The sequence below is a fragment of the Microtus oregoni genome, unplaced genomic scaffold (assembly GCF_018167655.1).
Source record: "Microtus oregoni isolate MIOR12 unplaced genomic scaffold, Mior012 000000F_ref0000247, whole genome shotgun sequence".
NCBI lineage: Eukaryota > Metazoa > Chordata > Mammalia > Rodentia > Cricetidae > Microtus > Microtus oregoni.
The window spans coordinates 44423498-44693979 of NW_024543059.1; the positions used below are offsets into that span (position 1 = coordinate 44423498).

The 270482-nt window shown below is 52.3% G+C and overlaps 20 protein-coding genes and 1 long non-coding RNA gene across 49 annotated transcripts in view; 11 read left to right on the top strand and 10 right to left on the bottom strand.

The window, feature by feature from the left end:
- Positions 1-3294: 3294 nt before the first annotated feature.
- Positions 3295-22124, bottom strand: LOC121450586 (nitric oxide synthase interacting protein). The gene is made up of 9 exons (XM_041655713.1): positions 21998-22124; positions 7087-7157; positions 6617-6722; positions 5692-5773; positions 4361-4520; positions 4160-4278; positions 3886-4073; positions 3700-3808; positions 3295-3398 (listed from the first exon to the last, which is right to left on the bottom strand). Exons 2-9 carry the CDS (start codon positions 7154-7156, stop codon positions 3327-3329), a joined length of 906 nt encoding a protein of 301 aa, XP_041511647.1. The 5' UTR covers position 7157; positions 21998-22124; the 3' UTR covers positions 3295-3326.
- Positions 7706-8392, top strand: LOC121450611 (nucleolar protein 16-like). Its single transcript, XM_041655753.1, has one exon. The coding sequence runs from the start codon at positions 7739-7741 to the stop codon at positions 8273-8275; it is 537 nt and encodes a 178-aa protein (XP_041511687.1). The 5' UTR covers positions 7706-7738; the 3' UTR covers positions 8276-8392.
- On the top strand, positions 22027-30088 carry Prrg2 (proline rich and Gla domain 2). Of its 3 annotated transcripts, XM_041655731.1 has the most exons (8): positions 22110-22154; positions 22850-22914; positions 23479-23623; positions 23994-24175; positions 24294-24333; positions 27423-27567; positions 29052-29180; positions 29490-30088. In XM_041655731.1, exons 3-8 carry the CDS (start codon positions 23539-23541, stop codon positions 29506-29508), a joined length of 600 nt encoding a protein of 199 aa, XP_041511665.1. In that variant the 5' UTR covers positions 22110-22154; positions 22850-22914; positions 23479-23538; the 3' UTR covers positions 29509-30088. The 3 variants fall into 3 exon arrangements, with proteins under 3 accessions (XP_041511675.1, XP_041511665.1, XP_041511658.1); XM_041655741.1 differs by lacking the exon at positions 22850-22914 and having other exon boundaries at positions 22027-22154; XM_041655724.1 differs by lacking the exon at positions 22110-22154 and having other exon boundaries at positions 22711-22914.
- Positions 25738-29261, bottom strand: LOC121450617. The gene is made up of 4 exons (XR_005974624.1): positions 29125-29261; positions 27466-27661; positions 27113-27353; positions 25738-25870 (listed from the first exon to the last, which is right to left on the bottom strand). It is a non-coding gene; the product is annotated as an uncharacterized LOC121450617 (long non-coding RNA).
- A 260-nt stretch (positions 30089-30348) lies between the features above and the next one.
- Positions 30349-54321, top strand: Prr12 (proline rich 12). Its single transcript, XM_041648641.1, has 14 exons — positions 30349-30916; positions 32339-32451; positions 33299-33460; positions 33545-36840; positions 37324-37990; positions 39942-40375; positions 47433-47549; positions 47687-47820; positions 47928-48409; positions 50614-50739; positions 50897-50994; positions 52539-52685; positions 52767-52862; positions 52985-54321. Exons 1-14 carry the CDS (start codon positions 30831-30833, stop codon positions 53129-53131), a joined length of 6105 nt encoding a protein of 2034 aa, XP_041504575.1. The 5' UTR covers positions 30349-30830; the 3' UTR covers positions 53132-54321.
- A 4417-nt stretch (positions 54322-58738) lies between these two features.
- On the bottom strand, positions 58739-62464 carry Rras (RAS related). 2 transcript variants are annotated; one of them, XM_041665572.1, is made up of 6 exons: positions 62281-62464; positions 60130-60217; positions 59948-60050; positions 59755-59863; positions 59161-59279; positions 58739-59089 (listed from the first exon to the last, which is right to left on the bottom strand). In XM_041665572.1, the coding sequence occupies exons 1-6, from the start codon at positions 62431-62433 to the stop codon at positions 59005-59007; spliced, it is 657 nt and encodes a 218-aa protein (XP_041521506.1). In that variant the 5' UTR covers positions 62434-62464; the 3' UTR covers positions 58739-59004. The 2 variants fall into 2 exon arrangements, with proteins under 2 accessions (XP_041521506.1, XP_041521591.1); XM_041665657.1 differs by lacking the exon at positions 62281-62464 and adding an exon at positions 60751-60875.
- Positions 62465-64300: 1836 nt separating this feature from the next.
- Positions 64301-76585, top strand: Scaf1 (SR-related CTD associated factor 1). Of its 5 annotated transcripts, XM_041665206.1 has the most exons (12): positions 64923-64941; positions 66016-66146; positions 66669-66782; positions 66976-67033; positions 67475-67572; positions 67830-67930; positions 68171-68286; positions 70358-73018; positions 73920-74002; positions 74219-74437; positions 75920-76048; positions 76173-76585. In XM_041665206.1, the coding sequence occupies exons 3-12, from the start codon at positions 66675-66677 to the stop codon at positions 76362-76364; spliced, it is 3765 nt and encodes a 1254-aa protein (XP_041521140.1). In that variant the 5' UTR covers positions 64923-64941; positions 66016-66146; positions 66669-66674; the 3' UTR covers positions 76365-76585. The 5 variants fall into 5 exon arrangements, with proteins under 5 accessions (XP_041521307.1, XP_041521224.1, XP_041521390.1 ...); XM_041665373.1 differs by lacking the exons at positions 64923-64941; positions 66016-66146 and adding an exon at positions 64301-64327; XM_041665290.1 differs by lacking the exons at positions 64923-64941; positions 66016-66146 and adding an exon at positions 64336-64898.
- Positions 76586-77205: 620 nt separating this feature from the next.
- Irf3 (interferon regulatory factor 3) lies at positions 77206-82220 on the bottom strand. Of its 4 annotated transcripts, XM_041657372.1 has the most exons (9): positions 82071-82220; positions 81807-81982; positions 81001-81174; positions 79868-80039; positions 79713-79780; positions 79388-79562; positions 78913-79293; positions 77972-78087; positions 77206-77432 (listed from the first exon to the last, which is right to left on the bottom strand). In XM_041657372.1, the coding sequence occupies exons 3-9, from the start codon at positions 81163-81165 to the stop codon at positions 77268-77270; spliced, it is 1242 nt and encodes a 413-aa protein (XP_041513306.1). In that variant the 5' UTR covers positions 81166-81174; positions 81807-81982; positions 82071-82220; the 3' UTR covers positions 77206-77267. The 4 variants fall into 4 exon arrangements, with proteins under 4 accessions (XP_041513306.1, XP_041513300.1, XP_041513312.1 ...); XM_041657366.1 differs by lacking the exon at positions 81807-81982 and having other exon boundaries at positions 81987-82220; XM_041657378.1 differs by lacking the exons at positions 81807-81982; positions 82071-82220 and adding an exon at positions 81369-81790.
- Positions 82221-82275: 55 nt separating this feature from the next.
- Bcl2l12 (BCL2 like 12) lies at positions 82276-88571 on the top strand. The gene is made up of 7 exons (XM_041657398.1): positions 82276-82408; positions 82751-82865; positions 83019-83161; positions 85272-85358; positions 85442-85533; positions 86655-86942; positions 88363-88571. Exons 2-7 carry the CDS (start codon positions 82759-82761, stop codon positions 88411-88413), a joined length of 768 nt encoding a protein of 255 aa, XP_041513332.1. The 5' UTR covers positions 82276-82408; positions 82751-82758; the 3' UTR covers positions 88414-88571.
- A 4885-nt stretch (positions 88572-93456) lies between these two features.
- On the top strand, positions 93457-103166 carry Prmt1 (protein arginine methyltransferase 1). 3 transcript variants are annotated; one of them, XM_041649737.1, is made up of 11 exons: positions 93506-93601; positions 95729-95782; positions 96244-96345; positions 97590-97745; positions 97846-97909; positions 99515-99657; positions 100047-100134; positions 100222-100337; positions 100913-101063; positions 101521-101642; positions 102143-103166. In XM_041649737.1, the coding sequence occupies exons 1-11, from the start codon at positions 93566-93568 to the stop codon at positions 102224-102226; spliced, it is 1116 nt and encodes a 371-aa protein (XP_041505671.1). In that variant the 5' UTR covers positions 93506-93565; the 3' UTR covers positions 102227-103166. The 3 variants fall into 3 exon arrangements, with proteins under 3 accessions (XP_041505681.1, XP_041505671.1, XP_041505692.1); XM_041649747.1 differs by lacking the exon at positions 95729-95782 and having other exon boundaries at positions 93457-93601; XM_041649758.1 differs by lacking the exons at positions 93506-93601; positions 95729-95782 and adding an exon at positions 96071-96089.
- Positions 103167-103411: 245 nt separating this feature from the next.
- Cpt1c (carnitine palmitoyltransferase 1C) lies at positions 103412-118001 on the top strand. Of its 3 annotated transcripts, none has more exons than XM_041659747.1 (19): positions 103412-103603; positions 104236-104390; positions 104962-105101; positions 107119-107290; positions 107597-107698; positions 107779-107916; positions 110301-110378; positions 110541-110648; positions 110729-110813; positions 112564-112759; positions 112861-113043; positions 113807-113912; positions 114651-114767; positions 115174-115407; positions 115851-115985; positions 116399-116551; positions 117045-117158; positions 117263-117355; positions 117698-118001. In XM_041659747.1, exons 2-19 carry the CDS (start codon positions 104250-104252, stop codon positions 117878-117880), a joined length of 2478 nt encoding a protein of 825 aa, XP_041515681.1. In that variant the 5' UTR covers positions 103412-103603; positions 104236-104249; the 3' UTR covers positions 117881-118001. The 3 variants fall into 3 exon arrangements, with proteins under 3 accessions (XP_041515681.1, XP_041515695.1, XP_041515687.1); XM_041659761.1 differs by having other exon boundaries at positions 115243-115407; XM_041659753.1 differs by lacking the exon at positions 103412-103603 and adding an exon at positions 103790-103898.
- A 1763-nt stretch (positions 118002-119764) lies between these two features.
- On the bottom strand, positions 119765-153279 carry Tsks (testis specific serine kinase substrate). Of its 2 annotated transcripts, none has more exons than XM_041657701.1 (11): positions 153110-153279; positions 152596-152806; positions 127717-127812; positions 127456-127539; positions 126427-126510; positions 125586-125872; positions 124652-124846; positions 124045-124218; positions 121058-121193; positions 120020-120144; positions 119765-119921 (listed from the first exon to the last, which is right to left on the bottom strand). In XM_041657701.1, exons 1-11 carry the CDS (start codon positions 153277-153279, stop codon positions 119765-119767), a joined length of 1719 nt encoding a protein of 572 aa, XP_041513635.1. The 2 variants fall into 2 exon arrangements, with proteins under 2 accessions (XP_041513635.1, XP_041513627.1); XM_041657693.1 differs by having other exon boundaries at positions 126427-126537.
- A 6438-nt stretch (positions 153280-159717) lies between these two features.
- Positions 159718-191306, top strand: Ap2a1 (adaptor related protein complex 2 subunit alpha 1). 2 transcript variants are annotated; one of them, XM_041641562.1, is made up of 24 exons: positions 159718-159916; positions 173288-173356; positions 173442-173584; positions 173767-173960; positions 180238-180367; positions 180813-180914; positions 183465-183573; positions 184276-184426; positions 184724-184892; positions 184990-185127; positions 185393-185575; positions 186313-186410; positions 186565-186796; positions 186873-187040; positions 187123-187283; positions 187515-187580; positions 187846-187902; positions 187987-188069; positions 188197-188286; positions 189975-190098; positions 190185-190301; positions 190395-190464; positions 190590-190724; positions 190877-191306. In XM_041641562.1, the coding sequence occupies exons 1-24, from the start codon at positions 159850-159852 to the stop codon at positions 190952-190954; spliced, it is 2934 nt and encodes a 977-aa protein (XP_041497496.1). In that variant the 5' UTR covers positions 159718-159849; the 3' UTR covers positions 190955-191306. The 2 variants fall into 2 exon arrangements, with proteins under 2 accessions (XP_041497496.1, XP_041497586.1); XM_041641652.1 differs by lacking the exon at positions 187515-187580.
- Positions 191284-195231, bottom strand: Fuz (fuzzy planar cell polarity protein). Of its 2 annotated transcripts, XM_041641782.1 has the most exons (11): positions 194900-195228; positions 194577-194698; positions 194400-194484; positions 194157-194225; positions 193896-194000; positions 192993-193190; positions 192807-192902; positions 192556-192662; positions 192424-192488; positions 192276-192350; positions 191284-191558 (listed from the first exon to the last, which is right to left on the bottom strand). In XM_041641782.1, the coding sequence occupies exons 1-11, from the start codon at positions 195008-195010 to the stop codon at positions 191344-191346; spliced, it is 1248 nt and encodes a 415-aa protein (XP_041497716.1). In that variant the 5' UTR covers positions 195011-195228; the 3' UTR covers positions 191284-191343. The 2 variants fall into 2 exon arrangements, with proteins under 2 accessions (XP_041497716.1, XP_041497806.1); XM_041641872.1 differs by lacking the exon at positions 192424-192488 and having other exon boundaries at positions 191344-191558; positions 192276-192348; positions 194900-195231.
- Positions 195232-199826: 4595 nt separating this feature from the next.
- Med25 (mediator complex subunit 25) lies at positions 199827-216573 on the top strand. Of its 6 annotated transcripts, none has more exons than XM_041652383.1 (17): positions 199827-200027; positions 200103-200148; positions 200283-200407; positions 207382-207480; positions 207749-207869; positions 208134-208296; positions 208401-208531; positions 208741-209022; positions 209337-209465; positions 210368-210453; positions 210524-210581; positions 210685-210792; positions 212060-212248; positions 212522-212593; positions 212695-212913; positions 213218-213392; positions 215072-216573. In XM_041652383.1, the coding sequence occupies exons 1-17, from the start codon at positions 199894-199896 to the stop codon at positions 215335-215337; spliced, it is 2403 nt and encodes an 800-aa protein (XP_041508317.1). In that variant the 5' UTR covers positions 199827-199893; the 3' UTR covers positions 215338-216573. The 6 variants fall into 6 exon arrangements, with proteins under 6 accessions (XP_041508317.1, XP_041508310.1, XP_041508327.1 ...); XM_041652376.1 differs by having other exon boundaries at positions 209334-209465; positions 215072-216572; XM_041652402.1 differs by lacking the exon at positions 215072-216573 and adding an exon at positions 213790-213938 and having other exon boundaries at positions 199828-200027; positions 209334-209465.
- Positions 216574-222835: 6262 nt separating this feature from the next.
- Ptov1 (PTOV1 extended AT-hook containing adaptor protein) lies at positions 222836-229180 on the top strand. 2 transcript variants are annotated; one of them, XR_005974141.1, is made up of 12 exons: positions 222836-223173; positions 225102-225239; positions 225333-225415; positions 225491-225548; positions 225646-225753; positions 226942-227097; positions 227549-227638; positions 227715-227788; positions 227885-228047; positions 228543-228740; positions 228825-228889; positions 229052-229180. XR_005974141.1 is itself a non-coding variant. In XM_041649671.1 (11 exons), exons 1-11 carry the CDS (start codon positions 223003-223005, stop codon positions 228834-228836), a joined length of 1251 nt encoding a protein of 416 aa, XP_041505605.1. In that variant the 5' UTR covers positions 222837-223002; the 3' UTR covers positions 228837-229180. The 2 variants fall into 2 exon arrangements, 1 of the variants encoding a protein (XP_041505605.1); XM_041649671.1 differs by having other exon boundaries at positions 222837-223173; positions 228825-229180.
- A 378-nt stretch (positions 229181-229558) lies between these two features.
- On the bottom strand, positions 229559-234223 carry LOC121446827 (polynucleotide kinase 3'-phosphatase). Its single transcript, XM_041649659.1, has 16 exons — positions 234002-234223; positions 233438-233484; positions 232876-233175; positions 232050-232129; positions 231908-231965; positions 231676-231783; positions 231446-231517; positions 230945-230993; positions 230799-230869; positions 230618-230710; positions 230440-230536; positions 230291-230352; positions 230096-230205; positions 229924-230011; positions 229788-229849; positions 229559-229710 (listed from the first exon to the last, which is right to left on the bottom strand). The coding sequence occupies exons 1-16, from the start codon at positions 234150-234152 to the stop codon at positions 229587-229589; spliced, it is 1572 nt and encodes a 523-aa protein (XP_041505593.1). The 5' UTR covers positions 234153-234223; the 3' UTR covers positions 229559-229586.
- Positions 234224-236434: 2211 nt separating this feature from the next.
- Akt1s1 (AKT1 substrate 1) lies at positions 236435-242749 on the bottom strand. Of its 6 annotated transcripts, none has more exons than XM_041657933.1 (5): positions 242432-242582; positions 238743-239128; positions 237979-238056; positions 237728-237897; positions 236435-237303 (listed from the first exon to the last, which is right to left on the bottom strand). In XM_041657933.1, the coding sequence occupies exons 2-5, from the start codon at positions 239119-239121 to the stop codon at positions 237160-237162; spliced, it is 771 nt and encodes a 256-aa protein (XP_041513867.1). In that variant the 5' UTR covers positions 239122-239128; positions 242432-242582; the 3' UTR covers positions 236435-237159. The 6 variants fall into 6 exon arrangements, with proteins under 6 accessions (XP_041513867.1, XP_041513853.1, XP_041513845.1 ...); XM_041657919.1 differs by lacking the exon at positions 242432-242582 and adding an exon at positions 241801-242398; XM_041657911.1 differs by lacking the exon at positions 242432-242582 and adding an exon at positions 241544-241793.
- Positions 242750-242799: 50 nt separating this feature from the next.
- On the top strand, positions 242800-251286 carry Tbc1d17 (TBC1 domain family member 17). The gene is made up of 17 exons (XM_041657900.1): positions 242800-242931; positions 243253-243351; positions 243443-243517; positions 244514-244637; positions 245290-245497; positions 245951-246062; positions 246223-246384; positions 247391-247519; positions 247605-247708; positions 248174-248268; positions 248629-248745; positions 248824-248924; positions 249010-249109; positions 249948-250045; positions 250146-250262; positions 250543-250629; positions 250750-251286. Exons 1-17 carry the CDS (start codon positions 242911-242913, stop codon positions 250942-250944), a joined length of 1944 nt encoding a protein of 647 aa, XP_041513834.1. The 5' UTR covers positions 242800-242910; the 3' UTR covers positions 250945-251286.
- Positions 251287-251327: 41 nt separating this feature from the next.
- Positions 251328-257975, bottom strand: Il4i1 (interleukin 4 induced 1). Its single transcript, XM_041675911.1, has 7 exons — positions 257837-257975; positions 255278-255513; positions 254573-254685; positions 253912-254113; positions 252895-252963; positions 252659-252795; positions 251328-252546 (listed from the first exon to the last, which is right to left on the bottom strand). Exons 1-7 carry the CDS (start codon positions 257871-257873, stop codon positions 251328-251330), a joined length of 2013 nt encoding a protein of 670 aa, XP_041531845.1. The 5' UTR covers positions 257874-257975.
- Positions 257976-260532: 2557 nt separating this feature from the next.
- Nup62 (nucleoporin 62) overlaps positions 260533-270482 on the bottom strand; it is an 18421-nt gene continuing 8471 nt past the window's right edge. Inside the window, exon 2 of the mRNA XM_041651848.1 lies at positions 260533-262857. Within this exon, the coding sequence (XP_041507782.1) occupies positions 261222-262781 (1560 nt within the window). The 5' untranslated portion in view covers positions 262782-262857 and the 3' untranslated portion in view covers positions 260533-261221. The remainder of the gene's footprint in view (positions 262858-270482) is intronic.

A 270482-nucleotide genomic window follows, 5' to 3' on the forward strand; every position in this document is an offset into this window, starting at 1 on the left:
TGTTTGTTTGTTTTTTCAAGTCAGGGTTTCACTGTGTAGTGAATTCTGTAGACCAGCCAGGCTGGCCTTGAACTCAGGACTGCCTGCCTCTGCCTCTCCCTCCCAGGCCTGGAATTAAAAGGCACAACTGACCCCAGAAACTTTTAATGAATTAGGTCCATGCCAGTGCTGTGGCACTCATCTGCAGAAGTGGTGGCATCGAAAGGGCTTTGACAACAGCCCAGATCAGGGGACTCAGAGTCCCCAAGTGAGCGGTGTTCAGGCTGTGCATTCCGGAGCAGGAACAATTACTTAGCAAGGAACTGAATGGCGTGAGCGCCCCCTGCTGACCAGTGCTGGGAATGTGCCAGAGGCACCCACCAGCTGGGCAGTCTCTAGCTGCTTCCCAGTGGGGTTCAGTCTGTGATAATAACCCAGCTGCCCACGAAGGACATTCGTTCACCCATGCAAGGCACATCTCAAGGCAGCTTATCTTGTTCATTGACAATGTGCGCTTGTGCTCGCTCCCTACCACATGAATTTGGGGATCCAGAGGCTTTGTCGTTAACTTTTAAAGTTAGCAAACAAAGTAATGCTTTTTATTATAGGAGTGGGTCGGGGGTACCAGGGTTAGCACCCAGGTTCTGAGTTCTAGCCAGCTCCTCACTGGGGGACTCCAGGCAGGTACCACCGAGTCACACTCCACCCTACCGACAGAGGCTGCTCTCCAGTGGGCTTCATTTTTCAGAAGAAAACAACTTTCCCCTCATTTTTTAAAATTGTGTCTGTGCAGCATGTGTGCCGTATCCTCCGGAACGAGAAGTGGGTGTGGGATCCCCGGGGACTGGTTACAGATGACTGAGCTGCCATGTGGGTGCTCTGGAAGAGCAGCCGGTGCTCTCAACTGCTGGACCATCTCCCCAGCCCCGTTCTTTTTTGCCAAGCAGTCAAGTGACTTGATAAAACTCAGACTGTACCATGAGTTCTTCCTCCTCGATCTGGCTGAGGCTTTAAGGCCCCGCTTGGCTTTTTGGAGTGAACCCCATACAGTCCCTGTGGTCCGGCTGGGTTCGGCTGAGTTTAGTGAGCCCAGCTGGGGTACCAGCTTTCTTCCACCCTCTCCTTCTCCCTTCCCAGCTGGCCTTGAATTTGAAGCAATCCTCAGACTGCAGGCTCTGGAACTCTGGGATGGCAGGCGTGCAGTGCCAGGCCTGGCTTTGAGCTCCACTGGCATTTGGCGGTCACCCGGGGCCAGGCTTGACCCTGTCCCGGGCTAAAAGCAGCACCTCGGAAACTCCCCATTTGCATTCTCCAGCTTCCTGACTGTGCTCTTTCTGGTTACTTTGGTATGTCTCTATCATGAATTGTGTCCCGACTTGGGGTCAGAGGTGGGGTGTCCTCCTCAACTACTGTCCTCACCACTCCTGCCTTTGCAGGCTAACAGCCCCAGCGGCTCTGATTTTACCCAGCTTATCTTTGTTTCTGGAAACGCTGAGTTCAAATCCTGTTCCCAGCCTTTCAGTGGTGGTGGCATTTTGCCCTCTAGTGGTCACAAGTGGACAGAGACTTACCAGTCAAAAGGCCCTCTAAATCTTAGGGAGATTGTATGGTGAACAAAATCTTACCAAAATAATACACAAAGCAGTAAATTATGCACACAGGAAAGATCGGGGTGCCCTGATGCACGCTGGGAATGTGAGACATTGGCAGTGAGGGTAGGAGGATCGAGAACACAGGCACATAACACCCTGCCTGGAATACATTTTATTTTTAAATATTGGCAATAGACTTCAGGATGTCAAGTTATAAATATACAAATATAAATATACAAGACACCACATACTAAAAACATCTTTCTACCACAGTTACCTCATTACTGCGCAGCCAGTGTTTCTCCATCAACAATTTACCCAGATTTCAGGACTCATATATGTATGTTCTTATTTTTTTAAATATATATATATGTATATATATATATATATTTATTATGTACACAATATTCTGTCTGCGGGTATGCCTGCAGGCCAGAAGAGGGCATCAGACCTCATTACAGATGGTTGTGAGCCACCATGTGGTTGCTGGGAATTGAACTCAGGACCTTTGGAAGAGCAGGCAGTGCTCCTAACCACTGAGCCATCTCTCCAGCCCATTCTCTCTTATTTTTGAAACAGTCTTTTGTTTTGTTTCTCCAGAGACAAGGTTTCTTTGTGTAGCCTTGGTTGTCCTTGAGGTAGCTCTGTGAACCAGGCCTACCTCTGCCTCCCAAGCTCTGGGATTAAAGACATGAGCCAGTCTTATGTAGCCAGGCTAGGCTAGTATTTGCAGCAATCCTCCTGCTTCAGCTCCTGAGTGCTAGGATGAAAGCATGGGCCACCAACCCAGGCTACCTGAGATGAGACACTTGGGGCTGCACAGGGGAGCAGAGGTTGCTCCCAGCGGCTCAACGAGGCTGTCCACGCTGGAACTCAGGCTCCAGCGGCTCACACAGGTTATTAGGCCCTCCCCCAAGCCCCATACACAGAACATTTTTAAAATTAAAAGATAGGAACTCTTGAACACTTTCTTAGTATGTGCCCTTCCCCGCACAAAAAGAAAAGGAAAAAGGAAGCTACGTTTTACTTGGAGCTGGGGGTGCAGGTAGGCCTGTGTTACTTTTGAAGTAGTTCATGCAGGGCGGTGGTAGCACGTGCCTTTAATCCCAGCACTCAGGAGGCAGAGACAAACAGATTTCTGTGAGTTTGGGGCCAGCCTGGTCTACAAGAGCTAGTTCCAGGTCAGGCTCCAAGGCTACAGAGAAACCCTGTCTCAAAAAACCAAAACCAAAGAAACAAAACAAGTTCAGAGGGCTGGGGAGGGGGGGGGGTGATACAGAGGAAAGCTGGACACACTCAGGAAGTTGGGATTCCTTTTTTATTTTTTGGTTTTGGTTTTTCCAAACTGGGTTTCTCTGTGTAATCCCAGGTATCCTAGGATTCGCTCTGTAGACCAGAGCTGGCCTTGAACTCAGAGATCCGCCTGCCTCGGCCTCAGGAGTGCTGGGATTAAGAGTGTGCGCCACCTGCTTTGGGTCTGCAGGTTTGCTTGCAGTTAAGGGCACATAGGGGCAGCTCCACGCCTGGAGGGCTCTTCCGCTAGCTGGCCTGGGAATGTGCTATGCCCTGAGCCCACCCTTTGACCCTGACTGAGCCTGGAGGTGACATGACTGATAGGCTCCTGTCCCTGCTTAGAGTCAATTTCCAGGAGCTGAGGGCCCAGGACTGGAGTGGCCCCTACCCCAAGCCCTCTCTTTCTGTACAGTGAGGCACCAGACATCAGTCGGTTTACAGGCAGGTTTATTAGGTCATAGCTCAGGCCTGCATCACTGGCCGGGACATTTCCGCCTGCAGCTTCACTCCTGAGCCTGCAAAGCCTGTCCCGCCCTGGAAAGGAGGAGAAGAACAAGCTGGGGGAGCCTGCTGGGCTCCTATGTAGACCAGGGAAAAATAAGTCTCAGGGCAGGGGATGGAGGGGACCTGGGACACAGGAGGGACTGTGGGGAGAAGTCCCGGGATGGAGGAAAGCACAGGAAAATGTGGAGGAGCTAAAGAAAAACACAAGGTGCTGTGGGACCCAAGCGTGTGTGAAGAGGGTAGTGGCGGGAGGAGGGTAGGGTGGAGGACGCCGCGGGGTGCGACAGGTACAAGGTGGGGGCAGGGGCTGGGGTGTGCACTGGCAACTCACCCGCTGCAGCACGATGATGTCGCGCTCTGTCAGCGTGTCCCCATTCACGGGGTCCACCATGTCCTTCCGAATCAGTTTCTCCACACACTCCAGAGTGACCACAGCCCCACTGCAGGGAGACACGGCGAAGGTCAGCCCTAGGGCATCTTGGGATGCCTCCAGACTCTCCTTCCCAACCCTACTCACGAGGGTCGCAGCACTGCGCATGGCGTGGCGTTGCTCAAGCTGTCTCGGGTCACTGCACACACGTAGCGCTCACTGCGTGTGATGAGCCCCACGCGGTCCACGGAGTCGTCCAGCTGCGTGAAGCGCACCGGCGTCAGGTCTGACATGCGTAGTGGCTTCCCAGACATTGGGCAAGTCACGGTGCGGGACTGCAGGCAGAGGAAGGGTCAACAGAGATGGAAGGACAGGGGTCAACATGTAAGGGGCACGAGGGGCTGGGACACTGAGAGCTCACTGGTTTTTCCAGCTTCGTGGCCTTTGCCTCAGGCGTAAGGGAGGGAATCCAGAAGCTGGGCAGCACTTTGTCTTTCTCCTTCCCTGGGGGACCCGTGCTGGGCCCTGGTTGCTCACCATCTGTGGAGAGAGAAGCTGGGGTACACACCTCAGGAAGTCATCCCCTCAAGACCCCTGGCGAAGGGTAGGTGTTCCCTGTCACCTGTGTTGGGTAAGGTGGCAGCCTTGGGCATGAAGGGGTTGAGGGGCCGGCTCACGATGGCTGCCTCCTTCTCCAGGAAGCCTCGAGCTTGGTCCTCGGCTGCTGCTCGCTGAAGCTGTCTCTGCTCTTCCCTGCGGGCTCCTCGCTGCTTCTCATAGGCCTAGGGGAAGAGGGCCTGGCTCAGCACCCACCAGCGGGAGGATGGAGCCCTGAGCAGCTCTGGCAGGGGCTGGCAACGGTTGCTGCTTTTGTGTGATAAGGTGGCCCTGGCCTTTCTGAGTCCTTGGCTTCCTACTCAGATAGAGTGGGACCCAGAGTCTTCCTGTTGGGAGGGCCTGCTCAAGGTGAGACGGGGGGGCTCATGCAGCCCAGGCTGGCCTGGAACTCAAGGGTGACCCTGAACTGATTTTCCACTAATCAAGTCATGTCCCACCACATCTGGTATTAGGTGCTGGGTGTGGGACCATGGGCTTCGTGCACACTAAGCAAGCACTCTACACACAGCTACATCTCCTGCCACACGGGGTGGCCTCCAAAGTGCTGAAACTGAGAGGCACACACTAAGCGCTCAAGAAAGAATGCGAGCTGGCCAGGGAACCCCTGTCCTGCCACAGGGAGCTTGGCTTGGAAGTCTATGACCAGTACAGTGTGCTTTGTCCTGTGTGGCCAGAACAGGAAAGGTCCGCTCCTTGCTCAGTCCCCCTGGCACCCAGCAGGTGTCGACAGTGGCGCCAGGATTGGAGGCGGGGGGGGGGGGGGGGGGGGGGGGGGGGGGCGGGGGGGGGGGGGGGGCTGGCGACGGGGCTGAGGGGAGGACATGGAGTCTGAGCACGCTGGGGCCAGCGGTGGGAAGCAGGAGCATTGCAAAGCCTCGGCCGGTGAGGGCTGGCTTCCAGCCCTGGCCCGAGCAAAAACAAAACAACCCCTCAGTGTCCTGAGCGCCAGAAAGCCAGACCGTGAAGGAAGGACCAGAGTCACCGTGGGCACCTAGAGAGATCTGTGTCTCCCACTTGCTCGGTGGGGCCCTCTGGCGGTTATCGCACAGATGACAGGGCATTGTACACCACACACCCCCACCATGTGCCTGGAGCCAAGGAGAGCCAAGGAAGCTGCTCCTGCAGAGTGCAGCCCAGCAAAGCACAGCAGAGGGTGTAGGCACACAGGGGTCTCAGGTTCCTAGAGCAGGGTGGGCCCCAGAGATCCTGGCCTAGAGGAGGGCAACACAGATGCTGCCTGGAAACATCTGGACAGAAGTGGAAGTGAATGGTGCTCCAGGCAGAGAAAAGGAACTGCCCCGTTGAGTCCCTTCCCTTCTCCTCGGCACCCATCACCTTCATCTGCCGGGCAATCTCTTTCTTCTGGTGTAGGATGTACTCCAGGATTGCCTCCCGTTCATAGAGGTAGCCATCTGGGCTGCAGAGAGGGGATGAGGAAAGCGTGGGCCTGGGCTTCATCACAAGATGGCATCCACTCACTTCTATATCCATTCATGCCCACCCTGGGTACCACCATCGAGCATCCTCACCCCAGCATCCACCCATTCACACCCACCCTGGGTACCACCATCGAGCATCCTCATCCCAGCATCCACCCATTCACACCCACCCTGGGTACCACCATCGAGCATCCTCACTCCAGCATCCATCTATGCCCTCCCTATCCTGGGTACCACCATCGAGCATCCTCACCCCAGCATCCATCCATTCATGCCCACCCTGGGTACCACCATCGAGCATCCTCACCCCAGCATCCACCCATTCACACCCACCCTGGGTACCACCATCGAGCATCCTCATCCCAGCATCCACCCATTCATACACACCCTGGGTACCACTATCGAGCATCCTCACCCCAGCATCCATCCACGCCCTCCCTACCCTGGGTACCACTACACATCCTTAGGTGACATCTCCCATGGTCTCCCTTCAGTCCATTTCCTTTCATTTTATTGTGGGACATGATGTTCTGCAGCTCAGGTTAGCTTTAAACTGCTATGTAGCTGAGGTTTGCCTTGAACCCCCATCCTCCGTCTGCGCTGCCTGAGTGCATCACACCTGGTTTTCTGTGACACTGAGAACTCAGAGCTTCCTGCAGGCTAGGAAAGCACTCCACTTGCCGAGCCCAGCCCCAGCTGTTAGCAATGTACTCTTTCCACTGGTGGTGGAAGAGCAGCTGCCTGTCTCTGGAGATAGCTCTGCGGCTCTGAGAGGGTGAACCCACACACACCAGCTGCCCTGCTGCCCCTCCCCTGCTCACGTGACCACAGGATCATGACAGGGCTGCAGCGAGAGACAGCAGCAGTCAAAGTCCTTCACAGCATCCCGGCTCAGTCGAATGTTCTGGGTCCCATAGCCTGAGGCCGCTGCGGACAGAGAAAGGTGGTGATGGATGCGGACATACCTTTCACCAGATGCCCAAGGAAATGTGGGGTTGAGTGGAACCTGAGAAAGCCACGGTTACGTCAGCCTTGCTCCCTCACAGTGGGGCAGAGGGGTAAAGAGGGTCATGGCTGGCTCCCCCCACTGTGGCTCTCAGCCTTCCTTTCTGCAAAGGTGGTATCCAGGGATGTGTTAGATGAGCCACATGGCCCTGCTACCTGTGGTCACCATCCTTAGTACACACAGGGCAACGACAGGGCATTCAAGGGCAGAATAGGACAACAGAGGAGCCAAACAGCCAAGCCCCACAGAGGGGAAACCAGAGGTGAGAGAGATCCCCAACGGTACCTGTGTCCTTCTTCTTCTCGTGGTAGGTGTAGACAGCCCCTGCAGTGCAGTTCTTGCCGTGCCGCGTCATCCTGTGGGAGAAAGGGGCAACGGCTGGGCTGGGGTGACCCCAGGATACCCCACAACAACAGCAGCCTGCCCCAGATGCCTCATCAACTCCCCAGGCACAGCCTGAGCCTCAGCAGTACAAGTCTGAAGCAGGGAGGAAGGAAAATCAGGCAGCACCAGCTACTAACTTTTGGTTTTGAGACAGAATCTCATCCTGTAGACCAGGCTGGCCTCAGACCACCTGCCTCTGCCTCCTGAGGGCTGGGATTAAAGGCACCAAGCCGGGCGGTGGTGGCGCATGCCTTTAATCCCAGCACTCGGGAGGCAGAGGCAGGCGGATCTCTGTGAGTTCGAGACCAGCCTGGTCTACAAGAGCTAGTTCCAGGACAGGCTCCAAAACCACAGAGAAACCCTGTCTCAAAAAACCAAAAGAAAAAGAAAAGTAAAGGCGTGCACCACCGGCTGGTGAAACTCTGACTTTTAAACATGTTTTATGGGCACGCTTGCTTGCGCGCAGAGCCTGTTAACACGCGGTTCTGGTAGTGTGGTCAAGAGTTAGAGCTTCTGCTTCTGAGTTTGAGCTCCTGGTGCGGCAGTCTGCAATATGCCCAAGGCCAAGGGAAAGACTCGGAGGCAGAAGTTCGGTTACAATGTCAACCGAAAGCGTCTGAACCGGAATGCTCGTTGGAAGGCAGCTCCACGGATCGAGTGCTCTTACATTCGACATGCCTGGGACCACACCAAATCCGTGCAGCAGAACCTGGCGGAGATGGGGTTGGCCATGGACCCCAACAAAGCGGTTCCCCTCCGAAAGAGAAAGGTAAAGGGCATGGAGGTAGACGTGGAGGAGAGACCCAAGGACCTTGTACGGAAGCCCTACGTGGTAAATGACCTGGAAGCAGAAGCCAGCCTCCCAGAAAAGAAAGGAAATACCTTGTCTCGGGACCTCATTGAATATGTTCATTACATGGTGGAAAATCATGGGGAAGACTATAAGGCTATGGCCCGGGATGAAAAGAATTACTATCAAGATACCCCAAAACAGATTCGGAATAAGATCAATGTCTATAAGCGTTTTTACCCAACAGAGTGGCAATCCTTTGTTGATTCTTTGCAGAATAAGAAGATGGAGGTTGACTGAGTGGTGTGCATCCCCAGACAAGGAGTGTATTGTTTCAGACGATGCTGGCAAGGTGCCATAGAATCAGCTTTTACACACATACTCACTCTCTCCTTCATCAGAAGGAACTGTTTTTCTTTTTTATTTCTTTTCCCTTTTTTATTTTATTTTTGAGGGGGGTATCTCTCTAATAGCCTTAGATGTCCTGGAACTTGGCTTTATAGACCAGGCTGGCTTCAGACGCACAGAGCTCCACCTACCTCTGCCCTGAGTTCTGGGATTAAAGGGGAAGGTGTGCGCACCCACACCTGGCTAGAGAAGGAACTCTTTAGAGGCTATGGTTTATACTTTCTTGGGGGCTCACAGAAAAGCCAGGACTGGCTCTTGTGTCCAGAGGTGATGCTTTATTTGAATGTGATCTGTACATAATAAAAGCATTTTACCTGTGAAAAAATAAACATGTTTTATGTGTCTATGTGTGCGCCTGCTTGTCTGAATATGCATCACCTGCAAGGAGAGCTTCAGAGACCAGAAGAGGGTGACAGGTCCCCTGCAGCTGGAGTTACAGGTGGCTGGGAGTGGCCATGTGGCTGCTGGGATCTAACCCACATCTTCTAGCAGAGCGGCGGTCATTGCTAATCTCTGCCATCTCTCCACCCTGGAGATTTTAGAATAACATCATTCTACTGTTTTTGAAAATGTAGCTGGTGTAATCTAAATACAGTGGTTTGATGATTTCCACTACACATCTGAAAAAAAAAACCCACATACATGCAAACTCTTAAACAAGCTGTTTTGGGGGTTGGAGAGAGGATAGAAGCACTGGCTGCTCTATCAGAAGTCCTGAGTTCAAATCCCAGAAACCACATGGTGGCTCACAACCATCTGTACTGAGATCTGGCGCCCTCTTCTGGCCTGCAAGCATGCATGCAGAGCACTGTATACATAGTAAAGTCTTAAAAAGCTAGTTCGACAAAAATGAATTTTACAGGTCCGCTTTTCTCCATGAACTTATATTTTCACCACATTTCCCATTTTAACCCAATATCATATCTTTATATTCAAAACTGTTTTGATAATTACTCAATTATTCATACTTCTCTGCAATAAAAAAATAGAGCTGGAGATACTCCAGCTTACAAGTTCTGTAACTGCAGCCCCAGGAGATACTCCCTCTCTCTCACACACACATGCAACAAATTAACTGATTATTTTAAAATGAAGAACCAAGCCAGGCCGGGTACTGTGAAGCAGGCACGTCACCTCAGATGTGGCCCGGCAGAGCACAGGCACAGAACTTCCCTAGCATGCAAGAGGCCCTGGGTTAACCACAGCTCTTCAAGGAAACCAAACACACAAAAACCAAAATAAAAAACAACGAAGACTGAGGCTCTGCAGCGTGCAGCGGGGCGACACGGGGTGACACCCTCTCCAGACCCGAGTGTGGGGACACATGACAGGTCAGAAGTCACTCTGCTCTCTGTGTGCTCCAGAGAGAGGTGAACCAGGTTCCCACCCCTGCAATCCCAGTACTCAGAAGGCTGAGGTGAGGGGGAGTGCGTTGACCCAAGTTCCAGACAGCAAGGGCTGAGAAGGGCCCTGTCTCAGAAACAGAAATCGAGGGCCATAAGATGGCTCGGGGTGGAGGGGCTTGCCTTGCAGAGGCAATGAGACAATGACCTGCGTGCAATGCCTGTGTCACACAGAAACACGGAAGGAGAGAGCCAGTGCCACAAAGTCACCTGACCTCTACATGTGTGCTCTAGCTGCAAGCCCACACACGTGCCATCTGAAAACAAGAGAGAACTAAGTAGGGGCTCTTGTCCTCTTATCAGTGCCCCTGTCGGCCCAGCAGGCACATCCTGATCGACTTTATACTGTCCACGGCAGTCCCTCTGAACACCTGTGAGGGGACAGTGGTGTCTGCAGTGACCAATCAGCCAACAGCACTATACTTGATGTTCACTGTACCAGGGCTCAAAAAGCCCAAACTGGTCTCTGAAGCTATGAGGTTGAGAGTAACCTTGAATTTATCCTCCTGCCTCCACCTCCAGAGTGCTGGACGTGACAGGTAGATGCCACCATGCCTAGGCCATTTAAATTTGGGGGCCAGAACTGGAGGATAAGAGCACTGGCTGCTCTACCAGAGGCTCAGTCCCAGCACTCACACGGCGGCTCACAACCACCCATGACTCAGTTCTAGAGGATCAGATGCCTCTCTGGCTTCCCTGGGCACCAGGCACACCTGTGTTGCACAAACGTACATCCAGGCAAGATTCTTGTAACCAAAAAATAAAATTAATTTTTATAATAAAACAATTTATAATGCTACGTGGTGGTGGCGTACACCTTTAACCCCAGCACTAGGCAGAAGCAGGCGGATCTCTGAGTTCGAGGCCAGCCTGGTCTACAGAATGAGTTCCAGGACAGCCAGGGATACACAGAGAAACCCTGTCTCAAGAAAAACAAAAGCAAAAAGAACAAAATGAAATTTACTCATTTTCTCCTTCTCCTTTCATTCTGTAGACCAGGCTGGTCTCGAACTCACTCCGCCTGCCTCTGCCTCCCGAGTGCTGGGATTAAAGGCGTGCGCCACCATGTGTGGCTCCAATCCTGAAATTCTGACATCACAGCAGGATGCAGAAAAACCTCCTGGAGGCAATGGCAGGGGCTGTGGAGAAGTGGTGTGCTCTGACTCCGTAGTCAAATGTCAATCACAAGCAAGAAACCAGCCTGGGAAACAGGTCTGGGTGACTTTCACACTCACACAGCCACGATCAGGAACTTGGCCTCGAGGAAGATCATACTGGAGAAACAGCACCTGAAGGAGGTTTGAGGAAGTAGAAAGTTCTAGACCAGAGCTTCTCAACCTTCCTAATGCTGTGACCCTTCTTAATACAGTTCCTCACGTTGTGGTGACCCCAACCATAAATCATTTTGTAGCTACTTCATAACTAACTTTGCTACTGTTATGAACTGTAACCTAAACATCTGATATGAGACCCCCGGGTTGAGAACCAATGTTCTAGCGCCACCTATGGGTGGGTGTGGTTCTTCATAGGGACAAGCGTGGGGTGGCCTTTCTGGTTAAGTCAGGATGAACGTCCAGTGTAGAGTACAGGCATGAGAATAAGCTAGGCCGGGCGGTGGTGGCGCACGCCTTTAATCCCAGCACTCGGGAGGCAGAGGCAGGCGGATCTCTGTGAGTTCGAGACCAGCCTGGTCTACAAGAGCTAGTTCCAGGACAGGCTCCAAAACCACAGAGAAACCCAGTTTCGAAAAAGAAAAAAAAAAAAAAGAGAATAAGCAAGCAAGTATTATACACAGTACAATGTTACAAAGATTCTAGCAGACTGACAGAAAATAAAAGTCCAGATCTGCTGTCACATGCCTGTCTCCCAGCCACCTGGGAGGGTGAAGAAGTAGGGTCACAAATTCAAGGTCAACCCCAGCTACAGAATGAGTAGGGATGGGAGCATATGATGAGACCCTGACTCAAATGTCAAAGGCGAGCGGGAAGCCAGCTGTGGGGCCCTGCAAGCCCAGCACTGGGGAAGTAAGGGCCGGAAGGCGCCTTGAGTCCAGTGTTCAGGGTGTGCTCTAGGAGAGAAAGGAGACTCCAGGGATCAGGGTAGTCCCCGCCGTCTTTTCTGGATGCAGGCAGCGCCCAGATGTCCCGGCCACTTTATCTCTTCTGGCTGCCTTGAAACACTTGCCTTACACAGAACTTGTGAGATGGGTACCCCAGTTCTGATGGTCCCCCCTCCTGCTGGCATCGGTTTTTGTTTTTTGATACATTTACACAGACTGAAAACAGAGATCTTTTTCCTACTTAATTCTTTTTTATGAACCAATGAGAGTTGCCTGGAAGAGCAGAAATGCTCTTAACTGATGAGCCATCTCTCCAGCCCCAGTGCAGACCTTCAGCTGGATGCCATCCCCACTCTAGAGAGGTGATCCTGTACCCTCTGTAGTCAGTGTGCTCCGGGCCAAGCCAAGTTGAGGATGCGAGCATAGGCCATGAGGGGGTTCAAAGGGTGAAAGCACTTTATGAACAAACCTGACGACCTAAATTCTTTCCAGAGATCCCATAGTGGAAGTTGAAAACAGAACTCCTAAAGCTGTTCTCTGGCTGCATTGCATGCAGACACAAACACACAATGCTCCCCTATAAGCAAGCATGCATGCATGCACACACTCACATGCACAAAACATATATAATAAAATGTAATAAAAAATTTACAAACAGGGCTGGAGAGATGGCTCAGTGGTTAAGAGCACTGGCTGCTCTTCCAGAGGTCCTGAGTTCAGCCGGATGGTGGTGGCGCACGCGGGAAGCAGAGGCAGGAGGATATCTATGAGTTCGAGGCCAACTTGGTCTACAAGAGCTAGTTCCAAGGACAGGCTCCAAAGCTACAGAGAAACCCTGCCTCAAACAAACAAAACCAACTACAACAAAAAACAGAGGTCCTGAGTTCAATTCCCAGCAACCATATGGAGGCTTACAACCATCTATAATGGGGTCTGATGCCCTCTTCTGGCAGATACAACACTCACACATAAAATACATAAATAAATTTTAAAAATTATCAATAACTACAAGGCCAGCCTGGGCTAAAGAGAGAATCCAAGGACAGCTTAGGTAGTTTGGTACGATGTTACGGATGCAGCCCACTGTTAAGAGTATCAGTCCAGCATCTACCTGCCAGCCTCCTCTGATCTAGCACCTCTCACTCGCGCCCCCTTCCCAGTCCCCTGGGCTTCTGCTGTGTTGACCATGTGGGCCAATCCCTGCTTTATTCTTAGGCCCCAGCTGCCTTGACCTTGAAGTATTTGGCACTGGGTGGCATCTCTTGGCCACAGGGAGAGGATTCTGCTGCGTTGGTGAAACACTCACTCTTTAGATGAGAGGAACAGCTAGAAAGGGGGGCATCTTTTCCCAAGATCTTATTTTTCTTTCTGTATATGCCTGTGTGTATGTTTTGCCACACATGTGTAGCTGCCCAGGGGCTAGAAGATGTCAGATCGCCTGTAGCTGAAGCTACAGCTGCCTGACGTGGGGGAGGGAGTACTGGGAACCACATCTAGGCCCTCTTACTGCCGAGATACTCTCCAGGCCCAAGGGGCGTTTTCCTTTCCCTTCTCTTTCCATTCTTTTTTCCTTTCCTTTCCTTTTTCTTTCTTCTTTCTTCCTTCCTTCCTTTCATGAGAAAGGCTTTCTCTGTGTAGCACTGGCTGTCCTGGAACTCACTATGTAGATTAGGCTGGCCTCAAACTCAGAGATCTACCTGCCTCTACCTCCCAAGTGCTGGGATTAAAAACATGAGCTACCACCACCCAGCTAAAAACTTATTTTAATGTTGAAAATTGAACTTTTATTTTTATTTTATGCGTATGAGTTTTTTGCCTGCACATGTGTCTATCCCCGCTTGTGTGTGTCTCGTGTCTTCAGAGGTCAAAAGAGGGTGTCTGATCCCCAGGGACTGGAGTTACAGACGATTGCAAGCTGCCGTGTGGGTGCTGGGAATCAAACCTGGGTTTTCTGCAAGAGCAAGAGAAACCCTTAAAGCTGAAACATCTCTTCAGCCTGCAGAGGTGTAAAAACTAGAAACAAAACGAACAGCTGGGTGATGGCAGTGGGGGCACTCATCTTTAATCCCAGCATTTGGGAGGTAGTGGAGGCAGTGGTGGGTGGATCTCTTGAGGCTGAGGCCAGCCAGGGCTACACAGAGAAACCCTGTCTCAAAAAAACCAATCAAACAAAACACCAAAGGGAAGACAAAACAAATAAAAAAGCCTGGCCAGGTGCTGAGACAGCTCAGGGGGAAAAGGTGCCGGCCTGACAGCCTGAGGTCAGCCCCAGGCTCCAGGTGGTAGAGTAACCTTTGTGTACACTGTGAAGATGTGTCTTTGTCACAGCACCTTCTGATTGGTTTAATAAAGAATCTAATGGCCAAGAGCTAGGCAGGAAGAGGTTAGGCTGGACTTCTGGGCAAAGAGAAAGGAAGAAGAGATGAGTCAAGGTATGAGAGGGGACGCCAGGGATATGGAGAGGACACAGGAGGTGCAAGAAGAGGGCTAGGTGGGGCAGCGCACACCTTTAGTCCCAGCACTTAAGAGACAGAGGCAGGCGGATCTCTGTGAGTTTGAGCCAGTCTGGTCTACAAGAGCTAGTTCCAGGACAGCCAGAGCTACAGAGAAACCGTGTCTCAGGAAAAAAAAAAAAAAGATGGAAGAGAGCTAAAAAGCCACAAGGCAAAGGTAAAATGTAGACAACCACAAACACAAACTGGTTAATCTCAGTGAGAAGAACTAGTGGGACAAGACTTGTGAGCTGGTGGTCCACGGAAAAACCTGTCTACAGAATCTGTGCAAGCTGTCCTCTGACCTCCAAGAGTTTAGTGGCATGAATGTCTGTGTGCACACATAACATACAGCCACACAAACAAACAAATAAAGGTAATAAAACTTTAATGGGACAGCAAGACGGCACAATGAGTAAAAAAAAACTCGCTGTGCAAGTTGACGGCCTGAGTTCCAACCCCAGAACCCACGTGAGCATGAGAAGAGACACAAAGATGGCCTCTGAGCTTGTGTGCCGTGACACAATGGCCCCAGCATCACACAAAATGCGTATATGTACACAAACACCATGAACACACACACACCATGAACACGCACACACACCATGAACGCACACACACCATGAAAGCACACACGCACACACACACCATGAACACTCACATACACCATGAACACGCACACACCATGAACGTGCACACACATACACCATGAACACACGCGCACACACCATGAACGCACACACACCATGAAAGCACACACACACACACACACACCATGAACACTCACATACACCATGAACACGCACACACCATGAACGTGCACACACATACACCATGAACACACGCGCACACACCATGAATGTACACACACACCATGAATGCACGCACACACACCATGAATGCGCATACACCATGAACACACGCACACACCATGAATGCACACACACGCCATGAATGTGCATACACCATGAATGCGCACACACACCACGAACGCGCACATACACCATGAACGCACACACACACACCATGAACACACACACACACACCATGAACATGCACACACACACCATGAACACATGTGCACACATCATGAAAGCACACACACACACCACGAATGCGCACATACCATGAATGCACATCACCACGATGCACACACACCATGAACGCACACACATATACACACACAATGAATGTGCATACAAACCATGAATGCACACACACACACCATGAACACCCCCCCATGAATGCACACACATGTACACAATGAATGTGCACACACACCATTAATGCACACCCACACCCACACACCATGAATACACACACACCATGAACATGTGCGCACGCACACACACACACGCACACACAATGAATACGCACAGATAACAATAAACACTTCTCAAATGAGAACCAAGAGAAGCCTGGCCCCTGTCCACAGGTCAACTTCCATTTTTGAGACTGGGACTTACTATGCAGCCTTGGCTAGTTGGCTAGCCTGGAACTCACTTTGTAGACCTGGCCGCCGTCAAGTGCCAGAGATCTCCCTGTGCCCATGTCAACCCTGCAGTGCTGATGTCACAGCCACACTCTCCTGTCTGTCTTCTAAGTGTCTCTGCTGGGGCTTAGGAGGGAAGAGAGGACCTTGTAAGATGTAGGATTAGAGACAGCTAATACAGCTAACACACTTTCAGAAGGCCGTACCCCATCTCTGATATTACAGGATTTGCCCTTCTTATTTTATTCCCTTGGGTATGTATGGTTTAATTTCTGGGGCCACATGAGGTTTGGAGGCTCAGATGGCCAAGGGAATGGACACACATGCATGTGTCTGACGTGTGTGTGTGTGTGGCGGAATTGGAGCCAATGCAGTCTCTGAGTGGGCCATGTATTCTGCCCCTAGCCATGTTCCCCATCCCTTGCTGCAGGATTCTAGGCATCCGAGCCATGTCTCAATTTGAGGACTTTTATGTGTTTTGTTTTGTTTTTTAATATTAAGGTGGGGTGTCATCTATAACCTCATCTGCCTTCCCCTCCAGGTCCTTCTAGAGTTTCTCATGCTTTCCTGACTTTTTAAGTGAGAAGACAGAGACCCAGCGCCAGAAACTTAACAGTAATGTGTCTCACACTGTAGCTCAGGCTGGCCTGGAACTCAGCTTCCTAAGGGCTGGGGTGACAGGTGTATGTCACTTTCTCATGGGAACTGCAAGTCCAAGCATGGTTATTATGGTGTTGGTGATGACTCCATTCCTGCTTTGCAGATGGCTGGTCTCTGAGGCACCATCTCATTAACCCAGGCTGGCCCCAGACTTGCTATGTGAATGAAAAAATATAAAAATAAAAAGGAAAGGACATGACTGCTCTTAGGTATGGAGGAGAGAGTTTGTTACAGATGTGCAGGAGAGCACAGCCCTGAGAGTTTGTTACAGATGTGCAGGAGAGCACAGCCCAGAGAGAGTTTGTTACAGATGTGCAGGAGAGCACAGCCCAGAGAGAGTTTGTTACAGACGTGCAGGAGAGCACAGTCCAGAGGCAGGGACAATTGGGAGGGTTCAGAGTGGACTTAACCAGACTGGGCTGTGTCATATGGGAGAGGGAAACCAGTTGCAGCTGCCAGAAGGCCAAAGAACCGGGGTACAATTCCCAGCACCTACATGGCCAGCCTACTCTACAGAGTGAGATCTAGGACAGCCAGAGCTACACAGAGAAATCCTGTCTCGAAATACTAAAAACAACCAAAACCAAAAACCAACCAACCACACAACCAAACAAACAAAAGCTGGGGCTGAAGAGATAACTCAGGGATTTAAAGTAGTTGCTGCTCTTGTAAAGGACCAGAGTTCGATTCCCAGCACCCATGACTGAGGGCTCACAACCACCTGTAACTCCGGAATACAATGCTTTCTTCTGGCCTCTGTGAGCATCGACATACACTCAGAGATTTCATCCCCAGCACCACGCAAACACAAAATTAAAATAAAAACCACAACGAAGAACCAGTTCACGCCCTACTATTATAACCATGTGTAACCAACAGTTAAGTGAGCATAGGGGACTGGAGAGAGGGCTGAGAGGTGGTTAAGAACACTGGCTGCTTTTCCAGAGGAGTGGGGTGCAATTCCCAGCACCTACATGACAGCTCACAGCTGTCTGTAACTCCAGGGGACCTGGTGCCCTCACACAGACATACATGCAGGCAAAAATAAATAAATCATTAGTGAGAATGAAGAGGAACTGAGAGGCACACACATCAATGTGAGGAGGAAGTTCTTCCGGAGGACGCCACAGCCGTGACCAACAGACCTTACTCCCAGGGAATGTCAGAACACATCCACACAAACCTCGTACATACATGTGCACAGTTGTACACACATGTGCACAGTCGCACATGCATGTGTACAGTAGCACACACATATGCACAGTAGCACCAGCTGCAACAGCCAAAAAGTCGAAACAATTCTAACGGTCCATCAACTGAAGGAGAAGTGAAATGTGCCGTATCTCACACAACAGAATACTGTACATCCACAGACAGACAGGATATAACAGAATACTGTTTACAGACAGTCAGTCAGGATGTAACAGAATACTGTGTACAGTCAGTCAGTCAGGATGTAACAGAATACTGTGTACAGTCAGTCAGTCAGGATGTAACAGAATACTGTGTACAGTCAGTCAGTCAGGATGTAACAGAATACTGTGTACAGTCAGTCAGTCAGGATGTAACAGAATACTGTGTACAGTCAGTCAGTCAGGATGTAACAGAATACTGTGTACAGTCAGTCAGTCAGGATGTAACAGAATACTGTGTACAGACAGTCAGGATGTAACAGAATACTGTGCATCGACAGACAGTCAGGATGTAAGAGAATACTGTGCATCCACAGACAGTCAGGATGTAAGAGAATACTGTGTACAGACAGTCAGGATGTAAGAGAATACTGTGCATCCACAGACAGACAGTCAGGATGAAAGAGAATACTGTGCATCCACAGACAGTCAGGATGTAAGAGAATACTGTGCATCCACAGACAGACAGTCAGGATGTAAGAGAATACTGTGTACAGACAGTCAGGATGTAAGAGAATACTGTGTACAGACAGTCAGGATGTAAGGGAATACTGTGCATCCACAGACAGACAGTCAGGATGTAAGAGAATACTGTGTACAGACAGTCAGGATGTAACAGAATACTGTGCATCCACAGACAGACAGTCAGGATGTAAGAGAATACTGTGCATCCACAGACAGACAGTCAGGATGTAAGAGAATACTGTGCATCCACAGACAGACAGTCAGGATGTAAGAGAATACTGTGCATCCACAGACAGACAGTCAGGATGTAAGAGAATACTGTGCATCCACAGACAGACAGTCAGGATGTAACAGAATACTGTGCATCCACAGACAGACAGTCAGGATGTAAGAGAATACTGTGCATCCACAGACAGTCAGGATGTAAGAGAATACTGTGCATCCACAGACAGACAGTCAGGATGTAAGAGAATACTGTGTACAGACAGTCAGGATGTAAGAGAATACTGTGCATCCACAGACAGACAGTCAGGATGTAAGAGAATACTGTGCATCCACAGACAGTCAGGATGTAACAGAATACTGTGCATCCACAGACAGACAGTCAGGATGTAAGAGAATACTGTGTACAGACAGTCAGGATGTAAGAGAATACTGTGCATCCACAGACAGACAGTCAGGATGTAAGAGAATACTGTGCATCCACAGACAGTCAGGATGTAACAGAATACTGTGCATCCACAGACAGACAGTCAGGATGTAACAGAATACTGTGCATCCACAGACAGACAGTCAGGATGTAAGAGAATACTGTGCATCCACAGACAGACAGTCAGGATGTAAGAGAATACTGTGCATCCACAGACAGTCAGGATGTAAGAGAATACTGTGCATCCACAGACAGACAGTCAGGATGTAAGAGAATACTGTGCATCCACAGACAGTCAGGATGTAAGAGAATACTGTGCATCCACAGACAGACAGTCAGGATGTAAGAGAATACTGTGCATCCACAGACAGTCAGGATGTAACAGAATACTGTGCACCCACAGACAGGCGTCAGGATGTAAGAGAATACTGTGCACCCACAGACAGACAGTCAGGATGTAAGAGAATACTGTGCATCCACAGACAGACAGTCAGGATGTAAGAGAATACTGTGCATCCACAGACAGTCAGGATGTAACAGAATACTGTGCACCCACAGACAGGCGTCAGGATGTAAGAGAATACTGTGCACCCACAGACAGACAGTCAGGATGTAACAGAATACTGTGCACCCACAGACAGGCGTCAGGATATAGCATGGAGGGCCTAGAAACAACATGCCGAGTGAGGAAAGCCAGCCACAGAGCCCACACCTGTATGACTGCAGTTAGGAGACATGTGCAGATCAGGCAAATTCATATGCGTTCAGAGGCTGCCAAAGTCTGGGGGTAGGAAAGACTGAGGTGACAAAGAATGTAGGACAGGATTTCTCTGGGGATGTTAAACATGTCCTAAAGTTGACTTGAGACAGCTCAGCTTGGCCTCTGATACTATAGGCAGCCTGAGGATGACCTTGAACTTCTGATTTTGCTGCCTAGGCCACGGAGTGATCTGCACAGCAGGCTCCTGTCTGGTGCTCTTGGAGGCCAGAAGGGGGCATTAGATCCCCTGGAACAGGAGGGATTACAGGTTTGTGCTACCACACCCAGAGAACATGCTCTAAAATTGTTAGTGGTGATGCCCATACAACTCTGTGAATACACTTCGAATTGTTTGCTTTAAGTGGGCAAAGTATATATTACGTGAAATTATATCTCAATAAAGCTCACTGAAAAATAAGAACAACATGAGCTAGGAGTGGTGGCTGCATGCTTATAATTTCAGTACAGGCCTACCTGTCTCAAGACAAAGACAAAACAAACAAAAACAAATGAAGAGGCAGATGAGATTGGGCAGAGGCCAAGAGCACTGGCTGTTCTTCCAGAGGACCTGGGTTTGAGTCTAACATACACACGGCAGCTCGTGATTCATTCTAGTTCCGGGTGAGCTCATGGCCCTTTTCTGGCCTCTATAGGCACCGTATTCGAGTGGTGCACAATCATACCTGCAGGGCAAAACGGTCATTCAAGCCGGGTGGTGGTGGCACACACCTTTAATCCCAGCACTTGGAAGGCAGAAGCAGGCGGATCTCTGTGAATTCAAGGCCAGCCTGGTCTACAGAGTGAGTTCCAGGACAGCTAGGGCTACACAGAGAAACCCTGTCTGGCAAAACCAAAACAAAAAATCAAAAACCTCACTCATTCACATAAAATCCTTTTCCATTTTTGGGATAGGGTCTCACTATGTAGCTCTTGCTGGCCTGGAGCAGCATATGTGAGCCAGGCTGGCCTCACTCCCTAAGAGATCCACCTACTTCTGCCTCCCTAGTTCTGGGGTTAAAGATGTGTCCACTAAAAAGTTTCTGCACCGCCTACAAACTTCTCTAACAATGCAATCATCTGAATCAGACCAAATCAAACAGAATTAGAAAAAGCCCAGGTTTACTGGATACCAATGCTCCCAGACAGCTTTCCAGGACCCCAGAGAGGAGTTGGGGGAAGGAAGACCAGAAAACTACGAGTTTGTTCTTTGGGTGGCAGTTTAAATTCCTTGTGGGAGGGGTCTTGTGAATCTCTGGGGAGGGGTCATCCTTTGGCAGGTTTTCTCAGGGGTGGAGTCTGGACTAAGGCAACTCCCAGGGGAGGGGGCTTGGAATGGAACTTCCACGCAAATATTCCAGACTTTTAGACTATATGGATGCCAGGGGCTGGGATGACGCTTTCACTCAAACACCCCAGGCTCTCTGGATATAGGGGTGCCACGCCCATTATAAATAAATCTTAATCTCCATACAGAGATCCTGCCATCCTGCACTGCAAGCAACCCTCTCTCAAAAAACAAATCACCGGGAGGTCCACACCTTAAATTCCAGCACTTGGGAGGCAGAGTCAGGCAGATCTCTGTGAGTTCGAGGCCAGCCTGGTCTACAAAGTGAGGTCCATGGTGGCCAGGGTTGTTACACAAGGTTATCTCGAAAAGCAATAATAAAAATTAAAAATAAACAAATGGGAAAAAGTGGCTGGGTGTGGTGAACACCTTTAATCCGAACACTTGGGGCTGCAGAGGCAGGTGGATCTCTCTGAGTTTGAGGCCAGCCTGAACTACATAGTGAGTTCTGGGACAGCGAAGGCTACGTGAGACTCTGTCTCAAGTAAAATAATTCACTTCCTTCAAGGATCCTTTAGGACCTTATCCACTACTGCTCATCGCCCTCCTCACCACTATCTGGAAAACTGAAGCGGATTAAGGGATCCTGCCTCAACTCTTCACTATTCCAGGTAATCCTACATTCATTTCTGCACTGGTACGGACCCTTTTCCACTACGGAACTACATTTTCTAAGAGTGGTCAGGATGAGGACGACATATTGCAAGGCATCCTGGGAGATGTAGTTCAGCTTCCAACTCAAGGAGTCAGAGCGCTCTGTTAATGATTAACAGGAAGTCGGAGTGCGAAACCTTATCCTGTGTCCCTCGGAACTTCAGATATCCCACCCACAAGAAGGAACTCTTAGCGACGCGACCCCACACCGCCTGCAGCTCACCTCACAAACGGTTAGCCGATCCGTAGTGGCTTCAACTGTGTCCCGAACCGGAAAAGAGTACTGTTTTATTTTTCCACTACACCCCTCCCACTTCCGCTCAGCAGCAGACACCGGAAATAATACTGCCCCTAGAAGTGGAGGCGCTTCTCGTGGTTTGGTAAGTCCTTTCTTCTTCTCTTCCCCCCACCGAAACGTGAGGGACAACTCGAAGGTTCCGGTGAGCGAAAGTGGCTTGACTATCGGAGACCACTTAACCTGTGTTAGGCAGAGTGGTGTAGTTTCTTTGATTCTTTTCAAGTCTGAGTTTAAGGACTAACTCCTTCGCCCAGATATTCTGATACCCACTTTCCCAAATATATACCTATTTTTCCCATTACATCTTAAGAGACGATTTTGCCTAAGTTATAGAATAAGCAATAATCTAAAAATCACGAGGCCAAGCTGTCCACGTCAGTCACCCTCAGCAAACAGATATGATGTGGTACCGCCCAGTTATTCCTGGAATCAAAGCATTCCGTTCCCACCAGTTTGTAGATCTCTAGAGACTCAAGATTTATTTTCCTGGCTCTGCCAAGCAAATTGTCTGTAGGGAGAGAGCCGGGCTGGGAAAGGAGAGAGGAGGAGACTCTAATAAGGTTCCTTAGATCCCTCCGTAATGTGCAAAGTCTTGCTCCTATGTGGGACTGTGTCCCCGGAGCCCTTGGTCCTAAGGTTCCTTTAAGTACTTTGTCTCTTACCTGAGTCCCTCCCAGAGCAGGTAACCAGTAGCCCCGCCCCCTGCCAGAAGCCGGGATTGGGCCTTGTTACCGAAGAGAAGCACCCCTCCTTCCTCTCCCCTCCCCTTTTTCACAGCTGGGTACTGCTGACCCAGGGGGTCTTCATTACAGAAGAGAGGCAGGGCTCCCAGGTCTGGGCAGGTAAGTGGATACTGCTCTCAGAGAAACTTGGGGTGTGGAGGGGAGCTCTGGTGTCCTGACTTCCCACACCATTGGGATCCAGAGACTTGGGACCCTAAATCCTGGGCCCTGGAGTTCAGGGTCGCGTTCCCGCAAGACCTCAGATCTAGAAATTTAGGACCTCATTTGTCCTATAATCTTTGATCTCTGGGGTTGGATGAGGCAACGGCAGAGGGAGGTTGACTTGGAATGGAACCTGCCAGGTTGGAAGGGACCAGGGCTGCGGATGAACCTGTTGAAATTGCTTACAGTGTCACATGGTACTGTGGATACGGCAGAGGGCCAGACGAGAGCACACGGACTTTGTGCTCATCATGAGGCAGGCACTGCCATCTCTGAGGTCCTCCCTCCTCTCACATTCGAATACCTGGTGCGTAGGCAAGTCGCTTTACCACCTGGTGACAGTGGCAGGAAATTGTTCAAATTGGATTGTTTTGAGAATTAAAATGAGTTGATACAGACCAATAGTGTCTGGCATAGGTTACAGATTGAGTGTTTGCTTTTTCTTTCATTCACTGACTGCAGAGTCCAGGCAGGGAGTTCTTGCCTCATAACTCTGCTGAGGCATTTGGGAATCCACACAACATGAGGGGCCATCCTTCCCTGCTCTTAGTCTATATGGGATTGACCACCTGCCTGGACACCTTACCTTATGAAGAGCAAAACCAAGGTGAGTGTTTGAGGAAGAGCCTTACAGAGGTTTAATTTCTGCCTTCTCCTACCCAGGATACTTCCTGGCTTCCCAGACCCTGGCCCTTCTCCTTCAGATCCAGGAATCCAGACCCTAGCTCTCCCTCAGACCCAAAAGTCTAGGTCCCAGCCTCTTCCCTCCGACCCACAAGTCCAGCCTCAGCCTTCCTCCTTCAGAAATAGATTTCTAGACTCCAGTTTTTCACCCTCATACCCAACTACCCAGACCCCGGCCCTCCTTGCTCAGATCCAGGGGTTTCCAAGCCTGGCCCTCACCCCTCAGAACCCCATAACTATCTTCCTTGTCCTCAATCCTAAGGACTCTCTGCTTTTGACCCTGATGTCCTTAGTTCTTGACATCTTCCTGAATCCTCCGGAGGCCCAGAGTTTCCTAGTTGGCCACAGGCGGGTTCCTAGGGCTAACCACTGGGACCTGGAGTTGCTGACACCTGGGAACCTGGAGCGGGAGTGTCACGAGGAGAGGTGCTCCTGGGAGGAGGCCCGGGAATACTTTGAGGATAACACACTGACGGTGAGAGCCTCAGAGGACCCTCTCTGCCTCCCTGGGGTTTCAAATACCAGCATGGACTGGCTGTGGGGACTGCTCCATGTCTAGCTGCTGCTTTCCCCTTCTCGTCCCCTCCTTCTAGGAACGCTATTGGGAACGTTACACCTACAATGGCAAGGGAGGTGAGTGGTCCTCAGTCCTCTCACTCCATGATGGGGAAGCGGCCCTTAGTCCTAGAGTTCAATCCAAAGTCTCCCCACACACAAACAAGGACCTCCTTCCCTCAAATCCCATGCTGTCCAGAGATGACTGACAAGGTGTCCCCTCCCTTTTCATTATGGCCCTTGTCTGAAAACCCAGCACAACTGCATGCAGATTCATAGGAGGGCCCAACCCCTGGAGGGGGCATGTGGGTGTGTTATTGTCATGGGCCTATCAGAAGGACAAGCTCTGATAGGACAACCTGGGTCCTCCTTTAGATTCCAGAGCCCCAGCCCCTTACCAGCATCTTGGTTGCTAGTGGGGCTGTGCCCTAGCAACAGAGCTCGGGTAGGAAGCCTGGCCATTCTCACCTGTCCAGTTTGCCTACCCCAGCCCCTCCTCTGAGTTCTGAAGTCCTCATCCTGGCTTGAGCCTTGTTGCTAAGGGGGGCTGCTCCTTAGCAACAGGCCCTGGCCAGGCCAGACAGAGGAAGTCAGAAGCACTACCTGGCTGGCTTCCCCTCCCCCACAGCCCCATGCCAGCCACAGTCTGCCTGGTTGCTAAGGAGGCCTTCTCCCTAGCAACTGTACCTAGCTGGAAGACCAGAGCCTCCTGCCCAGCTGAAGGACCCCCTCTAGGCTCCAGCTGCCCCACCCCCTCATGGCCTGGTTGCTAGGGGTAGATGCACCTTAGCAACAGGCCCTGGGTCTGTACTGTAGTCCTCACAGTGGAACCGGTTGCTAGGGGAGATAGTTCCTTGTCTACAATCCTAGCAAGGCCTAGAGGCTCCTTGGATCACCTAAAATCTGCCCGTCTTTAAAAGTCCTATCTTCTCACTGCAAGCTAAAAGCAAGGTTTGAGGTGGAGATAGGAGGTAGCCAGATTTGATGGCCCCGGCCTTGGCCTCGCAATCCAAGCTACTCCAAAGGCCAAAGCAGAAAGATTGTTAGTACATGGCCAGCCTGTACTACATATCAAGTTTGAGGCCAGCTTGACACTCCATGTCTCAATAAAACAAAAACAAGGGCTGGAGAGATGGACTAGTTGGTAAAGTGCTGGCCATGCAACCCCAAGGACCCTAGTTTGATCCCCTGACTCTCCAGGGAAAAGCTGGGTTGTAATCCCACTGTGGGAGAGGAGAGACAGGAGGGTCCGTGGGGCTCCCTGGGTAACCAGCTCGCCCAAGTCACTGAGCCCCCTCCTAATGAGAGAACATGTCTCTAAAAACAAGGCACCCCAGTGAGACTGCTCAGCAGGTGACTGTGCTTGTCACCTGTACCACATGGTAGAGTAAGAGAAGTAACCAGGAAGTTGTCCACACAAACACACTTATTTAATCAGCAGTAAGGGCTAGAAAGACGGCACAACACTAAAGAGTGCTTGCTGTCGAATACTTCAGCTTGGTTCCCAGGACCCCATTTGAGTGCTGCTCACAACTGGTGATGATTCCAGCAGCTCCAGAAGGTCCAGTGCCTTTCTTTGATCTCTGAGCATCCACACACATGTGCACCACCTCCCCTACACATACACACAAATACAAATAAAATAATAGAACGGATTATTTAGGAAACCAATAGGCGACTAGAGAGATGGCTCAGGGATTAAGAATACTTGCTAGAGAGTGTTAGAGGGCCTAGGTTCAGTTTCTAGCCCTACATAGTGGTCACAACCACCACTTCCAGTTCTAGGGGATCCAACACCCTCTTTTTTCTTTTCTTCTTCTTTTCTTTCTTTCTTTCTTTCTTTTTTTCTTTTTTCTTTTTCTTTTTTTTTTGGTTTCTCAGTAGCTATGGAGCCAGTCCTGAAACTTGTTCTGTAGATCAGGCTGGCCTTGAACTCACAGAGATTGCCTGCCTCGCTTTCTGAGTGCTAGGATTAAAGGTGTGAGCCACCATCCCCCTGCAAAAATAATTTTTTTTTTTAAAGCTAGACGTTCATTGGAACAGCAGTGATGCACACCTTTAATCTCAGCACTCCGGAGACAGAGGCAGATCAATCTCTGTGAGTTCAAAGCCTGCCTGGTCTACAGAGTGAGTTCTAGGCTAGCCAGAACTATACAGAGAAACCCTGTCTTGAAAAACCAAAAAGAAGGGGCTGGAGAGATGGCTCAGTGGTTAAGAGCGTTGCCTGCTCTTCCAAAGGTCCTGAGTTCAATTCCCAGCAACCACATGGTGGCTCACAGCCATCTGAAATGAGGTATGGTGCCCTCTTCTGGCCTTCAGGCATACACGCAGAAAGAATATTGTATACATAATAAATAAATAAATATTTAAAAAAAAAAAACCAAAAAGAAGAAGAACAAAAATCCTAGTTTCAGTCTCCAGCATGACAAAAAGCATATAAACATATTTAAAAATAAAAAGAGCCAAAAGCAAACCACGTCAGACTGAGGGCAAGGATGTTAAAGTCTCCTTTTGCATCCTTAGTTTGTTGAAGGGGTTCGACACCTCCATATTTCAAGGTGTCCGCCAGCTTATCTATTGTTATCCCTGTACATGCTGAAGCCGTCCTGTGGAACGGCCCCTTCTTCTTGTGCCGTGCTGACACAGCTCAGCTGAAGTAGAAGATCTGCCATTAGCATGTTTGCAATGAACTGTCCTCCCTCCCTCCCTCCCTCCCTCCCTCCCTCCCTCCCTTCTCCAGTAGTAGGGATGAACCTGGGGCCTGAAGTGCACTGCCAGCTGCTCTACCACTGAGAGAGCAGCCCACATCCAAACCCCTTTTCATTTGTGGTTTTGTGACAGGGTCTAGCTAACTTACCCAGGCTGACCTTGAATTCACCGTTAGACTTCAGCTTCAGCCTCCCAAACCGCTGAGATGACAGGCCGAAGCCATGGCTCCCTACTCAGATCTCAGTGAGTTTTCATGATAGACTGGTAGGGCTCATGTTCCCGTTCCGCAAAGCAAGAAACAGATGCTCTGAGAAAGCCTTAGTGTTTGTTGCCTGAGGCCAGAGTAGCAGGAAGGGAACTCAGAGCAGCCTTGCTTCCTAGCCCATGCCCTTAGGGAAAAGAATAGAGAAGCTGGAGGAGGTAGCAGCCCCTGGGACAGTGGTACCCTCTACCCACAGGGCGTGGACGAGTAGATGTTGCAGGCTTGGCGGTGGGACTCACCTCTGGGATCCTGCTCATCGTCTTGGCTGGCTTGGGAGCCTTTTGGTATCTGCACTACCGACGGCAGCGCCGACTCAGAGTGCAGGAGTCCAGTCAGCAAGAGTAAGGGGTCTTCCAGGAGGGGGGGAATGATGGAGAGCAAAGTGGGAGGGAGGAGGCTTGATCTGAGGGGCAAGACCAGTCTGGAGCCACGGGCCTAAGGAGAGTAAGTCGATGTGAAGTTGAGACCTAACAGTCTTCCGAGAACCAGGCTTCAGAGAGGTCAACACTGGGTGGAATGCAAGTGGGGGCTGTTGTCCATCGCTGTCTGTGGCACTGCCTTTCCCATGGGTGCAGGTCACATCAGCAGGGGCTCACAGGGTATCTGATAGCAGTAGCTGGGTATCACGGCGCTTCCTTCCTGTCATTTCAGGAAGATCTAAAAATTTTCAAGACCTTTCCACTCTGATGTGAGTTCAAAGCTAGCCTGGGGAACTTAAGGAGAACCTTTCTCAAAATAAACTGGAAAGAGAAGTGAAGGTGTAGGGTCAGCAGTGGAAGGCCTGTGGAAAGGCTGCCCATGCAGGGACTAGGATGGCCTGGGTTCTGGGGCCCCCCTAGACCTGACAACCTGAAGTTCTAGTCCAAGGACCTGTGTGGTGGGAGGAGAAAACCCTCCCCCAAGTTCTCCTCTGACCATCATTTGTGTGTTAGCATGTGTGCACACCCATAGAATACATAGCTGTACTTTAATTATAGAAATTTAGGGCTGGGGAGATGGCTCAGAGGTTAAGAACACTGGCTGCTCTTCCAGAGGTCCTGCGTTCAATTCCCAGCAACCACACGGTGGCTCATAATCATTTGCAATGAGATCTGGTGCCCTCTTCTGGTCTGCAGGCATACATGCAGACAGAACACTGCGTAATAAATAAGTAAATAAATCTTTAAAAAATCTATTAAGATGTAAAAGAATGGATTTGGAACCTGGGCAGGGTGGCTCACACATGCAGTTCCAATGCTTAGGAGGCCAGGCAGGGTTGTTGGAAGTTTTGAAGCCAGCTTAGGAGACCTTAGCTAAAAGAGTGGATTTGGGAAATTTTGGAACTAAATGTTTCAGAATTGTGTTTCTGTCTGTGTGGCTCTGCTGAACTTTGTCCTGTCTGTCCACCTGATGTTGTTACTTTGGTGCTCCCATGTTTCTGTGGATGAGAGTGTACATTCGAGGCTCATTTTCATGTCTACCTGTCTATGTCCATCGGGCTGTCCTTTGAGGTACTTTTCTGGGCCATCTCTCTTCCCCTCTGTCCCCTCCCACCCTCAGTCTCTTGGTCTGTAACCCCTTGGTCATGTAGGTTTTGTTTCATTTCTTCCAAAGATTTATTTTATGTGTATGGGTGTTTTGCATGCATGTATGTATATGTACCACATGTACGCCTCGTACAAGCAGAGGTCATAAGAGGACGTCGGATTCTCTGGGACTGGAGTTACAGATTGTTATGAGCCGCCATGTGTGTGCTACGAAAGGAACCTGGGTCCTCAGCAAGAGCAGCCAGTGCTCTTAAACTCCATGGCAGCTTTTATACTAACCACTCTCTTTCTGTCCGCAGGACCGGGCTCATCAGTCCCCTGACTCCCCCGACGCCCTTGTTTCCACCCTTACCTCCAGGCCTTCCCACTTACGAGCAGGCGTTAGCAGCCTCGGGTGTGCATGACGCCCCTCCGCCCCCTTATTCCAGGTACGGGGTGGGGCTTCTCCAAGGGGTATAGTGCGGAGAAAGGCCACGCGTGGGAGGGGTGTGTCCCCAAGGGCAGGGTTTGGTGCTTTGGGAATCTACAAGGGGCGGGGCTTGCAGGGCAGGGCGGGCCCTACGCAATTGTCTGTAGGGGCGTGGACCAGCCTGGAAGAGTGCAGCTTTTCAGGAAGGTGGGGCTTGTGCCTACAGGATCCAGGATTGGCTGAGGCACCAAGGGCGGGTCGGTGTGGTCTTGGTGGAGGGGGCTTGTTTGACTCCGCACTGTACACTCCCCACCCCCACCCCGGGTAGCCTCAGAAGGCCTCACTGAAGACCTGCTCCGGAAAGCGGGCTCCCGAACTGTGCCCCTGATTCACAGCGGATTCCGGAAGTCGCTGGGCCTCTTCGATTCCTCATCAGTGTGTGCGTGGGGGAGTCAGGGTCGTCGGACCCGAGGTCTACATGACACACGTGTTTCCGCCACGCACGGATACACGCATGTCCCTGACCATCCTGTTGCGGAGTCCATGCCCCTACCTCTCGCCCCCCCCTTTCCTGATCAGCGGCCCTGCCTCGGAGTGGGCAGGCTCCTTTAGAAACTTGGACATGACTCGACTGTCCCCCACTGGTGTCGTGGGGAGCGTACACGCAGAGAACCAGGCCCATGCACACCCCCGTCTTCGTGTGTTTCTCCACTCGGGCACCTGGGCGGTTCGTAATCCAGCATAAAGGTGGAGGGCGCGTTTGCTATGTGCTGTAAAAGGGGTGTTAGGATTGTGTTGCACTCGGGGAAATGAAGTTGAGCTGAGCGTCTATCTACCTAAAAACCCTTTGAAAAGGAAGAGACTTAAAAGAAAGAAACCCCCCAACTCAAAATTGAAACAATTAGAGAAAAATAAAAATGCAAACGAACTGAACCCTGTTCCTGGGCGCATCTGCGCGCGGTGGAGCTGGATTTCTGTACGGGCGCTGTGCCCTACACCCCCAGGCTCCGCTAGTGCTCGCTCTCTCTCGTTCCTCTCTCCCTCTCTCTCTCTCTCTCTCTCTCTCCCTTTCTCCCTCCCCCCCCCCCCCCCCGGCTCCGCTAGTGCTTCTCTCTCTCTCTCTCTCTCTCTCTCTCTCTTTTTGCATTTGCACGGGATTGTGGGAGGAAGCGGAGCGCAGCCAGACACCCCGCCGCCCGCCCCCCTTCCCCTCCCCCCTCCCCCAGCCGCCTTGTGCAAAGATGGCTGCACCGTGAGCGCAGAGGAGGAGGAGGCGGCGGCGGCGGCGGCGAAAGAGCGAGCACCCAGCGCCTGCACCTACTCCGGGGCCGTCCGGGACGCCCCCTCCCGAGTGCGCGTCCCCCTTCTCTCTTGCAAGCGGCGGGGCAAAGGCGGAGACAGCGGGGTCCCTCCTCCCCCCTTTCCCTCCTCCAGGGGGAACCCCCCCTCCTTGGCTCAGCGGCTGCACCCCTCCTTTGCCCGCCCCTCCATCCCTGCCCCCTCCCTCCCCCGCCCGGGGCCTTCCCGGACCTTCGGTGGCCGCGAAGAAAAAAAAAAAAAGAGGGAGAGGAAAAAAGCAGCGGAGGGAGCGGCGGCGGAGGAGAGCGCGCGCGCGCCCCCTCCTTTCCCCCTCCCTCCCCCTCCCCCCAATTTCCACCGCGGCCAATTCATGGACAGGAACTACCCCAGCGCCGGCTTCGGGGACCCACTCGGCGCCGGGGCGGGATGGAGTTACGAGAGGTCAGCGAAAGCTAGGTAAGAAGCTGAGGGGGACCTGGAGAAACGGGCCAAGAGGTGGGGGGTTCTTGTCGGGCCTGGGCCTGGGGCCCGCCCGGCGACGCGTGCATCGCCAACTCCCCCTCCGGCTTTTGCAAGGGAGCGGCCTTCTTTGGGTTTGTAACAACGCCGCCGCCCCAGTTTGCAAATTGCAAACTCCGCCAAAGCCAGCTCCGGCTTGCAAAAGAGAAACGAAGCAGGCAAGGCACAAAAACAAATTCGAACCGGGAAGGCCTTGGGAAGATGGGAAGGATTGGCAATGCAAGGCCTGGACTTGCCCCTCATTTTTGGATTCCCGGCTTGCTGACCCCTCCTCCTGGGCGCCCCTGGCTCTGCAACTGCAAAGGTGGGAGGAAAGGAGAATTAGCTCGCAGACCTGGGGGGCGCGCACCCCCTTCCAGGTCCTATTGTTCCGGGGCTGAGCGAGGCTGGGCCACTCGGGCCCTCCCCCCTCCAAGAAATTCCGCGCGCAGAGTGGGCACGGAGCCCCGCCCCCTTCTTAAACTAGGTTTCTGTGTGTTGGGGGGGTCCTGGGATTAGGGACACGCCCCCTTCTCCCCACCTCCCGCAAATCCTGAGAATCCTGGATGATGGTACACTGTTTGCCCTCCGGTCCAGGGCCACGGATTTGGGGTAGACTCAGATCTTTTCCTCGTTTGTGTTCGCGTGGTCCCTTTGCACGCGTGGCTAGCCGCATGTTCACCTTCGAACCTGCCTCTTGCCTTTAATCTGTGTTGCGCGTCCTCACTGTTCACCTGCCCTTCTGCCCCTCCCCCTTAGCACTTGGGTTAGCCCAGGGTGTACAAATTTTTTGAGTGGGACTTCACACTCAGGATCTTTTCTTTCCCACTTGTGAATTGAGCTCCGGTCTGTTCATGCACCTGGCTTTGCCTAAGCCTGTGCACTTGAGCCTCAGCCCCTAGGGATGTACCAAATTCACGTCAGTACTTGTACCTGGGACTTTCCCTGGGTCCTGTCCCCTCTCCACCTTCTCCCCTTGCCATTTGGAACACAAGCTGCCTCCTGCTTCTGGCGTGCCTGGATCAGGGTCTGTGCTGTTCCAGCGGGGCTTGGGGTGTCCATGTGTCCCTGCAGGGTTGGACCTTTGGTTCTGTTGTGGCTGAGGAGGGTGCCAGGGGAGGACCACGCCTTTCACTGGCTACTGTAGACCCCCCCCCCCCACTTCCTCTGTCCCTGTATGCCTGTATTTGCAAACGTGGGACTCTTAAGGGTTCCAAAGAATAGGGTCGTTTTTGTGCTTCCTGCATGGGGCAGCTGGATTCCCTTGTGTTATCTCAGGGTTCCTTGGAGTAACACCTCTAGTCAAGTGGGAGGTTCCCCCAGCTCTCTTCTCAGAGGGTAGCTTGAGAAGAGATTCTTACATCTCTCCCTTGCTCTCAGCTTGGTCTACGGCAGCTCCCGGACCTCGCACCCAGAAACCGACATCTTGCACCGCCAGGCCTACGCGGCCCCCCACCCACTACAAAGCTATGCCACCAACCACCACCCGGCAGGTACGGGTCCCCATCCGGGAGGGATGGGGCCGGCCCGCCCTCCAAGACACCTGATTGGTTGCTAAAAGTTCCGCCCCTGCTAATTGGCCTTGCCCTTGGTCCTGGCCCTCTCTCTCTCTTTTTTTTAAACCACTTCTCTGATTGGTTACCTCTGAGGCTGCTGGTCCCTGCTTTATTTCACACCGGATTCGTCAATCCCTTTATGTGCCCGCCCCTTTCACTCCTATTGGCTGCCATCCATCAGGGGCCCCCAAATCCCACCTTCTCTTCCAGGCTTTTCCTCCTCTCTCTAGCCCATCCCAGTCCTTTCTTTCCCGTGAGTTTGCCCGAGGCTTTTGACTCCTTGGTTCCTTTTTTTCTGTGTTGGCTCCAATTCTTTGGCCCGCTCTTTTTTTCTTAGAGTAACCTCACCCACCACCACTGTGGCCGTGCCGCCCACACCTCTGATTGGTTCTCTTCCCTCTCGATTTTTTTTTTTAAACCAGTCCAGATTGGTCCCTGGTTCTCCTAGTTGGCTATTGCCCTGTTTTCTGCCTCTTGTCTTTTTGTGGGTGTTTCTGTGGTGCTGGGAATCGAACCTGGAGCCTTACATATGTAATCTTAGCAACACCTTCCTTCCCTCTGGCCCTCCCTTTCTTTAATTCTGAGCCGGGGTCTCAGTAAGTTACTCAGGTGGTCTTTGAACGCCTGATCCTCCTGCCTCAGGACTGCGTTGCAAGGCATTGTGTCCCATTTGCTTGTCTGCTCTTCTCTCCCACCTACCTCTGAACTGAGCATGCTTAGGGCTTTCTCTCTGACCTCCAGTCTCCACCCAGCCCGGCTGACCTGTCTTCTTGTGTCTTGCCAGGCCTCTCTGGACTTTTTGACACTGGCCTCCACCACGCAGGCTCAACAGGGCCTGACGCCTCCGTCATGAACCTCATCTCGGCCCTGGAGTCCCGGGGCCCTCAGCCTGGCCCCTCCGCCTCCTCTCTCCTCTCCCAGTTCCGAAGTCCTTCCTGGCAAACAGGTAAGCTAGTGCTAGTCCTCAGAGGGCTGGAGAAGGGCTGTCTCGTGGTCCGCTCTGACCTGTGGTCTTCTCCTTCATCCCTAGCCATGCACACACCAGGCCCTACGGAGCTCTTCATCTCTGGTGCCCTCCCGGGTTCCAGCACCTTTCCATCTTCCTCTGCCCTGTCTGCCTATCAGCACCCAGCTTCCTTCGGCAGCCGCCCCTTCCCAGTGCCCTCATCCCTCAGCCTCCAGGATCCACCTTTCAGTCCTCCTGCTAATGGGCTCCTGTCTCCCCATGATGTGCTCCACCTGAAGCCCTCGCAGGCACCCGCAGTGCCCTCTTCATTGGGTTTTGAGCGCCTGGCAGGGGGTGGTGTCTTGGGGCCTGCTGGCCTTGGCCCTGCTCAGACCCCTCCTTACCGCCCTGGTCCCCCAGATCCACCTCCACCTCCCCGCCACCTCCCAACTCAGTTCAATTTGCTGGCTTCTTCTTCTGCTGCCAGTGCTACCGAGCCATCCTCCCCTCAGCTCTACAACTTCTCGGGTGCCGCCCCAGGTCCGCCACCAGAGCGGGCCCTGCCCCGACAGGACACGGTCATCAAACACTACCAGCGGCCAGCCAGTGCCCAGCCCCCACCACCCCCACCACCAGCCCATTCCCTGCAGCACTATCTGAGCTGCGGAGGCAGCTATCCCTCCATGGGCCACCGGGCCAGCTTGGCTTGCAGCCCCCTGGGAGGTGGGGAACCTTCTCCAGGTGCTGGAGAGCCTAGCAAGGGTGGGCCCAGTGGAGCTGCAGCTGGAGCAGCTGGCCGGGCCACAGGCCCGGAGACTGCTGGGGGTGGTGGGGCAGGGGGTGGTGGTGGGTACCGCCCTATCATCCAGTCCCCTGGTTACAAGACAAGTAAGGGGGGTTATGGACCAGCTACAGGGGGTGCCACCAGGCCTCCACCACCTCGCTCTACCGCTACACCCAAGTGTCAGAGCCTGGGCGGACCAGCGGCTGCTTATGCTACTGGAAAAGCCTCTGGAGCTGGAGGGGCTGGGGGCCAGGCGTATTCTCCTGGTCAGCCTCAAGGGCTTCTGGGACCCCAGGCCTATGGGCAAGGGTTTGGGGGGGGCCAAGCACAGGACTTAAGTAAAGGCCCTAGCTATTCTGGTGGGCCCCCGCAGCCCCCCAGCGGTCCCCCACCTCCTGGTCTGGCTACCTGTCAGAGTTACTCTCCAGACCAGCTCCAAGGCCAGCTCTACGGAGTACAGGGTGAGCCTTACCCAGGGCCAGCTGCCCATTCACAGGGGCTCCCCACAGCCAGTCCCTCTCTCAGCTATAGTACTGGCCACTCACCAGCTCTCTCCGGCCATGGAGGTGGCTGGGGCCCCAGTTCTCTGGGAGGTGGTGGAGAGGCCAGCCCTTCTCATATCATCCGACCCCTCCAGTCACCGCCTGCTACTGGTCGCCCTCCTGGCGTTGGCTCTCCAGGAGCCCCTGGCAAATACTTAAGTTCAGTCTTAGCTTCAGCTCCGTTTCTGGCCCCCCCTGGAGCCAGCAGCTATGCCGCTGGAGCAGGTGGCTACAAGGGAAAAGGAGATGGCTCTGAGCTGCTTGCTGGGCCAGGCGGTGCTACCGCCGAGCGCACAGAAGATGAAGAATTTCTGATTCAGCACCTCCTTCAGGCACCCAGTCCACCTCGGACATCAGGGGCAGATGGCTTGGTGGGCGAGGATGGGCCAGCTGATGCCTCTAAGGGACTCGGGGGCAGCGGTGGTGCTGGAGGACCGCCGGGCACGCCGTATGAATTGGCCAAGGAAGATCCCCAGAGGTACCACCTACAAAGTGTTATCCGGACCAGTGCCAGCTTGGACGAGGGTGCCACGGCTGCGCTGGAGCTGGGCCTGGGGAGGATGAAGGAGAAGAAAAAGGGGCCCGAGCGGGGTGGTGAAACCCCTGAGGGACTAGCCACCTCAGTTGTTCACTATGGAGCAGGAGCCAAGGAGCTGGGAGCCTTCTTGCAGAAGAGCCCACCTCCCCCACCACCCACAGCTCAGCCAAACCAGCCCACACCCCATGGCCTCCTCTTGGAGGCTGGAGGTCCTGACCTTCCAATGGTGCTGCCTCCGCCTCCCCCCCAGCTGCTCCCTTCTGTACTCAGCCATGCCCCAAGCCCCTCACCCAGTGCACCGAAAGTTGGCGTCCACCTCCTTGAGCCAGCCTCCCGGGATGGGGCTCCCCAGCCACCTCCACCGCCACCCCCACCACCACCACCTATGCCTCTGCAGCTTGAAGCTCACCTTCGCAGTCATGGCCTGGAGCCCACAGCCCCAAGTCCTCGCTTACGGCCGGAGGAGAGCCTGGAACCTCCGGGGGCCATGCAAGAATTGCTAGGGGCTCTGGAACCATTGCCACCGGGACCTGGGGACACTGGTGTTGGACCACCTAACTCAGAGGGCAAGGATCCTGCAGGCGCCTACCGAAGCCCCAGCCCACAAGGGACCAAGGCGCCTCGGTTTGTCCCCCTCACATCTATCTGCTTTCCTGACTCCTTGCTTCAGGATGAGGAGCGGAGCTTTTTCCCCACCATGGAGGAGATGTTTGGTGGAGGGGCAGCTGACGACTACGGTAAGGCTGGACAGACTGAAGATGATGGACACCCAAAGACTGGTGCTGGCCCACCCCCTGGTCCCACTGCTTATGACCCCTATGGACCCTACTGTGGAGGCCGAGCATCTGGGACTGGACCAGAGACTCCAGGCCTGGGTCTGGATCCCAATAAACCCCCCGAGCTTCCCTCCACTGTCAATGCAGAACCACTGGGCCTGATCCAGAGTGGGCCCCACCAGTCAGCGCCCCCACCGCCGCCCCCACCCCCACCTGTCTCTGAGCCCAAGGGTGGCCTCACCTCACCCATCTTCTGCTCAACTAAGCCAAAGAAGCTGCTGAAGACATCCTCATTCCACCTGCTACGGCGTCGTGACCCCCCCTTCCAGACACCCAAGAAACTGTACGCCCAGGAGTATGAATTTGAGGCAGATGAGGACAAAGCCGATGTGCCCGCAGACATCCGCCTGAACCCAAGACGCCTGCCCGATTTGGTGTCCAGCTGCCGATCCCGGCCAGCCCTCTCACCACTGGGGGATATAGACTTTTGCCCACCCAACCCTGGTCCTGATGGCCCTCGGCGCCGAGGCCGCAAGCCCACCAAGGCAAAGCGTGACGGTCCTCCCCGACCCCGGGGAAGACCCCGGATTCGTCCACTGGAGGGCCCTGCCATTGCAGGCCCAGCCTCAGCCTCCATAACCACTGATGGGGCCAAGAAACCTCGGGGCCGGGGCAGGGGCAGAGGCAGGAAGGCTGAGGAAATGGGAAGTACTCGTTTGGAGCCCCTGAAACCACTTAAGGTGAGGGGGATTGGGTCTCGGAGGGGTGGGCTGGACTGTCTGAGATTGAAGGTGGCAGAGTGCCCTAGACGTTGAAGTTGGGGTTACCTCGTAAAAAAGCACTAGACAGTTACCTAGATGGAATCCTGGTGTCCCCAGGAAATGGAGTGTTGTAATGGGATGCTCATGAGAAGACCGGGTCCTAAAGTCTTGTACATGGACGGCTGGGTCGGGCATTCAGATCCCATGTGCCTGAATATGATGGAAGGTCTAGGTGCTGAAAGAACTGTTAGTCTGGCCTCCTGCCATTTAAGTAAGGTCAGATGGATTGAAATCCAGGGCTCACAGCCTGGTTGAAGGATTTGGACTTGGGCTAGAGTGAGGTGGGATGTGGAACTCCAGGGTCTCAGACTCAGAAGGATAAAAGGTGGATCCCTGGATCTGAGGGAGGAGGCCTGTGGCTTGGGCCCCTGGACCTTGATTCTTTGCTATCCCCATGTCTAGATCAAGCTGTCTGTACCCAAGGCTGGTGAGGGTCTGGGAGCACCTTCCAACGATGCCGTCTCAGGTGTAGACCACAATAGCCTGGATTCCAACCTGACCCGGGAGAAAATTGAGGCTAAGATCAAGGAGGTAGAAGAGAAGCAGCCGGAGATGAAGTCAGGCTTTATGGCCTCCTTCCTTGACTTTCTCAAGTCAGGCAAGCGGCACCCGCCACTCTACCAAGCTGGCCTGACGCCTCCGCTAAGCCCCCCTAAGAGCGTGCCAGCCTCTGTGCCCACCCGAGGTCTGCAGCCCCCACCACCCACTGCACCCACTGTGCCACACCCTGCACCCTCTGGTCCTTTTGGCCTGGGGGGCGCATTAGAGGCTGCAGAGACTGAGGGGCTGGGGCTGGGCTGCCCTTCACCCTGCAAGCGGCTGGACGAAGAGCTCAAGCGCAACCTGGAGACACTGCCTTCTTTCTCCTCTGATGAAGAAGATTCTGTGGCCAAGAACCGAGACCTGCAGGAAAGCATTTCCTCGGCCATCTCTGCCCTGGACGACCCGCCACTAACGGGACCTAAGGACACTTCTCCTCCTGAAGAGCCACCCTTAGGCACTGGACCTACGGTCTCGGGTCCACCCCCTCTCCCAAGCCTGCCTAGCACCAACAGCAATGGCACACCCGGTGAGTTCTCACAAGGTGGTCTGGGGATGGTGTGAACCAGCAGACACATTGAGGTTACACACTGGCTTAATTTAAGGTTGTCTGTTGTGTAGATAAACACGTGTGGCTAAGGTGATTTCCTGAGTGACGGGAAAAAAAATGCTTTCTGAGAAGAAGCATCTCTCTTCTCTCTCTCTCTCTCTCTCTCTCTCTTTTCCTTTGGTTTGTTGAGACACGGTTTCTCTGTGTCTTTGGCTGTCCTGGAACTTGCTCCGCAGACCAGGCTGGCCTCAAACCCAGAGATCTGCCTGCCTCTGCCTCTGCTTCCTGAGTGCTGGGATTAAAGATGTGTGCCACCACCTTTTCTTTCTTCCTTTTTAAAAATAATTCATTTAATTTTATGTGCATTGGTGTGAGGATGGCAGATCCCCTGGAACTGGGGTTACAGACAGTCTTGACCTGCCATGTGGGTGCTGGGTATTGAACTCGGGTCCTCTGGAAGAGCAGCCAGTGCTCCTAACCGCTGAGCCGCCTCCCCAGCCCCTGGAGCATCTTTTTTTTTTTTTTTTTTTGGTTTTTCAAGACAGGGTTTCTCTGGTTTTGGAGCCTGTCCTGGAACTAGCTCTAGTAGACCAGGCTGGTCTCGAACTCACAGAGATCCGCCTGCCTCTGCCTCCCGAGTGCTGGGATTAAAGGCGTGCGCCACCACCGCCTGGCTTTGGAGCATCTTTTCTTATGAGCTCAGAAATGCTGCAAGGAATCCTAGAGGCCTGGTTCCGCACCCTAGAGGATGCTGTAGACAGCGTAGGTGATAGGGACGGGGAAATGGGGTAGCAGAGAAGGCTCGGGAACTGCTCAGGAATGTGAGCCTCAGAAGTGCTCTGAGGAGTCAACAATAAATCCTGGGTGTAGGTGCAGTGGGAGAGCCCCTGCCTAGAATCCTCATTGAGAGGCTGGGGGCGTGGCTCAGAGGTCGAGCGCCTGTGTAGACTCCACCAGGGAAGGGACTCATGGGGTTTTCCTAATGAGTGAAAAACCTGGGTTCTATCTTTAGTACTTTGAAAAAATAATTGGGGGTCTGGAAAGATGGCTTAGTGGTTAAGAATACTTACTGCTCTTCTTGAGGACCCGAGTTTGGTTCCCAGCACCCACATCCAATTGCCTGTAATTCCAGCTCTACCTCTAGTACCTCTGTAGGTAGCTGCACATTTAGCTGCACATGCTTGTGCGTGTGTACGCGCACAGGAATTCTTTTTTAATATTTATTTATTATTTATTATGTATACAATAATCTATCTGTGTGTATGCCGAAGGCCAGAAGAGGGCACCAGACCTTATTACAGATGGTTATAAGCCACCATTTGGTTGCTGGGAATTGAACTCAGGACCTTTGGAAGAGCAGGCAATGCTCTTAACCACTGAGCCATCTCTCCAGCCCAGCGCACAGGAATTCTGCAGATGCGGGTGGCATTGGAAATCTATGACAGCAGGTTGTGGGGCAAGCGAGTGTTTGCAAAGGGTGGTGAATGTCCTGGGAGGGAGTGAGGACTTGGGAGACACAGAATGGATAGCTTTAGAGTTAGGAGACTTTGGGATGTGGAGTTAGGAGTTAGACAAGGGCTCCGAAGGCTTGGAAAGACAGCTCAGACCGGCAAGGGCCTTACAAGTTTCATGTACCTGATATACTGGTGGAGAGTGTCTCATCTGCTGCCTTGCTGGCCACCCGTAGTGACACCTGAAACACTGTGGGTATGCTGGGGTCTAAGTGGCAGTTACGAGCACAAGGATTTGTATGTGAATAGAGCTGGGCATAGTGGCCCATTGCTCATTCTAACTAACTAGCTTTTGACACTGAAGCAGGAAAATCAGGAGGTGAAGGTCAGCCTGGGCTACACAGGGGAAGTCCAGAGCAGACCACATATCTGATCTCTCTCTCTCTCTCTCTCTCTCTCTCTCTCTCTCTCTCTCTCAGAGCCCCCTTTGCTCGAGGAGAAGCCCCCACCCACTCCGCCTCCTGCCCCAACACCTCAGCCTCCCCCACCTCCACCCCCACCCCCACCCCCAGTTCCAGCCTTGCCGTCACCTACTCCACTGGTGACCCCTGTGGCTAGCTCGCCTCCTCCGCCACAGCCGCCACCTCCACCAGCATTGCCCTCACCACCGCCGCCGCCGCCGCTGCCAGCACCCACAGCCGTCCCACCAGTTGCTCCTCCAGAGGAACCTGCTGCCCCGTCCCCAGAGGACCCTGAACCTCCAGATGCCCGGCCTCTGCACCTTGCTAAGAAGCAGGAGACAGCAGCTGTGTGTGGGGAGACAGATGAGGAGGCCGGGGAGAGCGGTGGTGAGGGCATCTTCCGGGAGCGGGATGAGTTTGTCATCCGTGCAGAGGACATCCCTTCCCTCAAGGTGAGTCTCAGCATTGTTTACAAATGGAGCCTGCTTTAACAGCTGCTGCGGGACTGGCCAGCTGGGTGGGATGCTTCTGGGTCCACTGTCTGACTTGGCTGATAAAGGAATCGGTTAGGACACCTGCTTTCATTCATTCTGTCCCTGTCTTCCGTGATAGACTCTGCGCCTGGCTTCTCAGGGCTTTGACCAATGGGTGTCTGCATTAACGTCTGCCCCTGCAGAAGGAGGGTTGTCTGGCCAAGGCTGAGAGCTGCACCAAACTGGGTATTTATACATGTTTAGAAGGCTATGTGACACTGTGTCCATTTCACAGAATGACAGTGGTGTCTGCCTTCCCTAGGGCCATATGACTTTTCAAGCCATGGGCTCTTGACCAGATTTATAGGTCCAGACGTTAATTTTCTCCTATGGACTAGGCATCAGATCCAATCAGAGCAGCTGGTTGCCCCTATAACCTTCATGCCACTACTACAGTAGTAGGCACATCTTGCCTGGCAGGCCAGTGTTGTGGAATATAGGACTCAAAATTATCACTTGGTAATTCCATTTCCTGGGGATTTCCTATCAGGGGAGCCAACCAGAGTATATTCTTTTTCATTTACATATTTGACATCAACCAAATGCAGTTATGTGTATCTTGCAGGTGGTGTAACAGCTCTTTGCTTAGGGATGCTGTCTGTCAGGCTGACTTTAATTTTTTTTTAAGATAAGGTTTTCCTGTGTACCTCTGGCTATCTGGAACTTATTCTGTTGACCAGGCTGGCCTAGAACTCCCAAGTTCCTCCTGCCTCTGCCTCCCAAGTGCTGGAATTAAAGGTGTGTGCCACCACTGCCTGGTTGAGTTTTAAATTCTTGGTGGGGAACTGGACTTGCTGGTGTCAGCCTGCTGTCTCAGGTTCTGTGGGGGCTGTAAGAGGACCCTAAGTCCAAGACCTTCCTGTGCCACACAACAGATTGAAGGCCAGCCTGGAAAATCGAGTGAGGGGATGGATACAAAGCTGGGAGTATAGCTCAGTGGTGCTGTACCTGTCCCAGAGACAGGGTCTCTCCTTGGAACTCCGCCAGGCTGGCCTCAGACAACTCAGAGACCCACCTGCCTCTGCATGTGCCACCATGCCCGGCTTCGAGTTTTGTAAATAAACATTTATCAGCAACATACCATCTGTGGGTGTTTTTCATATCCAGTGGCAGAGTGAAACTGGACATAGCCAATAGTATTAGCCAACTTCTTGCCTAGGTTGCTCCCAGAGAGGTTGGGTGGCTTTTAGGATGTTTGGTTCATAGGCGTACCTGTCTGGATGAGGAGTGAAGGATCCTGAAGGCCTGGCCCAGGAATAGAATGCTTGCCCAGAATCCCCGGGTGAGGAGCTGAGGGTGTGACTCCAGTGGGAATGTGTTGGTCAAGCATTTGTTTGGTTCCGGGCGTGGTAGTGCACGGCAGCTGCTCCAACGAGGCAGAGCTGGTGCTCATCTGGGCCGCCCCTCTGCTGTTGTCAGAGGGAGGCTGCTCTGCGTGTTCTGGTGGGATTGCCTATTGCCGCTGTCCACGTTGTATTGCACTGACCATCAGCTGATTCTTCCTGCTGTTTACGTGGGTGCTGGGTTGAATTCATGATGAGGACAGAAACTGTCATGAAGAATCACAAAAGTGTGAGGTGGAGCTAACAATATTTTTTGAGCATGGGGAGTTAAGGCTGGAGTGATGGATCACTTGATAAGGGCACTTGCTGCAGGCAAGGTCTCATGGATTTCCCTAGGCTGGCCTGAGCCGAGCCTCACTTGTGGGTAATCTGGGCAGACCGCAGCTTTCCACGGTTCTTGTGCTGTGTGTTTTCTGATCCTGGTGAATAGGGCTCCAGGCAGTGTCTTTGCCAGCCCCATCTTACAGACCAGGAAAGCCAGTGTGCCTTGGGAAGGGGCCATCCACTGACCAGGGCTGGGCCAGGGGCCAGGGCTGTTCATCTGATAGTACCCAGCTGGTGTGGGACAGGGCCAGGGGCCAGGCAAGGACTCAGGTGCTTAAAATACTTCCCGAGTGTGAGCAGTGGCGGGCACTGAGCCCTCGTGTTGCTGGTCAGACTTCTGCACCAGGTTTGCTAGACTCCATTGTTCCCCTCCTGCCTGGGCACTAGGCTGTCCTGTTGTCCAGAGCCTCAGCTCAGTCAGCGCTGATGTCATGGGCTCCTCCTCCTGGTGGTGTGTTGATAGTGCTCATGTGACCTGGCTTGACCTGGTCTCAGCAGCCCACGCACAGAAGGTGCTAGAAGCACTGGATCTGTTGCTGTGATCTTGGGCAGGCTTTTACTCCAAGGCTTGGTAAAATACAGAGAATGTATTTCGGGCTTTACTATCATTCGCTTTTCTGGCTTTTTCCCCTTTTGGTGGTCTGGGCAGTGTTTTGAGGCTGAGCCAGGAACGTCCTCAGTTGAGCTTATGACTCTCAGACCAGCCTCGGAAAGCAGCAGACATAGCCAGACACAATGGTGTGACCCTGCAGTCCACATAGCCATGTTGTGAACTTGCAGTCTGCAGGAAACATAGCCATGGTGTGAACCTGCAGTCTGCAGCAGACCTAGCCATGGTGTGAACCTGCAGTCTGCAGCAGACCTAGCCATGGTGTGAACCTGCAGTCTGCAGCAGACCTAGCCATGGTGTGAACCTGCAGTCTGCAGCAGACATAGCCATGGTGTGAACCTGCAGTCCATAGTACACATAGCCATGGTGTGAACCTACAGTCTGCAGCAGACATAGCCATGGTGTGAACCTGCAGTCTGCAGCAGACCTAGCCATGGTGTGAACCTGCAGTCCGCAGCAGACATAGCCATGGTGTGAACCTGCAGTCTGCAGCAGACATAGCCATGGTGTGAACCTGCAGTCTGCAGTAGACATAGACACAATGGTGTGGACCTGCAATCTGCAGTAGACATAGACACAATGGTGTGGACCTGCAGTCTGCAGTAGACATAGACACAATGGTGTGGACCTGTAATCCCAGCGCTTGGGAAATGGAGCCAGTAAGGTCAAAAGTCGAGGTCATCTTCACCAACCTGGTCTACAGGATGTATCAAATGAAGCGAAAGCTAGGGAAATGGCTCAGTTGGTAAGTCCCTTACTGAGCTCCATCCCACAAGCTCTCAGGTGGTATTTACTTGTAGTTCTGCAGGTAGAGACAGATAGACCCTGCGTTTGATCCCTCGGTCTCCCAAGGCAGAAGGAGGAAGCAGATTCCCACGAGTTTTCCTCCAACTTCATAGTTACACCACGGGGTATGAATGTGTATATACACAAATGAACTGATATTTATTAATTTAAAAATCAGGTCCAGTGAGATGATTCTTTAGGTAAAGGCACCTGTCCCAGACTTTGATGGCTTGAGTTTCGTTTCCGGGACCTTCACTGAAGAGCAGGGGCTCTACTGCTGAGGTCCATTGCAAGCCTATGTGTAAGATTTTACACTGTCTCATTCCCACAAATAGAAAAAATTCAGGGGAGCCAGACGGTGGTGGCGCATGCCTTTAACCCCAGCACTGGGAAGGCAGAGGCAGGTGGACCTTGAAGACATAGCTTTTGCTGGTGGGGCTCTTGGTCTGCAGGGAGATAAAGGAGGTGGCTGGGGCTAAGTCCAAAGAGCCCTGAGAGCTGTGTGTTCCTTGCCCCTGTCCATGACTGCCTTCCTGTTGTTCGGGCCTAGTTTGGTTTTGTTTTGTTGTATGGTTTTGCTCTGTTGCTCTGAGGGGCCTTGAACTCTGGCACACAAGAAATTTTCTTGTCTATCCAGGCATGGTGGCCCCTCCTAGAATCCCTGCCTTTGGGAGTCCGGCAGGCAGGATTACCACGAGTTGGAGGCTGACCTGTCTACGTAGAGAGTTCCAGGCCACTGGATCCAGCTGACCTTTCTTGTCACATAGCTTGTGTGGGTGTGGGCAGCTCACCTGCTACATTCCTCCTGCTTACAGCAGCAATGGCGGCTTAGCTTGTCACAGGTCATAGGTCACATTCTTGGGAGATGATCTGATTGGTCCTAGTCAGTACCAAGATGGGAACCAGTGCTAGTCCTGCCCAGTGAGCTGACTTCCTCAGTGTGGGGTCCATGAGCTGGGCAGCTTCCTCCAGCCACTGGGCATGGTTAGTGAAGAGAGCCTGGATGGACAGGCCTTAAAGATAGATCGGGAGGGTGAAAGGGCGTGAAATCCGGGTTCCTTCCTGAAGGATGAAAGTAGGGGACTGGAGAGATGGTTTAGCTGTGAAGAGTGCTTACTGCTCTTGGAGAGGACCTGAGTTCCCCACACCCACACTGTATTCCTTAAGATTATGGCTAATTCTAGCCCCAGGATGCTTTGCCCTCTTCTGGCCTCCACTGGTACTGCACTTAAGTGCACATACCCACAGACACATGCAATAGTGAAGATTAGGAAGGATGTTTTGGAGGAAGACCAAACGCCCAGCTGGGAAAAGCAGAGGGGCAGATGTGGAGAGGGTTGGTGCCTGTTGAGGAGTCCCAACAGGACCTCCTGGAGGTCTCTTCAGAACCAGAACAGTGAGTTTTGTGTTCACACTGGCTGGGCAAGAAAAGTCACAGACTCAGAAAGCCTGTGGCATGAACTGCAGACTTTGAGAAATCTGATTCCTATAGGGCAAGGTTTGGGATGAGAGAGGACACAGGCATTGTCTCCCTGTCAGGCTGAAAGTCTGTTTGGAGCCCAGGGGATCTTTTGGAGCTGAGCAGAAGGTCGTCTGCAATAGACTCATCTTTGGGGGCCTCTACCCTAGCCTGTGATGTCACAGGAGGGATGGGAGCTGTTTGGAAGCCTGGAAGAAAGGACTGGATTCAGGGTTCCTGCATCCCTGTTGTGTCTCTGTGTACCACTTTATCCAGGACCCACTGTGTGCTCTCTATTCAGCAAGTGGTTAGATAACTCCTCCTTTCCACCCCCATGAGGGCGGAAACTAATTTCCACCATGAGGGTGCTGGGAATTGAACCCGGATCCTCTGAGCCATCTCTCCAGCCCCATCTGTGCTTTCTTGTGTCATCCAGGACATACTTGATCCATGGCTGGCTTGCTCCCTCATATGCTTTCTCCAAGCACCCATTTAGACTTCACCTCTGTCAGGAGCACTTTTGTGTGTCTAACCCAGGCTGGCCACGACCTCAAAGCAGTCAAGACTCCCACAGTGCTGGAATCACAGGCATGCAGTACCACGCCTGAGTGTTCTGCGCCTGTCCTTATCTCCTCTGTGGTTCCTGTCATGTGTGAAGGTCATGTGCCAGGTGTGGGACCCTGACAACCCTGGGAATGAATGGAGGACGTCAGAGGTCAAGAGGGAGAACTTCTCTTCTGTCCCTGTTGCCCTTTCATCTGCCAGGTTGATGACTCTCGTCCCTAATCCCTAACTATATGTTCTGGCAAAGCTTGACTCCTTGTAGTGTTCTTGTTGTTTCCCAAGCGTAAGGATGGGACCCTGGGAGAAAATGTGTTAGGAAAATGCCCTGTGGCTGAGCCACACCCCGGCGCCTCACAGGGGATTCTAGGCAGGGGGTCTGCCATTCAACTGTATCCCCTGAACTCTTTACTTCTTGAGATAGTGATCCCTCAGTCCTCCTGCTTCAGCTGCCTGTGGATTTATTTATTTATTTACTTATTTTTTATGTATACAATATTCTGTCTGTGTGTCTGCCTGCAGGCTAAAAGAGGGCATCAGATCTCATTTCAGATGGTTGTGGGCCACCATGTGGTTGCTGGGAATTGAACTCAGGACCTTTGGAAGAGCAGGCAATGCTTTTACCTGCTGAGTCATCTCTCCAGCCCATTGCCTGTGTTTTGAATGGCTCGTAGAAGGCTTTGTCGTTGTTAATGTCACCTCAGACTGCTGTACTAAATTGCAGTAACCTGGATAGCAAGAAAAAAAATGTCTTGCTCACAGGTCTGGAGGCTGGGAGTTCAAGGTCAGCCTGTGGCAGATTTGGTTTCTGGCAAAGGCTTCTTCCTGGTTCTGGATGGTACCTTCAGGCTATACCCCTACAAGAAGGGGCCAGGTTGAATTGTCTCTGCCTCTTTAAAGATTTATTTTGTTTTTATTTCTGTGTAGTCTTTGTAAGTGTGTGTTCTCTGTGGGTGGGCCCTCAGAGGCTAGAGCTGCAGGCATCCGTGACCCATCTAATGTGCTAGGGACTGGACCTAAGTCATCTAGAAGACCATTATGTTCTTTTAACCAGCGAGCCGTCTCTCCAGCCCCAACTCTTGCTTCTTAACCTAGTCCCATAGATTTTCTCTTTATATTATCACAAATTATTGATTAGCCTTGTTTCCCTTTTAGCTTTGCATTCAGAGGTAGTGTGATCTGGGGTCTATTAATGATGTCTGCTCTGGGTACCAGCTCCAATATTGAGGCCTGTGTGCTAGATAGTGGTGTCTGTTTTTGGACTGGTACACTTTGCTTACACACACTCAATTTTCTATGACTCTTAGATCAGTCACATGAGTGCAAAGAAGGTGTTCTAACAGTCTGCTGAAGAGGAGGCACAGAGAGGGTCTTGGCTAAAGTCACATGCCCAGGGGAGGCAGGGATGCTGGTGTTGGAGATGTCTAGGGCTCTGAGTCTCTGCTGCTGCGACCCTGGGTCTAGCGAGTGTTCGTGTATCACTGATGGTGGGTGGGTGTTCAGAGCTTATCTTACTTAAGTAACAGGTAAAACACTGGATTACACAGAAGAAACCTACTCAAGTTGGCTGGCCCAGATTGTGCAGCCTGCCGTCCGAGATACTGGGGAGGACCTAGGAGGATGGCAGTAGTAGGAGAGCACGGATAGAATCAGGCTCATCTGGGGCTGCGGGCCTCATGAGACCATCATGAGGGCAGTGCTGCTCGTAGATGGGTCTTAGGTTTTTTATTTTTATTTTTGTTTGTTTCTGTTGTTTTTGTGATAGCCTTGCAGTATAGCCTAGGCAATGCTCCTGCTTCAGTTTCTTGAGTGCTGGGATGAGAGGTGTGAGCTACCGTACCTCTCCAGCTTTGTGTTTTGCTCTGTGGAGGGTAACCTTGTTCTCCTCCTCAGCTGGCACTACAGACTGGCCGTGAGCCTCCACCTATCTGGCGTGTCCAGAAGGCCCTTCTGCAGAAGTTCACTCCAGAGATCAAGGATGGCCAGAGGCAGTTTTGTGCCACCAGTAACGTAAGCCTTTGGGTTGGGATAGAGTGCTCAGTACTGGGATCCCTCTCTGGCATGGCCCAGGGCAGGGTGGGAACTCCGTTTCTGGGGGTAGGTTGGGTGAAGTGTGCCGGCTCTCACAGGCTTTGGTCCCTCCACAGTATTTGGGTTATTTTGGGGATGCAAAAAACCGATACCAGCGCCTCTATGTGAAGTTCTTGGAGAATGTCAACAAGAAGGATTATGTGAGGGTGTGCGCTCGGAAACCCTGGCACCGGCCCCCATTGCCAGTCAGGTACTGACCGTGACAGAGTCTCTGAGAGGGAAGGGTGTATCTCAGGTTCCCCAGGATGGGAGTCAGAATCTTCAACCTGCTGATGGCAGTCACCTCTCTTTTTCCAGACGGTCTGGTCAGAGCAAGGCCCCTACCCCTGTGGGGGGCAGCTCTGCACCTCCATCGAAAGCTCCAGTCACACCTGCTAAACCTGAGACCCCTGAGAAGGCAACATCGGAGAAGCCTCCAGAACTGACACCCGAGCCTGCCGTACTCGAGACCCCTGCCCCAGAGAAGCCATCCCCACCCCGACCTGTGGAGAAGGAGAAGGAGAAGGAAAAGGAGAGGGTAACCCGTGGTAGTGATCGGCCCTTACGGAGTGAACGGGCCGCCAGTGGGCGGCAGATGAGGACTGACCGGAGCCTGGCCGCAGGACAGTCTACCACCTCCCGGCTGCCCAAAACCAGGCCTACGAAGGTGAAGGCTGAGCCACCTCCGAAGAAGAGAAAGAAGTGGCTAAAAGAGGCAGTGGGTAATGCCTCAGCAAGTGGCGGGCCTGGGGGGAGCTCATCAGACTCGGAGTCCTCCCCTGGTGCTCCCAGCGAGGACGGTAAGTTCCAGCAGCTACAGGCAGAGGGGGTCACCTAGGGAGGGGACAGGGTGAGTGCCAGCCTGAGGAGGGCTGCTGATAGCCTCAACAAAATGGGGATAAAGGGAACTCCCCATTAGTGGAAGAAGCTAACAGTTAACAATCACACTTTCCTACTTAACAGTGTCTGCTGACCTCAGTATGTAATTGCTTAATGTTCAGAGGAGCCCTGAGTGACAGAGGCCAGCCATGCAGGGCTACATAAGAATACTGTATCAAGAAAAATAATAAAAGAACAGCTGGGTGGTGGAGGCCGTAATCCCAGCATTCGGAAGCAAAGGCAGGAGGATCTTTTTGTGAGGTCAAGGCCAGCCTGGTGGATAGAGTGAGTTCTGGGACATTGGCTACACAGAGAAACCCTGTCTCAGGGAAAACAAAACAAAACAAAGCAAGCCAACAAGACATTTCCAAAATAAAAATAAGGCTGAGATGTATCTCAGTGTTTGAATCTTGAATATTGCGGAATAAATGAATGTACAAATGAAGGGACAGGCTCCAAGGGCAGCACCTGTCATGGGTGGCTCATCAAGGCCAGCAGTGCCCTTTATGTTGATGGATGGGTGATTTGGGTTCAACATGGGTCAGTTCCATAGGCCTGGGACAGATGTGGGACCAGTCTCTATCCTGGGGCCCAGAGATGGTGTTTTTTCTGATTACCTGGGTGACTTTGGGAAAGGCATGACCTTTTGTTTCCTTGTCTGTAGAATTGTTCTCATAATGGGTACAACCTGAGGAAGGATCTTGCCTACAATGGGCACGACAAGGGCTCTGTGTCAGCCTGATGCCCAGCGTGGTGACACCCATACGGGGCGGGAGGACTAGCCTGGCTGCCCGTGTCTTCTTACCTCCAAAGTAACAACAGCAAGGCCTTCTCTGCTAGATAGATCTTAGATGGATAAGGCATATGCTTCCTCTTGGCCGATAGCTTAGGTTTATTATTTTTTTTTTTGGTTTTTCGAGACAGGGTTTCTCCGTGTTTTTGGAGCCTGTTCTGGAACTAGCTCTGTAGACCAGGCTGGTCTCGAACTCACAGAGATCCGTCTGCCTCTGCCTCCCGAGTGCTGGGATTAAAGGCGTGCACCACCACCGCCCGGCCTAGCTTAGGCTTATTTTTAACTAGCTCTTATAACTTAACCCATGGCTTTTAATCTATGGGCTTTCTACCACGTGACTTACCTCTATCCCATTTGTTTGTCAGACTTGTTCCACTCTGGCTGCCTACCCTGGTGTCTTGCCCCAATCCTGCCATTTAGCTTTTTATTAAACCCAAAGCACTCACACAGTGCACACAAAGATTCCACAGCACACACCATGCATGTGCCTGGTGCCATGGAGGCAGCAGGTTTTGGGTCCCCTAGAGCTGCCATTTGGGTGCTGGGTCCTCTCAAGAGCAGTTGGTGCTCTTAACCGCTGAGCCGTCTTTCCAGCCCCAGTTTTTCTTCCCCCCTCCCCCTTCATATTTCAAGACAGGGTTTCTTTGTGTAACAGCCCCTAGCTGTTCTGGAACTTGCTTTGTAGGCCAAGCTGGCCTCGAACTTACCGAAATCCACCTGCCTCTGCCTCCTGAGTGCTGAGATTAAGGGCGTGCGCCACTGCTGCCTGGCTCCAGTATAATATTTTAAACTTAAGTCTGTGTTTGACTTTGAAAGCAGTGGGTCAGCGTGGTTCTTTCCTTCATCAGAGTAGTGGGTCAGCGTGGCAGTGGGTCAGTGTGACTCTTTCTCATGGCTTTTTCATCCTTCTCTTTTTTCCTCCTCCTTTTCTTTGCTCCGTCTTCTCTTTATTATTATTACTATTATTATTAATTATTTTGAGATGGTCTTATGTAACCCAGACTGCCTTGGAACAACTTGCTGTGTACTTGAGGGTGACCCTTGAATTTTTGATCATCATGCCCAGTTTCTGATGGAACCCAGGGTTGTGTATCTGCTAGGCAAGCATTCTGCCTGCTCAGCCGCTTTCTGTGGAGTCACAGTGGATTAGGCCCAGTGTTCTGCCCCAAATGGTTGTTGTCATTACTCCGTGTGCTTGTGATGTTGTATATGTCATCCCATCCTTTGCAGGAGCCTCCTGCTGTGCCCTTTCACCGTGGGTCCCTGCCACTGAAGTAGTGTCTGTTGCACAGTAGCCTAGGGATAATAAGTCTTTGTCCCATCGTTCCCCAGAACGGGCAGTTCCAGGACGGTTGCTGAAGACACGGGCCATGCGAGAGATGTACCGAAGCTATGTGGAGATGCTCGTGAGCACAGCCCTGGACCCAGACATGATCCAGGCCCTGGAGGACACGCATGGTGAGCCGGACCAGGGAGGAGGGGTGGAGTTTAGCATTGGGCACGTGGTCGTTGGCGAGGAAAGCTGGGGCCTGTGGAGGACACTGATTGTGACCTCAGGAGTCTCGGGGCATAGGGGATTTGGAGCTGCGGTCTTCTCACACCCCTCCTCTTACAGATGAGCTCTACCTTCCACCCATGCGGAAGATTGACGGCCTCCTCAATGAGCACAAGAAAAAGGTCCTGAAGCGGCTGTCGCTGAGCCCGGCGCTGCAGGTGCTTGGGGGCTTGGGTGGGGCTTGCGTGGGGCCAGATCTGGTGTGGAGATTGGGGTTTGGGGTGTGGTTCCTTGAGTACCTTCCCTGGAGGGAGGGTCATTGCAAGGGCCAGCTGTCCTGGGCTTGGTTGGGAGATGAACGCTAAGCTGGTGAGGTCTCTGGCTCCCCAGCAGGCCCAGAGGTTGTTCATAGAGCAGGGGATGGGCCTGACACTTCATCTGGCTGCACATCCCAGGGCCACCTTGAGAATCTTGAGGCAGAGTGCTGAGGATCTAGTTCTGGTATCAGCTGGCAGTGTGCTTCAGGCCCTCGGTTCTATCCCCAGAACTGTCCTACCCGGACCTGGTGGTGCGGGCCTGACACTGTTGAGGTTGTAACATGGGAGGCTAGTAGGGGTTCTGGAAGAAGGTAGTCCTGTTTGGATTATTTGGGGTGACTTTTAGATTGTCACTGAGAATTCAGGGGTAGAATATCAGGTTGTCTTGAGATAGATGCCCGGCATCTTGTTAGTCTGACTTGGAAAAGGTAAGGTAAAAATTTTAGTCTGATTCTTAGGATTCTGGTTAATACATTCTTTTCTTTTGGTGTTTTTTTGGTTTGGTTTGAGACAGGGTCTTACTAGGGAACCTTGACCAGGCTGGCCTTGAATTCAGGATCTACCTGCTCACATCTGTCTTCCCAGCTACCTGGTAGGCTGAGACAGGACAAAAACTCAAAGCCATCTTGGGTGACTTAATGAGGCCATGTTTCAATGTGATGCCACATTCCCGCAGTTCCACCTGGAAGGGAGAGGCAGGTGAAGCTCTGTGGGTTCAAGGACAACCAGAGCTACACAGTGAGATCCCATCTTTAAAAGCAATAGCCACAAAAAGGGAGAGCGAGAACTCCGGGATTTGGTGGTAGTCAGATGTTCTGGTTTGCACAGTTCCAGGATAGGCTGGGCTGGGCCTGTGAATTTGAGTGCACAGTTTTAGATAGGTTTATTTTCTGTGTATGAGTGGAGACCAGAAGCTGGCTTCAGAGCCTCCGTATTTGCAGTTGTGAGCCATCCCATGTGGGTGCTAGGAACCGAGCCAGGGCTGTCTGCAGGAACAGGGCTGTCTCCCCGTGCCATAGAGCACAGTTTGGGTGTTACAGGTGGGGGATAGAAATGTGGTCCTTGTGAGATTTGAGGCCATGCTAGAGTCATAGGGGCAGGGCAGCCAGGCTCAGGAGACAGGTATGCCTCCAGGTCTCCTAAAACTGTGTTCGGGGGGGTGGGGGTGGGGGCTGGAGAGATGGCTCAGAGGTTAAGCTCTTCCAAAGGTCCTGAGTTCAATTCCCAGCAACCGCATGGTGGCTCACAACCATCTGTAATGGGGTCTGGTGCCCTCTTCTGGCCTGCAGGCATACAGAGAGACTATTGTATACATAATAGATAAATATTTTTTAAAAAAACTGTGTTGGGGTACAGTGAGGCCCCTCAAGATCCAGAATGTGAGCACTGGAGTTGGGTGGTGGTGGTCCAGGGAGGTGATCACTGACCCTCTGGCTTTCCCACAGGATGCTCTGCACACATTCCCGCATTTGCAGGTGGAGCAGACTGGAGAAGGCTCCCCCGAGGAGGGGGCTGTGCGGCTGCGGCCTGCCGGGGAGCCCTATAACCGCAAGACACTCAGCAAGCTCAAGAGAAATGTCGTGCGGGCCCAGGTAGGAGCTGACCCAGGAAGGGTAACCCTGGGCAGGGTGGCGCTGGGCTGAGGATCTGAGCGTCTGCTCATCTGTCTGCAGGAGTTTAAGGTGGAGTTGGAGAAGTCGGGGTACTACACCCTCTATCACTCCCTGCACCACTACAAGTACCACACCTTCCTGCGCTGCCGAGACCAGGTGAGCCCCCAGCCCAACCCCAGCCCTCCTCCCTCGGTGGGTCCTGGGCCCACTCACCGGCATCCTGCCCCACCCTTCCCTAGTCGTTTCGTCCCGCGTAGCTTCTCCTCCGTCTCCCACAGACCCTGGCCATTGAGGGTGGCGCGGAGGACCTGGGCCAAGAGGAGGTAGTCCAGCAGTGTATGCGGAACCAGCCATGGCTGGAGCAGCTCTTCGACTCCTTCAGCGACCTGCTCGCCCAAGCACAGGCCCACAGCCGCTGCGGGTGACTGCACCCTGCCTGGCGAGGAGGGTTCCTCCTCCATGACCGAGAACTGGACAGAACTGTCCTCTGGAGCTGCCAGCCAGGAGGGAAGGGGTCGTCCTCAGCCGGGCTGTATCCACACAGCCCTCCCCTCTGTCCCTCTTACACCCTCCCCCATTCGTGTACAGAGAAATTATTTATATATATGTATAAATGTCTATTTAGTAACACTTGCCCTGGCCCAGCCCTCCCAACACAGCCATCGCTCCTGCCCCTCCACTGTGTACATAATGTATAGGAAAATTCTATGTATGGTTGAGGGAGGTGGGGCAACTTGAGAGAACTGGGGGCCCCCCTCCCCTCTCAAGCTTCCCCCTCCAAGCCAACATCTTGGCTAAAGGCTGCTCCCCAGGGGTGTGTTGTGTTGGGTGGGAGGGGCCGAACATCTTGTTAATTATTTTTAATCTTATTTATTGTACATACCTAGGGTGGGGGAGGGGTGGAGAGGGAGGGTGAGAAGGCTCCCCTCACCCTGCCCCTCCTGTTCCTTTTCTACAGCATCTGTCTCTCTGCCCCAGCCCTGCTCCTCTCTGCCCTGTCCCCTCCTCTCCCGGACCTCTTGCTCTTGGGCGCTGTACAGCTCCTCTTGTATACACTGTGTGCACAGAACCAGCCAAACGAGACCCAACAGCAACACTTTACCAGCTGGCTGGAGTGCTCTGTCTGCGGCGGCGCGGCGGGCCTGGGCATTGCGAGCAAGGGTTGCCAGACAACCTAGGGTTAGTGTGTGCGTGGCCCTGAAATGTGATGATCTCATACAAGCATGAATTTTGTTACGGTTTGTCAAAATCAAGGATGTGGGGTTTCTAGGGCGTTGTGGCTGCAGGATCCCCCATGGAAGGCGGTGGGCTGGAGGCCTCAGTTCTTACTGTGTGTATCTCCATGGACCTCCGTGGCTACCGCAAGTCATCTGCCCTTGCCGTGGTAGACGCCCTGGAGAGCCTTGGGGCTGCAGAGGCAGCTCAGGAGTTAAGAACGTAGCCGCTCTTGCAGAGCCCATACTGGGTAACGTCTATAGAAGACAGTTGAGCGCCACTCTGCTGGTCTCCGGTAGCCCGAGCTCACCAAGTAGCTGTGACTGACATTAAATTTCTAATCCTGCTTCCACCCGACATGTCCCGCCCCACCTGGTCCAGTTCCACTTTTTAGATGCATCAGGATTTTAAATGAACTATGCAGGCTGATCCAGGGAGAGCAGGTGTCAGGAGCTGGGTAGCAATTTTTATTACAGAATTGAGGGCCCCCTCCACAACCATCAGTTTCTGGGGATAAGTGACCTAGTAGAAGCACTTGGGACAGCCTGGGCTGGTGTGGAGCGTGGACTGGGAGAATAGGTGAATGTCAGGGTCCATGCTGTGGACACATTTGCTGTTAAAGTGTCCCCACAGCCCTCCAAGAGCTTGCAGGGGTCAAGTTAAATCGACGCTGGGCATGCTGGCTCACATGTGGCCTCAGGAGGGAACTCAGGACTTGCCTGAAAAGGCAGGTAGAGCAGATGCCTGAAATCTAGTGAGCGGCTGGGCTTGGTTCAGTGGTAGAGCACTAACCTAGTGTGGAGAAGGGACTGAGTTCCCCCGGCTCTGCACTGGGGTGTAGGGGTGCACTGGAATGAGAATGTTAGCCCTAGAGATGGCTTTCTAGCGAGGGCTGGGAGTGGACCTTCAGTGCCCATGGGCTGTGGCTTGCAGGCCAATAGGCAGTGGTTGCTCTAGGTTATGAATTGGCCCTGTAAACGGAAGCTGGAGATTCCCCAGGGTCAGAACTATTATCCCAGCTCTGAGTTCTAGAACAAAAGTTTGACCTGAAGAGACTGCCCCGCCAGAGTAGGACTGTTGCCTTTTGGTTAAAGCCCAGCTAAGTTTGAGCCTCAGCTGTTTCTAGTTGAAGCAGGCCGATCAATATATGCACATACATCCAAAAATAGGAGACAAGCCTGGTGTGTGGGGATCCTGAGGGAGGAAGGTAGAGTGAAGGCAACCCTAGCTTCAGTGGGGCCTTTTCTCAATAACACAAAACAAGATACTGCCAGAGCCTGGAAGGGGGCAGAAACCCCGCCACGGGCACAGACCCGTGCCTAGAGAGGTGCCAGCAAGGCTGTGACAGCCTTTGACTCCTAGAAACTTCAGAAAGGCAGTGGCTTGGAGCCTTCCAAAAATGGCCTGACAGTTGTCATGCACATTCTTGTGCTGCTTCTGGGGGCAAGCAGTAACCTGTCACCCTGGCACCGTCCCGGTGTGCATCCTGGCCTTCCAAGAACCATGGTGTCCAGGCCAAGAGCTCCACTCTGATGCATGGTGGGAAAGAATTTTGAGGAATGTTTGCTGGGACTTGGGAACCTTGACCGAGAGGATGAGGAGGCTGCAGCCAGCTACAGGTTCTCAAAAGGCTTCCCTCCTTGGGCTGGGAGTGAACATGCTAAGGCGTGTTCTTATCCTTGCTCAGTCTGGGGAGTGGGGGTGCAGAAAGTTGAACACAGGCCAAGGCTCTGTGTAAGGGAAGGCCGGAAAGGGACACTGAGTCAGCTGTCTGATCTGGAACAGTCCCGGGACAGGACAGAAAAGCGGTGGGTCATGGATGTTCATACAGAACGGCCAGTAGGGACTGGACTGCTCTGGAAGGGCCAACTGTAGCCTGCATCTTCTCAGAGAAGAAGCATTAAGACAGGCAACTTGCACAGATTGCTGTTCTAGATCTGATTTGCCAGGGGCAAGGCAAGGTCACAGTGTACCTGGGATCAGAAGGCAGAACTGGCACGAGGTATGAGGGGTTCTAGAATTAGGCCCAGAAGTGTTTAAAGCCAACGTGTTTGATGATAGGTCTCCAGCACAGGGGACACACTGCTAGGATGGAGTGTCAGACTGTTGTACTGGGTAAGTGTTGGTACTCAAAGGTACAGAGACAGGCATGCTGGTTCACACCTGTAACCCCAGCAGTTGGGGAACGGGGATAGGAGGATCAAGAGTTCAAGGCCAGCCCAGTAAAGCTAAATAAATGTAAAAAAAAAAAAAGCGGGGTGGTGGTGGCATACGCTTTTAATCCCAGCACTTGGGAGGTAGAGGCAGGCGGATCTCTGGGAGTTCGAGGCCAGCCTGGTCTACAAGAGTTCCAGGATAGGCTCCGAAGTGACAGAGAAACCCTGTCTCGGAGGTAAAAATAAGTGTGGGATCAGATTGGGTTGGAGGTTTTTCTCTGGCACCTTCCAGGATGTCTCACTGTATGGCAGGATTGGCAGGTCCTGACTTGGATCTAAATATATAAAGGTGCTATTTCTTAGACCTGTGCCTTCCCCCAGCTAAAAGAACTTCCTTAGCATGGAGAGTGGAGGTGGGAGCCTGATAGCAGGGTTACCTGTCTAGAACTTTCTAGACTAGCATTTCCAGTAGGACCTTCTGCAGCCACAGAGATCTTGTATATTTGCTTTGCTGGTTATGTTTCACTACTAGTCATGAGTGAGTATTGAGCTCCAGAACTTGAGGAAATTAATTTTTTTTTAAAGTATTTATTTGTTTGTTTATTATGTATACAATATTCTGTCTGTATGCCTGAAGGCCAGAAGAGGGCGCCAGACCTCTTTACAGATGGTTGTGAGCCACCATGTGGTTGCTGGGAATTGAACTCAGGACCTTTGGAAGAGCAGGCAATGCTCTTAACCACTGAGCCATCTCTCCAGCCCCCGAGGAAATTAATTTTATCTATTTAATTTTTACCAAGACAGGGTTTCTCTGTGTAGCCTTGGCTATCCTGGAACTTGCTCTGTTGAATAGGCTGGCCTTGAACTCAGAGTACCACTTGCCTCTCAAGTGCTGGGATCAAAGGCGTGCACTACCACTGCCCAGCTGAGAAAATTAATTTTAATTTCAACAGCCATATGTAGGTTCTGGCTACCATATTGAGCAGATAATACTTTTTTCTCCTGAGACATGGTCTTGTCATAGAGTTTAAACTGGACTTGAATTTGTGGTCTAATTCTCCTGCCCCAGCCTTTGAAGTGTTGGAGTTACAGGTATGCACCACCCACACCAGCTTAATTTTTTTTTAAAAAAAACTTTATTTAACTTTATTTCATGCACATTGGTATAATGATGTTAGATTCTCTTGAATTGGAGCTACAGACAGCTGTGAGCTTCCATGTGGGTGCTGGGAATTGAACCCTGGTCCTCTGGAGGATCAGTCAGTGCTCCTAACCACTGAGCCATCTCACCAGCCCCTAGCTTAAATTTTTACGAGATGTTATTACATTTATTTAGTGTGTGTGTGTATGTTAGGGTTACTATTGCTGTAATAAACATCACGACCAAAAGCAAATTTATGAAGAAACAGTTTTGCACAAAAAAAAAAAAAAAAACCCACTTCCACATCTTTGAAGGAAGTCAGGACAGGATCCTGGAGGCAGCGGATGCAGAGGCCATGGAGGAGTGCTGCTTACTGGCTTGTTCGTCATCGCTTCCTCAGCCTGCTGTCTCGTAAAACTGTGGACCAACATCCTAGGGTGGACTTTCTTTCATCAGTCATTAAGAAATGCGCCACAGCTGGGAGGTGGTGGCGTAATCCTTTAATCCTGGCACTCAGGAGGCAAACACAGGCAGAACTCTATGAGTTCGAGGCCAGCCTTGTCTACAGCATGAGTTCCAGGACAGCCAGGGCTGTTACATAGAGAAAACCTGTCTCAAAACACAAAACAAGGGCTGGAGAGATGGCTCAGTGGTTAAGAGCATTGCCTGCTCTTCCAAAGGTCCTGAGTTCAATTCCCGGCAACCACATGGTGGCTCACAACCATCTGTAATGATGTCTGATGTCCTCTTCTGGCCTGCAGACATACACACAGACAGAATATTGTAAACATAATAATAATAAATATTGCCGGGCGTTGGTGGCACACGCCTTTAATCCCAGCATTCGGGAGGCAGAGGCAGGCGGATTTCTGGGAGTTCGAGGCCAGCCTGGTCTACAAGAGCTAGTTCCGGGACAGGCACCAAAGCTACAGAGAAACCCTGTCTCGAAAAACCAAAAAAAAAAAAAAAAAAAAAAAAAAACCCACAAAACAAAAGATGGGCAACCGGCTTTCCTGCAGCTGGATCTCTTGGAGGCATTTTATCAATTGGGATTCCCTCTTCTGACTTAGGCTTGTATCGAGTCGACAGGAAACTACCCAGCACTCGCTCTTATAAAGATAGGAGGACAGTTGCAGGAGTTGGTTTTCCTTTTCCTGTTTCTCCCCTGCCCCCCCCCCCCCCACACACACCTAATGGGCTCTGGGTTTTGATCGCAGGAAGTCATGTTTGGTAGCAACCTGCTTGGACATACAGCCAAATGGCCACTCCCACTTAGGAAAATGGAAAGAGCAGAGCGTGGAGGTGTGAGCCTTTAATCCCTGCACTTGAGAAGCAGGCAGATCTCTGAGTCTGAGGCTACCCTGATCTACAGAGTGAGTTTCAGGACACCCAAGGCTACACAGAGAAACCCTATCTTGGGGGAAGAAATCTGGGCTGTGGATGCAGCTCAGGTTGAGAAGGAATGAGACTGGGTCCACCGCCAGCAACTCTGCATCCACTCAGTAAAAGGCATCTCCAACTTAGGCAGTGATGTTTATTTCTCTGAAAGATGGGACTTATATACAGCAGTGACAAGGAGCTCCTATCCCACCAGGGGCTTGGGTGGGGAAAGGAGATATTGATAGAAGGCACTCAGTGGCCCTGGGAGGCCAGGAAATGAAGGTCGAGGGTGTAGTGTGTCCTGGGAAACCCAGAGGAGACTGGGGCCCAGCTAGAGCCTCAGGCCACACGAGTGTGAGGCAGCTGGTCCAGGGAGAGCTTGTGCTGGTCGCTGGGGGCTATCTGGCTACAGCAGGACGCAAGGGCAGCCTCCACCCTTCTTCCTGGGAGCAGTGGGTGGGCTAGGAGGGAGTTCTTGCTCCTGGTATTTCCTGTGGGAAGCAGTGTGTAAGTATGGGCTGGAGGATTGAGGACCAGGAAGGCAGGAGAGGGGACTACTCACCGGACACTCCGGACCAGCTGCTCAAATGCCTCGTCGACATTCAGACGCAGTTTGGCTGAGGCCTCAAAGTAAGCCATGTGGCGGGCAGCGCTGAAAGTGGATGCTTCAGATCGGAGGACCTGGGAGGAGATGGCACAGGACAAAGCAAGGAGTTGGGGTGGGGGGCTGACAGAAGCAGGCACAAGAAAGAAAGACCCAACAGGAGGATACTGGAGAGTTGAAGCTATATCTAAGTGAGACTTCAGGAAGGCAGGGAAGAAGTTAAGGGTGCTCTTAGCTACGAGAGGGGAACACACTGCAGCTAGGGTGCAGGAGCAAAGGATTATGTGATGGTCAGGACTGACCAGTGATGGAACCCCTGCCTAGAATCCCTTAGTGAAGGTAAGGGAGTAGCTAAGTAACTATGGCAGAGCACTTTCCAGAATCTCCCAATGAGTCCCTAGGGGTGTGGCTCAGTGATAGATGGTTCCATTTGTGGGTCTGTCGAAGTGAAAGTTCTGACAGTGAAGGGACCAGGGACCAGAGAAGGAGAGGTTTCCCCGAGAGAGCCTCCTAGGTCCAAATGGGGCCATCAAGGAAGGGGGCATCCCAAACCTGGCGCTGTGTCTCCAAATCTGCTTTGTTCCCAACCAGCACAATGGGGAAATCGTCGCGGTCCTTGACTCTGAGGATCTGCGTGAAGAGCTTGCCTACCTCATTGAAACTGCAAGAGAAGCCGGTAGTGTGAGGCCGCCTCAGGGAGGAACCTGCCCTGTGCTCAGCCAGGTCTCCCAGCACCTGCCCTCACCTCTGCCGGTCATTGATTGCAAACACCAACAGGAAGCCGTTGCCAGCACGCATGTACTGCTCCCGCATGGCACCAAATTCCTCTTGACCTGCAGTGTCCAGGACTGTGGAGACAGGGAGAGAAATATGTGGGTCCCAGGCTGCCCAGTTACCTGCCTCCCATCTGAGCCCCGCCGTCCTTACTGTCCAGCCTCGCGGGGATGCCATCCACAGAGCAGATCTTTGTGTAGGAATCCTCAATGGTGGGGTCATAGTCAGACACGAAGTAGGACTGCAGGACAGAGAGGTCACTGTCACCAAAGCACTCTGTGACTCTGTGTGTGTGCATGTACGCGTGAGCCCTGTCCCTAGATCTCTTTTCTCCCTCTCTGGGTCTGTCTCCTTTGGTCTCTGTCCCCACTCTTTCTCTGGGTCTCAGTATTTCTCTCTCTCCCTGTCTTCTCCTGAGTCTCTGTCTATCCATCTTTTCCTCTTTGTCTCTCTCCCTCCTTCCTCTGCCCCCCCCCCATGTACCTGTCTCCCCCACTGCTGCCCGTGTCTGTCTGTCCCATCTCTTTCCCTTTCCATCCCTCTGGGGCTCTGTCCTGCCTCTCTAGTGTTCCGATTCCATCTTTCTGGCTGACTGTCTCCAGTCACCAATGCCCGCCTGCATGCCCTCTCAGCCCGTTTCTTCTGTATAAAGTGTCCTCTTTGCCGTAACCCCCTCGGCTGCGTCACGTCACAAATCACTCTCCCTCTGAGAGTCTCAGTTACCATCTCAGCGTTTGATTTGCAGGAATTCTCTGCTCAACACTTCACACTTACCTGGTGATAGTTAGCCATCAGCTTCTGAGGGCTTCTGTTGACCAAAGTAGCTGCCTATCCTGCCCATCTCTCTTCCCTTCCTCCCTTATGTTTCTTCCCTCCTCCATAAGCAGACTCCAGTGTCTCCTCCTTGGGGAAAGTCTAGGTTCCAATCCTGCTTCGGAGAGGCGCCCCACCCTCAACCCGCCCCTCCCTTCCTGCCTGGGTCCTGCTGCCTTCAGTCAGGACTCCGGCCAACTCCGGGTTTGGCCCTGGGTGCCAAGTGCTCAAATTTGGGCTCTTCCTTCCCTTGTAGGCTTCTCAAAGGCATAGCTGGAGGCGCCTTGCATGTGTGTCTACTACCCAGGAACCTCTAGTGCAGCAGTAAATCAACTTTTACTTTCCTAGTGTTGCCTTGGGAGGGGGAAGGGGGGGCCACCCGTGGGAACTGGGTGGAGGTTTCCGGGGCTGGGCTGGATTTTTAGAACTTGGCTGCTGGGGCTGAAGGTGGCTTCCTCTCTGGAGACTGTTTGCTGAGGGCTGGGGCTGGAGGGGTGTAGGCGCAGAGCCTAGGAAGGATGCGGCTTGGTTTATGTGGGGAGCCGCTCAAGGATGGGCATAGCCTGGGGCATTCTTGGAGGGTAGGCTTACGATGTTGTGGAGACCTAGAGGTGCATTCAAGGGTCCTAAACCTTCCAAGTATTAGGTCTTTGGAGGTTGTGAAAAACCTGAGGGTTTTGTTTGTTTTTGTTTTTGTTTTAACGTGGAGATGACTTGGGAGCTATCCAGAGTTACTGGAGGTGAGGGTGAGGGCAGGGCATTGGAATAGAGTGGAGAATTTAGGGTGGAGAAATGGTTGGTTTTCCTTGGGGGTGGGGCAGGAGGATGAGGGTCTGCATTTAGCAGAATAGGGTACTGCCAGATATTGGTGTTTTCCAAGGCTAGTCATGTGGCAGAATCTTCCTAAGCTCGGAGGGGAAATCCTCTTCAAGCAGGGGTTACAGGGTGCCTCTCTTAGGACTGCGCAGACCCAGTAGAGTCCTAGAATCACGATCTTGGCAAAGATTTCCAAAGTCTGGGGGAGGTCCCTGAATAGAAGGACCAGGGTTCCAGCTGTGGAAAGTCAAAAGTCCTGAGCGCAGCTGCTGGGCCAGTGGGGCTCTTGAGTGGCTAAGGGGTGAAGAAGTTGGGACTTCAGACAGACAGGGTTCTGGGGTCGGGGACTCAGGGAGTGCTTAGGATCTGAATGGAGCAATTGTTAGGGATTTAGGTACTCCCAGGAGATGAGCAGGGCCAGGTCCACTGGAACAAGAGCTCTAAGGTACCGAGCTCTGGGAGGGTGATAAGCCTCAGGACGTATTAGGAGAAGGCTCCCCCGCAGGAAGTGGGTGGAGGTCCTGGCACTTTGAGTAGCAACCTGCAGGGATCTTTTAGGATTAGAGACCCGTTTAGAAGGGTTTCAGTGATGGTTCTGGGAAAAGTAAAAGTTTCAAGGAACCCCCAACGGACACAGATTCCTCGGGGACACCCTCCCCGGAGAGGGCCCACTACCTGGATGAACTGGATGGTCAGCGCGCTCTTGCCCACGCCGCCGCCGCCCACGACCACCAGCTTGTGAGTCTCGCCGGGCGGGGGGTCCCTGGGTCCCGGCCCCCCGCCCCGGGGCCGCCCCCGCCCAGTCCCGGACGCCGCCCCGCCGCTCATGTCGCCACCGCTGCTGCCGCTGCCGCTACCGCCTGGGGGAGTCAGGAGAGACTAAGGGGTGGGTTATGCTAATGAAACTGCATAAACATGAGCTCCCGTTTGTAGGACGCGCGTGTCCGGATGCTTCAGGAGGAGGCGAGGTCAGGGGAAGGGAGGAGCTATACTAATAAGGGCTGGGAAAACAAGTTTGCAAATAAGGGGAATTCGAAGAGGGGCGGGGATATGCTAATATAGATAATATGCCCGCCCGTAGCCCAGCCACGCGCTCCCTCCAGGCATTCCGCCTTTGGGAGGAGCTATGCTAATAAAGCCCCATCTTCGGGCGAAAAGTTCTTTCGGGGCGGGGATATGCAAATAATATGCTCGTCGTTTTTATCTAAGGACCACCCCTGAACGTCTTTCTGATAGGTGGGGCTCGTGGACTCCAGCTCAGGGCCGAATATAGGGTGCTCTTCGGAAGCACAGGTCTCAAAAAAGAAGCTCCGCCTCTTTTCTGAGGTCGTCGCCAATCTCTGTGCCCCGTCGTTGGTCTAGACGCTGGAGTCTTCGTCCGCCAAGGGACTCAGGCTTCCGGTTCCCCATGTCCCAGCCAAACGAAAGATAGTCTGGGAGAGGAGCTGGGGCCCTGGAGGGGGGCCGCAGGGTAACGGGGCAGGACGGGCTGTGAGATCACCACATTCCTAATTCATGAGCCAGCTCATCCTAGTCGGGAAGTCCGAGGCCAGAAGGGCCTACAGCCAGGATTTCTGGGGTTTGGAGGAGGCAGTTGGTGACTCAGACACTTGGTTCCTACCAGTGCATCGAGTTGGAGACGTGCATTCCTGGGTCCTAGGGAGAACAGGCGTTTAGGAGGGGCTCTTTACTACCAGATTAGGTACTGGGGAAGCTGAGAGCCTGAACTCTTGGGGCTCGAGGATGGAGAGTCTGGGGGACTCAGAATTCTGGGTTCGAGGACGTGAGTGCGCGCGGGGAGGGTTGCGGAGGAGTTTAGCACTTACGTTTGTGTAAGGTATAATATTGATGCCCTGAAAGGCCTAGGGAAGAGGATTGAGATTTCCGAGTCCCGGGGAGGAGGGAAATGAGTTTTCCCTCTTCTGTTCTAAGTCAGAGGACTCAGATTTCGGACCTAACTGTCCTGGTCTGACGCCTTGCTTCTAAATTTAGTGGAGATTATTGTAAAGTCAAGGCTATCCTTGACATTCTAGAATCAACCTGTCTCAAAATAAAAAACAAAAAGAGGGCTATAGGTAATGCTCAATAATAGATTGCTTGCCTAGCATGTAAGAGGGTCTAAATTTAACCTCCAGTACCCCCAAAATGAATCGTTTAAGCGGGGCATGGTGACGGATCACAGTCTGCAGCAAGTTCCAGGTCAGTCTGAGCTACATAGATACCTTCTCAAAAGACCTCCTTAGGACTTCGAGGGGGAAAAAGTTAGAAGGGTCTCATATTCGGAAAGGCAGAATATGGGCGGGGTAGCGTCCAGTTCACTTCAATTCCCAAGGATCTCAACATCGGAGCGCCTTTTGTACGTCACTTCCTGATCCGCCGCCCTTTTCCCCGCGCACGCAGGGCACTGTGGGGGGGCCTCACCGCGCGCTCCTACAACCCCGCCCACTTCACCTTTCACCTCTACACTGTCCCCGCGTGACGGAGTTGACTCGCGGACTACGTCTCCCGGCGTACAGCGCGCGCACCCCGCCTCCACGCGTCGCTTTGATTTCTGGGAAACCGAGTCCGCCCTCCATTCGGCCGGCTTTCAGGAAATCTACTTGAGTACTTGAAATCCCAGCAACCTCCGCGGCAATTTGGCCCCGCCCCTCATCAGTTCGCGAGCCCCGCCCCAGTTCGCCCCGCCCCGCGCCTGGGCCGGAGCCGCAGCCCGAGCGGCGGGGTAAGATGGCGGCGGCGGTCCGGGCCGCGGGGCTCGGGCCTAGCGGGGTGGGCGGGGCGGAGTCGGGTCGCTAGTCGTCTCCGAGTGTCGCCAGTCCGCCACCGGGCCTGGAGAGCAAAACGTGGCAGCCTCGGATCCGGCAGCGGCGGCCAGAGCAGTCGCTGAGTGTGGGGCCTTCTTTGGGCCCGGGACGCGCCCGTGGGTACCAGGGGGCGTCCGTAGGGCCTGGGCCGCGCCTAGGTCAGCCCTCCAACACATTGCTGAACACGGACGTGTCTGCAGGCGCTGTAGATGGTTTTTATGTGCGACCGTAGACTAGGGTCTGTTGAGAGGCTTTTGGGGCCATCTTGAGATCTTGATGTGTGTCCCAGGAGTGAAGGGGTCTGCAGAACCACCTAGATCGCCGGGGTATGTCTGTTAGGGCTGGGAGTGTCTACCCGTGCCGGCCTCTGCATTCTGCTTATCTACATGGATCTGGGACTATTTATGCGACCTGGGAACTCTCTTCAAGGACTATGAAGTGTTAAGGGCCACCTGGAAGAAAGACGTGTTCCCACTCAGGGAAAGGGAGGCAAGCATTGTGATGTGCCCAGTGGCATAAATGGGTCTCCAAGGTCTGGGAAGTGTTTGGATGTAGGGTGACTGATGGGGGAAGGGGTGGGGCAGTTAGAAGGAACTGGAATCATCCAGGTGATTTTGATGTGATTGCAAGAATCCAGACTGTGTCTTGGAGCAAGTTCAAGTGCTTTGGGGGACTAGATAAGCGTGTACAACAGAAAGTGCTGGGTATTTTACCCAGCTCAAATATACTTGCCCTTCAGAAAGTAATTAAAATGAAAATGGCTTTAAAAAAAAAAAGAAAATAAAAAGAAAGAGAACCTTTGTTGTCCTCGGGCTGAGGAGTACCTGGAGAGCCGAGGGTCTGGAGAGCAGTCTGAACTCATCTAGTGCAGTACTCTGCAGCATGACCTTGGAGGCAGGAGGAAATACACTGCTGGCTGAGACTCAGTGTGTGCCAGCATATGCATTTCACTAGTATTACCCCAGCCCCGCAAACTCATGTTCCCATTTAAAAACCTGGTCTTAAATGAGCTATCTGTTAATCACTAAATTGCTCCCAGAACCTTGTAATTGAGGGACCACTGATCTCCCGTGGTCTGCGGCCAGGTGCTTTTGATAGAGTTTCTTGTATGTGACAGTCACTGCTCTGGATAGCATCTGTGTCTCAGACACTGCTGGGGAGCAACCCTAGAGCTCGGCACTGTTGGTACACTGTGTAGGAAGGCCTGAGTATTAGCTTGGATATGGGAGAGGTATGGATGTGGGATTTAGGGAAGAAGCTGGAACTGAGAGGCTGATTGAATGTGGAGGCCTGGGCATAGTTTCATAGTAGGACTGGGTCCAGGGCGTAGGTCTTTTCCTTGCAGGTGCACAGCCAGGGAAGCCGGCTGAGACAAAAAGGGGGAACCTGGTCTAAGGGCTAATGATACAATTATTGCTAATGTGTATCCATCCGTTGTATGTGCAAATGAGTGTAATAGGTGCTACTATTTTGCCATTTTCAGATAAGCACACAGTTTGATTAGAGAGCCCAGAGCTTCTAGGAATTCCAAGATTAGGTGTGTTCAGAGTCATAGGTTTGACAGCTGTGGGGAGGCTTACAGCTGTGATGTCCATATTTTCTGAAGCCTCAATCAAGACATCCACCAGTCTGAAGGATGCTCTTTCAACCACCTGACTGGGCTCTCAAAGCTCAGAATTCCAGTGACATCACCGAGGCTTTGGCCATGCTTCCACAGGACAGGCAGCTGGGTGATAGGCAAGTGTCCCGATGGGGCTGGGAGGACAGCATGCCTTTCCGAAACTTGGCGTTTTTGTTTTAAAAGCAATGTGGCGGTTGTGTAAACCATACTATCATAGTTGTATTTCATGCCTATAAATGAGACTCTGGTTCCTCACCATGGAGGACGATGGGTGCTGTGTGAAGCTGTGCTACTACTGTTCCATGTCGGCGCGGTCCTCGTTGTGGGGAAGGTGGGTCTCTGAGACCTAAAGTCAGGGTTGAGTTTGCATCTCACTGGGTCGGGGAATTTGAGTTTTGAATAGGAGCCTTTGTGGGCAGTGGAGGGCTAGATGTTAGGGCTTGTGGCAGAGGATCCTGCCTTTGACAGGGAAGGCAGCTGAAGTCCAGAAGGATGAGAATGGCTCTAGTCCCTGCAGGTCAGCGTGGGACCAAGTCCGAGGTCGTCAGGAGTTGGTGGAAGTGAGGGGCACTAAAGGAGGTGCACAGAAGCCCCAGAGGGCTTGCTTTACTTTCTGCTCCGTCCTCCCTCAACCCCAGGTGACCATGGAGGAGGAAGATGAGTCTCGAGGTAAAACAGAGGAGTCGGGAGAGGATCGAGGAGATGGTCCACCTGACAGAGATTCTGCCCTTTTCCCTTCTGCCTTTATCCTGGTAAGACAGCTGGGGGCAGTGGGGCGTGGTGGCCTATGTTCCCATTTCTTGGCATAGGGGCTGAGGGTTTGGGACCTGGAAGAAGTGGAGCCCTAAGTGGCCTGGCTGTGGGTTTTCTTGAACGTTCTTCCAAATAGCAGAGGTTCCAGTCTCTTATCTGATATCCCTGATTTTTAACTCCCCCACTTTGCAGCGGGCCATTCAGCAGGCTGTGGGGAGCGCCCTGCAGGGGGACCTGCCTAATGAGAAAGGTAGGCACTCTTAGTCCTTTCCAGCTTGGCCTCCTTCTTCCTGAGGCTTCATGAGGACTACACTTGTGCTAGGGTCAGGGGTGTCTGGGGGACTGCATGCGGCTGGAGGGAAGCCTAACTGGCAGGGGCCAGCAGACCTGCCGCACAGGGGATGGCTTCGGGGCTGGTGAGAGGCTGTGAGCAGGGCAGTAGGACACTTTTGGGAGGCAGGAGACGTCTAGACCCAGGGCTGGGCAGGGCTCAGAGGCCAAGCTGAGACATCTCTTTCAGTAACCCAGTGGATGTGAACTCAACCCAGATTGAGTTGGGGGAGCTTAGGGTCCTTATCTAACTGGGAGGGGTAGGTACTTGTGCAGCCAACACGGTCTGGTCCCGCTCACCCGGCTGCTGTGCTCTGCAAAGCCTCATGGTAAGTCCCACGTTACTGCATTATTTATCCAGATGGCTCTCGGTGTCGTGGCCTTCGATGGAGGCGCTGCTGCCGCAGTCCACGGTCAGAGCCTCGTTCACAGGAGTCAGGGGGTGCGGACACAGCCACTGTGAGTAAGGGTCCTGGGGCCTGCAAGACAAAGGAACTGGACATCTATACCCTTGGGTCTGGAGTAACTCTAATGGGTAGTCATCAGAGTCTGGGAACCAGATCCCTGACTGAGCTGCTTCCAGAGACCATCGAGGGTGGCCCTTGGTGGATCCCTGAATGTCCTTGGAGCAAGTTGGTGGGTTCCTGCGAGGCTAGAACTAGGAAGGTTCTCCATGTGAGCGCTAACAGAACAGAGCCCAACTTGGTCCCTTCTAGGTACTGGACACAGCTGCAGACAGCTTTCTTGTGGGGCTGGTGAACATCCTGGATCCCCCCGATACCTGGGTCCCCAGCCGCCTGGACCTGCAACCTGGCGAGTAAGAACCTGGGCAGCTAGCAGGGCGGTGGTGGCGCACGCCTTTAATCCCAGCACTCGGGAGGCAGAGGCAGGCGGATCTCTGTGAGTTCCAGGCCAGCCTGGTCTACAGAGCGAGTTCTAGGACAGGAACCAAAGCTACAGAGAAACCCTGTAAAGCACCTGGGCAGCTGAAGGTGGGGGTGGCTCTAACCTGAGAGCTGTGGCACTGCTGGGGCTCACCATTTCTTCCGCTTTGCAGGAGTGAAGACGTGCTTGAGCTGGTGGCCGAGGTCCGCATTGGTAACAGGGACCCCATGCCGCTGCCTGTGCCCAGCCTTCTGCCCCGCCTCAGGGCCTGGAGGACAGGAAAAACAGGTACATGGGCTGCACTCTGATGGGTGGGTGGTCTTGTAGGAGCTGTGTGGAAATGAACTAATGGTGTTCTGTCCTGTGGGGGTCTCGCACATGTTCAGCAGCATTCTCCCACAAAGCTGAGCCTAGCCTCAGTTAAGCTATTTGTAGTGAAGGCAGCAGGGATGGTTATGATGTTAGGGACAAGTTAATGCATATACTTGTAGAAAGAATGCACGGGGGGTCATGTAGGAGCATTGAGCATACTGGATATCAGATGTCAGAGCTGACTGATAGTGTCTTTGAGTTGGGGACTCATCTTCTAGGAAGGGGATCCTCACCAGCTTGCGTCTGAGGGGAAAGCTCTGGCTTTGACATTGTGATTCTGTGCTGTGGTTGTGTAGGGTAGTGTCTGCTTCCCATTGTGCTCCTGGTCGGTGCCCAGCGACCTCAGCGCCCATCAGCTCCGGGGGCACTGGCGTTTGTTGAACACCTAAGGTTGTTCTGACTCAGGCTCCACCAGGGTCTTTGATTTTGTGCTGCTGGCGGTGTGTGTGTGTTCATTTATAAGTGGAGTGAGCAGAGAGACAGACCCTCGCTCAGGTTGAGTCTTTGGTAGCAATGAGTCCCAGTGCCTTAAAGAGCATGACTTGTGACCCCACTGAGGCAGGTCACAGTCACTCTGTCACTTTTCTTCTTTCCATGAGGCACAGGGGACATGTGTCTCCCTGACTCCAGAGGCTGCAGAAGATGAGCTTGCCAACAGCCTGTTGACACAGACGAGTGTCTGGATTTGACCCTGACTGCGATATATATGGAACTCTAAATTAGGTTGTGATTTTGTCGTTTGTTGGTTTCTTTTTCTGAGGTGGGGTTTTGCACTGTGACCCAGGCTGGTGTGGTCCTGCCTTACCCTCCCATGTGTCTTGGAACACCGCCATTTGTGGTTATGGTTTTTAAAAACTCTTGGAATTGGGGTCTTTTATGTTGCTAAGGCTGTTCACAGGCTCTGGGCTCAGACACTCTTGCTTCAGCCTCTGGGATTTAGCACTGTGGTTTTGCACCATTCAGAGTTCTTTTTAGGTTAGTTTTGGTTTGGTTTTGGGTTTTTTCTAGATAGGGTTTCTCTGTGTCACAGCCCTGGCTGTCTTGGAACTTAGGCCATAGTCTAGGCTGACCTATGACCTAGATCCTCCTGCCTCTGCCTCTAGTTTGCTGGGATTAAAGGTGTGCCCCAGACTCTTGATTTCATAGAAGGGATCCAAAGCAGACAGGTTGAGCTAGAGGCCTGTAGTCACATGACTAGAGAGTGTGACCCAGGTCTCTGTGGTCCATGACTAGAGAGAGCTGTAACCTGGGTCTCTGTCCTCAGATGGGTTGTGCTCGGTGGGGTCTTGGTTTCCATGCTTAGGTACATCATGAGTCTAGGCCCAGCCTTTGCTCCTGTGTGCCCATGGTGCAGTGTGTGTTAGGGCCAAACTAAGGAGGCTTGCAGAGCCTGGCCTGTGAGAAGGGCAAGTATTCCCTTATGTCCCTGTGGGCGTGACTCTTGTTTCCTAGCCATTGGGGCCAAAAACTTGGAAGGACTCTCTTGTCTTGACAGGCCTCCAGCTCTGCCATTTCATGATCTAAGCTGCCTCCTATTTACAAAGCAGATTCAATTCATGTAGGAGGCAGCTGGCTCTTCTGTCCTGTGGGGACATCACTGCCATTGGTCAAGGCAGATTTTTGGCTTTAGGGCCAGTTTGTGGTGTGCGATATTACTAGGTGGGTGCACCTCTGGGCTCAAGTGTGGCCTCTGGGCCCATTTTCTGCTGTATTGGATGTCCTCACACATGCACTGCATACCCCAGTCTCCGACTTCACTGACCAGCTTCCCCTACTCCTTAATTCTATGGATAAATAGGCCTGTTCTGCCTCCCTTGTTTCCTGTTTTGCTCAAGGTCTTGGAGGGCATATAGGAAGCACTAGATTAGGGTCTGAGGAGGGTCAGGATGGGGTCAAGGCGGGGTTAGGGCGGGGGTGGAGGTAGTGGTGGCACTGGCCTGCCTGTAGGGAGTTGCTGACTGTGACTCTGTCTGCCCTGTCTCTGCAGTGTCTCCGCAGTCTCATGCCTCTCGGCCTGCCTGTGCCCGCCACCTCCTCACCTTGGGCACAGGGGATGGAGGGCCTGCCCCTCCACCTGCTCCCTCCTCTGCCTCATCCTCGCCTTCCCCTTCCCCATCCTCGTCTTCCCCTTCTCCCCCTCCTCCTCCTCCGCCCCCTCCAGCTCTTCCTGCCCCCCGATTCGACATCTATGATCCCTTCCACCCCACCGACGAGGCCTACTCCCCACCGCCAGCCCCAGAGCAAAAATACGACCCCTTCGAGCCCACAGGCTCCAACCCTAGCTCATCAGCAGGGAGCCCCTCACCAGAAGAGGAGGAAGAGGAGGAAGAGGAAGAGGAGGGCCTGTCACAGAGCATCAGCCGCATCTCAGAGACCCTGGCAGGCATCTATGATGACAACAGCTTGAGCCAGGACTTCCCAGGTGATGAAAGTCCCCGACCGGAGCCCCCGCCCCCGCAGACGCTGGGAGCCCCAGGGACGCCACCTCAGGTGGACTCCACTCGGGCTGAAGGAGCCCCGCGCCGCAGGGTCTTCGTGGTGGGACCTGAGGCTGAAGCCTGTCTTGAGGGCAAGGTGTCGGTGGAAGTAGTGACAGCTGGAGGGCCAGTGCTGCCACTGCCACCACTACCCCCGACTGATCCCGAGATCGAGGAAGGAGAGATTGTGCAGCCCGAGGAGGAGCCCAGGGTTGCAGTGTCACTGTTCCGAGCTGGGCGTTCTCGGCAGCCTCCTGCCTCGGTAGCCACCCTTGCTTCAGTGGCCACTCCCGCTGCGCCCCCAGCCTCTGCACCACGTGCCCCTGAGGGCGATGATTTCCTGTCCCTGCATGCTGACTCTGATGGTGAGGGCGCACTGCAGGTAGACCTGGGTGAGCCACCCGCACCTCCGGCTGCAGACTCACGCTGGGGCGGCCTGGACCTGCGCCGCAAAATCCTAACACAGCGACGTGAGCGCTACCGCCAGCGCTCTGCCTCGCCGGGCCCACCGCCTGCACGGAAGAAGGCGCGACGAGAGCGGCAGCGCAGTGGGGACCCAGCCCCACCTGACTCACCAGCTTGGGATGCCAAGAAGCATCGCTCACGGGAGCGGAAGGTCAGTTCTCACACTGCTGCCCGCCGTCGCTCACGTTCACGGTCCCGTTCCCGCCGCCGGTCTCGCTCCCGCAGTGCTGACCGCAGACGCGGGAGCCACCGCTCACGCTCCCGGGAGAAGCGCAGGCGCAGAAGGCGCTCAGCATCACCACCCCCAGCAGCATCATCCTCTTCGTCCTCGAGGCGTGAGCGGCACCGCGGCAAGCGCCGGGAGGGTGGCAAGAAGAAGAAAAAGCGATCGCGCTCGCGGGCCGAGAAGCGCGCTGGGGATGTGGAGAAGCTGCCCGCACCTGTGCCTCCCTCAGGCTCTGACCGTGACAGCCGGCGCCGTGGGGCTGTGCCACCCTCTATCCAGGACCTCACGGACCACGACCTGTTTGCCATCAAACGGACCATCACAGTGGGCCGCCCTGAGAAGGCTGAACCCCGTGCACCTTCGCCAGCACCTGCTGTGTCCCCAAAGCGAGAGGTCCTGTATGACTCTGAGGGTCTGAGTGCAGATGAGCGGGGTGGCAAGAGTGACAAGGACCGGAGGCGCTCAGGGGCTGCATCCTCATCCTCATCCTCAAGGGAAAAAGGGTCTCGACGGAAGGCCCTTGATGGGGGGGACCGGGGCCGAGACAGGGACAGGTCATCCAAGAAGACGCGGCCACCTAAGGACTCAGCACCTGGCTCAGGGCCGCCACCCAAGGCCCCGCTAAGCAGCGGCTCCTCCTCCTCATCATCATCCTGCTCCTCCCGAAAGGTGAAACTGCAGTCCAAGGTGGCCGTGCTCATCCGAGAGGGTGTCAGCAGTACCACGCCTGCCAAGGATTCCTCATCCTCTGGCCTGGGCTCCATCGGGGTCAAGTTCAGCCGAGACCGGGAAAGCCGCTCACCCTTCCTCAAGCCAGATGAACGAGCTCCTGCAGAGATGGCTAAGGTGGCCCCAGGCAGCACCAAGCCCAAAAAGACCAAGGCCAAGGCCAAAGCTGGGGCCAAGAAAGCAAAGGGGACCAAGGGAAAGACCAAGCCATCAAAGACCAGGAAGAAGGTCCGCAGTGGGGGCAGTAGCACGGCCAGTGGCGGGCCTGGTTCACTGAAGAAGTCCAAGGCCGACAGCTGCAGCCAAGCAGCCAGTGCTAAGGGGACAGAGGAGACATCATGGTCTGGGGAGGAGCGGACCAGCAAGGCCCCCAGTACCCCACCGCCTAAGGTAGCCCCACCTCCACCTGCACTCACCCCAGACTCACAGACTGTGGACAGCAGCTGCAAGACCCCTGAAGTCTCCTTCCTCCCAGAGGAAGCCAGTGAAGACACTGGGGTCCGAGTAGGGGCAGAGGAGGAGGAAGAAGAGGAGGAGGAAGAGGAAGAGGAGCAGCAGCCTGCAACTACCACAGCCACCAGCACTGCTGCAGCTGCCCCAAGTACTGCTCCCAGTGCGGGGTCTACAGCTGGAGACTCTGGCGCGGAGGATGGGCCAGCTGCTAGGGTTTCCCAGCTGCCCACGCTACCCCCACCCATGCCCTGGAACCTGCCTGCTGGTGTGGACTGCACGACCAGTGGTGTCCTGGCCTGTGAGTCTTCTGAAATGAGGGGAGGGAAGGGTGATGGCATAGAAGGATGGGGGATAGAAGAGATAGGGGTGGAAGGGATGGGGATGGGGGGATAGAAGGGATGGGGGAATAGAAGGGATGGGGATGGGGGGATAGAAGGGATGGAGGATAGAAGGGATGGGGGATAGAAGGGATAGGGGTGGAAGGGATGGGGATGGGGGGATAGAAGGGATGGGGAATAGAAGGGATAGGGATGGAAGGGATGGGGGGATAGAAGGGATGGGGGATGGAAGGGATGGAGGATAGAAGGGATGGGGGATAGAAGGGATAGGGATGGAAGGGATGGGGGGATAGAAAGGATAGGGATGGAAGGGATGGGGGGATAGAAGGGATAGGGATGGAAGGGATGGGGGGATAGAAGGGATAGGGATGGAAGGGATGGGGGGATAGAAGGGATAGGGATGGAAGGGATGGGGGGATAGAAGGGATAGGGGTAGAAGGGATGGGGATGGAAGGGATGGGGGATAGAAGGGATGGGGAGATGGAACAGTCCAGTCTTGGATGTACAGGTGACAGATGGAACAGAAGTATGTAGTGGTTAGCCCAGAATGGAGTGCTTGATCAGCATGCTGTCCTCCTGCTAGGTGGGGGATAGCTGGGGCTTGGGTGGGTCAGGAAGCAGGCGTTACTCTAACCAGCTCCTCTTCATATCCTGGTCCTCCTAGCCTCTGCACACATACCCCTTGTGTCAGAACATTGGGCGTCTGTAGTGGTTCTCAATAGAGGAGATCCTTTTTTTTTTCTGTTCCTAACTGAGGTTTTCTAGTTTTGGGATGAAGATAGGGAGGGACCTGGCAGCATCAGGGTTAGATGAGGGTTACTACCCACCCTGATATCGGTCTTCTCACTTTGTCCACTGCAGTGACTGCACTGCTGTTCAAGATGGAAGAAGCCAACCTGGCCAGCCGAGCAAAGGCCCAGGAGCTGATCCAGGCCACCAACCAGGTGGGCTCCCATGGGGAAGAGTCCCCACAGCCCCTTCTTTTGTCCATTGCCTCGGGGTAGGAGAGGAACTACAACTCCCAGCAGGCCTTAGGGCAAGGTATTGGCCGGAAGAGGAGCCTTTTGCTCTCTAACATTGGGAAATTGGAGGGAACAGAGGGGGTACAAAGCCTCCTCTTCCCTTCTACCTTCCTTGGCTCATCATACTCTCTTTCACAGATCCTCAGCCATCGGAAGCCACCCTCCACTCTGGGGGTGACCCCAGCTCCTGTACCCACTTCTTTGGGCTTGCCCCCAGGCCCTTCCAGCTACCTGCTTCCTGGTAGCCTCCCCATAGGGGGCTGTGGCTCTACCCCTCCTACCCCCACTGGGCTAGCCCCTGCATCTGACAAGAGAGAGGGAAGCAGCAGCTCAGAGGGACGTGGGGACACTGACAAGGTGAGATGAATTTGGAGCATCAGAGGACTAGGTGAATGGGGCAGGGTGCTGAGCAGTTACAACAGAGAACCACAGAGTAGTGCAGCTCATATTGAGTGCTTCCCTGCAAGAAGCACAGGGTTTCATCCTCAATTCCAGATAAAAAGAACTAATGTATGAAAGAATTAAAAACATTTATAGTTTGTATATGTATGTATGTGTTTATAAATACCCGTTTAATGTACCTCTCGGTTGCTTTATGTAACTGGGAGATACCAGTTTCTTAAAGAAAGGTCAAGCACTTCGGGCTGAGCTGGTCACACAGACTCAGGCCTGTAGCCCTAGCATTTATGAAGGCTCAGAGGCAAGGGAGATGGTGATGAGGCCATTCCTGGCTGGAGTGAGGAACTGCAGGCACAAAGAGGAACAGTGGTTTTGGCTGCTACTACTGGGCCTTGGACTGCTTTCTTTAAGTCCTGTCTAGATGGATTTACCTGGTCATGGCCCTGACACCACTGAAGGTACTAACCACTGCTATGCCTCACGCTGGCTGAACAGGCTTGTAGTGGAAACAGGTGGCCTCAGCTCACCCAGCCCCAGGTTTGTGAACATTGCCATGCCCTGCCAGCTAGGCTTCTAGGACTTTTCTGTGCTGTTTGTATTGTCTTGGCAAGTGTGAGGTGTGGTGTAGCATGCAGCCCCTCTTCTGTGTTACTTGAGAATCTCATGGCCCACAGAGCTGAAACTGGTTCTCCCTGTAGCTGGGACGTATGTGTCCCTGGTCCCTAAGCAGGTGTATTTTAGTGCCTGCCCTCTCCAGGGTCCGTTGGCCTACACGCATCTTGCTGTGGGCCCAGGCCCTGTCCCCTGTCTCTGGCTTCCACACGCGTGGTTGTGGGCACGGGGCTTTCCCAGGAAGCTCGGCCTCCCAGCACAGCTTCCCTTGATGGTGGTATCCCATTTTCCATGAGTCACAGGATCTATTTCCCCGGCGGTGGAAGACTGGGCCCCCTGTGATACTGTCTACCTTAGCAGCTTGAGCCACTTGGGCTTGATCGCTCAGCCTCTCCTGTACTTCTGCCAGAGCTCAGGCAACCTGGACCAGAGCAGAGTGTGAGCAGCCAAGCTGGGTGTTTCTGTTACTTAGCCTGTAAGGTCTGCTTAGGGAGAGTTGTGACCAGCTGTGTGTGGGATACACACCGCTCGAGGCTGAGGCAAGAGATTTAAAAGCTGAGGGCAAGAATAGGCAACTTAGACACTACTAGTAAACAAGCTGGGCCGGGTGGTAGAGCACCAGCAACCCCAAGCTCTCAGTTCCAGCACTGATAAAGAAACAGTAGTGTCTGACTGTCTCCCAGCAAATGGTGGGCCTGGCTAGGCCAGGGTGGCCCAGGGTCTGGCCTAGGGTAACTGCAGAAAGGGGAGCACAGGGCAGGCAGGGTGAGGGCACTGCAGGTCCTCCTTACTCGCTGGCTCTTCACTGTGCTTGTATCACCCCACCAGTATCTGAAGAAGCTGCACACACAGGAACGGGCAGTGGAAGAGGTGAAATTGGCCATCAAACCATACTACCAGAAGAAAGACATCACCAAGGAGGAGTACAAGGACATCCTGAGGAAGGCTGTCCACAAGGTGGGGCAGAGGGACTGTGGGGATGGGAACCTGGGTCCTGGAGAGGGGCATAGGGTAGGCCAAGTCATTGAGTCAAGTGAGGTGCCCTGGGGCTGGCAGGAATTCAGTTGTTCTGGCTCTGCAGATCTGCCACAGCAAAAGCGGGGAGATCAATCCTGTCAAGGTGAGCAACCTGGTGAGGGCCTACGTTCAGCGCTACCGTTACTTCCGCAAGCATGGTCGCAAGCCGGGGGACCCCCCAGGACCCCCTCGGCCACCCAAGGAGCCAGGGCCCCCAGACAAGGGTGGCCCTGGCCTGCCCCTGCCCCCTCTCTGAGACTTCATACCCTGTTCCTGCACCTCTGAGATTCTGGACATATTTATGGCTCCACTTCCCCACCACACCCCCACAGTGGGATGATGGGGTCACTGTGAGGAAGAGGAGAGCCCCCCCCCAGCCCTGCCCCTGCCCGTTATCCTGGCCCCTTAGCCTACTCCCATGGTCTCGGCCCTTCTGTCATGCCCCCTCCACTTTCATTAAAGATTTCATGAAATAGAGATGGGTGTAGTGGTACACGCTTGAAGCAGGCTGATCTCAGGCTGTTCAGGGACAGCCCTGGCTTAGAGAGATTCTCTTTTTAACAGAAAAAAAAAAAATGCTCTTTTCAGGAGAAAAGGGTTATGGGGGAGGGGGACATGGGACATCATGAAGGGTCCACACCAAACCCAGGAACGTGGTGACAGGAGGCAGGGCCCAGCCTTGAACAGCAGCTGGGCTGTTTGATGGACACTGGAGCTGACCCCATTGAGTGGCCTCTAGTGTCAGCAGCCCTGTGAGGCTGCAGTGACTCAGTCCATGATCCTAGGAGGAAACTGAGGCAACAAGGGCGACATTACCAGTAAGTCAGGCTGCCCACACTGGCTTGCCAGTTGCCCTCCATTACTACTCAGATTCCCCTGGCTCATGAAGGGAGAGCATGCAGCCCCGGGCCTGGCCTGTCTCCCGCCTCCTTTGTGATACTTTCTCCAGGACCGTGGGGAGACAGACAGCCGGTAACCATGCTGCCCTTGCCCCTTGGGCCTCACTCACCGAGCACCTAAACTCCAGCTGCATGTGGGCAAACTGAGACCTCTGTAGAGAAATCACCAGCTTGGGGACAGTGAACACCAGACAGATGTGATGGTGGCATAAACTGCTTTATTGGTGGCAGCTGGGCAGGGCTCAGGTGTCTCTGGTGGCCTAGAAGTCCATTTCCTCCATCAAGTCCTGGAGGTAGGCCTTGTACTGGTCAGAAGTGAAGGAGATAGGCTGGCTGTTGGAGATGTGCAAGTCCACAGTTCTCAGTGAGGAGGCTCCTCCTTCCCGAGCCATCTCTAACAGCTCTTTAAGACACGTGGGAACAACCTACATGGTGCAGGAATGGATCAGGGCAAATCGCTAATCAAGTGCAAGCTCCTAGCATAGCCCAGGGTGGATCCTCCCTCAAACTGGGGCTGCTAAGAACTGTAGTTCCCCCTCCCATCGTCATAACCAATGGGGCTCCTGGGAGCTGAATACTTCAAAGGCTGCAGACTTGCAGCTGACAGCTCCAGGATCTAGTGTTAGAATAAGCTGTGATGGCTAGGCCCTGCTGAAGATGGGGAACAGTGGCTGTGGAGCCCTGTTGAAGATGCTGTTTCTTTTGTTTGGTTGGTTTTTTGAGTCAGGGTTTCTCCGTAGCTTTGGAGCCTGTCCTTGAACTTGCCCTGGAGACCAGGCTGACCTTAAACTTACAATGATCTGCCTGTCTCTGCCTCCGAGTGCTGGGATTAAAGGCCTGCGCCGCTACCACCCGGCTGAGTTGCTGTTTCTTGGAGGGGCTTCTGGGAGTTTTAATCCCTGGCTGCCACAGGTTCCTCTACACATGGACCCTCCCAGCCCCAGAAGCACAAGACAGCTGTCACCTTGACCATCACAAGCCTCTTGACCCACGGCTGGTCCTGGGGCCACGACTCCCCTACACAGAACCACAGAGTGTAGCGTGGGGAGTGTCCACTTCCTTCCATGAAGGCAATCAGATCTGGGAACCCAGGAGTCAGGTCAGAAAAGAAAGGATGACCCTCTACGCTTTCCACGCACCCAGCTTACTGTCTCTCTGCCAATTCTCTGCCTCCACCATAGGCACTGCCTTTCTGGGCAGTTCCCTGCAGACACAGCTCATCCATCTCCTTTCCTGTTTCAGCAGCACCCCACCCAGGGCTCCACAGAGGGGAGGGTGGGCCCTAGTAGCTTCGTGTGGGAGGCGGCTGTTGGGATGGCTCCTCAACAACTCAGGCCTTGCTGTGGTCTCTGAACTGACACTGTCATGCCAGCCTTTGAGGACTGCCGGAGGGATGTATTTAAGGCCAGCCGAAGCAACGAGACCCTGCTTCAGAAAACTCATAGAAATGCAATGTCAAGCTGAGCATCAGCTCACACCAGGTGCCCTACCCCTAGGGAGGCCTGGGCTACAGAGGCCCTTTCTCAAAACAGCTTCAAGACTCTCCATCTCACTTGGCTCTTTGTGGGTTCTTAGCGGTCCCATGTGTATAGTGGAAAACACTGGAGGCAAGTGCGGGTCTTGTTCCCCAAAACTGCTGGACAGCAGAGCTCTAGGGGACTTATTTACCTGTAGTTTACAGGGGCACTACCATTGAGCCAAACCCCACCCCAGCGTCATTTCTGCATATTCACCATAAAATGGTTGCCAGAGCATCTTATGATGCCTGTACTACACGAAGTTCAACAGTTACAGCAGCCAGCCCCCAAATGCGGTGGTGCAGGCCTGTCCTTTGCCACAGAGCAGAGGAGCAGGCTCTGAATACAGTCCACCACCATGGCCTGTCAATCCCCATAGGGTACTCACCTGTCACAAAGGGCCCAAGGTCGAACACAACTCCGTCCTGGTCTTTGGGAACCTCTCCATCTGGCCCTCGCCCACTGTCTGGAAGCAGCTCGTCACCCAGAGCCCAGAAAGAATGGGAGTGGCCCAGACGCTGGGCCCAGAGACACTGCCCTGACCGCCACAGAAACAGCCCCTTGCCCAGCCCCTTGAGAACTTGGCTCACATACTCTCTCACAAGCCTGTCCGTCAGAAACCCCTCAGGGTCTGGCAGGGTGACTGGCTGTCCGGGCAGTGTCCTGTTATCAGCTGTGGTGCCCACCAGCCGCAGGCCCCCTGGGCAAAAGAGTGTCTGCTGGAAGACCTGCCGGCCCCGGTAGAAAGCGGTCACTTCGAACTCCCATTCTGCGTGGCGGCATGAAAAGGGGGAGATGAAGAGGACCAGGGTGGGGGCTGCTGCCCCTGCTGTAGCCCTTCCTACCCCACAGCTGGCACTCACGTTCCTCAGCTAGCAGCTGCCTCAGTGGATTTTCCTGGGGTGCCAGGTTTGGGAGGTTGTCCAGATTTGGGCTTAGTAGTAGTTGAGAGTGATCAGGAGCAATAGCCAGGCCTGAGGACCCCTCATCTGGGAGAGGTTCCAAGACCATGTCACCCAGTAATTCCCGGAGGTCTTCCTGGAGGAGGAAAGGGCTGGTCTAGTTAACAGCCTCAGCTGAGTCAAGACGGAAGCAGAGTGTTAAAGGACTGGAGGTCCAGGGGTAAAAGCTGGGCTGGGGAGGAAGGGTTGACCTAACAGGGACAGGGCAAGATGATTGCCTCCTCACCTGGGGATCAGACAGACTGCTTCTGCCATTGGGATCAGGAGAGGTGTCCAGATGTGCAAAGTCCCTTGCTGCGGTCCAGAGAGAGGGTGGGGTGAAAGAAGGGCAGAGATCCTCCTGATCCCAAGGTCTGCACCCAAGCCAGCCTGGTTACACACCTGGGGTCACAAACTCATACACTTTATGAGGGTCAAAGGGGTCCTTGCTCTGGTCATCGGCTAATCGCAACACTTCTTTCCGGTTCAGGGCTGACCGGAAATTCCTCTTCCAGGTCGACAGGTCGGGCTTATCCTTCCCTGGGACGTAGGCACCGCTGGCTTCAGCCCAGGCCTGACACACCAGTGATTGCAGGAGAGGAAGGGAGAGGATTTAGATTCTGCCCTGACTTCCTGGCACCTCCCACCATGTTCCATCCTATAGCTTCAGACCCACGGTCTCGCATTCATCGGGCCCCTAGGTCCATCCTTATCCTTTGGCTTTGAAACAGGGTCTCCACACTAACCGAGGCTGGGCTCCCACTTGTCACCGTCCTGCTGCCGCCACCAGTGCTGGGATTACAAACCCAACCACAATGCCCACCTTCAAGCTAACCCAAGACCTACTTGGTACCCACCCCAGGACACCTTTTGGACCAAGTCTCACATTCTCTCTATTGCTACCACTAGTCCATGCTAATTTGGTAACCAATAACCCCATCTATGAGGCAGTCTCAAACCTAAAGGGTTCTAAAATCGAGCCCACATCGCAAAGATCTCTCATTCTCTCAACTTTCCCAATTCTGCGATCCTTTAATACACTTCCTGGTGCTGACTGCAACCATAAAATTATTTTTGTTGGGGCTGGAGAGATGGCTCAGAAGTTAAGAGCACTGACTGCTCTTCCACAGGTCCTGAGTTCAAGTCCCAGCAACCAACCACATGGTGGCTCACAACCATCTATGAGATCTGGTTCCCCCTCTTCTGGCCTGCAGGTGTACATGCAGGCAGAACACTGTATACATAATAAATAACATCTTTTTAAAAAATTATTTTTGTTACTACTTCATAACTAGTTTAACTACTGTTATGAATTGTAATGTAAATATGCAACGAGCGACCCCTGTGGAAGTGTTGTCCTACAGACTGAGAATCTCTACTACAGAACGTTCTGTAAGTGACCCGAACTTGCTTTCCGGGTTCTATTCTTGGAAACGGCCAATCAATTCCTGTCTATCCCTCCAGTCCCAACTACCTTCATTAGCAAGACCCGCCCCTAACTAGCCACGCCCAGGAACGCCTCTCCGACGTCGCACCTGGAAGATGCCAAAGTCAGCCACCTGGGCATCCTGCCGCAGGCCGTGCTTCCACGGGATCCGGAACCGAGTGCGGCTCTCGTCCAGCCAGGCCACGCCTTCCAATTGCCCCAGGTCCAGCTGCGACACCAGCCAGGGCAAGATCCGCGGTTTCGGGGTTCCCATGCTTGGGGCCTGCGCACACAGGGCAGTTCCTGAGTATGCATGTCAAGGAGCAAATGCACTCAAACCTCTGCGCCCCGCCACAGCGGAAGAAGCCTTTCACTCATCCTTTTGTGGGGTACAAATGGGAAACTCCTTCCCACCCTTCCATCCCTAGTGGGGCCGTCTTTCCTACCCCAGCTTCTCTAGTAGAAACTCTTACCTACCCATCGGTTCCTTCTCTTTTATAAATGTAAGCCCCTCTCTATTATCCAAAGCAGGCACCCCACTTCTTGGGTGGAGCCCTCTGTTCCTAGTCTTTTCAGGACCGTGACTGCTCCCTTGCACATTTCCAGTCTTCTCCTAAATGCTTCCAAGTGCAGTCGCCTCTCCCCAAGCTTCTTCTGTTTTGGTTTTCCTATATTGTTTTTATTGACGTTTTTAGAAAGAGCCTAGAACGTTGCATAGGCTGGCCTTGAACTTGCTGTGTAGCCAGTCTGGTCTTCACCTCTCTTTGCAACCCAGATTGGCCTGGGACTCACTATGTGGCCAGGCTGGCCTCGAACGCCCTCTGTAAGCCAAGCTAGCCTCAGGTTGGTCTTCAACTCACATAACCCAGGCTGGCCTGGGGCTCATTCTGTGGTCCAGCCCGGCCTGGCACTCACTCTGGAGCCCAGGCAGGCCTTGAACTTGCGGCAATCTTACAGTCTTCAGCCTGGGTGCTGAGACTGCAGACCTTCAACGCGCTGCCCTTCTGGTTTTCGGTCGTCGAGCTCCTGCGCGTCTGGGCTGCCCCATGCTGTGCCCTGAGACCGCCACCCGTCCGAGTCTTCCGCGTTACCTACCGGGGAGGAATCGTGCACTCGTGGGGCGCTGGGGCCAACACTGGTGTCGGGGCCTCAGTAGTTCTGAGACTCGCAGCCACGCACCTCCTGTCAGCTAAGCCTCCGAGCGCTGGGACTTTCTTTTCTAACGATATTTTGAGATAAAAACAGTTTTCTCATAATTTGGGTAATAAACCCAAAAGCAGAGAGTCTACTTCTGGGCGCAACCCAACTCCCTCAATGCCCTTTTTTGGCCTTCCGCCCACAAGCATGCTGGGAACGCCATATGCAAATATACATCCCAACGCCCCGCCCCTTCAACGTTGGGGCGGTTACCAGGTCGGCCCAGTGCGCAGGCGCGGGAAAGTTGAATTTCCGAAAAGTTTGTTGAAATTGAGTGAAAGCGTGGGCGCCGGCGCAACTAGAACAGAACCCCGAACAAGGTGAGCGGGGTTCCAGGAAAGGATCAGAGCAGAAAGCGAGGGGAACCATTGCTGGGACGGCCACAGCCAGTCTTGTCTCTCTTGAGGTCCAAATTCCCAGGATCTCCGGAGCTAGCCAGAGGTAGTTGGAACTACATCTCCCAGTAGGCTGCTCGGCGAATAAACGGGGAAAACGGGCCAATGAGTGCCGCAAGGCGTACTGGGATTGGTAGTACCCTAGCCTCTAAGGACTTAAGTACCTCGATGTAGTAGTCCTAGCACTCAGCTACCTCCTCTCTCCAGACCCTTTTTCCTCGACAGAATCAACTCTCCCACTGGTTCACCCTCCGTCCTCTCCCTCAGGTGCCTCCATGGCCGGCTCTGAAGAGCTGGGGCTCCGAGAGGACACACTGAGGGTTCTGGCAGCTTTCCTTAGGCGCGGTGAAGCTGTTGGGTGCCCTGTCCCAACTCCACCCAGGTGAGTGAGTGGCCACTCCCCCAGGGCCAGACTGGAAGGTCTTCTTGAGTACTGGTCCCCACCTGTCTCCTCCCTTCAGATCTGACCCCATATGCCTGACTCCAGTTTCAAGACTGATCTTCCATGGGGTTACTCTGAGATTCTTGTCCCCAGGAGCCCTGCCCAAGAGGAGCCAACAGATTTCCTGAGTCGTCTCCGAAGATGCCTCCCTTGTCCCCTGGGTAGAGGAGCCCCTCCCCCAGAGTCCTCTCGGCCCTGCTTCCTTCCCCTACGCCCCTGCTATGACTCGGGACCTGGTAAGAGATTTTTACACTGGTTACCTATGAAACTTTAATGGCTAGGAGCTTTCGTACCTGTTAAAGGCCAGCACTGCTCAGGTTTAGCCACAACTCTTCCCCTTCAAAGTTAGACTTCTTTCTAGAGGGTAAGGGCAGTGTTGAGACATAGTTTCAGCTGCTGGAGCCTCCTGCGTCAGCCTACCTCGTACTGGAACCACAGGCACGCATCGTTAAATAAAGCCTCAGAGACAGGGTTTCCTCTATGTAGCCCTGGCCGTCCTAGAACTCCCGTTGAAGACCAGGCTGGCCTCAAACCTACAGAGATCCTCCTGTCTCTGCCTCCCAAGTACTGGGATTAAAGGCCTAACCACCACTGCCCAGCATTGAGCTTGGATTTTTTTTTTGGGGGGGGGGGGTTGAGACAGGGTTTCTCTGTAGCTTTGGAGCCTGTCCTGGAATTAGCTCTTGTAGACCAGGCTGGCCTCGAACTCACAGAGCTCTGCCTGCCTCTGCCTCCCGAGTGCTGGGATTAAAGGCGTGCGCCACCACCGCTGGGCTGAGTTTGGATTTCTACTGAGCAATTCTGTGGTTGACCAGGGGGAGGTGCTCTGGCGCCCTTCTTAGGTAATTGTCTCTTTCCTTACATAGGTGCTTCCCTGGCTCTTAAAATCTTAGGGAAGACTACTTGTGACACCAGTGCCCCAGGGCATGAGACAGGAGGCATGGTTGTTAGTCACAACTCCTTAGCCAATTGGTAATGTCAAGTAGTAGAGGAAGACTGGAAGGGGTATTGGGACTTGATCAGTGATCAGTAGACCTGGGTGTGGGGGCGCATTGCTGTAATCAGCACTTGGGAGCTGAGGCAGAAGGATTGCTGTGGGCTTGAGGCCAGCCTGGATTACAGAAAGCTGATGATGTAGTCAAGTCAGTAGAGGCCTGCCATCAGCACCTGAGGCATAGTAGTACATATCAGGAAGCAGAGGGAAGCGGCCTACACGGTCTTCAGGCACACGTGCAGGCCAAACACCCATACTCATTAAATAAAAGAAAAAATTGTTTCGTTTTGGTTTTTTTGTTTTGTTTTGTTTTTTGAGACACGGTTTCTCTGTGAAACAGTCTGGCTGTCCCATGTAACAGACTTTCTTCTTAGGCCACCAACTACCTCCCAAATCATGACACGGAGACATTATTACGAATGCCCGGCCTTTGCTTAGCTTGTCCCACTAGCTCCTACAGTTTCGTTTAACCTGTTTCTATTCATCTATGTTTTCCTCAGGACTTTTTACCTTTTTTCCATTATGTACATCCTGCTCTCCTGCTTCCTCTGTGTCTGTCTGTCTGGCCCCTGGCGTCTCTTATTCCTTCTTCCCCTGAACTTGAGATCTTCCTCCCACTTCCTCTCCCTGCCTGGTGAACCTCCTGGCGGTACCTCCTCTCTCACTATTTTCTGTTCTCTTTTGTGTGCTTACTGTTTGTATTTCGACACAGGGTTCCTCTGTGTAGCCCTGGCTGTCATCAAACTCACAGAGATCTGCCTGCCTCTGCCTCCTGAGTGCTGGGAGTAAAGGTGTGCGCCATCGAAAAAGCATTGGATTTCATGGATCTGGAGTTACAGAAAATTGGGAGCCACCATGTGGGTGGTAGGAATTGAACCCAGCTGCTGGGTTGTTCAACCTCTGATGCATTTTTCTGGCCTTCATGGGCACCATGCACCCAAGTGGTATACAGACACGCGCAGGCAGAACCCCCATATACATAAAATTAAAAAATATTTTTAACGGAGCATGCCTGATTGACGGCTTACCTAGAAGAAAGGTGTGGCTGCAGAGGTGAGTCTGCTCGATTGCTCATCTGGGAGCTGGACCAAGGTGAGGTAGCAGCAGGAATGCTATGCTTGCTCTGGTGGATGGAAGAACCTCCAAAGTTTAGCTCGATTACTTTCAGTGTAATTTGAGGGTGCAACAAAGTAGAAAGGCTAAGGATTTTCACATCTTTTATCAAATTCTCTCATGGCCTAGTTTTTACCCCTTTGTGAACTGAAAATTGTTGCTGTCTAGTAAGATGGTTTGGAGGAGAAAATTCATAAATGTATCCTGTTCTGTGGACAAAGAATTATTCTTCCCATCAGGTCCAGCTACTTCAGACTTCTATGCCATGGTTGCCCAGCGTCTGGAACAATTGGTCCAAGAGCAACTGAGATCTCCGCCCAGCCCAGGTAAGTAGCAGAGGAGCCTGGGACAGGTGAGAGTGGGGGTGAGGCCAGGACCTCTCCTCAGTCCATTCTCTTCTTACCCCCAGAGTTCCAGGGACCCCCACCCACAGAAAAGGAAGCCCTGCTAAGGAGGCTGGTAGCCTTGCTGGAGGAGGAAGCAGAAGTCATCAACCAAAAGGTGACTGGCTATGCTCTATGCCTTTGAGAGGGCAGCAATGGGACTGGGCAGAACAGGACTTTTATTGTCTTGGTGAAGAGGTGAGGCTCCAGGGCTCAGTGAGCACCAGATCATCTTTACAGGAGCTTTGGAGCATCGCCACGGTGGGACTTTAAATCCGTGGACCCGTGGACCAGCAGCATGCCAGGGAATCCAGTCAACAGAAACCACTAGAGAGGCACTAGAGATTGGAGCACAGCAGAGCCCTTGCCTAGTGACCTGAGGTCCTTAACGTTCCTCTCTGCCACCCTCTCCCCCAACTCAAATTCTCAAAAGCAAAGAACAACAAAGAGACCAGAACATGGGCCAGGAAAGAGAATGGCTGTGAGCAGGTGTGTAAAATTTGATTGTAGTAGGCTTGGTGACACACACTGCGAATGTGAGGCAGGAGGTTTTCACTAGTTCAGCTTTCTCCTGTGCCACAGAACAAGTTCCAGGGCTGCCCAGGGAGACATCGTTCAACAAAGTAAGGTTGGACATGGGCGCAGCCTTTAATCCCAGCCCTTGAGAGGCAGAGGCAGACAGAGCTCTCTGACTTAAAGGCCAGCCAGGGCTGCATAGTGAAACCCTGGTTCTAAAACTAACAAAAGAACCCTGATTGACTACAGTAAGGATATAGCTCAGAATATGGAGGAAATGCCCGCTGAAGTGAAGCGTCTGCGTTTCCTGGAACCTGATTGGCTTTCAGAGCTGGACAGTACTGTAACAGCGATTATCTGGCAGGAAACAAGGTTTCCATAAATGGCTTCAACCACTCTTTTTTCCCCTCTGGAGACAGGGTTTCTCTATTCCTGGCTGTCCTGGAACTCCACTTGTAAATCAGGCTGGCATTCTTCTGCCTCCCGAGTGCTGGGATCAAAGGTGTGCTCCAGCGCTCCAGGCTTGGCTTCAGGGGCCCTTAACTAAAGGAAAACTTGTTACTAGAACTCAGAACTCTGCTTGGCTCTGAGTCTAGCTTGACCCCCTTCCTGGAAGTCCAATGGCCAAAACCATAGAGGATGATTGGGTGGGACTTGGTGTTTGGGCTGGTTGCGGAGGGGTGCAGTTAGCTGACGCTGCCCCTCTGCCCCTCTGCCCCTCAGCTAGCTTCTGACCCAGCTCTGCACCGGAAACTTGCTCGCCTGTCAGCGGGCTCCTTCGCCCGCCTTGTGGAACTCTTCTCCAGTCGTGAAGTCAGCTCCTCCCCAAGCTGTGCAAGCCCCTCGTTGCCATGCCCGGCGCCCCCACCGCCATCCCCGGAGCCTTTGGCCCGCCTGGCTCTGGCTATGGAGCTGAGCCGGCGCGTGGCCGGGCTGGGGGGCACCCTGGCCAGCCTCAGTGTAGAACACGTACACAGCTTTGCGCCCTGGATCCAGGCCCATGGGGGCTGGGTAAGTCGCACATCCCTCCAAGCCTCAGTTTACCCTACTGCCATTTGATGGGTGAAATCTTAGGTTTCCTTCCAGAATTCCCAGCTCCATTTACTCCATCGCGTGCTTATTGAGCACTTGCTGTATGCCAGGCACTGTGCTGACTTCTGATGCCCATTGGGCTTGGGCAGCAGTTGTGAGAGGAGCTCCTATAGCTCCCTAGTCCTCTCATTTTTTTTTTAAATTTTTTTATGATTTATTTATCTTTATTTTATGTGCATTGGTGTGAAGGTGTCAGATGCCCTGGAATTGGAGTTTCAGACAGTTGTGAGCTGCCATGTGGGTGGTGGGAAATGAACCCGGGTCAGTCAGTGCTCTTAACCACTGAGTCATTTCTCCAGCCTCTCCTCTCATCTTTTTAGGGTAGCTATGTAGGAGAGGATGGGATTCTTCAGGGATGAATAGTGACCCAGGTCTAATGGACCTCTGTTTTCTGTGTTGAGTATAAACCAAATGAGGTCTTCCCTGGACCCTGTTTATTATTTTATACATATAAACAGAAATAAATCTGCTTGGCATGATGCCACACGTTAGCCATGTTTAATCCTAGGACTCAGAGGCTGGCATCTCTATAAGGACAAGGCCAGCCTAGTATACATAGAGGATTTCAAAGCAGCTAGGGCTTGAGTGAGACCCTGGAGGTAAAGGTGGGGAAAATGGTAGCTGGTGGTGCAGGCCTGTCATCCCTGGTACCAGAGAGGCTAAGCATACAGCTTTAGACATAACTGGGCTAGAGAGTAGGTTCAAGGTCAGCCTAGGCAACTTAGTGGGCTCTTGTCTCAAAGTTGGGATAAAACTCAGTGGTAGAGCCCAGCACTTCAGAAGGGGAAAAGTGTGGTCTAGAGACACAGGTAGCCATGGGAGGGCCCTTGATCATTCCGAGATGGGGGCTGTGAGATACAGATGTGCATAGACCGTCCTGGCCTCATGGATAGACCTGAAGAAGCCTGGAGATGGGTGCCAGTCCCTGCAGGAAGGACTGTGGGTTTCATTGGTGAGGTGGCAGGGTCTCTCCAGATTGAATGTGCTGTTGCGAGCATCTGTAGGTTCCTCTGCATTCTCTGGGCTCGGGGGGTGGGGAGTGATGAAGGAATCCAGCCCACACTGGAGCAGAATGGAGAGGAAGGATGCACTTGTGAAACTCATCTAAGAAGCTGGCATACCCGCTTCTTTTAACAGGGATGCCAGAACTTAGGGGAGACCAGAGACTGGGCAGGGAGGTGACAGAGTTAAAAGACAGAGGACTGAAACCAGCACAGAATGGCTAGCCACTGAATTACTTAAGTGCCAGGACTCTGTCCCTTTTTTGCCTTTCCGTCTCCCTCTGTGGGTATCTGATCCCTTCGGTGGAAGTGCAGCTTATGGGCTCTGTCCCCTGCAGGCAGGCATCCTGGCTGTGTCGCCTGTGGACCTGAACTTACCCTTGGACTGAGTGCTTCCCCCGAGGCTGCTGCAGGAGTGCCCACAGGTCCTGCTCACGTGTTTCCTCTCAGGGCTCAGGTGGCGGCTGCCATGCCACCTTTCTTTCTTTCTTTTTTTTTTTTTGCCAAAAAGATTGTTTAGAAATATTTCCATATTAAAAGCTTTGTTCTTTAACTAGAGCACTAAAGTGTTTGACTATGTGAGTTTGTGTGTGTGTGTGTGTGTGTGTGTGTGTATACATGTGTATTTCAGTGAACTGAAATATGTGTGGTGGAGAGAGGTCAAGGTTGGGGTCTTTATCACACCCCATCTTCCTCTTTCTTTTTTTTGTAAAGGTGGCCCTGATTTCACCAGGCATGTGGCACCATGCTGACTTTAGTGTCAGCACTCGGGAGGCAGAACCAGGTGAATCTTTGAGTTTGAGACCAGCCTGGTCTACAGAGTGGCTTCCAGGACAGCCAACATTATACAGAGAAACCCTATCTTGAAAAGAAAACAAATACCAGTTTTTATGAGTATATGCATGTATGTATGCACACTACATGTATGCAGTGCCTACAGAGGCTACGAGAGGGTTATAACAGCAGAGTCATCTCCAAGCCCCTTTATTTCTTTTATTTTTTAAATAGGGATGAAAACACCTTCATGATTTTATTTATTTATTTATTTTTCGAGACAGGATTTCTCTGTAGCTTTGGAGCCTGTCCTGGAACTAGTTCTTGTAGACCAGGCTGGCCGCGAACTCAAAGATCCACCTGCCTCTGCCTCCTGAGTGCTGGGATTAAAGGCGTGAGCTACCACCCGGCAAGCCCCTTTCTTTCTTTCTTTTTTTAAAAATATTTATTTATTTATTTATTATGTATACAATATTCTGTCTGTGTGTATGTCTGCAGGCCAGAAGAGGGCACCAGACCTAATTACAGATGGTTGTGAGCCACCATGTGGTTGCTGGGAATTGAACTCAGGACCTTTGGAAGAGCAGGCAGTGCTCTTAACCACTGAGCCATCTCTCCAGCCCAAGCCCCTTTATTTCTATAGATTGGTTTTTATTTATGTGTGTGTTTATATGTGTGTGATCACACACAAGAAAGGTGCCAGAATAAGGCATTACAGCCCCTGGAGCTAGAGTTACAGGCAGTTAGCTGCCACGTACAGGCCCCAAGAACAGAACTTGGGTCCTCTGCAAGAACAATTGCTGTTGGGGCTGGAGAGATGACTCAGAGGTTAAGAGCACTGGCTGCTCTTCCAGAGGTCCTGAGTTCAATTCCCAGCCACCACATGGTGGCTCACAATCGGTTGTAATGAGATCTGGTGCCCTCTTCTAGCCTGAAGGCATACATGCAGGCAGAACTCTGTATACATAATAAATAAATAAATCTAAAAAAAAATGGCTCTTAACAGCTAGGCAGCCGCTCCAACTCCACTTTACCGATTTCTAGTCATTTATTATTGTGCATACAATATTCTGCTAACATGTACATGCCAGAAGAGGGCGCCAGATCTCATTGTAAATGGTTGTGAGCCACCATGTGTTGGCTGGGAAGAACTCAGGACCTCTGGAAGAGACAATCAATGCTCTTAAGCTCTGAGCCATCTCTCCAGCCCTGGCTTACTGTTTCTAAAAAAGTATTTAAAAGTTACAAGTATAGGTGTGTTGGGGTGGGTGGACATATGGATTGAGTGCAGATGGCATTCACTCCTCCGGAAGCAGCCACCAGGCAGCTGGCAACCACCTCCCATGGAGCTGGGCTCCCAGCCAATGCTGAGCTGCTTCTGTGACCCTGGTGAAGGACTTAGGAGTCCTTCTGGCTGAGTCTTAGCCTTGTACATTCCTGAATCTCAGGAGCTTCCCCTCGTCCGCCACACATCTCAATCTGGAAGAAACAGGCACACAACCGACTCTGGCAGTGCCCAGCTGCTTTTTCTTTCTTTCTTTTTTTTGGGGGGGGGGTGGGGGGTGCTATGGGTGACACGTCCTTCAGCTAAGCCAGTGGTTCTCAACCTTCCTAATGCAGTGACCCTTCTATACAGTTCCTCATGCTGTGGTGACCCCCTCTAGCCATAGCCACTTCCTGACTGTGATTTTGCTACCTGTTAATGAATCATAATGTAAATATGCTTCCTGGTGGTCTTAGATCAACACTGTGAAAGGGCTGTTGGACCCTCGAAGGGGTCACGGTCCAGACTGAGAACCACTGAGCTCCATGTCCTGCCCTGAGGTTGCTGGAGGGAGTAGCTCGGTGGTGGAGCAGAGGTCTCATGGGTGTGTGTCAGATGTACTGTGTGCTGTGCCATGCATGGTGGGGCAGGTCTGTGATCCCAGTACAGAGATCAGGGGTTCAAGGCCATCCTCAGCAGCATAGTGTGGGCTACATGAATCCTTGCTTCAAAAGCACAAAATTGGGGCTAGAGCAATGGATCTATCAGTATAAAGTGTTTGCCACCGAAGCATAAAGACCTGCACATTCCCAGCAGCCACAGAGCACATGTCAACCCAGTACTCAAGTCTGCCATTTGCTGAGTGGGCAGGCTCCAGATTTGCCAAGGCCTTCTTCAGACAACATGCCCTCCATCCCAGGACTCAGGTGGCAGAGGCAGGCAGATCTCTGAGTCTGAGGCCAGCCTGGCTACATAGTGAGTTCCAGTACTGCTAGAGCTACACAAAGAAACCCTATCTCAAAATAAATAAATAAGTAAGTGATGTCTTTTTTGTTTGTTTGTTTTGTTTTTCAAGACAGGGTTTCTCTGTAGCTGTGGAGCCTGCCCTCCACCACCGCCTGGCGTGTTTGCTTTTCTGAAATGAGACACAGCCCGCAGCGTTCCAGCACATAGCCCTGACCACTCCCCTATCCAGTCTGCACCAGGCAGCGATCTGAATGGGCTGCAGATTCCCGGTTAGTTATCTCTTATTAGAGTGGCTGAGTATTAGAATGCCCTTTATTCACTGGCTGTAGAGAAAATTCATCCCCAAAGTGGGGCGCCATGTGAGATGGCATGGAAGCGTGAAGTGGCAGGAGTTCCAGATACGCTGAAGTGAACGGAGGTGGTCTTGGGGGTGCTGGGAGGCCTAAAAAGGCCATGGGCAGAGGGGCTGGTGAGCTGTAGGGGCTAGCAGGTTGGAGCACCAAGGCTGAAGGGGAATCCTTGGGGTTGACAGAACTGTAAACTGTAGGCAGGAAAGGCCCTGGGGCTATTGAGATTTGGGACAGAGTAGCAGGCAGGTAGGAGTCAAACAAGAAATCATATTGAGCCCGGTGAAGGTGGTGCACGCCTTTAATCCCAGCACTCAGGAGGCAGAGGCAGGCAGATCTCTAAGTTCCAGGACAGCCAGGGCTACAAAGAGAAACCCTGTCTCAAAAAAAAAAAAGAAAGAAAAAGAAATCATAGCGCTGAGAGAGGTTTTCCCACACCTTAAATCCCAGCACTTGGGAGACATAGGCAGGCTGATCTGCGCTGCAAGTTCTAGGCTCGCAGCCTACACAGTAGACTGTCTAATCAGACGTGAAAAGATCTTATCGCTAGTGATTGGAGTTCAAGTCCTTCCGTTTACCTGGTGTAAAGAAATGACTCCTGCAAAGTTTGCTTTGTGACCTCCGGAGTGTAGAAGCCAGCCCTGATAAGCTTAATAGGAACAGACTGTCCAAAGGAAGTTCTTAACGGTCCAACCACGATCACCCAGCCATAATAAGCTTAATAGAGGCAGGAGCTGAGTCTCAGTAGTTTACCCTGAGGGGCAATACCTGGTTGCAGGAAGGACCTCAAACTGAGACCACCCAGGCATCACCCGGGAAGAGACCAATCATCCTAAGGACATTCTTAACGTTCCGACCTCTGCAGAGAGGATCGCCTGCCAGCACACATTCACCAGGACATTCACCTAAACAAATGTCAGCCAATCAGGGGTCCTGAACCTTAGAAATACCTTACCCCACCTTTGCTACTATAAAAACTCAATTCTAACTGAGCTCGGGGCTCTCCCATCACTTCAATACCTTGGACACACGCAGAGTTCGAGTTTGCAAACTTGTGTAGAATAAAAGCTCTTTGCTTCTACATACAGAACTCGGTCTCCTGAGGGACTTCGCGGATCTGGGTGTAACACAGACATGCGTCTCGGCCCACACGCAGGGACACTCACACTTAACAGAGTAATTAAATGTTAGGAGTCGAAAAGAATCAGGTCAGATGTGCACGCATACCTCATGATTAGAGGGGATCATTTGGGAATTTAAAGGATCCTGGGCTTGGGCCAAGTACTGGTAGGACAAAAGGTAGGTGCACAAACCCAGCAATTGGCAACCATCCTCGGAGAAGGAGTAACTTTCTGCGGATCCAGGGAAACTCCCTGGAGGAGGTGGCGTCCAAGTTGCCCATGACTGACGGGTAGGAGCTGGCTAGACAATGGGTAACGGGTGTTTCCCGCGGAGGACTAGGAGACCATAGGTCTTCAAAACTTGGCTCATCGCACGGACGCTCACTACGCCTCTTGGCTGGTTTCAGGACCCTTGACCAGAAGGCTCCGCCATCTACAGCCCAGCGACTCGGGATTTCCCCATAGTTCGCCCACGCGCCCCAGTTCCACCCGAAGTCGTCCCAGCAGGAGAATCCACCGAATGGTGATGACTGACATCCCTAGGAGCCAGTCACTGCTGTGCAAGGCGCTGCCCGCTTCCGTGTGGGCCAATGAGCCCCGTTGTTCTTGACCGGCCACGGAAGGGACTGGAATAGGAACCGTGAGCGTCACCTTTGCTCACCCAATAGCAACGAGAGAGGCGGGTCATCTGGTCTCGACATCCGCTTAGCGCGGAGACCGCCGGGAAGCTTCGAGACGAAGCTGGCCGGAAGGAGGCGGGAAGACCTTGTTGGACTTTACCCAATCATCAGACGCGTTGGTGAAGATGGACAGACAGTTGTTCCCTTCCTAGCCCACAGGAGGGGGGTGGTCCTTTGAACGCTAGGAGGGGCGGGCACTTGATATTTGATCGACGGATCTTCCATCCAATTGCAGTGTGAATTTTGCAGATGGATGGCTTTGCTGGCCAATAAAAACTTATGGCGGGGTCTCGGGGGCCGGGCGGTGGACCCTCTGGTAAAAGGCGGTCCCCGGTCGGGGGGAGAGAGAAGAAAGGGGGGGTCTCGGAGGCCCGAGGACTTGGGTGAAGATGGCGGCAGCCGAGGCCGCGAACTGCATCATGGAGGTGAGTAGCGGGGCCCTTTAGGCCCGTGAGGGGGCGGCGCGCGACGGGTTGCCCACGGCCTGAACTGTGGAGACGGGACCTTGGGTCTGCTGGGCCTCGCGTAGGGGCGCATCGAGGGATGTGTTCGACCGTGATGGGGGTGACCCCAGCTTTCGGGGTTCTGGGACCCCGCAGCCCAGTCGAGGGCCCTCGCACGTGGCCGCGGGCCGGGGGCGCGTCCTGCCAGGCCGCACGTGGTCGCGCAGCGTAGCGTGGGGCGGGGGGTGTGCCGCTGGAGGGGCCCCGCGGGCTCCACGTGCGGGACAAAGGCCCCGCCCCCGGCCCGATGACCTGCGCTGCACCCAGGGGGTCCTGGGGGTGCCACCTGCGTCCTGCCAGCCGCTCACCCAGGCTGGGCTGTGGGCGTCCGTGCACCCTCGTGGGGCCCGAGAGCATCACCCCCTCGCCTCCCTTTACCCTTGTGCGGTTGCGGGGGGATGGGCAGAGCCCTGTGACCTCTCTTTGAGAGGTAGTGGGGCATCTCCGCCGATGAGATGCGGATCCGTCGCCGGGCACCCCCTCGTGGTTATTGTGGGCTTGTGAGAGGGGTGTCGTCTTCATGGGGCGTGGCCCAAAGCCCACCTCCTCCTGGCAGCGCCCTCGGGTGGATGGATGGTCAGAGGTCGGTCTTGGGGGAGAAGGAGTTCGGATGGCCAAGTGTCCTTAACCCCTACCTGACTTCTTAAGGGTGGGAGAGGAGTTTGTTTTTGGTTTTTGGTTTTTTTTTTTTTTTTTTTTTTTGGTTTTTTTTTTAGGATTTCCACCTTAGCCTAATTTCCCCCCAAAAAAACGGAATGAGCCAGGCGGTGGTGGCGCACTCCTTTAATCCCAGCACTTGGGAGGCAGAGACAGGAGGATCTCTGTGAGTTCAAGGCCAGCCTGGTCTACAAGAGCTAGTTTCAGGACAGGCTCCTTAGCTACAGAGAAACCCTGTCTCGAAAAAAAGAAAAGGAATGAAATTTTAGCACCTGATTGATATTTGCTTACAGCTGAGTGTTCCACTCCTGAGCTGTCTTCCTCAGTTTGGTGCAAAAGTCGTTCTGGCCTTGAACTCACCCTGTAGTTCAGGCTGGCCTTGAACTTGCCACCTCCATTTCCTTAAGCCTCGTGAGTAGCTCAGGTGACTGATCTTCACCACGAGGCCTGTTAGGCAGGTCTTAGTCTCAGGTTTCAGTCGGTTGTTAACCTGCTGTTATCTGGACGATTGTAAAAGAGAGGCCCGCACTGGAACGCCCCCTATTGGCCGTGGGGAACTTCAGTGTGGTGGGTCATGGCCGCTTGGGAAGCCTTGGATAGCAGTCATTGATGGGATATAATCTGATGGGGCCCATACCTCTTCAAGTTCTCTGGAGAGGAAGGTCAGTTGGCCTACAGGGTCACTGAAATGACCCTAGGCCTGGCACTTGTGGACAGAGAAAAAAAGAGAGGGCTGTTTCAGTGTGGGGACCCAGGTGGGTTGTGAAAGGAGGGGTTGACCCCACCTTTCCAAAACACGTGCTGTACCCCTGGGTGGCACCCTCTTCAGGGGCGCAGGTAAAATAGAGAGGCTGGTCTTTGTGTTCCTCGTCCAGGTGGAGTTGGAGGGGAGTGAACTTACCTGCTGTGGTGTGGTGGTCAGCCACATTTCTCTAAGGCCAGGGGACAGGATTGTGGGGGTGCAGCCAGGTGCCCAGCACCTGTTGCCTGTCAGCCCCCTCCCTCCAGTTTATTCATGGCACTTGAGCCTGATGTGTGTGTCAGGAAATGTCACCTAATCTGGGGGATTAGGTGGTGAAGGGGAGAAACAGCTGGCAGGGCCGTGTGCCTGGCAGTTATTGGGTCCTCTGGCCTAGATAGGGACGTGTCACCTCACCAGAGGGGGACCACATGGGGTGGGCCACCATCTCTTCAGCCAACAGCTGGGATAGGAGACCCTCTTCCCTTTCCTCCCCACGCCTAGCCCTTCCCTCCCCAACTGCAGCCTCATTGCTTGCTTCTGCTTACACCACTCCCATGCCCAGGAAAAGCCGACCTGCACACACTCACTGCCCCAGAGCCCTCCCCAGCCACCCCAGTAGCTAATCCTTTTTCCCTGTTACTCTCTCCTAGAATTTTGTAGCCACCTTGGCTAATGGGATGATCCTCCAGCCGCCTCTTGAAGAAGTAAATATCCTTTTGTGAGACCCCCACCCAGCCCACTTCCATATAAGCATACCCGATACACATCTGGCTCCCAGGAGGTCTAACCGTCCTCTTGCTTCAAACCAGTTTCTTCTGCTGTGCCCCCTAAACATGTAGGACAGACCCCTTCCTGGCCCCGCTGGCTTCTCCAGAACCATGGCTGCTTCCTTAACTCCATCTCCAGCCCCCCTCCCCTGGCTTTCCATGTGTCTGCCCTGGCTCTGCCCTCCCTTCCCTCCCTCCCCAGCTGTGGGCTGAGCTAGAGACGGGCATAGAGCCTGGAGAGATGGTAGGCGAGGCGGCTGCTCCTTGGATGGTGCTCTGGGTGGGTCCTGGAAGCAGGAACATCCCTTGGGGAAGAAAGATGCTGGAGGGGCTTCCTCAGGTTGAGGAGGTTCTGGGGAGCCCACCTGTGACCTTTTTTGCTACTCCCCTGCTCTCAGGTTTCCTGTGGCCAAGCAGAAAGCAGTGAGAAGCCCAACGCTGAGGACATGACGTCCAAAGACTACTACTTTGACTCCTATGCCCACTTTGGCATCCATGAGGTAAGTGAAGACGTCCCTTAAGGGCTGCAAGGCTGGATGCAAGGTGACTGTAGCCTGGACACTGTTGCTCTTCTTCTTCTGGTCCTTGGAGATAGGTTATTTAGGCTTGGGGCTCTGCCTGCCAGTCTTCTGGCTGGGGTGGGAGTACTGCACCTGTCTGCCACAGACCTCAAGATGAGGTCAGGCCTTGCCGGTGTTTGGCGCCCTCTGGTGACTGGTGGTGGGACTTAGCTCATGCTACCCTAGCTTTTTCCACAACCCTTTTGATGGAGTTCAGTGCAACTGAAATGGCATTGTAAAGAATCCTCATCGTGCTGGGCCCAGGTGGTGCACACCTTTAATCCCAGCACTTGGGAGGCAGAGGCAGCCTGGTTCACAGAGCTAGTTCCAGGACAGGCTCCAAAGCTACAGAGAATCCTTGTCTCAAAAAACCAAGAATTCTCGTCTTATCTATGGGCCTTTTAAAACAATGGTTCCACTGGAAATGTGGCTAAGGGTAGAGCAGTTTCTCGCACATGCTGGATCCTGGCCTCCATCCCCAGCATCATAAGGGCGAAACACTGGAAAATACACATAAAACAAAATTAAACTTTTGGGAGTCTGGGGATGAACCTCAGTTCTAAAGGCCTTGCTATGCAAGAGTTCAATCCCCAAACCCACTTAAAAAGCCAGACACGGGGCTGACAAGATGGTTTAGGCACATGGCCTTAACTTGATCCCTGGAACTCAGACTAGGTAGGGAAGTAACCTCCACGTTCTGTATGCATAGTAGTTTTAGAACAAGAATAGTAGTGTGCTTGTACAACCCCAGCTCCAGGGATGGGGCATGCTGCAGCCACCAGGTCCCACGTACCCTGCCAGAAAACAAGGTGGCTGGAGCCTGAGGGGTGACGCCAAGAGTTGGCCTCTTGCTGCACGTGCTGTGCAGCATGCTTGCTGCCACCTGTGTCTGCTCCCGCTGTTCTAACTGAGCCCGCCTTAAACTTTTGCTCCTCCTGCTTGGGTTTCCCTAATAGCTAAGGTGAAGGCAACACCTTGGTGTCTTTCTGTGATCTAGACTGGCCTTGAACCCAGGACCTTCTTGCCTCAGCCTCCTGATTCATCCCTGGGGCTTGGGTGGGACTGATAGAACCGGGAAAGACTCTGAGGAGGAACCAGGCTCTCGCTGGCCTTGCTCACCCTTGGTGTGGTGGTAGCACCCAGCCCTTCGGTGTCCCTCATTCTGGTCCGGTCTTCATGTCCAGGAGATGCTGAAGGATGAGGTGCGCACCCTCACATACCGCAACTCCATGTTTCACAATCGGCACCTCTTCAAAGACAAGGTTGTGCTGGACGTGGGCTCGGGCACCGGCATCCTCTGCATGTTTGCGGCCAAGGCAGGAGCCCGCAAGGTCATTGGGGTGAGTCTCAGAAAGGGCCTGCTGGGGCTTGGGCTGGACGGGGCCTGGAGATGCTGGAAGAGCAAGGACTGAACTCAACCCTTCTTACTTCCTGCCTTAGATCGAATGTTCAAGCATCTCTGATTATGCTGTGAAGATTGTCAAAGCCAACAAGTTAGACCACGGTGAGAAAGGGGAAGATCTATAGGGAGCACCTGCTGCCAGTGTCTTGGCCTCAGTAGGCAGCCAGTGGCTCCTTTTTGTTTGGTGGTACTGCGGGTGCCGGGGTGTTGGCCCTGGTGCTTTAGGTTTTGGGGTTTTTGTTTCTTTGTTTGGTTTTGGGAGGTGGCAATACTCAGGATTAAACTTAGGGCTTCCCGCATGTAAGGCTCCTAGGAACTCTGCTCCCCTACTACTTCCCTCAGCTGTCAGACCAGGGCCCCAGCAGTGTGCTCTGACCATGACTGACACTGCCTTCCTGAGCATCCCCCACCTGCTGCCAGCGTGTCCACAGATTCCTCCACACTGCACTGTTGGGTTTGCAGTGGTGTGCATTTTCCCACCTCAGGGTAGGGCACTTGGCTCCTTCTGTTAAAGGCCTTGTTCATATACTCAATTGTACACATCTGTTTAAACTGTTGGAGGCCTTCAGCTTGCCTTAGACGGTAACCTCTGGCTCATGTTAATTCACACCCAATCGGGTTTTGATAATGAGGCAGGGTCTCACTATGTAGATCAGGCTGTCCTTGAATTTACAGAGATCCCCGCTTGCTTCTGCCTCCCACATGTTGGGATTAAAGGTGTGTGGTGTGCCGCTGCCAACCAGCTACAAAAGTACCTGTCAAAGCAGGCACCGTCACCCAGATCCCAAAATGCTGCACCTACCCATGCCTGTGTCTTTGCCTTGAGACAGCTCTTCACTATACTCTTTCTCTCCCTCTTAGTACTAGGACAGCAGAGGCCCTCCTGCTGAGCCAGACTGACGACCTTCTCTGTATTTTGAGGCAGGGTCTCTTACTGTAATCTAAGCAGGCTTTGAGCTTTCAGGCCTGTGCCATCAGGTCTGGCTAGCTGTATAATTGGGTTTGTCTGTTCTTAGCACTTTATTTATGAAGGTTGTGCCGCAGAACATATGTGGAGGCCAGAAGACAATTAGTGGGAGTCTCTTCTCTCTTATTCTCTGGGTCCTAGGGGTGGAATTCAGATCCCCCAGATTGGTGGCAAGCACCCTAAAACGTTTAGTCATCTCACTGACCCTCATTTTAATATGTGACCATACCATTACTTACTGCTTTAAATCTACTGAATGGGAGAATATATCTGCTCTGAGAATGGCTAGTGATGGAAGCCCAGACCCGCAGAATGTTAAACCCGGGCTCTTGGGCGAGCCGCTTCCAACATGAAGCTGCTGCTGCAGCTCTGGCTTGAGCTGGGTTTGGCTTGTTTTGTTTTGAGGCCAAGTTTCTCTGTGTAACTCTGGCTGTCCTGGAAACTGTCTATTGTAGACCAGGCTGGCCTCAAACTCTCAGAGATCCGCCTGCCTCTCCCTCCTGAGATTAAAGGCCTGTACCACCACCGCCCAGCTGAGCTGGGTCTGGTTTTATAGCCCTTTAATTCTAGCACTGGGGAGGCTGAGGCAGGCAGGTCTCTGGGTTTGAGGCCAGCCAGGGCTGCACTGCGAGACCCTGTTGAAAGAGGTGGAGATGCTGCCTGACCAACATTCTGTGGGGGTGTCTGGAGCCAGGTGGGCCAGTCTCACTCTGACTGCCGCGCCTTTTCTGTGGCTGCAGTGGTGACCATCATCAAGGGCAAGGTGGAGGAGGTGGAGCTGCCTGTGGAGAAAGTGGACATCATCATCAGCGAGTGGATGGGCTACTGTCTCTTCTACGAGTCCATGCTCAACACCGTGCTGCATGCCCGTGACAAGTGGCTGGTGAGGCAGGGGAGTCCCCACAAGGCTGCATGTGTTCTGGGGATATAGTGGGCACCCCGGGTTAAGAAGCCATCAGCTGCTCAGGTGGAGCATAGCTTTCTGAGGGGAGGAGGGGAGGGGAGCTGGCCTCAAGAAGGCCAATGTAGAGCCCTTGTATCAGAAGTGTGTCTTTGGCAGCTGTGGGGAGGTGACAGGGCAGTGAGGGTCAGGAGGACTCTGTACAGTTGGGGGGTAGCTTTCCTTCTGGGGTGTTTGCAGGATCCTAAAGACTGTAGGACAACCTGGGACCAGATCAAAGATGAGGGTGAGCCATAAATGGATGGTGACAGCCAGGGAGCATAGTGGGAGGACAGCTGGGCCTGCTCAGGTGGCGTCGGCTCTTTCCCCAGGCACCTGATGGCCTCATCTTCCCAGACCGGGCCACCCTTTATGTGACGGCCATCGAGGACCGGCAGTACAAAGACTACAAGATCCACTGTGAGCTGAGGCTGGGGGAGTAGGGCAGGGTGGGTGGTGGATGCATGACCCGGGTTCTGCGGCTCATTTGACCCTGTCTGTACCCAGGGTGGGAGAATGTATATGGTTTCGATATGTCCTGCATCAAAGACGTGGCCATCAAGGAGCCCTTGGTGGACGTGGTGGACCCGAAGCAGCTGGTCACTAATGCCTGCCTCATAAAGGTAACTCCCAGCAGTAAGGGTTCCAAGTCCCTTACTATCTGTCAGAGGCTTAGGGAAGACAGTTTGGCCCACACCATGCCTGGTTTTATGTAGTCCAGGCTAGAAGGGCAAAGCAGGTAGAATGCACTCAGCTGGTGGGGCGCTGCCTTGCAGACCGGCTCGGCTGGTGGGGCGCTGCCTTGCTGAGCTTTTGATGGTTGTGGTTGTGTTGTATGCCTGTGATCTGAGGATCAAGAGTTGGGACTGAAAAGATGTGTGTTTTGTTTCGTCTGTGGTAAGTATGTGTGCCTGTTGTCTGCATGCTAGAAGAGGACATCAGACCTGGAACTGGAGTTAGTTAGAGACAGTTGGGAGCTGCCAAGTATTTGCTTCCAAGTCCTGGGTGAGCAGCCAGCAGTGTTCTTTCTTAACCACTGAGCCCTCTCTCTAGCACCCTAAATAATTTTTTTTTAAGAATCAGTGTGGGCTTTATTTCAGAAATAGGGTGGGGTTTGCTATAACGGGGAGGGACCTCACAGGCAGCAGTTCTTAGGTGGGGAATGGGTTCTGGAGCACTGGGTTTGCTCGTTCTGCAGGAGGTGGACATTTATACAGTCAAGGTAGAGGACCTGACCTTCACCTCCCCCTTCTGCCTACAAGTGAAGAGGAATGACTACGTGCATGCCTTGGTGGCCTACTTCAACATCGAGTTCACCCGATGCCACAAGAGGACCGGCTTTTCTACCAGTGAGGGCCATGTGGGGCTGGGCCGGGGTCTCAGAGAGCTGCTTGGGAACAGGGCGGAAAGCTGTCCGGTTTAAACCAGCCTGGGCGAGTAAGTTGGTGATAGCCTATCTCAGAAAAGACAGTTGAAGGTGCAGCCTTAGAGAGCCTGCCTAGGCTCCCCCAGCGAGGGGCTGGGCATGGCTCAATGGTAAAATGCTGTGCTGCTCTGGCCCTGGCTCCACCCTGGTCCTTGGAAGAACAAGGTGAGTGGGGCACTGAGAACCTCTTGCCCCCTGGCTCTGCCGCCAGTGATTGAGTGAGTTTGATCCTAGTGTAGCTCTGTAAACACAGGCAGAATGCAGGGACAGCAGCCTTCACAGCCTTGCTGGTAGTGATCTTGTGGGGCACAGGCTGGTCCCAGGGTTTAGCATGGGCTACACGCAGGCAGAGGCTGGTATTGACCATGCCCACTTTTCAGGTCCCGAGTCCCCATACACACACTGGAAGCAGACTGTGTTCTACATGGAGGATTACCTAACAGTGAAGACTGGCGAGGAGATCTTTGGCACCATTGGCATGAGGCCCAACGCCAAAAACAATGTGAGGCTTGGTGAAGTGGGCATGATATGTGGGCTGTGCAGAAAGGGTCTGAGCAGGGCTGAGCAGTGTCAGCTTGGGTGGCATGGGGTAGGGTACCCTAGGAAGCCCCAGCATGGTGACTGGGGTCAATGATGATCCTTGCTCAGTGCCCTTCCACAGGGATGGAGCCACTGAAGTCACCTGACTCTCCCTGTGCAGGTTAAAGTGGCAGACACCAGAGAGCATGGGATGCTGGGAATACTCCCCAGCAGCCTTGTTGCATGGGTGCAAGGGGTTTGGGGAAGCTGCAGGGGGCTAGAGCAGTAGTGGGACTCTGGTAAAGGGGTGCTTGCTGGTGGTGGGTAGTACCCCCTTGATGCGGAAACTCACCCAAACTGGCTGGGAAATGGCGGGGTGAAGATGGCCTATAGTGTGGTCACTGAGTCAGGGTGCAGGGTGTGGACTACTTCAGCCTTGGCCTGATGGCACACCTGAGCCCTGTCTTTACCTTTCCCCTTCAGCGCGACTTGGACTTTACCATCGACCTGGACTTCAAGGGCCAGCTATGTGAGCTCTCTTGCTCCACTGACTACCGGATGCGCTGAGGTGGCGCCAGGCTGGCCTCCTACCGAAGGGGGCTTAGGGACTGGGCTTGGGGGATGGGAGGGTACATCGTGACTGTGTTTTTCATAACTTATGTTTTTATATGGTTGCGTTTACGCCAATAAATCATCAGCTGACCGGTCTACTTCTTACCCTGGGGCAGGGGTGGCTGGGTAGCTTGTCACTTCCTGGGAACTTGGTTGTACCTTGGGATAGGATTCTGGGCTATACCCAGTCCCTGGATCCCCATGACCTCTTCTGCCTGTCCGGGACCCTGTAAGGACAGGCCCAGCCTTCAGCCTCCCTTCCTATAGCGGCTCCTGACATTCATCCCTTTAGCTGAGGTTGGGGGCCGCCCTCAGCAGGAGAGCTGGGACTATTGGAACCTTCCCCTGGCTTCTAGTCATGCTGGATTGTGGTTTGGAAGTTAAATCTATGCCTCTACACCAGAGCCTGGCCTCCCGCGTCCTGCCCTTCCTGTGCTGTTTCTAAGTGGGCTGGCTCACCCTTATGCTCTCCTGATCCACTGGTGTTTGTGGAAGTTGGGTCACCCTGGACTGGAAACAGGAACTGAATTTGGATCCTATGTGTTATGACCAAATGGGGTTGGGTAACTAAAGCCAAACTCACTTAGCAGGCTCTAAGGATGCCCCTGGGAGGGAGAGAACTTAGTGCCAGCTCTTAATCAGCTGTACCAGGGTCCTGGGTCCTGCTACTGAGCTCTTTCTGGGTTGGCCCTGCCTCTGGGGAATACTAGGAAAAATGAGCCTTAGAACCTCCGCAGCTCTCCACCGTTTGCAGCAAAGAGGCTTGGGCAGCGCCCTTTCATCTGGGTGACAGTGGGCTTGTCTGTCTTGGGGTAGACCCAAGGAGTCGCCGGCTCCATTGTGGACAAAGTATGAACGTGCAGAGTGGAATAAAGCCAGACTTCATTGTGCTCACCTCGTGCCTGCCATCCCTCTGATTGTGTACCTTTAATCTAGTCCCCAGTCCCAGTGGTTCTCTTCCTTGTCTTTTAGTCCCTACACCTACCTGCCTTGGATAGTTCTGGTGGGTCAAACAAAAAGCCAAGACAGGCGCCTTGGGGTGAGGGGTTTGGATGCTGCGACTCTGAGGGGGCGGGGACAGAACGCGGAGGGATTGGAAAGGAGCAGGGACGGAACGCGGAGGGATCAGAGGGGGCGGGGATAAAACCCGGGACCTGAACACCAAGTTAGGTGCACACGAGGTGGATCTGGGCTTTAAGGTGACATCCGAAAACGGGTTATCAGGTCGTGGACTCATTACACGGGGACTGGATATATATACAAGGGAGCCTCGGGGAAGGAGGTATCCATGGGATTGACCCCAGGAACCGCAGCTGCTGGCCCCTGAACAGCGTAAGTACCGGGCCGGATACGGATACAAGAGGGGCTATGGTCCTTGCATTAGGGTAGGCGAGTGGGGCTCTCCATCACTTGTACTGGACTCCCCTTTAACTCATCACCATCATCCCTCCCTGCTGAGCATGCGCAATAGGGTGCTTCCGCTCGCATCCCTCTCCAGCTCTCATAGTGTAAGAACCCCTCATGCGTCTGCCTTGCCATGGGAAAGAGCAGAGCCACCATCGGCAGATGTTCATTTCCTATGGGTCCAAAAACTAGTGTTTTATTTGAAGCCCGCAACTAATCCTGGGTCAGTTTCCCTACCCCATCCCAAATACTGAGCACTGACTTCTCAGCAAGACAGCTTGCGCTCCTGCCGCTCTACATTCAGAGGTCCCAGGGGCTGGGCCTGCCCTCAAGCCCCTCTAACTCTCCAGCTGTGAGCTGCAACACCCCTCGGGTGCTTAGGCTGACTGAGCAGGCCTGAGGTCCTGCTGTGGGGAGGGAGGGGTGGGGTCTTAGAGCGGGGGAGGGGGGGAGCCGGTCTGAAGGAGAGCTGGGGTCTAGACGCCCCCTCCCAAAGTCTGCACCCCTGGTTCTGAGGGAGGAGGCCCTGAGATCCTAGGATGACTCCACCTTCCTCCTAGGGATCCCAGGGAACATGGCTGAAGCACAACAGGCCTCTAGCTTGCTGTCGGCACTGAGCTCTGATGGGGCAGAAGTAGAGCTCACCTCCCCGGTGTGGCAGGAGATTTACCTCTCAGGCCTGCGCTCCTGGAAAAGGCATCTCTGGCGTGTCTGGGTGAGGAGGACTACTGGCTGGTTTTGTTCTGGGGATCCAGGTGCCTGCTTTTGGGGTACCGAAGCCCACTGCTGAAGATTGGGATGTCCAGTCTGGGGCTGCCCTGTCCCACCCACTGGCCTACCCTGCTCAGCGCTTGACTCGCTTCACTCACCCCTGCTACCCTCCCCACACACTTCTCCCCCAACTTCTACAACTCAAATCACCTTAGCTTGGTTTAATTTATTAATTTAGAACACAAACCAGTTTGAATGATGCCCTCAGTCCCTTAATGGTGGATTCCAGGAAGGTGCCCTACCACCGAGCCCCCACCACCGCCCCACCTACCCCACCTCGCTCTTTATAGTGATTGATTCTAGGAAGAGGCCCAAGCCCAGCCTCCTTACAAGGGGAAAGGCAAAGGTGCTACCACGGAGCCACGCCCCCACCTCCTTCCAGATATATTCAGGATATATTCAATAATGGGGATCCTGAGCTCCGACTACATCCAGGTCCCAACAAGCCACTGAGAGAGATACAGCGCATGTCCTCAGAGGGAACGTATGACTGCTGGTGTCTTTTCTCACCACAGAACGACTTTCTTACTGGTGTGCTCCCTGCAAGCCCCCTCAGTTGGCTCTTCCTCTTCAGTGCAATCCAGCTTGCTTGGTTCCTCCAGCTGGATCCTTCCCTAGGACTGACGGAGAAGATTAAAGAGTTGCTTCCAGACTGGTAAGGACCTTCCTCTTCACCCCAGTCACAGCCCTAACCCTCCACCAACAAACTCCATATGCTTTGCCTGTCAAAGAAATATAATTTCTTGGGGGTGGGAGAGCAGGAAGAGAGGAGAGAGGGGAAACTGTGGTTGGTATGTAAAATGAAATATATATATATATATATATATATATATGTATATATATATATATATATTTTCTGGGAGCCAAGATTGGTGGTGTACATCTTTAATCCCAGTGTTCAGGAGGCAGAGGCAGGCAGATCTCTATGAGTTTGAGGGCCATCAGGTCTAAAAAGTGAGTTCCAGGATAACCAGAGCTGTTATACAGAGAAACTTGTCTTGGAAAACAAAAAACCAAACAAACGAAAAAGAAATGTAATTTCTGGAGCTTTCTTTATGTCTGTTAATAGGGGTGTAGCCAAAAAGGGACTCCCTCTCTTTCACTTTATACCTTTATTTATCTATTTTGGTTTTTTGAGACAGGGTCTCTCTATGTTGAGACCTTTCTCTATATAGAGGCTCTCTGTGGATCAGGCTAGCCATAGAACTCAGAGATTCTCTTACCTTTGTCTCTCGAATACTGGGATTAAAGGCGTGCGGCACCACTGCCCAGCTGTGCTGGGACTCTATTTTTTTTTAAGATTTATTATTTATTATGTATACAACATTCTGCCTCCATGTATACCCGCACACCAGAAGAGGGCGCCAGGTCTCATTACAGATGGTTGTGAACCACCATGTGGTTGCTGGGAATTGAACTCAGGACCTCTGGAAGAGCAGGCAGTGCTCTTAACCACTGAGCCATCTCTCCAGCCCTGGGACTCTATTTTTTATTATTTATTTATTTATTTTGGTTTTTAGAGACAGGGTTTCTCTGTAGCTCTGCCTATATATATATGCATGTATGTCTGTGTACATGTTTACAGTGCCAGAGGAAGCCAGAAGAAGGTATTGGGTCCCCCACAACTAGAGTCAAATGGTTTGGAGCTGAGAATCTAACCTATGTCTTCTACAAGTGTTCTTAACCACCAAGCCATCTCTTTAGGCTGGTTTAGTTTTTTTAGTTGTTCTTGTTTTTGATGGAGCCCTAGCTGTCCTGGAACTCGCTCTGTAGACCAGGCTGGCCTCGAACTCACAGATATCCGCCTGCCTCCCCTCCCGAGACCTGAGAGTACCACCACATCAGGCTTGCTGTCTCTTATCACATCAGGGACCAGAGGAGGTGGTGCAGATTTTCTAAAGAAGGCAGAGCCCAGGTTAGACACAGAAACCCCTAGAAAGGACATATTCACAATGCAGTCCAGAGATGATGCATCCTGAGTGTTCCAGATGAGCATCCCCTCCTAACTGAAGGGAATGCCGTGGACAAGACGCACTAACATGCCCGTATCCTTTTCTGTTTGCTTGTTTGTTTTGTATTTTAAGACAGTTTCTTCGTATAGCCCTGTAGACCAGGCGGCCTCAAACTCAGATCCGCCTGCCTCTGCCTCCTGGGTGCTAGGATTAAAGGCGTGCGCCACCACCATCCAGCTTTTATTTTATTTTCTAAGATGGGGTGTCAATCATTCTGTAGCTCAGTCTGTCCTGGAACTCCCAGAAATCCTCCTGCCTCAGCCTCCTAGGTGCTAAAGTATTCCCATACCTGGCTAAAACTCATGACTTTATGTATGGATTCCTTTGTGGCAGGATCTCACATAGACGAGGTTGTCCTGGATGTCACTGTGTAGCTGAGGATATACTTTAGCTCATCTACCTGCTTCTCCAGTGCTGGGATTTTAGCTTGTGCCCCCACCCAGGGCATCTGCATGCTAAGCAAGCACTCTATTATTATGGGATATCCCTGACCCCAGGAAAGTGATTTTGAGAAGCTTGGTGCCTCTGTAAGGCTGGTCATGGGCAGCAGGGGGACACACCCCCTTTATGTGTCTGTCAAGTGTGTTGTCCCCAACCCCCATCCTGAAGCTCCAGTCGACTGCACGGCTTCAAGGGCACCCTTTATTTTGTCTCTCCTAGGGGTGGACAGCACTATCAACTCCGGGGGCTTCTGGCAGCAGCGCTGTTTGCCTCGTGTCTGTGGGGAGCCCTGATCTTCACACTTCATGTGGCTCTGAGGCTGCTTCTGTCCCACCATGGCTGGCTCCTGGAACCTCATGGCACCATGTCCTCACCCACGAAGACCTGGCTGGTATGTGAGAGGATCCACTCGTCCCTCTTGGTCTTTGTCTCCCAATTGGCTTCCCTCTCATTAGCTCCCTCTCTGCACATCAACTGTGTCCTCTTGGTCCCCATAATCTCCCTTCTCCCTCCCCTATCCATAATCTTGTCCTCCCTCATTCTTCTCCATCATCTCCATTTCCCCTCCTCCTTCATCTCCGTCGTCTCTGCTGCACCATCTCTTTCTTCCATCCTTACCCCTCCATCTCCTTCCTCCCGCTCTCCACATCATCTTCGTCTCCCCTCCCCCAGCCCGGTTCTCTCCTCTGTTTGGCAGGCACTGGTCCGAATCTTCTCCGGGAGACACCCAAGGCTGTTTAGCTTCCAACGGGCCCTTCCGCGACAGCCAGTGCCCACAGCGCAGGAGTCCGTGCGCAAGGTGGGCGTGTCCCGGGGTGGGGTGGTTCCGGGAGACCAGCAGGAGCTCTGACGGACTTTCGGCTCCACTTCTGCATGCAGTACCTGGAGTCGGTACGCCCGGTGCTTGGAGACGACGCCTTTGACCGCGCTGCTGCTCTGGCAAGCGACTTCCTGAGGCTGCAGGCGCCAAGGCTGCAGCGCTATCTGCGCCTCAAGTCCTGGTGTGCTTCCAACTACGTGAGTTCAGGGGACCCCAGTCCAGCCCTGTGGTGATTGGCCTGCCCTAGCCATGCCCCTGCCACGATTGGCCTATCCAAGCCCTGGATTTGCTGGATAATGGAACTTCAGTAAGTCCCTTGCTCAGTAGTCCCGCCCCTTGCGCAGCCCTTAAGCCCCACCTAAGCTCAGCTTCCCGCCTCTGCCCCCCAAGACAGGAGACCGGGTTTCTCTGTGTAGCCCTGGCTGTCCGGGAACTAGCTCTGTAGACCAGGCTGGCTTTTTTTTTTTTAATTTATTTATTATGTATACAATATATGCCTGCAGGCCAGAAGAGGGCACCAGACCTCATTACAGATGGTTGTGAGCCACCATGCTGGGAATTGAACTCAGGACCTTTGGAATAGCAAGCAATGCTCTTAACCATCTCTCCAGCCCCCAGGCTGGCTTTGAACTTAGAGATCCGCCTGCCTCTGCTCCCAAATGCTGAGCTTAAAGACGTGTCCCAAATACTAGAATTACTTATAGAGCTTCCGTCCCACCGCTTGTGTTAGCACCAGAATTCCCACATGACCCTGTCTAGCGCTTCCAGGACAGCTTCCTAGATGGGTGAAGAGCTAGTGTAGGAGCTCGGCCCTTGGCTGCACTTTGAGTTAAGCTGTGAAACCGAGGCAGAGAGCCTTGTCTTCTGTAGGAAAATGGAGCCAGGTGACAGGCAGAGAGGTGCGTGTGAGGAGTGGTGCGGAACGATGGGCTCTAAATACCTCAGAGGCAGGCGAAGAGCCTGCCCGGGAACTGAGCCTGTCTGGTTGGCCTTAGGGACTTAGGGGCAAGCATCAGCGAGGGCTGAAAGGGGACCTCACTTTGGTTGAATGCAAGGATGGAAGTCTAGAGTGAGGCTTGCTCAGGAAGGAGCTAGGGAGTCCTGGGAAAACTTGGAACTTGGGGACAGAAGGCTTAGAGATGAAAGGTTGAGGGGATACAGAAAGAGACAGCTAACAGACACTTTAGTTAATCTGAGCATTGGGCACATGTTTCTAATCTCAGCACTAGGGAGAAGAGGCAGAAGGATATCTGTGAGTGTGAAGAAGGGTCTGGGACAGAGACAGGGTTTCTCTGTAGCTTTGGAGCCTGCCCTGGAACTAGTTCTTGTAGACCAGGCTGGCCTTGAACTCACAGAGATCCTAGCCTCCTGAGCACTTGGATTAAAGGCATGCATCACCATGCCTGGCTAATTTTTTGTTTTTATGTGTATGAGTGTGTGCATGTTTGTATGTGTGGGTGTGTTGCATACATGCAGTACCTATGGAGGTCAGAAAATGGTGGCAGATCCCCTGGAGCTGGAGTTTTGTGCAGTTGTGAGCTACCAGGTAGGTGCGAGGAACCAAACCCAGGTCCTCTACAAGAGCAGCAAGTGCTCTTGGGTGCTGAGCCATCTCCCCAGCTTCATCTTAGTTATTGATACAGCGTCCATCTCTGAGATGTAGGGCCTGCTGATTGGGCTGGTTGTGTGGCCAGCGGCAGGCTGGGTTGTGTGGTCAGCGGCAGGCTGGGTTGTGTGGCCAGCGGCAGGCTGGGTTGTGTGGCTAGTGGCCTCAGCAAAATCTACCTCTGCAGCCCTGAGATTAAAGAGTGAAGAACTCTACCTGGCCTTTTTGTGTGCCCCGAGGCTTGAACTCAGGTACTTGCCACCGGAGTTACTGCTGCAGTTTCCTTGTTCTGTTTAATGGTTACTAACACTCCATCATTAACTCATCCTTCATCTGTTTAATGGTTACTAACACTCCATCGTTAACTCATCCTTCATCTGTTTAATGGTTACTAACACTCCATCGTTAACTAGTCCTTCATCTGTTTAATGGTTACTAACACTCCATCGTTAACTAGTCCTTCATCTGTTTAATGGTTACTAACACTCCATCGTTAACTAGTCCTTCATCTGTTTAATGGTTACTAACACTCCATCGTTAACTAGTCCTTCATCTGTTTAATGGTTACTAACACTCCATCGTTAACTAGTCCATCATCTGTTTAATGGTTACTAACACTCCATTGTTAACTAGTTCTTCATCTGTTTAATGGTTACTAACACTCCATCGTTAATGAGTCCTTCATCTGTTTAATGATTACTAACACTCCATCGTTAACTCGTCCTTCATCTAATGGTTACTAACAAACACTCCATCATTAACTAGTCCTTCATCTGTCTAATGGCTACTAACACTCCATCGTTAACTAGTCCTTCATCTGTGGACTTATAAGTTATTACTAGTTGCTCATACCCACTTGTTGCACTGAGATCCTTTCTGCCCCTGTGACACAGGGGAGTCTGTGGCCTCCCTGGTGACACCATCCACCCCCTCAAGGTCTCAGCCACCACAGCTGAGCATCTCTGATTCTCCTAGGTGAGTGACTGGTGGGAGGAGTTTGTGTACCTGCGCTCCCGAGGCTCGCTGTTGGTCAACAGCAACTACTACTTGATGGTGAGAAGGGGACCGGCTGTGGGAGGCAGGGGCCTTGTGGCCATGGTGGCCATGGTAGGAGTCCAGAACACTGGAGCCGCTAGCCCGTCTGGATGTCAGGGTCCCTATTGGACAAGCATGGTCTCAATGCATTTTGTGTCCCTTCCCTTTGCCACCAAGCAGGATTTCCTGTATGTCACGCCCACACCGCTGCAGGCTGCCCGCGCAGGCAATGCCGCCCATGCCCTGCTCCTGTACCGCCACCTTCTGAACCAGCAGGAGATCCCACCGGTAAGACAGACCTCTTGGATTGGGGCTGGAGGTGCCAGGAGCACACAGGGCCCAGCTCAGGAGCTCTTGGCCTCCCGCAGACACTGCTGATGGGAATGCGGCCCTTGTGTTCTGCCCAGTTCGAGAGGATATTCAACACCACACGGGTGCCAGGGCTGGAAAAAGGTGAGGACGCTCCCCCACCCAGTCCTTGTCCCTTCCAGCCACAATGGTTGTGCTGAGAGAAGTTAGCCAGCCTGTTTGGGTCTCTGTCCTGTTGGTGATGCTTTCTTCGTGGCCTCAGGCAAATCATTGTCCTCTCCGAACCTTACTTTCCTCAACTGTGAAATGGAATAATAATGACCTGAGGTGGTCCAAATTTAAAAATAGTTTAATGGGGCTGGAGAGATGGCTCAGAGGTTAAGAGAACTGACTGCTGTTCTAGAGGTCCTGAGTTCAATTCCCAGCAACCACATGATGGCTCACACCCATCTATAATGAGATCTGGTGCCCAGAACACTATATATGTAAAATAAATAAATTAAAAAAAAATTGCTTCCGACAATTCTTTGAAAAAAAAATAGTTTAATGTGTGACAAGCCAGAAAATTTCTCATTAGAGTTTTTTTTTTTTTTTTTTTTTTTTTTCGAGACAGTGTTTCTCCGTAGCTGTTGGTTCCTGTCCTGGAACTAGCTCTTCTAGACCAGGCTGGCCTCGAACTCACAGAGATCCGCCTGCCTCTGCCTCCTGAGTGCTGGGATTAAAGGCTTGTGCCACCACCACCTGGCTCTCATTAGAGTTTTTTTTTTTTTAAAGATTTATTTATTATGTATACAACATTCTGCCTCCATGTATGCCCGCAAGCCAGAAGAGGGCGCCAGATCTTGTTACAGATGGTTGTGAGCCACCATATGGTTGCTGGGAATTGAACTCCGGACCTTTGGAAGAGCAGCCAGTGCTCTTAACCGCTGAGCCATCTCTCCAGCCCCCTCATTAGAGTTTTTAAATTTTATTTTTTTTTCAGTTTTTAAAAATGGAAGAATTACATCATTGCCCCTTTCACTTTCCTTCCTCCAACCCTTCCCATGCCCCCTACCCATACCCTCTCAAACTCCTGACCTTTGGTTATTTTCTTTTGTTGTTGTTTGGTGTTTCAAGGGTTTCTCTGTGTAACAGTCTTGGCTGTCCTGGAACTTGTTTTGTAGACCAGGCTGGCCTCGAACTCAGAGACCTGTCTGCATCTGCCTCCTGAGTATGGCTGCAGTTGGACTTTCTTTTTTCAGATATATTTGTATGTATACTGTGTTCTGCCTGCAGGCCAGAAGAGGGCACCAGATCTCACAACAGATGGTTGTGAGCCACCATGTGGTTGCTGGGAATTGAACTCAGGACCTCTGGAAAAGCAGTCAGTGCTCTTAACCTCTGAGCCACCTCTCCAGCCCTGAACCTCGTGTTCTTTAGTTATATTTTATGTGTATGAGTGCTGTGCATGCATGTATGTCTGTGCACCATGTGTGTGCAGTTCCTGTTGAGACCAGAAGAGGGCATCAGATTGGGACTAGAGTCGCAATGTTTATGAGCAGCTCTCTGGGTGCTGGGTCCTCTGGAAACACAGAAAGTGTTCTTAACCACTGAGCTGTCTCTCCAGGCCCTGGCAGACTTCTTGCCTAGCATGCAGGAGGTCCTTGGTTCCATTCCAAACACCAGGTAAACGAGGTGTGGTGGCATACACCTGTCACCCCAGCACTGGGAAGGTGGGGGCATGAGGAGCAAGAGTTCATGGCCATCCTCTGCTACATTTCTATTAGAATCTAACCTGGGCTACACTCAGGCTGTGGAATACTACACAACTGTCAGAAATAACAAAGGGGCAGAGCACATGATTAGTCAGTGGTGTGGTTCTTATGACCTTCATATTCTGCCCATACTTCTCCAGACTACCTCCGTCACGTCCAGGACAGCCGACATGTGACTGTCCTCCACCGGGGCCGATTCTTTCGTGTCAGGACCCACTTTTCCAATGACCTGCTGTCCCCACGGGCTCTAGAGCAACAGTTCCAGCAAATCCTAGATGACCCATCCCCGGCTTGTCCCCTTGAGGAACATCTAGCAGCTCTGACTGCTGCTCCCAGGTAAGAGCCAGTGGCCTGAGTTACAGGGATGCGCTGGGCTCCGGGGAGCAGGCTGGGCAAGGGAGAGGCCAGTTGGGCTCAGGCCCATCCCACTTGGACAGGAGTATGTGGGCCCAGGCTCGAGAGTTAGTGAAGACTCATGCTGCCACTGCCCTGGAGGCCGTGGAAGGGGCCGCCTTCTTCGTGTCCCTTGATTCTGAGCCCGCGGGACTGACCAGGGAGGATCCGGCAGCTTCCTTGGATGCCTACGCCCATGCTCTGTTGGCTGGCCGAGGTGATGACCGGTAAGTCTATCCCTCTACCAACCTTGCCACACTCCAGTGGAGACAGCCAGACTCCACATCTCAGCAACTAGACCCAGGGGTCACTCATATCTGGCAAGCCCAAACTCAGTTCAGTAGAACAAGGAGACTTCTAACCCCAGAGAACCCATCTACCCAAGACCGCAGACTCTTTTGTTTGTTTGTTTGGTTGGTTTTTTGAGACAGGGTTTCTCTGTAGCTTTGGAGCCTGTCCTGGCACTAGCTCTTGTCGACCAGGATGGCCTCGAACTCACAGAGATCCGCCTGCCTCTGCCTCCTGAGTGCTGGGATTAAAGGTATGCGCCACCACCGCCCGGATTAAGACCCAGACTCTGTATCTTAATGGCTCATTTGTGTCACTGAGCCCAGCTGTGTAGTGCACCGTAGCCTGAGGACAGCATAGCACTGGTCAAGATCAATTTCTCCACTGAGTGTGGTTCCATGATGGAGGATTATTTAACCATAAAAGTGGACCCAAGATTGTGGGTCTTTTCCTAGAACTTCCAATGCCTCAAAGAGAGCCTAGGAAAACAAACAAACAAAAACTCCTAAATTTTATATCCATGTGGAGACTATCTGGAATCACCTCTATAAATGGAAGCACTTCTAGAGGCCCTCAGAGCTGCCACTCCTCTGATTTCCCTGCTCACCTCACCCTGAAGTGCACCCCACTATAAGTTCTACAGGTACCCACATTCTCCTCCCTGCCATGGCTCTTGATGACCCATCCAAACTTCTTCTGCAGCTGGTTTGACAAATCCTTCACCCTCATCGTCTTCTCCAATGGGAAGCTGGGCCTCAGCGTGGAACACTCCTGGGCTGACTGCCCTATCTCAGGACATATGTGGGAGGTGCGTTCCTAAGGCTGGGTACCGTATCCAGAGACGAACCCTGAAGAACCTTAGACTGGAGACATAGGCTCAGAGACAGGCAGAGAAAAGCCTAGCAAAGAAGTGGGTCTACCATGTTGACCTGCGTGGGTCACTGGGGCTCGGAGAAGGGAACTAAATCCAGGGTCTCACAGCAAGAAGGCACAGTGACGGTGTTAACCTAGAGCCTGTGACCCCCCCCCCCCATGCACATGCACAGACACACACACACACACAATCATGGGATGTTGTAGCACATGTCTGTAATCCAAATACTTGGAAAGTATTTTAGTCTGAGCCAGTCTGGGATACAGGGTGAGACCACGTTGCTGAATGAAGCAGAGCTGGCTTTGGGCTCAGCTGGCCCATTGCTCCTGAAGCCCTGGATTCCACGGCAGCCGAACATAAGATGGCTGTTGTGGTGTTGCCTGCCATTCCAGCACACAGGAGCTGGAGGCAGGAGGATCATCCTCAGCAACACTGTAAGTTCAAGGCCTGCCTAGGCTACATTAGACCCTGTTTCAAAATGAAGCAAAAATGGGTCCTCTGATTCCCCATCTTTATAAGACAGCTGAGAGAGATAGGAGCATGGACCCAGAAGGTGGAGCAGCAGACACTCATCAGTGCAAACTTAAAACATCCCACAATCCTGGTTACAGAGACCCTCGCTCTGCCGGGCCTCTCCCGCCAGTGGGGGATGACTGACAGTTTTATCCACAGTTTACCCTGGCCACAGATTGCTTCCAGTTGGGGTACGCAGCAGATGGCCACTGTAAGGGGCAGCCTGACCCCACTCTGCCACAGCCCCAGCGCCTGCAGTGGGACCTTCCAGAGCAGGTGAAGCTGGACTCTGATCTCCCCTCTAAGTCCCTTGCCTTTACCCTGAACTCATCCCCACCCCCACTGCCCCAACCTTCTGATCATGTCAGACATATCCACCCTCTTAAGTCCCACACTATCCACCAACACCAACCTCACCCTGAACTCTGTGCCCACCACCCACCCCATCCTTAATCCCAGCCCTATTCCTACCTCTTACTTCTATTCTCCACACCTTCTCTCCCAAGCCGGGCTGTCCAGCACCCATAGCCCCACCCGAATGTCAGTCCTGGTCCCTTCAAGCCTGTTCAAACCCATCCCGACTGCATCCGGTCCATCACTAGCGCTCTTGCCCCGTCTTAACCCTTCCTTCCTTTACTTTCCGCCCCACCCCACCTGACCACATCTCCATCTTCCCTTCCAGACCCATGCCCAGCTCTACCTCTGCCCTGAGGGTAATGCCAGTCATTTCTCCTACCTCCTTCTCTGGCAGCTCCAGCCGTCCATCTCTCTGGCCCTGAGGGGAGCTAAGATCTTATCCGGCAACATCGACTGCCACGTCTTCCCCTTTCCCCACTTCGGCAAGAACTTCATCAAAAGTTGCCATGTCTCTTCGGACAGTTTCATCCAACTGGTCCTGCAGCTGGCTTACTTCCGGGTCAGTTGGCATTCGCGGTGCCTGCTCCCTTAGGGCTCTAGCCCCTCCTAACCTCAACACCTGTCTCTCCAGCTGCCTCTCAGTGTCCTTGTGTTTTGTCATTGTGAGTCATCTGTTAATCCACCACGGGTCATTCATTCATTTCACCGTGTATTCCTTGCTGGCCTCAAACTCACAGAGATCCATCTGCCTCTACCTACCAAGTGCTAGAATTAAAGGCATGCACCACCGAGTCTGCTAGGTCAGTTATCTTGTTGTAGGTTGATCATCTCATTGTCAATCAACCCTCTTATTCTGTATCGTTCCTCCTGTGTGGGTCAGCCATATGGATCCTTCTACGTGTTTTTAAGCAGAAGGAGGTTGGTTGGAGGTCAGGACAAAAGTGGGTCAAAGCTACAAAGACAGCCTGAGGCCAACTCACAGGCTCTACTCTTTTTCCCCAGGACAGGGGTCAGTTCTGCCTGACTTATGAGTCAGCCATGACCCGACTGTTCCTGGAAGGCAGAACAGAGACGGTGAGGTGCTGTACCAGGGAGGCCTGCCACTTTGTGAGAGCGATGGAAGACAAGGAGAAGACAGTGAGTGTGACCTCGCTGAGGTCTCTGTCACCTGTGCTCACAAGGATCCGGGAGGGGCACCTGCAACAACGGACTAATCCAAAGGCCTGCATGAGGGAGGAGTGTGGGGGGCTCTGATGGGGGGACACCCAGCACTAGAGGACGACTTCGCAGAGAACCCCTCTACTCTCTTGGTCTCCTCACTTTAACCACTTTGAAGCAATGTGACCATGACCTCTACACCATGCCTTAACTTACTTATAGCCTCTAAACAACTTCTGCCCTCCCTCTGCCTGTCCCCAAAGCCTGCTCCCTTACCTGTGAGATACTGTGGCTCTCTAAAGGGTTTAAATGTCCTAAAGTCAGGCACATAGCGTTCTTCCGAGCTGTGTGATTCTGTCTTTTCATGACCTCTGTCTGCCTGAGGGACCCAGGACCAGCAGCGCCTTGCCCTGTTCCGAGTAGCCGTGGACAAGCACCGGGCTCTACTGAAGGCAGCAATGAGCGGGCAGGGGACTGACCGCCACCTCTTCGCGCTTTACATCATGTCCCGATTCCTCCATATGCCGTCACCCTTCCTGACCCAGGTGGGTGCTGGAGAAGGGAAGAAGTGAGCAAGGAGGGAGACGCTGAAAGAACGAGCGGGACATTTGTAGAGACAGCCAAGCGAGAGACGGGCTGGGCAGAGTGAGGTTCAGCAGTAGAACAGCGGTCCAGAATCCCCCTGTGAAGGGCAGGGGTGTGCCTCAGTGGTGGAACCCTGCCTAGGATCCCCCAGTGTTGGGGTGTGGCTCAGTGGTAGAGCCCCTGCCTAGAATCTCCTAGTGAGGGGCTGGAGTGTGGCTCAGTGGTAGATCCCCTGCCTAGCTAGCTAATCCCCAGCACCGTCAGAGAAGGAATGCAGTGGAAAAGGGGCAAACAGAAGGGCGAGGTGGGGTCAGGGAGATGGATGTGGTTAGGGACGAAGGGGGCCTTGTCAGAGGACAGTCACAGACTTTGGAGGGATTGACATAGGAGGAAGTCTGGCTTGTGGTGGAGCAAAGAGGATCTTTTCTGCTCATGTGAGCGCCTGTTTCCCAGGTCCAATCACAGCAGTGGCCGCTGTCCACCAGCCAGATCCCTGTGCAGCAAGCGCACATGTTTGACGTCCACAATTACCCTGATTATGTCTCCTCTGGAGGTGGATTTGGGCCTGTGAGTGAGCTGTGGTCCAGCCGGGTCGGAGGGGTGGGCATTGGTGCCCTGTGGGTGTGGACGAGGGGCTGGGCTACTGGCTTGCTTCCCTCTCTCCACTCCAGGCCAGCGACCATGGGTATGGCATCGCCTATATCTTCACGGGAGAAAACATGATCACCTTCCATATCTCCAGCAAGAAGTCGAGCACAGAAACAGTGAGATGAACTGAGTGCCTTCCGTACCCTCCTAAATCTGGGATGGAGTCACTCAGACTCCAGGGTCCCTGGCCTAGCCTCCTCCATCAGTGCAGGGGTGTAGGCCCCAGCCTCCTCCCTCGGACCTCCCAGCCTCCTCCTTCGGACCTCCCAGTCCTCCTCCCTCAGACCTCCCAGTCCTCCCTCGGACCTCCCAGGCCTCCTCCCTCGGACCTCCCAGCCTCCTCCCTCGGACCTCCCAGGCCTCCTCCCTCGGACCTCCCAGTCCTCCTCCCTCAGACCTCCCAGCCTCCTCCCTCGGACCTCCCAGGCCTCCCTAGCTCCTTGTTTGCTTCTCTGCAGGACTCGCAGCGGCTGGGGCAGCACATCGAGGATGCCCTGCTGGATGTAGCCACCCTGTTCCAGGCCGGGCAGCATCTCAAGAGCCGGTTCATGGCACTTGGGGGGAACTCGGGATACAGACATGGCTTTCTCTCCAGTAAGCCTGTGGACCCCAAGGTCCCCACAACCTCCACCAACTTTTGAGCTCCTCAGCAGGGAGCTGGTCTCCCTTAGGAAGGAGTGTGCTGTTCCCAGGGCTCGACTGGCACAGACAGGGGTATGGGGACCCCCACAGCCACCTGGTAATAAAGATACGTAAGTTGGGTGTGGCCTCCACTGTGCTCCTGTGCAGGGTGTGCACCCTTCCGACCCCAGATTACCTCCCCATTGTCCCCACTGTCACCGTAGCCCACACTACTACCCAGGCAGGTTCCACTCTAAGAAGCTCCCTGGCCAGACCAACCCAATCAGCTCTTCACACTCTGAACCTACTCCTGCCCTCCAGGACAAAAACTCTGTTAGGCCATCTCCAGACTGAGGTCTGAGCCACATTTCTTTCCTGTGGGAGGAAGGATGGAGATGGCATCAGAGTCCAGGCAGGCTGCTCTGGAGCTTCGGGGTAACAGAGGGTGATCACGAACTCTTTTTTTTTTTTTAAATATTTTTTATTGTTTATTGGTGTGAAGGTGTCAGATCCCCTGCAACTGGATCTTCAGACAGTTGTGAGCTGCTATGTGGGTGCTGGGAATTGAACCCGTGTCCTCTGGAAGAGCAGTCAGTACTCTTAACCACTGAGCCATCTCTCCAGCCCCACGAACTCTTGATCTTCCTGTGTCTGCCTCCCAGAGGCGGGGTGGCAGGTGTGTGTGTCACTGTGTCCCCCTATTGAAAATCAAGTCAGAGGTGGGCTAGCCTGACATAGCAAGGCCCAGTCTCATACGGGGGAGGATGTCACACCTTTAGTCCCAGTGCTCGGGTAGCAGAGGCAAGGGGATCTCTGTGAGTCTGAGGTGAGTTCCAGCACAGCCAGGGCTTTTACACAGAGAAACCCTGTCTCAAAACAAAGCAAAACAAAGCATTAACAGGGCTTTACTTTTTTTTTAAGATTTATTTTATTTATTATGAATATAGTGTTCTGTCTGCATGTGTCACTGCAGGCCAGAAGAGGGCGCCAGATCTCATTACAGATGGTCGTGAGCCACCATGTGGTTGCTGGGAATTGAACTCAGGACCTCTGGAAGAGCAGCCAGTGCTCTTAACCTCTGAGCCATCTCTCCAGCCCCAGGACTTTACTCTTAACCAAATGCCTCCGGGATTTGGTGGGTCATCATTTTATTAACCTCATTTGCAAAATGTATTGAAGGGATGGGCTGTCCTGGGACTTGAGAGACTGAGGGCGACAGTGCAGGGCCCTCTGCCAGGGTGATTGCCTCTGTCTCCTCCCTTCCCTTCCTCCTCTTCTCTCCTCTTTCTCTCTCTCTCTCTCTCTCTCTCTCTCTCTCCCTCTCTCTCGTTCTTGTTTTTTGAGACAGGGTTTCTCTGTGTAGCCTTGGCTGTGCTGGGATTAAAGGCATGTGCCACCACCTCTCTCTTTTTAAAATTTTTAAAAGTTTTATCTGTATCATCAGTGTGTGTGTTGTGTGCACTGTGTACAGGAAGTGCCAGCAGAGGGTGCCGGGTTCCCTGGAACTGGAGTTACAGATGGTTGTGAGCCACCAGGTGGGAGCTTGGACTTGAACTCTGGTTCTTTGCAAGAGCAGTAACTGCTCTTAGGCACTGAGCCTCCTCTCCAGCCCTGCTCTGTTCTCAGGTAACAGGCTGTCTTGGCATTTCCTGTGTAAACTAGTCTAGGGTTGACAGGTGGGCACCTGAACCTGGTTGGTCCGGATGACCCCAGAACTTCAAGCCAGCTCAGCAAGTGCTCTATGTTTCCAGCTGTATCCCTTCCGTTTTGTTTTTGAGAAAAGATGTCACTGTGTAACTAGGCTGTCCCAGATCCCATGGCGGTTCTGACTCAGCAGTCACATCTGACAACTACTTTTCAGTGCCAACTCAAGAGTCAGGATTCATGCCAGCGTGAGAAGCCATTTATTGTTCAGAGGCTGGGCTCCCACGTTTAGGGGGAGCCCCTCCAGTGCTTCCTCCCCCCACTGCCCCCGTGGACCCCTCAAGTGGCAGGTGGTTGAGCTGGTCGTGGAGAGAGCACATCTTCAAATGCATATAGTCCAAAGTGGCCACCTTCTCCCTGCAGTGACAGTCAGCGGGGTCAGCCCTGGGAAGGCCCAGTGGGGGCCAGGGCAGGTGGCCTCACCCTCCTCCCATGCCCTCCGCCTCAGTCCTCACTCCGGCTTCATCTTGTCCGTCAGCAGTAGGTTCTTGGCCCGAACGGCTTCGTCTTGGGCCAGCCGAAGGGTGAAGCTCAGGGCCTCTGCCCTGACTTGTTTGGCCAAGGCCTGGTGCTCCAGCTCCTGGGGAGAGGAGTGTAGGCGCGGCTGGGCTTGCTGGACTGGGCTGGGGGTGGAGGGGGAGCTGGGTCGCGGAGGGTAAGGGGTAGAGTCCCATGGAGCCCACACACCACCCAAAGTAACCCATAAGGCCTTGAGCTTGGGGATAACCCTGGTATCCCATAATTCGCCTGTCTCCCCAGCTGCATCTCACAGGAAGCCCGTGAGTGTCCTGGATGTTCTCGATGCACTGGCCTGTGTCTCAGCAAGCTGAGTCACCACTCAAGTACTGTGCCCCTAATGCCTAGGAACTGCCCCATACTGTGTGTATCCCGGATGGCATGGTGCCCTTCCACATCCCATAATTCTTAAGTTCCTCTGTCACAAGAATGGTCCCTAGCATTACAGTGCTCCATATCCCACAGTTCACCACGCCCTGTGAGTGTCTGGATTAGGGCTGCAGCTCTCCTTACAATTTGTATCCCGTCATCCCCTAGGCCGGCATCCCATCGTGCACTGACCTCTGTATCTACGATGCGCCAGGCCATGACCTCATGCATCCCTACAACTACTCTCTCTAATGTATATCCCACAGGCCAATACGCGCTCGCTCTCTATGTCCCACAATGCACCAGACCTCAAGCTCTAACAGCTAGAAAGCTGTGACTTGTGGAAGTGGGTCCCTCTGTGTCCAGGGACCTCCCCGAAGGGCCACAGAAAATCAGGCCCATGATTCAGAGCTACAGAGAGGAATCTGCTCCCCGTGCACTCCCAGCCCAGTGCATTAGTATGCTTCGGGCAGAACCTGTCACCGTAGGCGGCAGAATGACTGAGCATCTGTTCCTGCCGGAGGCCAGCAGGGCTCCTGAGCAGGGCTGCCCACACCCTGCTAAACACAAAAGTAACTTGTGTCATGGCAACCCATGGTTTCTGGTACCAGAATCTTCTTGTGTAGCCTCTGGCAGCTGGGGCAGGCAGGAGCCAGGCCTTTTTGCTTCACCTCATCCACAAGCGGGGCCAGCGCACGTTCCAGAAGCTGCCGCAGGGACTCTGTGGACAACTGCTGCCCCTGGCTGTGAAGGGGGAGTCAGTGATGGGTGATGCCCTGGTTACGCTGCATCAGCTCTTTCCTTTTGCTTTTGTGTTTGTTGAGACAACGTCTTTTTTACATAGCTCTGGCTATCCTGGAACTCACTATAGAGACCCATCTAGCCTCGAACTCACAGATCTGCCTACCTCTACCTCCCGAGTGCTGGGATTAAAGACATGTGCCACCACTGCTTGGCTGGTGGTTCTCGCCTTTAAGCTCAGTACTTGGGAGACAGAGGCAGGCGGATCTCTGCTTGAGGCCAGCCTGGTCACCAGAGAAACCCCCTGTCTCAAAAAAACAACAAAAAGTCATAAACCACCAAGTCTGGCCTTGTTTCTTTAGGCACCTTGCGTAACCTGCCAGACGTCGGCAGTGCACAGTTACACGTGACTGGAAACCCACTTCCTGCTCTCCACAGCACATGGAGGTCTCACTTAGTGTGTGCATGAATGGGGTCAAAAGTCAATGAGTGTCTTCCTCAATCGATCTCCACCTTTATTTTATTATTTTAATCTATGCATGTGTAGGTATGCGTATGTGCCGGGAGAGGCCAGTGGAACCGGATTCCTTCAGATAGAGTTACAGGTGATTTTGAGTGTCCTTCTGTGGGTCCTCTGAAAGAGCAATGTGGGCTCTTAATCTTCTAAGTCATCTCTCCAGTCCCTTACTTTGTGTGCCTGCATGCCCCATGTGTACAGACAGGGGCCAGAAGAGGGTGCTGCATTTCCTGGAACTGGAGATGCTGGGAGCCACCATGTGGGAACTGGGAATGTCACCTGGGTCCTCTGGAAGAGCAGTCAGTGCTCTTAACCCCTGGGGCCATCTCTCCAGCCCCTCCAGAGAATGTGGGCATGCGGGTGTGGAGGGCAGAGGACAGCCAGCGTGGGTGGGTGGGTGGGCACGCGGGTGTGGAGGACGGAGGACAGCCAGCGTAGGTAGGTGGGCACGCGGGTGTGGAGGACGGAGGACAGCCAGCGTGGGTGGGTGGGCACGCGGGTGTGGAGGACGGAGGACAGCCAGCGTGGGTAGGTGGGCACGCGGGTGTGGAGGGCGGATGACAGCCAGTGTGGGTGGGTGGGCATGCGGGTGTGGAGGACGGAGGACAGCCAGCGTGAGTGGGTGGGTGGGCATGCGGGTATGGAGAGGACAGCCAGCGTGGGTGGGTGGGTGGGCATGCGGGTGTGGAGGGCAGAGGACAGCCAGTGTGGGTGGGTGGGTGGGTGGGCATGCGGGTGTGGAGGACGGAGGACAGCCATCGTGGGTGGGTGGGCACGCGGGTGTGGAGGGCAGAAGACAGCGTGGGTGGGCATGCGGGTGTGGAGGATGGAGGACAGCCAGCGTGGGTGGGTGGGTGGGCACGCGGGTGTGGAGGACGGATGACAGCCAGCGTGGGTGGGTGGGCACGCGGGTGTGGAGGGCAGAGGACAGCCAGCGTGGGTGGGTGGGCATGTGGGTGTGGAGGGCAGAGGACAGCCAGCGTGGGTGGGTGGGTGGACACGCGGGTGTGGAGGGCAGAGGAGAGCCAGCGTGGGTGGGCGGGTGGGCGGGCACGCGGGTGTGGAGGGCAGAGGACAGCCAGCGTGGGTGGGTGGGTGGGCATGCGGGTGTGGAGGGCAGAGGACAGCCAGCGTGGGTGGGTGGGTGGGCACGCGGGTGTGGAGGGCAGAGGACAGCCAGCGTGGGTGGGTGGGCACGCGGGTGTGGAGGGCAGAGGACAGTCTGCGTGGGTGGGTGGGCACGCGGGTGTGGAGGGCAGAGGACAGTCAGCGTGGGTGGGTGGGCACGTGGGTGTGGAGGACGGAGGACAGCCAGCGTGGGTGGGTGGGCATGCGGGTGTGGAGGGCAGAGGACAGCCAGCGTGAGTGGTTCTCCTCCTTCCACAGGGGCAGAGGTGTGGCTGTCAGAGCACACACTTTATCCTCTCTGCCACCTCTCTGATCCCATTGTATTTTCGTTTTCTTTCCTTTTTTAAAAATAGAATCTATCAGGCCGGGTGGTGGTGGCGCACGCCTTTAATCCCAGCACTCGGGAGGCAGAGGCAGGCGGATCTCTGGGAGTTCGAGGCCAGCCTGGTCTACAAGCTAGTTCCAGGACGGGCACCAAAGCTACAGAGAAACCCTGTCTCGAAAAACCAACAACAACAAAAAAATAGAATCTATCTATGTAGCCCTGGTTGGCCTGGAATTTGCTATGTATCCAGGGCTGGTCTCATATACACCACAATCCACCTGTCTCTGAGTCCAAGTGATGGGATTAAAGGCACGCATAGCCATATCCAGCCCTGCCTATTCTATTTTTTTTAAGATTTATTTGTTTATGTAAATGGCTGTTTTGTCTACAAGTAGGTTTGCACATCAGAAGAGGGCATCAGATTCCACGGGACTACAATTACAGATAGTTGTGACCTACCACATGGGTGTTGGGGATTGAGTCATTAAGAGCAGCCAGTGTTCTTAACGGCCTTCTAGCTCTCAACCTTATTTATTTGTTTGTTTTCTGCCTTATTTTTAAAGACAGAGTCTCCGACCCTGGAGTTCCTAGATTCAGCTCGACTGGCTGGTACAGGCAAACACTTTTCTGACTGAGTTCTCTCTCGTGTCCCTGGTATTATGTTGCAGGTCACTGAGAGCCCACCCTCATGACACGCTAACCTTCCAATAATGTGCTGGAAGTGCACAGGATTTTCACTTTCCACAGAAGCCAATTCTTAGCATGTGGGAAGGGTAGAAAAGTTGTTCCCACAATGCAATAGAATTCTCACTCTGCAACCCACAGAGATACATCTCACAATGGCAATGTGTGACCCACGATGAGGGCTTTACCCCTCCCCATACCTGGCACAGCGGGCACAGAGGCCTTGGGTAGACCGATCCAAGTTCAAGACATGGTCAGCTCCCCTTCGGGAGTTCTGAAGTTGCCGCCCCAGCTCCTCCAGAATTGGCTTCACTGGTCCCAGAACCTCTAGTTCGCTCCTCAGTGAAGCCATAGACGCGGCTGATCTCTCCACCCTGAGATGGGAGAGCAAGCAATGTGGGTAGCTTGCAATGTCCAATATTAGCCCGGATCCCGAGAGGCTGCCTTTTGATACTATAAGACCTGCCTGTCCTCTACTCCAGTGGGGTCCTCCGTCTCCTCTAGGAGTAGGAGCTAGGGCTTCTGCTAGGCAAATGGACTACTGCCGAATCATGCTCTCATTCCTTACTGGTGGATCACAAGCAGGGACTCTACCCCAAAGCCATGCCCTTAATCCATAGCAGGGGTATTTTAGGCAGAGGTTCTACCACTGAATCACACTTCCAAACCCTCACTGGGGATTCTAGGCAGGTTCTACCTCTTGGTATGGGTCACTTAGCCCCAGCAGACTGGTCAATCCTTAGGTTGGTTCCACTTTCCCATGGACCCCCCCCCCCATGTCCCCTCCAACACCTGCTGAGCCCTTACATGGTGCACAGCTCATCTGCCCGTCCTCGCAGCTCCTGCAAGCCCCGCGCAGACTGTGCCTGCTCCCGCTGTGCCCGTTCCCACTGGCCCAGAAAGCCATCCAGCCGGCCACCTAGGCCACCCAGCAACCGCAGGGCTTCCTGCACTGCCCCCTCCTCCTGATGCCACCGGGCTGCCAGTGAGGACACCTCCCTCCTGCGGGAATCAGAGAGGGAGAAAAGAGGGGTATAGATCTGACCAGGCATGCCCCCAGCGACTTCACCCCAAACAGATCACCCAGTTATTCCCTTCCTTCCTTCCTTCCTTCCTTCCTTTTCTTCTTCTTCTTCTTCTTCTTCTTCTTCTTCTTCTTCTTCTTCTTCTTTTTTCTTTCTTTTTTTTTAGACAGGGTTTCTCCGAATAGCCCTAGTTGTTCTAGAACTTGCTTTGTAAATCAGGCTGGCCTTGCAATCAAAGAGATCCACCTGTTCTGCCTCCCAAGTGCTGGGACTTTTTTATTCTTTTTGAGACATGGTTTCTCTACGCAGTCCTGGTTGTTCTGAACTCTACGTAGACCAGGCTGGCATGGAACTCACATAGATCCTCCAGCCTCTTCCTCCCCGTGCTGGGACTAAAGGTGTGCGCCACTATGCTCCGTCGTTTTCTTTTCTATGTGTGTGCTAGGTTAGCCCTGTATCACTGATGCCATCACCCAAATCCTCTTCTAGGTTCTGTTGCTGTCCTCACTCGCCTAGCTCCTCTAAGCCGCACCCACTTCAGCCTCCAAGTCCCTCCCATATCAAGCTTTTCCAATCCTCCCTCACCTACCGCAACTCCTCCGATCCACGTTGTCCCTCCCGCTCTCATCCAAACCCCAACCTCCACGTTCCACGGAGGTCCCACCCTTTGTTTAACCTGAGGCCTGGTCCACCCACCTCCTTCAGCCCCCGCCCACCTCAGCTCCTCCAGGCCGGTGGACACCTTCTGCAACTGCTGCTCTGGCAGCGAATGTCCCTCCGCTGCCCGGAGTGCCATGCCCCAGCTACTAGAGGTCGGGCCTCGCTGCCGCGGGGGTTCCTCGGGGCTGCCAGGCGGGCCGGAGCACCCCTGACTTGGAGTGGCAGAGCTTAGGCCACGCCGGGAGAGGCCGGCCTCCAGCTTTTGCTCCAACTCCTGCAGCTCGGCTTCTTGCCTCCGCGGCGTCTCATCCTGCAGTTGCTGCTGGAGGTACCTTAGCTTCTCCTGGGCAGGAGAGGACAATGAGTCAGGGTGTCCGGCACCTTGTCACCCTTAGTCAGCTGCACCCCAGGGATTCACAAGACTGCAAAGTAGTGTGGGAAGAGGAAACTGGGAAGCACGCTTGCCGTCTAACTGGCCTCATTGCTGCCATTACGGGAGAGACAGTTTACTCTAAACCCTAAGACTGCAACCAGCCTACCCCCATCTTCTGCTCTACCTGTCAAAAATCAGCCCTTCGAGACCACAGCAGGCTTTCTCGGCGTTTTGTTGGGCAGTAAGCTGGCACGTTTCATCCTAGAGCCCACCCACCAGGGGCTTCATGCTCCACGCTTACTTAACTTCCTGAGGCTCCACTCTGGTCCCTCCCACCAACCCCTCTTTGGCTCCTCCTGTGGGTCCTCCAGTCCACCTCCAAGCTCCACAATCAGGTCCAAGCCGCCTCAGCTCCGGCAGCTCTGGACTCCTGTCCCGGCCCTCCCCAGCTCCACTAACCCCCATCCCTAGGCTCCACCCAAACTTTTTCCTAGTTTGGGACCCCCTCCTCACAGCCCTCTTACCTCCAGCAAGGCAGAGTTCTGCTTCAGGACGTTGGTTTTGATTTCAGCGTCTTCCACTGAGCGGGTCACCTTGCGGCAGTTCTCCTGGGTCAGGACATCAGGGCGGGGGCCCTACCTTCCCATTCCGGTTCTGCCCCCACCTTCAGCCTCGCTGTTTGCATAGCAGCTGCCCCACGTGGGATGCAACTCCTTCCCAGCCCCTCTTCCTCCCTAGCCAACCTGTGCTAACCCTTCCTGTCCTGGCCTAACCCTTCCACCATCCCACTACTCCTGCGCTCCTTTTGTCTTAAGTTTTAAGATTTAAAAGATTAAAAAAAAATATTTCTTGAGCGGGGCAATAGTGGTGTATGTCTTTAATCCCAGCACTCTGGAAGCAGGGGCAGGTGGATCTCTGAGTTCAAGGCCAGCCTGGTCTACAGAGTGAGTTCCAGGACAGCTAGGGTTACACAGAAAAGCCCTGTCTCAAAAATAACAAGAAAAAGCCGGGCGGTGGTGGCGCACGCCTTTAATCCCAGCACTCGGGAGGCAGAGGTAGGCGGATCTCTGTGAGTTCGAGACCAGCCTGGTCTACAGTGCTAGTTCCAGGAGAGGCTCCAAAGCTACAGAGAAACCCTGTCTCGAAAAACCAAAAAAAAAAAAAAAATAACAAGAAAAAAAAAAAAAGAAAATTCTTGTGTTCTTCCCGTGTATGCGTTTTGTCTTCATGTATGTATGTGCATATGTGTGTGTCCAACATGCATGCAGTGCCCATGGAAACCAAAAGAGCACTGAGAAGATCTCACTTACCGCTGGCCTCCAAGTCCTTATGTAGCTGGAAAGAGTCTTGGCTTCCTGAGTCCTAGAGCCCAGCTTCCGAATGCAGTTATAGGTGTGTACCACATTCAGTTTAATGGCATGCCAGGATTGAACCTGGGCCTTCCTGCATGCTAAGCGAGCGCTCTACCGCCTGAGCCACACCCGGAGCCCCCACGGTCCCTTGCTCCCTTCCTCCTCTCTTTCCCCAAGCCCAATCCTCCTACAGCCGCTCACCTTCAACTGACTGCAGTAACCCTCCAACTCTTCTGCCTCCTGCCGCCGCCGCTCCAGATTCTCACTGAGCACAGAGCACTCGCTCTTGACCATGGAAGGGAGGCAGTGGGGGAAGGTTATAGGGGGAGCAGGGGCTTATCCTCCGCGGGGCTGGGCATGCACTAAGGGGAAAGAAGGCTCCAAGGCGGGAACTTAGCACTGGAGGAAGAGGCCACACAGGGGTGCGGGGTGGTGGGGTACAGGGATTCTCCAGCCTCACACCTGCAGGGTCTGAATGTGCTGATTAACCCTTGTAGTCTTTTCCTTCAAGCTGGTGATGGAGTCTTTGGCACGCACCAATCCACTGTTGACCCCACTCTGGAAAAGAGTGGGAGACATATAGTCCAATACCAAGAAAACAGCTTGGTTTTGCTCTGGAAGGGTATGTGGCTTTGGTAAAGGATGACACCCTTGGACTTAGTTTCCTTGTGTGGGAAAGCCAGAGTCAGACTGATATTCTTTTTTTTTAAATATATATTTATTTATTAATTTATTATGTATACAATATTCTGTCTGTGTGTATGCCTGCAGGCCATTAGAGGGCACCAGATCTCGTTACAGATGGTTGTGAGCCACCATGTGGTTGCTGGGAATTGAACTCAGGACCTTTGGAAGAGCAGGCAATGCTCTTAACCGCTGAGCCATCTCTCCAGCCCCAGACTGATATTCTTGACTGTGCTCAAGGAAAGTACAACGGGAAGACAGTTGAAAAACCTTGAGGCAAATGCCTGAATCTCCCTGTTGGGGATGGGGTATAACTCAGTGGTGGAGCCTCTGCTAGAATCCCCCAGTGAGGGGCTGGGGTGTGACTCAGTGGTAGAGCCCTGCCTAGAATCCCCCAGTGAGGGGCTGGGGTGTGGCTCAGTGGTAGAGCCCTGCCTAGAATCCCCCAGTGAGGGGCTGGGGTGTGACTCAGTGGTAGAGCCCTGCCTAGAATCCCCCAGTGAGGGGCTGGGGTGTGACTCAGTGGTAGAGTACTTGCCCAGCATGCACAAGATCTTGGGTTCCAGCCACAAATATGTATCCATAAAAGCCCTCCTCCTTTCTCTTTACTCTCTGGAGTAAAATCAACATCTTGGACCATCACACAGACACTGAGATTTGTTTCCCAAGTATGCGTCTTCAGCCTCCTCAGCACCTCTATCTAGTCAGCATGCTTCATTCTTTTTTGTTTTGTTTTTGAGACAGGGTCTCACTATGTAGCTCTGGCTGTCCTGGAGATGTCCCTGCCTCAGCTTCCTATTTATTGGGATAACCGGCAAGAGCACTGTGCCCAGCTGTCTCCACTTTGAAGACAGTCTCAACTGGGCAGGGATGGCTCACACCTTTAATTCCAGTTCTTGGGAGGCAGGTGTATCTCTGAGTTCAAAGCCAGCCTGTTCTAGAGAGAGAGTTCCAGCACAGTCAGAACAGTTACATAGAGAAACCTGGAGTAGGTGGGCCTTCTATGTGTTACTTTCATTGGTTAATAAAGAAACTGCCTTGGCTTTTTGATAGGGCAGAATTCAGATAGGTGGAGTAGACAGAACAGAATGTTGGGAGAAAGAAAGCAGAGTCAGGCAGATGCCATGAAGCTCTGACCCAGGATGGACATAGATTAGGATCTTCCTGGTAAGCCATCACCTCATGGTGCTACACAGAATAATAGAAATGAGTTAATCAAGATGTGAGAATTAGCCAATAAGAGGCTGGAACTAATGGGCCAGGCAGTGTTTAAATGAATACAGTTTCTGTGTAATTATTTTGGGTAAAGCTAGCCAGTAGCCGGGAGCCAGGCGGCAAGTAGCATTTCACTGCTCCTTTTATAACAGAACCACTGTCTGAAAAATAAATAATAAATAAAACAAAAGATTATCAGCAAAATGGCAGTGAATGAATTCTAAAATCCCACACTTCCATAAGCAGACTAACAAAGCAGAAACACTCTGAGGCGCTCTTCTGCTCTCTAGAAACTGAGGATACAATGGGCCAGGTATGGCCACACACTTCTGTTATCCTGGCACTTGGGAGGTGATGCTCTGGGGAATGCTGGCTGCCATGTCAACGACATTTCCCTATGGAGAAGAAGGCCGTGTGACCAGGAGGGGAGCCTAGGTCTCTAGCCAAAGGTCAGAAAGGAGTGAAGCACCCACAGGGTGCAATGTCTTGGTAGGGCCATCTGATGAACAAAGCTGTAAGCACAATGCTGACTTCCTCCCATCAGAGGACCATAGTGTGGTGTTTTATTCTTTATTTTTTTGGGGGGGGGCACCACCCAGATCCCAAATAAATCACACATGGAGGCTTATTCTGTTATGAATGCCCAGCCTTAATTTGGCTTGCTTTTTGCCAGCTTTTCTTATCTTAAATTATCCTGACTACCTTTTGCCTCTGGGCCTTTATCTTTCTTAATTCTGTATATCTTACTTTCCTTCTTACTGTGTAGCTGACTGGGTGATTGGGTCCCTGATGTCCCCCTCTTTTTCTCTTGTTCTCCTAGTTCTTTCTCCTCCCGGATTCCTCCTATTTATACTCTGCCTGCTATACCTGCCTGATGTGGGTGGGATTCCCCTCGGTATGCTGTGATTGCCATTGATTAATAAAGAATCTGTTTCAGCCAGTGGCTTAGCAGGACAGAGCTAGGTGGGGAAAACTACACTGAATGCTGGGAAAAAGAAGGCAGAGTCAGGAGAAGTCATGTAGCTGGAGACAGATGTCAGAACTTTACCCAGTAAGTAAGCCACAGCCTTGTGGTGATACACAGATTAATAGAAATGGGTTAAATTAAGATGTAAGAGTTAGTCAATAAGAAGCTAGAGCTAATGGGCCAAGCAGTGTTTTAATTAATTAATACAGTTCCTGTGTGGTTATTTTGAAAGTCTGGGTAGCTGAGACCGCACAAGTGGCGCCCTACAACAAATTGGTGCCAACGTGGCCAACTAAAATCCACTTAAAACCCAAGAGGGCTTTGAGAGGAATTCCGGACACTAAAAACCAAGGTTTAGTTGCATTGTTATTTTCAGAAGGGCTTTGCTTGCTGGCAGCATGCTGCAGCTCCCTTAAGAGAGGTTTTCCTGATTCAGCAGTAACAGAAAAATAAAAAAACGTGTGGTTTCCAAACAGCAGCTTTCTGGGCCGTGCTGCCAGCACTGACTCTAGCTCTTTCAGGAGGCCGAGCACCTGAGCAGGGTGTGTAAGCAGTGGGTTATAATCTACTTAACGATGCGACATAGACCCGCTGCATACCTAGAACTGGGACAGTGTGCTTGGCTCTCAGAGGCAGCAAATAGGTCACTGCCATGTCAGAATGGACAGAGTCAACAGGCAAAGCATCCTTAGTACTAGCCAAGCCATTTAACATTTTAAGAAGTGATTCTGGTCATAAAAGGATTACAGATGTACAATAAAAATAAATTCAGATGAAAAAGACCTCTAAATGGGGCACAGTGTTGGATAAATGTATGAAAGCTTGGGAGAGAGAAGAAAGAGTATAGAGAGTTATAAAAAGAGGTAAATTGAAGCCTGGCGGTGGTGGCGCACACCTTTAATCCCAGCACTCGGGAGGCAGAAGCAGGCGATCTCTGCGTGTTCAAGGCCAGCCTAGTCTACAAGAGGTAGTTCCAGGACAAGCTCCAAAGCTACAGAGAAATCCTGTCTTGAAAAAAAAAATTAAAAAAAAGAGGTAAATTGTTTTTAAAAAAAATAAAGCAAAGTCTTTAAAGAGACAGAGTAAATCTGCAGAAAAAGTAATAGAGTAAGAAAAATAAGTCGTGTAAAAATGGAAAATACACAGAGTCTGGATTATGTATATTATTGTGTGTTTTTTTTAATTTTTTGTCTGTGAATGAGCTAAGTACAGAGAGACATTTCATTGTACAGACTATTAAACTAAATCAGCATATATACTCTAAAGATATCTTGGTTTCAAAATTTGGGTCTCAGGATATGTTGCTTTGGAAAAGAGGTTCTTCTTTTGTTTCCACAGAGGATAAGAACCTGTGGATTTCTTCCAGACTAATGTGGTTTGATGGACTAAGAGCCGCCAAAAGGTTGCAGTGAACACCCCCAAAGATTACTTTGCCCAAAAAAAGTAGAAAGCAGTTTGGAAAGAACTATGCCCAAATTCCTAAATATGGTTTATAAATGTTTGTTTACCTTTAAAGGGGGATATGCTATAGAGATTTGCATTGGTAAAGATCTTGGTTAATTGATACAAATTTAAGGTAGTTTTTTTTGTTTTTGTTTTTGTTTTTCGAGACAGGGTTTCTCTGTGGCTTTGGAGCCTGTCCTGGAACTAGCTCTGTAGACCAGGCTGGTCTCAAACTCACAGAGATCCGCCTGCCTCTGCCTCCCGAGTGCTGGGATTAAAGGCGTGCGCCACCATCGCCCAGCTTAAGGTAGTTTTTTTATATGTATATTTTTGCTCTTGATTAAGGTATTGTGTTTGTGCAGCTCAGTTAAAAATGTAATGTATAGCCAGGCGGTGGTGACACAAGCCTTTAATCCGAGCACTCAGGAGGCAGAGGCAGGCGGATCTTTGTGAGTTTGAGGCCAGCCTGGTCTATAAGAGCTAGTTCAAGTAGCAGCTCCAAAAACTCCAGAGAAACCCTGTCTCAAAAAACTAAAACCAAAAAATGTAATGTATAATTAAGAAATATAGATTAATAGATAATCATTTATAACAGTTAAGCTTGTAATCATGTTAGATTTTCTAGGTGTACAGAGATGTATTTCAGTTGGACAGGCATTCTTTAAATCTTTCAAAGACTACAGAATATGGCATTTAAAATATTTAAGAACTTAGGACTTTTCATGGCAATGAGACACATCTGCTCCTGGCAGCTCCAATAAATTCAAGAAGAAAATGGGCACTGAAGAGGCTCCTCATGGAGTTTGTTAGCCATTTGGGCAAGAAACTGCTCTTGCCTGGACTGCTTGATGTTTGCTGTATAAACTGGACATGCAGGACCCACAGAAGTGTAGTAATAGGAGCGGCGGGGCTGCATCCCCAGCACCCTGGCCGCCTGGCTAGCTTATGCCTCGAAATAATTACACGGACACTGTATTCTTTTAAACACTGCTTGGCCCATTAACTCTAGCCCTTACAGGCTAATTCTCATATCCCAATCAACCCATCTCTAATAATCTGTGTAGCATCAGTCTTACCAGGAAAGATTCAGCATGTCTGACCTGGCAGCTTGCTTCATCATGTGCATCTGCCTGGGAGAGGGGAGCATGGCATCTCTGCTCCAGTGAGCAGAGCTGTCCAGTCTGAGCTCACTTCCTCTTCCTCCCAGCATTCTGTTCTGTTTACTCCACCCACCTATGTTTTAACCTATGAGGCCAAGCAGTTTCTTTATTATAATTAACCAATGACCTTCCTCCATCATTTCCCCTTTTTCTGTTTAACCAAAAAAAAAGGAAGGCTTTAACTTTAACATAGCAAAATTACATATAACAAAACAGTTATCAAGTAAAAATTATAATATTTACATCTATTTTATCTTTATCATAACTAAAGAAAACTATAACTATAACTAACTATTCTTCAACTCCATCAAAGACTCCAGAAAGATACAATATTACCTAAGCAAACAAGAAATAAGCAACTTTCAAACTCTAGAAATGACAGAGACATTTGCTGCCTGGACAGTCACCCAAAGTTCCTCTATACCGTTGGGACATCCATCTTCGGCCTACAGGCCCATGGTATCCAGAGACATTTCCATGAAGCAGGACATTTCAAAGTCAGTTCAGTCACTATCTGTTGTGTCCTGAAGAATGTCTTGCAGACTCTTTCATGAATCAGGAACCCCGAAAGATCATCTCACCTTTAGGCAAGTTCAGTAGTCCTCTCTCTGCGGGTTCTCTGTGTCCAGTTTATGCAATAGTCCAGGCAAGAGCAGTTTTTTGCCCAAATGACTATCAAACTCCATAAGGTGCCTCTTCGATGCCCATCTTCCTCCTGAAGTAGATTGGTGCTGCCAGGAGCAGACGTGTCTCATTGTCATGAAAAACCCTAAGTTATTAAAACATTTAAAATGCCATATTCTATAATCTTTGAAAGATACGAAGAATGCCTATCTAAAATATATCTATGTACATCTAGAAAATCTAACATGACTACAAGCTTGACTATTATTGATTATCCATTAACAACCTATATACATTACATTTTTAAGTGAACTACACAATCACAATACCTTAATCAAGATTAGAAACACATATACATTTAACAAAATTGACCTTAAATTTAAATCACTAAAGCAAAATCCATATCAATGCAAATTATTCATATCTACACAGAAGAATGACTGTGAACTTGCCTAAAGGTGAGATGTCCTTCAGGGTTTCTGCTTCATGAAAGAGTCTGCTAGACATTCTGCATGACACAGAAAAAAGTGACTGACAAAGTGCCAGTATAGGTGGCACAGTCTTTGAAATTTCCTGCTTCATAGAGAGTCTGTCAGATACTATGGGACTATAGGCTGAAGACAGATGTCCCAATGGTACAGAAGAACTTTAGGAGACTATCCAGGCAGTGAAATGTCTCTAGAGTTTTGGAAGTTGCTTACAAAGTACTTCCTGTTTACTTGGGTAATATTATATCCTTCTGGAGCCTTTGATGAAAATGAAGAATTTAATTATAGTTATAGTTTTCCTTAGTTATAATAAAAGATAAAGTAGATATAAATGTTGTAACTAATTCTTGACACCTGTCTTGTTATATGTACTTTTACTATGTTAAAGTTATTTAAACAGAAAAGGGGAGATGATGTGGGATTCCCCTCTGTATGCTGTAAATATTATTGCTTAATAAAGAATTGATTTTGACTAATGGCTTAGCAGAACAAAGCTAGGTAGGGAAAACTAAACTGAATGCTGGGAAAAAGAAGGCAGAGTCAGGAGAAGCCATGTAGCTCTGCCAGAGACAGATGCAGGAACTTTACCTGATAAGAGCCACAGCCTTGTGGCGATACACAGATTAATAGAAATGGATCTGTGTGAGTTCGAGGCCAGCCTGGTCAACAAGAGCTAGTTCCAGGGGCTGGAGAGATGGCTCAGAGGTTAAGAGCTCTGGCTGCTCTTCCAGAGGTCCTGAGTTCAATTCCCAGCAACCACATGGTGGCTCACAACCATCTATGATTAGATCTGGCGCCCTCTTCTGATGTGCAGGCACAACATTATAAAGAATTCTTTTTAAAAAGTATGGACAAGCCCTCTTCCGACACTTTCCTCCTCTCCCGGCCTGCCTCTGGACCTGCGACCCAAGAAAACTAGAGCCATGCGCCGGCGGCTCACCAAGCACGAGGAGAAGCTCAAGACAAAGAAGCAGCAGCGGAAGGAGAGGCTGTACCCGCTACGCAAGTATGCGGTCAAGGCCTAATGGAAGGGCAATAAAGTGCAAGACTGGCAAAAAAAAAAAAAGTATGGACAAGGAGTCAGATGTCCTGCAGTCTCTCAGGGTGGGCCAGAGCTTGACGTAAAAAGGCAGAGCTACTGGCTGCTGTCCAGGCCATGCAACCAGCATGACATGTCTGTGCCATGCACTGAGCCGAGCAGCGTGGCAGCTAGGCAGCTAATATAGCAGTTTAAGATTTGTTTCATGTGGTCACAGAAGCCAGGTTCAGACACAGAAAACCTCTAAAAATGGACAGTATGTTTTTAAAAATGTACTAAGAGGGTGCTGGAGAGATGGCTCAGTGGTTAAGAGCATTGCCTGCTCTTCCAAAAGTCATGAGTTCAATTCCCGGCAACCACATGGTGGCTCACAACCATCTGTAATGAGGTCTGCTACCCTCTTCTGGTCTGCAGACATACACACAGATAGAATATTGTATACATAATAAATAAATAAATATTAAAAAAAATTTTAAAAAATGAAAATGTACTAAGAGTAGGTACATACCATGTTCATCTTTCTGGATCTGGGTTGCCTCACTCAGGATGGTTTTTTCTAGTTCTGTCCATTTGCAGGCAAAATTCAGGCTGTCATTGTTTTTTACCATGGAGTAAACTCTAATGTGTGTAACTGTGTCACATTTTCTTTATCTATTCTTCAGTTGAGGGGCATCTAGGTTCTTTCCAGGTTCTGGCTATTACAAATAGTGCTGCTATAAACATAGTTGAACAAATGTTCTTACATGATTGAGCATCCTTTGGGTATATGCCCAAGAGTGGTATTGCTGGGTTCTGAGGTAGGTTGATTCCCAATTTTATGAGAAATCGCCATACTGATTATCATATGTACTCATAAGTGGATACTAGCTGTAAAGCAAAGGACAAGAAGCCCGTAGTCTACAACCCCAGAGAAGCTAAGCAACAAGGAGAACCCTCAGAGAAACATATATAGATCCCCCTGGGAAGGGGAAATAGACAAGATCTCCTGAAAAAATGGGGAGCATGCAGGTGGAGGGAAAAGGGAAGGCGGAAGGGGAGGAGGAGGAGAGAAGGGGGGGAGAAGAACTTGAGGGAATGGAATAGTCGAGATGGAGAAAGGACAGAAATGAGAACAAGGAAACAGATATTTTGATTGAGGAAGCCATTATGGGGCTAGCAAGAAATCTGGAACTAGAGAAATTCCCAGAAATCCTCAAGGATGACCCCAGCTAAGACCCTAAGCAATAGAGGAGAGGGAGCCCGAACTGGCCTTACCCTGTAGTCAGATTGATGACTATCTTTTTTTTTTTGATTTTCGAGACAGTGTTTCTTCGTAGCTTTTGGTTCCTGTCCTGGAACTAGCTCTTCTAGACCAGGCTGGCCTCGAACTCACAGAGATTTGCCTGCCTCTGCCTCCCGAGTGCTGGGATTAAAGGCGTGTGCCACCACTGCCCGGCTGATTGATGACTATCTTAAATGCCACTATAAAACCTTCATTCAGCAACTGATGGAAACAGAGGTAGAGACCCGCAGTGGAGCACTGGGTTGAGTTCCCACAGTCCAGTCAAAGAGTGGGAGGAATGAGAATATGAGCAAAGAGGTCAAGACCATGATGGGGACACTCACTGAAACAGTCTACCTGAGCTAATGGGAGCTCACCAACTCCAGCTGGACAGGGAAGGACCAAACTAGACCCTCTGAATGTGGGTGACAGTTGTATGGCTGGGGCAGACTGTGGAGCCACTGGCAGTGGCACCAGGATTTATCACTACTGCTTGCACTGGCTTTTTGGAACCCATTCTCTTTGGATGAATACCTTGCTCAGGTATAGTAGGGAGGGCCTTTTTCCTTCCACAAAGCAATATGCCTTACCTTCTCTGAGGACTGGATGGGGGTAGGGCAGGAGCAGCTGGAGGGAATGGGAGAAGGGGAGAAAGTGGGAACTGGGGTTGATATGTATAATGGAAAAAGGTAGTTTTCTTTTTTTTTTTTTTTTTTTTTTTTTTTTTGGTTTTTCGAGACAGGGTTTCTCTGTGGTTTTGGAGCCTCTCCTGGAACTAGCTCTTGTAGACCAGGCTGGTCTCGAACTCACAGAGATCCGCCTGCCTCTGCCTCCCGAGTGCTGGGATTAAAGGCGTGCGCCACCACCGCCCGGCGGTAGTTTTCTTTTAAAAAATTTTAAAAATATAATAAAAATGTACTTAGATGCTGAAGAGAAAAAAAAGAAAATGGGTATAGATAGTCATAGAAAATAGTTTAAAAATAAAGTCTTTAAAGAGAGATTAGAGGCCATGGTGTCACACACCTTTAATCTCTGCACTCAGGAGGCAGAGGCAGGTGAATCCCTGTGAGGTGGAGGCCAGCCTGGTCTACAAGAGCTAGTTCCAGGACAGCTAGTGATGGAGGAAGGTCATCTGTCTATGTGTTACTTTCATTGGTTAATAAAGAAACTGCCATGGCCCTTTGATAGGACAGAAAATTAGATAGGCGGAGTAAACAGAACAGAATACTGGGAAGAAGACAATGAAGCAGATGCCATCGCTCTCCTCTCCAAGATGGACGCAGGTTAAGATCCTTCCCGGTAAGCCACCACCTCGTGGTGCTACACTCATTAATAGAAATGGGTTAATCAAGATGTGAGAGTTAGCCAGTAAGAGGATAGAGATAGTGGGCCAAGCAGTGTTTAAAAGAATACAGTTTCCGTGTTGTTATTTCGGGTATAAAACTAGCCTTGCGGGAGGCGGCTGGGAATGCAGCCCCGCTGTTCCTTCCACAAGCTAGGTCTGTTAGGGAAACCTGCGAGAGAGAGAGAGAGAGAGAGAGAGAGAGAGAGAGAGAGAGAGAGATTAGAGTAATATAAAAATAAAGAAGCCACATAAGGATGGGAAATACACAGGACATCTGCATCCTGTATGGTGTTGTGTTGACTTGGAATTTTTTGCATGCTGATGAGCAAATGGTAGCTGCTGAGAGACATCAGGTTATGGAATAGACTGCTGAACTAAATATCCTGTATACTTTAGAGAAGTCTTGGTTCCAGAATGGAAGTCAAAAGATGTATTGCTTCTGGGCAGTGGTGGTGCATGCGATTAATCCCAGCACTTGGGAGGCAGAGGCAGGCGGATCTCTGTGAGTTCGAGGCCAGCCTGGTCTACAAGAGCTAGTTCCAGGACAGAAATCAAAAAGCTATGGAGAAACCCTGTCTCGAAAATCCAAAAAAAAAAAAAAGTTTGTCTGTTTTCAGAAAAGAAGGACCAGACATCAATACAGACAAATAGCCCAGGTGATCCAGCCTCTCAATGCCTCTGCTGTAGTTTCTTCAAAATTCTGGATCCAGAAAAGTTTCAAAGCTGCTAGCTGAGATGAGATGGTCCAGTCTCATGCATTACTCCAGCCTGGACTTCAGATAAGCACTAAATTTTCCCATTATACAGAGACTGAACAAGTGATATAGATAGCTCTCCCAGGATTTTATCATTATGTCAATTTTCTCAGGGTCCCCTAGAGATACTGTCACCCCTAGACAACAGGAAACAGTCTAGAGAACATGATGCCCACATTTGCAAGAGGTGGGATGGATGGTGTTTGGTCATTTGATGGGTTGTGGATGTTTGTCACTGTTTAGGGGGGTTGGTTACAAGTTGTTATTGGTAATGGTCAGGAAAAAGATGAACAAAGGAGATTAGATTTGGGGATCTTGTTCTGAAAAGCAAAAAGGGGGGATATAGGATAAAAGCATGGATAATTGAATCTACTTTCAAAATGAAAAAAAAAACCTACTAGTCCCAAATGTTTTACATTGGTGTAAATTTTTATATATTGATACAAATTTAAGGTTATTTTGTTATACTGTACATATGTTTCTACTCTTGTTTAAGACACTGTACCTATGCCGCTCATTTTAAAATATGATGTAAAGTTTTAGTTCTTAAAAGCTATTTAGGATAATAAAGAAATGCAAGTTAGTACTTAGTCATCTATAACAAACTTGTGCCAGGCGGTGGTGGTGCAGGCCTTTAATCCCAGCACTTGGGAGGCAGAGGCAGGCAGATCTCTGTGAGTTTGAGGCCAGCTTGGTCTAGTGCCAAGACAGTCAGGGCTACACAGAGAAACCCTGTCTTGAAACAAACAAAAAACAAACTTGTAGTCATGTTACATATGTTTTCAAGGTTAAATAAAGATATATTTTTAATAGAAAGATGGTCCTCAAACACTTCAAAGACCTACAGAATATGGTATTTAAAATGTTTTAGTAACATAAGGCTTTTCATGACAGTGAGACATGTCTGCTCCTGGTGGTGCATGCCTTTAATCCCAGCACTCAGGAGGCAGAGGCAGGCAGATCTCTGAGTTTAAGGCCAGCCTGGTCTACAAGAGCTAGTTCCAGGACAGTCTCCAAAGTCACTGAGAAATGCTGTCTTGAAATCCAAAGAAAAGAAGAAGAAGAAGAAGAAGAAGAAGAAGAAGAAGAAGAAGAAGAAGAAAAGTTGGCTCTTGAGACAATACCCATGTTTTGCAGCCTGTGTGAGCCATGTCCTGCTCTTTCTAGTTTTATCTCTCCCATATGTCACAGTCCTGTCCTTTGTCATTTCTCAGACCTTTTTCCAGCCCTTGTCTCTTTGCACATGCTGTTCCTGGTGGCTGCAATGTCTTTCTCTGTTTTTCTGCATGGGGAATACCTTATTTCAACTTGAAGGTTCAGCCTGTGTGGTGTGGGACAATTGTCTATATTCTGTCAATTATGCTTTAAAAAATGCTGATTGGCCAGTAGCCAGGCAGGAAATATAGGCAGGACAACCAGACAGGAAGTTGATGCGGGTCAATGAGAACAGGAGAATTCTGGGGAGAAGGAACCTCCCTCTGCAGTCCTGATCCAGCCACAGAAGAAGCAGGATGTGACTACGCCACTGAAAAAGGAACTGAGCCATGTGGCTGACACAGATAAGAATGATGGGCTAATGTAAGTTATAAGAGTTAATAAGAAGCTTGAGCTAATGGGCCAATCAGTTTATGATTAATGTAGACTTCTGTGTGAATTCTTTGGGACTTAATGACTGCCGGAACTGGGCAGGACAGAAACCTCAGTCAACACCTGTGTGTTCTCTTTCCTGCATAGACACTTTGGTTATTCTTCTTTGGGGTGTCCACAGCGTCATGTACTGTCTCCACCAATGTAGGCTATCATCACACCAACCGTCTGCCGTGACTGATTCTCTAAGCTGGTTCTGCTACTTCCGAGGTGTGTGACCTTTCATATGCCGCTGAACCTCTCTGGGCTTCCATATCTTCTCAATTAGAGAAATTAGGTACTGACTGAAGGAACTGCCGCTGACAGTGTTTGGGGTAGTTGTCTGTCTGTCTGCCACACAAAGGCTGGGACATAGCGAGTGTTTGGGGTGGCTGTCTGTCTGCCATACAAAGGCTGGGACATAGAGAATGTTTGGAGTGGCTGTCTGTCTGTCTGCCACACAAAGGCTGGGACATAGCGAGTGTTTGGGGTGGCTTTCTGTCTGTCTGCCACACAAAGGCTGGGACATAGCGAGTGTTTGGGGTGGCTGTCTGTCTGTCTGCCACACAAAGGCTGGGACATAGCGAGTGTTTGGGGTGGCTTTCTGTCTGTCTGCCACACAAAGGCTGGGACATAGCGAGTGTTTGGGGTGGCTGTCTGTCTGTCTGCCACACAAAGGCTGGGACATAGCGAGTGTTTGGGGTGTCTGTCTGTCTGTCTGCCACACAAAGCCTGGGACATAGTGAGTGGACTTTCTCCTAAGGACAGCCTCTGGAGAAGGATCCAGCTTTCTGTCTTGGATTCTATTTCCCACTCCCTATGTCATTATTAGAGTGACATATATATATTCCTCACAGTGGGGACAAGTCCTCTGCCCAGAAGCCATGATTAAGTCTATAAGATTCTGCCTTACATTTTCATTTTTTTAAGACAAGTTCTCACTATTTAGAACAGAATGGCCCCCAAATCTCAGACGTCCACCTGCCTTTGCCTCCCAAGTTCTGTGATTAAAGGTGTGGCCCCTATGCCTAGCATTTATTTTCTACATTTGTTTATTTATAGCTCAGCACCTGCATGGCAGGGCCCCTGTGGCAGTCAGAGGACACTTGCAGGAGTAGGGCATGGAACTCAGGCCGTCAGACTGGGAAGCAGCCACTGAGTCACCATCACTGGCCCTTGTACAAGATTTAATGTCATCCCATCCTGGTTGCCTTCACATGATAATCTCCCCATCTCCAAGCTCAGACCCTCTGTGTCCACGCCCCAGCAAGACAGATGGAGGCTTTTGTACCCCAGATAGATCAGATCTGTCTGTGTGTATGTCTGCAGGCCAGAAGAGGGCACCAGATCTAATCATAGATGGTTGTGAGCCACCATGTGGTTGCTGGGAATTGAACTCAGGACCTCTGGAAGAGCAGCCAGAGCCATCTCTCCAGCCCCTGGAACTAGCTCTGTAGACCAGGCTGGCCTCGAACTCACACAGATCCACCTGCCTCTGCCTCCGGAGTGCTGGGATTAAAGGTGTGCGCCACCACTGCCCGGCCAGGTAACAGGTTTATAGTAATGGCAGATTTCGTTTCCATTGCTACCTTTACTTCCTTTTTTGTCACTCTCTGGATGGTATCATGCGAAGCTTATATGACTATGGGAATACCTCAGTTTACTGGTTATTAGGTTTCAGTTTTCTTCTCCAAATTCTATCATTAAAGAAGAATATGGCACTAGTTGACAGGATTAATATAATCAAAAATCAGAGGTTATCTGAACAAGTGGATACTATGATAGGCAGAATTGACTCCCTATCTAAGGGTACTAGGAAGTTGTCTGAAAGGGTTCATGCTGTTGAATTTGACGTTCAGAAGTTATCACAAAGTTTAGATAAGTTAACAGAATGTACCTCAGCTGGGCGGTGGTGGCGCACGCCTTTAATCCCAGCACTCGGGAGGCAGAGGCAGGCGGATCTCTGGGAGTTCGAGGCCAGCCTGGTCTACAGAGCTAGTTCCAGGACAGGCTCCAAAACCACAGAGAAACCCTGTCTCGAAAAACCAAAAACAAACAAACAAACAAAAAAAACAAACAAACCAGAATGTACCTCCAGGATGGGAATCTACACGATATCCAAAAAATGTTCAAAGAGGAGATGTTATCTTTAAAGGGGGAACATTAAAACCTTAGAATCATGGGTGCAGAATGAGGATCAGAAAATTGGTACTTTAGTGAAATCACTAGAAACATGTGCAGGTCAGGAGATTCGGGTGTTATGAGAGACAATGATAAAAAGATTTGAAATGATTGAGGAAATTATTGGAGCTGATGAACAGGGAAAGAAGGCACAAGGACATGATACAACGTCACCACTGGCTGTCAGAACTGGTTTACCCAGGTAAAGCCCTGTAATTTACTCTGACAAAGCATCAAGTTCTAAAGGCTTGAAGGGAGCCAAAAAACGTAGATGAACGCCAATAGGAATGCATGATCTAAAAGAAATTAAGCAAGCTGTCCTTACTTATGGCTTGCATTCCGCATTTGTTAAGGAGATGATAAAAACCTGGGCATCTAACGTCAGAGCTACCCCCATGATTTCCCTCAGTTAGTGTCAGCAGTCCTGGATGGTGGACCTTCCTTGATGTTTGGAATTTATTTCAGGGAGGAATCCAAAAATATGGAACAACAGGGAAGAGCACAAAGTCTGGAGGTTTCCCAAGATCAAATTCTTGGTGAAGGACCATATGCTGAGCCACAGGTCCAAGCTCTTTACAATGAAGAAGTATTGCCATTATGCCACAAAGCAGCGTTGAATGCTTGCGATAGAATTCAAGAATCAGGGAAAAGATTGAATCATTACCAGGGTTAGGCAGGGACAGAGAGAACCCTTTACTGACTTCTTACAAAGATTAATTAAGGCTCTACAAATAGGAGTAACAGACCCAGAAGCTAGACGAATAATTCTGATATGAACCTGAATATCTGGCTTTTGAAAATGCAAACTTAGAATGCAAAAAGATAATTAGGCCTTTAAGGTCTAGATCAGCACCTATAGATGAATGGATTCTGCATACAATGAATGTTGAGACATTTGACTGTAATGATGAATCTTGGGTAGGAGAAGCGATTTCCAAAGCAATGAGGAGACATCAAACTCCCAAATGTTTTAATTGTGGTAAAATAGGACATCTGCAAAGGGATTGCAGGCAAGGAATTTCTAGGAATAATATTTCATCTGGGAATGGCAAAAATAGGAGACCTCGGCCTTCAGGTATATGTAAAAGGTATGGCAAAGGACAACAACTGGACCATGAATGAGAATCAGCAACAGACAATCAAGGCAACCCAATACCATCTTGAAATTCCCTGAGGGGCCTCTCACAAGTCCCCAAGCCAAAAGTGGCCCAGTTGTTCCCAGTAACCGTGGAGAACATGTCACATGAGGAAAATTTTAAAAAATCCAGAACCTTCTGTGCAAGACCATAATGTTCTAAATGATGGCATAAATTTGGGGGATAAGTCAAAAATTCAAATAGGAAATAAGAAGCATATATTATGGAAAACTTCTATAAATGATCAGAGGCCAAAGCTGAGAGTGCGTATAAACGGAATTGTGTTGGCTTGATAGACACAGGAGCAGATGTGAGGATCATCACTCCAGGATTGTGGCATCCAAATTGGCCTCTTCAAGAGGGAGGTGTGTGCTGGGCGGTGGTGGCGCACGCCTTTAATCCCAGCACTCGGGAGGCAGGGGCAGGCGGATCTCTGTGAGTTCGAGGCCAGCCTGGTCTACAAGAGCTAGTTCCAGGACAGGAACCAAAAGCTACGGAGAAACCCTGTCTCGAAAAAAAAAAAAAGAGGGAGGTGTGCAATTAATAGGAATTGGAACCATATCTTGAGTTAAACAAAGCACAAGATGGGTTGACTGTATTGGGCTAGAAAGTCAAAGAGGAAAGCTGGGCCATATGTATCTGATATTGCAATAAATTTATGAGGCCATGACCTGCTACAGCAATGGAATACCCAGATTAACATTCCTGCAGTTCCAGGAACTCATAATTCTGGGAAGGATGTAATAAGGTACTATGAACAAAGGTCACCAGACTTTCAGGCTGTACAAGAACACAAAGCAACTAACAACCTTTAGAGGTACCAACAGTCCTGCCTTTAAGATGGCTAACTGAGAAGCCAAGATGGGTTAAGCAATGGCCTCTAGCTGAAGATAAATTGCAGGCTTTAGAATGATTGGTACAGGAGCAATTAGATGCTCGACATATTGAGGAGTCAACTAGCCCTTGGAATTCTCTTGTGTTTGTTGTAAAAAAGAAATCTGGTAAATGGAGAATGGTGACAGATCTAAGGGCTGTCAACAAGGTAATTCAATGTTTGGGCCCCCTACAATCTGGAATTCCTCTGCCATCCCTATAAGATGTCCTCTTATAGTTGATTTGAAAGATTGTTTCTTCACTATACCTCTACAAGAAAGGGATAGAGAAAAATTTGCCTTTACAGTGCCTACTTATAATAATTCTCAGCCTACTAGGAGGTATCAATGGACTGTCCTCCCACAGAGGGTGCTCAATAGTCCCACATTGTGCCAATAATTTGTAAGTAAGCCATTGGAAATAACATGTAAGCAATTTCCTAAGTCTATAATTTATCATTACATGGGTGACATTTTGTTATCTGATTCAAATATAGATACTTTAGAAAGAATATTTGAAGAAGTAAAGATAGTTTCACCTAAATGGGGATTATAGATTGCTCCTGAAAAAAAAATACAGAGAGGAGATTCTGTCAATTATCTAGGTTATAAAATAGGTTTACAAAAAATTAGGGCACAAAGGCACAAAATAGGAGAGATTGGTTACAGACTCTTAATGACTTTCAAAGATTGTTAGAGACATTCCCAGTCTATGACCGGCTGTTGGGATAACACCTGATCTAATAATTCATTAAAAAAAAACCTTAGAGCCGGACGGTGGTGGCGCACGCCTTTAATCCCAGCACTCGGGAGGCAGAGGCAGGCGGATCTCTGTGAGTTCGAGACCAGCCTGGTCTACAAGAGCTAGTTCCAGGACAGGCTCCAAAACCACAGAGAAACCCTGTCTCGAAAAACCAAAAAAAAAAAAAAAAAAAAAAAACCTTAGATGGTGATAAAGTTTTGAATAGTCCCAGAGAAATAACAGCTGAAACAGAAAAGGAGCTGACAATGGTTGAGGAAAAATTACAGGAGGCACATGTGGATAGAATGAATACAAATCTTAGTTGTATCCTTGTCATATTGCCTTCCAGAATTTCTCCTGTGGGAATATAATGCAGAAGGATGATATTTTAGAATGAATCTTTTTACCATGTGAACCAAGCAAAAAAAAATAAAAACTTATGTGGAAAAAGTCTCTGAGTTAATTATAAAAGGTAAGCTGAGACTTCGTCAACTAGCAGGCATAGACCCAGCAGAAATTATAGTACCTTTCACTGCTGATGAAATAAATTATGGGAAGACAATGAACCATGCAAAAGAGCTTTGCTAATTTTTTTGGAGAAATTAATAGCAACTATCCCAAAATCGATAGACTTAACCTTATAAAGAGAACTTCTTGGATTCTTCCTTGAATTGTATGTGATGTTCCATTAACTGAAGCCTGTACATTTTATACTGATGCAAATAAATCAGGGAAGGCAGATTACAAATCAGATGAATTGAGTAAGGTGAAACAAAGCCCTTATAATTCTGTCCAGAAGGCAGAATTATATGTCATTCTTATGGTACTAAAGGATTTTAAAGAACCCCTTAATATAGTTACTGATTCACAATATGCAGAAAGTTATCTTGCATATTGAAACCACTGAATTTATACCAGATGATACAGAATTGACTTCATTGTTTATCCAGGTGCAAAACATAATCAGGAATAGGCTTTGTCCGATGTACATAACACACATCCGGTCCCATACGGGTCTGCCAGGGTCTCTAGCACAAGGTAATGCAGAAATTGAGCAATTGTTGATTGGAAGCGTGTTGCAGGTCTCAGAATTTCATAAAAAACATCATGTCAATAGCAAAGGTTTAAAGAAAGAGTTTTCTATTACATAGCAACAAGCTAAGGACATTATAAAGAGATGTCCTACTTGTTCTTTCTATAATCAAACACCGTTGCCTGCAGGGGCTAATCCAAAGGGTACTCAAAGGAATAAAATCTGGCAGATGGATGTGTTCCACTTTGCAGAATTTGGGAAATTAAAATATGTACATCACACCATTGACACTTATTCAGGCTTTCAGTGGGCAACTGCTTTAAGCTCAGAAAAAGCTGATTCAGTAATCACACATTTATTAGAAGTTATGGCCATCATGGGTATACCTGCACAAATAAAGACAGATAATGGTCCAGTTTATGTCTCTAGAAAAATGAAATGATTTTTTGCTTATTATAATATTAAGCATATTACAGTTATACAGCACAATCCTACAGGTCAAGCAGTTATAGAAAGATCAAATCGAACTATTAAGGATATGTTAAACAGAAAGGGGTAGAAAATGCCCCCAAAATAGATTACATAATGCTTTATTAACCTTGAATTTTCTTAACGCTTATGAGAAAAGGACAACAGCAGCAGAAAGACACTGGATAATGGAAAAGTCTGCTGAATTAAATCAACCAGTTTATTTCAAGGATGTGCTGACCTCGTAATGGAAGACAGGAGATGTGCTGCATTGGGGAAGGGGTTTTGCTCTTGTTTCCACAGGAGAAGAAAAATTGTGGATACCATCGAAATTAATAAAGATTCAGTTTGAAGAGCAGAAATCTCTGGAAAGGAGAAATGACAGCTCATTCACAATGATAATCATATTGGTGGTAAGAAAAACATATAGGATGTGGCAGGGTTTTGTTCTTATCTTTGCAGGAAAACACTCATCTTCAAAAAAATTCAAGGGACCCTGGATGTTTGACTACTGACAGTTGGAAAAATAACTACCCAATAAGGATCATCAAGAAAACCGAATGTGTTCCTAAGCATAAATGTAGAGAATATACGTTTATATATACACATATGTATGTATGTATTTATAAATATATAGAGCTGGTTTTGGAGTCGGACACTGACTCGGTCCCTCTCTAATTCCAAGCCTGTTGTTAAGGGAAAAGCCCAGAGTTTCTGTCTCATGTCAGGAGCCATGATGGGACAGAAAGAAAAAAGAACTTAGAAAAAAATCTTTACTTTTCTTCATATCTATTTTTGTCTTTATCATACCTTTCATTGAATATATATGTCTGTATATATCTATATAAATAATGCATAAGTTTTCTACAATGAACAATGAATTTTTTCTGCAATAAACTTTGAAGTTTCGCCGGGCGGTGGTGGCACACGCCTTTAATCCCAGCACTCGGGAGGCAGAGGCAGGCGGATCTCTGTGAGTTCGAGACCAGCCAGGTCTACAGAGCTAGTTCCAGGACAGGCTCCAAAGCCGCAGAGAAACCCTGTCTCGAAAAAAAAAAAAAACTTTGAAGTTTCCAGGAAGAAGATGGGGCCCCACAACAAGTCCACCATCGATATGATGTCATGATACTGATAGTGCTACTACAAGACCTGTTTTGGGTACCAGCAGCTCAAGGTGGTTCCAACTTGCTAGCTGAATGGTGCACATCTTTTACAACATTCTGGCCAGACCTCCACAAAACACTCAGAGACTATTTGCAATCTTACCAGACATTAATCTTGAAATGTAACCATCATCTTACTTTCACAGGATCCTGTAGAATGAACGTCGCCCCCATGACAGCTGGAAGTAATTCTAGAAGATGATGTCCCCTCTCCCAGCAATGTTTGTCTTTAGGGTTAGGGACATCATTTAGGGGTTGATTATAACTGGTATACAGTTAAGGGTTGGGGGGAAATTTTATAAGCTCAGGGATCTTTTTGTAAAAAAAAGGCAGATTCAACACAATGCCCATCAAAATCCCAACAAAATTCTTCAAAGACCTTGAAAGAACTATATAACTTCATTTGGAAAAGCAAAAAACCCAGGATAGCCAAAACAATCCTGGGCAATAAAAGAACTTCTGGAGGCATCACAATCCCTGACTTCAAACTCTAATACAGAGCTACAGTACTGAAAACAGCCTGGTATCGGCATAAGAACAGACAGGAGGACCAATGGAACCAAATAGAAGACCCGGATATCAATCCACACATCCTCGAACATCTGATCTTTGACAAGGAAGCAAAAAAAAAATCAAATGGAAAAAAGAAAGCATATTTAACAAGTGCTGCTGGCATAACTGGATATCAACATGCAGAAGAATGAAAATAGACCTGATCTATCACCATGCACAAAACTCAAGTCCAAATGGATCAAAGACCTTAACATAAAGCCAGCCACACTGAACCTCATAGAAGAGAAAGTGGGAAGTACACTTGAATGCATTGGCACAGGGAACCACTTCCTAAATAGAACCCCAGTAGCACAGACACTGAGAGAAACAATTCATAAATGGGACCTCCTGAAACTGAAAAGCTTCTTTCTGTAAAGCAAACAACACGGTCAACAAGACAAAACAACAGTCTACAGAATGGGAAAAGATCTTCACTAACCCCACATTAGACAGAGATCTGATTTCCAAAATATACAAAGAACTCAAGAAATTGGACACCAAAAGATCAAATAATTCAAAAAAAAAAAAACCAAAAAACTGGAGTACAGACCTAAACAGAGAACTCTCAACAGAGGAATCTAAAATGGCTGAAAGACACTTAAGAAAATGTTCAACATCCTTAGTCATCAGAGAAATGCAAATCAAAACAACTCTGAGATTCCATCTTACACCTGAAAGAATGGCCAAGATCAAAAACACTGATGACAACTTATGCTGAAGAGGTTATGGGGAAAAGGGAACACTTCTGCCTTGCTAGTGGGACTGCAAGCTGGTACAACCCCTTTGGATGTCAGTGTGGCAACTTCTCAGAAAATTAGGAAACAACCTTTCTCAAGACCAAGTAATACCACTTTTAGGTATATATCCAAAGGATGCTCAATCGTGCCACAAGGACATGTGCTCAACTATGTTCATAGTAGCTTTGTTTGTCATAGCCAGAACCTGGAAACAGCCTAAATGCCCCTCAATCAAAGAATGGATAAAAAAATGTGGTACATTTACACAATGGAGTACTACACAGCAGAAAAATAAAACATCTTGAATTTTGCAGGAAAATGGATGGAACTAGAAAACATTATTTTGAGAGAGGTAACCCAGACACAGAAAGACAATTATCGCATGTACTCACTCATAAGTGGTTTTTAAACATAAAGCAAAGAAAGCCAGCTTATAAACCAAACCATAATCCCAGGGAATTTAGACAGCAATGGGGACACTAAGAGAGACTTACATAGGTCTAATCTACATGGGAAGTAGAAAAAGACAAGATCTCCTGAGTAAATTGGGAGCATGGGGACCTTGGGGGAGGGTTGAAAGGTGGAGGGGAGAGGCAGGGAGGGAAGCAGAAAATAATGTAGAGCTCAATAAATATCAATTAAAAAAGGGAAAATTGGATAGGATAATAGATTGGTTTGTGAGTTATTATTTATAGACAATTACATTGATATAGATATTGTATATTGATATAAAGTTAAATTATATTGAATATTGTATGCATGCATGCTTCTACTTCTGTTTAAAACATCTTTTATGTATTGATATATATATTTACCATATTGTAGTGTACATTTCTACCTCTGTTCAAGATTCTCATACATTGATTACATTTGGAGGTTATTGTCCTTGCACAGTTGTTTATTGTCTTAGTCTTTTAAGTTAGATCGGTATTAAGAATTATAGATCACTAGTCATCTATGTTTGTCATACTTATAGTTAGACTAATCAGGTTCTTTAGATACATAGAGATTATATTCTGTATAGATAGGCAATCTTCAACCACTACAAAGAGCTGTAGAAAATAGCATTTAAATAACTTAGAGTTCTGTTGAAGTGAGACACAATTGCTCCTGGCAGCACCGATCTATTCCCGAATCTATTTCCAAAAGAATGTTGAGCACTGAAGACACTCCACTTGGAGCTTGTTTTCTTCTTGGAAAAACTGGCCTTTGGGCAAAGAAATGCCCATGCCTCATCCACTGAAAAGATATATAGTATACAGACATGGATAAGCAGGACTGTCAAATCTTGCCAAGACAGGGTAAGACGGTTTTGAAAATTTTCTTTGCCTTTGAAAATAGTCTGTCAGTTATTCTAGGCCTTAGCCAAAGTTGGTTGCTTCAATGTTGCAAATGTGACTTTGGATGATTGTCCAGGTAGCCAGTTGTCTCTGTGATTTGTTGTATGTTTTGGAAGTTGTTTGATTGTTCTTCCTACTCACTCAGGTAACATGGGGTCGAAGACTGGATAAGTGTAGTTACTTTTCCTCTCATGACTTGGCCAAGTTATTTATTATACAAGACTTAAGTTAGTTAGAATAGGATATTTGTTCTTATTGTATATAATTTTGTATTAGGTTTAGAACTCTCTTATTTAAACAAAAGAGGGAGGTGCTGCAGAAAGGTTTACAGCTAGTAACTACCCGCCTTCTGGGGCATGGCCTCATAGACTATTTACGCCGGCCCTTCTCTCCTCCCCCCTGATTCCCGTTTGCTCATTTGGATTGTTTGGATCCCATATCCATCCACTGTTCAAGCAGAGAATCCTGATTTGTAAGTTTTCCCCTAAGTAAATAACCATCTAAATATCCATCTCTCGGTTCTGAGCTAGTGCAGGGTTTCTTTTAAGCCTCTGATCTCTCCACCATCATTGCCATCTCTTTTTTTTTCTTCTGCCAAGCCTAAATTCTCCTATTTTTTACTCTCCCTACCCAGAAGTCCTGCCTATACCTCCTCCTTCGCTATTATTGGGCATTCAGCTTTTTATTAGACTAACCAGGTACCTTAGGCAGGCAAGGTGAAACAGCAACACATCTTCCCATAGTTAAACAAATATTACATAGCACAACGAAATGGCTTCTTGGGTGAAGGCATTTGCTCCCAAGTCAGACGACTGGAGTCTGATCCCCAGACCCTCTCAGTCTATAAACTCGGTTATCCAAATGAGTGAAGGGCAGTGAGCTGGCTCGGTAGGGAAAGGCAGTACCGCCAAGAACCTGAGTTCTGTCTTTGGGTTCCACTTGGTGTCAGGAGAGAACCCACTCCTCCAAGTTATCCTCTGACCTCCACTTTCTTTTTTTTTTTTTTTTTTGGTTTTTCGAGACAGGGTTTCTCTGTGGCTTTGGAGCCTGTCCTGGAACTAGCTCTGTAGACCAGGCTGGTCTCGAACTCACAGAGATCCGCCTGCCTCTGCCTCCCGCGTGCTGGGATTAAAGGCGTGCGCCACCATCGCCCGGCTGACCTCCACTTTCTACACAAACCTTTGGAGCTGTAAGGAGAGCCACCCAGTGGTGCATAAGGCTGATGCTCACACACACATCCCGGCCTCTCCCTTGGTAAGTCGTCACCCTTGCATGGGTCCTGTTTCCCACTGAGCGCCTCTCCTCAGTGACCTGTTTCAAGTCTATATTAAAACATCTTTCATGAAATCTCTAGCTCTGGTTTATAAGCCCAAATTCTTTTCTTCATGGAAGCCACCAACCCCTGTTGGGTCCCAGTGCAGGTCGCTGTGAGGTGACGCTAATGCCTCAGTCTGGGGGTGGTGTTGTGTGTCTTTAATTCTAGAGAGCGGCGCGGTGGCAGGAGGACGCTGTGAGTTTGAGGCTAGCCTGGTCTACATAGAGAGTTCCAGACCAAATGGGGCTACACAGTGAGACGCTGTCTCAAACACAAATTCAACAATAAAAGTAAAGGCTCAAGCTGCTGAGGGTGACAGCTTGGCCTTGTGTCTCTATCCCAAACTCTTGACATCTCATCTTTGGCTTTCAAGGGGAATATTTCCCGGAAGCTGGGAGCGTGGGCTCAAGCTTGTCATCCCAGCTACTTGGAAGGACTGCAGGTTGGCCAGCTTGGACGAAGGACTAAGACCTGTCTCAAAAGTAAAAGAGCTCAGGTGTGGCTCAGTGGTGGAGCCCTGCCTAGAATCCCCCAGTGAGGGGCTGGGGTGTGCTTCAGAGGTAGGCTCCTGCCTAGAATCCTCCAGTGAGGGGTGGGATGTGGCCCAGTGGTAGAGCCCTGCCTAGAATCCCCCAGTGGGGGGCAGGGTGTGGCTCAGTGGTAGAGCCCTGCCTAGAATCCCCCAGTGGGGGGCTGGGGTGTGGCCCAGTGGTAGAGCCCTGCCTAGAATCCCCCAGTGGGGGGCTGGGTGTGGCTCAGTGGTAGAGCCCTGCCTAGAATCCCCCAGTGAGGGGCTGGGTGTGGCTCAGTGGTAGAGCCCTGCCTAGAATCCCCCAGTGGGGGGCTGGGTGTGGCTCAGTGGTGGAGCCCTGCCTAGAATCCCCCAGTGGGGAGCTGGGGTGTGGTCCAGTGGTAGAGCCCCTGCCTAGAGTCCCCCAGTGAGGGGCTGGGGTGTGGCTCAATGTATTCTCTGTGTTGCTTAGGATGAGACCCGAGCCTTGCTCTAGCCTTGAGCTTCCCCCTCCCCCAGGTGGCTACAAACACACCTTCAGAAACACTCTCGCACATGGAGCCTGTCTCTACAGTCCTTGAGGCCTGTCTTCTGGCCTCAGTGACTAGAACGTCTCACTCAAAACCAGATCAGCTCCCAGCCTCCATTGAGTAGACCCCGGCCCTCCCCATGTGAGCTGCTCACCAGAAGTTCTGTGATGTCAGGGTCCTCGGGAGCCCAGGGTGTTGTAGGGGAAGCAGGTGGCCCTGGCAGAGCCAGTGGACCACTGTCCTCTGTGGTAGAGTCTGTGCCTGACGAGTCGGGCTCCATAGCAGTCAGGTTGAGCAAGGACACGTTGGTGCAGGCTGAGGACCGCTTGAGGTTCAGGCACCAGTGGGACATCCGGGGCTCCACCCTGCAGGTGACCCAGGAGATGGTGGGGATTGGGTGCCGGAGGGAGGAGCGGGGCTTATGTCCACTGAGGCCACCGGACCCCCTGCTTCTTTCAGCTACTGTCGCCCTGCTGCCCGCTTTCAATTCCTGCTCAGTCCCCATTGCCTGTGTTCTTCCATCACTCCGCCCTCTCCTCCTGATGCTCGCTTCAACCCACTGCCTTCCCGTCCCTCTTCCTTGCCCCGCCTTTCCCTCCAGCACCCATGCTTTGCTGTAGGCAGCGTTGGGCAGTAGGCCTATCACCAACAGGGTGCAGGAAACCCACCCATGGAAGGACACGGCCTTCTTTTTCTTCGTGATTCCCTTGGTAGGGCTGGTCACGCCCCCTGGAGCCTCGGGAACCAGCTGGGCGCAGCTCTCGACCCCCGCAGGTGGGTCCCCCGCCTCATGGATTTCTTTGGATTGCCAGATAGTCTTCACCACCACACTTGCCATGGCGCGGGGGGGGGCCTGCTCCCAGGGGGAGACTCACCATCTACTGTGCCCGCCCCCCACCCCCGGCGCTCAGGGTCCCCTAGCTCCTGGCCTGGGTCACAAAGGGCCTAACCACTGTGTCACAGGGAGGGGCATGGGGGAGAACAGGTGTTGACTCAGGGTGACCCTGCAAACCTCAGTGGACTCTTCCAGGTCGGGTTCTGGTTCTAAAGCTCCCTCGTTCGGGTCCAGAGCACCCAGTGGGCTGGAAACCCTGCAACCAGCTCTGGGACCCAGAATCAGGTCCTATCCTGCTTCATGCCTTGCCTGAAATCTGAGAGACATAACGGGATCATTTCCAAGGCCTTCCCTGGACGACTTGGTGTTCTGTGGAGGTCTGGGAGGCAGAGTTGGGAAGAGAAAACCCCAAGAAAAAGATACCAGCTCTGGAAGTGTCACAGGGAGAGTCAAGAGAAGTCATGGCATATGTCACAACTCCTCAGCCTGTGTTTTAGGGGATTTAGGTTTCATACTGTGTGTGAATTTTACCTGTCAAAAAAGAACCCAAGCCAGGCAGTGGCGGCATATGCCTTTAATCCCAGCACTCCAGAAGCAGAGGCAGATGTATCTCTCTAAGTTCAAGACCGACCTGGTCTACAGGGTTAGAATATCTGCTCGGGCACTCTCATGAAGAGCTGGGTTCCACCCCAGCACTGGAGAGCTGGAGGCAGCAAGATCATGAGTTTAGGATCATCCTCAGCTACATAGTTTGAAGCCAACCAGTACGGAGATTTGGGGATGATACTATTGGAGTACTCAGAGTGAAATAAAGTGCGAGGAGGTCCTTGTGAGAATGCTCTAGGTTTTTGTTTTGTTTTTTAAAGATTTATTTAATTTTGTACACAGTATTCTGTCTGCACATATGCCTGCAGGCCAGAAGAAGGCATCAGATCTTGTTATAGATGGTTGTGAGCCACCATGTGGGTGCTGGGAATTGAACTCAGGTCCTCTGGAAGAGCAGTCAGTGCTTTTAACCACTGAACCATCTCTCCAGCCCCTACATCTAGTTTTTTAATTAACTCACTTATGTGATGGGTGTTTTTCCTGAATGTATGTCTGTGCATAGCATGTGTGCCTAGTGCCTAGGGAGGCCAGACGGTGTCAGATACACTGGGACTGGAGTTGCAGACAGTTGTTAGCTGTTACGTGGGTTCTGGGACTCGAACCCGGGTCATCTGGAAAAGTAGCCAGTGCTCCTAATGACGTCTGTATGCTTGATTTTTTTAAAAAATTTTGTGTGCGGGCTGGAGAGATGGCTCAGTGGTTAAGAGCATTGCCTGCCCTTCCAAAGGTCCTGAGTTCAATTCCCAGCAACCACATGGTGGCTCACAACCATCTGTAATGAGGTCTGGCGCCCTCTTCTGGCCTGTAGGCATACAGACAGAACATTGTATACTAAATAAATAAATATTTTAAAAAAAATTTTGTGTGCACTGGTGTCTCATGTGCATGTGTTTCTGTGTGAGGATCAGATCCCCTGGAACTGGAGTTACACAGACAGCTGCGAGCTGCCATGTTGGTGCTGGGAACTGAGCCCCAGTCGTCTGGAAGAGCAGCCAGTGCTTTTCACTGCTCACTCTCCAAACCCCTTGTTTTGTTTTGTTTATGTGTATTGGTGCTTTGCCTGCATGCATGTCTGTGTAAGGGTGTCAGCCCCTAGGACTGGAATTATAGACAGTTTTGCCCCCTGGATGAGCAGTCAGTGCTCTTAACCACTGAGCCATCTCTCCAGCCCATTTGCTTGATTTTTTAAAGACAGGCTCCCATTATATAATCCTGGCTGGCTTCAAATTTACAAAGATATGCCTGTCTTTGCCTCCAAAGCGCTGAGTTTAAAGGTGTGTGCCATCATGCCTAGTCTTTTCTGTGTTTTAAATTTTTTATTTATGGGGCTGAAAAGATGGCTTAGCAGTTGAGAGCACTGGGTGCTCTTCCAGACCACCTGGGTTCAATTCCCAGAACCTACATGTCACCACTGTAACTCCAATTCCAGGGGATCCAACACCCATACACAGACATACATGTAGTCAAAACACTGACACACATATAAAATAAAAATAAAGGTAAATCCCTTAAAATATATCTAATATGTGTGCACATTCGTCCATGGTGTGGGGGCCAGAGGACAGCTAGTGGGAACTCATTTTCCTTCTTGTACTATGTAGGTTCCAGGGGTCAAACACAGGTGATTGCACTTGTCAACAAGCACCTGACTACCTGCTAAGCCACCTTGCTGGCCAGTTTGTTCTGAGACAAGGTCTTATTACACAGTTGAAGATGGAATCAAACTCATTTGCAATCTTTTTGCCAGTTTTCTGAGCAGCTGAGAAGATGGGACGGTCCTACCACAACTAACTGTACTTGGAATTTTGAGTTTAGGTCATTCCCAGGCCCGAGAGCCTCTCTGGCTGTTTCCTGCAACTCCACCATCTGGAGGGGTCAACCAGTATGTAGAGTGATTGCTCTGGGATGGTACAGTATCCTAATGCCTTCCCAAAGGATTTCCAGTGGCTGGGACAGGACCTCATTGTTCATAGGGACACCCATATTATCAAAGGATATTCCACCTGTTTCTTGTTATTTTGTTGAAAATTTGGCAGGTATACATAGAAATTACATGAGTCCCTCCCATTCTACTTCCAGTGGACATCCCTACTGCCACTCATGGGTGACAATGAATCCTTGCAACAGGTACATAGGCCAATTCTGAGGATGACTGTCGGGGACCATCCACCCCAGCCTTCATGGCCAGGAGAGAGATGATCTGTGAGGGGTGAAGAATAGAATTTGCTGTGGGAAATGTTTTTGTACACTGTAAAGAGTTGTCACTCGTATTGGTTTAATAAAACGTTGATTGGCCAGTAGCCAGGCAGAAAGTATAGGTGGGGCAACCAGAGTAGGAGAATTCTGGGAAGAGAAAAAGCAGGCACACAGTCACCAACCAGATGCAGAGGAACCAAGATGAGAATGGCTTACTGGTAAAAGGTACCAACCACGTGGCTAAACATAGACAAGAATTATGGGTTTAAGTTGTAAGATCTAGTTAATAATAAGCCTGAGCTAGTAGACCGAACAGTTTATAATTAATATAAGCCTCTGTGGGTTCTTTGAGGGGGGGGATGACTGAATGACTATGGGATTGGGTGGGACAGAAATTTGCATTAACAAAAACTCAAGACAGTACCATATTTTCAGGTGCTGACCCAGGCCATCCAGGGACTGATTTCATGATTTAGCTACACCGAAATTCCCTTTCAAAGTAGCAAAAACCTGTTATCTTTACAATAAGAATGAATTCTGCCTGGATAGGGTGGCACACACCTTTAATCCCAGTACTCTGGAGGCAGAGGCAATGGATCTCTGAGTTTGAGGGCAGCCTGGTCTACAAATCGAGTTCCAGTACAGCCAGGACTACACACAGAGAAACCCTGCCTTGAAAAACAAAAACAAAATAAAACCAAAAAAAGAAAGAAAAAAGGAGAAAGAAAAAAAGAAGAATGAACTTTAAGCAGGGGGGTGGTGGTGCACCCTTTTAATCCCAGCACTAAGGAGGCAGAGGAGGAGGACCTCTGAGTTCAAGGCCAGCCTGGTCTACAGAGTGAGTTCCGGACAGCCTGGTCTACAGAGTGAGTTCCGGACAGCAAGGGATACAGAGTGAGTTCTAGGACAGCCGGGGTTGTACAGAGGAAACCCTGTCTCGACTTTTCCCCCAATAAAGGGTTCTCCTGGCTAGGGTCTGAGCTGATAAGGGTAATTGTAAGAATAGATTCTGCTGGTGGAGAACGCAAAGCACATGGGACCTATTTCATAGGGATGTGTTCTGTTCACTGAGAGAGAAAGCCCAGGATATTGGTGGGGGATGGCTCCTAACCACAAGGGTTTTTTGACGACATCACTTCAACATTCCAGAGATCGGGCATCATTCATTTCTTCTGTTGAAGAATGGGCCTCTTTCTCAACGCTGACTCTAAGCTGTGCTTCCGATAGATGGCGCTGCTGGGTTTGGTAGAAAGCCTACCAGGCTCCTTACCCTGACGCCTGCTGGGCCTCAGAAGGCGAGCCTGTGAGCTGGGAGTGGTCGCACTCGGGAGGCAGAGGTGGGTGGATCTCTGTGATTCCACGCCCGCCTGGTGTACATAGTGGTTCTGTCTCTGCGGCTGTGTGCTCCCGTCTACCCTGGAGGGACCCTGGAATCAGGAAGGCCTTTCTTTATACCCAGAACTCAGTCACTCCACTTGCCTCTACCAGGCTGCCTGAGCAGAGAATCAGAAGCGATATTCTACTAGCTAACTAGGGACAGGTTTCGGATATTCTTGGGACACTTTATGTTCCTTCTTCACACACTTCCATGGAGGATTAGTTCAGTTTCCCCTGCTCATCTGTGTCCTTACGTGCCTTTAGTATTTAGAAGCTCTCCAGAAAACAGACATTCTGAATTGTTCTTTTTTTGGCAATACTGGGGATTGAACCCAGCATTTGGTGTATTAGGCAAGTGCTCTACCACTGAAACACACCTCCAGCCCCCCACTGGGGGATTCTAGGCAGGGATTTTTGTTTGTTTGTTTTTTAGTTTTTTTGTTTTGTTTTGGTTTTGTTTTTTGGTACAAGGTTTCTCTGTAGCTTTGGTGCCTGTCCTGGAACTAGCTCTTGTGGACCAGGCTGGCCTCGAACTCACAGATATCTGCCTGCCTCTCCTCCTGAGTGCTGGGATTAAAGGCAGGCACCACCACCACCACTGCAAGGCAGGGGCTTTATCTCCGACCACACCCCAACCACTTGGGATTTCCAGGCAGAAGCTCTACCCCTGAGCCACACCCCCAGTCCCTCTCTGGGAGATTCAAGGCTACATTCTTTTTCTTTCTTTCTTTCTTTCTTTCTTCTCTCTCTCTCTCTCTCTTAGTTTTTGAGACAGGGACTCTCTTTGTAATCTTGACAGTCCTGGAACTCTCCACGCTGTTCAAGCTAGCCTTGAACTCAGAGAATTGCCTGTTGCCCAGGACTGGGTGTTGCCCCTTCCGAGGTCACAGGACTTATCTCCTAGACCCATTCTGGGCTTGTTGGAGATTAGAAAAGCCTGTCTGGGGTGGCGTTTTGTTCGTGACGAGAACAGAAATGGACCCTTCGAATTCCCTTCGCCACAAAATTCTCAATAGCGATTGGGCGGCTTTTCTTTCTTGCAATCAGTCCTCAGCTGTGGTGGTAACTGGTTTTTGCCTGGGTGACTTCCAGAACTGATGGAGGAAGCAATTTTTACTTTATGACCACTTAATGCAGGCTGTCTTAGGCACTGTGGTTCAGGGAGGGAAAAAAAAAGATCAGGTCTACAGAGCTAGTTCCAGGACAGGCTCCAAAGCCACAGAGAAACCCTGTCTCGAAAAACAAACAAATAAACAAAAAAATCAACCTATATTTAAAAATGTTTAAAAACTAAAATAGTAATTCCACAGTTTTCTTCCTCTGAGCTGTGTAGTCTTGCTTGGGCAAGCCCTTCAACCTCTCTGGACCTCAGTGTTTAATGGGACGAATCTTTAGGGGCAGTCCCTTCTCTCATGGATGTTAGGTTTCCAGACAAGTAATTTTCCAGGTGATTTATTTATTTTTTCTGGTTTTTCGAGATAGGGTTTCTCTGTGTAGCTCTGGCTGGCCTTGAACGAACTCACAGAGATCCACCCGCCTCTGCCTCCCGAGTGCTGGAATTAAAGGTGGTGACCGCTGGGCTCCAGGGGGTGTTTTTAGGGAAGGAAGAGGGAAGAGCTAGGCGCCCAGACAGCGACTGAAGCAGTCCGGGATGCAGAGGCGGAGAGGGGCCGGGAAGAAGGGGGCGCCTGCGTAGTGGACACCTCATAGTCCATCGCTTCGCCCAGCCCCTCTCTGCAGCAGGGAATTGCAGGCAGCGCTCCACCTATCGCAGCTCGGCTGCCTGACAGCTCCTCTTTCTCCTTCCTTCTCTATAGGCCGTCGCCCTCTGCCCATCCCCTCACAGCTGCCCCTTCGAGGGCGGAAGTATAAATCGTCCGGCGAATCCGCATAGCCTTGCGGAGCTCAATCTCCTCACCCATTGGTCTTCTTTGCTCGAAGTTCCGCCTCCTCCGGCGCGTTCCCCAGCCTCTTCTTACGCCCCGCCCTGCTGTCGGGGAGAAGACTGTCCATCCAATTAGCGTTAGTCTCTGCCATGCAGGGGGCGGGTTCAGAGTCTCTAGGGCAACGCCCCCTGCCGCCCTGCTCCGAACGGAAATAGCCCGGTCCTGCACCAATCAGCACCATGTGTCTTTACTAGTTCTCCAATAAGAACGGGAGGAGGGAGGGCGTTCTATTGTGAGCGGCAGGGCGTTCAGCCAGCAAGCGGCGGCAGTTCCCGGATGACAGCCCGCAGGGGCGGGTCCGAGGCGGGGCGTCGGCCTGCAGCCAGCCCGCCGCCAGCCCGCCCTCCCCCGGCCGGCTCCTCGGCGCCGCCTGGGGTCCTTTCCGCCCGGTGCCGCCCGCCAGCCCCGTGCCCGTTCGGCCAGGCCTAGAGCCGAGTTCTCCGCCATCATGCCGGCTGTATCCAAGGGCGATGGCATGCGCGGGCTCGCCGTGTTCATCTCCGACATCCGGAACTGTGAGCTCACGACCGGGGCCTGGGGGGTCACGCGGGTACCGGGCGGAGGGAGCGGGGAAGCGCAGGGGTGTCCTAGCGGGAAGAACCGGGGCGGCGCTGGCGGACGTGGCGGGCGGAGGTGGAGGGGAAAGAGCAGCGGGCTAGGTAGGTCATTCAGTGCTATCCCGAGCCTGTGTGGAGAAAATCAGGGACGCTAAAGAAGGGGGAGGCTGGCGACCACCCACGGCCAGGGGCTAGAAGTTGGGGAACAGCCTCGGGACCAGAGATAATACAGTGGGAGATACCAGAGGAGTCAGAAATAGAACTGCGGGGGGGGGGGGGGGGCAACGGGACAGAGAGGAAGGTGAGGGGACAGAAGGACCAGTGATGGAAGTGGGGGGATGCAGAGGAACCAGATATGATAAGTGGGGGGTGACACCATAGGGCCTGTAGATGATAAGGTGGGAAACACAGAGGGACAGCACAGAGATGGTGGGGGAGGGGGCAGAGGACCAGAGGTGGAAATGGGGGACAGCAGAGGGTGAGGTATGAAAAAACTCTAATGGGAAGATTGCTTACGAGACATGGAAGGCATTTGAGAGCCTACATACGGGAAAGAGGGAGTATAGTTGTAGACTTGGGGAAACCCAAGACATCAGCAGGGCCTGGGAAGGAATGGTGTTCATGATAGAGGCAGACCCCTAGGAGGAGGGCAAGGCATCTGGAAGCTCTGGGGGTGGGGGAAGTACGTGCCCTGCGAAGGAAAGGGGTTAGGAACAGGGCAGGCCTGGATTCGAGCTTGCTTTGGTTTATCACAGCAATATGGGGGCCATGATCCCTTCTAGGAAGTGTTGTAATGATGGGCTGAGCTGGCTGCTGGGAGCAGATGTTGGTGTCTGGAGCTGCCAGGAGCCTTCAGACACCCCATCCACAGATGTGGTAGGCCAGACCTGGCTTTGCGTTTGAAGCTCACCCCCATCACTATGTGACCTTGAATAAGGGACTTCACTTGTCAGTTTCTTCATCTGTCAGGAGAGGCTGCTAATGGCTTCTTCATAAGGGGTGTCTGGGCTGCTGGAGCGCGAGGCCCACACGATGAGGTCCTAGGCGAGGCCCTGGTAGTTGCTGTCAGCATTAGTAGCATCTAAAGAACTGCTCCTTCACGCTGCTCAGGGGAGGATCGTGAGCACAGGAGCTGCCAGCAAGTGGGAAGCTGTGGATTCCCTTAGATGAGAGATGCTTTGGACCCAGGGAAAAGAGGTAGAGTCAGGAAGGATTATAGATTTTGGCATGGGTACCTGCTAAAAATGGGTGTACTTGGGGCTGGAGAGAAGGCACAGCAGTTAAGAGCACTGCTCTTGCAGAGGACCAGTCTGCACATGACAGCACCCACATGGCAGATCATGCCTAACTCCAGAGCCTCTGACAGCCTCACACAGACATACATGCAGGCAGAACATAATATGAAGTAACAATAAATTATATGTAAATGGGTGTGCATTATCTCTGATAACTATTGGGAGCATAGCCCTCTGCACCCTTTGGGACTTAGTTTGTGTGTCTGAGCTCCATTCCTTGTTAGGAATGTGGCCTGCAGAGATTTGTTTGTTCCTTTATTTGACAAATGCCTTTGATTGCTCCTGTGTATATGTCCCTATTTGAAGTGCTGGGGTTACAGCTATGTAGAACTCCAGTCTTGGACTGTGGCTCAGCAGTAGAGCACCTGCCCAGCAGCCCCCAGTGAAGAGCTGAGGGCATAGCTTGATAGTCCAGCACCGGCCTAGCGGGAACAAGCTCCTGGGTTCCATCCCTAGCACCACAAGAGAAAACAACCCAAAAATCCACATTCAGAAGGGATAGAAAGTACACAGAAGGGACACAGTGTTGTCTGCCCATGACTGGTGCTGTGGAGAAGGAGTGTTGGGACGGAAAAGGTGCAAATGGTGGCTTGCGTTTGAATGGACTGAAACAATGAGGAGCAAGGAGTAAGTGCTGTGTTCTAGAGAAATAGGGTCCATGCAGGGAGATAATGTGGTCAAAGGTCTTGAGGTTGCAGCATGCTTAGACCAGGTGCACAGTACATGAGCAAGCACTGAGGAGACAGGGAGACTGAGGGACGCTGAGCACTGTGGCACTTCTGTGGCTGGCCTGAGAGCTTTATGATGCTTTTGAGCGGAGAAGGGCAGTGGCTCACTTAATTCCTCTAGAACAGGCATGGTGTGCATGGTGGGAATGTTCTGGCATGAGGGTGCTGAGTTCAGGAGGAGGCTGGCTCAGGCATGACCATGTCTCACGATGAAAATCAAAACTGTTGAATTACTGTTCTGGCTGCTGTGAGAGTAGACTTGAGAAGTTAGGGTCGCAGCCAGGAACCAAATCAAAGGTGTCACAGGCCTCTGGGCTCAAGAAGTGGCCAAAGGAGTGAGAAAGGGACTGCTGAGATGTGGGCAGAGCAAAGCACTGGCGTGGTACACATGCCAACCTAGCATCTGCGAGACTGCAACACCGGGACGGTGAGAACAAGGATCACAGCAAGATGTGGCTCAAAAAACAAAAAGAAAAACAAAACAAAGCAGCCCCAGGGGGCTGGAGAGATGGTTCAGCAGTTAACACTTGTAGAGAACTGGTGGGTTTGGTTCCTAGTACCCACATGAGGTGGGTTACAACTGCCTATATCCAGTTCCAGGGAATTTCGCGCTTTCTGGTCTTTCTGCAAGGACACATGCATCCATATGTCCAGGCACTCACATAAGACCACCAACAAAAGGATTGGTCAGGTTTAGGTCAGCCATGTGCTGAGTGGCTGGTGTGTTTCAAGCCCTGTGACAGACAGCTCTGGGGCGCAGTGACAAATAAGACAAATGAGTGTGTGCGCCTGTGCAGCTGTGACCCCAAAGAGAGAAGGGCCTTCGAGCAGATCACAGCTGTCCTCACGGATGAATGTGTCTGTGTGGTCTGAGCCACGTCAGACAAGAAATGCAAACAGCTGGGCTGGAGCTCACATCTGTCATACCAGCTATTCCAGAGGCTGAGGCAGGAGGATTTCAAATTTACGGTCAGCCTTGGCCTGACTATATGTCTCAGGAGGTAGAGGCACTTGCTGCCAAGCCTGACATGGGTTCAATTCTTGGAGTCACATAGTGGAAGGGGAGAACTACAAATTGTCCTCTGATGCCACATGCATACTTATACATATGCACATACAAATGAATGTAATCATAATGTAAAAAGTCACCTTGTGTTATAGAGTGAGTCCAAAACCAGCTTGAGCAACGTGAAGACATCCTGTCTTAAAATAAAAGATAGGGTCTGAGGCAGGTGGTGGCTCACAACTGTAGTTCCAGCATTGGAGTCAGAGACAAGTGGATCTCTGAGTTCAAAACCAGTGTGGTCTACAGAGCAAGTTCAAGGACTATACAGAGAAACCTTGTCTGCAGTGGGTGGGGCGTCTTGAGAGATTGCTTAGCAGGTAAGAGCAATGGCTGCTCTTCCAGAGAGCCTGGCTTTGATTACTAGCACCACATGGCAGCTCACAAACATCTGTAACTCTCATTCCAGGGCCTCTGACTCCTTCTGGCCTTTGTAGGCACTACACGCATATGGTACACAGACATACATGCAGGCAAAACACTCAAACATGTACAACCAGGAGTGGTGACACATGCCTTTAGTCCCAGAACTCAGGAGGCAGAGGCAGGCGGATCTCTGTGAGTTTGAGACAACTCCAGATAATGAGTTCCAGGACAGCCAGGGCTACACAGAGAAACCCCATCAGTAAACCATCAATCAAAGAAACAAGTAAATAGAAGGTTTAGGTGCATAGTTGAGAGGTAGAGAGTACTTTCCTAGCATATGTGACTCCCGAGTTCCATCTCCAGAGCCATGATGGCTCACACTTGTCATCACTGAGGCAGGACACAGCCTAAACTACACAGCAAGAACTTGCCTTAAAACAAACAGCGGGGGGGGGGGGGGGGGGGGGGCTGGAGAGATGGCTCAGTGGTTAAGAGCATTGCCTGCTCTTCCAAAGGTCCTGAGTTCAATTCTCGGCAACCACATGGTGGCTCACAACCATCTGTAATGATGTCTGGTGCCATCTTCTGGCCTGCAGACATACAGACAGAATATTGTATGCATAATAAATAAATACATAAATAAATAAATATTTAAAAAAAAAACAAACAGCTGGGCGGTGGTGGCACACACTTCTAATCCCAGAGACAGGTGGATCTCTGTGAGTTCGAGGCCAGCCTGGTTTACAGAGTGAGTTCCAGGACAGGCTCCAAAGCTACAGAGAAACCCTGTCTCAAAAAATAAAACAAACAAACAAACAAAACCATAACAGGGTGGGCAAGCTGGCTCAGTGGGTAAAGGTGCCTATCGCCATGTCTGAGGACCTGGGAAACCACTTTGTAGGGGGAGAGAACTGACTGGCACAAATTGTCCTCCGACCTCCACAGTGTGCCCACACACGCATCATACACATAATAAATTCAAAAGGGTGGACATCGATGATACTTTACCAAGTAGAACAGCCAGACCTAGGGTTCTGTGTGGGTGGAATGTTAGAAGAGGCTGGACCACACAGGAAGCCGAGAAGATTGGGGCTGTGGGGTCAGGATGGATGGAGAGCAATTGCTCGAGCATACTGTCTTTTTTTGTGTGAAAGATTATTTTGGGATTAGACACTGGCGAGGGTTGCACAATTCTATGAGCAAAGAAATTAATAGGGTGAGTTCACGATGTGAAGCTTTTTGTTTGTTTCTTACTTATTTATTTTTATTTTTTGGTGTTTTTTAAAACAGGGCTTCTCTGTATAGTCTTGGCTGTCCTGGAGAGCAGGCTGACCTCAGGGTTGCACCACCGTGTCTTGATTCATACCTCTCTACATCTCACTGCACAACCCCCAGAACCCTCTCCCCCACTGGGATGATAACAGGTGCACATGTATCTTAGCTTAAAATAAGGATGGAGCCGGGTGGTGGTGGCTCAGGCCTTTAATTCTAGCACTTGGGAGGCAGAGATAGGCAGATCAGATCTATGTGAGTTCGAGGCCAGCCTGTTCTACAGAGACAGGCTTCAAAACCTACAGAGAAACCCTGTCTTGAAAAAGCAAATAATAATAATAACATTAAAGGTTGGGTTCAGGTTTGGGAGGGAGGGAGCCCTCTGTCCAGGACACCAGGGAGCTCAGCAAATGCTGTGAACAGGAAGTGCAGATTCCAGGGAAAACAGATGGTCCTGCCCTCCAGAGCAGGGAAACCTTATCAGAGGGGAACCGCTGCAGGGCTGGGGCTGTCTCCTATCAAATCCTTGTTCTTTTGGAGCAGGTTCCTGAAGAAGGCCTTGGAGCTGGAGTGCTGACTCCCTCTGCCCTGCCCCACATCAGAGTCATTGTGGTAGTGACCTTTGCCTCGGTCCTGGGATCCAGGCCTGGGCTTCACCCTGCTCATCCTAAGCTCTGCCTTCTGCAGGTTCTGGCCCTTGGGAGGCCTTAGCAGGCATATGGTGAAGCTGGAAGTGTCTGGGTAAACAAACAAGCCAGTCCTTCTTTCTCCCCTCCATACTGGGGATCAAGAGGGACTATTGGGAACTGAGAAGTAAAGGCAGGGGTCATCAGATGTCCCAGGTCAGCCACAGCTAAAATCAAGTCCAGTGAAAACCTGGGCTTCACGAGTTCCTGTCTCCCACAGACAGAATAAAGTGGCGCTGGTGAGGAGGCTCAGCAGTAGAGGCTCTTGCTGTGCAAACGTGGAGACCAGAGTTCTGTCCTGGGTTCTCATAAAGGTGATGGAGAGGAGAGAACTGAGTCCACGGAGTAATCCATGGGTACACCTACTGTGAGTGTGTGTACACACAGATAGCTGTTTCTAGTGCCTCACAGCCACATGGCACATGGCCATATTTTGGCCATGGAGGAGTCAAAACAATGAGATTTTTTATGGCAATCCAGAATCTGGGAGCATTGAATGGCTTTGGGCAGGGCCCAGGCTTTCGCATTTTCTCCATGAAGGTGCCCAGGGTCCTCCAGGGCAGGGCCAGGCTGGCCCAGATCCCTTTGAGGGTAATTACAGACGCACTCCGATGCTGCTGCCTGTTTAGCCACTTAGGGAAGGCATCACCCCATACGTCTAAGCTGGACCACAAGTAGACCTCCATCAGGAAGGACAAAAACCTCAGGCAAGCCCCTCCTGGGAGATGGCCCTGCCTCTCCTGACCCTTTTCTCTTCATATTCGAACCCTTGAATGGCTTGAACTCGGTCCCCATTCTCTTGCTTCCCACCCTCCCAGCTGCCTGCCTGGTCCCCACCAAGCCTTTCTGCCTGCTTCTTCTATTGCCTCATCTCTGATCCTAACTAGGAAGCCGTTGTCCCCTGTTGCAGTTCCAGCCTCCACAAGGCTTGCCTCTGTCAAAGCACTCACCACTGTCCCTGTGTACCTCTCCTCCAAACCAGAACTCCACCAGAGCAGGACAGGAGAAATTCCTTATACCAGCAGTGGCACCTGGGAGGGAGGGGCAGGCAGATCTTTCTGAGTTTGAAGCTAGCCTCCTTTACAGAGTTGTCCCAGCAGAGCCAAGACCACATAGCTGGCACCCTCCCATGCACCGTCGGGAAGCGGGGAGGGAGGAGGAAGACTCTTTATGACACCCTTGCATGCTGCCTGTGATGGGTAGGTCTGTCCTGAGTGCTGCACAGTCAAGCTTACCAGTGTGCAGTCTGTCTAGTGGCCTCTGGCACAGTCCCAGAGCACTGTCCCCAGCCCCCGAACTCTTTGTAGGTCTGCCTTTGCCTTTCTTCTCCCTTAGTACTGGGAATGGAAACCAGGACCTCATGCAGGGGATCTCTACCAAGCCTTGCCCAATTGCACTCAGTTGTGCTCTCTCTCTCTCTCTCACTCCTACTCTGACAGGGTCTCATGCCGCCCAGACTTAGCCATGATGACCTTAAACTCCTGATCCTCCTGTCTCCACTTGCAGTGTTAGGGATTCCAGGTGTGCTGCACCAAGTCTGTGCAGTGCTGGGATCGAACCCGGAGTCTGTGTGCTAGGCAACCATTCTACCTGTTGAGCTACACTCCTAACTTTGTTTTTAATTTTTTGAAATAGTTTCATTCTGTAGTCCTAGTTATAGTTAGCCTAGAATGTATCTGTCCTGCCTTGGCCTCCAGAGTGCTGGTTTATAGGCTGCAGCTTTCATCGCCAGCTTCAGCTCTTTCACTTTTCATCTTGAGATAGAGCCTCACTAAGTAGCACAGGCTAGCCTTGAACCCACTCTGGCCCATGTTGGCCTTGAACTTGTGATTTCCTGCACTCAAGTCTCCCAAGTAACTCCATCCATGCCTGGCTTTTGTTTTCTCATTTGCAGACTTTATAAATTAAAGTTTTTAAATTAAAATGTGTGTGTGTGTGTGTGTGTGTGAGTGAGATTTTTTTGTTTTTATATTTTGAGACATGGTTTCTCTGTGTAGCTTGGGAGTGTGACCTGGAACTTGCTCTGTAGACCAGGCTGGCCTCGAACTCACAGAGATCACCTGCCTCTGCCTCCTGAGTGCTGGGATTAAAGGCGTGCTCACCACTGCCCAGCCATGTCTGGATGTTTTGCCTGCTTGTGTGTATATGCAGCACTTATGTGCCTTTGGGCTTCGGAATAGTTACAGATGGTTATGAGCCACCATGTTGGTGCTGGAAATTGAACCCAGATCCTCTGGAAGAGCAGTCAGTGCTTTTAACTGCTGACCCTCTCCAGCTCCTCCTTCTATTATTTCAAATTAAAAATGTATTTATCTTTGTTTGAGGCAGGGTTTATCTATGTAGCCCTGACTGTCCTGGACCTTACTGAGTAGACCAGGCTGGTCTCAAACTCAAAGAGATCCGCCTACCTCTGCCTCTGAGATTAAAGGAGTGTGCCATCAGTCCCAGTAGGTGATTTATCTTTATGTTTATAAATGGTTTTCCTTCATGTAAATATGAACACAATGTGCATGTCTGATGCCTGGAACTGGAGTTACAGATGATTGTGAGCCACCCTGTGGATTCTGGGGCCTGAACCTGGATCCTCAGAAAGAGCAGCAGTGTTCTTGACCATTGAACCATCTCTCCAGCCCCTCTGAGTTCTTTTTTATAACAGAGTTATCAGTTATGCCAAGCTACTATCTGATAGATGTGGACAGTTTAAAGACTAAAGAAGCACACACGCTCACTTGGATAGATGACTCTCTCTGTATCGGTGAGTTCAGGTCTGGGGTTTCAACCTGTTACAGACACAAAAACCTCTCTTCCTTGCCAAATTGTGTGGTGCTAAGGATATAGAGTGAAGCAGTGAGGAGCTGGCCTAGCATTGTCCAGTGAGGAGCTGGGGGTGTGGCTCAGTGGTAGAGGGGCTAGGGGCAAGCCCTGGGCTCAGCTCTTTGCAGAGCACACACACACACACACACACATATTAATTTAAAGATATTGAGTAGGCTACAGGGAGAAGTAGATGAACATTTATGAGGAGTAGAATTGGAATCACAACACTCAAGTTGGCAGTTCACACTGTTCTCACTCCAGTTCTAGGGGATCCTATGCCTTCCTCTGGCCTCCACTCCCACCCATACACAAAACAGAAGTGAGACTGGTGCTCGGTATGGTGGCATACCCTAAACCCAGGAGGCCAGCCAGGGCTACATAGTGAAACCTTGCGTACAAACAACAAAAACGAAAGAGAAAAAAGTATATTGGAAGAGGTTAACTACTGTGGCTCAAGCATATATTTCTAACACTTTAGAGGCTGATGTAGGAGTGTTGTCCCCGAGGCCCGCCTGGGCTACAAAATGCATGTGAATACACTTAGGTATGTATCTGAGTCCATTGTGTGTGTGTCGTCTGTGTGTCTGTACAGGCACGTGTGCGTGCTGGATTGTGTTGAGGTCAGAGGACAGCTTAGGTGTGAGTCCTCACCTTCCTCCTTGTTTAAGATGGGTTCTGTTCACTGCCACGCTTGCCGGTGTCATTATCATCTCTTCACCTCCGTCTGCTGGGTGTGTTGTCACTGCGTTCTGGGGACCTGAACTCCAGCCCTCATACTTAAGCAGCAAGCCCTTCACCCCCTGAGCTCTCTCCCTGTCCTCGAAGAGAATTTTTTGGGGACATTTGAAGGGTGTGTGAATTCCTGCCATAGAGATCCTTTTCCTTCCTTTGTGGAGCTGGGTACTTTGGTTGCCTGTGTAACCCGAGTTGACCAGCGTTTGATCTTCCTCCCTAGTGCTAGACCCCAGTCAAGTTGGGCTGTCAGTCAGCTCTTGAGTGATGTGCCATCTGGAAAGAATTGTCTTTTTAAAAATTACTAACTTTATTTTATGTGCATTGGCATGAAGATATCAGATCCCCTGGAACTGGAGTTACAGACAGTGTGGGCTGCCATGTGGGTGCTGGGAATTGAACCCAGATCCTCTGGAAGAGCAGTGTGGACTCTTAGCTGCTGAGCCATCTCTCCAGTCCCAAACACTGGCCTTTTTGGCCCCTCCATAATAACATTAGGAAGAGACTGCATGGTTAGGAATGGAAATATCTGCACTCTGGTGGTCACCTGGAGCCACCTTAGTCACCAGCATTCTCTGGCCCTGAGGGAGGCGCTGTCCACCCTCTTAGCTACCTTCATGGGCAGCTCCCTACTTGGGCTCAGTCCCACGTCTGGCTGGTGATCTGCCTGCAACCTCCGGACTGAACCTTACTCATCTCCAGGTCCTCCTCAAATGTCCCCTCTTCTGGCTGCTTCAACCCAGATCTGATGGATTCTGGGTAGCCTCTTGGACTCAGGTGTGGCTGATTCCCCATCTACCCTACCAGGTCAGGAGTTCCCAGGACGTGTGATAAGCACTGGAGTGTCTGCTTTGGGACTGCTAGCTCATCCTTTTTGGACCTGGCCCATAGATTATCAGGAGACTGTGAAGCCAGGCAGTGGTGGCGCATGCCTTTAATCCCTGTACTCAGGAGGCAGAGGCAGGTGGATCTCTGTGTGTGCCGCCACCACCTGGCTTCACTTTTTTTTTTTTGAGAGTTTTATTTATTTTTATTGTGTGTGCATGGGTGTTTTGTGTGTGTGTGTATATGTGTGTGTGTGTGTGTGTGCGCGCACCTTTAGAGCATGGACACCTGTTGCTGGGATTCTAGGTCACTGTGAGCTGTGAGTGCCATGGTGCTCTACCCACTGAGTCATCTCTCTAGCCCCTTTTCACTTTTAGTTTTAATTTTATTCCTTTTGGGGGGGTGTTTTTTCAAGACATGGTTTCTGCCTTAACTGCCCCCCAAAATGGGAAGGGGCTGGGTATGTGCCTCAGTGGAGTGCTTCTTGTCTAGCATGCAAGAAGTCTGGGGTTCATCCATGGTTGAAAGCCTGAAAGCAGGAGCATCAGAAGTGTGAGGGATCCTTGGATGCAGAGCTGATTTGAGCCTATCTTGGGTTACCCAAGACCCTGTTAAAACACTAACCAAAACCTGGATGACAGGTCTATACCAGTGCAGCAGACAGTGCCGTCTTGGTGCCTTACTGAGCCCTTAGTGTAGCAGAAAAGAGGTTGGCCTTGCCTTTAGGGGCTGAACACAGGCAGCGCCAGCTGCCGCTGGTGTGACTACGTGTTTCTGAACTAGAAAGACGCGTTCAGATCTTACTTTATCCTACCTCTGTGTACGTGCTTGTGCTGCGTGTGCGTGCACACGTAGGTGTTTTCCTCAGCTGCTTTCCACCTTAGTGATGGAAATGGTCTCCGTGAGCCTGGAGCTTGGCAGTTCAGCCAGCCTGTCCGGCCAGCACATCCCTGGGATCTGGCCTCCACCATGCCAGCATTGGAGATGCAGATGTGTGCTTGCTTCCATATCCAGCACTGTAGGTGCTAGACTCCTCACCTCGGGGTCTCGTGTTCACCCGTGGAACCATCGCCTACTCCCAAAGTTAATTTTAGCAATGTTTCTATAACCCAGCATATCGGCAGTGCTGCCCTTGGAGTCAGTATCTTAATATTCCTTCTCTGTTTCTCCAGTGCTGGTGATGGAGCTCTGGGAGTTGGGTGCGCCCGCTAGACAAACTTGCCCACACTGCCCTTCAGGGGTTGGTTGGTTTTTTGTTTTGTTTATCCTTTGAAAGGTGTCTCACTAGCTGTGTAGTCCAGGATGGCCTCATACTCACGATCCAGCTGCCTCCATCTCCCAGAGCTGGGGTCACAGGTCACTGCTGTGATGGCCACACCACATCATCCCAGCCCTGTGTGAAACTGCCTGTTTCCGTTTGAAGCAGCCTCAGCTTGGATGCTCAGGACACCTGTCTGCCACTGCCACACAAGCTGCAACTCTGCGATCAGGGTGCTAACCCCAGTGACTTCCTAGAGGAGGCACTGTCTGGAGTGGGGCTTGTGGGAACTGCTTGGGAATTAAGAGCAGAGATGAAGGGGCGTGTGGAAGAAGATGGATGGATGCTCCTCTTCCCTCATGCACCCTGTAACTGACCGGCTGTTAGTAGAACGCTGCTGCATGCCAGGCGCTGGCTGCATCCCCTGCAGCTACTTAGGATAGGAAGTGGGAGCTGACCTGAGCCTGTGCGGGTGATGTTTGCTGTGTGAGGTAGAATACAAAGGTCTCGGGTTTTCTTTTTTCTTTTTCTTTATTTTATTTATTTATTTTTTTTTTTTGAGACAGGGTTTCTCTTTGTATCCTAGCTGTCCTGGAACTTGCTCTGTAGACAAGGCTGGCCTCCAACTCACAGAGATCCACCTGCCTCTGCCTCCTGAGTGCTGGGATTAAAGGTGTGTGCCAACCACTGCCCAGCCAAGGATTTTTTTCTTTAAAGATTGAATTTCTGTGAATAAGTGTTTTGTCTACATGTATTTCTGTGTACCATGTTTGTGCCTGGTATCTGAGGAGGTCAGAAGAGGCCCTCAGATCACCTGGGACTGGAATTAGATTTGTGAGCTACCATGTGGGTGCTGGGAATGGAACCTGGGTCTTCTGCAAGAGCAGTCAGTGCTCTTAAACCCAGGCCTGGGATTTTCAGTCCTAGAACAGCAAAACTGGGAGTGTGCCATAGGCTTGTTGTTCCAACACTCGGAAGGCTAAGGCAGGAAGATCCTAAGTACAAAGCCAGCTAGGTCTATATAATGAGGCTCTCGGGATGTAATGATAGGACTGGAGAGATGGCCCAGTGGTTCAGAGCAATTGTTGCTTTTCAAGAATACCTGGGTTTGAGTCCCAACATAACTCCAGTTCTAGGGGATTCGATGCCCTCTTCTGGCCTCCATTTGCCCAAACATGCTGGTGGTATAGACATACAGGCAAAATACTCTTACACATGAAAGATATAATTCTAAAAATGAACTTCTTATACAGAAGGGAGTGGAAATTGTCTCTCGAAGGAAGTTGCAGGCACTGAGACCACAGTAATAGAACACTGAAGGTGGCTGGAGGCAGAGGCAGTGTATATAGTGTATATAGCCCAAAGTATGGGGAGGGTGGGAGGGAGGCAGAGTATATAGAGTATATAGTGTATATAGCCCAGAGTATGGGGAGGGTGGGAGGGAGGCAGAGTATATAGAGTATATAGTGTATATAGTGTATATAGCCCAGAGTATGGGGAGGGTGGGAGGGAGGCAGAGTATATAGAGTATATAGTGTATATAGCCCAGAGTATGGGGAGGGTGGGAGGGAGGCAGAGTATATAGTGTATATAGTGTATATAGCCCAGAGTATGGGGAGGGTGGGAGGGAGGCAGAGTATATAGAGTATATAGTGTATATAGTGTATATAGCCCAGAGTATGGGGAGGGTGGGAGGGAGGCAGAGAAGGCACCAGAAAAACCTGAGCGATTGCAGATGATGTTTGGGTGAGATGATGTTTGAGTGCAGGGACATGCTCTGAAGGTCCCCACTTTAGAATGGGGCTCTGTTTAGAGGAGTTGAGAGAGTAGTGACATCTGGAGCTGTGACCCTAGGGCCAGAAGACAGACAGCACACACAACCGGGTGCATGGAACATCAGACAGCCCTGGCCAGAGGGAATCTCTGTCATAGCAGAGGTGTAGGGACAGCATGAACCTAGGGGTTAGAGAGCTGGGACACAAGGAAGAGAGTGGTGTTGGGAGATCTGCCATCAGGTGCTGCTGCTGAGGGAGGGGACAGGAGCTGGTGTAGCTTTTCAGTCATTCGTTGGTCACAGCTCTATCGCGGGGCGCCCAGGCACAGGACAGGACAGGAGAGATGGGCGTTTGGGCTCCAGTGCGGGATATAAACCCTGTAGTTCACGGGCCACCAGGAGGGCAGAAAGCGTAGAACCTCGCACTGGGTGCTGATGAGCAAGCTCCCAGTGAGGTGTGGGTGATGGCAGCTGGTCGACTGCAGCCTCATGTGCCTCGTCCTCTCTCCACAGGCAAGAGCAAAGAGGCTGAAATCAAGAGGATCAACAAGGAACTGGCCAACATCCGCTCCAAGTTCAAAGGCAGGCTGTGACCCAAAGCCCTGGGGGAGGGAACCAGTGTTCCGGAGTCTTCCTCACAGGGCTCCTTTTCCCTCCTCTGCCTCAGGAGACAAGGCCTTAGATGGCTACAGCAAGAAGAAGTATGTGTGCAAGCTGCTCTTCATCTTCCTGCTTGGCCATGACATTGACTTTGGACACATGGAGGCTGTGAACCTGCTAAGCTCCAACAAGTACACAGAAAAGCAGATAGTGAGTGCTGGGGGGACCAGGGTGGGTGGGTGCTGGGGCGGAGGGAGGGGACCAGGCTGGGTGCTGGGGTCTGGATCCCTGGGTTTGAGGGAAGGAAGCCTGGGGCCTATACTGCTACATGTTAGAGTTAGTCTAGTGCCTTTTAGCCACAGGCTCTCAGCTGTCCCCTCTCTACCCCCTAGGGGTACCTGTTCATCTCAGTCCTGGTGAACTCGAACTCAGAGCTGATCCGGCTCATTAACAACGCCATCAAGAATGACCTGGCCAGCCGCAACCCCACCTTCATGTGCCTGGCCTTGCACTGTATCGCCAATGTGGGCAGCCGTGAGATGGGCGAGGCCTTTGCCGCTGACATTCCCCGAATCCTGGTGGCTGGGTGAGGCACTGGGGACCACAGCAAAAGGGCAGAAACAGAACCGAGAGCCAGCTTTGCTTGTGACACCTGCCTAAATTCTCCCACCTGGGCTGTCGACCACAGTGGCTCTGTCTGTCTCACATCACCAGGCTGCCTGGGTGTAAGGACCCATCCCCACCTGGTGGATGTGTGTCTGAGACACAGCATTAGTGTCTCCCATGAAGTGGTGGTTTACTCCCTCACCTCATTCACGAGACAGCATCTGCCCTGTGCCTGCAGCACTGATGGGTGACAGTAGTGCCACCACCAGAGGTGGACAGTCTCAGTGTTCCAGCCAGACTAGCTGCGCCAGCTGTGGCCATGAGCCCTGACTGCTGCAGAGAGCTTCTTGGCCTCCTTTCCTGAGCAGTCCACATCCGTGTGTGACCTGACTCCGACTTCCAAGGCAGCAATGCAAGTAGACCTGTGTTCCCAAGTGCCAGAGCCCCTGAAGAAGATGCACGGTGGGCAGGGCTGGAGCTCTGCTGGGAGAATGCTTGCCTAGCCCACACCAGACCCTGGGACCCTTGGAAGTTGGGTATGGAGGCAAGAGGAGCAGAAGTTCAAAGTCATCTTCTGACACTTAGGGAGTTCAAAGCCAGCCTGGGCTATATGAGATTCTGTTTCAAAACTAATTCTCATTCTGTCTCTCTCTCTCTCTCTCTCTCTCTCTCTCTCTCTCTCTCGGTTATTGGTTTTTGATTTTTTGAGATCATTTCTCTATGTGACAGCCCTGACTGTCCTGGAACTCTCTTCGTAGACCAGGCTGGCCTCGAACTCAGAGCTCCACCTGCCTCTGTCTCCCGAGTGCTGGGATTAAAGGTGTGCGCCACTACTTGCCCTGCAGCCAGTGCTCTAGCCCAAGACAATATTTTACTTGTTTGTTTTTTCCTAGTAAAAGAAAAAATACACGGGGTAGTGAGCATACCAGAGGGTGGGTGAAAAGTAGCTTTACCTGGATCTTTCTTTTCTTTTTTTTCTTTGTTTTTTAAGTAATTTATTTATGTTTATTTTATCACTATTGATTGGTGTATTGCCTATATGTGTCGGGGGAGAATGTGTGTGTCAGGGGGTGTCAAATCTCCTGGAACTGGAGTTACAGACAGCTGTGAGCTGCCTTGTGGGTGCTGGGAATTGAACCCAGGTCCTCTGAAGAGCAGTCAGTGTTATTATTTTAAATCATGTGTAGGTGTGTCTGTGGCTGGGTGTGTGCACGTGAGTGTAGTGTTCCTGGAGGCCAGAGGCATGGGGTTCTCTGGAGGTGGAGTCTCAGGAGGGTGCGATCCACTGATGGAGGACCTGGGAACGGAGGAGCAGCAAGTGCTTCCATTACAAGGTGGGCTCCCTAGGAGCCATGCACTGCAACGGTCAGGAGCCAGTGATCATGGAGGATGTGGGTGCCTTCCACAAAAGGGCGGTGCTCACCAGGGAGTCTCTGGATGGGATGTAGTGAGCATGAGAGAGACTTTGGGGAGTCTGCCTCTGCTTCCCATGGAAGTGGGGGTGATTGGTATATGTCAGGCAGGTGAACAGCGGGAGCAATGTTATCTTTGAGAAAGTCACTGTGGCTGCTGTATCTAGAGGTGAGAGCTCTGTTTCTGGCAATATAGACAAGTGCCCCTGATGTTCTTGACAAGTGTGGCTGATCTAGGTGGAGTGGACCCTGCAGGAGGCAGAAGAACTGGAGAAGCCTAAGGCCAGTCTAAGACTCTGTTTAAAAGGGGGGGGGGGGGGCTGGATGGTGGTGGTGCACACCTTTAATCCCAGAAGGAGAGGCAGGCAGATCTCTGATTTCTAGGCCAGCCTGATCTACAGAGCGAGTTCCAGGACAGGCTCTATCTAAAGCTACAGATGCTGAGTGTGTGCACGTGAGTGCAGTGTTCCTGGAGGAACGCATTTCCAGTACAGCCATATAAAAGTGCAGAGAAACTTATTTCAAAAAACACAAACAAAAACCCAAAACAAGAAAAAGACTTTAGTTTGGATGAGGGAGCAAGAGCATATTGGTTAATGGCGTCTTGAACTGGTCAGTTAATGAGGCCTGCACAGGTCCACACAGGCCAGCCAGGAGCAGCCGACCCTGACAAGCCTGGGCTCAGGCAGGGATCTGGGGGAGCTATGCAGCCTCTGGGAGCAGAGAAAAGCTTGTCTTAGTAGAAGCTGTGGGAAGCCACACATCAAAGTGTGGGTGACCTAGAAATAAACACCCCTGGGAACTGTGTGCAGAATTACCTGTCTTCATCCTTGGCATACAGCAGTCAAGGCTGGCTGCCAGCCTGGTTTTTTGTTTGTTTGTTTGTTTGAAACAGGACTTCATGTAGCCCAGCTTGGTCTTGAACTGATCCTCCAGCTCCCACCTCCTTAAAGCTGAGATTGCAGGTATGACCGCTGCACCTGTGAAATGATGCAAGCAAGGCAAGACTGAGCACTATCTCAGGGTCACTCCAAGACTTAGTACTGCCGTTCTGTGTGTGAGTGTTCTGCCTGTATGTGTGTATCCTGTGTGTGTGCAGTGCCCAAGGAGAGAAGTAGCCTGAAGGCAGGTCCTGAGGGTCCCAGTGTGGTCTGTCCAGGCAGGGCCAGTATTTGGTCTGGCATACAATTGGAAAAGGATGAAAGTCCTGTCCGGGTGCAGACCTGCTGTCCAGCATTGGAAAACTGAGGCAGGATGATTAAGAATTCAAGGCCATAGCTGGGCAGTGGTGGTGCACACCTTTAATTCTAGCACTCAGGAGGCAGAGCCAGGCAATCTCTGAGTTTGAGGCTAGCCTGGTCTACAAAGCAACCCTGTCTTGGCAGAAGGGTGTTGGGGGCGATTCAAAGCCAGCTTGAGCAGCGTAGCCAGATCCTGTCTGACTCCTAATTGATTAGTTAATAATTTAACCACACTGGTCCGTGGTGGCGCACACCTTTAATCCTAGCACCAAGGAGGCAGAGGCAGGTGAGTTGGAGGCCAGCCTTGTCTACAGAGTGTGTTCCAGGATAGCCAGGACTATACAAAGAAATCCTGTCTTTAAAAACCAAAAAAGGCCAGCCTGGTCTACAAACTCATTTCCAGTACAGCCAAGACTGTTACATAGAGAAACCCTGTCTCGAAAAATAAAAATAAATAAAAAATAAACATAAAAAATTTTAACCTCAAAAAAAGTTTGAGACAGGGAACCCAGGATGACCACTTCTTTGCTTTTGGTTTGATTTGCTTTTTTTTTTGAAATGGTCCAGTGTAGTCCAGGCTGGCCTTGAGCTCACTGTGTAGCTGAGTATGACCTTAGACTAGTCTTCCCGCTCTTAGCCTCTAGAACACCGGGGTGATGGTGCGCTGCTTTAGAACACCGGGGTGATGGTGCCCTGCTCTAGAACACCGGGGTGATGTGCACTGCTCTAGAACACTGGGGTGATGGTGCGCTGCTCTAGAACACTGGGGTGATAGAACACCGGGGTGATGTGCGCTGCTCTAGAACACTGGGGTGATGGCGCACTACTCTAGAACACCGGAGTGATGTGCGCTGCTCTAGAACACCGGGGTGATGGTGCGCTGCTCTAGAACACTGGGGTGATGCGCGCCGCTCTAGAACACCGGGGTGATGGTGCGCTGCTCTAGAACACTGGGGTGATGTGCGCTGCTCTAGAACACTGGGGTGATGCGCGCTGCTCTAGAACACCGGGGTGATGTGCGCTGCTCTAGAACACCGGGGTGATGTGCGCTGCTCTAGAACACCGGGGTGATGTGCACTGCTCTAGAGCACTGGGGTGATGGTGCACTACGCTGCCCAGCATAATTCAGTGCCTGTTATTGGTTTACTTTTGTGCAGATCTCAGAATGTGGTCCTAGCTGGTGTTGAATTTGGGGGATCCTGCCGCTTCTCCTGAGGTTCCCCTATAATCGTGTACCACCATGCCTAGCTCAAATCCGCTGCTTGTACATGGAGCAGTGGTTTTTAATGTAATCTTGTGTGCAATCATCACCACTACCTAAATCCAGAGCAGTGTAGTCACTGCCAGAGAGAGCAATGTCTGAGCAGGTCTCCACACTGTACCCCATGCCCGTTTGGAGATCACTAATCTATCCCATAGGTCTGTATGAAGAGGTCTGGTGGCTTTTTCTCGGCAAAGTGTTTTCGAATTTGTCCATCTGTAGTGGGTGTCACACTTCTGCATGGAGCTGGGGAAACGGGTCAGTTGAGAAAGGGCTTGTGGTGCGAGCATGAACCTCACGTCCGGAATCCACAAGCCCACGTAAATAGCTGAGCATCACTTCTATAGCTCCAACCGTGGCGTGCTGTGCCAGGACAGAAGGGCGCGCCCAGCCTTATCAGCGAGCCTCAGGCTCAGTGAGAGACCTAGCAGAGAAATAAGGTTGAGAGCTGGAGCAGGTTAGCCAGCGTTGACCTCTGGTCCTCACATGCATGCACCCTGGTGTGTACATGCACACGCACGCACGCATACACACACTATACTACGCGCGCGTGCGCCGGACTAGGCATGTTTTATTGGTTGTCACAAACTCTACCTTTTGGCAGATGTGCTATTCTCATCTGAGTGCTGTCTGAAGTGCTTTTGTGTTGGTTCCTAGGAGTCAAACTGCTGGGTTGATTGTTGTTTTGAGACAGAATTTTGTTTGTTTCTTTGTTTGTTTTGGGGGACACAGTCTCATAGAGCCGTCATAGGCTGACCTGTTTAGCCCAAATTGTCCTTAAACTTCTTCTTCTCCTTTTTTTTTTTTTTTGTTTTTTGTTTTTTGAGACAAGGTTTCTCTATAGCTTTGGAGCCTGTCCTGGAACTAGCTCTTGTAGACCAGGCTGGCCTTGAACTCACAGAGATCCACCTGCCTCTGCCTCCCGAGTGCTGGGATTCACCACCACCCGGCTATCCTTAAACTTCTAATCTTCCTGTTCAGTCTCACAAATGTTAGGATTACTTGGGTGAGCTACCAAACACATCTCCAGATTTGTTTTGTTCTGGATCTTACATGTGTCTCTGTGTACTTGAGTAGAAGTCTCAAGCAGGAGGAAGGTGGCTGGGAGCGAACTGGGGTTCTGAGCAGTGTTTGCTAACCACTGAGCCACCGCCTTTCTTGCCTCCACCCTGTCTTGCAGGCATTGTGGCATGTGCTGTTTTTCCCAGCTCACAGGCCACAGGGCAGACAGGTTTATGTGAATCTGAGGCTACTCTAATATACCTACAGAGTTCTAGGCTAGCCAGAGCTACATGATGAGAGACTGTCTCAAAAGAAGAAGCGAGGGGCTGGAGAGATGGCTCAGAGGTTAAGAGCATTGCCTGCTCTTCCAAAGGTCCTGAGTTCAATTCCCAGCAACCACATGGTGGCTCACAACCATCTGTAATGGGGTCTGGTGCCCTCTTCTGGCCTGCAGGCATACACACAGAGAGAATATTGTATACATAATAAATAAATAAATATTTAAAAAAAAAAAAAAGAAGAAGCGAGGAGGTACTGTTCAATTACCAGCCTGACCTTGAACTCACTATGTAGTTTATAGACTGGTCTTGAATTTATTGTCATCTTGCCTCAGCCTCCTTAGGGCTAGGATGGCAAGTGTGTGTCACCAGCCACAGCTTATCACTCCTTTAAATATATTTATTTATTCATTTTTTTTTTAAATCTTGGTTGTTGTACATTTAGAACTTTTTTTTTTTTTTTTTTTTTTTTGGTGTTTCGAGACAGGGTTTCCCTGTAGCTTTGGTGCCTGCCTCTGCCTCCCGAGTGCTGGGATTAAAGGAGTGCGCCACCACCGCCCAGCTATTTATTCATTTTTTATGTGTATGTGTGCTTGTGTGAATTTATGTGCACCAGATATGTGCAGGACACCACGGAAGCCATTCCCTGTCCTCTGACTCCCCCTCTCCCTCCCTGCTCCCCTGAAGTCGGCTGGGTCTGGGCTTAAATCTGTACGCATCTTTTCTACCTGGCTGCATCTGTGTGTGGTGCAGTTTGCACCGAGCCTGTGCCTTGGTCTGTCTTCTGTCTGGGCAGGAACTGGGCAGGGCAAGGGAATCCTTCAGTCACGTGTGGTGTGGATACATGGAAGCAGGCTGGGGATGAACTCCATGGCAGAGTGTTCACCTAGCGCCCACCACACTGTTCCCATCCGCAGGGTCGTAGAAACGAGGTGGTGGTGCCCCTCATCAGTCAGGATGTAGAGAAGGGTCCTGAGCTGACCCAGCCAGGCCATGGAGTCACACACCTTTACCCCAGTATTTGGGAGGTAGAGGTAGGCAAATCTCTGTGCTGTCCCCACAGAGACAGCATGGACAGTGTGAAGCAAAGTGCAGCCCTGTGCCTGCTTCGACTCTACAAGGCATCCCCTGACCTGGTGCCCATGGGCGAGTGGACAGCACGCGTAGTGCACTTGCTCAACGACCAGCACATGGTGAGGTGCCCGGCTGCCCCGAGTGCCTGAAGCCCCTGCCCTGCTCTCTTCACTGGTGCTGGGAGTCCCATGACATTCCAACCCAGGTCCTGTGTCCCCAGCGCCTGTCACCTGCCCAGTTTTCTAGAAACCTTCCTACCTACCCGACATCTCCTTCGCTGCCAGGGACTGTCCCCATCTCTGAGCCCTAGCAAGGCCCATTACTTGCCTCTATGAAAGACCTGACTCTTGCACCACCTGAGATTCCCAATACCCTGACTGTGCTCCTTACTCCTGACTTACCCTGATGCCAGGGCCTTCACAGTGACTCCCAGTGAATCTGTTCTGTGAGATCTCTTTACCCTTCACCTGAAACACAGTCACCCTTGTACACTTCTTGCCTCTACCTGAGTGTCCTTGTGTTTGCCCATCCCCATCCTGGCCCTCATGCCTGTGCTCTCTGCAGGGAGTGGTCACAGCCGCTGTCAGCCTTATCACCTGTCTCTGTAAGAAGAATCCAGACGACTTTAAGACCTGTATCTCCCTGGCTGTGTCTCGCCTGAGCCGGGTGAGTGTGCTCTGTGCTCTCACACTGCTGTGGGAGGGCCACCTTTGTCCCTCCTCCCTTCCCCAGAAGGCAATCAGCATTGGCTTCATCCAGACTGCAGCTGCAGTTAAATGCCTTCACTTCTCAGCTTTTCCTCCATGCTGTGGGGGCTGACACCACTGCTGTGTGCAGCTTGGCTGCTGTGGCTGAGGTGTTGAGAGCAGGAGCTGGAGCCACCAACCATCCCAAAGCCGTCTGCTCTTTTCTCTTTGTCTTCCTGTTCTTTCTTTTCTTCTTGCCACCTCACTGTCCTCAAAGCACCCTGGGCCTTTCTGTGTCTGAATCAGACCTGAAGGGGCCCGTCCTGCTGGGAAGGGAGAACATGACAGGGATGGTGTCTCAGTGACCGGCTGCCAGGAAGGCTGTGCGTCATGGAGGAAGCTCAGCATCGTTTCTGAGAGGGGTCCTAGCCCAATCTGGGAGCCGGGAGAGCTTCTCAGGTGGCAACCAGAAAAATCAAAATATTGTCTGGGAGGTTAGAAGTATCTCAGACCCTTGGGCAAAGGAACACCTGTGCCACCATTCATTTTGTCCCCAGCCCCTCATTTCCCACACATGTGAATGTGCCAGGTGCCAGGCCCAAGAGGGACCAGAGATGAGGAGACATGGTCATGCTGCTGCACAGAGTGCTGTGGGGAAGACTTCCTAGAGGAGGTCTTTGTTTGATTGTTTTGTCCCATTGCCCCAGACAGGGTTTCTCTCTGTAGCTCTGGCTATCCTAAAACTCACTTTGTAGACCAGGTTGGCCTCAAACTCACAGAGATCTGTGTGCCTCTGCCACCCAGGGGTGGGTGCTGGGATTAAAGGTGTGCGCCACCACTGCCCAGCTGCTTGGAGAAGGATTTTCAAGGTGGAATAGGAGGTCACCCTGAGGAGGGACAGTCATACAATCTTTTGATCTTTCACTGTGTCCCTTTCTGACCTGTGTTGGACCAGGGGCCTAGGAAGGATCAGACCCAGCTCCAGACTCTTCAGTAGTTTCCCACGGTGCTCATGATGCAGGAACCAGGGTAGGAAGGGCTGATGGAGGAGGTAGAGCCCAGGAATAAGTCAGGAGAGGCTCTGACCTGCCCTTGGGACTGTTATACACTGCCGCCACCATCCACTGTCACCACCATCCACTGTCACCACCATCCACTGTCACCACCATCCACTGTCACCACCATCCACCTCACCACCATCCACCTCACCACCATCCACTGTCGCCACCATCCACTGTCGCCACCATCCACTGTCACCACCATCCACCTCACCACCATCCACCTCACCACCATCCACTGTCACCACCATCCACCTCACCACCATCCACTGTCACCACCATCCACTGTCACCACCATCCACTGCCGCCACCATCCACTGTCACCACCATCCACCTCACCACCATCCACCTCACCACCATCCACTGTCACCACCATCCACTGTCGCCACCATCCACTGTCACCACCATCCACCTCACCACCATCCACTGTCACCACCATCCACCTCACCACCATCCACTGTCGCCACCATCCACTGTCGCCACCATCCACTGTCACCACCATCCACCTCACCACCATCCACCTCACCACCATCCACTGTCACCACCATCCACCTCACCACCATCCACTGTCACCACCATCCACCTCACCACCATCCACCTCACCACCATCCACTGTCGCCACCATCCACTGCCGCCACCATCCACTGTCGCCACCATCCACTGTCGCCACCATCCACTGTCACCACCATCCACCTCACCACCATCCACCTCACCACCATCCACTGTCGCCACCATCCACCTCACCACCATCCACTGCCGCCACCATCCACTGTCACCACCATCCACTGTCACCACCATCCACCTCACCACCATCCACTGTCACCACCATCCACCTCACCACCATCCACTGTCGCCACCATCCACCTCACCACCATCCACTGTCACCACCATCCACCTCACCACCATCCACTGTCACCACCATCCACTGTCGCCACCATCCACCTCACCACCATCCACTGTCACCACCATCCACCTCACCACCATCCACCTCACCACCATCCACTGTCACCACAATCACTGTCACCACCATCCACCTCACCACCATCCACTGTCACCACCATCCACCTCACCACCATCCACTGTCACCACCATCCACTGTCACCACCATCCACTGTCACCACCATCCACTGTCACCACCATCCACGTCACCACCATCCACTGTCACCACCATCCACTGTCACCACCATCCACTGTCACCACCATCCACTGTCACCAGCATTACTTGGAACATTCAGAGTCAGATATTGGAGCACAATGCAAGCATGCTGGGGGTCTTGCATGAGACCAGCCTGGGCTATTTAGTGGAACTCTAGTTCAAAAACAAAGGTTCACCAACCTCAGGCTTAGTTCTGACCTCACCTTCAGGCCACACTCCATCCAAGCCTTGGTCTCCCCTTTCTGTAATACCTGGCTCTCATGGTGCCCTGTGTGAGCATGTCCCTCCTTGTCCCACCCACTATCCCCTTCTGCAGATCGTCTCCTCCGCCTCCACCGACCTCCAGGACTACACCTATTACTTCGTTCCTGCGCCCTGGCTCTCTGTGAAGCTGCTGCGGCTACTACAGTGCTACCCACCGCCAGGTGAGGCCTGTGGGCTACCAGCGAGGCTGTGGGCAGTGACGGCCTGGTGCCCTGTCCTGCACATTACCTGGGTGGCACAACTGGGCCCATTTCCTTCTCGTAGCCCTCTCTCATGCTAGGTACCATGCGTGCTTTACAGAGGAGAGGATCACGGCCAGAGCTGGCCTGGAGTGCCCCACTAGAATCCCTGGCAACTGTTTCATGCAGCTGTAGTCTGGCTAGTGTCCCTCTACCACAGCATTGGGGCACTTTGGGATGCTGATCAGTTTTGTTTCTGTTAAACTCACATAATCTTTGAGCTGGGTGGTGGTAGCGCAAGCCTTTAATCCCAACACTCTGAGTTCAAGGCCAGCCTGGTCTACAAAGTGAGGTCCTGAACAGTCAGAACTACACAGAGAAACACTGTCCCCCGCCCCAAAAAAAGAAAAGCCAAACAAAGAAAAACCTCAAACCCTCATAACCCCTGGTGCGTGTGAAATTTAGGAGCATCAGTGCAGCTGAAGAGGAAACAGGCTCATTCCCAGCAGGGTCAGTGTGGGTGGGTGGAGCCTAGACCTGGAAATAGAAGGCAAAGGCCCAGCCTGGGACTGCACAGTTTAAAGGTAGCTGGACCCCTCCCACAGAGGTGAGGGCTGGAGCAGGCCGCAGACTTGGGGACCACTGGGCAGAGAGCAGCTCAGCCACTTACCCCCCCTTCCCCAGAGGACGCGGCTGTGAAAGGGCGGCTAGTGGAATGTCTCGAGACTGTGCTCAACAAAGCCCAGGAGCCCCCTAAGTCCAAGAAGGTGCAGCACTCCAACGCCAAGAACGCCATCCTCTTTGAGACCATCAGCCTCATTATCCACTACGACAGGTGCCGTGGGCGGGGAAGAGACTGGGGCCTGGGATCCTTGCTCAGAAGGGGACAGAGGTTTGAAATGCTCCTGAGGTGTGTGCAGAGTTGCTGCTTATCTTGTGGGTTCACTCCTGCAGTTGAAACCCAGGGTAGTTTCTGCTGTGTTCCCCACTGGAGTGCAGATGAGCCCAGATGTCTAGGAGGGTCAGAACAGGATGTTGGAGTGAGCAGAAGGGAGGTCCTGGATCCTCAGGGAGCTCTGAGATGGAGCAGTTCATGTCCCATCTCCATCTGTACTTCACTTGTGCTTGGCAGTGAGCCCAACCTCCTGGTTCGCGCCTGTAACCAGCTGGGTCAGTTCCTGCAGCACCGGGAGACGAACCTGCGATACCTGGCCCTGGAGAGCATGTGCACGCTGGCCAGCTCTGAGTTCTCCCATGAGGCTGTCAAGACCCACATTGATACCGTCATTAATGCCCTCAAGGTGCGGCCCCCTGCCCCACTCAGAGTGGCCAGGTGCTTGGTGGCCCTACAATGGGCCCAGTGCAGTTTAGACCCCAGCTTGGTCCTGCTCTTCTCAGACGGAGCGGGATGTCAGCGTGAGGCAGAGGGCGGCCGACCTCCTATATGCCATGTGTGACCGGAGCAATGCCAAGCAAATTGTGTCAGAGATGCTGCGGTACCTGGAGACTGCTGACTATGCCATTCGAGAAGAGATTGTGAGTCTGGGGACCAGGGTTGGGCACCTGGATGTGAGGGAGCAGCCAGGACCTGGACCACAGAATCTAAAGGAGGAGGGCCGGAGTCTGACCCCTTAGAAGGAAGGAGGACCTCTGGGGCTTAGAGAAGAAGACTAAAGTTAGGAATCATCTGAGGGATGAGACTGGGGAGGGGCTTTGGTCAACAGTGGTCAGAGCTCCAGGAATGGCAGTAGTCACCCTCCTGTGGGCATCGGCGTCCAGTCACACCTTCCCTCTGCCACAGGTGCTGAAGGTGGCCATCCTGGCCGAGAAATATGCAGTGGACTACAGCTGGTATGTGGACACCATCCTCAACCTCATCCGCATCGCGGGCGACTATGTGAGCGAGGAGGTGTGGTACCGAGTGCTGCAGATCGTCACCAACCGTGACGATGTCCAGGGTTATGCTGCCAAGACAGTGTTTGAGGTTAGCATTCTTCACTTTGACCATGATGGAACTCAACTGCCAGTCAAAAGCACCTAGGCATTAATATTCCCCACCAGAAGGGACCTGCAACCCTGGACCTTCCTGGTGTGCAGAGGACACATCATAAGAGAGCAGGCCCTCACTGTGCAGTGCTCCACAGGGTCAGAGGGTTCAGTCACGACAGGAAGGCATGTGTGGCCGCAGCGTGTGGCTAGGGCTGGGTGGGGGCCTGCTGTGCAGTCAGGAGAGTCTGACTTAAGCTGACGCGGCTGTGTGTGGCTGTAACTCCAGCACTATGGGACAGAGACAGGCAGGTTCTTGGGGTTTGCCGGCCAGCTAGTCTAGCACAAATAAGAACTGTAGGTTCAGTGAGAGGATTGTGTCTTAGGGTGGAGAGTGACTGATGCCTGACACGGGCTTGAACTCCTGTGTACACATGAGCACACACAGAACCTGGGGTGGAGGCTGATCATGGCTGTGCAAGAAGTAATCAAGGATACCATACTTCCTGTTACCCTCTCTTCTCCAGGTAGTTCCACCTCCCACAGTTTCTAGGACCTCCTCAAACAGCATCAGCAACTGGGGTTCACGCACTAAACCATAGTGTGTAGGGGAGGTCTGAGTCACACTGTGACACTGAGTTCAGGCTTGTCCCTTAACTGCCCACAGGCCTCCCCATTTACGACCCCTTGGACTCTATCCTTGTCCTCATGCTCCTCTCCCTTGTTCCTTCACAGGCCCTCCAGGCCCCAGCGTGCCATGAGAACATGGTGAAGGTTGGTGGCTACATCCTTGGGGAGTTTGGGAACTTGATTGCTGGGGACCCACGCTCCAGGTGAGGGAGCCTTATTCTGGGGGACCTCTTAGGAATGATGAGGTTCCTAGGAACCCTCTGAGCACGTTTCAGTTGTCCACCTGGGTGAGGTCACAGTCTTGCCCTAGGGAGATGGGTGACGGGGCATATCTCTGCTGACTTCACCTCTCCACAGCCCGCCTGTGCAGTTCTCACTGCTGCACTCCAAGTTCCACCTGTGCAGCGTGGCCACTCGTGCCCTGCTGTTGTCCACCTATATCAAGTTCATCAATCTTTTCCCCGAGACCAAGGCCACCATCCAGGGCGTGCTGCGTGCCGGCTCCCAGCTGCGCAATGCCGACGTGGAGCTCCAGCAGCGGGCAGTGGAGTACCTCACCCTCAGCTCCGTCGCCAGCACCGATGTTCTGGTCAGAGCCCATGCCCCACGCCCTGGGACCACCCTCTTGGGCCGTAAGTGCCCCTAACCTCCCATCCTGCCCACAGGCTACTGTGCTGGAAGAAATGCCCCCATTTCCCGAGCGTGAGTCATCCATCCTGGCCAAGCTGAAGCGCAAGAAGGGCCCTGGGGCAGCCAGTGCCCTGGATGACAGTCGTAGGGACACCAGCAACAACGACATCAATGGGGGTGTGGAAGCCACCCCCAGTACCGTGGTGAGCCCAGCTGTGGTCCACATGGCTAGGTTGGTCCCCGTCCCTTGTCGTGTCACCTAACCCTCTCTTGCCTTAATTTCAGTCCACGCCCTCCCCCTCCGCGGACCTCTTGGGGCTGCGGGCAGCCCCTCCCCCTGCTGCACCTTCAGTTCCTATAGGTGGGAACCTGCTGGTGGATGTCTTCTCTGATGGCCCCACTGCACAGCCCAGCCTGGGGCCTACCCCTGAGGAGGCCTTCCTCAGGTACCTCCTGTCCTTGTCCTTCCGTCTCCCTGCTGTCCCCAGCCTCTGCCTGCCACTCTGGACTTTGCTGTCCTAGCTGCCCTGTGCTGTCCTTTCCCCGTAGCTGAGTCTCAGCCCACTCTTCCTTCTGAACCCTCTTGCCTCTCTTTCCCTGGCCCTCTTGCTGCCTCTCTGGGATTGGCTGCCTGCCACACCTGTCTTCTCTGTCTGCTCTGGGATTGGATGGCCCAGCGAGCTGGAGCCCCCTGCCCCTGAGAGCCCCATGGCTTTGTTGGCTGACCCAGCTCCAGCTGCTGAGTAAGGGGTGGCCTCTGGCTATGGGGTTGATGGAGGTCCCCAGGGCGGGCTTCAGGGGTTTCTGATGACTGGCAGAGGTTAGAAAACAGTGGAAGTTGGGGTCCTTGGGAGATCCCTCTGCCAGGGTCCCACTCCCATTCTTGAGGGTCTCTGGGGAAAGCTCGGCCTGTGGGTTCTGGGGAATCTGCCTTCCAAGAGAGTGTTGCCTAGCCCGATTACCTCAAGCCCCCAAGCCCCTGTGCGTGCCACTTCTTCCTCTCCCCAGCCCAGGTCCTGAGGACATAGGCCCTCCCATCCCAGAAGCCGATGAACTGCTCAACAAGTGAGTTCTGGAGAAGTGGGAAGGGGAGTGGGGACAGCTGGGCGGTCAGGAGCCCTGCCATCCTGACTCCCACCACCCTGCCAGGTTCGTGTGTAAGAATAGTGGGGTCTTATTTGAGAACCAGCTGCTGCAGATTGGAGTCAAGTCCGAGTTCCGACAGAACCTGGGTGTGTCCTGGTAGCCCGGAGGGGAGGGCACTGGAGGGGTGGGTTTTTGGCAGCACCCCCTGGCTGGGCTGGTGGCAGGGTATGGAAACAGGGGAGCTTGGATGGAGCCTTCACCCACCCGCTGCAGGCCGGATGTACCTGTTCTATGGTAATAAGACTTCGGTGCAGTTCCAGAACTTCTCGCCCACTGTGGTGCACCCCGGAGACCTGCAAACTCATATCCTCTGCTCTTGGCCCAGAGAGTACCCACCCCACCCCTGTAGTCCTCTGGGAAGCGACACTCGGCTCCATGCCTGTTCAGCCCGTCACTCAGAGTTAGGCACATGTCACTTTTTTTTTTTTTTTTTTTTTTTGGTTTTTCAAGACAGGGTTTCTCTGTGGTTTTGGAGCTTGTCCTGGAACTAGCTCTTGTAGACCAGGCTGGTCTCAAACTCAGAGATCCGCCTGCCTCTGCCTCCCGAGTGCTGGGATTAAAGGCATGCGCCACTACCGCCCAGCGGCACATGTCACTTCTAAGACTGCATAGTAGGTAGGCTTCTCTGCCCAGGGACAAATGACAGTAACCCACTGTAGAGAACATATGACTTCCAACACTCCAGCTACCCTGTAACCCACTGTAGAGAACATATGACTTCCAACACCCCAGTTACCCTGTAACCCACTGTAGAGAACGTATGACTTCCAACACCCCAGTTACCCTGTAACCCACTGTAGAGAACGTATGACTTCCAACACCCCAGTTACCCTGTAACCCACTGTAGAGAACGTATGACTTCCAACACCCCAGTTACCCTGTAACCCACTGTAGAGAACGTATGACTTCCAACACCCCAGCTACCCTGTAACCCACTGTAGAGAACGTATGACTTCCAACACCCCAGCTACCCTGCCAGCACCTTACCTTTGCTGATGTCTGTGTGTGGCATGTGCCATGGGGCTAGAGGCTCCTGCAGTCAGGTTAACCAAGAATGCCGCACTCTGCCGGCCCGCAGCACCTCAGCTGCGTGACCTGCCTCCTAACCTTCCTCCAGGAAAAGTAGCTCTCCTTCCTTCTGCTAGGAGGACCGATGGTTGTTTTTTTTTTTTTTTTTTTTTTTTTTTTTTTGGTTTTTTCAAGACAGGGTTTCTCTGTGGTTTTGGAGCCTGTCCTGGAACTAGCTCTTGTAGACCAGGCTGGTCTCGAACTCACAGAGATCCGCCTGCCTCTGCCTCCCGAGTGCTGGGATTAAAGGCGTGCGCCACCACCGCCAGGCTCTGATGGTTGTTTTTGAAGCTGTTTGTGTAGCCTAGGGTGGCCTCCGCTTACTCTACAGATTGAACTGGCCCTGCCTGTGCCTGTCAAGTGCTGGGATTATAGGTGTGTGCACCAGCAAACCTGGCTTCCTGCGCCGTTTTGAAAGAGCAGTTGGGATGTTCTGGAAGGTGTATGGCAGATCCAGCCCCCCTCTTTTTCTATATTGTCCTCAGTCCACATGTGTGAGACCAGAACAGCTAGTTCATCACCCTCTGCTTTGTTGGCCAGCCTTTCCAGAACCCAGGGCAGACAGTTTTATGTCTGAAGTAGGGCAGGGCGGTCAGGGTGTAGGTACCAGCCAACCTTGTACATGTTGTTGACGTGAAGTCAGGCCTGAGCACAGAGGTGACACTGATTACTTCCATCTGGGTGTGACCACTGCTACTAAGACACATGTTCTAACGGTGGGTGGTCTCAGCTCCTCAGGACATCTTACATGTACCTGGTTTGCACGTGAGGCTAAGAAAATACTATCTTGCCCACCATGATCCGTGTGGTTTGTCACCCACTGGAGATCCCTGGGTGTCCCAGATGTCACAGGAGGAAGTCTGTGCGTCTGCGGTTGACCCTCTGAGCCACCCCTGTCCCTGCCTCCTTAACTCCGTGGCCACAGCTGGTGGTGCAGACGAAGCGTGTGGCCGCGCAAGTGGACGGTGGCGCCCAGGTGCAGCAGGTGCTCAACATCGAGTGTCTGCGAGATTTCCTGACACCTCCGCTGCTGTCGGTGCGCTTCCGGTGAGTGGGAGGGAGCAAAGGGGGGTGGGGGGCAGTGAGGCGGGTCTTCAGGGATGGGGCCTGGTGAGCTGCTCTCATCTGTTCAGGTACGGTGGCACCGCCCAGTCCCTCACTCTGAAGCTACCAGTGACCATCAACAAATTCTTCCAGCCCACAGAGATGGCTGCCCAAGACTTTTTCCAGCGCTGGAAGCAGCTGAGCCTGTGAGGGGCGGGGTTGAAAGGTGGAGAGGGGCTGAGGGGCGGGGTGGGGCCGGGCAGAGTCTCCTGGGCCTGACGGTGCTTTCAACCTTCCAGCCCCCTGCAGGAAGCACAGAAAATATTCAAAGCCAACCACCCTATGGATGCTGAAGTTACTAAGGCCAAGGTGAGAGAGAGGCAGGGCATTTACTGGGTGCTGGCCACTGGATAGACCAGTTTTCCCCCATGAGGGTTTGACCTGGGGTAGCCTAGAGGCTTCTCCGCTCTGCTTCAATACCCATCCCTTTTTAGCTTCTGGGGTTTGGCTCTGCTCTACTGGACAATGTGGACCCTAACCCTGAGAACTTCGTGGGTGCTGGAATCATCCAGACGAAAGCCCTGCAGGTGGGGTGTCTGCTTCGGCTGGAGCCCAATGCCCAGGCCCAAGTGAGTGATGAAGGAGGACCTCACTGTGCCCCCACATTCCTTGTACCCAACCCTCCTTCCTGTGCCTCTCACTTGTCTTCCTTCTTCACCGACCTGACTTCTCTGACCCTCTTCTTGGGCTCCCTCATCTCATGGCTGCCATCTCCACACAGATGTACCGCCTGACCCTGCGCACCAGCAAAGAGCCTGTCTCCCGTCACTTGTGTGAGCTGCTGGCCCAGCAGTTCTGAGCCCTGGACTTGCTTTGGGATGTGGCCAGTGCCAGGCAGCCCTGGGATGGAGGCAGCTGTGGTGGAGGGGGCAGCGAGGAGACCTCCAGTGGTGACAGCGAAGACCCCAGGGGTGGAGGCTTGCCTGAGCTTCCTCTGGCCTTTTGTATTTTTAGTTTTGTTCATCTGCTGCTGTTTACATTCTGGGGGGGTCAAGGGAAGCACCCTCCCTCCCTTGTCCCCCGGAGCACAGAGGGGAGAGGAGCCAGAGAAGTGGGTACCCCCTCCCCTCCCCCCCATTGTCGCCCACCCTCCCTCCCTCTCCCCATCTGGGGCGTGTATTATTGTGAGCGAATAAACAGAGAGACGCTAATATTACCCCATCTATTGACTGCCCACCCCCTGCGTGATCAAAGGAACGGGGTAAGGGCTTGTAGAGTGTGGGTAGCAAGGTTTCGCAGCCCATGGGTGGGGCTCTGAGGAGACAGCATCAACAGTAGCAGCCGCAGCCCTAGCTGCAGAGCCACCAGCTGCCACCCCATGCCTGGCCCTAGCACAAGGTAGCAAGCTCTGGGCCTCTGGGCTGGGTGGGCTGCATCCTCTTCTTTCTCTGCAGGCCCTGGTTCTGGGAAAGGAAGGGGAGGGCTGGGTGAGCAGCACAGCTACAGGCTTGGAAGCCACAGTTCAGAGCGCCCAGCGCCCCTCAGCTAGCACATTCCTTCCCACCTAGCCTGGCTGCTTTCCTCCGGTTTGCGTGTGAGCCCAGACAGTTCTAACATTAGTTGACATCAGGGACACCGCTGTCACCCTCCTGAGGATCGCAGCCCACTCTCCCCAGCGTAGGCCTCCTAGTGTGCACACTTGAGAAATCTTTATCTGCTGGGCACCATCAGCCCCTGCTTCTGTCCCTTGGGGCTTTAGGGACCTGGGACAACTTCCCAGTGTGGAATCTGCAGGATCCTTACTCCCTTCAGCTTGAGCAGAGTTCTGCCCAGCACCGCGGAGGGTGACAGGAATGGCTGATTGAGTGCTGCCATTTGGCCTTGCTTGCACTGGGATCAACAGAACTGGTGATGGCCCTGCTGTAGGATGAAGCCCTGCGTCCTCGTTTCTGAGGCACTACAGCACAGGCCAGCAGCCGCAGACTCATGGCTGTCCTGTCCTGGCCCACCCGGGGCTGAAATGGCATATGTGGGACAAATGCCCAGTCAGAACCAGGCCTTCCTGTTAAAGCTGACTGGAGAAGGGTCCAGAATTCAGTACTAAGACCGACCAGGGCAGTTCGGGCGTATACTGGGTTCTCTGCTTCAGGGCGAGTCCACCATGTGGGATCCATGCCTACCTGGTGGGAAGTGTGTGGTAGCCACCAGAGTGTAGAAGTTTCGAAGGAGGCGCCGGCGCTGCTCAGGGAAAGGCTCTAGAGAAAAATGAGCGGCGTGACTAGGTGGCCCCTGGCTCACGGCCCTCTCACCCGCTGCTTCCCTGTGCACCTTTATCTGGTGAAGGCGCCACAGTGAAGAGGCAGCGTCTCAGTTCCAAGTGGAGCAACAGCAGGCTGGGGAAAGGCACTATCAGGCCAATGGCCCGCCCACTCCACCCTGCACCCCACCACCGAGCCTTACCCAAGGATGTCACTGTGCAGCGGGAACCCTTCGGGTAGCGCCCTAGGGCCCAGTGGCAGGCAGGCCCGGAGGGGCTCCAACAGCGGCTGCCACCAGCGTTCCAACAGCTGCAGGAGGCGTGAGCTGTGTGAGGTGGGGCTAGGGGTGGGGAGGACTCCATACCTAGTGGAGCCTGGATGGCGAGGGATTGCAGCAGGTGGCATGGCGCTCAGGAAGGCTCGTGCTGGGGGCAGCAGCTCAACTGTCCTCACCTGTGGATCCAGCTGGCCGAGGGGCGGGCGCGGCCCACACAGCAGACACAGCTCCAGACCCCTCAGCAGCGTTAAGGTCAACAGCCTATGCGGGACCTGCAGCAGGGTGCAGGGTGGGGCTAAACACGGCCCGGCCCCGCCCGCTGGAGGCACCGCCTCAGCCCCGCCCCCGCCCCCCTCACTCACCTTGGGGCTCCCATGGGGCAGGTACACCGGGTAGTCGCGAGCGGCCTGAGGTGGCAGGGACGCCACCAGCCAAGGGAGCAGCACGGCTTCCGGCATGCCCAGGCGCCACCAGCTCTCGGTCGCTGCCACCACTCGGCCTGATACCAGCAGACTGACAAAGGCCGTGCCAGTGGCCTCCGCGAACCCTAAGAGGGTTTCCTGGTGAGGGGAGTAGACTAGGAGTCATAAAGCAAGGAGGTACCTCTCGACCTGGGCCTGGAGTGGAAGAGCAGCCACCGGACCAGTGGACTCCAGTATGTCAAGCCAGCAAGCTCCTGAGTCACACAACCTCTGTCCTCAGTAACAGAAAAGTAACTTAAGGCCTTGGGCATGTTGCTCAGCACAGCCAAGCCACACTGTTGCCCAGGCTGCCCTCCAACTGTGCATCTTCTTTCTCAGCCTCCAGAGGAGCTGGGCTGACAGGCTCCTCTGTCATCATTTCAACAACAGCTACCGTTTGATCCCCATTACCTGCAGAAACAAGGCCCAGTTCATGACCTGTGGAAGCTGAGAGAGGTCAGGCCACCTGGCAGGAGGAAGACTGGAATCTGCCCAGGTGAACAACCTTTGAGGTTGGGACCTAGGAAGTTGGAGGCTGCTTGAAACCCTTGAGGAAGTTAAAACTGACTTATGGAGGTCACCACGATTTGGCGACCACTAGTGAACCTTGGGACACTAGGCAGAGGAGAAGGGAGCTTGTCTAGAGGGAGTAGAAGCTGCAGCAGAGAAGGGGGGTGGTCAGGATGGAGTCTGGTGAAGAAAGTTCTCTTAGGAGCTCCAGATAAAGCTAGACCCCAGAGTGGTAAGAGGGAGCTGGGTGTTGTCCAGAACCACGGAGCCATTCGTTTGTAGCCGCCCCAGTACCTGCATGAGGGAGCCCTCGGGAGGAATGGCACAGTCCACACACTGGGTCAGGTCCCCAATGAGCTCCCCGTTCCCCAGGAAGCTGTCGATGAGGCAGTAGCTGGCCTGGCAGGGGGAAAGGGGTAAATCTAGAACCCAGCGGGGCCAGCCCCAGGGTGGAACACCAAGCTCCCCAAGATGTCCTAGGGCCTACTGGGGATTAGTCCCAGACAAACAGGCATGATTTAGGGATCTGACTGCACTCATGTCCCACAGCCTCACCCTCAGTTCTTTCTTCAGTCTCTCGACGTTCCGGATGTTGGTCAGCTCCTCAAGTCCCACAATGAGAACCTAGAAGAGTCCCGTGGGAGAGCAGGACCTTAGTACAGGAAAATGGATTCTCGTCAGAGAGAGGAGGATCAGGCCTGGGATCCCGTGTGTGAAGTAGGGGCTGCTGGTTCCTGGCACCTGGACACCCAGGTTTATACGGAGGGAAAGGGGCTGAGAGCAGCTCTCGCGTCTCACCATGGCCCCAAACACCATGTGGAGCGTTCTTTCTAGCCTCAGCTCGGAGGTGCCCTCCTCAGATGACAGAAGGATGAGGGTGATGCTGTGGGGTGAACGGAGAAGCGAGAATGAGCCCAGGACCGCGGAGTCGGCCAGCTCTGTCTGCACTGCGGACAGGATCACGGAACAAGGGACCTGTCATGGAAGCTCTTCCACACCACAGTTGTGCCTTCCGTTCTTGCAGAGTTCAGCTGCACGTCCAGATTCTGCCCGAACATGTGGACTCCATTGAGGGAGCCGATGATAGAGAAAGGAAGCTGAGAAGGAGTGGGAAACACGGTAGTACCGCCGAATCCCTCCCGCCTGACACCCGGTGTCCCGCTCTGCAGCCTCCCCCACACGACCCCAAAGTCCTCCAGTGGGAAATCAGGCTGAAGGCCCCCGGCATCTACTCCCTGCGAGGTGTGCAGTCCCAGCTTCCCAAACCCCTAGTTAGGTGCAGGAGTTCAACGCCCCACCTGTTGACGGGAGGGGGCGCCGCCACCGCTGCTCCTGCAGAACAGGGGGACCCCGCTGGAGGCCGCGAGGCACAGCAGGTGAACCGTGCTTCCCGGCCCCTCCTCCCCCATCTGGAAGCCACCCCCGGGGGTCTTCGGTGTGGGTCCGGGAGCCTGCGCTGCTGGAGCCGCCAGAGGGCGAAGTGAGGTGACCAAACTCCCGCCTTTCTCAACTCAGGCTCAACAACCGGGTTAGAGTGTATTCCGCGCTAGTCGGAAGTCATCCTGACCCTAACAAAGATGGCGACAAGCAGTGCTTGCCAAGCGCTCAAATTGCTCCTGGACAGTATCACATCCTTTGTATAACGAGAAAGAAGACGATAGCTTGAAGATGGTGCCAACCTTCATGTGTGCTGTAATAATTTACATGCTATTTTTTTTTCAAACAACAAGCAGGTTGAAGATGACGACAGTGCTAAGACATTGCCTGGCAACCACAGTCTGAGTGGCTTTTTCATTCCGTAATGCATACCTTGCCCCAATCAAAGATGGCGGTATGCTCAGGCATTGCCTAGCAACTACCATTCAGAATAATGTGCATCTCCCTCTCCCTTTTTTCAGAGTGGTTTGATCCGGGCAGTGTTGCCTAGTAACCACGAAACGAACTGGCTGTTTTTGCTATTAAAAAAAAAAAGAAGAAGAAGCAAAGAAAAGAAAGCCTTTCTTTTCCAAAGTCATAAAAACCACATTATTTCTTTCTTTTTTTTTTTTTTTTGAGACAGGGTTTCTCTGTGGCTTTGGAGCCTGTCCTGGAACTCGCTCTGTAGACCAGGCTGGTCTCGAACTCACAGAGATCCGCCTGCCTCTGCCTCCCGAGTGCTGGGATTAAAGGCGTGCGCCACCATCGCCCGGCAAAACCACATTATTTCTGTAATGAATTCATGCTCGTGATGGTGTATCGCGTAGAAGAAAGAGAAGAAAGTCAAAGTACTGAAAACCTCATTCCATGAAACAACAGAAGTGAGCACCAAGGATAAGGACAGATTGTTACAAATATGATTATTGTACTATCATCTTCATAGTTTTCCCCATCAAAAGGATGACTGGGGGCCCTTGGGGGGATCACAGCACTTGGCATGAAGGGCTGCTGAGCCTGCAGTCCTGGAACTCTGCAAACCTGATCTCCAGACACACGCCATAGCACACTCTGCATAATAGAAAATGCCACTTTTTAAAAATTAAAAATAGCCGGGCGGTGGTGGCGCACGCCTTTAATCCCAGCACTCGGGAGGCAGAGGCAGGCGGATCTCTGTGAGTTTGAGACCAGCCTGGTCTACAGAGCTAGTTCCAGGACAGGCTCCAAAGCCACAGAGAAACCCTGTCTCGAAAAACCAAAAAATAAATAAATAAATAAGTAAATAAAAAATAAAATAAATTAAAAATAGTAGCCAGGCGGTGGTGGTACATGCTTTTACTCCCAAGCACTTGGGAAGCAGAGGCAGGCAGATCTCTGTGAGCTCGAGGCCAGTTTGGTCTACAGAGTGAGTTCCAGGACAGCTAGAGCTAAACAGAGAAACCCTTTCTCAAAAAAAAAAAAAATTGAGACAGGGCCTCATGTAGTCCATGCAGACCTGGAATGTTGTGTATCCAAAACTTACTTGACCTTCGGCTCCTCCTTCCAACATTTCCTTGGCCCTCAATCTTCCTTTGATAAATATTATATTACTTCTGGTGTGTTTCAAGTGATACAATAAAATAATAGATTTTTTTTTTTAAACAGCATCTCCTTGTGTGACCAGCGACCCTCTGGTCCCAGCTCCCCAGTGTTATCATACACCCCTGGCTCTGAACATCTAGCTTAGCACATTTAGCAGCTTGGTTACTGTATGTTTGAGATCAATTGCTCTCATTTATTAAATATACTGCAAAACAACATTTTTCATGATTTATTTATTTATTTTTATTTTGTGTGCATTGGTATCTTGCCTGAATGTATGTCTGTGAGAGGTGTTGGATGCCCTGGACCTGGAGTTACAAACAATTGTGAGCTGCCGTGTGGGTGCTGGGAATTGAACCCCAGTGCTCTGGAAGAGTAGCCGGTGCTCCCAACTGTTGTTTTTCCAGACGGATGTCGTTTCTGTTAAGTTGGGAGCGAGCAGTCCCACAGGGTATTTAACTGAGCTCCTAGAGGAGAAACATGTGGTTTTCAGTCTTCAGGTCTGCATGGCACAAGAAATCCAATTAGGTCAGATCACACCAAATCAAAATGCCCATCGCTTTATTAAAAGTGATGCTCTCGGGTGGCCGAGCGCATGGCGGGGAGACAGGACAGCAGAGAGCCCATGTTTTCAGCCTGGATTTTATTTCCTGTAGTTCATAAGGAATAATTGTAGGGAAGCCGGGCGATGGTGGCGCACGCCTTTAATCCCAGCACTCGGGAGGCAGAGGTGGGCGGATCTCTGTGAGTTCGAGACCAGCCTGGTCTACAAGAGCTAGTTCCAGGACAGGCTCCAAAACCACAGAGAAACCCTGTCTCGAAAAACCAAAAAAAAAAAAAAAAAAAAAGGAATAATTGTAGGCAGAGTTTCTCTGTGTCTCAGTAATTGCACCCAAATAACCATTCAGAGATTTACTGTTAATTATAAATGCTTGGCCAATAGCTCAGGCTGGTTATTCTTTCTTATGTACACTCTGTCACGTGGCCTGGTACCTTTTCTTAGTTCGTCTCCTCTCTCCAAGTCTCCTTGAGATTCTCAGACTCCCCTTCTTTCTCTTTGTGTCTACAGGTCCCTCCTAACCTCTACCTGTCCAACGATTGGCCAGCTGGCTTCTTTATTAACTCCGCACATGATGGAAGGAGCAGATACACACAATGGTTGTTTGGTTTTGTTTTCAGAGAGGTAACAGTCCTGGCTGTCTTGGAGCTTGCCTTACAGTCCAGGTAGGCTTAGCACTCTGCTCACTTTTATTTTAAGTGAGGCTGGAGAGATGGCTCAGTTATTAAGAGTACTTTCTGCTCTTTTCAAAGAACCAGGTTCAATTTTCAGCACCCATATGATGGCTCACAATCTCCTTTAGCTCCCGTTCTGACCTCTGGTGTCCATGGGTACTGCAAGCATATGGTACATGTGATATGTGTGCAGAGAGACACTCATACACATAAAACAAAAATAAATCTTAAAACTCAAATACAAAGCCAGGTATGGTGGCATGCAAGTTTTAGGGCAGCCAGAACTACACAAGGAAACCCTGTTTTGGGGGTGGGGTGATGGGATAAGGAAACAACAAAAACAAACGAAAAGAGAGGGCCAGGGGAGCCAGACAAGGGCCATGACAGGCCCTGCTAGAAGCCTTCCCAGGGACTAGGCCTTAGCTTCAGTTTGCTGGAACTGGCTGGAGCTGAGCAGGCCATTCTTGGGAAAGCCACAACCCAGGAGCAACCAGTCAGAGAGCGCCCTGCAGCCTTGTGCAAGCTTCAGAGACCTAGAGAGAGCTTCTCCCAGCCTGCAGCTGGAAAGGCCTAACCTCTGAGCCACCAACCAATCCTATAGCAACTGTGAACTGTTTAAACCCACTGATCAGCCCCCAGACTAAGTTTGTCTCCCTGGAATTCCCCCAATCTTGCTTAAAAGAAGTCTTGGGGGCTCACTGGCTGTCACCATGTGTCACCCAACAGGTTAGAATTTTAATAAAGTGCTCTTGCTGATTACAATGTGGCTGGTGATCTTTTATGGGATTTCTTGCAGACCCTAAGAAAGACAAAACCCCAACTAAAACCAGGATCTGGGAAATGGTTTAGTGCGAGCGAGGGTCTGAGTTCATATTTCCACCACCCACATTTAAAAATGGGTTTGTGTCAGTTTCTCAATGTAGCCTTGGCTATCCTGGAACTCACTCTGTTTACCAGGATGGCCTTGAACTCAGAGATCCACCTGCCTCTGCTTTGTAAATGCTGGGATTAAAAGCATATACAACCAGGCTGGGCTCTTTTCCTTTTCTTGTTTTATTTTTTTGAGACAATGTTTCTCTGTGTAGCTCTGTCCTGATATTTTCTGTAGACTGGGCTGGCCTCATACTCAGAGATCTGCTTGTTTCTGTGACATCACCTCTCCCCTCCATCCTGGCTTTGTATCTTTCTATTAGTAAGAGTTATTTATTAAGTTTCTGTTCACAGATTTTACAGTAATTTTCTAGGTCATTTTATATTCATGCTATTGGCTGCAATGCTGAGATTAAGTTTTCCCGCAAGTATACCACGCATTCCTAGGACACTATTTTATTTATTTATTTTTATTTTATTTCTTCATTATTCTTAATCTATCTATCTATCATCTATCTATCTATCTATCTATCTATCTATCTATCTATCTATCTAATGTATTTGCTTTGAGCCAGTTACTGGATTCTTTCCCAGAAAACAGGGATCAGGTGTTGCCTAGCAACCGCCACTTAGATTGGAATTCGCTTCTTTTCGAGCGAAAACAACTGCCCCGGCTTCCAAGTCTTCTGCAACTTTACAGTGTTGCCTGGCAACGTTGTTTCCGAAGATGTGATTGGACCGCTCTCTTCCATCTGTCCCCGGTCAGAAAGACTAGAATTTATTAACTTAATCTCTGTGTGAGAAAACAACGGCTGGGCACGCGTTGCCTAGCAATCTGGTTCCCCAAACCTCCCCTTCAGCTCGGAGTCGGAAACTCGAGACCGACTCCAAGATGGTGGCCGGATGTGCTGTTTTCCGATTTATTTCGTGCTTGATATTGTGGACAAAAGTTTGTTCGATCTCAAGAGGCCCCTAAAGGGGCGCGTTGTGCCAATTCTGAGAGTTTCTGGTGTCCGCAGCGCTAGGGTAAAGATAAAACCGCCACTCCCAGTTTGTGCCCGGCACAAACATGGCCGCATTAGCATCAACAGAGGCTTCCAGACGTCCGGCGCGGGTGCGCGCATCGCGCAAGCGCACTTCTGCTCGTCCTGGGACGGCAACGGCGGCGGCGGCGCTGGCGGCGGCGGCGCGGGGCATGGTCCCCGGGTCCGAGGGCCCGGCTCGGGCCGGGGGCCTCGTGGCCGATGTGGTGTTTGTGATCGAGGGCACAGCAAACCTGGGGCCGTACTTCGAGGGACTCCGCAAGCACTACCTGCTGCCCGCCATCGAGTGAGTGAGGGCCCACGTCGCCTCTCTCTGCTGTACCTACGGCTCTTGCCGACGCCGCATCTCCTGTCTTTCTAGGTACTTCAACGGGGGACCGCCCGCAGAGACGGACTTCGGTGGAGACGTGAGTGTGCGGCCGCGTCACTGGGAGGAGGCCGGTAGACCTCTGAGGCCAAGGGAGGAAGCTGGGTACGGACCTGATCTGAAGTTCCCTGCCTAAGACTTGAGTTTCAAAGTTCTTTTGTCCTGTTCTCCCAGTATGGTGGAACCCAGTACAGCCTTGTGGTGTTCAACACAGTGGACTGCGCTCCAGAGTCCTACGTACAATGTCACGCTCCAACCAGCAGTGCCTATGAGTTTGTCACCTGGCTGGATGGCATCAAGTGAGCTTTTCCTCCATTTGTGGTCCGCAGAACAGAGTCGGTGTCTGAGTATGCTTGGTCAGCTTGCCCTTCTCCCCCTCTTTCCTCCTGCTATTCCAGAGCAGTTGCAGGGTGCACCTGGGCCCGGAGCGTCCTTCTGTAGGGTGTATCATAGCTTACTGTGTAGCCGAGGCTAGCCTTGGATTCCTCATCTTCCTGCCTCCACTTTCTAGTTGCTGGGATTACAGACTTGTGCCACAATGGCTAGTTTGTGGAGCTCGGCAGCCTGGAGTAGTCATGGTGACTTCAGACACAACTCTCTGACCACAGGTTCCCAGGCTACTTCGTGCTGCCTGCCTATTCCTTCTGAGCTGGAGAAATCTGTGGGCCCTGCATGTGTTCTTTGTGCTATTGGGTGTCTATTGCCGCATAACCGGTTCCCCCAATAAAGACTTCAGATGGAACAGTTGCATCCTTAGTCAGGAACTCAGAAGGATAAGCTCAGCTGTGTGTTTGGTCTGGTCTCCCAGGGCTGTGGGTATCGGGGAGAGCCACATGCAGAACGGCTTGCTCTGTGACTGTCTGAGACTCTGTGAGCCTCACTTTTGTCTCCAGGCCCTCACATGTGGTGCTTTGCTGCCCAAACTGGCAGCTTTCTCTGCTCAGAGTGAATGGTTGAACCCAGAGGGCAAAGAGATTTCTGATGACAGCAGCTTTTGTTACCACCTGTTTGGTAGGCGGCGGGATCCCTGGGGCAGACCAGCATATCCTACAGGTGCTGGTGTAGGGGACACAGTAAGCGACGTGCAAGTGGCCACTCACTGCTTGCCCTGTTCTTGTGCTTGGTTTGCATATGAGCAGCAGTGTAGACTGCTGGATGCTGGGAGGGAGGTCTCTCGAGCTAATCGTCCCGCGGGAAATCCACAGTCTGGCTGTGGTCAGGGTTCATTGGACAATGCTGATTCTTGCCTTCCTGCTGTGGTGAAGCAGGTATGCTTTGCATGTCCGCCGTGTTTGATTGTGTGTGTGTCGGGCAAACACACAGTAGACAGATGGAGAGCTGGCCTTACACTCCACTTGACAGCTTGGCTTCCTGTTCTAGGCATCATTGACACTTGGCACGCAAGTTTTTAAAAAAGACTGATTTCTTTTTGCTTAAGGTGTACAAGTGTTGTGCCTACAAGCATATCTGTGTATCACTTGTATGCCTGGTGACCTTGGAGGCCAAAAGAGGGAATAGGATTCTTTGGAACTGGAGTTAGCGGGAGCTGCCATGTGGGTGCTGGGAGCCCAATCTGTGTCCTCTGAGGGAGCAGCCATGCTCTCTTAGCATGGCCATTTCTCCCACCTCTAGTCCATTTTTAAATTGAAGACGGTGTCTTATCAGGTTTTCCAGGCTAGCCACAAAGTCCCTGTGTGGCAAGAGCTGGCCTTTGCCTGTTCATCCTTCTTCCTCGGCTGCTTCCATCTAGGTCTCTGAGCCGCTACACCTGGCTTGGACTAGATCATTTTTTTTTAAAGATCTTTTATTTTATGTGCATTGAGGTTTTACCTGTATGTCTGTTCAGGGGTGCTAGGTCCTCTGGAACTGGTTACAGACAGTTGTGAGCTGCCATGTGAGTGTAGGGAATTGAATCTGGGTTCTCTGGAAGAACAGCCAGTGTTCTTAACTGATGAGCTAACTGATGAGCCATCTCTCTAGGTCCTGAAAATAGATAATTCTTTGTTGTGAAGCCTGTCCTGGGTGCTGTGGAAGTTGGGATTTGTGTGTGTGTGCACGCTGCTGGGAGTGGAACCCAGGGCTTTGTCCACGCTAGGCAGGTGCTCTGCCTCGATGAGAATGTTAACAACGGCCCTGAAATTTCCCTGCCAGCTGGCAGTGGCACCCCTGGAAAGTTGTCTCTCTCTTTTTTTTTTTTTGGTTTTTCGAGGCAGGGTTTCTATGTGGTTTTGGAGCCTGTCCTGGAACTAGCTCTTGTAGACCAGGCTGGTCTCGAACTCACAGAGATCAGCCTGCCTCTGCCTCCCTAGTGCTGGGATTAAAGGCGCGCGCCACCACTGCCAGGCGGAAAGTTGTCTCTTAAAGGCCAGATGACGCCTTATCTAAGACCTCGGGGCTAGATGGAGGTGAGCCTTGAGGAACAGCCATTGGAATTCTGAGGAGCCCAGGGTCCGCAAGGCTGCACATCAGGGTTGATGCGGATGCTTGTGAGAGACCTCCTTCCCATTGCTTAGCCGGGAGTCTGAGAGCAGTGCAGCCAGCGCTGGTCTCTTCAGCTCCTGCTTGGCTGCTAAGTCTCCTGGGCACATGTCTGTGCAAGGAACTTCTGTGACTTTTGTTACCAGTCAGTTGTCCTCTGTTTCCCTGTCCCTGCCTCTACTTCTGGACCCCTGTGGAAGTCCAGGTGCCTGCTGTTTCTCCTCTGGACTACTTCCAAGTAGGGTCTGACTCCTGCAAGGAGTGATGGCTGCTGGGAACGGCCCTCAAAGACACAGACCACCCCTCCCTTAGGCGCTTGAAGATAGAGGGAGATACTATCTGGACAGTTCTGCATTAGGACCCTGGAAACACAAGTGTCCCCATTTGGGTGGTCTCAGCTACACTAGGCATTTCAGCATTGCTTAACTCTCCCAGGATCACCCTTTTGATCAAGGCCTGTGACCCATTCCCAAGATGTTCTGAGCAGGGCTGGAATGGGAATCAGCAGGGCTTGGCCCTGCTTGGGAAGTGTCCCCTTCCGGTGTTGCTGCTCGGAGACAAGGAGTACAGTGTGGTTAGGAACAGCCTTGCTCTGGGCTTCTTTGTTTGGTTGTTGTTTGTTTTTCAAGGCAGGATTTCTTCTGTGTAGCCCTGGCTGTCCTGGAACTCACTCTGTAGACTAGGCTAGCCTCGAACTCACAGAGATCCGCCTGCCTCTCCTCCCGAGTGCTGAGATTAAAGGCTGAGTTATTTTTCTTAACTAACGTGTAGCTGGCAGCACTGGATGGCCATGTTCAACGTAAAGTTGTGCAGCCTCCAGTGCTGGCACACTGCCAGGCGAGTGCTCCCTCTGCTACGTCGCAACATTCCTGTCACCGCCTGTAGCTGTTTCCTGGTGCCCCTGCCTCAGGCAGGTCTCAGAGAGGCTGAGAAACTTTATGGCTTGGTTTCTCCCGTAGCAGGAAGCTAGGTAGCAGGACTGGATGTAGGGTTGTTTTGGTGCGTGATGAGAGGATCAGGGAGCCAGACCAGAGCCATGACAGGTTTTTGATAGCCCCTGCCAGGGACTAGGCCTTAGCTTCAGTTTACTGGGAGTAGCTGGAGCTGAGCAGGCCATTCTTGGGAAAGCCACAACCCAGGGGCAACCAGTCAGAGGGCGCCCTGCAGCCTTGTGCAAGCTTCAGAGACCTAGAGAGAGCTTCTCCCAGCCTGCAGCTGGAAAGGCCTAACCTCTGAGCCACCAACAAATCCTGTAGCAACTGTGAACTGTTTAAACCCACCAATCAGCCCAAAAACTAACCTCCCCTCGCTGGGATTCCCCTAACCCGGTTTAAAGGGGGTCTGTGAACCTCTTGGGCTGTCGCCATGTGCCACCCCAACGTGGTAAAATTAATAAAACCCTCTTGCTTATTGTGTATGTGACTGGTGGTAATTTTTTTCTTTTTTTTCCATGTTATTTATTGAACTCTACGTTTTTCTATGCTCCCCTCCCTGCCTCTCCCCTCCCCCTTCAACCCTCCCCCAAAGTCCCCATGCTCCCAATTTACCCAGGAGCTCTTGTCTTTTTTTACTTTCTACTTCCCATGTAGAATAGATCTATCTAAGTCTCTCTTAGTGTCCTCATTGCTGTCTAAATTCCCTGGGATTATGGTTTGTAAGCTGGCTTTCTTTGCTTTATGTTTAAAAATCACTTATGAGTTGAGTACATGTGATAATTGTCTTTCTGTGTCTGGGTTACCTCTCTCAGTGTTTTCTAGTTCCATCCATTTTCCTGCAAAATTCAAGATGTTTTTTTTTTCTGCTGTGTAGTACTCCATTGTGTAAATGTACCACATTTTTTTTATCCATTCTTCGATCGAGGGACATTTAGGCTGTTTCCAGGTTCTGGCTATGACAAACAAAGCTGCTATGAACCTAGTTGAGCACATGTCCTTGTGGCATGATTGAGCATCCTTAGGATATATACCTAAAAGTGGTATTATTGGATCTTGAGGAAGGTTGTTTCCTAATTTTCTGAGAAATTGCCACACTGACATCCAAAGGGGTTGTACCAGCTTGCAGTCCCACCAGCAATGCAGAAGTGTTCCCTTTTCCCCACAACCTCTCCAGCATAAGTTGTCATCAGTGTTTTTGATCTTGGCCATTCTTTCAGGTGTAAGATGGAATCTCAGAGTTGTTTTGATTTGCATTTCTCTGATGACTAAGGATGTTGAACATTTTCTTAAGTGTCTTTCAGCCATTTTAGATTCCTCTGTTGAGAGTTCTCTGTTTAGGTCTGTACTCCAGTTTTTTGGGTTTTTTTTTTTTTTTTGGATTATGTGATCTTTTGGTGTCCAATTTCTTGAGTTCTTTGTATATTTTGGAAATCAGATCTCTATCTAATGTGAGGTTAGTGAAGATCTTTTCCCATTCTGTAGACTGTTGTTTTGTCTTGTTGACCGTGTTGTTTGCTTTACAGAAAGAAGCTTTTCAGTTTCAGGAGGTCCCATTTATGAATTGTTTCTCTCAGTGTCTGTGCTACTGGGGTTCTATTTAGGAAGTGGTTCCCTATGCCAATGCGTTCAAGTGTACTTCCCACTTTCTCTTCTATAAGGTTCAGTGTGGCTGGCTTTACGTTGAGGTCTTTGATCCATTTAGACTTGAGTTTTGTGCATGATGATAGATATGGGTCTCTATTTTCATTTTTCTACATGTTGATATCCAGTTATGCCAGCACCACTTGTTAAATATTCTTTCTTTTTTCCATTTGATATTTTTTGCTTCTTTATCAAATATCAGGTGTTCGAAGATGTATGAATTGATATTCGGGTCTTCTTTTCGGTTCCATTGGTCCTCCTGTCTGTTCTTATGCCAGTACCAGTCTGTTTTCAGTACTGTAGCTCTGTATTAGAGTTTGAAGTCAGGGATTGTGATGCCTCCAGAAGTTCTTTTATTGCCCAGGACTGTTTTGGCTATCCTGGGTTTTTTGCTTTTCCAAATGAAGTTGAGTACTATTCTTTCGAGGTCTTTGAAGAATTTTATGGGCGACTGGTGGTATTTTATGGAGACTTCTCTTGGACCTGATGTGGCTGGGCTCCAGCTCTGTGGCCGTCAACTTTCTGCTGCACCTGGATGTGGTAGCTTGTGCCTTCACTCAAGAGGAGTTCCAGGCCAGCCTAAGCTAGAGTTCAGGCCACTTTGGGCCACCTAAACCCAGTCTCAAAATTCTAAAGGTAACAATAAAAATCCTTGCTTCTGAGGACTAAGAGGGTGAGGGAGTGGGTGGTGAAGGAGCCGAGCAGGGAAGGTCCTTGGAGAGAAGCATGGGGCAATCTCAAATCCTGAGGACACAGTGTGGGAACACCTATAGATTTCAGGTGCATCTGTCTGTCTGTCAAGCCATGTCCAGAACTTGGTATGGGAACACCTAGAGATTTCAGGTGTGTCTGTCTGTCTGTCAAGCCATGTCCAGAACTTGGTGTGGCCTCTGCAGGTCACAGAGCTGCAGCAGTGATGAAGACTCCTGAGGAAGGCTGCAGAGGGAGCCTGAGGAGTGGCCATGGTGGGAGGTGTCACTTCCACAGGGTCTGGATGACCTGTGCCACTATGGTGGCGTCTGGTGGGTGGGCTTCCTGGAGGAGGCCATGCTGAGCACTTAGGGTAGATAAGTTGGGTCTCTACCCAGACCAGAATGAAGTCGCTTTGGGGCGGAGTCTAGGCAAAGACAGGTGCGTCAGCCATCCGCGAGCCTGGCAGGCAGAGGACGCAGCACCAGTGTAGGCCCAGCCAAAGGCTTTATTGGCCTCTTGTGGGCCAGACAGATAGACCAGGCTAGGGACAAGAAACAAGATGGCTCAGACCCTGTCCCTGCTTATGGGGGGAGATTGGCAGTGGGCCTCCTAGGTGGCTGTGGGAAAGTACCAGAAGCTGTGTTTGAGAAGAGTGTGGCTGCTGCCAAGGCCACAGTGCTGGCAGAGGAAAAGCCCCTGAACTCAGGGGCTTGGTGGCTTGGTCCACACCTGCTCCCACCTTCCCCTTTGTCAGAGAGATGGAAGTGTCTCTGGATTGGGTCCTGTAACGACTTCTGTCTCCCCTGTCACTTGTATAGCCTGTGGCTCACTTGATCCTGTCTGCAAGTGCATTTTACCGTAGTGTAGGGGAGGCTGTCGCAGTGCTCCTCCCTGGGCTGGAACACTGACTGCTTTTCCAGAGGCCCCAGGTTTGATTCCCAGCACCCACATGGTGGCTCACAACTACCCGTAACTCTAGTTTCTGGTGACCTAATGCCCTCTTCTGGCCCTCAAAGCCACCACGGATGTGCGTGGTGTACAGACATCCAGGCAAAACATCATACACATAAAATACAAACAAAATCCAGCGAAAGCTAGGCACAGTGATGCACACCTTTAATCCCAGCACCTGTGAGGCAGGGGCAAGATGGTCTGTGACTTCAAGGTCAGCCTGGTTTAGTTCCAAGTGAGTTCCAGGACAGCCAGAGCTACACAGTGAGAAGAGAGAGAAGGGGAACAAACCAGTGAAGCAGATGGCCCAGTCCGGAAAGGGCAGCAGGAGGATGGCTAGGGCATTGGGCACCCCAGGACTGAGAGCACAGAAGCTGGCCTCTGTGTCCTGGGCCCTTCTCTTCCCTCTTCTGATCCTTTCCCTGCCTTTCCCCCTGCCCAGTGATGCTTTGTCACGAGTAGATCTCTGAGAACTCTGAGATGGTGTCCATCTAAGGCGCAGTGCAGTGTGAGATGGGAGGGAACAGTGCCAAGTACCTGTATAGGTGCACTGTGCCTGACTAACTGTCCTGCAGGTTCATGGGCGGCGGTGGTGAGAGCTGCAGCCTCATTGCGGAAGGCCTGAGCACTGCCCTGCAGCTGTTCGATGACTTCAAGAAGATGCGGGAACAGATGTGAGTGCACCCTCCTGAGCCCTCCTCAGTCCTCAGGCTGGAGCTGGAGAGGAGCAGGGGCCCTGTGCAGGCCAGGGTAGGCCAGCGCCCTCTGACCCGACACTAGCTGGGACCTCCTTCCTGTGCCCCTTGTCCAGTAGGTGACTTAAAACTGTCACTCAGCCTGAGCCTCAGTGTTGCCAACTGCAAAGGGTCCTAGCTGGTGAGGGCATGATTTTGAGCTGCTGCTAGCCGTTGCCTGCTCCATTGCTTGACTGTGTCCCTGCAGTGGCCAGACGCACAGAGTCTGCCTCCTCATCTGCAACTCGCCCCCATACCTGCTGCCTGCCGTGGAGAGCACCACGTACTCTGGCTGTACAACCGAGAGCCTGGTGCAGAAGATAGGGGAGGTGAGCTGGGGTGCTGAATGGGAGGGCCTGCACCTCTGGATCCTAGGAAACAGGCTGGGGTCTGAAAACCTGAGTCAAAAAAATAGGCAAGAACTCTATGCCTACTTAGGATTGTCAGAATCCTCCTGGACCCCAATGCCCTGTTTTGCCATCCAGTTTGATGAAAGTTGTGGTCGGAGGGCCAGACCATCCCTCCATGTAGTGGGGAAGGGGCTAGCCCCACTCGCTTCTGGAGGCCCCATTCCTGCCTTTCCCTTCCTGTAGCGTGGGATCCACTTCTCCATTGTTTCTCCAAGAAAGCTGCCCGCCCTTCGGCTTCTGTTTGAGAAGGCGGCTCCTCCGGCCCTGCTGGAGCCCTTGCAGCCTCCAGCAGATGTGAGCCAGGACCCGCGGCACATGGTGCTAGTGCGTGGGCTCGTACTGCCTGGTAAGGCCCGGGTGCGGTGCACGGAGGGGGCACTCTTTAGCACACTCTTCACATGGATTTGGATGTCCCTCTCTCTACTCTCAACCCTGTCTCTCCTGTCTCAGTTGGTGGCAGCTCAGCCCCAGGCCCTCTGCAGCCCAAGCAAACAGTCCCCCTGCCTCCAGCTCCATCCTCCGCCAGCACACTCTCTGCAGCCCCCCAGCAGGCTCTGCCCCCTGTCCCACCACAGTACCAGGTAAGGATGTTACCAGGAGCCACGCAGAGCCATGGTCTCCTGGGAGGACATAATGAACCTTTGGGGTTACAATGTGAGGGGCCCCCCAAGTCAGTGGCCTTTGTGGTGATGGGGGCTGGAGCTCCTGGGTCACGAGGGGGGTGTGGTTGGCCTCGTGGGGCTACAAGTACATAGCTGTAGGGGTGTGTGGTCTTCTCCCCTTGTGACAGGTCCCTGGGAACCTCAGCGCTGCTCAGGTGGCTGCACAGAATGCTGTGGAGGCCGCCAAGAGCCAGAAGGCGGGGCTGGGCCCACGCTTCTCACCCATCAACCCTCTCCAGCAAGCTGCTTCAGGAGTGGGGCCCCCCTTCAGCCAGGCCCCAGCACCCCCATTAGCTCCTGGGCCTCCTGGAGCCCCCAAGCCACCTCCTGCTTCCCAGCCTAGCCTAGTCTCCACTGTGGCCCCTGGACCAGGTCTGGCACCCACTCCCCAGCCTGGGGCTCCATCTATGGTAGGTAGTGTGTTCTAGCACCTAGCCCTGTTCCCTGTTCATGGTGGATGGGAAGTACATGCCTCCTGCACAGGGAGGAGCAACAGCAAAGCTCACAGCTGTGCTCTGCAGCTCTGGGGCAGGAGTGTGGGCCTCAAGCTGTTCTGAGATGCCTGTAGTTTCTGGGGTCTGGTTTCTCATGAATGACTTGATGGTCCCTGGTACACCTGGTGGTGGTGGTAGTGTAAAGGAAGGGGTCTTTGTCTTGCCCCTTTTAGGGTAGCCACTCCCTGAGATGGTATGGTCCCCTCATTGCTGTGTGCTCTCCTCAGCAGGCAAGCACGGTAGCTCCAGGTGGGGTCAGTGGTCCTTCACCGGCCCAGCTTGGGGCTCCTGCACTTGGTGGACAACAGTCAGTGTCGAACAAGCTCCTGGCCTGGAGTGGGGTTCTCGAGTGGCAGGAGGTGAGGGGGTCTGAGCACTTGTTGGGTATGTGGGGAGTGGGTAGCTCACAGAAGAACTGGTCCAGAAGAAGGCTAGGATTTGTGAACCAGGTATCGCAGTTGGGTTTTTGGGTTTTTTTGTTTGCTTTGGTTTTTGGGTTTTTTGAGACAGGGTTTCTCTGTGTAGCTTTGGAACCTGTTCTGGAACTCACTTTGTAACCTCGAACTCACAGAGATCCACTTGCCTCTGCTTCACAAGTGCACACAAGTGCCACAGCTGGGTTTTAAGAACAATTATGTTGAGCTGGGCAGTAGTGGCACACGCCTTTAATCCCAGCACTTGTGGGGCAGAGGCAAGTGGATCTGTGAGTTCGAGGCCAGCCTGGTCTCTTTTACACAGAGAAACCCTGTCTCAAAAAACAAACAGTAAAAGTTATGTTGAAGCCAGGCATAGCGGCACACACCTTCAATCTCAATGCTTGGGAGGCAGAGGCAGGTGGATCTCTGTAAGTTCAAGGCCAGCCTGGTAGTGAAGTTCCAGGACAGCCACAGCCAGAGAGAGATATATAGTGAGATCCTATCTCAGAAAAACAACTACAAAAAATGTATGTTGAAGGTCAGTAGTTGAACAGTTACCTGCCAGGCACAAGGCCTCCATCCCTAGCCTCCCCCCCTTGCTTGTTCGCACACACATGCGCATGTGCATGCAGTGTGCATGCAGCAAAACCTAGAATTTGGGCTCCCAGCAGGGCCTTAGGTATTGTGGCTTCTGAGGGATAGCGATTTGAGGCCCAGAGGAGGGGCAGTATTTGTGAACTTTGGGAGCATGGGTGTGAGACTGCTGGGACGTAGAGGAGATGTGGGGCTGCAGGGGCTGTGGAGGTGAGAAAGGAGGCCCTGGCTGATCACCCTTTCTTCTTCAGAAGCCAAAGCCTGCATCCGTGGATGCCAACACCAAGCTGACAAGGTCTCTGCCTTGCCAGGTCTATGTGAACCATGGAGAAAACCTGTAGGTATTTGTCAGGGGTGGGGGCAGGTTCAGCCTGGCCTCTCCTGATTCTCCTCTCTTTCTCCCATAGGAAGACTGAGCAGTGGCCCCAGAAACTGATCATGCAGCTCATCCCTCAGCAGCTGCTGGTACGTCCTGCCAGGCCAAGGCCTGCCTGACCCTGCCCTCGTTCCCCACATAACGCTTCCCCTTACCATATATTGCCCCCATGTGACACCTGCATGTTTCCAGACCACCCTGGGGCCGCTGTTCCGGAACTCAAGAATGGTTCAGTTCCACTTCACCAACAAGGACCTGGAGTCCCTCAAAGGCCTCTACCGCATCATGGGCAATGGCTTTGTGAGTGGCGGGCAGGGAGTGGGCACTAGCTTCTATCCCCTTCTCTCTGCTGACTTGGTGAGAAACCCCGGGCCCTGAGGCTGCAGATAGGCCCAGGCGTTGCCTGACCACATGTTCTGGCCCCTGCCACATTCCTGTCCCATGGTGCTGGTTTTTGTTGTTGTTGTTGATCTGAGACAAGGTAAGACTTCCACCTGGATATCCTCCTGTCTCAGGCTCCAGAGGGCTAGCTTCTCCTGCCCTGTTCTTATCTCTGTCCCCACTCTGTGGCATCGGGCCTGTCCCATCTGTGGAGGCCCACCTTCCTGGGTGCTAGTGGGTTGGCGCTTGTGTTGGGGGAATCAGCCTCAGCTGACATTGTGGCCTGCTGCACTCTCTCGTGTCTGTGGCCCCAGCACACAGCGATTCTGTCGGGGCTGTTGTCAGGAAGCTCAGCTGGACCCAGGATCCTCTTGTGGGGCTCATCTCTGGCTTCCTCAGTGCAAACACTGAATTCTGGGGGCATGTTTCAAGACTGAGTAGCAAGAACTAATGTTTTTGCTACAGAGCAGAACCCAGAGGGGGAGCTCAGTGACATCAATCCCCAGCCTCTCATAGGCACAGTGTAGTCACCCCAGCCTCTCATAGGCACAGTGACATCACCCCAGCCTCTGGGTGCTTTAAGACAATGACTGTAATTCCCTTCCTTTTACCTGAGTCAGAACTGGGTCCCTAGGATGCACCCCTGTACGGAGGGCACTCACCAGTACCCTGGCCTGAGCGGCGCTGCCTGGTCTAGGTACACTATGAAAGGAGAGGGGTTTATGTGGATGGGTGCCAGCTGCAGGTTCTGAGAAGTCACCTAGGCAGCCAAAGCCACTCTGGGGACACTCTGACTCCCAGGATAGTTGCCCTGTGATGTTGCCATTCTCTAGTCCATGCTGGTGGGCACTGGCAGAGAGATAGACCCGTCCTCAAGGGTCTAGCCCCGACTTCCTGGCATCCTCCCCAGGGTGACTTGGGGAGTTAGCCCGGCACTGCACAGAGACATGAGGTGGAGGCACTCAGGGTCGCCTGCTGTCTTTCCTCGGTGGGCAGCGGGTGCCCTTGAGTGCTGTCTCTCTCAGTCTTTTGTTTCCAGGGCAGCTGCCGAGCCAGCCTGCCCTCCCTGGCCTTATGCAGTGAGACCTCCCTACTTCTTGCCCATAGTGCTTGTAGAATTTTGTAGGATGAGGTGGGTATCTTGTGCCTCTCTGGTAGGCTGCTTCTGAAGAGTCTCTGTCCACAGGCGGGCTGCGTGCACTTCCCACACACAGCCCCATGCGAGGTGCGCGTGCTCATGCTCCTGTACTCATCCAAGAAGAAGATCTTCATGGGCCTCATCCCCTACGACCAGAGTGGCTTTGTCAATGGCATCCGCCAGGTCATCACCAACCACAAGCAGGTCCAGCAGCAGAAGCTGGAGCAGCAGCGAGGGGTGAGTGTGCTGGTGGCCAGCCAGTGTCCTCTCATCACCCCAGAGCCCAGTCGTCATGGCCTCATCTCTAGTGCCAAGATAGGTCGTCTCCGTCCATGTGTCCCTTGTGTCCCAGCAAAGCAGCGTTGGTCCCTCCACAGTGACCAGGCAGGTGGGATGCACCTCCTACGTGGTGTCCCTAGAGGAGAGCACCCTATTCCTACATGCCAGGTCCTCCGATGGCCTCAGACAGCCTTCCCTCACCACTGACCTGTCCTCTCTGTCCCCGTGCAGATGGGGGCACAGCAGGCACCTCCAGGCCTGGGCCCCATTCTGGAGGACCAAGCGAGGCCCCCGCAGAATCTAGTGAGGACTCGGGTGGGGACTGGTGGGGTTGGGGCTGGGGGTCGGGTGGAGTTGGGGCAGCCACCTACTGTCTGTCCTTCCTCATGCTGTCTGTTCCCCAGCTCCAGCTCCGGGCGCCACAGTCCCAGCCTCAAGGTGCTGTGGGGGCCTCTGTGGCTACAGGGCAGCCCCCGCCCCAAGGCACTACCCAGGCCCCCACAGGGGCTCCCCAGGGTCCTCCAGGAACAGCACCTGGCCCACCTCCTTCTGGACCCATCCTTCGTCCCCAGAACCCTGGAGCCAATCCCCAGTTGCGGAGCCTGCTCCTTAACCCGGCACCGGTGAGGCAGCAGGGGGTTGCAGGTTCTCACCCAGAGTCTCTGGGAGGAAGAGGTGGGCTGTACCAGTATGGCAGCAGGGGGTTGCAGGTTCTCACCCAGAGTCTCTGGGAGGAAGAGGTGGGCTGTACCAGTATGGCAGCAGGGGGTTGCAGGTTCTCACCCAGAGTCTCTGGGAGGAAGAGGTGGGCTGTACCAGTATGGCTGCAGGGGGTTGCAGGTTCTCACCCAGAGTCTCTGGGAGGAAGAGGTGGGCTGTACCAGTATGGCCTTCCTCTGAGCCATTCTTTGTCTTCTCCAACTCCAGACTGGGGTACCCCCACCCCAGGCCTCCCTCCACCACCTGCAGCCTCCAGGGGCCCCTGCTCTGCTTCCACCACCACATCAGAGCCTGGGGCAACCCCAGCTGGGGCCGCAACTCCTGCACCCTCCGCCTGCCCAGTCTTGGCCTGCACAGCTTCCCCAGCGGGCTCCACTGCCAGGTAAGGGTGTTCAGGGAGGGCAGGGGTCTAGACTGGGAGTCCCTACAGCTACGGGCAAGGACCCCATTACCAAAGGGCCTTCCATAGCTCTAGAGGGGAAGTTCAGCCATGGGAGCAAGGCCTCAGTGAGTGAGACATCCCACAATCCTTCCCTGCTGTCCTGGGCTGCTAGAAGATGTCTTAGGGTCAGTGAAGCTGTTGGGGGAAGGGCTCCCAAAGGGTCAAAGGAAAGTGTGCATCCAGTTGGGCTTAGAAGGATCTCTGGCTCTGGCGGTCCCTGGAGCTTACTAGAAACTTGACTACCTTGGGTCCCCAGAAGAGGTGGGATGAGAGACTCGGGGTCCTCAATGGCCCCAGGGACCACTGGGAGATGCAGTCCCTTCCCACTGCCCCCCAGGTCAGATGCTGCTGAGCGGGGGTCCCCGAGGCCCGGTCCCCCAGCCGGGCCTGCAGCCCAGCGTCATGGAGGACGACATCCTCATGGACCTCATCTGAACCCAACACCCAATAAAGTTCCTTTTAACAATGCCCGGCTCCCGTCACTGACGCCCCTAGGGCTGTCTTTGCTCTCGCCTTGCAGACTCCCCAAGGCCCCGGCTGGGTGATGCTGGGCCACGGGGTGAGTTGGAGGCAGCATGGTGTGGCCTGGTTCTGGGAGACTCAGAGGCAGGTGGGCAGGTAGTGTACAGCTCATGTGCACTCAAGGGGTTACAGAGCCCAGAATGCCTCTGACCCAGCCAGGGTTCCGAGGAGCCTGGAAGGAGAAGCAGCAGTTGGGAGCCAGGAGGGACCTAGGTTCAGATAGCCAAAGCCACAGAAAAGGGACATGCAGGGTCAGGAGGTGGGTGCTCCTGGAACACGAGCATTACAGGGAGGAGCCAGAGGTGGAGTCCAGACTGAAATGCTTGAGATTCGTCCTGGGGATGTTGGACCCCAGAGACTGCCAGAGGGCTAGTGTCAGAAAGGCTCGCTGATATGTAGGAGCAGGGCAGGCAGGAAGCAAAGTCACGGGCCTGTTCAGGTGACATGTGCCACACCAGGAAGTCAGGATGTCCCTTTGGGACAGTGTATGCTGTGCTTGAAGACATAGCAGTTATGCACAGAGTAGGCACTGGTTCCAGTTGGAGGTGGATAAGTGGGGAAGCCTGTGTCCTGCAGGGTGTCCTCAGGCCCGTCTGCAGGTTGTCCCCTGGAGATGGAGTGAGGTATTTGTCACTTAGGCACATGTTAACCGTGAGTGTGGGCTGTGCCTGGACCACCTCCTGGGTTTGGGACATTGGTTAACGTGCAGGTCACCCACCCATCCCAGGAGAGAGGCCGCAGTCCAGTGGCAGTGGACCACCACAGTTGAGTTTTGTTTGGCCTTCCCTGTGTTAGCCTCTGCCACTTTCTTCCTTCCAGTTAGCTGTAAAACTCAAGTGAAATTCACACACATGCTCCTCTTGACATGTTGGAAGCCTGACACCCGGGGCCACCCTTTTGCCTGGCAGTAGTAGCTGGGTCTGCCCCATCAATGGGGCTCATGCTCTTGGGTTCGCCACAGTCCCCACCACTCTCTCTTGCTCTTCCATGGTGAGGCAAGGGCCCTGCCTCAGTCACGAGGCTGGCACCGTGGTGGTTCTGTGGGTAGCATTCAGAGAAAAGTGAAATCTTTCTTGTACCCATGTCTCCTTCAAAAGTGGCCAAACGAAAGAAAGAAGGAGAGGGCCGCGTGTTTCGAGAAAAGTGGGAGCGAGACTATTTCTTTGTGGAAGTGAAGAGCATGCCTACGTGCTTAATATGCAAAAAAAATGTGTCAGTCCTGAAAGAGTACAACCTGAAGCGCCACTATGAGTCCCAGCACAGTAAGAGCTACGACCAGTACACAGCGCAGAGCCGCGACATGCTCCTGCAGGAGCTGAAGAGGGCCCTCCGAGCCAGCGAGGCTCTAGAGAGCCAGGAATAGGAGCCATGGAGTGACATGGAAAGAACTCGCGTGTCCTGAACAGAACTGCATCCTCAAGGTTGGCCTGTGGGTCTGACAAGCTTTCGCAGGCTGAAACTCGGGAGTCGGAGGCCTTCTGGGGTCCAGCGGCCTGATCCATGGCTGTACGGAAACTCTGACCACACGGTTAGCTTTATTTATTTGAGGTGGCGGTGATCCCCATACAGCTGAAGTCTGTGAGGCGGCCCCTCGCCAGCTCCTTGCTTTGAAGTGACTTAATCTTGTGCAGGCACACACATCAGAATTCATAAGCACAACTACAGCCCCATCACGGTGATCGGGTCGTCCATCATGAGGGGCCATCCCATACCTCGATCCCAAGTGACACTGTTTGTCAAGGACCTGGATCAGGTCCTCGCCTCAATTACCAGGAATCCAGATACACGACACCTTGACTCTGGCATTCCTGTGCTTGAACTGAGCCAACCTTCTGAGACCAGGACATGCAGGAAATCCAAACCGGCATGCCTGGTTCATTTCAAAGTGTGCAGAGCCATGCTTGTTCCCTGGAGGTCAGAAACTTGTGTTGAACACTGAATATGTCTCAGCAGGGATGTTCACAAACAGCTCCTGAATGTATGACAGCTGTGGTCCTGGCAGCCAGATGCCACTGCCGGGGAACAGTGGACTGCTCACCTCGCTGCAGCTGTGTCTGAAATGAGAGGTGTCAGGACCAGCCCCTTACACTGTGAGACCCAAGACCAAGTCCCCCCAAGGGCCGTGCTCTACTTGATCCTGAGCTAGCACTGGCTAACTCGCTCTTAATGGTTGTGTGAACGCAGACCCCAGTGCAAGTTGCAGTGCTCCAGGGTGCTTGCAATTCTGCGGGATGGCGAGGGTCCTCAGCCTCGCCCAGCAGTGTCCCAAATGTCTGGCTGCCCACACTTGTGACAGTCACTGTTTTCATTACAGACCTAAATCAAAAACTCCATTTTACGGATCAAGGTTGAATTCTCATCTGCCTGTTTCTCTGCCCCATGCAAGGCCCAGCACTGATATCTGGGTGTAGAAGGGCAGGTGTCAACCTTTTAGCCTCTTCTCAAAGGCACAAGAGAATTACAAGAGAGAAATTTTAATAATTAAATATTTCTATTTTTCAATTTGTATTTTTTCAATTTTGAATTTAAAGTATGGACTCTAGTATCATACATGTTTGTGTTGTGTTCCATGCGTTCACCGTAGATCAGTAAAGATCCAATTTGATTATCCTTCTGGCCATGGGCTTTCCTTCTCTTTGACTGACCCACCCCCTCCTGGGACAGCCTGGCCCTGCTAGCCGGTGAGCTTCTGCACCTGCCCTGGGGTCTGGCTGGGAGGGGCTGGGAGGGCCCTTTCCCGGGTGATTCTCACAAACTGAAAGAGAATAGGGGACCCAGGTGGCAGCTGAAGACGTGAAGGCAAGGTGGTGGTGACTTGGCCATGCAGCCATTGTGTGCCCGTGGCTCTGAGACATGGGATGCTAGGGACTGTGGCGAACCTGGAGAGCGCTTGCCCCGCCTGGCGGCCTTTAAACCAAAACCACACACACTGAGGACCAAACAAAATCTGCTGTGGGTCTCAGGAGACCACCAGGCCACCATTTGTGACCTCTAGAAGAATGAGACCCCGTGTGTGAGGGGTGTGAGGGGTGGGCAGGGAACAGGAAGCTGGGAGAAGCAGGTAGGTTTCTGAAAGCGAAGAAGCAATCGGTACAGGGAGGCACTGGGCAAAAGTTCCAGGGAAACTGGGTTTGCTCTCAGAAGGGATTGGTTGAGAATGGTTGTGGTGGGCTTGGCAGGTAAGAATGGGTACTGACTGCTCTTGCAGAGGATCTGAGTTCAGTGGCCAGCACCCAGGTCATGTGACTCACGGACGCTTGTGGCCTGTGCGCTCGCTGTGCCTGCACTCTTCTGGAAGCACACTTTGCTGTATTTATAAGTGATCATTGTAGTGTCTCCTGTCAGGTAGTGGTGCCAAATTGAACCAAGAACGTTCAGTTCTAGGAGGAACTGACTCCTATGGCCTCTAAGGACACCTGCACACATGCATACACAGAATTAAAAATAGATCTCACGCCGGGCGGTGGTGGTGCACGCCTGTAATCCCAGCACTCGGGAGGCAGAGGCAGGCGGATCTCTGTGAGTTCGAGACCAGCCTGGTCTACAAGAGCTAGTTCCAGGACAGGCTCCAAAACCACAGAGAAACCTTGTCTCGAAAAAACCAAAAAAAAAAAAAAATAGATCTCACAAGGAAAGGATGGTTGAGACAGATTTGTCGTCCCAGCTGCTCAACAGGCTGGCCTCTCCGCTTCACCTTCCCCATGGGTCAGTGTTGCCCTGGCCTGGATTATAAAGGCTTGTGCAGCATGCAGGAGGGATTGTGGTCACTGACCAAAGCACACTCAAAGCAAAATGTGGCCAAACCTTACAACACAAACCAGCCAGCTCACATGGGCAGTCGGCTGGGAGAGGGAGCCGCCAGCAGAGAGCTCAGCACTGGTTTGTTTGGAGGTGGTCGTGCCCTGTAGTAGACCAGACTGACCTTGAACTCAGAGACCTGCCTTCAGTGCCTCCTGAAGTGAGTGCCACAGGCCAGCCATGGCTGTGTACACCTTTAGACCCAGCACTTGTGAGGGAGAGACCAGAGGATCTTTGTGAATTCAAAGCCAGCCTGGTCTACTGAGTGAGTTCCAGGACAGCCAAAGCTACACAGAGAAACCCTGCCTCAAAAAAAAAAAAAAAAAAAAAAAAAAAAAAACGCAAACCAAACGTGTGCCACCGTGTCCAGAAGCATTACAGCCTTGACCAGGGGGGAGGACAGGAATTCAGCTTGCCAAAGGAGCAGGCCAGGCACAAGCCGAGGACAGAAAAATTAGGGAGAAAAGAGAGCAGCCAGGGTTTTTGTTTTTTTTTTTTTTTCTCACCTGGAAGAGGATACTCAGGAGGTCGAGGCAGGAACTACAGGAGTTCAAGGCCAGCCTGGTCTTCTCAGTTCCAACACAAGACAGATAGCAAGACCAAGTTCAAAACCAAAACAAAGACAGTCTGTCGTTAGTGTGTAGAGTGCTTGTCCAGCTTTGGGGGCCCAGTGCCACAAACAACACTGTCAGTCAGAACCTGTTTCTAAAGCAGAGATGACATTGGCCGCCAACAAATGGGTCAGAGGTTAAGAACAGAGGGCCTGGATTCATTTCCCAGCGTCCATGTCAGCCAGGTCACCCGCTCCCTCTTCTGGCTCCCCAGAGCACTGCATACCCGCATAGATTCATTCACAGTCACAGAAATGCAAAATTAGAAAATCTTCTGAAAACAAAGAAGTGACAGTCACTTCAGGCAGTGGTGGCGCACGCCTTTAATCCCACGATTTGTGAGGCAGAGGCAGGCGGATCTCTGTGAGTTCGAGGCCAGCCTGGTCTACAGAGCGAGTTCCTGTCTCAAACTCCCACCACCCGAAAAAAGGCCTGCCTCTGCCTCCCAAGTGCTGGGATTAAAGGCGTGCACTGCCTTAGATATGAAACTCTTCTGGCTAACGTGTAAATATAGGGAAAAATTAAGATGCTGGGAGGGGAAGGCAAGGCGCTTCAGTTTACCCACCGAGAGTGAGCCCCTGCAGCCAGAGAGGCTAAGTTCATTCTCAGTGCGTCTCTCAGTCTCCATTTCTCGGACCCATGTGAACCCACACACCCATGCCGAAGTATTCGAGTGAAGTATTCGAGACATGCTACCACCCAGGTTGCTCTCAAAACTCTTGAAGTACCAGAGGATAACCTTGAACTAATCTCCCAGGGCTGGGGTTACAGGCCTGCACGACTGTGTCTGGTCCATGCCATGCTCACAATGAACCCAGAATTCCTGCATGCTAATGAATTACTGTTACCTGATTTCCAGCCCCTGCCCTGCTTTTGTGTGCACGTGTGAGGTGAGGTGGGGTGTGTGTGGTTGGAAGATAACTTTTGAAAGTCCTATCCTTCTATTGCGAGTTTCAGGTGTTGAAATTCAGGTCATGTCCGACCCAACGGCTGCAAGTTTCTTTCTGTTGAGTCACCCACGGCATGCCCTGTGTTTTGAGGCAGGGTTTTCTGTGTAGCTCTGGCTGTCTTGGAACTCTCTATGTAGGCCAGGCTGGCCTCAAACTTACAGAGATCTGCCTGCCTCTTCCTCCTGAATGATGAAAGCCGTGCGCCATTGCCATCACCACACCCAGTTTCCCTTGCTTTTTTTTTTTTTTTTGGCTTTTTGAGACAGGGTTTCTCTGTGGTTTTGGAGCCTGTCCTGGTGTAACTAGCTCATGTAGACCAGGCTGGTCTCGAACTCACAGAGATCCGCCTGCCTCTGCCTCACAAATCGTGGGATTAAAGGCGTGCGCTACCACTGCCCGGCTTTCCCTTGCTTTTTTAATTTACATTTTTATTATATATTTTAAATGTTTCCTTTATGTTTATAGGTGTTTTGTCTGCATGTATATCTATATGTACTTTCTTGGTGCCTATAGAGGCCAAAAAAGGCATAGGATCAATCCCCTGGAACTGGAGTTAACAGATATTTGTGAGCTGCCAAGTGGATGCTGGGGATCAAACCTGGGTCCTCTGGAAGAGCAATAAATGCTCTTAATTGCAACTTATCTCTCCTGTGCCTCCGCTTTTAGAGACAGAGTCTCAAATGTGTAGTCTTGGCTGTCCACAAACATACAAGGATTAAAAAACCTGGTGGTGGCACACACCTTTAATCCCAGCGCTAGGGATCAGAGGCAAGTATACCAATGAGTTCGATGTCAGCCTGGTCTACAGAGTGAGTTCCAGGACAGCTAGGGATACACAGAAAAACATCGTGGCTCATGCCTTTAATCCCTGCCAAGCACTCAAGAGGCAGAGGCAGGTAAATTTCTGTCAGTTTGAGGCCAGCCTTGACTATATAGTGAGTTCCATACTAGCTAGAGCTACATAGACCTTGTCTAAACAAACAAAATTACCCCCCACAAAAATCCAAACCACCCACACACCCCTCCCGCCCCCCAGAAAAACTTGGCAGTGATCTGTCATAGCTCTGAAGTGTGGTGCCGTGCTTCCTGCCTCCCATACCAAAGAAGAAAGTCATAGCTAGGGCATATTGGCAATGCCTGTGCCCTTGAGCAGCTAGGGTAAGAAGATCTGGAGTTCAAGACCAACCTGAGTTACATAGTGAGACATTTCCTAAAAGCAGTGAAAAGGTGGGAAGATGTCTCAGCCTGTTAAGGCACCTGCAGCAAACCCTAGAGCTGAGTTCATCCCTGGGTTAACTCCAAAGAGTGATGCTGACTTCCACCAATGAGCAGTGACTGTGTGTGTGTGTGTGTGTGTGTGTGAGAGAGAGAGAGAGAGAGAGAGAGAGACAGAGAGAGAATAAACAAACTGCAAAACAAATCAAAATAGAGGCTGGAGAGATGGCAGAGAAAGTAGACCCAGATTTGAGGCCCAGCATCTACATGGCGGCTCACAAACATCTTTAACTCCAGTTCCAGGGGATCCTAAACTCTCTTCTAGCCTGTACAGTCACCAGGCAGGCAAGCACAAGGTGTAGAGGCATACATTCAGGCAAAACACCCATACACACACAAAAGTATAAAACTTTAAAAATAAGAAATTGTTCTCCCTAGACAGCTCTGCCCCACCTGTTCTTCAGTCAACCTTGGCTTTGTCTGTCATCCTATATCCCACTCTCTCTTACAAAACCTTTGGGCTCAGGTTCAAAACCAGCTGTTGCCACTGACTACAGCCATGCCCCCTCCACCAGCCCCCAGTCAGCTTTGGCTCTGCCGAGACTGCAGTCCTGTGTGGTCCAGGCTGGCTTTGGTCTCACTAGGTTGCTTGCTGATGCTGGCTTTGAACTCCTGGTCCTTGTCCCTTCACCTCTTGATTACTGCTGTGTGCCACTACTCCTGGGTTCTCCCGTTGTTTTATTTTTTTGAGACAAGGCCGTTGCTAAGTTAGCTGTCCAGTCAGGTTTTGAACTTTATAGTCCAAGCAGGCTCTGAATTACTGTGTGCGTATCTGCCATGGGACTTGTGTGGGGCTCGGGCACTTTGCAGGGGTTAGTTTGCTCCTTGTGTGGGTTAGCGAGATTGTCATGCTTCATGGCAGGCAGGCAAGGACTCTTACCAGTTGAGCTCTCTTGCTTCTCTCTCTCACCTTTTTTTTTTTTTGTTTAAATCATCTATAAAACACAACATTAAATAAAGCTAGCCTACTGCACAGGGCATTTGTTCCGGTTAGCTTGTGGTATGTGCTGCGAGGGGCCAGGTATAATTTGGTGAAAGTAGTGTTTGAATCATTTAGGCAGAACACGGTAGACTACCAATAAGTTTTCTTGTTTAAAAAAAGGCAAGGGAGGGGGCTGGAGAGATGGCTCAGTGGTTAAGAGGAATGCGTGCTCTTCCAAAGGTCCTGAGTTCAATTCCCGGCAACCACATGGTGGCTCACAACCATCTGTAATTAGGTCTGGTGCCCTCTTCTGGCCTGCAGACATACACACAGACAGAATATTGTATACATAATAAATAAATAAATATTTTTTTTTTTTTTTTTTTTGGTTTTTCGAGACAGGGTTTCTCTGTGGCTTTGGAGCCTGTCCTGGAACTAGCTCTGTAGACCAGGCTGGTCTCGAACTCACAGAGATCCGCCTGCCTCTGCCTCCCGAGTGCTGGGATTAAAGGCGTGCGCCACCACCGCCCGGCTAAATATTTTTTTTTTTTTAAAAAAAAGGCAAGGGAGAGCTTTTCCTTGCACGCTTCAACTCTCAGTACCCTACTAGCTCGACAGCTAAGTGTGACGACGCATACTCCCAATAAAGGAGGAGACAGGACGCTCCGGAGCTCGAGGTCAGCCGGGGGCTACATACGGTAACATTTGAGTAGATACGGCGCGAAGCACTTATCACAATGAGTTAATTTGAGCTCAGGTACTCTAAGGTTAGGTAACATTACAGGTGAAAAACCGAAGCAAGAAATACCCCTGCGCAGTCCTATAAGGCACAGGGACGGTAGGCGTGCCCAGAGCGAATGGGCAAGAGGCTAGGCCCGGCCTCCAGATCCCGCCCAGGTCGCGCGAAGCCAGCTGGGAGTTGTAGTCCTTTGTGCACCATGCCACGTCACCGCCTACGCCGGTCCTTTCATCCACCCCTCTATTGGTAGGTTCCATCGCGCCGCCCATTAGCTTGTCTACCTTCTGTTCCCCCCAGCAGAGAGGACTTGGTATCGTCCCACCTACTCAAACTTTATTGCAGTTTCTCCTTCTTGTCATTTCCAACTCTTGTCATTTCCAAGTCTGAAATCCTCCCTCTGACCTTGGTAGGCTCCAGTCACACCCCGCTCACGGTGTTTCTCAGCGCACTTCTCCGTTCTGCGTTGGTTTGCGCCGGCTCCCCCCTCTCGCTCCGCGTTGGTTTGCGCCGACCCCCCTCGCTCCGCGTTGGTCGGCTCCGGTCCCCCCCCCTCGCTCCGCGTTGGTCGGCGCCGGGCTCCCCCGCTCGCTGCAGTGGTTCGGCCTCGGCGACCCCTCAGCGGCGCGTCCCCCGCCGCCGCGGTCCCGCTTCGCGTCTTCCTGAAGCCGCGCTCCCGCGCCTATCGGTCGGCGGACCCGCAGCCCCCCGTGAGGCCCACGGCCTCCCGCTCGCCATGGTCCGCCCGCGCCGTGCCCCACACCGCTCCGGTGCCGGGGGCCCCCTCGGAGGTCGCGGCCGGCCACCGCGGCCCCTGGTCGTGCGCTCTGTGCGCTCGCGTTCCTGGCCCGCCGGTCCTCGAGGCCCGCAGCCCCCGCGGATCCGGGCCCGCTCGGCCCCTCCCATGGTGAGTCTCCGGGTCTGCTTCCAGAGCCTTCCACGCACGCCCCGCCCTGCCGCCCCTCCTCTGGCGGGCGCCTTTGTCCGCAGCGCCCACGGGTCTCCCGCGGGAGGGCGCACCCGGAGTCCCGGATCAGCCTCTGGTCCGCTCCCCTTTGTTGCGCGGCGGCCTGGGCGGGGGGGGGGGGGGGGGGGGGGGCGGGGTACGGGGGCGGGGCGGGTTCGAATTACTGCTGACCGCGCGTTCGGCTGCACACGCGCGCGGGGGTCGCCTGGCGTGAGCGCCTGTTTTTCCAATTGCAAAGTTGGTCCTCGGGCTCCGGGTCTGGAAATAGGCGAGGAGCCCGGCGTGTACACTCGCGCCCAGCTGTTGCTCGCGGGGGCGTTGTCCCCCCGGGGCCAGATGGCGACTGTGGACAGTCCCCTCTATTTGCGCGCCCGCCCCGAGCCCAGACCTTAAGCCTGAAGGTAAGGAAGGCTTAAGGTAAACATTCAGCTGTGTAGGTTCGTGTGGCTGTCGCCTCTGCCCACAATATAACGTGCGTGCACTTTCTAGAAACATTGAGGTTTTCTTGGGAAACAAAACTGCCCATTGTGATGGTTGACTCGTGGCCACACCTGCGCATGCTTGGCCAGCTCTGAGCTATTCCCTGGCTTCACTCTGACCGCTTCAATACCCTGTGATGACGTTGTCCACGGCCGAGCCTAGGCGGGTTTGCTACTCGGATCACCTGCGGAACGCAGACACACCCCTCGCTGTAACGCAGCAGCCTAGGCCTGAAGCTTTCCCTTAATGTTGGACGCTGCTTCTTGGGGTCCTCAGATGCGGCCCTTCCTCACAAATGTGGCTTGGCTTTGCCACAGCAAGTCAGACATGCGTGGACGCGAACTTAACTCCAGAGTCTCGCTTAACGGAGTCCCTAACTGTGCTCTCTCTACCAGTGTGTTCCCTGCTGTTGCGGGCATACAGGTGTTCGTGGGGTGCAGGCAAAAACAAATCAGAAGCATTTCAGTGGTTCCCTCACTCCACACTTAAACAGTCTGGGATTTCTTTTGCGTGCTTAAGTATGTTTGCCTGATTTTCATTTAGGCCCGACTGTGGTCGCTCACACACTGACACGTGTGAGCACTTGTAGTGTTGTCTCAAAGCACGCGTGCAGGCCAGGTGGTCCAGTCCCGTTTGCTGTAATCCCTAGGGCTTGGTGCTGCAGGGCTATGCTCATCACGAAGGCCCCTCGGCAGTGTTAACTGAAGACCTAGGCTGGTCTGCTACTTAGGACGCCGGGAGAACACGTTCTGGTTTGTCATCACGCAGGGTGTAAAGGCCTCATGAGCTTAGACATGAGCAGCGGGTGCCTTCGCGATTATCAGAAGGGCCTTCAGCCTGGAGGCACGACCGGTCTGTTTGTTCAAAGGCTGGGCCAGGACCCCGCTTGTTTTTTGTTTTTGTTTTTGTTTTTTTTTTTTTTTGGAAATGTTTCAGCTGAAGAGTTTAGCTTGCACGCTGGGGTGGGGGAAGGGAGGATCTGTGGCTTTGCTTAGCAACATCGTTCAGCATTCATTCAGATCAAATGTTTGGTGCAAGGTAGCCTCTGGGAATCTCCCCATTTTTCTCCAGGGTCGTCTTTTAACTTGGTGTCTGGTTTATGTCTCCTTGGGGTTCTCAGGAAAGGCCATCCTTTGTGGGAGTCTCCTCTTGGGGGACAGTGGTCTTAAGGTGGCTCTGACCTGGGGCCTGGATGCAGCCCACAGCTTTCTGACAGTGCTCTAAGGGCGAGAATGCCAAGATGATGCTTTGAGGTTTTGACTGCTGGGGAAGGGATTGGGACTTGGAGTGTGTACCTGGAGACTGAGTCTGGACCTGAGGATGTTCCCTCTGGGAAGTGTGCAATGATCTAGCTTTGAATGACCTCAGAATTCTCCTCTCTGCTGCAGGAAGGTGCTCGAGTCTTTGGGGCCCTCGGGCCTATTGGGCCCTCTTCACCTGGGCTCTCTCTTGGGGGACTTGCAGTGAATGAGCACCGGCTCAGCAACAAACTGCTGGCCTGGAGTGGCGTGCTGGAGTGGCAGGAGGTGAGCCTGACTGGGTCCAGATGCCTGGGCTAGTGGAGGGTATGGATGGCCTGGGCGCTGGGCTGAGTCTTCCACTCCCCCTCCCGCCTGCAGAAGCGTAGACCCTTCTCGGACTCCACAGCCAAGCTGAAGCGCACCCTGCCCTGCCAGGCCTACGTGAACCGGGGCGAGAACCTGTGAGTGTGGGAGTGGGCAGAGCCCGGGGCAGCCTAGGATGCAGGGAATGGCTTCTGATGCACTCCCTACTGCAGGGAGACGGACCAGTGGCCCCAGAAGCTGATCATGCAGCTCATCCCACAGCAGCTGCTGGTGAGACCAGTGGGACTGTGCCCCCAGAGCCAAACTTTCTCCCCAGGCTCTTCCCACGCTTGCCTTACATGATCAGTGGTGCCCTTGTCATCCACAGACCACACTGGGCCCCCTCTTCCGAAACTCTCAGCTGGCCCAGTTCCACTTCACCAACAGAGACTGTGACTCGCTCAAGGGCCTCTGCCGCATCATGGGCAACGGCTTCGTGAGTGGGGATGGGGGCCGGTGGGGCGGGACTGAGTTCTGCCCTGTGATGGAAGTCTTCTTGTACCTCTTCGTGGTCATCCCAGGATCTTGGTGGGTGGTACTTGAGCTTATGGGCTGGCCAGAGTGCGCAAAATGCTCCCAGCTGCTGCCTTGCTTCTCAGGGCTGCGTGCGTGCGTGCATCTGTCTGTCTGTCTGTCTGTCTGTCTGGTGGTGGTGGTGGTGGTTGACGGTGTCCTTGCCATCTGGTGACCAGCCCCTACTGTTGTGGACCCAGTCTGAGGTCCCTGGACTGGACAGGTGGCAGGACAGGATGGAAGGAAGCCACCAGCACATGCATGCTGAGGACTAGACTCCAGACTCGTCCCCAGCTCTGCCTTAGTCTGGTTTGCCTTTCCCACTTGACCACTTCCACGGATCATATCCCTTTCTGGGCCCCACAGACTTGGGACATGTGAGGCTGCAACCTTGTGCCAGTAGCAAGCAGCTCTGGGATAGTATTCTGGAGCTGGGCCCGGGGTCTGGAGAATTCGTGTAGAAGGCTGGCCAGTGAGGTAGAGGTTCTTGTCCATCCTGGCACAGGATGGGGTGGCCTACAAATAGCTGTCCTCCCATTGAAGAGGGAGGACTGGCATCTCAGCTGTGGTTGTATAGTTTCAGCTATGTAGCAGCCACTGTGTATGCGGTTGCTGTGTCTTACAGGTGGGGACACTGGGATCCTAACATGGGAGGTGCCTTTCCTTGAGTGACAGACACAGCAGCCTGGCCTGCCACCTGTTCTTTAAAAATTTAGGGATTGGTTTTTGGTCATTTATGGTGTGTGTGTCATGTGTATGCCTGGTGCTGCAGAGACCAGAAGAGGGCATCAGATCCCATGGGACTGTGGAAGACTGAACTGGGAACCAAACCTTGGTCCAAACAAGAACAGCCAGGTGTCACTGCTGCATCTTCTCTCCAGTCCCTGCCACCTGCTATTAACCTAGCAGCAAGGCTGGGGCTGGTAGAGAAGGGAGGGACACTGCCATATAGGTCTTTGGTGCCTACCTGCCTGTGTCCTGCCCCTCATCAGTGATTCACCTGCTCTTGGGAAAACCTTGATTGAGCCGTGTTTTGGTGCCCTGGCCTATCCGAGCAGGTCAGCTGTTGAGTTGGAGGGCCAGGCCCTGATCTGCAGCCCTGTCCCCACAGGCGGGCTGCATGCTCTTCCCCCACATTTCTCCTTGCGAGGTGCGCGTGCTCATGCTCCTGTACTCATCCAAGAAGAAGATCTTCATGGGCCTCATCCCCTACGACCAGAGTGGCTTTGTCAATGCCATACGGCAGGTCATCACCACCCGCAAACAGGTGTGCCAGCTGGGTGCAGCCTGGCTCTGGTCCCAGTCGGTACAGCGTCTACACTTGGCTGGAGGGTGGTGAAGGCAGGAAGGAGGAGCACCAGGGAGCTGGGAGGAGACAGGGCTTGGCGGGGAAGGGAGTTTATAGGTTTTGAAGGGTACAGGGGATGGCCCAGGGGTGGGTCCTGGGTGTGGAATGCTCTGTAGAGCAGGAGTGGGTTGGCAAGAGGCCCAAAGTCTCTGGAGGGTGACCTGTGTCTTGACACCTGGCTTCCAAATGGCGTTCACCTGGTAGCTGCTAAAGATAGTTGTGGGCCTCCATACCACCCGGGACAGAGACTTGACAGTGAGGGCAGGACCAGGCCTCGGCCTGCTTGGACTATGGTCAGGGCTGCAGCCAGCTAGTGAGTGGGAAGTTAGGAGTTGAAGCTGCTGGCAGCAGCTGGTGTCCTGTCCCACAGGCCGTGGGCCCTGGAGGCGTGCATTCTGGACCTGTTCAGATTGTCAACAACAAATTCCTGGCATGGAGTGGTGTCATGGAGTGGCAGGAGGTGAGCTGCTGGGCCCTGTGGGCTGTTGGCCCACCCCCTTCCCTCCCCTGAAGTGCCCTCTTGCTTTGCCCCAAAGCCCAGGCCTGAGCCCAATAGCCGGTCCAAGAGGTGGCTGCCATCCCACATCTATGTGAACCAAGGGGAGATCCTGTGAGTGGGGTGGGGTGGGGTGGGGTGGGCAGGCGAGTGGGCGGTGCAGGCCCCTGGGGAGACCTTGTGTCTGACAGCTGCTGTCTGGTGTGGCAGGCGGACGGACCAGTGGCCACGGAAGCTCTTCATGCAGCTCATCCCGCAGCAGCTGCTGACCACCCTGGTGCCGCTGTTCCGGAACTCGCGCCTGGTACAGTTTCACTTCACCAAGGACATGGACACTCTGAAGAGTCTGTGCCGGGTCATGGACAATGGCTTCGTGAGTAGAGGGCCTGCAGCCTGCAGCTGCACCAGGGCCTCCTAGGTTTGCATGTTTGTCCCCTCCCTCCGCCAGCCCTCTATTGGAGAACTGAGGCACCAGCTTGTCATTACATAGACACTGTGCCAGCAGGCGCCTGCCTTGTGACAGCCCCCTCCCCACCACTGCATGCTGTTCAGCTCGGCTAAAACTCCCAGAGAACTTGGGAGGCCTGTAGCTCCCGGGCCAGATCCTCCACTCTGGGGCTTTGGTTTCCCTTTGTGAGCAGGGTATCCTTGAGCTGCAACTCAGGAGGTACTCAGGACATCTTGGGGGGGAGGGGGCTTGGTTATTGGCACTGTTAACATAGCCAGGGTCTCAGTGTAAAGGAACAGGGCTCGCTCAGGGTGGGCCACATGCCTGGCAGCTTTAGACCCCTAGGACCTGCTTTTAGGGATCCCAGTTTGTGGCTGAGGGAGTGTGTAGATGAGTGTCCTGACTCGGGCCTGCTGTTAGGCGGGCTGCGTGCACTTCTCCTATAAGGCCTCCTGCGAGGTGCGCGTGCTCATGCTCCTGTACTCCTCGGAGAAGAAGATCTTCATCGGCCTCATCCCGCACGACCAGAGCAACTTTGTCAACGGCATCCGGCGTGTCATCGCCAACCAGCAGCAGGTCCTGCAGCGAAGCCTGGAGCAGGAGCAGCAGCAGCGAGGGGTGAGGTGGCTCTGCCATGCGTGCTCTCGTGGGCCCTGCCCCGGGTGCCCACTTCTGAACTTCCCTTGGCTTCTTTCTCTGCAGATGGGTGGCTAGTGGACTTCCAGGCTGGGTGGGCCACAGTCCCAGACGAGGCCCAGTGGAGATTGGTGAGCAGCACTTCTTTTCCCAGGAAGCAGCAGGGTGGCCCTGGCTTTAGGGAAGCCACTGCATGAGGCACCACCTGTGTCCCTGGCAAGGTATGGGTGCCAGGGCCTAGGGGTGGGGTGCAGTCTCACGAGTAGAAGCCACCCCCTCCTACTGCCTCCCAGGTTAGATGCTTCTGAGCAGGGGCTCCTGGGGACTGTACCTGCCCAGCAACCTGAAGGACAGCGTCCTGAGGTCTCCAAGGATGGTCCTTGCCTCTGTTATGTTTCCCTAATAAAACCTTTTAACCCACACATTGTCCCTCCCTGCTAATTCTATGCTCAGTGCAAGATGAGTGTGTCCAGAAGTCACACAGCGTGGATCCACCCATGTGCAGAGCTGAGTCTGGCGGTTTAGGAGATGTGTCCCGTTAGGTGGAAAGGTAGGCTTATGAGGCTAGTTACCACAGTGACGGCCTGCCTTTGTTATGTTTAAGCAAATTTACATAAGGTCCAGTGTCCCACAACTGGGTTCTAACACCTGTTGCTGACTCTAGCACCCCAGAATGGCCCTGGCTGCTCAATTCCTCAGCCAGGTGTGCTGGGTGCACAACAGCCCACTTGTAAGCCCAGGTTCAGTGTAGAATGCCATGGCAGGTTTGCCTCCCACATGCCCAGCAAGGTGGTCTTGAGCAGAGTAGCAACATTGTTTATTGTGGGCTCAGCCCTCCAAGAATTGGCAGTACAGCCGCTGCAGTGCTGGGTCCAGATGTGTCCGTAGTCGGAATGGGATCTGAAGGATCTCCAGGAAGCCCTCGGCCAGTGTGGGTGGCTCAAACTGCTTCCTGTGGGATAGGGGTGTTAGGTGGGGAAGGGGAGGCTCTGTACCCCACCACCTCCTGTACCCTTCAGTCCCCTGAACCTGTAACTGAACATGACCATGTCTGACACCGGTGCATGCGAGGGGTCGGTCATCTCGCGGAACTGCAGAAAAGAGAGGCACAGAGGTCAGGGGGCATGGGCTTAGAGAGAGGCGGAGCCTGGAGGGTGTGGCTCACCCTGTTGTTGTGGCGAGCCTGCTCCAGCGTAGCACAGAAGTTGAAGCAGCGACAGGGCACACCTGCATCTCTGGCACACTGGATGTACCTGTGGAGGGGGCAAGTGCTGCTATCGCTGCCACCCAGCACTCAGTCCCCATCCCCACCCCACCCCACCCCAGGGTTCCAGTACCTGGCCCTACTTGGGACATCTGGATTGGTGTTGTCAATCACAACTTGCTTCCCCTGCCTCAGTGCTGCCTGGCATGAGCTCACACAACGCTGCCATGACCCCAGCGTGTCCTATGGGACCCAGAACAGGTCACAGTCAGTCTGGAGAGTCCCACCCCAAGAACAGTGCTCTGAGGGAGGGTACAGCCCCACTCACCCTGTTTATGTGGACGTATCCAGCCGGCAACAGGTGTTCCTGGACGAAGGTGGACTTGCCAGCTGTGGGGAAGTGTGGCCATCAGCTAGAGTCTAAGAACCAAACGATTGCCCGGGGAGCCAGAGATTGGTTGGGCTGTGGCATCTCACCCCCAGGGAATCCTACTGTGACCACCACCTCTGGGTTGGGGCTGAGGAGGATGCTGGACTCTGGGATGTAGAGGGGCCCAGCGCTGGAGACTGTCCTCTGGCAGGGGAACAAAAGGGGGTATAAGCCTGGGAGCCAAGCAAATAAAAAGCCTCTCAACGCTTTTCCCTTGGGTCTCACCGGGTCAAAAGTTGGAAGCTCAAATCCAGCTGCTGTCCACTTAAGGAAGAACTCCTCTGGAGTGGCAAAGCGCAGGCCGATGTTGAGGGCGAACTGGGGGAGAGATGGGTCTGAAGGGTTCAGAGGTGCAGCAGAGGTGGGTGCGGGGAAGGATGGGGGACATGGATACCACCAGGCTTACCAGCCGGTCTGCGCAAGAGAAGTCTTTCTTCTTTCTCCCTGGGGCCCAGTTGGCCGGGCGCCCTGCTGCATCTGTAAGGAGGGTGACCTTGTCCACCACTGAGGACAGACAAGGTTCCTCATACCCCCAAAGCCTGTTCCTCTTACCTCCCACGAAGATGCTGTCACTGATGGAAATGGGCATGCCCTCGTTGGCCTGCAAAGAGAGGCGGTGAGAAGCCCCTCCATATGGAACAGCAGAGGGACTGGTTGTACCCCATACACAAGGACTTTGCCGCTGCGTGTCTCACCTGTTCCCCAGTGGCTTCCAGAGGGCACAACCCACAGCAGCCCTGACTCTCTTGCTCTTCCCACTCGGGTTGTGTCAGTGCCTGCCTTTCTAGATCTGTACCCTTGGGCCACCTCCTCAGCCACCTTCCCACGTCCCTGATATTTGCCAGGCTCTCCCCTCAGCCACGAGCATCTCTGCTCACCCACTGCTTTAGACCTCAAAGGCTAAACCCTGACTCCTGAGCTGCAGCTTCTCAGTTCCTCTGCTCTGCAGATAAGAGTGCCGGTCTCCCAAGTCCAAAGCTGGGATTGACAGATGGCAGGGACCCGGGAGGGCAAAGGAGCAAGGGTCATGAGGGCTGGGCTGGGAATGCTCACCTGCTCCTGCAGATGGTCCCACATGCCACTCACTGGCTTCCGGTTTAGCCCTGCATGTGTTGCCACCAGCACCTGTGGAGGTGGCCAGGTTACACTATCCTCACAGTGCTCGGGATCTCCAAGGACATTCCTGTCAGCATAACCCCAGCTGAGGCCTCCATTCCATGCCTTGGCATGTTCTCTCTGGGTCCCAGTCCCGCACAGCCCCTCAGTGTCTCTTGTGGCAGTACCTGAAATGGGACCCCCAGCTTCTCCAATACAGCCTCCACCTTGGCCTTGAACACCTCTGCTGGCAGCTTCCCTCGCCCAATGCCCATTTGGTTGGTGAAGATTACCAGCTAGGGACAGATAAGGACACACTGGAGACCCTACCACAGCTCAGCCTGAACACTACACAAACATGCCCCCCCCCCCAGGCACCACACCCTGTAGCTCTTCTAGAGAAGATCCACACCCACGCACCTTGTAACCCTCAGTATCCAGCTCCTGGAGCTTCTTTGGAATCTCCGGATACAGAATCCTGCGGTCAGTGGGAAGTAGCAAGGACTTGTAGTCTAGAGGACTCTGGGTTCCCATCCCAGCCTCTTCCTACATCGCACCTCACCTCCAGTCACTGGGGCTGGTGGGGAAGACCTTTCCAGAGCGGGTGGTGATGAGAGTCCCATCTAGGTCAAAGGCAGCCACCTGGTGTCACCAAAAACAGGGACAGCAGTAGTGTCACCTCTGACCTTCCTCACAGGCTGACCAACACCAGCCCTTTGATACTGGGATCACCCTCAGGAACAGGCAACCGTCAAAAAGTGTATGATTGAGGGAGGGAAGACGGCACAGTACCAGTTGCTCCTGTGTCCTCTGCTCCCCACTTTCCAGACTTTAATGGGGACCCATGTCCCACCCACACCCTTCCCCTGAGACTCTGCTGGGAGGATTAACAGCTCAGAAGGAGCAAAGGTGGAGAGATGACTAAATGGTTAAGTGCACACACATCAGGTGGCTCACAATTCCCCTAACTCCATCTCCAAGGAACCCAGTGCTCTCTGGCCTCTGCAAGCACCTGTGTGTATGTGGTACACATAAAATCATAAGTGTTCACATAAATAAATGAGTAAATTTTAAAAAAAATTAAAAAAAAATTCAAAAATAAAAAATAAAAACAAAATTCACTGTTGACTGCGTGCCCAGCCAGGGACCAGACACCTCCCCTCCCCCCATTTTCTGTGGCCTCATTTCAGAGTGGCCCATAAACACGTCTAAGGTCTGGTCATCACTGATTCCAGGGCCTGCTCTGTATCCTGCCCCTCAGTGGTAGCAGTCACCAGACACAACTCAACAATCTCTGCTCACAACAGCGCAGGCTCAGAGACTTTGTAAGACTATCCCACGGCTGCACAAAGTAAACTTTGAAGTAAATGACACGACTGTGACCTCACCTTGCCCCGGGGCTTTACCCCAGATGCTGTGAACACCAGTAACTTCTTTAAGCTCTCCCAGCCAGGGGATGATTTCCGCACCCTCTTTTCTGGAGGCTCAGCAACCTCCGGGTCCACCGAATCCACAGGGGGAGTGCCCGGTGGAGTATCTGGCTGGGATCCTGATGTGCTAACTTCTTCCCAATGCAGGGTTAGGGGGTGTAGGCCATTGACTAGATACAGGGTGTCCCCCAAGCGTAGAGAAGCTGACAACCCTGGCTTCAACTCCTGGATCCCAACAGTTGATGGGTTAATGCCCAGCTGCAGAGAAAGGGAGAGCTAGAGTTGGCTCCACCCCTTTAGGGAACACCCGCCCCCTCACCAAGTCCAATACCCCATTTCACAAACAGACCCTTACTCTTCCCACCAATTCATTTCGTGCTACCAATCAGAACTTTGAAAGGTTACAGGTATCCAGTCTGGCACGGTGGAAAAGCGAATAGCTGATCAGCCTTCTGAAGAGCTGTGACCCACCCCGACCCCTCCCCCAAGACCTTGCTGCCCGTTGCTGAGACACTGGTACCTGTTTCACTGCCACTGTCCGGGTCTCAGGGTCTGCAATCAGCTCCACTGAGGGTAAGGGGATGGAGTCAGGGTTTACATCACGTATGGGGACATGGCCAGCTACAGACTACGTATTGCACTTCGGAGGAAGAGGCACTTTCCTCCCACCCCCAACACAGGGCCTCAAGTAGCCCAGAGTAGCCTAGTACTCGCCACACACTGGTGGCTGGCCTTAAACGGATTCTTATGTCTCTACCACTCAAGTGCCTGGATGACGGGTGAGCCCGAGGACCTCAATAGGACCGGGCCCTACACTCACAGAGGCCAGGGTTCCTAGGATGTCAGAGACCCGGGGGTGGCACAGGATAGGTCTATTTTTATCTGTAGGATGGCTTCCATGAGACACATAGAGTAGACCTATACACCCTGCCCAGAGACCGTCTCTGCTGTGAGCATCCTCCTCCGTCCGGTGATAGTCTCCCGGACCCGCTCGGTCCCTCCCCAAAAGCCCCGTCTAGCTTCTGGTTCGGCACAACCTCCCCTGCAACTCTCGCCGCCGCAATTTCACTTCTCCCGCGCCCACCTTGATTTCGGGAGCACTTCCGGTCCGTCACCTGGGTCAGGGGTCCCCGACCTAGGACCAGGGCTTGGCCATCTGACGGCAGAAATATAGGGGGCGGTCCCCCGGCGGGGCTCTGCAGCCACAAGCGGCCCCGGCATCCCAGCTGTGACATCCCGGGATGCGGCAAAGGAGAACAGACTCACGGCTCGGCAGCCAGTTACGGTCTGCTACCGGAAGTCCTGCCTTCCCACTAGAGTCGCCCGGAAATCCCGCCCCTTGCCTATGGGCGGGTTCAACGTTTCCTAGGCTACCACAGCAGTTCCAATACGTAGCTAGTGAGGCTAGTTTACTGTTGGGGGTCACTTCTGAGTTCATTCCCAAACTCACCACAGTCAGGTCTGACTCCTCCCACAGCACATGCGCCGCCCCTGATTTGCCTGCAGCTTTATAAGCCCGTGTGGGTAAGGGGCATTTGTATCCGTGGGCACTAGGTCCCTACGAGGGAGTTAACTTGGTTTTGTTTAGTGATAGGGGCCCAGAACGTAGCCGTGTTGTTAAAATTCCTTTCTGGGCACAGTGGCACATTGTCTAATCCCAGCAGAAGCCGGCCCGGTCTACATAGCAAGCTCTGGGCAGCCAGGACTACCGTGAGAAAAGTTGCTTTCCAGGTGAAAACCTAAGCAATGTCTATGTTCCTCTTAAAAGTCTGAAAGATAAACCGAAATACGATCCCACCAAAGATCATTCCGGGAGGCAATGAGCTTACTGGGTTTACAGAGCATAGGTGAGGGTTGTTACTGCACTGGGGGTGGTGCTAGCCAGGGGAGCAAGGGCCACACCTAGCAGGCATGACACCTTTCCCCTACTTCCTCACCCGCATCCTTTAGCCTCTGCCTAGGCCACAGGCAATTCAGGCAAAAGTGCCTACGTCCGCTTGTGAGAAGAGCAAGGCACTCAGGGTCTCATGACTTCTTTGCCTCCTCCTTCTTCTCTGAGTGAAATCCGCTGTCAATAGGTCCAGCTGGGCTTATCTTTCAGCCCACATGAATTATCTGACTTGGATACTAGCCCACCACAACACCCTAGCTAACCCCGAACTTGCAGAGATCTGCCTGCCTCTGCTATCGAAATATTGGTATTAAAAGCAAGCACTACAGTCGGGCGGTTGTGGCACATGCTTTTAATCCCAGCATTCGGAAGGCAGATCTCCGAGTTCAGGGTCAGCCTGGTCTACAGTGCAAGCTCCTGGACAGAAAACAGAGAAACTGTCAAGGAAAAAAACCAAAATAAACCAGCATCATCACGCCTGGTCATTGATGGTTTCTTTCCTTTTTTTTTTTTTTTTTTTTTCTTTTTGGTTTTTCGAGACAGGGTTTCTCTGTGGTTTTGGAGCCTGTCCTGGAACTAGCTCTTGTAGACCAGGCTGGTTTCGAACTCACAGAGATCCGCCTGCCTCTGCCTCCCAAGTGCTGGGATTAAAGGCGTGCGCCACCACCCGGCTCTTTTTTTTTAAATTTACTTATTATGTATACAATGTTCTGTCTCTGTTTATGCCTGCAGGCTAGAAGAGGGCACCAGACCCCATTACAGATGTCTGTGAGCCACCATGTGGTTGCTGGGAATTGAACTCAGGACCTTTGGAAGAGCAGGCAATGCTCTTAACCGCTGAGCCATCTCTCCAGCCCCGGTTTCTTTCCTTTTATATGGCATTTGGTCGTGGCTACGGTGTTGTTGGGTTGACACAGGTCCATGGAAAGAAAACACCTTAAGAATGAATTTAGCTTTTTTCAGCTGTAGGGTGGTGGTAGTTGTGTGTGTGTTGTTCTGTATAGCCCTGGCTATCCTGGAACTCGCTCAACATACCACCTGCTTCTGCCTCCCCAATGCTGGGATTAAAGGCATGTACCAGCATGCCTGGCTGTTTTGTCCTTTGAGGCAGGGTCTCTGGAAATCCAGGTTAACATTAACTGACTTCTATGCCTCCTAAATCCACCTCCTTGTTGCTGGAATGATAGACGTGCATAGAAGTGGCGTTCTCCACTCTTCTGACAGCGCAAAGCGGCATTTGTCCCTAGTATTAGAAGCTCATGGCCTCACCACACTCTTCCTTTGCTTCGATGATGCTAAATTCTCTGCTGCAAAATGGAAAAATCACGTCTACCTCCTGGGACAGATGCACTAAAGCTGGGGTGGTGGGGTAGGGCCACACAAAGAAACCCGGTCTTGGGAAAAACTAAACAAAAGGGCAAAGGCAAACAAGAAAAGGGAGGCAATCCATGTGACTAATTGGAAGGTGACAAATTTCCCCAGCCCGTTTCACCTACGGTCACCTCTCTACCCACTCCCGCCATCACGTTCCCGAAAACCACATTTCCACCGTAACCGCCCGGGAATGCTCTGAAACCAGCTCCACTTTAGACAAGCGGCCCATACACCCACACACCACGCACTCACTAGCCAGAGGTAAAACTTTAATTTCAGAGCATCCCTCCCGACCCCCGGCCCCCACCCTACTCTCCCGCACCCAGGGCCAGGGCCGGAGAGTGAGGCCCCCTACCTTGGGTGGAAGAGGGCCCTTTAAGGCACCTGTTGGGGTCGGGGGATGTGGGGACAGGACACAGGAAGCTGGTACCGCCCTGTGTATAGGACAGATTTTGATGGACAGACTGTCGTGGGGAGAAACTTAAGGGGGCATCAGACGCAGAGCGGACAGGACCATCCAGTGGGGTACCGGATACAAGTGTCAGGATTCGGGCCAAAACAAACAAACAAACAAACAAAAAAAAACCCAGCCCTAGTAGTGTAACAAACTCAAGACCTCAGGCCAATTCTGGGTTCGGGAGGGCTTGACCACGCCCCCAGGAGGCCAGGGCCAATCGGGTGGGGGGTTCGAGAAGGGGTACGGGCGACTCTCCGGACATGGGCGGAGCCATCGCCTGGTCCCGCAGATGGGCTCTGGTGCTTGGGCAGCGAGCCAAGGATGCGCGGGTAAAGCTTCTGTTGCTAGGCAAGAGACGGAGTTGACCCACTGAGCGTTTTAGAACTAGCCCAGCTCCAAACCGGAGCGAGCCAATCCCGCAAAGAATCGTCCTGTTGCTGGGCGGAGAAGGCTCATGGCTTATAGACCAACGGCGACAGTGGCCTTCCGCCGGCCTCAGCCCGCTGGGCGTGCTGCCCACTCAGTATTTCCGCTTCAGCTTCTGGAAGTCGCTGGTGTTGAGTCGCGGCCGCGGCAGGTCCCCGAAGACCTGGGTGTCTTCGGCCTCCCGCAGCACCAGTGCCCGCATACTAGCGGCGATCCGGTCCAGGTCGGGCGAGGAGGGCTGTGGAGGGAGGAAACCTCAGTGCACAGGCGCCGCCTCCGCGATGTCCTTCTGCCCGCCCGGATTGTCCAGCCCACTAGGAACCAGAACGTTCCGCCCCCACTCCCTCCTGGCTCTGACAAAGAACAGGGGTTCAGGTGCCAGGGTACCTGGCTGCTTCTCAGCCAGGACAGCAGGTCCCCGCCCGGATCCGGGTGTCATACTGGGACCTGGCCATGCAAAGCTGAGGAAAGTCATCTAACTTTCCTCTCAGTGCTGCCTGAAGGAACCACATCCAGGATGATGTTGGGGAAAGGAATCCTGCGAGACAATCTGACCCTCCTTCCCTCAAAAACGACTCTGAACAGACAAGGGGCCTTCCTCCTAAACTGCAGGGTGTCCTGGGATGGAGAAGAGAGGCCACTCGGCCTCGTTCCCCGCTCACCGGGCCGTTCTCCTCATCTGAAGATCGCGCCTCCGCCCTCTTCTCCTTGAAGGCCCACACTGGCACCGACACAGGCAGGGACTTGGCGTATTGCTGGGTGGGCAGGGCTGCGGCCAGGGGCTTGGGGCAGGCTGGGGGACCGGCGGGGGTCTCCTCACTCAGGCTGCCGTCTGTGACACAGGGAGGCTTCAGCTTCTGTACCCCTACCCTCGGCCTGGCCTCCTAGGGCTTGAACAACCCAGGATCCTCACCATCTGTGCTCTCCGGGTCTGACTCGCAGAAGGGGGGCAGGTCTTGGAGAGTGGCGTCCTCATCCATCATGAAGAGTCCTGTGGGTACAACAGGCCCTGCAATTGGTCCCTGGGCCTCAACACTCTTCATCTGCTTGTCTGCTCACTCAGCCACTGCTAGCTTCAACATGGAACCTCTTAAGATCTGCTTGGGACAATGTCACCCAAAATAGTTCCAAAAAAAAAGTTGGTCTGGTGGGGACAAACGGAAGATGCTGTGGCCAGACCACTTGCCTATAGTCTCAGAGATCTGATGTTAGAACGCCTGACTCGAGTTTCTGTCCTTCAGGACAGGATGAGGTGACCAGCCGTGGGCAAAGATGGCAAATGAGAATTCATCTCACGCTCGGAGAAACATCCACTTTCCGACTCTTCCCCAGCAGCAGTCTCTGGACCCAGCCGCCCAGAGTGGGATTCTGTGAGAACTGGAAATGCTGCCGAGTGCCCGGAACCCTGGTCCCGGCTCCCTCAGCTGTGGCAGTACACCATTCCCAGCAAACTGCTCTACCTCCCCTTTCTTTCCAGAGACAACTGCATCTCTTAGAGAACCTTAGCCAGACCAGAAGCAGTCAAGGAAACTGTTTGCTCAACATACTGTGTTGTGTGCTGTTGGATCTTGTGTGAGGCTGCCAGGGAATGCTTTAATGCCTTCCTAAGGATGCATTAGGACAAGTGTCCAGAAACCAGCAACCCCAGCCCAGTACCAACCCCGCACCCCAGCTCACCTCCATTATCACTACCGCCCAGCCGCTCCCCAGAAGTCTCTGTTTCAGTGGGCTCGTCCTCATCTTCCTCATCATCCTCCCTGGCCAGGGCTGGCCGAGGCGGAGGGCTAGGAGCAGGGCTGGGCGGCTGTGGTGCTGGTGGGGGACCAGGTCGGGTGGCGGTGGCAGCCCTGTGTGCCTGAGCGATGTCGTGGAGGCAGCGGCGTGCAGCCTCTGCCAGGGCCCCGCGGCCATGGGCTGCATAGGCACAGGGCCCTGGGCGGGGTGGTGGTGGTGGCGCTGCAGTCAGCAACACCAGCTCTGTGCCAGTGCGGGCCCGGAAGCGCTCGGCAGCCCCCACAACGGCCTCCCACAGTTCCTCTGGCCGCCCAGACGCCATCCGCGCCCTGTGGGCCAGAGCAGGACAGAGGGACTGAGGCTGTGCCATCACTACCCATCCCGAGGGCCGAGTGCCCCAATGCGACTCCCCTTCCACGGCATGCACCTCTCAGCTGAGCTCCACCCCTTTCCCAGACCTGCTTCCCCCAGGACCCATACTAGCCACCATCATTTCCAGCTCCACACAGGGGCCACTCCAAAGTCTGAAGTCTTCACCTGCTTGGCCATGAGCGCTGTAGCCAAATTGGTCTGTGGTTATTTCAGCCTGGGGTCTTCCTATTTTTTTGCGACAGGGTCTCAAGTACTCCTGTCACTATATGGCTACAGATAACCTTTAAGTCCTGACCCCATGTGTCCAGCTCTTGAGTGCTGGTGTTACACATGCACACCACCACACCTGGTTTATGTGGGGCTGGGAACTGAACCCAAGACTTCCCGAGTGCTGGCAAGAACCACCTCGGCCACATCAAGGCCTGTCTGGTTTGTAAGCTAGGACCAACACGCAGCCCTAGCGACTCTCCTTCCTTACTACCGGAGTAGCTGGGATTTGAGGTGTGCAGCGCACACACCCAGCCTGTGTCTTTGAAGACTTACATGGATTTCATGTGTACCTTGTCCTCGGTGTGTAGGGTGTTAACACACTTGAGCCAGGCAGGGGGGACATACACCTGAAATCACAGCACTCAGAGGCTAGAGCAAAACTGTCACAGAGACCGGGCTCCAGGAAAACCACAGGTGACTTGCACGGTTTCTGCAGCAAAGCACCCCGGCCCCTGCCAGCCTCCCATCCTTCATTTGGTCCAGCAGGTCCTCCACTGCTGTGGAGCTCTGCCCTTCAGACTTTCCAGGACCAGATGGACCGCACACTCAGCTCACTGGCCTCAGGTCACTGCCAACCTTACACTCAGCTGGGGAGGGAGACAGTCCCTCCCTGGGTCACCCCAGTCCCCTTGCTGGGCTTCCAGGGCCACTCTCTTAGGACAGGGCTGAGCTCTGGCTGAATGTGGGGGAAGGAGGGAGCAAGCTGCTCAGGGCCCGCTGACAGCTGCACCGCTGCCAATCTCCTGGCTCCTGCAGTGGAACCATGGACCGCTGCCTCTTTCCACACACCAGGGGGTGTGGCAGCTGAAGCCCCTGCTTGACAGGCAGTGCGCACCTCACCCTGGGGGGATTCAAGCGCATCAGGACCACAGTAAAGAGAAGCAGAATCTGGAATCTGGTTGCAGCTTGCAAGCTGTCCTGCACACTCAAAAGACTCCACCCTGAGCCGGGCAGTGGTGGCGCACGCCTTTAATCCCAGCACTCGGGAGGCAGAGGCAGGCGGATCTCTGTGAGTTCGAGACCAGCCTGGTCTACAAGAGCTAGTTCCAGGACAGGCTCCAAAACCACAGAGAAACCCTGTCTCGAAAAACCAAAAAAAAAAAAAAAAAAAAAAAAAAAAAAAAAAAAAAAAAAAGACTCCACCCTGCCACCTTCCACCCAACTCCCCAAGGTGGGAACTGCTCACACGCTGGACCAGAATGCGATAACCATTCCTAAGCAACCTCTCACTTCCTATGGCATGAAGAGCAGTGGTCACTGCATTTTCAGGACTTAAGCTCCAAACTCAGGAAGACCAGATCTTGACTGTCCCACCAGCTGAACTGGCCACCGACAAGGACAGTGTCAGAGCCCTTTGCCAATCCTGAGCGCTACCCTGCCTGCTTCAAGACACTAGACTGCCCATCCCAACTTTCCATTGAGGAGAAAGCTGCAGACACCTGCCACAGCCGCAGAAATGAGCTGTAGTGGTTTGATAACGCTGTCTTTGGACTTTAAAGTCCCACCAAAGCTTTAGGAGCCACCCAGCGACTCCTACTCACACCTCACACCCTTCCTAGCTGAGAAAGGAGGCTGGAAACATAAGGCTAAGGCTCAGGGCGAGAAAAGTGACTGGTCCAAAAGATGGCACGACCTGTACGCTATTAGCCTGGGTCCTCACTTCTCTGAAGAGAGAGCAAATGATGGCAGGACCCAGCTCCTAGCAACAGCAGTGTGAAAACAGGCTGAGTGGCTTCTGAAGGCGGCTCAAAGGAGGGCGACTTACTCGGACCTCCTAGGCCTGTGATCTCCTATGAGGTGAGAGGCAGGGGCAGACCAGCAAGGGGGAGCTATCCAGCGGGAAAGTGCAGGCCTCCCAGGACAGGTGTGACGGGAGATAGGGAAGGAAACGGCTGCAGCACGGGACGCAGAGCGGGGCGTCCCAGGGGGATCCTACCACCGAAGGCTGCGGCCCGGGGCTGAACCACGCCCGCGGACCAGCGAGGCCCCTACTCTAGGAAGAAAACAAGAAGTCCCGCCCCCGGCGGGGATCTGACCGGAAGTCCCGCCCACGGACACCCCCTCACCCACCAGCGGACCCCCCAAAACACAACTGCACGGACTTGGTTCGCCTCCAATGTGAGAGTCCCAGCCCGTTTGCAACACCGAGGTGAAGCTTGTCTAGCTTTCGTCGCGAGTCAGACACGAGGGATTGAGCGTTAGCCATTTCAGCACTCAGCCAAGGGTCACAAGGAGATCAGTGCCCCCTGACCTACGCACACTGTACCCTTCCCATGGCCACACGCCTTCCCATGGCCCCTCAACCTAAGGAAAGCCAGATCCTCCCCAAACCCCAGCTCACAACGCCGCCTCCACTCACGTGCCCGTAGCCAGCATGGCCGGCCAGGCGCCGTCGCCGCCCTCAAAAGGCATGGCGGCTTCTTGCATCACTTCCGTGTAGCTGCCCCTCCTCCATTGCGTACACTCCGCCTCCCTTATCCTAGATGCCCCAAATCAAAAGAGCAACCAGAAGCTTCCTCTGCAAGGCAAGGGCAGAGTGCCCATGGGAAAGACTGTAAAAGACTTCAGCTACATCATTTCGATCTGCCCGCAACAAATACGGCTGCATGCCCACGCTCACACAGGACAATAGCGAAGGCAAGCGGCCTGACGTCCCTCGGTTCGTAATCAACTCCTAACACAGAAGTGGAGGAAAAAAGGCTCCCTTTCCGTCGTGCTAGTCAGTATGGCTTCATATGCCAATAGTGCGTAGGGACTCTTCCCTCCGTCCAGCCTACCGCTTCCTCCCACCCCTGCTCTTCAGCACAAAGCTGGCAAAGATTCAATATGGCAGCATTTCTAGCTTCGGGTTGCCCAGTTTAAAAATGGTGGCGCAGCCCTCTTTCCACGGTGACTCAGAAATTTGGGGCAACTTCGTTTCCAGGAGCTTGACTGCTTGACCCCTTATCCCGAGCCCCTCCGCGCCTCTGGTACTACACAGCTCCTCTCACCTTTTCCTGTCTCTGTTCCGCTTTTCCAACACCTCGCCGCCCCGCCCCGCAAAGAGATGGTAGTGCCCCGCATTAACATGGCCTCCACCGAGCCGCTATGGCTTGCCCTCGAGGAAAATGGCACAATGTTGGCTTCTACGCCAGTATAAAATATGGAGAGAGCGAAGGAGGCGTTCCTTGGCGGTCACGAGTCGTCGGGTAGCGATCACGGGTCCGACCACTTGTTTACTTCGTGGCGAGAGTGCTACACTGCGCCTGCGCCGCCTCGTTGACCCTGAACAAGGGTGTTGTCTACACCACGTGGCCCGACCCTTGACGTTTCAGCTACCCTGTTCTGACAGATGGTTTCACCCACTGCAGCTCCACAGCTTCAGAGGCGCTACCATTATCTGGCCTGGAAGGGAGTGTTCTTTCCGGATATGACACCTCATTGACCCGGAAAGGGAGGAGATTGGGGCAGTGGAACCTCCGCGGTGGCTATGGACGGATCCAGCTACAGGGTAAGACTTCGGGACTCATTCCCTCGCTGGTCTAAGGCGACACCCCCTTCCCCCCGCGATGGTCTGCTTCCACCTTCCGCTGTGCAGGGACGAGGCAGAGCTAATTTAGTAAGCACTGATTCTTGGTAAAGACGCTGTCATCTCCAGGGTCGGCAGGGAGAGTCGGCCTTAGCCCCTCCCCTGGGACGCGCACGCCCTCCCCGCGCGCGGGCGGGCTGTGGGCTCGGCACGCCCCATCCTGGCTGGTCCGCTTGTGTCTCTGGACCCCGCCCCTGGGAGGGCTCCTTCCTAGACCATGGCTCTCACCGCGCCCGCCCCTAGGTGGTATTTGAGAAGGGAGGCGTGTATCTGCACACCAGCGCCAGGAAGCACCAGGACCCGGACTCGCTCATCGCGGGCGTCATCCGTGTGGTGGAGAAGGTGAACGGGATGGAGGTGGCATCAGGGGAACTTCGGGTTGGTGGTTGAGGGCAGTCGGGCGACTTTACTAAGTCCTCCCCACGTCCCTCAGGACAGTGACGTCCTCCTGCACTGGGCTCCGGTGGAGGAGGCTGGAGACCCGGCGCAGATCATCTTCTCCAAGAAGGTAGGCGCACCGCTTCTCTTCGCCACTCAAGGCAGGGGTTACTCGGGAACCTGCGAGCCTGTTTGCTTTGTGAAACGACCTGATGTCCTGTCCTCTTGACTGCTTAGGGAACCCTGTTGGGTGAAAGCCTGGGTTCCCATTTCTTTAGGGGTGTGGCCTGAGTTTGGTGTGAGGTAGCTGTCTTTTCCCTCCGATCTAGTTTCACCTAGTAGCTTTATATTTGTAACATTTGGTGTGCATTCACATGCGTGGGTGTGGCAGTCGGAGGATAACCTTCCTCCCCTGCGCGGGTCCCAGGGATTGATGCAGGTTGTCAGGTTTCGCAGCAATCTGAACCAGCTCAGTAGCCCAGAGATTGAGTTTGTGAGGTGGGTGGGTGCGGTGTGAGTGTATGGGCATGCGTGTGCACTCCCTGTGGGTGCATGCCGAAGCCAGAAGATGGCAGTGCAGACCCGTGCTGGAAACTGGTTATTGTGATCGCGGGAGCCTGTGAAACACCAAACTCTTTGGGCTTTGTTTCCTTACTCATGTATGTACTACTTGGAGGAGTCATCCTTCTTCCTTGTGGGCTCTGCGGCCTGGACTCAGGTCCTCCATCTCACATGCCAAGCCATCTGGCTGGTGCTGCTCTACAGTATCCCCTTTCTGTCCACCACGGAACTGTCATAGCAGTGTCCCCTGTAGACTCACAGTTAGTCACAGTGACATGGCCGTCACTTATGGCTCTTCATTCACTTACAGTGAAAAGTCAGTGCAGAGCAGGCCCCTGTCCTTTCACTGAAATCTGGACTGTTGGTGCTGTGGCCTCAGGCGTAGCCATGAATCTAGGGTTCTAGCCTGACTCTTCCTCAGCCACCAAGCCACCAAGCAAGCTTTATGCCCCTCCTGCCTGTTTGCGCCCTTGTTCTAAAGGGCTGCTGTCTCTGGGGCTTCCAGCTGCAAGCTGGGAACTTTTGCTTGCGAGCACAGCTCTCTATTCCCTATCTTTCTCTCAAGGACCCAAGTGGAGGGGAGCCCAGTGCCTCAGAGGAGGAACCCACCTTTGACCCCGGCTATGAACCTGACTGGGCTGTCATCAGCACAGTGCGGCCACGGCCACACCTGGCAGAGCCCAGGAGAGGTAGGTGGAGCTGTGCTGCAGTGATCTGCCGGATCATGGTTCCAAAGGCTTTTCACCCACAGTCAGGGTGGCTTCCAGATGCTTCCTCTCTGGCCTACGAAAGAATGGCTTGGTTCTAGGTGTACCCATGAATTCTCCTAAAGGTTTCTAGGCTTGTGGGTTATGGAAAACCTGATAGGCAACTAATCATAGGGTAATTATTTCTTCTTCTTCTTCTTCTTCTTCTTCTTCTTCTTCTTCTTTTCTTCTTCTTCTCTTGTTCTCACTATGTCTGCCTGCCTCTTACCAAGTACCAAGGTTAAAGGTGTGTGTCACCATGCTCAGCCTCCCAAACCTTTTGTTGTGGCTCAAGTAGGGTCTGGAGCAAAGAGAGTGTTGGAGAGGTAAGACAGCCAGAAGACTAGGGACAGAGGAAGGTAGTTCTCAAACTGAAGACCGAGGGAAGCCTGGGGAGGTTCTAGGACATTCTGGGACAGACATATCCACTGGGGTGCTTTCTAATCTTAGGCAGTTTACTTCTAAGGAAGTGCCAGAGTTCTCAGAGGTAGAGGGCAGCTTCCACCGAGACTTCAGAAGACTGCTGTGCAGAGAACACGCTGACGTGGCCTGTCCTGCTGTTGATACCACACCAGCAATGCATTGCTTCCCCTAGGTGCAGAGCCCAGCTGTCCTCGGAGTTCCTGGGCCTTCTCCGTGAGCCTGGGGGAGCTCAAGTCCATCCGCAGGTCCAAGCCAGGCCTCAGCTGGGCCTACTTGGTCCTGGTGACCCAGGCTGGAGGCTCCCTGCCTGCTTTGCACTTCCACAGAGGGGGTACCCGAGCCTTGCTCCGGGTCCTCAGCCGCTATCTGCTCTTGGCCAGGTAAGCCTCTGCCAGCGTTGGATCCGTGAGGCAGTATGTCTTTCTGCAGCCTGCAGTTCCGGGAAATGAGCAAAGCAGTTTTACTAGAAAGGCCCTGAAAAGATGCAGGCACATATGCCTGCCATCCCAGTGTTTGGAAGGCTGTGTGCCAGCAGGATGGACAGTTGAAGGCAGTGTGGGCTGCGTGAGGGCAGGGAGGGAAGAAACGACCCATTTGATGGCCTGCAGTAGTAGTCTCTGTTGCATACAGAGTATCTCCCCCATCCCCAACAAAGCTGCTCTTTGGCTTCTTCCTGAGTCAGTCATGTGGGCCCCGAAGTGCAATAAGCCCAGCTCTGGTCTGGAGACTTTCCTTGCAGTGCCATTTTGTGATGGGAAGGGGACTACAGACCTAGAGAAGCATGGCCAGGTGCCTCAGGGCCTGTGACCTCCTGTGTGTCCCTGCTCTCCCAGCTCTCCGCAGGACCCCCGCCTCTACTTGGTCTTCCCCCACGACTCCTCCGCCCTCTCCAGCTCCTTCCATCACCTGCAGCTCTTCGACCAGGACAGCTCCAATGTGGTGTCTGTGAGTGCTGAGACGGACGCAGGGCACCGTGGGTGTGATGGGGAGACCTGGAGGGGCAGCTCCAATGTGGTGTCTGTGAGTGCTGAGATGGACGCAGGGCACCGTGGGTGTGATGGGGAGACCCAGAGGGGCAGCGCTAACACCTGTCACCTTTCCCCAGCGCTTCCTCCAAGACCCCTACTCTACCACCTTCAGTAGCTTCTCTCGAGTGACCAACTTCTTCCGGGGAGCCCTGCAGCCACACCCTGAGGGCGCCTCCTCCCCTGACCTGCCCCTGCTGCCAGATGATGAGCCAGAGCCTGGCTTCGAGGTCATCTCCTGCGTAAGTGTCGAGGACCCTGTTTCCGCCTTTCGTTTTTTTTTTTTTTTTTTTAAACCTGCTTCTTTTTATCTATCTTTTGTGGGCTTATTACCTTTCTTACGTCTCTATATCTTACTTTCACTGCTTCTCTGTGTCTGACTGGCATCTGCCCGGCTTCTGGCCACAGGTGTACCACTCATTCTCTCCTCTTCTTGTTCTTTCCTGAGCCCAGATCTCCTCCTATTCATTCTCTTGCTTGGCAGCCCTGCCTACTCTTTCTCTGCCTAGCTAGTGGCCATTCAGCTCTTTATAGACCAGTCAGGTGCGGTAGGCAGGCAAGGTGAAATAAATGCAAAACATCTGTACCTAATAAACACACATTCTTAGTATCGTTAAAACAAAGGCAGCGAAACAAAAACAACAGCATCATACAGTCATCATACAGTCGTCATACAGTCGTCATACAGCGGTCACACAGCCGTCACACAGCCGTCATACAGCCGTCATACAGTCGTCATACAGCCGTCATACAGCCGTCATACAGTCGTCATACAGTTAATGTTCTTTGTGTGTCACACACCTCTACCTTGTTCAAGATCCCACAGCACCTCGGTTCTGTGAAACCCGTCTCTGGAGCTGTGTGAGCAGTGACTTCACAGGAGTCTTGTGTACTGGGCCAGCTGCCTGGTTAATTGGTGGATGTCTTTCTTGTGCTGAGGATCCATCTAGCCCAGGGGCTCTCTTGCATGCTAGGCAGGTTCTCTGCCACTGATTCCCACCCAGACCCTCACTGGTGATCTCGAGCAGTGCTCCCCTGCTGAACCAGTTCCCCAACCATTTCTGGTTTTTGAGGCTATTTGTCTCAGTTTTCTACCCTGGCCTTGTGCTGTGTGATCCTTCTGTCTCAGGGCTGCCTGTGGCTGCTGTTCTCAGGTGCCCTTTTTTCTTGAAGCTTCCTGCTGACCCCTGGTCGTTAGGGTTCCTCCAGCCCAGGAGGGCTCGGAGCTCACCTGCCCGTGTTCTGCAGGTGGAGCTAGGGCGGCGTCCCACAGTGGAGCGGGCTCCTCCAGTCACAGAGGAAGAATGGGCCCGCCATGTGGGTCCTGATGGTCGCCTGCAGAATATCCCTGAACTGAAAAATCGGATCTTCTCAGGGGTGAGTCTCGGTGGATGTAGACTAAGGTGGGCTGGCAGCTGGCCAGGAGGAAGCCCCTGACCTGTGTGCTCCATTGCATCCCCAGGGTCTTAGCCCTGGCCTGCGGCGGGAGGCATGGAAGTTCCTCCTGGGGTACCTTAGCTGGGAGGGTTCAGCTGAAGAACACAAAGCCCACGTGCGGAAGAAAACGTGAGTGGGAACGTGCAGCCCCCACATCCTTTAGACATCTGCCCTCAGGCTCGGGCTTGGCCCCTCTAGTCTTCCAGGTTAGGGTGTCCTGGAGCCAGCATACCCCCTGCTGTGCACCATACTGGGGCTTCCACAGATTCTGGTTCGAAGCCACTATATGCAGTGAATAGCCTCATCCCCTTGATGGGAGTCCCTTGCAGTCTGTTGCTGAACTGTTGTAGCTCCCACAGCTCCTTCCTGTGGGCGTCTAACCCCTTGTGAGCACCTGAGGGTGCTTCAGTGCCTGGACGTGCTTCCCAGCAGAGGCAGTGGTGACAGATACTACCAGAAGCCCATGGGGCAGCAGGACCAGGGGCCTGTGTGAACAGGGCAGGGCTGGGGAGCGATGGAACACCAGTGCTTCCCCAGGTGTTCCCTGGGTGCTGTGCTAGCGGGGACCATAGCTTCTGTGACCTCTGTCCTCAGGGATGAGTACTTCCGAATGAAGTTGCAGTGGAAGTCCGTGAGTGCTGAACAGGAGCGGAGGAACTCGCTGCTGCATGGATACCGTAGTCTCATTGGTGGGTGGCCGGGGGATTGCGGGGCAGACTGGAAGCAGTTGGGTGGATGTTGTGGCCATGGGGGTGATCTGCAGTGGAGGAGGCAGGACACGGAAAGAGGTCTTGGGGCCTTGTCGGCTCTCACTGGGAGACTGTGTAACTTTACCCCCTGTGCCTCTATTTCCCCAGAGTCTCACACTGGGGGTGACAATGAGAGGTTCTGGGGAACCCCCACCCTTACTGTAGCATAAGCCCTGAAAGCTGAGGGCTGTCAGCATGCAGGAGAGTAGGGCTGGTGCCTGTGACCAGCTAGGAAGGCCAGCTAACCTTTCTTGTGTCCCTACTGTGTTGCCCCCCCCCCCCCCCCCCCCCCCCCCGCAGAGAGAGATGTAAGCCGCACCGACAGGACTAACAAGTTCTACGAAGGCCCTGAGAATCCAGGGCTGGGCCTGCTCAATGACATCCTCCTAACCTACTGCATGTACCACTTCGACTTGGGTGAGCGCTGCACTGATGGGGCGAAGGCTGGGTGTCTTAGGTGCTCAAGGTGATGCAGCTGACCCTGTGTTCCCCCAGGCTATGTTCAGGGCATGAGTGACCTCCTGTCCCCAATCCTCTTCGTTGTTCAGAACGAAGTGGATGCCTTCTGGTGTTTCTGTGGCTTCATGGAACTTGTGGTGAGGCCCAGGATGGGAGAGGGATGTGGACAGCCACTGAGGTGCAGTCAGCACTCTGCTCTCACACTTCTCCTGCTTCCTGCAGCATGGCAACTTTGAGGAGAGCCAGGAGACTATGAAGCGGCAGCTTGGGCAGCTCTTGCTGCTTCTGCGGGTGCTGGATCAGCCACTGTGTGATTTCCTGGGTAGGTCCTGTGTGCGACCATCTGAATGAGAAAAACGTCCCAAGTAACCTGGCATCAAGGCCTGGGGGATGGGGAAGACTGCCCACCATAGGCTAGGTCAGGTTTCTTTGGACCATCAGCTAGGACCGCTGCATTCTAGCTGGGAGTTCCTTGTTGCTTGTTTAAAATGAGAAATGCTGAAGAGGCCAGGGTTCAGTTGTTGGGATTCCCAGCTAACGTGCATGAAGCTCTGGAAAACTGGGCAAGTGCGGCATCCGTAATCTCAGCATGATGGTGTAGAAGCAGGAGGATCTGAAGCCACATAGTGAGTTTAAGCCTGAGCTACTGAGACCCTGAGTGTATCCTTGAGGAACCTGGAACCGTGCTGGCTGGAGGTCACTTTCTGTGCCTAGGGAGACAGCTGCTCCTGTCAGGAAGTCCCCTGGAAGCGCAGTTTTTCTGGGTGTGTGGCATTCTGTCTGCCACACTTGCAAGACAGCCTGAGACAGATTTCACTTACCTGATAGATATTCTGGCCACTAATTGTCTAGACAAGGTCCACAATTACACTGGCTTGGGGGGACCATGTCCATGGTAACACTCATGCTGTCCTCAGGTTACTACACTGACTGACATTGTCGGGGTGCTTCTGGCACCGGCCCCGGTTGCTTCCCTTGGTGTAGTATGGTCTTACTGTGTTCCCATCCCTCTAAAGGGAGGCAGTGGTGGGAGCGTCCTATGCAGCATGTGTGTGCAGCCATGCCTGTCGTCTGCCTATCCCAGCTGCTGAGTCCACTGTGATCTAGACTAGGGCTTGGCCACCAGCTGCTGGCAAGGCTAACTCCCTGCTGTCCTCTAGATTCCCAGGACTCGGGCTCGCTGTGCTTCTGCTTCCGGTGGCTGCTCATCTGGTTCAAGAGGGAATTTCCCTTCCCTGATGTCCTTCGGCTGTGGGAGGTGGGCAGCCAGCTGGGGTGAGATGCTGGTGGAAGGGTGGGGAGGTCAAGGGGGATGGGCAGGTCAGAGTCAGGCTTCAGGGTTCCTTCTGATACCCCAGGTCCTGTGGACTGGGCTTCCTGGCCCCAATCTGCACCTGCTGGTGGCCTGTGCCATCTTAGACATGGAGCGGGACACCCTGATGCTGTCTGGCTTTGGCTCCAACGAGATCCTTAAGGTGAAGTGAGGGCACTTCCCTTGACGTGGGCGAGTCCACCCGCAGTGTGTCCTGTTGACCTTGTTGTCTGGGTGGGGTTGGAACTCTTGTCCCCAGTGAGGGTCCTTCCTAGTGTGCTCCAGTGTCCAGGTGTGCTAGCAGGGGATGCTGTGTTACCTTGTGGCAGGCCAGGGAATCCTGAAGGCCTCTTCTAGCTGGGCCCTGTACCCCTGGGGCAAGTCTGCTTCCCTCCAACCCCAGAAGGAAGGCGGGCATGCGCCTTACCCTGCCCTTCCTGCAGCACATCAATGAACTGACCATGAAGCTGAGCGTCGAGGATGTGCTGACCCGGGCGGAGGCCCTGTACAGGCAGCTGACTGCCTGCCCAGTGAGTCCTTTGCTCTTTATAGGGAATAAACCCCCATGGCTCTTCCCGCCATCCCCCCCTTTTGACTCCACCCCCCACCCATCACCTAGCCTTTTGGATGCTTTTCCCCCTTCCCCCCAGGAACTGCCACACAATGTGCAGGAAGTCCTGGGGTTGGCGAAGCCCGAAGAGCCTAGTAGCCCGTCTCCTCCCGTATCCCCGTTGCCACTGTCGCCTACTCGGGCCCCACCACCCCTGCCTCCGCGTGAGGATGTCCCGCAGCCTGACAGCAGCCTGGAGATCTTGCCTGAGGACGACGATGGCACCGACTCCTAGCCTGCACCTGACTGGGTTCTCGGAGATTGCCAGTCCTGAGGCCCATGTGGAATGGAGACCTGGAGCAGGAGACCTTAAGCCGGCCAGTGGAGGTTGAGGATTCCCTGAACCCACTCACCAGCGGCCAATGTGAGGCAATAAACCATTGACTGTGTGCTGGAGACCAGTAAGTCTTGTTTTTCAGATCTCGCTCAGCCCAGACTGGCCTCAAGGCTGTCGAGTTTTCTGTTCTTCCATCAGCCCTTTATCCTCCTGTAGCTTATCATCCCCACAGTGCAGTGTTCACCCAAGTGTCACCTGCCCAGGGCAGCTACATTCAGGAAACCAGAGCAGTGGAAAGGGAGGGAGGGAGCTGGGCCTCTGGGTTTAACAAAAAAATAATTTTATTGTGGGCTATTATTGTAGGTGGCCTGCTCTAGATTAGACTGGGTTGGGGACTGGGTGCCTCTTCCCCCTTTGCACGGAGTGTGACCTGCCCCTCTGTGCAGATGCCAGTGCCGCTGGGGACCAGATCCCACGTGCTTGTGTCCCCCGTGCATGTGCTCTTCAGGGATGACATGCCCATGCGTGTGCGAAGGCATGATATTCTTGTGTGTGTGTATATGCCCCTTCCCCTGGGGAATGGTCTCTACGAACACATGTCCCCGCAACTCAGGGATGGCCTCCACAAACACGTGTCCCACCGGGCTGGTCTCTTCGTGTTGGGACTCCTGCCCCTCTAGGATTTCCTCCTGCTGCTGCTCACCTGGGCTGACCTCTTGATCCTGATCCTCTCTGGCCTCTGCATGTGTGCGTTCCTGCTTCCGGAGACTGGCATGCTCCTGCTTCTGGGGGCTGGGCACCCTGGACACATGGTTATTGATCTTCACCGCCGCCCGCAATGCGGACTTGACAGCAGTCTCTACCCAGCCATGTGGAAGGGCTGTGTGCTCACCCGCGAAGTAAATGCGGCCATAGGGGGATGACCAGTCATAGTCCTCATCCCCCTGCCCAAACAATGGCGGCTGCACCACAAAGCCACCCTGGCTGTGCGGGTCCTCTGCCCAGCGTTTGACTACGCCCGTGCCGTCCCACAGGCGGTACACGACTGGCCCATGTAGGGCCGCCACGTCCTTGAGCGCCACGTGCATGGCCTGTTCTGTGCTCAGGCCGGCGAAAGGGGCTGCAGCATCCGACCACGTGTACGAGGCCAGTAGTAGGGCGCCCTCGCCCGGCGCCGGATAGAATATAAGGCGCGATGGGCGGTCAGTGTTGGAGTGGCCGCCCTCGATGTGCTCCTCGTGCCAGAAGGGCCGGCGGAAACTCAGGAAAACCTTGCTGGCTGCCACGTAGTGCAGCGCGCGCAGTGCCTCCTGCCTCCTCCGCGTCAGTGGCGGCGTGAAGGTGATGCGCTGCAGCGCAGGCCCACTGGCCGTCAGCAGAACCAGGTCAGCCATCAGCACCTTCAGGCTACGAGACTGTACCGAAGTGGCGATGTGTATGAGCACATCGTGCGCCCCCTGAGTGATCGCCACCACGGGCGCATTCAGCAGCACTGGCCCAGACAATGAGCTCAGCAGCGCACGTGGCAGCAGGTCCCAGCCACCCACGATGCGGCTGTACCTGCAGGGTAGGGCAAGCACATTGACCCAGGTTGAAGCTTAGCTCTTAAGGAAGGCCCTGCCTCTCCCAGGACGCTCCTCCCTGTGACTTGTCCCATCCACTGTGCCCTCACCGAAGTCGGTCGCTCAGGCAGCTGTGGGCACGTAAAGCCTCTGCAAAGCTGAGGTAGAAGAAGCCCTCCTTGGACATCACGTCTCCCAGGAGCTGCACGGCCGGCCGGGTCAGGTTGCCCTCCCCAAGGAGGTATTCCTGTGCAGTTGGCAGGAGCCCTGGTCAGACCCTTCCCTGCTAAGCCCTGGACCTCAGCCATCTCTTGTGACAGGACAGGTGAACAGCCTCGTCACTTACCAGCAGCGTGTGCCTATTGAACTTCTTCATGGCTTTCTTGCAGCCCAAGGCCTTGAGGTCCTTGAGGGCCTGTGGGGGACAATCAGAGGGGCCCTGGCTGCAGTGGGAACAGCCACTCACCCCTGTTCAAGTCCCAGACTTTGGCTCATACTGCATAAGCCTCCTCTGTAGCTGGAAGTCCTCCCAAATACTGGATAGCCCTCATCTGCCCACCCAGTCAGCATTGCCTTTTGTTTTTGTGCCGGCCAGGAAGTTCAGTAATTGTGTCTAGACCATTGTGGGTGTAGGCAGGTGAGGGTCTCCCATAGCCCAATAGGGTGCTGCTACCAGCTAAGTCTTTAGCAGTTTCCCCTTGGAAACAACTCTCCTTGGCTCCCCAGAACCAGAGGAGTGCTAGAGCACTCCCAGCAACAGCAGCAGCCTGGCCCCCAAGGCCCAGCAGCCCCCATCACCCTTTCTCGCGGCAGGTAGTACTGATTTTAAAGTGTGGAGGGCAGAACCACTTTGGAGCTGTGCCACCTCTCCCACCGCATGTAGACTCTCCTGCCTGGCAATTAGTTATCTTCCTTCAGGCTCCTTACAAACATGGCCTCCAGCCTCTCTACTCTGCGCTCCTTGTTCGAGGTCAGGAGAAGGATGTTCAGGCAGATACACTGAGGATGCAGACTTAGGGATAATGGATGAGCCAGGTGGCGTTCCAGAAGCAGAGGGTATGCCTGGATCACTAGGTGGGTGTGGGGGAGGGGAAGCTATCTGGTAGGTCTGGCCCATGGGCTTAAGAGGCACTGGGGAGCCCTATCAAGCTGTGGGCAGGGCTAGCTTCTGTGTGGAAAGATCCTCTGGGACAGGAGGATGATGCCTGAGAGACTGTCTACGGCAAAGCTGCCGGAAGGGCTACAGTAGAGGATGCGCTGTGAGATGCAGAAAGCACGGGCTGGCCGGAGCTGCGGAGTAACAGGGTGCTAGTAAAGACAGAGCCGCGGGCAGGGTTGGGCTCAGCAGGAAGCTGGTAGCCACCTTGTTGAGTGCCATCTGGTAGATGTCCTCTGGGGAGCGGCCTCTCTCCCTGTGGCTCAGGTCGTAGCCCAACTTTTCTGGCATCTTCTCCACCACATAGTTCCGCAGCCTCACGTCATTCACCTCGGTCCATGTGTTCTCATCATACTGCGTGAACCGGGTCAAGTTGAGGCCCAGGCTCCTACAGAGCATGTGCAGGATCCTGGAAATGAAAGGCTGTATGAAGAAGGCCTGGCCTGGTACCGCAGGAGGACCAGTACAGACAGGCATGGAGCTGGGGGTGGGAATTGCACAGATGGGAAGGTGAGTGATGGCACTAGGAGAGTGCTGAGCCAAGCTGTATTAGCCAGGATGATGGTGAGGGCTGTGAGTGAGAAGTGAGGTCTGAACCCGACTTTGGAGTGGGAGGGAACATGGGTAACACTGGAGCAGAGTTGGGGGTGCAGCTTGAGGCCCAAGGTTGACAGACAGTACCTTCAGAACAAAGAGCATGGACTAGGATGGGGTTGGATTCTCACTGAGCCCAGGGCAAGGACAGAGCTGGGATTGGCTGAGCCTAAATCAGGGATGGGAGTTGGCTGAATATGAGATGGGGATGGAGGTGGGCTTTGGCTTAGCTTTGGTGCAGAGGTGGAGCTCTGTTACCTGGCTGGGATCTCACCTGTGGGAGCTGGGCATTCGCATGGCCCCCAGCTCCCCTATCCAGCCTGTCTTCCCATCCCGGAAGGTGAGGATGCGGCCCCCAATCCTATTATCTGCCTCCAGGACCGTGACCTAAAGACGAGGTGGGGCAAGCAGTAACCTCAGCTCCCCTGGCTGTGCTCACAGCAGCCCCTGCCTGTCTTGCTCCCCACAGTGAGGCACACCTAGACTGGAAGAGCCTTTCTTCAGGGTGGAGGGGAGGGGCTGCTACAACAGAGAGAAAGTCCACCAGATGGACTGCGGAGGGACTTCCCAGCCTAAGGCAGAAGTAGGGAGATTCCTGGTTTGCACGCAAGACTGGGGGGCTGGCCCATTCTCATTCCTGGGTTTTGGTGAAGGGGACACTCGCTCTTGGGAATTTCTTAGTGCTTCCCCCAACACGGATCCCCATTTTGACTATGACAATTACATTAAGAGGAATTAGGCCCGCCTTTAATCCCAGCACTCGGGAGGCGGAGACGGGCATGGTTGAGTTCGAGACCAGCCTGGTCTACAAGAGCTAGTTCCAGGACAGGCTCTAAAACTACAGAGAAACCCTGTCTCGAAAAACCAAAAAAAAAAAAAAAAAATTACGCCTTCCCTGCAGATGGAGTGGGGGCTCTACCCAGGACCTTCCACCAGCAGCAGGAAAGGCTCCAGGCAGACAGTAGGCTGCACTTCTCACCTTGTGTCCCGCATCGCTGAGCACCTTGGCGGCTGTCAGTCCGGCTATACCTGCACCAACAACTGCCACCCTTTGGGGCCTCAAGGTCCGATTGAGGCCCCAGGTCACCACCTTGAGCAGCTGCTCATAATCAGGGTCCTCCATGCACTTATCGAAGGGACTCAGGCTGGAGGCTGCCTTCCAGTTCAGAGAGGCTGCCAGACCCAGGAGGATGGCCACAAGCGCGTGATGTGGGGCTGGCAACAGAAGAGGGTCAGGGCACAGGCAGTAGAAGGAGGAGTCAGCCACAGTCCCAGCACCCCCTTTCCCCCCTCTCTTGCTCACTTACCCAGCCAAGCCATGGCTCAAGTGGCAGCTGCTGTCAGTGGAGAAGTGGGGTGACTGTGATGGGGGCTAAGGACCCCCCAGCCTGTCTCTTTTCTTCCTCTCTGGGCTGGGCATGTGTTTCCCCAGACCTAATCTTGATCTGTCAAGAGTTCCTGGGACCCTTTTCCCAAGCCCTGGCCTAGCTCCCTTCTCCTGCCTCCCAGTCCTAGGTTCTGGGGTGTAGACCCTGCCACCTCCCACCTACTCTTAGACAGGACAGCAGAACAGAGCCTCTGAGTTCTCCCCTTAAAGCAGCCAGCCCTGCCCACTCACCTCCCTGGGGAATTCAAAGTGCTTTCCTGGAGTGGGGCCACATGCTGGGGGAGGTGGTTGGTGGTGGGAAAGAGGGCCACAGGAGGAAGTAACTCAGTCTATTTTTTGTACCACAAACAGCTCTGCAGAAGTTGTGGGTGGGGACTGCCCATCCAGATGGCATCATTGGTGCTGGTCCCTGTGCTCTAGGCCTCCTGGACTTTTGTCTTGGGCCTGCCCATCCCAGGCCAGGCCTCCTCACCCCAGTTTTCCATGCCTATCTCCAATTCTATGAAATGGGCACATACAAGTCTGGGACTTGGGATCTTGGGACAGGGCCTTCCACATTCTGGTGCCTGTTTCGGCCTGATAGTGTCACACGGTAAAGCACAGTACGGCAGACGTAAAGCCAGGCCAGGGCCTTCATATGTCACCTGGCCAGGGGCAGAACCTGTTGCTGCATCTGAACATGGGGAGGACTGGGTGGTGATGACTGAGTGGCCCTGTCCTTCCCTGCTATCTTCGTCTTAAGAACGGCTGGGAAGCAGATTGTGGATGGACATCTCAGAGAGATGTCCCCAGAAACTTCAGGAGGCCATGAGCAATGAGGACGATGACACCAGTGCCACCCAAAGCTGGGGGAGTGAGGCAGTCAGGTGCAGGGAAATCAGGAGAAAAGTCAGGGTAGGGACAGAACGGGAAAGTCCAGAGTCCACTAAAGGGAGGTGGTTGGTGTAGGTGTGTGCTCGCTCTGTCGCTTGGGCCAAGTGGCCAGAACTGCAAAGCCATGTAGGCTGGAGGCCCAGGTCAAGCAGGACTCCAGGGCTTAGCGCAGTACTTGGTCTCAGCCCTACAGAGGAACTGAGGGTGCTGGGGGCAGGAACAGCCACCTCGTGGCCTGGCATTTATTAGACAGGGTCTCATCATTCTGCACCCAAGCTGTCCTCAAATTCCCCATGATCCTTCTGCCTCAGTGTACTGAATGCTAGACTGACAGGGCCACTGTGGCCACTGTCACAGTGTATTAAAATTTTAGGCCCTGGTATTAAAGTTTTCCATATATGTGGTTGTTTTACCTTCATGTATGTCTGAGTACTGTGTGTGTTTGGTGCCTAAAGAGGAGGGCATTGAATCTGCTGGAACTGAAGTTACGGATGGTTGTGAGCCCCTAAGGAGGTCCTGGGAATTGAACTCTGGTTCTCTGGAAGAGTAGCCAGTGTTCTTAACCCCTGGGCTACCTCTCCAGTCCCACGGGAACAGCTTTTGGATCCCTGGCTGGAGTAGACTAGGGAGTCTGGGGAGCAAAGGGAACTGACAGAATAGGTTCAGGTAGGGTGTGTGAGCACACACATGTGTTTGCCATCCTAGCCCACCCCCATCAACAGGGGTTCAAGCCTAGCTTGGGTCACAATCTAAATATATATACACTCCAAATCCTAGTGTTTGTTCCAAGCAGTATTATTGGGCCTAAATTAGGAATCACGGTTAGGCCACCATTGGGGCAGACTGTCCTTCCCTGGTTATGCTGGGGTCTTGGGAAGAAGGCAGGGCGTGTGGGGATGGGATCAGGGAACAAGAGGTGCAAGTGAGGCTCAGTGTTCTGCAGCAAGGGCACAAGCCCAGATATTAGTGTGTGCATCTGGTCATGGCATCAGCTGCTGCTGGCTTTGGGAAAGGCAGCTTCAGGACTAGCCTTCCAGGAAGAAAAGGTCTTTGGGGACACCCGCCTGCCACGGCTTGCTTCTGACCCACAGGAATAGTGCTGGAGGGTCTAGGCCACATTCCAGCAGGCCGATCCGGGGACGGACCTCATGAAGTGCATAGCCTTCAGTCTTTCGGTCTAGTGTCCCGAGGGAGGGCATAGGGAGACCCAAGACTGGGCAGGGACAAAGTAGCTGTGGCCTCCTCCCTAACTCCCCAACCCAGACAGGGGACACTCACTGCACGCTGGTCTTTGGGGGGCTCTCCCGGCGCCCATGGCCTTTCTGGTCAACCTGGAAGGGAAGTCATCCTCTGGCGCAGGCAGAACCAGGGAAAACGGTGGTAGCTTTGTCCTACTGCCTTGTTAGATCAGAGAAGCCAAGTCCTGAGAGGAAGATCAGTTGGTAGGCTGTGGCAGAATTTGCTAGAGAATGTCTTTTTGTTTTTTGACAGGGTGGGTGTCTTCATTTGTACCCTAGGATGCCCTCCAACTTGAGGCCATCCTCCTGCCTCGTATCCTCCTACCCTGCATCTTAAACTCTGGGCTAACAGGCATGCCACCAGGCACCTCGCTCACCCTCTTCTTTGACACAGGACTATTTTGAATCATGTCCCAGGCATACAGTTTTTACAGAATGTTTCTCTGACAGAAAATTTCCCATGAAAATTTGAAGATTTACAGCCTAGCTTTCCATTTACAAAATGTGAGGGTATGGCTGTGCTCCATAAAAGCTTTACTAACAGAAGGTAAGGTCACACACAGGTGGCCAACTCCTGTCCTTCAAGATAGGACCTTCTCAGGATTCCGAGGGAAAGGCAAGCAGATCTTGAAGTTCCCGCAGTTAGGGCTACATGGACGACCTGTTCCGGGCTGGGGATCCAGCTGCTGGTTGCCTTGGGCTGCCTTCCCAGCACCACAGAAACCTCATGTGGACTACGGTGAGGACAGTACTTCAAAGATGGAGGCAGGGAGCCCAGGTTCAAGGTGACCCACAGCTCCCTTGGGAACTGGAGGCCAGCCTGGGCTGGATACCTCATTTCAAAACAAAACCCAAATTTATAATTAAATTTTACTAAAAACTATCTCAAACTCTCCCCTTCTGTGGGACTTTTTTCCTATAAGTGTCTCCTTTAGAAGCTGCTTTTGCCACACCTTGTCATCAGGTCAAAACCATGTCCTCAACCTCTTCAACTTTAACTGGCCCTTGAGATAACAAAGCACCCACCTTTCTAGCCCCACTCTTCCCACCTGGGCAGCTGGTGCAAGCTTAGCTACAATCTGTACTCTTCCATGCCTGGGGCCGTGTCTGATTTCCAGTAGTCACTGGCTGAAAGCATCTCATAGATGCTGGAAGCAACATGTGTGTGCAGTTTCAAGTGCTGTTCTGGGTCATTCTTAGAAAACTCTTAGGGACTTTTGTAAAAACTCCTTCCCAGACAATGCTTTCTGTGCTGCTCAATACAGACCAGAGCTCTTTATAGAGACCAGAAGTGGAAAGTTCAAACTTGGTCTCCCTTGTCTTTCTCATCCCTTAATGTGCTATAGATACAACTTCCTGCTCACTGACATTTCACACTGCTGTGCCCCTTCCTGAGACAGGCTAGTCCCGCCAGGCTGGGTCACAGCTGGTCCTTCCTGAGACAGGCTAGTCCCCCCAGGCTGGGTCACAGCTGGTCCTGGCTACCCAAGGAGATGTGGAAGAGGCTCCCCATGCAGTCACCTTTGCCGTCTTCATGGTGAATGATGAGAGCGGTCAGCAAGGCAGTGTTCTTCCTGGAGAGGGAAACTGCAATTATAGTGTAGCCTGGGCAACATGCCCAAGTTGCCAGTAGCGTTGTCATCCTGGGTACCCCTCCCCAATTCCCCCAGCACGAAGATCTATGCTGTTGTCTTTAAAGTGGGTAGACCTTCAGGGATGATTTCAACTAACTTAAAACACAAGGCTGTACAAGGATGGAGTGCAGAGTGCAGCTCCTCCCCACAAATGGCAGGATAACTCAGCTCAGCTTCATTTATGTCCCAAATACAACCTGGAATGAGCACACACACATTAGAGATACACGCTGACCGTGACAATGACATCTTGAGAAACTGCGGCCTAAACACTATGGTCGGTTAGAGTCAAGCCAGAGTGCAGAGCTGGGCTGTGGTGGCTTATCCATAATCCTAGGACTCAGGAAAGTCACACCAACTCAAGGAGGGAACCCTGCCTTAAACCAACAAAAACTAACATGTTACAGAAAGGCCACTGGGCGCTCAGGATGTGTCCCCCAGTTCACTAGCCCTGCCTCTATGTGGCTTTTCCAAGACAAGGTCTCCTGTGACTATGTAGCTGAAGATGACTTGGAACTCCAGTGTTCACAAAGCTAGGGTTTTTTTCTCTCTTTGAGATTTTATTATATGACTGTTTGCTCTGCACACAGTAGCCAAAAGCCACTGATAACCTGGGACTGGAGCTGCAGATGGCTGTGAGCCACTATGTGGTTCTAGAGATCACACCAGGGTCCTTGAAAGAAGAGCCAGTGCTCTTAGCAGCTGAGATCCCTCCTCTAGTGCCCCCACTTTTGTACTTTGAAGCTCAACATAAACAAAGGAAATAACTCGTGGCTCCATGCTGGAATCTTCAGACGGTAAGAGCAGCTGTCAAATGCACGGCATGAGCCCAGCATCTGGATATCACCTCCCAGTGTTCCCTGATCTCCACTACTGATGACATCACAATGACACCTGCACGCAGTGGATGGTTGTCCACTCATGCACATGGGTGGACAGGACTCTCTCCTGCACCTCACCTACCCCAAGGAAGGTAAAGACTGGGCCCATGTGGCTCAATCAATGGCTCCAACCCAATGGCTCACAACTCGACATCCCACCAGCACTGCCCTGCTGAGTCTTGGGACCTTTCTTCACCACTTACGTCCACAGCAGGTCTGATTTCACAAATTTTTCTTTATTTAGAAAAGCAACATTTGATCAGGGATCACAGAGGCTACAGCAAGGTACAAGGAAATAAAACAGACCAGGACATGACTGCTGGCCTTCAACACTGTGCATCTGACTGTGACTAAGATAGTTTTGACATTGGGATACCCAGAAGCAAATTTGCTGTCACTCTAGCCTCAAGGGTAATCAGTTCCTGCCACAGGAGCTCACCATCTAGGAGTGAAGGAGGTAGTCAGGGCAAAGCAGTTGTTAGCTCACTGTGCCTTGGTCACTCTGCTTTGTGTGGCAGACACTCTGGAGGACATGGGCTAGATGGAAGCTGGAGAGGAGCAGAAACCTTGGGCTTTCAAACCCACCATGTCTCCATCCAAGGTAAGTTTCTTGGCCAGCATCTCCTTCAGAGCAAGAGCTCTGTCCCACAGTCACAGCCATACTGGAGTGACTGAAGGCTAAGTTGGATGGATTAGAACTGAAGCTGCCGTGAGGCAGCACTGAATGGAACCCTTGTCTTTGTTCTTTAAATGCTGGCCTAGAGCTCAGTGACATTCATGCTGGGCCCCAGAGCACACAGGTTACATCGAGTGCCATGCCTTGTACAACTTCTGCTGAGTGCAAGTCAAGCCGAAGAACCTTCCTCTCAACAGCACAACCACCCAAGGAGCCCCTCCCATTGATGCAGGGCTAGTCGAAGGCAATGCGCAGACTGCGCTCCTGCTCCTTGCGGCGGCCCTCACACACGCGGCTGGCCTCTTCCACTCTCCTCTGCAGCAGGGCAGAGCTTTGGTCCACCCACTGTAGGGAGTCCATGTGTGCATTGAGGATCTTGCAAATCTGCTGCAGTGGGTCGCTGGTGTCTGCAGGGCCACCAGCCATGTTCAGGTGCTCGATGATATCCTTGAGGTCCTGTGCCATGCGCTTGAGCTGCGCATCGATGTTCTCAGCTAGCTTGAAGGTCTTCTCACGCTCCTCGTCCGCATGCTGAAGGTAGATGGTGCCACTCTGCTCCTTCACTGACTCCTCCAATGGGCTCAGTAGGTCCTCCAGTTCCTTCTGCTGTGACAGGATGAAGTCTAGCTCCTGATCCAGCCGCTTCTGATCCAGCTTCACCTTTTCCACTTCCCGATGTAGACTGGTGATCTTCTCCCCGTTCTCAATCAGTGTGCGATCCCAGGCATTGACCTGTGTGGCCTGTTGCAGGAAGTGCCGCTCCTGATCCTCCAGCTCCAGGCTCCACTTGTTGATCAGGCTTTCCAGCTGTGCATAGGTCATCGCAGGACCGGTGGTAGTCCCTGCTGCACTGCTGGAGCCAGGCAGAGCAGTCCCAGTAGTGGCCACACTGCTGGGACCAGCTGACACTAGGGGTTTCAGGCTCAGGGCAAAGCCAGAGGTTGTGGTGGAGGTGGTCGTGGCAGAGGTGGTGGTGCTGGAGATGGTGGTGGAGGGGCTAGCAGCTGCCCCAGGGGCTTTGAGGCTGAAGCCCAGAGTCCCAGCACTAGGAGTGGCTGAAGTTGTCACTGGAGCTGAGAGGGAGAGCCCTGTAGCACTGGATGAGGCAGGAGCAGGCGCTATGGAAGCAAAGAGTGTGGACCCTGCACTGGTGGTGGTGGCAGTAGGTGCAGCAGCAGCTGGCTGTGCTGTTCCTGCTGTAGTGGTCGCCAGCGTGGCTGGAGTGAAGGGAGAGCCAGACAGTGCTGTGGGCTGGGTTGAGCTGCCCACAGAGCCAAGGCCAAAGCCAGAGGCTCCAGGCTGGGATGCACTGCCGCTGGTGAATGAGAACCCTGTGGAGCCAGTAGATGGAGCAGAAGTGTTAGAGGACCCAAACACAAAGCCGGTGGGGGCTGTCCCCTGGCTGGAGGTGCCAGCACTTGAGATGGCATTGGTAAGGGTGCTACTACCAAGTCCAAAGCTGCCAGTGTTGGCTGTGGCTGATGTGGCAGCTGTGTTACTCAGGTTGAGCTTTGGAGTGCTGATCCCCAGGGAGAAGCCAGTTCCTCCAGAAGCAGGTGTTGTCCCGAAGTTGAATCCTGGTGTCTGTGTGGTTGGGGTCTGTGTGGTGAGTGAGAAGAGGCCAGTGGAAGGGGTGGCTGTAGTTGTCTGGGAGGGAGTCCCAAAATTAAACCCTCCAGTGCCAGAAGAAGAGAAGGAAAAGCCAGTGGCGGGTGTAGTGGTTGCAGTCTTCGCAGTGCCAAACGTAAAGCCGCCAGCAGGGGCCCCGGTGCCTCCAAAGTTAAACCCACTCATGGCTGTGGAATCTCCAGGTGGCAGCTACTCCGACTCTGGGGCAAATCCGTCAGCGTCTGCAACCTTGGGGAGGTTTCTAAAGCAGAGGAAGTGACATGGTCAGATGGCAGTTTGGGACAGGCAAACTCAGTGGTGTGGAGGGTGGCGGGCTGGATGCAGAGCTGGCAGCAGCCCTGCCTCATCCTTTGCTAACCTAACGATCTCCAGCAAACCAATTGGAGGTGAGTAAACTTGGACATATGCAGCTCCCAGTACCAGCTCTTCCAGGCTGCCAGCACTAGCCTTTGATTCTAGAGGCAGAGTAGACCTGGGCCCTCCAAACTCAGGGCGGGCATGAGAGTTCACCCAAGTCAGTCAACTAATTTCATCTGGGGTTTTCCTCTAGGTAGAAGCGAGCAGCTGCCACCAATGAGTGGAAGGGACAAAGAAAAGAGAGAGAGAAAGAGAGAACATTCAGTAAGCCAAGAGCAGCCATAGTTCACCCTTTAGACCACTGGATTCTAACTGAAGCAGCTCCAGGCAGTGAGGAAGGTGACAGGGAACAATGCAGGCACCAACTAGGAGGCCAGACTTTTTCCCATCAGCACTATGGAGATAGCTAGAAAGCTGCCATCATATCCCCAGGTCACAAACTAGCAGGTGTGAGATGGGAGCTGTAGAGTGGACCTGATGGAGTCACAGGGCATTTCCCCTATCCTGGCGTGGGACAGAGACAGAGATGTAAAACTGAGCAGCCTACACAACACCACAGACACACATCCCTTGTAGAATGAACGTGAGGCAGAATGTCCCCTTTAGAGCTGAGTGACCCTGGCTCTTGAGGTGATGGGCGCCCCATTCCTTCTGTGGGCAGCACTGCCCAAAGGCTCATTCTACAGCGGAGAAGCACCACTGGTGGGCTTCCAAATTGTGTGTGTGTGTGTGATACGTCTTTTTCAGTTATTTACCTTTTCTTTGGAGAGATATTCGCTGGGACCTGCAATTCACCAGTTAAGCTAGGTAGGCTGTGGGCCAGAGAGCTCCAGGGACCACTCATCTCTACACCTCCTGCACTGACATTACAGCACTGGCCACAATGTCTAGCTTTTTCATGTGGGTGCTGGGGATTGACCTTGTCAAATAATCACTCTATTGATCAAGCCACCCCCCAGCAACTGACCTTTTGTTCTCTGGGATAGGGTCTCATTATGAAGCTCAGGCTAGCTTCAACATTACAATCCTTTTTGCCCCAATCTTTCAAATGTAGGGATGACAGGCATACCCTGTCCCACCTGTCTGCTGTTCTGAATTGTGAAAGCAACTGGAGGAAAGTAAACCCAATGCCAAGTGTAGCAGAACTGAGTGACCCAGTCCTTCTCTCCACATTAACAAAAACATTAAGCCTCTCTGAGCTCAGTCCTGCCTCAGCAAAGTGGAGGTAGCACCTAGTGTGCTGAGCAGCTGACACGAAGACTTGATTTGGGATGTTCACTGTCCCTTTGACGTTTTCAGAGTAAGAAGGAGGTTTGCGGGCAGCGCCAATGGCCAGCTGTGCAGTCCCTGGAAAAGCCGGTGTGGCTAACCTCGGCTTTACTATGAATTTCATCTGTGGCCCTGCTCGTGAGTCATCAGGCTGTGACGAGAACGCCAGCAGTCCTGAGGTTTCTGGGCAGCAGCCCCTGCCCACTGTGGCGACAGTGCACAGAAGGGTAATGGGACTCAGGAGGAAGTAAGGTCGGGTTCCATTTTCCTTCACTGAGGACAGCCAAGGTCTGCTCTGATCTGGGCCCTGCCCCTTGAACTCACAGGAACTTCTGGGGAAGGAAGGTTATTTTACTCTCAAAAGGTCATGGCAGGTCCGGGGGGGGGGGGCGCTCTGCTAGCATCCAGACAACTCTGGTTTGACAGAGACTTCATTGTTTGTGAGTTTTAGCTGCCCAAGACCCAATCAGTTATGCTTCATACCTCAATTCTTAAGAACTCAGTGTACGCTTTTGCTATTAGTAAACCACAGGTGAAATTTCCATTTATAGAAAGCTCACTGTAGTTACTAAAAATTATGCCAAGCTTCCATGGTACCACGGTGTTGTGACACTGTTTACAGTCACCAGCTCAGACCACTGTGCCAGGACATGTGGAAGTGCAACTATAGGAAGGGAAGCCACGAGGCCACTAAGGACTGGGGAAGGAGGGCCCGGAGGAAGGCACCCAAGTTCCCGGAACAGGCACCTGCCAGATAGTCTATGCTAATGTGACTTATGGTGGTGTCAGAGACCACAGGGGTGACCCTCAGGACTCAGATGACCTTCCCTGGCTTCAGATGGGCACTCAGTTGCACCTGGAACGTGGTTCTCCTCCTAGCCCACGACACAATCCTCCTGTGATGCTAATGGTTTGGCTACTCATACTGTCTCTGTTAGGACAGCTATCAGTGTGCAGCACCGTGTGTGAGGTCCATGGACTGAATAGTGTCCATGTTACTGGAAGATACTTTGCACAGCACTGGAAGAGAAAGGTAATCATCAACATTTCCCAGCTACAATCCCTGTGACATAAAACAATGGCCTACCTGCAAGACACGCCAGTACAATAATGGCACAAATGTTACAAGGAGAGGGCCACCCAAGTCCTGCCAAACACTGGGAAGACATTAATAGTCTTGGTTTCGGGCATCAGTACTGGCACAGCCACAAGCACCATACTAATGACTCAAACTTTTTTTTTTTAAAGATAAGCTTTCATTATATAGCCAAGAGCTCACTCTGCACACCAGCTCAGAGGCCCGCCCACCTCCACATCCTAGTGACTCAGACTCTTTGTTAAAGGAACTACAGGGGACTGGTAAATATGGGGCTAAACTGGAAAAGAAGTTGGCAAACAATGGGCTGGGAGGAAGGTGGGGTGGTAAGGCAGGTCAGGAACTTCAACTGCTCTGGGGACACAGATAAGCACAGGGAGGCCTGACTCGAGTACACGATGCCCCCTAAGCCTTGGAAGCCCTTCAACTGCAGCCCTTCCATCTTCAGCACAGGACAGGCTCCCAGAGCCCGGGGAAAGGAAGCAGCTAATTCTAGGTAGCAGGCCCACAACATGGCACACGGGCTAGACAGCCACACTGAGGCCAGAAGAGTCACCCAGGCTGCTGCATTCTCCCCCAGTTCCACACCCTCCTCCCACCTCCTGGGATTTCTGATGTGAGCTGAGTCTTTTTTTTTTGGATTTTCGAGACAGGGTTTCTCTGTAGTTTTTGGTGCCTGTCCCAGAACTAGCTCTTGTAGACCAGGCTGGCCTCGAACTCCCAGAGATCCGCCTGCCTCTGCCTCCCGAGTGCTGGGATGAAGGGCCACCCGGCGTGAGCTGAGTCTTAATGGCTAGGAATGACGATCCCTCTCGCTTCCATCTGTGTGCTGTGTCACAGCCGGCATGCCAAAGTCACTCCCACTCCACCTGGACACTCATCCACATGAAAGCTGAGCACTGTGGCAACAGTGCTGTTCTCAACAAAGCAAGGGACATCACTAGTACATTTTAGAAGCTAGTGTGATGGGAAAAAAAAAACAAACAAAAACAAGGTAGAGTGTGTCTTATGTGGCTAAAGGGCTTGACAGACACAGGTGAGCTCAAGATAGAGATGACCTCTGGGTGACCCGCTTGTACACACAGGTCCCTTAGCAGAGTGTTGTATTTAAGATGTGCTACATTTGTTTATGCTGTGGATATTTTTAATGATGTAAAGATGTGTTGCCTTCTTTTATGTTGCATTTGTTATCTCTGTGAGGCTGTGTTACTTTGCCTGTCTAAAGCACTGATTGGTCTAATAAAGAGCTGAATAGCCAATAGGTAGGCAGGAATGAGGGATAAGCCAGGCTGCCAGGTATAGAGAATAAATAGGAGAGATCGAGAGAACAGGAAAGTGTGAGACAGGAGAAATGAGAAAGGGAGGAGAGGAGAACTGCAGGGACCACCCAGTCACCACCCACAGAATAAGAAGGAAAGAGGTATACGGAACAGAGAAAGGTAAAAGCCCAGAGGCAAAAGGTAGCTGGGATAATTTTTAAAAAGCTGGCTAGAAATTATTATTATTAGAGCTGGATGGCAGGACCCCCAACAAGCAAAAACAGTTTTTCTTTTTTCCTTTTTTTAAAATAATAACATGAGGAGGCAGAAGAGCCAACAAGTCAGAATGCTGGAATGAGTGTCATCCCATTTCCTTTTAATCTTGCCCACGGTGGTCAGAGAGCAGCCAGAGGGGACTGGGGAAAAGCCACGTGCAGAACAGAGCTTATTCACCAGGAGGTATGGCTGGGAATCTAGCATGGGGTCAAGGAACAGCTGGAGATGGGGGAGGGAGCACAGTAGGCACTGCCCACCTAGAGACCCTAGCAGCAATAAGCAGCTACCTGTGACAGACTGACCATGGATACTTACTTAGCTCTGGACACTATGGAAGTGCTCATGGCTAGTCTGAACAAGAGCTGGTAACTGCCACATCACATCACAGCACCAGCCAGAGCACCACCCAGCAGGCCCTGGAACCTTCCAGAATGGAAAACAGGATAAAAGAGGGTACGGATGTTAACCTCCTCAAGAACACACAGAGGCCTGGGTCAGTCGTGTGGAGATGGAAGTCCTGATGGTATCCTTACCCTAGACTCCTGCTGCCCCACATTCTTACAGGGCGTTCCTGTCAGCTGCCTGGCATGGCGCAGCACAAGGACAAGGAGCAGGCTTCCTCCTAGTCCTGGGCTCTGAGTCTTAAGGTTGCTCCCATGCCTCAAGTTCTCCATCTGAAAACAGTAAGGGTATTAAAGAATCCCTGTCAGGGGCTGGCCGAGGAAAAAGCCGTCAGTCAGGTTTTGTCCTGGCATACAGTCAATGGCCACCAGGTGGTGTCATGACAACGCAGAGCCAGGGAAGGACTGCTGGACAGCAGCTAGCTCTCTGAGGGAACCTTCTGGAGAGAGACAGTTAATAGTCCTCCCACTCCTATTTTTTTTCGAAACAGGGTTTCTCTATGTAGCCTTGACTGTCTTGAAACTCACTCTGTAGACCAGGCTGTCCTCAAACTCACAGAGCTCCGCCTGCCTCTGCCTCCCACCACCACCCTTAATAGTTTTAAGAGCTCCAACAGGATGCACATAATGGCACATGCTTGTACTCGCCAGCACTTAGAAGGTGGAATCAGGAGGAACAAGGGTTCAAGGTCTGTCACCTACCCAATGAGCTTGGGACCAGCCTAGGCTACATTAGATTATGTCTTTTTAAAAACAAAACAGGGTGCTTTCTCTTCTGCCGCTGCTTTTGTGAGCAGCACACCCTTCTAACCAGAAGTCTTCCCTTGCTGAGACAAAATAAAAATCTGCAGGAAAAGGTCCACGGCAGGACCAAAGGTCACTGCAGAGGAAAGACAGAAGACAAAGGCAAGACAAGGGGGAACCTGAGGGCTGGAGAGATGGTTCAGCAGTTAAGAGCACTGGCTGCTCTTTCAGAAGACAGGGTTCAATTTCCAGCACCCACATGACAGCTCACAACTGTCTGTAACTCTAGCTCCAGGGGTTCCAACACCCTTACACAGACATACACACAGGCAAAACACCAATGCACATAAAAATAAGTAAATAACAACGGGGGAGGACACCCGACCCCAGGAGGCCTGGCTACACTCCAACCCCCACAAATGCCCCATGTATCCTTGGAATCACCGCACTCCCAGTCCACCACTTCTGTCATGGATGAAACTCTCTAACCCTCAGGAAACAAACCAGCTTCACGTTTCCTCCAGTGCCTTCTAGCTGAAAAAGGCTGAGGCAACCTTAAGATGGCCAGGCCAGAGGGGAGACCAGGTCCAGTGGGAGACCCTGTCTCAGCAGGGTGGAGGAAGAGACCTCACATGGACCCCTGTCCTCCACAAGCATGTGTAACAGGCTTTTACGGACCACCAGCCCCTAAGTCACGACACGGAGAGTTATTAATTATGAATGCTTGGCCTTCATAATTAGGCTTGTTCCTAGCTAGCTTTAAAAATCAGAGAGTAACCCATTTCTATGAACCTATGTGCTGCCCCAGGGCACATTTACCTTATCCTGCTTCTTTCTTCCATGCCTGTCTGCCTGGCTTCTTTTGCTCTTTGCCCAACAGCCCCACCTATCCCCCTCTGCCTAGCTATTAGCTGTTCAGCTTTTTATTAGACCAATCAGGTGCTTTAGGCAGGCAAGGTGTAACAGCAACACATCTTTACATAGTCAAATATTCTATTCTACAACAAGCATGTGCACGTGTACTTGAATTCACACCTGCCTATAAATGAGCAGTCAAGAGCCTGATCCTCTCCCCACACCTGGTGGTTTGATCACATGTGGGGGGCTGGAGAGATGGCTCAGTGGTTAAGAGCAGTGGCTGCTCTTCCAGAGGTCCTAAGTTCAATTCCCAGCAACCACATGGTGGCTCACAACCATCTGTAATGAGATCTGGTGCCCTCTTTTAGCGTGCAGGCATACATGGAGGCAGAATGTTGTATACATAAGAAATTAAAGGGGCTGGAGAGATGACTCAGAGGTTAAGAGCACTGGCTGCTCTTCCAGAGGTCCTGAGTTCAATTCCCAGCAACCACATGGGGGCTCACAACCATCTGTACTGAGGTCTGGCGCCCTCCTCTGGCCTGAGGGCATACATCGAGACAGAGTGTTGTATACATAATAAATAAATCTTAAAAAAAAAAGAAATTAAAAAAAAATGCTTAATTCAATACTAAGGTCCTGATCCCAAGCCACTGCTGACCCAGGCTGTCAACCCGTACTTCTGTCTAGGGTCCTTGAGGAATGGAGACCTGGCCTTGAATTCTGGATTCTGCTGCCCTAGGTGTTGGGATCACAAGTCAACACCACCATACTCAGCTTTTCACAGGAAAGTTTCTAAACATGTAGGCAAACACATTCTGTACTTTTCCTGTCCAAACACAACATAAGGGTCTTGGGGGACAGCATCAGGTAAAGGCACTTGCTGTAAAGCAGCTGACCGGCGTTCCACCCATAGGACTCAGAGAAATTGACTCCCAAAAGCTGTCCTGACTTCATGCAAACAAGTGTGTACACCCACATAAATAGAAGTAATTTAAAAAGGCTGCTACTCAATAGCATTTTTTTTTCTGTATTTATCTCAGAAATTACAATCTGCTGTAATGTGATGTGTTTTCCAAGATGACAATGCCACCCCTGCCACCGTCAGGACCAAGCACAACTACCCTGGAGACCAGTAGTACCCTATTGACTTCAAGGTTGGTATTCATGACCTGACTGAGGCAGTGAGCTAGCTACACACACACACCAAGCACCACACAGACACTGTCTGAACACACACTCTGCCTAATCTATATGCTAAGTGGTGAGGGGTGGGAGGGAGTTTCCTGAGGCCCTGGAAAAAGCTCATAAGGTTGGTTTGAATTCTGGAAGGCGATGAAAGGGGGAAGAAGGAGGCCATCACCCACCCCCTTTGCTCCCTCACTCCCTAGCCAGCAGGTATCCGGTTACTACCATACCTTTTTTCCCATATGTGCACACGTCTACGACTTTTCCACCAAGTCTCAAGGTGAAGGGGAAAAGAAGCCAAGAGAATCAAGAGGTCAATACCAGCTCTGACAACGAGATCTGGTCTCAAGCAGTAACAACAAAAATAGAAGGCACTGTTTGAAGCAGGCATAGTCTCTCATTGGGTAGAGGACAGGCA

What these genes read in the sequence shown, in the direction of transcription:
- Prrg2 (XM_041655741.1), top strand. Translation starts at nt 23,539, where the DNA reads ATGAGGGGCCATCCTTCCCTGCTCTTAGTCTATATGGGATTGACCACC. An exon ending in TTATGAAGAGCAAAACCAAG is followed by an intron (nt 23,624 to 23,993) that starts GTGAGTGTTTGA and finishes TGATGTCCTTAG; the next exon opens with TTCTTGACATCTTCCTGAAT. An exon ending in CACCTACAATGGCAAGGGAG is followed by an intron (nt 24,334 to 27,422) that starts GTGAGTGGTCCT and finishes CTCTACCCACAG; the next exon opens with GGCGTGGACGAGTAGATGTT.
- Med25 (XM_041652376.1), top strand. Translation starts at nt 199,894, where the DNA reads ATGGTCCCCGGGTCCGAGGGCCCGGCTCGGGCCGGGGGCCTCGTGGCC. An exon ending in GCGTGGGCTCGTACTGCCTG is followed by an intron (nt 208,297 to 208,400) that starts GTAAGGCCCGGG and finishes CTCCTGTCTCAG; the next exon opens with TTGGTGGCAGCTCAGCCCCA. An exon ending in TGCTCCTTAACCCGGCACCG is followed by an intron (nt 212,914 to 213,217) that starts GTGAGGCAGCAG and finishes CTCCAACTCCAG; the next exon opens with ACTGGGGTACCCCCACCCCA.
- Cpt1c (XM_041659747.1), top strand. Translation starts at nt 104,250, where the DNA reads ATGGCTGAAGCACAACAGGCCTCTAGCTTGCTGTCGGCACTGAGCTCT. An exon ending in CTGGAGGTGGATTTGGGCCT is followed by an intron (nt 117,159 to 117,262) that starts GTGAGTGAGCTG and finishes TCTCCACTCCAG; the next exon opens with GCCAGCGACCATGGGTATGG. An exon ending in AGAAGTCGAGCACAGAAACA is followed by an intron (nt 117,356 to 117,697) that starts GTGAGATGAACT and finishes GCTTCTCTGCAG; the next exon opens with GACTCGCAGCGGCTGGGGCA.
- Scaf1 (XM_041665126.1), top strand. Translation starts at nt 66,257, where the DNA reads ATGCCTATAAATGAGACTCTGGTTCCTCACCATGGAGGACGATGGGTG. An exon ending in GACCAGTGGTGTCCTGGCCT is followed by an intron (nt 73,019 to 73,919) that starts GTGAGTCTTCTG and finishes TGTCCACTGCAG; the next exon opens with TGACTGCACTGCTGTTCAAG. An exon ending in TGATCCAGGCCACCAACCAG is followed by an intron (nt 74,003 to 74,218) that starts GTGGGCTCCCAT and finishes TCTCTTTCACAG; the next exon opens with ATCCTCAGCCATCGGAAGCC.
- Tsks (XM_041657693.1), bottom strand. Translation starts at nt 153,279, where the DNA reads ATGGCAAGTGTGGTGGTGAAGACTATCTGGCAATCCAAAGAAATCCAT. An exon ending in CTGACATCACAGAACTTCTG is followed by an intron (nt 127,813 to 152,595) that starts GTGAGCAGCTCA and finishes ACTCTTTTCCAG; the next exon opens with AGTGGGGTCAACAGTGGATT. An exon ending in GGCTACACAAGAAGATTCTG is followed by an intron (nt 120,145 to 121,057) that starts GTACCAGAAACC and finishes TCCTCTCCCCAG; the next exon opens with GAGCTGGAGCACCAGGCCTT.
- Akt1s1 (XM_041657911.1), bottom strand. Translation starts at nt 241,647, where the DNA reads ATGGCTAACGCTCAATCCCTCGTGTCTGACTCGCGACGAAAGCTAGAC. An exon ending in GGGCGGTAGTGATAATGGAG is followed by an intron (nt 238,057 to 238,742) that starts GTGAGCTGGGGT and finishes TTGTACCCACAG; the next exon opens with GACTCTTCATGATGGATGAG. An exon ending in AGACCCGGAGAGCACAGATG is followed by an intron (nt 237,898 to 237,978) that starts GTGAGGATCCTG and finishes CCTGTGTCACAG; the next exon opens with ACGGCAGCCTGAGTGAGGAG.
- Tbc1d17 (XM_041657900.1), top strand. Translation starts at nt 242,911, where the DNA reads ATGGACGGATCCAGCTACAGG. An exon ending in ACAGCTCCAATGTGGTGTCT is followed by an intron (nt 246,063 to 246,222) that starts GTGAGTGCTGAG and finishes ACCTTTCCCCAG; the next exon opens with CGCTTCCTCCAAGACCCCTA. An exon ending in GTGGCTTCATGGAACTTGTG is followed by an intron (nt 248,925 to 249,009) that starts GTGAGGCCCAGG and finishes TGCTTCCTGCAG; the next exon opens with CATGGCAACTTTGAGGAGAG.
- Ptov1 (XM_041649671.1), top strand. Translation starts at nt 223,003, where the DNA reads ATGGTCCGCCCGCGCCGTGCCCCACACCGCTCCGGTGCCGGGGGCCCC. An exon ending in GCGTGCTGGAGTGGCAGGAG is followed by an intron (nt 225,240 to 225,332) that starts GTGAGCCTGACT and finishes TCCCGCCTGCAG; the next exon opens with AAGCGTAGACCCTTCTCGGA. An exon ending in GTGAACCGGGGCGAGAACCT is followed by an intron (nt 225,416 to 225,490) that starts GTGAGTGTGGGA and finishes TCCCTACTGCAG; the next exon opens with GGAGACGGACCAGTGGCCCC.
- Ap2a1 (XM_041641562.1), top strand. Translation starts at nt 159,850, where the DNA reads ATGCCGGCTGTATCCAAGGGCGATGGCATGCGCGGGCTCGCCGTGTTC. An exon ending in GCCGATGAACTGCTCAACAA is followed by an intron (nt 187,903 to 187,986) that starts GTGAGTTCTGGA and finishes CCACCCTGCCAG; the next exon opens with GTTCGTGTGTAAGAATAGTG. An exon ending in CCCCGGAGACCTGCAAACTC is followed by an intron (nt 188,287 to 189,974) that starts ATATCCTCTGCT and finishes CTCCGTGGCCAC; the next exon opens with AGCTGGTGGTGCAGACGAAG.
- Fuz (XM_041641782.1), bottom strand. Translation starts at nt 195,010, where the DNA reads ATGGGGGAGGAGGGGCCGGGAAGCACGGTTCACCTGCTGTGCCTCGCG. An exon ending in GACTGAAGAAAGAACTGAGG is followed by an intron (nt 194,001 to 194,156) that starts GTGAGGCTGTGG and finishes TCCCCCTGCCAG; the next exon opens with GCCAGCTACTGCCTCATCGA. An exon ending in TACCACACACTTCCCACCAG is followed by an intron (nt 191,559 to 192,275) that starts GTAGGCATGGAT and finishes TTCCTTTCCCAG; the next exon opens with AACCAGGGCCTGCAGAGAAA.
- Prmt1 (XM_041649737.1), top strand. Translation starts at nt 93,566, where the DNA reads ATGGCGGCAGCCGAGGCCGCGAACTGCATCATGGAG. An exon ending in TCCAGCCGCCTCTTGAAGAA is followed by an intron (nt 95,783 to 96,243) that starts GTAAATATCCTT and finishes CCCTGCTCTCAG; the next exon opens with GTTTCCTGTGGCCAAGCAGA. An exon ending in CTAATGCCTGCCTCATAAAG is followed by an intron (nt 100,338 to 100,912) that starts GTAACTCCCAGC and finishes CTCGTTCTGCAG; the next exon opens with GAGGTGGACATTTATACAGT.
- LOC121450586 (XM_041655713.1), bottom strand. Translation starts at nt 7,156, where the DNA reads ATGACGCGGCACGGCAAGAACTGCACTGCAGGGGCTGTCTACACCTAC. An exon ending in AGATTGCCCGGCAGATGAAG is followed by an intron (nt 4,521 to 5,691) that starts GTGATGGGTGCC and finishes CTCTTCCCCTAG; the next exon opens with GCCTATGAGAAGCAGCGAGG. An exon ending in TGCCACCTTACCCAACACAG is followed by an intron (nt 4,279 to 4,360) that starts GTGACAGGGAAC and finishes CTCTCTCCACAG; the next exon opens with ATGGTGAGCAACCAGGGCCC.
- LOC121450611 (XM_041655753.1), top strand. Translation starts at nt 7,739, where the DNA reads ATGCCCAAGGCCAAGGGAAAGACTCGGAGGCAGAAGTTCGGTTACAAT.
- Il4i1 (XM_041675911.1), bottom strand. Translation starts at nt 257,873, where the DNA reads ATGGGCGCCGGGAGAGCCCCCCAAAGACCAGCGTGCA. An exon ending in ACCAGATGGCACTCAACAAG is followed by an intron (nt 252,964 to 253,911) that starts GTGGCTACCAGC and finishes TGTCCCCCACAG; the next exon opens with GCCCTCAAGGACCTCAAGGC. An exon ending in TGCCTGAGCGACCGACTTCG is followed by an intron (nt 252,547 to 252,658) that starts GTGAGGGCACAG and finishes CCTACCCTGCAG; the next exon opens with GTACAGCCGCATCGTGGGTG.
- Rras (XM_041665572.1), bottom strand. Translation starts at nt 62,433, where the DNA reads ATGAGCGGCGGGGCGGCGTCCGGGACTGGGCGGGGGCGGCCCCGGGGC. An exon ending in TGACCATCCAGTTCATCCAG is followed by an intron (nt 60,218 to 62,280) that starts GTAGTGGGCCCT and finishes TCTGTCCTGCAG; the next exon opens with TCCTACTTCGTGTCTGACTA. An exon ending in GCAATCAATGACCGGCAGAG is followed by an intron (nt 59,864 to 59,947) that starts GTGAGGGCAGGT and finishes CTTCTCTTGCAG; the next exon opens with TTTCAATGAGGTAGGCAAGC.
- LOC121446827 (XM_041649659.1), bottom strand. Translation starts at nt 234,152, where the DNA reads ATGTCACAGCTGGGATGCCGGGGCCGCTTGTGGCTGCAGAGCCCCGCC. An exon ending in TGACAGCATCTTCGTGGGAG is followed by an intron (nt 230,870 to 230,944) that starts GTAAGAGGAACA and finishes CCCTCCTTACAG; the next exon opens with ATGCAGCAGGGCGCCCGGCC. An exon ending in CACAGTAGGATTCCCTGGGG is followed by an intron (nt 230,353 to 230,439) that starts GTGAGATGCCAC and finishes ACTTCCCCACAG; the next exon opens with CTGGCAAGTCCACCTTCGTC.
- Irf3 (XM_041657372.1), bottom strand. Translation starts at nt 81,165, where the DNA reads ATGGGAACCCCGAAACCGCGGATCTTGCCCTGGCTGGTGTCGCAGCTG. An exon ending in CTGACTTTGGCATCTTCCAG is followed by an intron (nt 80,040 to 81,000) that starts GTGCGACGTCGG and finishes CTGGTGTGTCAG; the next exon opens with GCCTGGGCTGAAGCCAGCGG. An exon ending in GCAGTCTGTCTGATCCCCAG is followed by an intron (nt 79,563 to 79,712) that starts GTGAGGAGGCAA and finishes TTCCTCCTCCAG; the next exon opens with GAAGACCTCCGGGAATTACT.
- Prr12 (XM_041648641.1), top strand. Translation starts at nt 30,831, where the DNA reads ATGGACAGGAACTACCCCAGCGCCGGCTTCGGGGACCCACTCGGCGCC. An exon ending in GAGAGGTCAGCGAAAGCTAG is followed by an intron (nt 30,917 to 32,338) that starts GTAAGAAGCTGA and finishes CCTTGCTCTCAG; the next exon opens with CTTGGTCTACGGCAGCTCCC. An exon ending in CACCAACCACCACCCGGCAG is followed by an intron (nt 32,452 to 33,298) that starts GTACGGGTCCCC and finishes GTGTCTTGCCAG; the next exon opens with GCCTCTCTGGACTTTTTGAC.
- Bcl2l12 (XM_041657398.1), top strand. Translation starts at nt 82,759, where the DNA reads ATGGCCGGCTCTGAAGAGCTGGGGCTCCGAGAGGACACACTGAGGGTT. An exon ending in GAGATCTCCGCCCAGCCCAG is followed by an intron (nt 85,359 to 85,441) that starts GTAAGTAGCAGA and finishes TCTTACCCCCAG; the next exon opens with AGTTCCAGGGACCCCCACCC. An exon ending in CAGAAGTCATCAACCAAAAG is followed by an intron (nt 85,534 to 86,654) that starts GTGACTGGCTAT and finishes TCTGCCCCTCAG; the next exon opens with CTAGCTTCTGACCCAGCTCT.